The 230,432-nt window shown below is 48.9% G+C and overlaps 7 protein-coding genes across 31 annotated transcripts; 4 read left to right on the top strand and 3 right to left on the bottom strand.

The window, feature by feature from the left end:
• Positions 1–10,738: 10,738 nt before the first annotated feature.
• Positions 10,739–14,507, top strand: LIF (LIF interleukin 6 family cytokine). 2 transcript variants are annotated; one of them, XM_063351219.1, is made up of 3 exons: positions 10,739–10,797; positions 12,794–12,972; positions 13,119–14,507. In XM_063351219.1, exons 1-3 carry the CDS (start codon positions 10,779–10,781, stop codon positions 13,554–13,556), a joined length of 636 nt encoding a protein of 211 aa, XP_063207289.1. In that variant the 5' UTR covers positions 10,739–10,778; the 3' UTR covers positions 13,557–14,507. The 2 variants fall into 2 exon arrangements, with proteins under 2 accessions (XP_063207289.1, XP_063207288.1); XM_063351218.1 differs by lacking the exon at positions 10,739–10,797 and adding an exon at positions 11,472–11,774.
• Positions 14,508–35,496: 20,989 nt separating this feature from the next.
• HORMAD2 (HORMA domain containing 2) lies at positions 35,497–59,725 on the bottom strand. Of its 5 annotated transcripts, XM_063351083.1 has the most exons (15): positions 59,644–59,725; positions 58,017–58,107; positions 57,024–57,168; positions 55,628–55,691; positions 54,562–54,598; positions 53,250–53,270; positions 52,495–52,521; positions 51,068–51,135; positions 50,705–50,738; positions 49,510–49,556; positions 48,002–48,156; positions 47,189–47,442; positions 46,197–46,305; positions 45,064–45,128; positions 35,497–35,809 (listed from the first exon to the last, which is right to left on the bottom strand). In XM_063351083.1, exons 2-15 carry the CDS (start codon positions 58,065–58,067, stop codon positions 35,705–35,707), a joined length of 1,182 nt encoding a protein of 393 aa, XP_063207153.1. In that variant the 5' UTR covers positions 58,068–58,107; positions 59,644–59,725; the 3' UTR covers positions 35,497–35,704. The 5 variants fall into 5 exon arrangements, with proteins under 5 accessions (XP_063207153.1, XP_063207148.1, XP_063207151.1 ...); XM_063351078.1 differs by lacking the exons at positions 49,510–49,556; positions 50,705–50,738; XM_063351081.1 differs by lacking the exons at positions 45,064–45,128; positions 49,510–49,556; positions 50,705–50,738.
• A 1,948-nt stretch (positions 59,726–61,673) lies between these two features.
• LOC134522729 (acyl-CoA dehydrogenase family member 11-like) lies at positions 61,674–80,885 on the top strand. Its single transcript, XM_063350697.1, has 15 exons — positions 61,674–62,104; positions 65,582–65,814; positions 66,457–66,556; positions 67,489–67,606; positions 68,456–68,598; positions 68,701–68,850; positions 69,397–69,491; positions 69,767–69,866; positions 71,389–71,529; positions 72,497–72,589; positions 73,006–73,113; positions 78,249–78,420; positions 79,314–79,380; positions 79,684–79,820; positions 80,075–80,885. Exons 1-14 carry the CDS (start codon positions 61,805–61,807, stop codon positions 79,808–79,810), a joined length of 1,947 nt encoding a protein of 648 aa, XP_063206767.1. The 5' UTR covers positions 61,674–61,804; the 3' UTR covers positions 79,811–79,820; positions 80,075–80,885.
• A 4,854-nt stretch (positions 80,886–85,739) lies between these two features.
• MTMR3 (myotubularin related protein 3) lies at positions 85,740–170,673 on the bottom strand. Of its 11 annotated transcripts, XM_063350688.1 has the most exons (23): positions 170,482–170,673; positions 169,767–169,810; positions 154,314–154,388; positions 138,320–138,400; positions 132,940–133,017; positions 132,460–132,549; positions 131,157–131,273; positions 122,371–122,453; positions 120,040–120,206; positions 116,394–116,490; positions 114,749–114,862; positions 107,601–107,806; positions 107,249–107,380; positions 104,302–104,413; positions 102,973–103,168; positions 101,161–101,346; positions 99,588–99,758; positions 97,364–97,509; positions 95,279–96,683; positions 92,842–92,952; positions 92,259–92,347; positions 90,715–90,741; positions 85,740–88,322 (listed from the first exon to the last, which is right to left on the bottom strand). In XM_063350688.1, the coding sequence occupies exons 5-23, from the start codon at positions 132,940–132,942 to the stop codon at positions 88,151–88,153; spliced, it is 3,624 nt and encodes a 1,207-aa protein (XP_063206758.1). In that variant the 5' UTR covers positions 132,943–133,017; positions 138,320–138,400; positions 154,314–154,388; positions 169,767–169,810; positions 170,482–170,673; the 3' UTR covers positions 85,740–88,150. The 11 variants fall into 11 exon arrangements, with proteins under 11 accessions (XP_063206758.1, XP_063206756.1, XP_063206757.1 ...); XM_063350686.1 differs by lacking the exon at positions 154,314–154,388; XM_063350687.1 differs by lacking the exon at positions 169,767–169,810.
• An 8,880-nt stretch (positions 170,674–179,553) lies between these two features.
• Positions 179,554–207,495, top strand: ASCC2 (activating signal cointegrator 1 complex subunit 2). 5 transcript variants are annotated; one of them, XM_063350866.1, is made up of 21 exons: positions 179,554–179,615; positions 182,646–182,741; positions 184,549–184,707; positions 185,040–185,210; positions 186,885–187,014; positions 188,955–189,022; positions 190,635–190,745; positions 191,653–191,765; positions 193,810–193,884; positions 194,432–194,539; positions 196,094–196,162; positions 196,901–196,975; positions 197,217–197,403; positions 197,906–198,168; positions 199,827–199,946; positions 201,715–201,800; positions 201,990–202,173; positions 203,442–203,666; positions 205,449–205,560; positions 206,130–206,206; positions 206,732–207,495. In XM_063350866.1, the coding sequence occupies exons 2-21, from the start codon at positions 182,661–182,663 to the stop codon at positions 206,898–206,900; spliced, it is 2,583 nt and encodes an 860-aa protein (XP_063206936.1). In that variant the 5' UTR covers positions 179,554–179,615; positions 182,646–182,660; the 3' UTR covers positions 206,901–207,495. The 5 variants fall into 5 exon arrangements, with proteins under 5 accessions (XP_063206936.1, XP_063206935.1, XP_063206937.1 ...); XM_063350865.1 differs by having other exon boundaries at positions 182,642–182,741; XM_063350867.1 differs by having other exon boundaries at positions 179,559–179,615; positions 182,642–182,741; positions 197,954–198,168.
• A 2,419-nt stretch (positions 207,496–209,914) lies between these two features.
• LOC134522817 (cytochrome b-c1 complex subunit 9) lies at positions 209,915–211,945 on the bottom strand. The gene is made up of 2 exons (XM_063350973.1): positions 211,765–211,945; positions 209,915–210,192 (listed from the first exon to the last, which is right to left on the bottom strand). The coding sequence occupies exons 1-2, from the start codon at positions 211,903–211,905 to the stop codon at positions 210,145–210,147; spliced, it is 189 nt and encodes a 62-aa protein (XP_063207043.1). The 5' UTR covers positions 211,906–211,945; the 3' UTR covers positions 209,915–210,144.
• A 10-nt stretch (positions 211,946–211,955) lies between these two features.
• On the top strand, positions 211,956–230,070 carry ZMAT5 (zinc finger matrin-type 5). 6 transcript variants are annotated; one of them, XM_063350968.1, is made up of 6 exons: positions 211,956–212,033; positions 216,649–216,881; positions 219,135–219,197; positions 219,416–219,496; positions 226,052–226,163; positions 229,822–230,070. In XM_063350968.1, exons 2-6 carry the CDS (start codon positions 216,755–216,757, stop codon positions 229,949–229,951), a joined length of 513 nt encoding a protein of 170 aa, XP_063207038.1. In that variant the 5' UTR covers positions 211,956–212,033; positions 216,649–216,754; the 3' UTR covers positions 229,952–230,070. The 6 variants fall into 6 exon arrangements, with proteins under 6 accessions (XP_063207038.1, XP_063207039.1, XP_063207040.1 ...); XM_063350969.1 differs by having other exon boundaries at positions 211,972–212,033; positions 216,646–216,881; XM_063350970.1 differs by lacking the exon at positions 211,956–212,033 and adding an exon at positions 212,221–212,418.
• Positions 230,071–230,432: the final 362 nt, after the last annotated feature.

The raw sequence follows: 230,432 nt of genomic DNA, 5'->3' as shown, positions 1-230,432 counted from the left end.
CAGAAGTTCCTCTGGGTGGGTGGACAGAGAGGTGGGTGAGTGAACAGATGGATGGATGGATGGATGGACGGACAGACGGACGAAAGTTCCTCTGGGTGGGTGGGTGGACGGACAGGTGGCTGTATGGACAAGTGGATGGACGGAGAGGTGGGTGGATGGATGAATGGATGGACAGACAGGTGGATGGACATATGTACGGACAGGGAGGTGGATAGATGGATGAGTGGATGGATGTACAGATGGATGGATGGTTGGTTCATTGTAAGGATGATAGATAGATGGATAGACAGGTTGATGGATAGGTGGGCAGGTGGAGGGATGTATGGGTAGATGGGCAGAGGGTGGATGGACGGATGGACAGACAGGTAGACATATGGCCAGATGGCCATCAGACTGTCTAGACATATGGATTGGATGAACTACTTCAAACAGATGTGGAGAGAGAAGGACGTTGTCCAGTCTCCTCCACCCCTCCAGGGCTGCCCTGGGCACAGCCCTGCCCACCCCGGTCCCACCGAACCCAGCCCAACGCCACCTCTGTCAGGCGACAACCGAGGAGGAGGAGGCAGCTGGCGGAGGAAGCAGCACTGGCCCTGCTCCCGCAGCAAGGAGTCCTGGAGGTCACGGGGCGGCTGGGGAGGGGAAATTTTGGGAAAAGAAAGTATTTCTTCTTCTGGAAGGAAGGAAGGAAGTCGTGGCCATGTTCTTCTGCCCTGGAGGAGATGTTATTTCTGGGTTGTTTCTCCACACTGCCACCGAACCCTCTGAATGTGCAAATCCGGCGTGGGGTGGCTCCCTCTGCTCCTGCCGGCAACTTTTGACGGTCACCAAAATCAAGCAGATTGCAACGAATCTCAAAAAGCCGATAAAATATATGCATTTTTACGAGCTGGAAGAAGTCGCCGTGGATGCCGGGCTCTTGCCGGGCTCCATCCGCTGGGAAAGGGGAGCTGAGGGGTGCAAGGGGGTTTGCACCGGCTGCTGCCGGCAGCGCTGAGGCCGTGCGGGGCTGTCCCAGGGCAATGCCAGCCGGCGCTGTGCGAGCCGGGCCGTCCCGCCGTGTATTGCATAAGGCTGACGCGGCAGAGGGCACCGCTGCCAACCCCGGCTTCCGCTGCCCTCGGCCCCCGAGCCCTTGGGCAACTCCCAGGGCCCCGCGCGGGTCCCGGCGCGGCCCTTTGGCACCGGGCGGTTGCTTTCCCTTCCCTGGGTCACCCCGGGTCCTGCTGGGCAGAGGGGCTGAGCTGCGTCCCCAACGTGGTCAGCACCTAAATTTGTCACCCGGAGGGGCGGGTGAGTGTGGGCGGACGGACAGAGGATCCTCCGGAGCATCACCGAGGGAGGTGGCCAGGCACCGTCCCCAGCCGTGACGGGATGCTCCATGCTTCCAGGCTTCCCCCTCCCTCCTTTCCAGGCTGGATTTTCAGCTCCCGCGGCTGGCCTGGGGACGCGAACCCCCCCTCGTGATGGCCCGCTGGTGACCCCACATGGCTTGATGTCCCCGTCCCCGGGTGCCAGCCTCCCTGCTGCCACTGCCCTGCCCTCTTTTGCATTTGGGTTTCGGGGCAGCCGGGGCCGTTTTCGGTTCAACCAGCCCATTGGGTGCCGAGCACGAAACCAAGGTGACTCAAAGCGGCCCTTTCCCAAGAAGCCGGGTGGCAGGGGTTCAGCGGCACTGGCACGGCCGGATCCGGGAGGAGCAGTGGGACCGCGGACACCCCGGGCTGGACCCGCCGGGACTCCCTCGAGGAACTGAATCGAAGAACAACCCCATCGGCCGGCCGGCATCATTTCCTCCCGCCGGGGCGGCTCACCCCGCTCATTGGCCCCCGGGGCACGGCTTCACTTCTCGCTGGCTTTCCGTTGGGTCCGGGTGCCTCCTTCGGAGGTGGGGGCGAATGGGTGCACTTTAAAAGGCGAGCTTCCCCATCGCCGAGCAGTAAGGAAGTCGCTCGCGCCTCCGGCAGCCCCGCGCCGAAACACCCTGCCCCGGCCATGCGGTGCGACGGGCGGCCCCTGGGCGTGCTGGCAGGTAGGTGTCTGCCGGCGTCCCGCAACTGCCCTCTCACTCGCGCACCGGCGGTGCCAGGCCGGCCAGGAGCCGCGGGAGGGAGCGCGGTGACGGCGGCGGCGGCGGCGGGGCCGCGTGGGGGTTGAGTCGGCGTGCCACGGCAGATGGTGTCGCCGAGGCTGTCCCTCCCTGCGCCGCGGCGGTGTCACCTCCCAAGGGCGCCGGTGGGGGTCGGGGACAGTCCCGCTCGTGGCACATGGGACGGGGAGCACGGGGGATGGACACGCGCGCGGCGGCTGCCTTCACCCCCGGGGGAGAAGAGGTGCTGGGAGGGGGAGGGCAGGAGGGGACACGCTTTGGGGTCAATTTGGGGACCAATGGCAGAGGGTCAAGGGGCAGCTTGCTGGCACAGACCCTGCCCAAACCCTTCAACCCCCCGCGCGGCAGGGCTGCACGCTGCGTGTCGGTCCAGCGCCGCATGCGAAGTCACCGCCGGCACATGGCCGTGGGTGACAGCAGGGCCGGGACAACATCCAGCCAGAGCCAAGGGGCCAGATCCAAGAACGTCACCTCTGTCCCCTCTTTTGTGGCCTGTGCTGACAGGGGGAGCTGCTGGGGCAACCGCTGCAGCCGGGCTGCGCTCCCTGGCTGCTCAATGGCATCTTCATCCTCCTCCTCCTCCTCGCCGGGTCCCCGGCGGGCTTTTGGCACAGGGGCTGGCTCAGCCCTGCAGAAGGACTGGGGACTTTGGCGCCAGGGACACGTGTCCCCACCACATGCCATTCTCACCTCCAGGCCTGCGGCCAGGGTGACGGGCGCGCGGGGCTGAGCTCTCCCCACGGCAGCCGTCCCCATGGCATGGGGGCCAGTGAGCTTGAGCCTTTCCGTCGTGGAGAGGGGGCTGCCTCCCTGTACCCAGCGGTGCCCCAGTGTCCCTCATCTTCCTCCTCTTCCTCCCCAGCTGTCACCAAAGGACTCTTCATCCTCTGGGCGGTGCCGGGCCAGGGGGCACGGCCCCTGCAGCCCCCCACCCTGCAGCAGATCCAGGCGCTGGTGAGGCACATGGCCGAGGACGCGCAGGAGCTTTTCACCTTTTATGTAAGTCCCCTTCCCCCTGGTGAAGGGCCGTTCCTGTCCCCTCCATGGGGGGACACGGGGCTGGCGGGGGGGTTGCCCCCATGCTGCTCCCATCCCATGTCCCTGACCTTTCCCATCCATCCCTGGGCAGGAGGAGAACCAGCGCTTGGCCATCAACAACCTCTGTCACACCAACCACCCACCCGAGTGGCTGCGGGGACCGGTGGCGGGGTCCGGAGGGCTGCGGGGGCTGCGGGGGACCATGGCCCGCATGTCCCAGGCGCTGCAGGACATCATCCGGCACCAGCGTGACCTCAACCCCCCTGGCGCAGAAATCCTACGCCGCTTGGACAGCACCCACCTGAAGGTGCGAGGGCTCCTCAGCAACCTGGAGGGGCTCTACCCAGCCCCCAGCCCCCGCCCTGGCCGCCGACCCCCGCCCGGCCCCACAGCACCCACCAAGGTCTTCCGGCAGAAGCTGGAGGGGTGCCGGATCCTCTGGAGCTACGCTCGCTTCATGGCCAAGCTCAACGCCCAGCTGGAGGCCAGGAGCCGCCGAGCGCGACGGGAGAAGCAGAGGTCGCGCAGGGGCTCACGCCTGCCCGCACGCTCCTAGTGTAGCCCCGCCATCAACGGAGTTGTCCTTGTCTCCAGCTCCAGCTCCGTCCTCATCTCCTTCCTCTTCCCCATCACATTCCTATCTCCATCCTCTTCTCCATCACATCCCTATCTCCATCCTCATCTCCATCCCCATCTCCATCTCCATCCTCATCTCCATCTCCATCCTCATCTCCAACCCCATCTCCGTCCTCTTCTCCATCCCATCCCCATCTCCATCTCCATCATCTTCATCTCCATCATCTCCATCTCCATCTCCATCCCCATCTCCATCGCCATCATCTCCATCTCCATCATCTCCATCTCCATCTCCATCTCCATCATCTCCATCTCCATCATCTCCATCCCATCTCCATCTCCATCCCATCCCCATCCCCATCTCCATCCCATCCCCATCCCCATCCCTGGGATGGAGACTCTCCGACTGGCTGGCACGCACCATGGAGACCCTCCAAGCTCTCACGGGTGAGGACACAGGCGTGCTCCAAGCAGCTCCCATCACTTTGGCTTGCCGTGGGGACCACGCCGTCCCCGTGCCACCGCTCGGCTGCAGGACAGCCCCGCTCCGCTCCCGGCAGCGCCCCCCCCGCCCCATCCTGCCCCACTTTTCGGCAGCCCCGGTGCTGCGGGCACCTCAGGCGTGCGTGGGTGTCCCCCAGGTGCCCAGTGCCGCGGGATGGAGCCGTCCCTTGTCACCGAGCCCTGCCGGATTTTCCAGTGATTCAATGGGTCCGGTGACCCAGCCTGACTAAGAGCCGCTCGCCCAGCACCCGCCGCGCTGCCGGCAGGCTGCGGCCCCGGCTGGCACCCACGACTGCCACCGACTGTCACCCCCCGCCCGCCCGCCCCTGCGCGGCGTTTGCTGACCCCAGGGAGTGTCTGGGTGGAATCCTCTGAGCTCCGTGTCCCCGCGAGCTCCATGTCCCTGTGTCCTTGGTGTCCCTACAAGCTCAGTGTCCCTGTGCCCATCCCTGCCCTCGCCCCTGCACGCTCGGTGTCCCCAAGCCCTCAGCGTCCCTGTGTTCTCGGTGTCCCCCTGTGCTCCACCCTGGCGTGGTTGGTGAACCCCACGCGCTTGGTGTCCCCGCGCTCCCAGCACCCCTGTGTCCTCAGGGACCCCATGCTCCCGCCTCAGCGTCCCTGTACCCTCAGTGTCCCCAAGCCCCTCCGGCTCGGCTGTGGCCACCGCACTGTGACGGTGGGTGGCGGCACCCACCCCCTCCCCACTAATTTATACGTTACTATTTGTGTGCTTATCGTATTTATTGAATCTTGGGGTTAATTTAATACGTCCCCTGCAGTGGGAAGAAATATTTAAGGACACGTTTTTAATATATAAATATCTATTTTTATGATAACTTTTTTTTTTTTTTTTTTTTTTTGTATCGCGTTAAACTATGAATGTAACGAGGTTTTATTTATGAATATCACTATTTTTTTTGGTACTGTGAGAAACGCGGTGCCCGCCGTGGGCTCGTGGCACCCCCGTATTTTTGTATAACGGCGGAAGGAAATAAAGCGTCGACCTCGGCCCGTGGGCCGCTGAGCGGTGGTGTCATCCCTGTGTCCTCGTGTCCCCGTGTCCCCATGTCCCGGTGTCTGTGGGTGGAGAGGGGCTGTATCCCGGTGGCCAGGCTGTGCCCGTTGTCCTCGCCAGGGCACGTGGCACGGCGTGGGGTGGCAGCACGGGGTGGGACGGGAGCTGGCCTGGTGCGGCACATGGTGTGGCGCGGCGTGGGATGTGGCGCCCGGCACACGACGGGATGCGGCACATGGCAGGGCACGGTGTAGCACATGGCACAGTGTGGCACATGGCGCAGTGTGGCACATGGCATCCTACGGCATGGCCTGGCGCCGGCCAGGCATGTGCCATGCCACGACGTGGCACAACACCGCATGGCGCCACGTGGCACAGCCCCTGCGTGGCAAGCGGCCCGGCACAGGCTGGGCCATCACGGCAGCCACGCCAGAACACCGTGTCCCTGCCGTCTGGCCGGGGCCACCGCGGGGACCAGGCCACCCCGCTGCCACTGCTCTCGCTGAGTCAAAAATCCTAAGACCCGGTCATGTGGCACCGCGGAGTCACTCGTTCCTCGCCGTGTGCCGGTGCCCGCCGCGCTGCCCGGCACTGCCGCCGGCACCGTCGCCTGAGTCAGTCACGGGGAGCACCACCGCCGGGACGGCCACCGCCGCTGGCCACGGCCACCCCACAGGCTGGCACCCGCTGCCATTTGGGGACACTCGGGGTGGGGACGATGTCACCATGAAGAAACCCGGGCCGGCTTGCTTTGCCGTGGGTGACCGTGACCCTGCCACTGCTGTCGGCTGGTTGTCCCCCGCCACGCCACCCGCCCGGCTGCGGAGAGGAGGCAGCGTGCATGGGCTGCGGAGGGGAGGGCACAGGTACGTGACCCCCCCCTTGGGACCGGCATGGAGGGGTGGGGAGGGACCCCAAACAGGGGGTGCACCTGGGCTGAGTGTCACCGGAGGGATGCTGGCAGCCCCCGTGTCCCTGCAGGGTTGGGGTCCCTCCTTGCAGGGCCACCCGGGGGGACGCCACTGCCCACCCCTGCCCCTGCCACCAGGAAAAGCCACCCCGGGGCAGGGATGTCCCTTGGCCAGGGTCCCCACGGGGGTCCTCCTGCCTGGCTGGGATGGAAAGCAGCAGGGTGGCACCAGTGGGGTGATACCAGTGGGGTGACACCGGTGGGGTGGGACACAGAGGACGGGGGGGGGGGGCCAGGCCCGGGCAGGGAAATATGGTGAGTCAAAGGGGAATTCAGTCACTTATTCAGCCCCGGGTTTCCCCGGGGTGAGGGCACGGGGGCACCGACCTTGCCCCCCCCCTTCCTCACCCCCCCCGGCACAGCCACCCCCGACCCCAAGCCTGCGGGACCCCCTCCCCCCCCCCGGGGGCTGCGGTGACAGCTGAAATCTCGGTGTCATCCCCCCCCCCGCACGGGGACAGCAGGGGACGGGGATCCAGAGGGGACTCTGGGATGGGGATGGGGCGGGGGGAGGGAAATTATGGGATGGGGCAGTTCTGGGGGGGGGGGGGGGATGGGGTGGGGGTGGGGGGGCGACAATGATGGGATGGGGCAGGAGGGGGCAGTTCTGGGGTGGGGAGGGGACAGGTCTGGGATGGGGGGATGGGGCGGGGGGGCAATTCTGGGACGGGGTGGGGGGGGGGCAGGTTCTACGGTGGGGATGGGGCGAGGGGGGGGGCAATTATGGGCTGGGGAGTGGCTAGTTCTGGGCTGGGGCAGCAGGGGGCAGCATGGGGACAGGGATGGGGCGGGGGGGACAGGGATGGGACGGGGATGGGATGGGGATGGGGCGGGGGGGGGGGCAGTTCCCAGAATGGGGACGGGGCAGTGGGGACAGTTAGGGGACGGATGTGGGGCAGGGGGCAGCCGTGGGGGGGGAGCATGGCAGTGGTGGCTTTGGGGCGCCCCTGGGCTTGTCCCCATGTCCCCCGGCCAGGCTGGCAGCGGGGACGGTGGGGACAGCGGGGACAGCGGGGACAGCAGCGTGTGTCCAGGCAGGGCCACTGCCCCCTGCCCAACCTGCCCCCAGCTCCGCTCCTGGGGTCCCCAAACCGGGGACACCCCATCACCTCCCAGTCCCTCCTTGGCACCCACCGGGACCCCCCCCCCCTCCCTCCCCGTGTCACCCTCTCGCCACGCTCCTGTCACACCTTTCCTGCTGCCCGTCCCCACGGGGCATTCATGGGGCGGGGGGGGGGGGGGGGACGGGGGGGGGGACACACGACATTCCTGCTACCCAAGCGCTTGGGAAAGGCCATTTTTTCCTGGGCATCATTGGAAAAATCTCCCCCCATCCAGCCTGCCCGGAGCAGGGATTAAGGTTTTTCCTTGCTGGAGCATCCTCTCCTGCAGAGGGGACAAACATTCCCCCCCCCTTCCCAACACACACCTTTCCATTCCCCCTTCCCATCCTCCCCTAGAAAAATCTATTACAAATTAACATCCCCCCCCCCACCCCACCCCCGCAAACCACCCCCCCCCCCCAAACCCTGCTCCAGGACACCGGCCTGGCCCTGAGTCACTGCCGGAAAATTCAGGGAAAGGGGAGAAAAAAAATGGCAAACCCACAGAATCCCTGCACACAATTCCCCCCCCACCCCCCCCCCATCCCCCCAGGGCGGTTCCTTAGTGCTGTTAATTAAGAAACACCAATTCCTCAGATAATTAAGTGCCATCAAATACCCCTGGGGTCACTGCACCCCACTAAAAGCAAGGGCTGAAACGGGGTTCGTCCTCCCCCGGCTTTTCCCACCCCTTTGCACACCCCCCCCCCTCCCCCGCCACCAGCCCCAGCCCCACTCACTGCCCCGGCATCCCAGTAAGGCCGGACTGGGCTGAAATGGATTTTGGCCACTGGGGCGTCAATGCCACCGGGCAAACCAGGTTGGCTCCCACATGGGGAAACTGAGGCAGGCAGCGGCTACATGACCGCCCCCCCCCACCCCACCCCCACCCCAGCGCAGGGGGTCCTCGTGTCCCCCCCTCGATGTGTCGGGGGGACAGCCGGGGTCATGGTGGCTCTTGCGTCACCAGTCCTCGACTGTCACCCCGGCGGGTTCACGCTGCCAGGGCACAAACTCGTTAAACCTGATTAAAAGTTTCAGCCCGGCCGTGCCCCTGGTGAGAAAAAAAAAAAATATATATATATATACAAGAAAAACAACAAAAAAAAAAACCCAAAAGCACTCTTTAACTTGTTTTTCACCCAAATCTGGCAAACGGCCCCGCAGCATCCCAGTCCCACGGGAGGGGCTGATCCCCGGCTGGGCTGGTCGCTCCCACACTGGCCTTGAGCACCTTGTCAACCAGCCCGGCACCCTCCTGCCTGCGCCCTGCCTGCACCCTGCCTGCACCCTGCCTGCACTCTCCCTGCGCCCTGCCTGCACCCTGCCTGCACCCTGCCTGCACTCTCCCTGCGCCCTGCCTGCACTCTCCCTGCACCCTGCCTGCACCCTGCCTGCACTCTCCCTGTGCCCTGCCTGCGCCCTCACTGCACCCTGCCTGCATCCTGCCTGCGCCCTGCCTGCACCCTGCCTGCACTCTCCCTGCGCCCTGCCTGCACCCTGCCCGCGCCCTGCCTGTGCCCACCCTGCGCCCTCACTGCGCCCTGCCTGTGTCCTGCCTGGGCCCTGCCCGCGTCCTGCCTGCACCCTGCCTGCACTCTCCCTGCACCCTGCCTGCACTCTCCCTGCGCCCTGCCTGCACTCTCCCTGCACCCTGCCTGCACCCTGCCTGCACCCTGCCTGCACTCTCCCTGCGCCTTGCCTGCACTCTGCCTGCACCCTGCCTGCACCCTGCCTGCACCCTGCCTGCACTCTCCCTGCGCCCTGCCTGAACCCTGCCCGTGCCCTGCCCGCGCCCTGCCTGTGCCCACCCTGCGCCCTCACTGCGCCCTGCCTGTGTCCTGCCTGGGCCCTGCCTGCGCCCTGCCTGCACTCTCTCTTCGCCCTGCCTGCACTCTCTCCGCGGCCTGCCTGTGTCCTGCCTGCACTCTCCCTGCTCCCTGCACCCTGCCTGCACCCTGCCTGCGCCCTCCTTGTGTCCTGCCTGCGCTCTCCCTGCGCCCTGCCTGCACCCTGCCTGCATTCTGCCTGTGTCCTGCCTGCATCCTGCCTGCGTCCTGCCTGCTCCCTCCTGCGCCCTGCCTGCACTCTCCCTGTGCCCTGCCTGCGTCCTGCCTGCACCCTCCTGCGCCCTGCCTGCACTCTCCCTGAGCCCTACCTGCACCCTGCCTGTGTCCTGCCTGTGTCCTGCCTGTGTCCTGCCTGCACCAGCGGCCCAGCCCCGCCGCCGGAAGAGTTAACCCCCGGGCCGGGGGAGGCGGGGGGGGGCCGGTCCAACCTCTCCCCGCTGGGTGGGTTTGTCCTTTTTCCCAGAGCAAACCCACCCTTTACTTTTACTATTTGCACCCAAAGGGACGAGCCGCCGGCGGGGCCGGGGGACACCGATGTCACCGCGTCCGTCCCGCCGTAACCCGGGCCGCGGGGCTGGGATCGGGGGGGGGGGGGGGGGGGGGGGGGGGCGGTGTTGGAGGGGGTGTCCCGCACCCCTGGGGGCACCCCGCCATCACCTCCCCGCGCCTTTTATCCTTGCAAATCCCCCCCCCCCCCCAAAAAAAAAAAAAAGACCCAAATGGCTTTTTTTTTCTTTTTTCTTTTTTTTTCTTTTTTCTTTTTTTTTTCCTTTTTTCTTTTTTTTTTTCTTTTTTCTTTTTTTTTTTCTTTATTCTTTTTTTTTTTCCTCCCCCCTCGTTATTTTATTGACTGCTCCGTCAGACGGCGGGGAAGCCCCGGCCCGGGGAAGGGCGGTGCGGTGCGGGGGGGGGGGGGGACGAGGACCCGGGGGTGAAAGTGCTTGCGGCTCCGTGAATCACGGCGCGGCGCCGTGGCCATCGCTCCTCGACGCCGGCACCGGCAGCCCCCCTCCCTCCCCCCCCCCGCGCCCCCGCGACGCCCCCGAACCCCACGTGCTGCCGCTCGCCTCCCCCGGGGGGACGGGGGGACACGGGGACGGACACGACGACGCCTTAATTCATAATTGTCGTGTGTCCCGTCCCCCGTCCCCCCCCCCCAAGTCATCCCACCCACGTCCCCGAGCCTGTGCGTGGAAAAAAAAAAAAAAAAAAAAAAAAAAACAACACCACCCAAAAAAAAAAAAAACCTAACAAAAAAAACCCAAAACCCAAAAAAAAAAACCACACAAACCCCACAATCCCGGTGACATCAACTTTATCGCAAGTTTATTTCTAAGAATCATTCAGGATTTCCAAAAGCCCTCGACTTCCTGATTTCCAGTTTCAATAGAAGTTAACGATAGCGGTGCTGCTCCCCCCCCGCGTCTCCCCCCACTCCCCCCCCCCTACCCCCCCCCCCCCCCCCCTTTTCCTCCCCTTTCTTACAACACAGGCTGGCTGCCGGACCGGTATATAAACCCCGGGAAGTTCCCCCAGTTTGAACATGAATTTCTGAAAACTTCCTCTGCCAACACCAATCTCTATTAAAGTCGCTCCCGGGACGCGGCTCACAATGAAGTTCGTGCCGGCAGGTAAAAAAAAAAAAAAAAAAAAAAAAAAAAAAAAAATTTAATAATAATAATAATTGGACTTCTTTGGGGGGAAATTATTTCCCTTTCTCCCCCCCACCCCTTTCCTTTTTTTTTCTTCCTCTTCCCCCCCCCCCCCCCACCCCTCTCTCTCCACCCTCCTTCTTTTCCCGGTGATGCCGGGCGCAGGCGGGTGCCGGTTGGCCGGAGCGAAGGCTCCCGCCGCGCCGCGTTCCCCCCTCCTTCTCCTTCTCCTCTCCCCCCTCCTTCTCCTTCTCCTCTCCCCCCCTCCACCTTCCCACCTCCCCCCCCTCCAACCCCCCCCCCCCCCCCCCGGATGAGCATCTCTGGGAATTGGCAGCGGGGAGCGAAGCGCGGCGCTGGCGCGGTGCAGCCAACATCTGGACACTTATATAACTGGAAAGGCTTCCAAAAACAAAAAAAAAAAAAAAAAAAAAGCGGGGGGGGGGGAGGGAATCTGTTGTGGTTTGTTGTTTTTTTTTTTTTTTTTCTTTGGGCTTTTTTGGCTTTTTTTACTATTTTTCCACACCCCCCCCCCTCCCGCCGCTCCTGCTGCTTTTCCTCCTTTTGGGTCTCACGAAGCTGCGGGCCGGCCGGGAGCACCGGAGGGATGCCAAGTGCCGGGGGGGGGGGCGGTTTGGGGGGTTGGAGGGAGCAGCCACCGCCTCAGAGGCAGTGCTGGGGGCCGGGGGGGGGTTGTCCCATGGGGCAGCACCCACCCGGGACCCCCTCACACACCCAGCCAGCCCCTGGCACACGTGGGTGCTGAGCCTCGCTCTGCCCAGCTGTGAAATGGGCAGAAGGGGGGACGCAGCGAGAGGGGCTTGCGGGGGGGTCAGGGCATTCGCGTCCCATGGGAGCAGCCGGGGCCCCGGGGGTGCGGGGAGGAAGGGTCCCCCTCCATCCCCGTCCCACGCAGGAGGGGAGCGGCGGCGGGTCAGGGATCGCAACACGCCCAGGTAAGTCCTTTCCCACCTGTGCAGGGTAAATAAAGCAAGTTTTGGATTACCCGGCACCGGCGGCACGTCGGAGGCACTGACAAGTGCGGGCAGCTTCGGCGCTCGTCACGGCCCAGGGACTTCGCCTGGCAGCCCCCCCCGTGGCACGGCACCGGGCATCCACGTTGCCGGGGCACCACCGGTGGCAGCCGGGTCACCCGGCAGCAGGATCCCCCGGGGAACCCCCGGGGCACCCTGCCCCGAGGACGCAGAGCACTCTGGAGGCCGTTTGGCCTCCCCGAGCAGCGATGCTGGTTTGGGGGGGTCCCCAGGGATGGGGGGCGGGAGCACCCCGCTCTCGCCCCTCCAGCAGGAGGGGGGACGCTGGGGCGACCCAGCTGCCGGCGGCTCAAGGGTCCCCTTGTTCCGCGTCCAGGGATTTCCTGGCCGGCGTCTCCGGCAGCTGCGACGTCTCTCCCCGGGGCTCCTCGGCGCTGCGCCCACTTCGCAGACAGGGAAACTGAGGCAGGCGGTGGGGCCGGAGGCGGGAGGGAGCAGGGGGGATGCCGAAGGCAGGTTTCCTTGCAGGCGCCCCCGCTGAGTCAGCCGGGGCCGGGGTGGGGCCTCGCTCCCGCAGCGCCCGGCCGAGGATAACGGAGGGGGAAAGCGCTTTGCATATTTGATTAAACCCGACAGGTCGTCACCGGGCCGGTTGCGAAATGTGGGAATGCCGCGGGGCACCCCGCCGGGAAGGGAGGCGGGGGAGCGCCTGCCGGGGGGCAGGTGAGGGGGAATGGGGCAGGACGGGCACATCGGCACGGCCGGGACGGCAAGACGGGGGTTCTGGGGGGCTATCGGCCCAACCAGACTCCCAGCCGGGCGGGATGGGTCCCTGTTCCAGCTGGACGCTCTCCCCTTGGGTGCCCGGGGTTGGGGACATCCTCGGGGGATGCTCCGCACCGTGAGTTGCCCGGGCACGGTCGCCATGGGCCGTCACCGGGTCAGTGCCCACCCTGACGCCCACCTCTCTCCCCGCACAGGCGTCGTGCCCTTCGTGGCCCTGCTCCTGCTGCAGCGGCGGCCGGTTGCCGGCCGGGCCCTGCTGGTGACTGGCCCCGGCTGCCCCGGTCACAGCTTGTGCCTCTCCAACGTCCAGGAGCAGACCCGCAGGCAGGTCGCGCTGCTCAACGCCACCGCCCAGGACCTCTTCAGCCTCTACGTAAGTGTCACTCGGGGATGGCCGGTCCCCGCGAGGAACCCCCGGGGCTGTTCGCATGGCCACGAAGGGGGAGGGATGGGGACACCATGGGCACGGCGCCGCGGGGGGACAGGGGACACGGGGGTGACGCTCGCTTCTCCTCCCAGCTGAAGTGCCAGGGAGAGCCGTTCAGCAGCGACACCGACAGGCTCTGCAACCCCAGCGGCATCTTCTTCCCCGCTTTCCGCGTCAACCGGACGAGCGAGAGGAAGGAGGTCATGGTGGCCATGTACAAACTCTTCGCCTTCCTCAACGCCTCGTTGGGGAACATCACGCGCGACCAGGAGGAGCTCAACCCCACGGCCAAGGAGCTCCTCGACCGGCTCCACAACACCACCAAGACCACCCGGGGCCTCATCTCCAACCTCACCTGCCTCCTCTGCAAGAACTACAACATCTTCCAGGTGGACGTCAGCTACGGGGAGAGCTCCAAGGGCAAAAGCACCTTCAAGAAGAAGCAGCAGGGCTGCCAGGTGCTCAGGAAGTACGTGCAGGTCATCGCCCAGGCGGCCCGCGTCCTCCTACCTCATCTCAGCCCCCCGTGAGCGCCCGCCCTGGCTCCTCCGCGCCCCCCCCCACCCCCACCCTGGCCAACCACCAGTGAGGGCGGCCGAGCCAGCCCTGCCGTCCCTCCGCTGCTGCCTCCTGACCTCCTGCCTTCCTATTTATTGCCCTGGACCCTGCGCTGGCCCCGTCAGCCCTCCGGTAATTTATTTCCCCCTCGTGGGGGGGTGAACGTCGCAGCCTGGTGAGTCCCGGGTGGAGCAGAGCCGGGGTCGGCATCCGGTGGGACAAGGAGACACATCCCCGAGGTGATGCTGGGGCACGGGCTGGTCCCGGGATGCGCCTTGGCCGTCCCCGTCCTCCCACGGGAGCTGCGGGTGCTGCGAGGGGCTGGCGGCGGGGCCGGACTCTGTCCCCCATGGCCGGTCTCCTCCATCCTGGAGAGCAACCTGATGGACATCCTCGAGCATCATCCGAAAGCCTCCGCTTCCCCTGGAAAAAGGATTTTGAGAGGGAGGACCCCGGGATGCTGCGGCTTGTGGGAACGTGGGGACGCAGGGACACGCTCCCCCTGCACATTTTGGGGCTGGGCTCCCCCACAGGGAGTCAAACAGGGGGGTACTGGGGTGGCCGGGGCTGGGTCCCGCCGTCTTGGACAAAACCACCCACTGGAGACGGAGCTGGCGGCTGCTCCGCCGAGGAGCACTGTGTCCCCCGGCGCAGGCACGGCGGGGCGCGGAGGGGCCATCCCTCCCCTTCGGAAAAGTGCTTTTCCCACTGGAAAGGCTTTGAATGTACCAGCGGCCCGGCCAAGGGCTGGGCTTCGCATGACTGGATGCGGCCCCGGCGCGGGGACCCGGGGACGCGGGGACGCGGGGACACAGGGACAGGCCCCAGGGCGGTGGCAGGAGGCGCTGGCTCGCTCCTGGCACCGGAGCGGGCTGCGAGGGCTATTTATTGCCTCGTTGCAAAACCCAACGTGCACCGAGTGCTCTGACCCGACTATTAGTAAAGTTATTAATAATAATAATTAATAATAATTAATAATAAGATTTGTGGTAATATATATATATAGAATTCTATTTAAATATTTATTTTTTTATACTTCTTTCCCCAGTTTTTTTTAAATAAACCGACAGAAATGTATTCGGCTCCTCTTTGCTGGGTTCCCTTCGCGCTCACCCGCAAACACTCCTGTTTCTGCCCCAAAACGCCTCGGGGCTGCCCCAAAGCCCCCCCCAAGCGTCGCTTCAGGCTGGGGCTCACCGTCCCCTGTCCCCTTGCTCCTTCTTCCCTTCCCATCTCCTGTGGGACGGCTGATTGTGAAGGCATTTTCCCCGGGGAACGCTTAAATCGACACACTCTGGCTGCTCAACAGCACCGGGAGGGCGCGGGGAGCGTCGCGGTGCAGGGACCATCACAGTGCAGGGAGCATCATGGCATGGGGATCATCCTGGTGCAGGGAGCTTTGTGGCGTGGGGACCATCCCGGTGCAGGGACCATCCCGGTGCAGGGACCGTTATGGTGCAGGGAGCATCACGGTGCAAGGAGCATCATGGCGTGGGGATGATCCCAGTGCAGAGAGCATCGAGGCATGGGGACCATCCTGGTGCGGGGACCATCCCGGTGCAGGGACCATCCCGGTGCAGGGAGCATCGTGGTGTGGGGATCATATACCAGTGCAGGGAGCATCGTGGCGTGGGGACCCTCACAGCGCAGGGACTATCATGGTGCAGGGACCCTCACGGTGCAAGGAGCATCGTGGCGTGGGGACCCTCACGATGCAGGGAGCATCACGGCATGGGGACTATCCTGGTGCAGGGAGCATCATGGTGTGGGGACCATCCCGGTGCAGGGAGCATCATGGCATGGGGACCATCTCGGTGCAGGAACCGTCAAGGTGCAGGGAGCACCGTGGCGTGGGGACCACCCTGGTGCAGGGAACATCATGGCGTGGGGACCCTCACGGTGCAGGGAGCATTGTGGCATGGGGACCCTCATGGTGCTGGGAGCATTGTGGCGTGGGCATCATACCAGTGCAGAGAACATCATGGCATGGAGATCATCTTGGTGCAGGGACCATCAAGGTGCAGGGAGCATCGCGGTGTGGGGATCACCCCGGTGCTGGGAGCATCATGGCGTGGGGACCCTCACGGTGCAGGGAGTATCATGTTGTGAGGACCATCCCGGTGCAGGGAGCATCGTGGCGTGGGGACCATCCTGGTGCAGAGAGCATCATGGCGTGGGGATCATGTATCAGTGCAGAAAGCATCGTGGCATGGGACCATCCCGGTGCAGGGACCATCTTGGTGCAGGGAGCATCATGGTGTGGGGATCACCCCGGTGCAAGGAGCATCGTGGCACGGGGATCATCCCGGTGCAGGGAACATCACATTGTGGGGACTATCCCGGTGCAAGGAGCTTTGCGGCATGGAGACCCTCACGGTGCAGGGAGCATCGTGGCGTGGGGACCCTCACGACGCGGGGAGCACGGTGGTGCAGGCAACCCCCGCTCGGGCAACGCTGGCGGTGCCTGGGTGTACGGGGAAAAGCCGAAGCTGGCCGGGAAGAGGCAGAGCGAGGCGAGCGAGCGTGTGCGGGGCGGGGGGGCCAGTTAAAATCACAGCCGCTTCCCAGGCAGCCCTGGGAGAGGCTCAGCAAAGCTTCGCCGGGGCCAAGACCACCTAAGGCTCCACCAGCGCCCCGGTCCTCCGCGAGTGTCTCGCATGGGGCCGTATCGGTTAACAAGAGGCTGATTATACAGGAGACGTTGGAGCAGGATGATGAAATTTTCCTCCTCCTCCTCCGGAGCCCTTGGGCCTCCGGCCAAACCTCCCAGGCATGAGACAGCAAGCGGATGAGCTAAGATCCTGTGTGATCATCTCTCGTGTCTCGGAGGAGCCCCAACCAAAAAATCATCGCAAAAATTCAAAGGTCCCCCCCCCAAAAACCTCTCTTTCTCTGCCTCGCCGGGTCGCGCTGCCCGGTTGTGTCCCCCGGCTCCTGTAGGAGGTTTCATGGTATCGGTTTGCCCCCAAAACGGCACCAACGCCGGCAACCTCGTGCTGCCAGCAGCCCCACACCATGCCAGCGGTGCCGGCAGGGATGGCAGTGCCCAGCTCCGGCCGGCCGGCCCTTCGTGGTAGGGGATGAGCCCCAAAATGGCACTGGCCTCCCCGCCCCATAGCGGAGGCACCGGGGGCCATCCCTGGATGCCGCAGTTGATCCCCGAGCCACGGTGTGGCTTTCTTCCATCAGCCCATCATCCCATCCTGCCACCAGGGAAAGGACCCTGGGTGTCTCCTGTGCCACTGCCCTGGGGGGCACCTGGGATCACAGCCCACCTGTGGGGCCCGTTCCCAGCCCGCCCCGGGAGGTAAGATGTCCTCAAACCAATACAACTCCCCCCAAAATGTGGGGATGAGGCAGGGCATGGCCGCAGCCTCGGAGGGACCATCCATTTTGGGACGGGCATCATGCAACGGGGCCAGGTCCCGCGGTGCACGCCAGCACCATGGTGGCTGCCAGGGGCACCGCGTCCCTGCAGCTGGGGACACCCAGATGTCCCCATGGCTGTCGCTACCAGGCCAGTGTATGGTCAACGTCTCACACGCGGGAAGCCCAGGGCTGGACATCCAGGTTGAACCCGTCTGCGTGTAAATATCCATATCTCATCCCCGCCGGGAACGCGGCAGGTGCCCAGAGGTGCCACTGAGCCGTCCCCGGGGCCGGAGGGGTGGCAGTGGGCCGGGGGGGCCGGGTGGAGCTTGGCGGGGCTGGGAGCCGGGCTGGGGACAGGGTCCTGCGCAGCGAGCGCAGCGGCGAGGAGCTGTGCACATCTGGATTTCTCACGCTTGCGTTCAACGTCCCTCCTCAACCAGATGGCAAAAATAAATAAATAGAATAAATCAGAGCCTCCTGACATAAATTGGGAACTCACGCCCGGGCTCTGCGTTTCATGAGTCTCCCTGGAAGACAGTCAAACGCAGGCGAGGACAATGGGTTCACTTCTCCCTGGTGTCGGGTCATTCCCAGTTAAGGCTCATTAGCGGCAGGCGGTTGATTAACTCTTCCTTCCCTGGAAACGTGGCTCCCGCCGAAGTGTGGACAAGACCCTAAAATTCCAAACCCACCCCCTCCCCCTACATCCCTCGCCTTCCCCTGGGGTTTCGGGGTTGGGGCTGGAGGCGGCCCTGGCTCGTGCCATCACCCCGGCTCCTGCGAGCCAGGACGCGTCGCCCCGCGCTCCGCGGACGTCCCAAACTCGGGGGAGATGGAAAGGGCTTCCAATGACCTCAGCCAGTGGCCGATCCCACCCAGCCGGCGCTCGGGGAAAGCGGGCCAGCCCCGCGAGCCGGATGGTGAGCACCAGGGGGGAACCGGCGCTGCGGCTTCCCTGGCGGGATCGGCAGGACCCCGTTAGCTGTTCCCCTCCGGCCTCCGGACCAGAGAAACTATTTTGGCCGGGTCGAGAGCCAGGGGGGGCTCCGGGGAGCCGTTCGTGGCGATGGGAGCGATGCCTGCGCCCCGATAACGGAACGGTCTGACCATCGGCACGGCCCCGAGCGGCGGGTCAGCGCTGCCTTCGGGGAGCGCAGTACGTGAGGAGCTGCTCCTGCCCGCGGTGAAGTCAGTGCCGCTGCCTGGGTGTGACTAACTGACCTCAGACCTTGGCCCCGCGGCGCGGATCATGTGCTAACTGACGCCGCGCGCAACCCGGCCGGACGGGTCCCTGCCGCTGCCCCGGGGCCACCGGCCGGACCGGACTTGCCCTCCGCGGGCTGCAGGTGCAGTGCCGGGGCACCGTCAGCTCCGCATCCCCCCGCAGGGCGGGCGGTGGGTGACCGGTGCTGCATCCCTTGGGCGCGAGCCGGCACGAGCATCCCAACTGGGGCTGACCCCCGGGAAAGCCGTGGATGGTGATCTGGCCATTCCCTGAAAGATCCCAGTTGGAGCATCCCACCTGCCCCCGTGTCCGCCCCAGCAGGGCTCAGACCCGCGGCAGAGCCCCTTCCGCATCCAGGAGGTTCCCCCAAGGCTCGGTGTTCAGGAGACAGGTTTGGCCAGTAACGATCTCGCCAGCAGGCCCCTGACCCCACGCCGGGTCCCAGCGGGTCCCCGAGGAGGGGAACGTCGCGTCCAAAGGGCCGGCTGGAGGCTCTTCCTCACCGTCTCGGGCTGGCCACCGGCCCGAGCGTGGAAAGAAGAGCCGAGCCCATCTGAAACGCATTCGTCCCCGGGCACTGTTGCTGCAATAGCAGATGCTCCTGCGGGTCCCCGACCACATCACAGCTCGGCGGCGCGGGAACCGCACGTTCGCATGGGAAGAAACAGCCCTTGCCCCGAACGGCTCAAACTCTTAATTGGAGACCAACCGTAACAAATAAACAAGACAATGGGCTGGAGGCGAGATGAACGCAACTTCTGTCGCAGGACCCAGCTCCGGGAGTCGCCTCCGTGCCTGGCGGGGGATTTGGCACGGGCCGGCAAGAGCCAGGGGGAGGGTGGGGGCCAGATCCGGACCCCCCCGGCGGAGCCACTCGCTGTGTGACACCGCTGGAGCTGAGGGCTGGCTCGGGAGCTGGATGACACATCCCCAGCGGTCCCTCGAGACCCTCGTCGGCAGCTTTGCTCAGCAAGTGTTTAGCCTCGCGGTGAGCAAGCTCGGTGAAACGCAGCCCCGGCAGAGCTGCTGGAGGCAGGGGGGGGTCCCCTTGCTGCACCCCAATTTGGGGTTGGCTGGGGAACCCCCCTACACCTTGCACAGGGCTGAGGGGACCCCTCTCCATCACCCTCCGTCGAGGATGAGACGCGCTGCCTTGTCTTTCGCCAGGAGTGATGCACAGGGGCCGGACCCGGGTATCTGATGGTGGGGGTTATCTCAGCACAGCTATCGCCCTCAACAGAAGACGGGGAAACATCCGCAGCCCCGGGTGCTCTCGGCACCGATGGAGAAGCCCCGATAAAGCGCTCAGCACCCCAACCCTGACCGTCTGATAAGATGTGGAGCATGCAGAGCAGCCAGCCAGCAGGGTCAGAAAGGAAGCGAACGCCCCAGCTCTTCCATCCCCGCTCTGCTCCGGGTCTCATGTGGCGTTGAGTCTGCCTTGGAGAACATGAGCCAAAATGTGGCAGGACCTGAGAGATGGAAGATGGAAGAGATGAGAGATGGAAGCCATTTGAGGGGCATCTGCTTAACAAAGGCGTCTCAGATGGCCCGAACCTACACAGCCCCTGGACAGGGAGTGGGAAAAACAGGGCTCTCACCCAAGGAAAGGGAGGGCACTGGGGAAGAGGCTGGCAAGAGTGAAGAGTTGGGAACCAAGCCTGGAGCAGGCTCCCAGCGGAGCGGGCATCACTGGGAGAGACCCACCAGGACGGTGGGAATGGTGGGGAAGGACCAACCCTGGGACCGAGCATGAGTCACGGCAGCTCCCCAGAGTCCCCAGAGCCAGGGCGGCGCGGCACGGCACAGCTGAGCGGGCACATGCTGCTGAACCCCCTCCCCTGTGCCCCTCCTGATGCCCAGCTTGTAGTCCCTGTTCCCGGAGAGCAAAGCGGGTTGTGCCATCTTTGGCTGCACATCAGCATGGCTCTGTGGGCATCACAGGATCACAGAATGGTTTGGGTTGGAAAGGACCTTAAAGCCCATCTCGTTCCACCCCCCTGCCCTGGGCAGGGACACCTCCCACCAGCCCAGGTTGCCCCAAGCCCCGGCCAACCTGGCCTTGAACCCCTCCAGGGATGGGGCAGCCACAGCTTCTCTGGGCAACCTGGGCCAGGGGCTCACCACCCTCACAGCAAAGAATTGCTTCCTCACATCTCATCTCAATCTCCCCTCTCCCAGTGTAAAACCATCCCACCTCATCCCATGGCTCCCCTCCCTGCTCCAGAGTCCCTCCCCAGCTTTCCTGGAGCCCCTTTAGGGACTGGAAGGGGCTCCAAGGTCTCCCCGGAGCCTTCTCTTCTCCAGGCTGAACCCCTCCAGCTCTCTCAGCCTGTCCTCATAGGATACACGAGAAGATGAGCCCCTGCCATCATTTTCCCCATTGAGACAAACTCAGAAAATTAGCAAATGTAGTGGAGATTCCCAGAGAAACAGAGAAAATGGAAAGCAGGGATTGCTTTTGCGGTTAAAGGCAGACGGCAGAGGAGAACTGCCACGACTGAGATCTAATCTGCCCGTATCCCAAGCACCCACTCGCTCTTTGCTCTCCCCGAGCTCTGCGACCCCAGGGAGCGGCAGCACCTCCAGCCCGAGGGCACTCCGGGGAGAGGGAGATGCTCACAGCTGCAACTGGGGGATGCCCGACACTATAGCACCTACAGCTCCCCGCTCACCGCCTCCACTGCGTGACACCCAGCCCCAGCAGGACCCCACCGCTGGGCACCCCCAGCCTGCGGCAGCGGCAGGGCAGCGACTGAGCCCCGGTGGACCTCCCTCACCCGGGTGCTGAGCTCGCCGCAAGGATGCCAAGCATGTCCCCTGGCTTTAGCTGCATCTGGGCTACTTTTTAGGGCCAGAACAGTTGACGTGTTTATGTATTGCAACAAACTGAAGTGCATTGACAGTGCTACCCGGCACAGGTCACGCTCTCCTCTCCCCAGCGGCTGGTTCTTTGAATCTCGTTTCCTAAGAAAACAAGGTGTGCGTGCAATCCCGCCGGGCGAGCGTGTGCGCGCCTGCGGCTGCCAACCAAATTTGACTAAGGGCCCGAGGCTCCAGAGATAGGAGGTTCCTACATGTCTTGTGAAGACAGGAGCCAGAGAGGGGCAAGCCCCAAACGAGCCCTCACGGCAGCACGGAAGCTGCAGCGTGAACCCAGCCTTTTACAGCCACCGGAGACTCTCCTCCTCTGCAGCTGGGGCGCCGCAAGGCACGAACCTGCTGGCAGAGAGGGCAGCGCGGGGTGGGTGAAGTCTGTCTCCTCCTTGCATCGGTGGCGAGATGCCCGCCAGACTCTGGGATGGGGCTTTCCACACGGAAGCTGCGGTTACCCCACCTTGGTGCTGCCAAACTCTGCTGCCAAACACCCCACCTCAGTGCTGCTGTACGTCAGCCTCGTGAGGGGCAGCAGTGGCTCTCCCTCAACAGCCCAGCACCACTGGACCCCATGACCCTGGCACCACTGGTCCCCATCATCCCAGTACCACTGGTCCCCCTGGCACCACTGGTCCCCATCATCCCAGCACCACCGGTCCCCCTGGCACCACCAGTCCCCATCACCCCCGTACCACCAGTCCCCATCACCCCGGTACCACCAGTCCCCATCACCCAGGCACCACTGGTCCCAATTACCCTAGTACCGCTGGTCCCCATCACCCTGGCACCACTGGTCCCCATCACTGCAGCACCACTGGTCCCCATCATCCCGGTACCACTGGTCCCGCTGGCACCACCGGTCCCCATCACCCTGGCACCACTGGTCCCTATCACCCCTGTACCACCAGTTCCAATCACCCTGGCACCACTTGTCCCCATCACCCCGGTACCACCGGTCCCCATCACCCAGGCACCACTGGTCCCAATTACCCTGGCACCACTGGTCCCCATCACCCCCGTATCACCAGTCCCCATCACCCCGGTACCACCGGTCCCCATCACCCTGGCACCGCTGGTCCCTATCACCCCTGTACCACCAGTTCCAATCACCCTGGCACCACTTGTCCCCATCACCCCGGTACCACCGGTCCCCATCACCCAGGCACCACTGGTCCCAATTACCCTGGCACCACTGGTCCCCATCACCCCGGCACCACTGGTCCCCATCACCCCGGCACTACCGGTCCCCATCACCCCAGCACTACCGGTCCCCCTGGCACCACCGGTCCCCATCACCCCGGTACCACCAGTCCCCACCACCCCGGTACCACCGGTCCCCCTGGCACCACTGGTCCCCATCACCCCGGTACCACCAGTCCCCATCACCCTGGTACCACCAGTCCCCATCACTCTGGCACCACTGGTCCCCATCACCGCAGCACCACCAGTCCCCATCACCCCTGTACCGCCAGTCCCCATCACCCTGGCACCACTGGTCCCCATCACCCCGGTACCACCGGTCCCCAGGCCACCAGGAGCCACAGCCACTCGAGAACCAGGTTTTACCATCCCCTGGGGACAAAGTGAAAATCTCTCTCTTTTTCTAACCCTGCTGCAATTTAATATTAAAGCTTTCTTCACCCCTTCCAGCGCGCCTGGGCAGAGGGGACCTGTCTGGCTCCCGGTGCCGGTGGGGAGAGCTGCGCAGCCCCGACCCCGGGCGCATCCTCGCATCCTCGCATGCTCGCCTTGCGGCCAAGCCCGGGAGAAAACAAGCCCCAGCTGTGCCTCTTCCCAGCTACCGTGACCGGGATCTTCCCCCAAAAGGTCTTGGACGAGCAGCGGGAGGGACCTGCCCCATCACCCCGGAGCCGGGGCAGAACAAGCTGCACTTCACGGCTCGGAGGTGCAAAGTGCAACAACAGGCTCCTGGCTCCCCACCCCGAGCCGACGGCATCGCCGTCCCGCCGCGCCGCGACCCGTTAAAATAGATAGCGCAGGTCCCGTCCCGCGTCCCCGGGGCCGGTTTCGCGCACGGGTCTGTTTATGTCTCTGCGTGTCGGCCCGCATCTGTGTTTATGTGTGTGTTTCCGTATGTGTGCGTGTGGCTCCGTGTGTGTGGCGGGGTTTCTGGGCGTGTATGGGTGTCTCTTCGCATGGGGCTTTCAGCTAACCTCTTAGAAAATGAAAACAAGCCTGGAAGCCTGGCAGCTGTTCCCCGAGCCCGACTCCAGCGCCGCTTCCAGACAGACAGTAACCGCAGGGCTGATGACCAAGCACACACGTTTCCCTTCAGGCCGTCTTAATTGCGCCGTCAGATATTCTGAAACAAAGGAAATTAAAGACTATACTGATAGCAATAAATATGTCACGGGAGCAACAAGAGGTTGTCGGCTCCCCAGGCGTCTGGGAACCGTCCCCTCCCAGCGGCGGTGGGAGAAGGGGCTCGTGGAGCCGCCGGAGCCGCGGGCATGGGACCAGGCTTGGCTGGGATCCGGCCGAACGTTGGGTGGGCATTGGCAGCGCCGCTGACCCCGGGAGAGGCCTGGGAGGGCTCCAGCACAGACGCGGGCCGGTGATGGCCACGTTGGATTTCTCATGGAAACTGGCGTAGGAACTTGCCAGGTCCCAGGATTTTTTTTTTTTTTTTTTTTTCCCTTGCCTTTGCCCAGATTTTCTCCAACCAGCTCCTCTGATTTCCTCCAGCTGCCTGCACGCGAGCGCTGCGCGGCGAATGCCCGGAGCCAGCCGGGCGGAGAGCTGCCGCCCCTGTCCCCCCGGGCACGCGGCCGGCGGCATCCAGCCGCAGGCAACCCCTGGGCGCAGGTTTGGGTCCCGGCGAAGCTGGGGGTGTTGGCGCAGGTTTAGGGTCTGAGCCGGATGGGGACCATTGAAACGGTGCTGGAGGATGGGAGAGCGGTGGGAAGCAGGTTTCGGAGCAGGGCCCTGGCAGCGACAGCGGCAGCAGACGGCAGGGCATGGGAACCCCTCTTCCCCCCCGCTGCCAGCTCGCGGGATGATTTGAAGACTTCAAGAAAGCCTTGATCCCACCAGCCCGGGAAACAACCTGCCGGGAAGGATGGAAAAGGCCGGTGCTCGCTTAGCCTGGAAAAGGTGGGGTGGGAGTCACAGGGGTTGCGGTGGAGCAGGGCAAAGTGATCTGTTATCCGTCATCGGAGCGTGGGACAAGAAACTCTGGGCTTCAACCACGGTGAGAGACATTTCGGGGAGTTTTTCCTACGTCCATGTTGGGGATGCGCCTGTTGGAGAGCCCCGGGAAGAGGCAGGATGGGGATGCAGAGCAGGCAGCTCTCGCCGCAGCATCTCCAACCATCGCTCCCCAATTCCATGGACTTTCTCCCAACCTCAGCCTCCCGGCCGGGATGCACAACTGGTTTGGTTGAGAGCAGATGGAAGCGAGAGCCACTCGGAGACATCCAGGGTGAGGGGTTGAATTCAGGAGGCAGCAGAATGGCTTTGCCGGTCTAAATCCCTTCTGGAGCCGGAAGGTTTTTTTGGCTTCCTTACAGCAGCGTCCAGGCTATTGTGGGAAAGCACTGAGCACCGATCACCGCTCTGCCTCCGCTAAAGGCAGTGTCACAAGGCTCGCAGAGAGGGGCTGGGGAACCAAGTCATTTTTGGCTGAAAAACATCTTTTCATAACCACAGGGGAGGAGGGAGCCAGCTGGGCAGAAAACACAGGCAGGGCAGTTCCCTCGAAATATCCAAACTCCTCCAAAAAATAACCTGAAGTAATCACTCTCCCCACCCAGCCCTCCCCAGACCCGTGCGCGCCCGGCTGGCTCGCCGGATTCATCCCCCTTTTATCTCCAAAATCCTTGACCCTGCTCTTCACCCCTTTTGGGGCAACTTCTGCAAAGTTTGGGCCAGTTTGGGGCTGGTCCAAAAGGCAGCCGGGCTGTCCCCGAAGCACCCTGAAGCCTTTTTGCTGATGGGCAGCGTTAGAGGGCAAAGGCTCTGCAGCTTCCCTTCCCGGGACCCGGAGGGGAAGGAAATGTGGCCACCCAGGGCTGGCAGCGGCCCACAACGCTGCCAGGAGCGGTTCGACGTGCCGGCAGCCACTTCCTCTGCTCCGAATTGCGAAGCCGCTTCCTCGGGGCGTCGCGGGCAGCCGGCGGGGAGGGACGGGCCGCCCCGCGCGGGCAGGCGGCAGATGCTTCATCCCAGCCCAAAACGCAGGTCGGTGGCCACCTACCATCCACGCCAGGACATGTGGATGCCAGATGCCAGCGCAGTCCTCTGGGGTCAGCCCGCAGCCCTCAGTGCGATGTGCTGGGAGACATCCAGACCTGCTCACGAGCTGGTGCTGGCACAGTTAGCTTGCAGGCCCTGTGCCTGGTCGGCAGCCCAGGACTTTGGTCCAAGCACGAAGCACGTCAACATCTGAAGTGGCAACTCTGAGGAGCAAGGGCAGGAGGGAGGCACCGTGGGAAACCCTGCTGTTCTCTGGAGCTCGGGCGTCTCTCGGCCGTGAACTGAGGTTGCTTTTGGGCTGGAGCCCCTCTGCTGGGAGGACAGGCTGAGAGAGCTGGGGGGGTTCAGCCTGGAGAAGAGAAGGCTCCAGGGAGACCTTGGAGCCCCTTCCAGTCCCTAAAGGGGCTCCAGAAAAGCTGGGGAGGGACTCTGGAGCAGGGAGTGCAATGATAGGACAGGGGTAACGGTTTCCAACTGGAAGACGGGAGATTTAGATTGGATATTACGAAGAAATTCTTTGCTGTGAGGGTGGTGAGCCCCTGGCCCAGGTTGCCCAGAGAAGCTGCGGCTGGCCCATCCCTGGAGGGGTTCAAGGCCAGGTTGGACAGGGCTTGGGGCAACCTGGGCTGGTGGGAGGTGTCCCTGCCCAGGGCAGGGAGGTGGAACGAGATGGGCTTTAAGGTCCCTTCCAACCCAAACCATTCTGTGATTCTATAATTCCATGATTCTATGAAAAGAGCGGAGGAGGCTGTTTGGTGCTGCCCACCCTCAACACAGGGACGCTGCCGAGTGCCCGGATCCATGAGGATGGCTCCCTCCCAGCAGCGTGCCGCATCGGGAGGAGGATGGGAAGAGCAAGGCAGCTTCTCCTCTTTGATTCCAGATGGGAGAGCATCAGGAAACAGAGCAGCTTGGGCACCTGGGTGAGGGGAAATCCAAGGTCCTCCTCCCTCTTCGCAAAGCTGTTTGTGCATTTATGTCCCTGGGTGAAACGTTTAGCCTAAAAGCCCAAGGGCGCAGAGTCACCTCGCTCCTGACATACCAGGGAAACCGTTCCACCGCTGCCTGCCGCGGGGCTGGACCCGCTCTGCCCCACCAACGGAGCAGGCTGCGGCCCCGCGGTCTCACGCAGCTCGGCGATTTCCATATTCCCCTTCTTCTTTCCCCAGGTGAGTCTCCGAGAAGGAACTTCCCACCAAGAACAGACTTGCCTTGCTCTCAGCGAAGGGGAATCTGCACCCTCGCTTTGCTTAAGAATTCGCTCTTACTCAGAAGGCATCAAGGCTCCTTTGTAACCTCCTGCCTCGCAGAGGGGCAGATGTTGTGGCTGGCCTCCCTCTTCCTCCCGGCCCACGCAGGTGGGTTTAGTTCCTTGCAAAGAGCTGCCTGTTCATGCGTTTCCTTAGCAAAGGTATGTTCCTTGGCTGAGGGAACGTCAGGGAAAGAGCAGGTGGGCCCCCAAGAATGAAGGACTTTTTTCCCTCCTTCCTCAGCTTAAGTAGGTCAGCGCAGCCCTCCCCGCGTCCTGGAAGCAGAAGGCTGGACCTGGGGGAACCTTATCACCCTCCTTCGCCTGCCATCTTCAGAAAATGCCGGTAGAGAAGGCTCAAAAATCAGTCCCCAAAGAGCAGCGCGGCTCCTGAAGTGCCTCATGGGACTGTCCTCCCACAAATTCTCCATCAGTCAGGTTTTTCAGTGGAAAATAATCACCATAAACACCTGAAGACGACCCCAAGCGTGACGATCCCCATACATTTTCACTCCATATTTGCTCTGCTGTCATATGCCAAATCCTCGCCTTGCCACCTCTCCCCAGCCTTGCAGCCAGCCCGATGAGCCTGCCCAAGGCAGGCTGTGCTCACGGGGTCGTCCATACACGCCTCCCGGGAATGCTGTATACACTGCAGGATTTACAGGGATCAACTCTAATCTCCGGGATCACCAAACCCAAAGAAAGTGACTCTTTTTTTCTCAAAAGGCTGCAGAAATACTGAAGTCAGCAAAACTCTCGTCCTTGCTGCACCAGTAAGTGATGGCTAAACCTTATTTTAGATCAAAGGAAGACAGGAATGGCTGGATCAGGCCTAAAGCCCAGCCAGCCAGCCTCTGCCTCTGGCACTAACTCACGCCAGATGTTCCAGAGGAAGGTGCAAAAGCTTCCTCAGTGCATAGATGCAAAATAATCTGCCCTCGCATGACTTCTCACCGTCCCATACAAGGGCACAGGAGCAAGCCCTCTGGCTTTGCTAGTCAAGAGCATCGTGATGCGGTTGGGGATTCACACCAGCTCATTCAAAGACCGACGTTAGTGGGGAAAGGTCCCTTTACAGGTAACGGAGAAAGAGAGATGAAAGACTTCCTTCGGAGTGATTCAGAAGAAGAATCCATCTCTGTTCTGAATCATCCCGGGAAAGAGATGATCTCTCTTCATTGACCAAATACGGAGTTTAGGGCCGTTGGCCTTCAGCTTGACCCCTCAAACACCTCAAATTAGGGTGAATACATCACCTGAAAAGGTTTCGGCTTCAGCAAAACATCCCTTCACAGGGACTTCTCTTAGATGCCTCCCTCACATACAAAATGTCACCAGAACACACAACTGAGGTACAGACCACAGGCAAAAGTGAGACGGCATCCGGCAAAGAGCTGAGTTCAGCAAAAAAGTTCGTTTCCCAAAGCCCTGCTTCACAAGGCTCTCTCATAACATTCCAGATTAACGGAGGAAATTCCTAACAGGAATCAGGAGTTTCTATCAGAAGCTCCAGATAAGCAGCTGATGACAGCACCTTAAAGAACTGAGATCTCTGCCACATCACTCCCGGCAGAGCTGTGTGACCTCACAAGAGTCACATCCAGTTTGAATTTAAGCTTCTCCCTCTTTGTAGCGGGAATAAAGATGTTCAACCTCCTTTTCAAAGAACCTCGTGATCTGCGGATGAAATAAGTACTGATGGATTAATGGAATTCCTGTCAGAAAGCGGAGGAAATACCAATTGCAAGACACTGAAAAATCCAAGTCTGCCCACGAGCAGCATTTCCTGCCACGGTGATGCACGCAGGGCTGACTACGACACAAGCGAAGCCCTTGTGACGTAACGAGAAGGAGCTCTGGGCACGTTACCGTGAGATCACAGCAAGTCTGAACAACAGCCACGACGTCTCGGTCCAACACGGTCTCCTCGGCGGGAGAAACCCAAGCGTCCAGGCGCTGGTGGAGTGACTTCAAAGGCATCCTGACATCAGCAAAGCCACCCTTCGCGTTTCCACCGGCACGGCCGGCTGCCTTGCAGGTTTGCGGAGTTTCACACACTCTGCTCCAGGAGCAATTATCAAAGCACTTGAGTCATGAGAAGCCTCATTGACCGTTACTGAGTACTTCCTTTGTCCAACGTGGAAGGATGCCCAGGCAGAAATATCTGACTTACACATCTAACTCTCTTTCCTAACAGAGCTTCTTACACAGCAACCTCTGTTGCTGGGCTATAGGGAATTTTTGTCCCGGGCTTCTTGACGTGATCCTTTTCAGACAGAAAATCCTGACTCATGAAGCCGTGACGTTGAATATACTGCTGTGTAAGGCCTGATACAATTAGACACTTGGCACCGGCTAACTCCTAATCCAGCCAAGGAGAATATATGCATTTTTGAGAACTGAATATTTTTATTTTCGACTTTTAAGCGAAAGAGAGAGGAGGGAAGCCTTAGCAATGCCTTAGTAATGAGGGTCACCCAAATACAGTCAATGTCTCCCACTGGATAGTTAAATAAGTGAAATGGAAAAATAATGGTTTTTCCTTTTCCTTTGCAATCAGTAGCCAAATATGTTGATTCTCTTCCGGAATGAGCAGCTGCCAATTTCAGAGAAGAAAATCTCTTGTAGCCAAGTAGCTCAGCTCTTACACGCTCTCCAACAGCCTGGGAAAAGGAAAGCCGGCCAGCCAATTGGCTAAAATAATTTCTGAAAATAAATAGGTAATGGCCCTCTGAAACACCGCCACCACAGCAAATTTACTTGCAAACTGACGTCTCTTTTAAAGCAGAAAATTGACACATCCGTGTCAAATCCTTGCTCACACCTGACCTCCTTCGCAGAAACATTGCGGGACTGACTGGGGGTCCGATTTCCAAGTCACCCAAAGCTTTTAAGCACACAAAGCTGCCCCCAAACTTTACGCAAGCAGCAAGCATCTTTGGCTGAGCCCATCTGGCCTTTTCCAAAAAGTATAAAGATGCCGAGAGTGTTTGGTTTGTTTGGGGTTTTCTTTAGGATATTCTTGCTCAAAGCCTCAAATTAAGCTCTCTTTGCAGTACTTTGAAAATAGACAGTAAATGCTGTCAGGCGACGGGTCCAAATCTTTTTTTACTTCAGTGTAATTCCACTGCATCAGCGGGGAAACCAGGTAAACGCCAAACAACCAGAGGCCAAAGGAAATGTTTGGTTGTGTACAGGCAACTACGCTTTGTCCAGATGTCGTGCTTACCAGTATCTTCCTTCCACCCGTCTGAAGTCTGCACTGATTCAGAACCTGGTTACCATGGAATAACACCAAGATTGTTTCGGGGGAGTTTTGCCTTGTGCTGTGCTACAGTCTCCTGCTCTTCTTCAAGTCGGGCTGCATGGAGGCGGGTGCCAAAACAAGACGTCCTTGCCCCCTGCCCTACAGCCCCTGAGCTTGGTTTCACCCTTCGCCTGGCACCATCATTAGCCCGTTGGCCCCCGGGTGAGCCAGATCAGGCAAAGGTTCTGGCTGAAAAGCAACCCAACAAATAGGTAGTTGACCTAAACTTTTAGGAGAACAGACAGGGAATGCAGCAGTCGTATGCTACCTGTGCTGGCCTTTCCCAGCCCTCTGCTTAGGGGACGCAGCCAGGAATCACCAAAGCCCTGCTGATCTTACAGCCTAGTAGGAATGATCAATGGCAAGTAATTGCCTCCAATGAACAAGATCCAGTCTTCAATAAACGGAGGGAAAGATGCCGGGACTGGAGAGCTGTAGCAGAGGGCAGCTAGAGATGCGTGATGGTCTCAGATGCCAGGGTGGAACAGCAGAGAGGAAAAAAATAACCCTTTTTTGTGTGTAAGCCAAGCTCCTTCACTCTGGAAATAATAGTATTTCACTCTGGAAATAACAATAATGTTCATTAATAAAACTCCATCCCACTATGCTGTTTTATTAATGCTGTGGAAGCATCCATGAACATCTGACAAGATAAAAGCCCTGTAATGGCACCTCCTGCAAGAGCTCATGAGAGCTGGTCCTGCCCCCAAAGGCCAGCGCTCCCTACAGGGGGGGAAGAGTGGAAGGGGGGGAGTCCTTCAACGAACCACTGAACGCCCCCAACTAGGGCATGCAGAGGGGTCTCCGCGTCCCAGTGCTGTGCCTCGCCCACAGGGACACGCAGTTTCGATTTGCTGGTTGGACTGAACTTTTAAGAAAAAGTATTAAGGAACAAAAAGCAACTGTCCCCCTGGCTCTCCCGACAAGTGCCTGACCCGCGGCTGCGTCTCTACCACCTGCTCGGGCTGACATTCACGGTTCTGAGGCTGGCAGAGGCTCGGGCAGATTCTAGCCAACTCCAAATGCCACTTTGTTTTCTAAAGATACCATTTTCCTGTGTTTTAGACAGTCTTACCCTCAGTTACTGAAAAACGGTCTGTGTGTGATTCAAGGTCAATTTACTGCACAAAGGACTTGGTTTCCTGTTATCAAGCCTAGACTTTCATCAGAATAAACATCCCCTCACTGCACGTCCTGTAAAGAAATACAAGTAACATGAACGGAATATATCATGACATGCTTGTAAAAGAAACGGTACCTTATATTTGCCTACCACATCCCCCTTCTCTCACCCGTATGTACTTTCTCAAAGTTCTCCGGGGCAGGTCTTGGGTGCTTTCTTGTAAATAGCAGCAACAGGCCTTGAACCCTCCTGAACGATGCTGAAGGGTACGTCCTCTGCACAACAACGATCCCCCCCTTAAAAAGGTGTTCAATGCAGAGCTAAACCATCCATCAGCTAATCATCCGACAAGAAAACATCACGATGCTAGCCTTCCAAAACCAACCACAGCCAAGGAAATGGGGACAGTTGTATTATTTCTGTTACAACTGGACCATATGATCACCGTGTTGAATCCACGGATATTTTTACAGCTAGGGTATCTTAATTCCTATTTTTCTAGTGTATAAATGACAAACTCCACAGCAAGGTATTTAGAAGACGTCACAAGATGGCCAATGCATTCTGCATTAGAACAGCGGGTCATTGATGCTCTGGGAAATGCCATACGGGCCTGTCTGGCACACAGATGCCAGGAGTTTTCCTATGGAAAACTCCTGTGAGGCTTCGGAATCTCAGGCTCCGCTTCAAGGAAAGATATGCATGCCAACCTGACTTAAATTAGCCCTGGAAACTGCTTATGGAAAATGTGCCAGCTCAGATGCAAATCCCTCTTACTTGCCTCGTGATGACAACAAAAGCCTGCTGAAATTTTACTCATCCATTAACAAAAAAGACTTTGCCCAGTGACACACGTGGGTGGGATTCCAGTAGGGTGACATTATGCTTTTGGCACGAGGATCTTGGCCCCCAAGAATGGCAACCCTGTGGCATGACAAATGCAGGCACTCCACTACAGCAGGCCACAACCACATACTTTACCTGCTGACTCAAGAGGAAGAATGCAGAACCTACAAACATTAATGTTTCAGCCAAAATCCCGAGATGGTAATCTCACAGAACAGTTCTTCAGGTAAAGATTTACGATTAAAATTATACTCGTGAAAATACTAGCTGATTTCTGATCACATTCATAGCAAGGTACATCCAAGGTATTTCACTGGTATCCCTTCAGAAATCCACTGGAGGAAAAAAATGATCGTTTGGCTCATTTGGACAGCTTTACAATATGACTTTTGTATTACCACATGGATAGAGGTCCCTCCGCGCTCCACTGAAATCAACGGCAAAACTCAACTCTCCTGTTTTAAGCATGAGAGAATCTTCGTTTCTTCTACTCCTGCGTCCTGTTTCATTTCTTCTCTCTGCCCTCCTCCCAAAACCGAAAGCAGCAGCGATCAGATCAGAAGATTTCCTAGATCGCTCGCAGCAGTGGAAAACACGAAAGAATCCTCAGTTTTCATGTGAAAACCGAGGTGTGACACCTGTCCATAAGATTACTGTGCAGTACCAGGGGCTGGGGTTATTTTCTGGTTGAGGACAGCGTATTTAAGGATGTGGTCGAGACAATGCTTTTTCCGCTTGACTTTCAGTTTGAAACAGAGATACTACTCTTCTTGTTAAACACTATCCCAGAAACAAGGAACGATTTTTAGAAGCACCGCCAACCTGTTTGTGGCTCGTCAGGTTAAGGATATCCACATCACATCTATTAAAAAGCCTGTGGTCACGATAAATGAGAAAGGTTTCCCCTTCTTCACCGATTTTCTGAAAAACCCCGTGAAGCATTCACTTTCCCCTTACAGAATGTTCCCAATATTCTGGTTTTTAGAGCAGCTTGTAATCTTAATTGCTGTTTGTATCTTTGGGAGATCAAAGGGAGGATGTCTGTGATTCTTTGTATTACTCACTGTTACATTAGCACAAAGATCACATATTCATTTATTTTGGTTTAAGAGGTAACAGTCTCCTTTCACTGCACGCACATAATTACTGTAAGCATTCAGGGGACTTGCCAAATGATGCATGGGGGGAGGAGGAGAATCTTTGAAGAAAATTGTTCAAACGTAGTTTAGTTCACTAATTGGCAAGGGACCGTTACTAACGAATTGCTTCTGTTTTATGTCAGTAGTGAATCAAGTTGATGATGTGTAACATACATTAAGTCAGTTAATGAGCATTAACTAGAAATGCGACTGAAACACAAGAAAAAGGTTTTTTCACCTTTAGCTAGCCAAGCAGAATTGCTAATAAATAAAAGGATATGTGTAAGTGGCTTATATGATTCCAATCTGCAGTGGAAAGACTTTTCTTAGAATCTGATGGTAACCACAAGTTTGTGGGAGAGAAAAATCAGACGCTTACTGTGGCAGTTCATCACAAGGTACTTTATTTCTAACCAAGCCTGAAATGAAAATGACTAAAAGCCATTACCGTAAAATAGCTGATTAGAAGCCAATGTGAACTGAGACAGTGAGTCTCTGGCCATGGCTACAAGACCAAGACATCGCGCAGTCAACTAAGCTGTGGATTTACTTGGTGGTGTCTGTGTGCACACTCGCACTCTGTGGTAACGCAAGACAGCTTACTTGGCCTTCGTTGTGGGACAAGTCACTTTGCAACGTCCAGCGTGCACCAGGCGAGCTGGCATGTCCCCAAGCCTTGTGGTATCATGTGTATAGGAGAAAGATTAACTTGTTTGAGTAGCCATAATCACAGACACGGTTGATTTTCTTCTATACGCACAACACGACAAGGCTTTGGGTGCAGGCAGGAGTCAGTGGGCTGGAGGAATATGGAAGCCACACAGCCCAACAGTGCCAGGGCAGAGCCTTCAGGTCAAGGCAGGTCCTGAGCTGTAGCTGTCCTGTGAACGCAGGCCTCCTGTGGATGTGCAGGCGTGAGAGCAAATATCATTACAAAATCTGGCAGAAGGAAGATTTCTGGTTTGCTCTGGCATGTGAACAAACTGGCTTATTAGGCCACAGGTGCAAAAATGAGAACACAGGACTGAAAGCGAGGATAAAATGGAGAACTCTCACGTTCTACAAGTTTTGTGAAATCGGCATCGAGCCACGAAACCTGCCAGACACTGCTGCAGGCTCAGGGACAGGCAGTGGTCGGTCTGCCTTGGGCCGAGTAAGGACAGCTGTGGTAAGAGCATTAGGACTGCAATGCATTACTCAGCTACCTGGAGAAGGAGGTCAACTGAACATCCAGGGGTGTTCCGCTTCAGCATCATCTCTACCCGGTCAGCCAGTTCTAGTCTGGCTTTCAACTCTGTCAGGTGGCCAACCAGCGTAAAAGCACAAGAGAGATGCGTCAATCCCCACCTTTTATCCAGTCAAGGAAAGATCACTGTTTCAGCAGTGAGGAAGATCCCTGATGTCTGGAGCCAACTTGACGCACTGCCACAGCAGAAGACATCACCATATTACTGGCGACAGGGAACCTGGTGTGTCACGTGATGGCACCGGTGGCCAAGGCCCTTCAATCAGATGCCCTAGACGCTACGGGTCAGGTGATCCTCACTGCTTTCTACAGAGCTGTCTGACACGCACCAAGAAAGAAACACCTTACATCCAAAACCACTGCTGCTCCCCAAGTCCTCTGCTGAAATACCTTTGCTGCATAGCTGAAACGTAACATCAGGGATGCTGCTACACTACTGGGTGCGTTACTCCGGTGTACTCTGGTGCTTTTATTTCTCCATCACCGAAGATTGGAACACTTCAGGCAATCAGCATCACATTGGGAAGCGAGTGCACTACATTCCCTTCTTCACTGTTTCATATTTCAGTATCTCTTTCGCGATGTGCGTAAAGTAATGCAAAGGCTGTTCCTTGAACACCTTTCTTAAAATGTCTAAGACCAATTAAGACCATTTTTGCTCCTCCTCCTCCAGTAACAGCCATTAGGTCCTGACAAGAGTTCTTGCCAGGCAACCTACATGACACAAAGCACAGCACCTTTGCTCCAAGGGACACAGACATTTTTTTCTTTTGTTGCCGCTGTTGTTGTTCTCCTTACCTCTATTTGAAACCACAAGGTACCTGTATTAAAGTTAAGTTTTAAATGTGGTGTATTATTTCAACACAATTTATATCGTACAACTGCCTAAGCCTCTTGGCACATGGTGGGTTGCTGTTTTAGAAATAAGCTGATAATACAGTCATAGCAACACTACTTGCAGAGTCAGAAAAAAACACTTAGCACCAGCAGAAAATGTGAATAGATTACTTTATCTCTGTATTCAATATAGATAAACACCCTTCTCTGAAAAAAAATCTATGCTCCGGAAACAGTAGATAGGATGAAGTTAAGCACAATCTAGCGAAGCATGCGACTTGTTGCTTGCTGGCATTGATACCTCAGAGAGTTCATCTTGAAATAGTGCCATTAAATATTGATGACATATGGGCAAAGAACAGTCCCGCCACAGAGGAGGAAATTCAGCCGGGGAGTGGGTGTGGAGGGGCGTGAGAGAGACGGAGAGAAAGAAGCACACAGACACCATTCACATGGAATCATAAATGCTCAGCTTTAGAATATCAAACAAGTGCTGTTGGTTGACATTGTCATGACAATTATGGCACTTGCTGTCTCTTCGCAATCCCAAGTTTGCGCTAGACAAATAAACATGCAGAAGTACATGCGGTATGTGGAAGAGTTAAATATTAGAAGACTTTACTAGTCAGATGACAATGCAAACTCACACCTTCCAAAATGTATTGTGTGTCAGAATGAACATCATTTCCTGCCTTCCAGAAGCAGCTTCTCTGGTTCACTGACCTTCCTTTTCTTCTTGGGTCCTGTTACCTCTTCCTGGCTAAACGCAAGGTTCAGGCAGCTTATCTGTAAGAACCATCAGAAACAGTGATCATTCTCACGGTGCAGGCTCCTGCTAGATGAGTCAAGGAATACAACTTCCAAAACTACAATGTGTTTTCTTGGATCCTCTCGGGTTTGTTCAGTGTGATCCTGTTCTCCAGAAAAGGAATCAAAATTAGAATACTGGGTGGAATTGGGACTGTAAGATTTGTGAAAGCAACAGGTTCAGCTTCAGGGACAGAGGATGGGACTGGTGACACAAGGAACAGAACCCATCTCCCCATCGCCAGCAAGGAGACCTTTGAGAAATGTAATAGCTTACAGGGCACAGCCTTTTTCACCAACCTCAGATAATCATAAAGGTATGCAAAAGAAGGAGGGCACACGTCAAATTTGTGGTCACTGGAAACAGCCTTTCAGGAGGAGACATACAATACCTCTATTCGTACATCAGGGAAATTCAACACAAGGTGGTCGATCTCAGACTTCCAAGACTACCTGTGAGTCTGCGAAAAATAACTTAGCAAAGCAAGCGTTTTTTCCAAGAGGCTTAACTTCCCTCTAGAAAGACGCAAACCTCCCTCTTTTGAGGGGCCTAAAACCCAAACGGTTAAAAACCACGGATAAATGTATGTTAGAATATAAATGGGTCAATGGTACAGGCAATTCAGACAGACCACAGAGAGACGGACAGCCAGAACAACAGTTGAAGCGTTGGCTGTGCCAAGTGACAAGCTCACTTATTCTTGTTATCACATAACGTATTTGCATTTTTACAATAATCATCTGGAGCTGCAGAGAGTAACGTGTGTTGTTGCCCACCCAGAAGGGACAAAGCACACAGTCTGGCAATGTAACCTCTCTTGCTCTCACGGGAACTCAGCTGAAGGGACACACCACAGCTCACCGCTTCAACTTGGCCTCCAAAAGAAAGTTCATTTGGAGGAAAATAAGGTGAATGAAGACGGAAAAGAGTGCCAACCGAGTTCCTGCTCCAAAACAGGAGTCCTTTACTCCGGTTTCATCGTAAAACATGAGGAATCCCGTCACTGAAGCAGGATAAACAGAAGGAGTTAATAAAGAGCTATTCCAGAATGCATCCTGGAGACAAGCACAAGGTCTCCAGATTACAAGATGTTGTCATTATAGAATTCCCCACTCACGTCATCAAGGCTTGCTTTCTCTCTGACCTTGGTATGAGGCTTTGGTAATCTCTACATAGCAATGGTCTTTCTAATGTGTGAAATAACTCTGATTGTGAATTAACAGCAAAATAATTTGAAACCACCTCACTTCGCCTCTCTATCATGTTTCAAATTGTTTTTCCTCCCCTCTTCCCTCCTCTTCATTATGAGCAACGCAATATTGCTTAACGCAGAAAGTACAATTTCCTTTCCATAAAAACAGAGAAAACAAGAATCTGCCAAAGTGGGACGGGCAGGTTCTCCTTCATCCTGCACACTCAGGCTGACAAAACTTCCAACGCTGCCCAAGGCGTGTTTGCTTGAGGAAAGAGTGATGAGTGGATCTCTCTGTTACAGCTCCTGACCTGACATCCAGCTGCTCAAACTGGCATTTTAGGCAGTTATTTACTTTCCTTTCCCTGGCATCGTTTTAACCTGTCTGCTTCCTTTTTTGAAGTAAAAGGCCCAGAGGGGGGAAACACTGCTTCCAAAATCTCTCCAGTGCTAACACAGCTGCAGGGTTTGTACCCTGTCCTGCTGGCCACACAATAAAGCAAAGCCGTGATCCCCACTCTCCCGGCCCCAGTTACCTGAATGAGGCAGCTCTACTTCTATTTTAGCCTAAACCGCGTAACGAGAGCATCAGCTAGAGTTGGTGCTTTTATTTCCTCTGTTGAGGAACGGACCTTCTGCAGCACAGGCAACTATTCCGTAAGGTTTTTACTCCTTTGCTATTCCCTCCTAACTGTTCGGCATGGACGGGATACTTTTGAGGCAGGAGAAACAGCCACAACAAGCAGCTGCTCACGCAGATTCCACTGCAACTCTGGCGGTTTTCCTCCCCTTTACCCCAGGCAGCATGACCACCTAGCAGGAACCTGAGATGAGAAAGGTAAAAACGTCTGTGCAAGCCATCAAGTGCTCTGGACAAGCACTATTCAGCTATTGAATGAATAAGATGTCAACTGTGTGAGGTATTTCACCGAAGCCAGCATGTCCTGTCCTGCCCCTGCTCAGCTACACGTTCACGTAGGAGCTCAGAGCCAGGAACAGACCCCAAGTCCAACTTCCAGGTCCCATCCTTAACCAAACACTCAAGTTTCTTCCCCAGAAATGTTGGCCTAAATGGGATTATGTCTGATCCTACGTATGTTTATTTGACTGTAACCAAAAAGTAAACCTCTTAAACGGTGTGGTGAAAAGCAGGAAATCCCTCCCATTGACTAAACATACAATCAAAGCCTCTAGAAGTTGATTAATTCTAATTTTTCCCATGTACTGGGATGCCTGACTTAGAATGACTGATGGGAGAGCTTGCGCTGTATGAGTGTTGGGTTTTTTGTCTTACACAACCACTACAGGCCCTTGGCTCACTGATGAGCCAGGTGCTATAAACGCATATAGCACAAGGCCCAGACGCTTGCACGCGTGCCCTGCAAAGGGACCATGGTGACAACAGGACAGTTGGACAAGTCCAGGTCAAGTAGCAAAGACGGGAACAGACCCGTGACCTCCTGACTCTGAGTCCGAGGTGTAGGTCTGGGTCTAGGTCATACCATGAACACACAGTGAGTCTGAATCTCCTGTTTTACAACACTGCACTACGTGTAAAAAAAGTTATGTGCTGCCGCAGAATTTTGCTGTAAAAATACAGCTAACTTGTGAATCATACAAGTGTTACTAATTTCTGGCATAAAACTAACAGGACAGCTGCACATTGTCTGGAGAAGATATCAGGCTAAAAATAGATTAGACTTAGATTAAAGCCTTCCCAAGGCAGACTGGTGGATGAAACAGAACGAGCAGACCACAGATACTCTGCTATTCTTAGATAGACAAAATCAGGACCTAGTTTTGTGCTCTGCAATTTTCAATCCCCAGTGTCCCCACGTATTCCGGCCAAAAATTCCCAGCATAAATCGAAGCAAATTTACAGCTCTTCTGACATGTGTTTTGCTTCCCAAGGCATCCTATGCAGAAAAGCTAAAATTGCACAAGAGCATTCGACTGTGTCCCTCTTTGTCCCTGGCCTGCCCCATGCTGAGGTTTGGCACTTGGCAAATTTTTGCCCTCGGAAGAGTTCCCTTTGTCAGGGACACAGAGCGTTTAGTTCGGTACCTTGTAACTATCCCGACACATTCAGAAGCACATTAATGTCAAAAGAAGTCCAATTCCATCAAGCGAGCCAGAAGAATAAGGACTGAGATACAAGACTCAACTGCTGAAAGAAGGCACGATGATCCTCAGGTGTCTGGGGACATCTATCATCACCAGGAAACTTTAATCAGAGAGAGCCAGTGCCTGATGTATCCTGTGATTTCAGCTGCAGCTACCATTGACTCGATAGCAGAGCAAACATCTGCCACTTCCAAAAATCAAGCCAGTCACTCTTTAAATTGATCTCCTAAGACAGGAGGCATCCCTGGTGAAAAGCCATTTCTCTCAAGTTGAAGGCCATAATTCCCGTCCACTCACTGACAGTTGGCTGCTCCATGCTCCCCAAGCATAGCGAAAATCCAGGTTCACAAGGTACGTCATGGTGTGCAGTGAAAGGACAAGAGGAAATGGACACAAACTGAAATACAGGAAATTCCATTTTAACATAAGGACAACCTTTTTTTACTGTGAGGGACATCAAATACTGGCACAAGTTGTCCAGAGAGGTTGTAGAGTCTCCATCTTTGGAGATATTCAACACCTGACCGGACAAGTTCTTGAGAAACCTGCTCCACTTCACCCTGCTTTAAGCAGGTGTAGGCTGGACATGACGAATTCCAATTGTCCCTCTGACCTCAGTGATTCTGAGAAGGCAGGACAGCGGTTAAACGCTCACCACAGGGCTCAGCACTGGTCTCATATCAGTTTCCAGTAAAGCGATCGTACTGACATCAGTGGAATTAGTCCTGATTTCATCTGTATGAGAGGAGGAGAATCATGTTGGTTAGCATGAAAGCCAATTTACGCAGGTGGAAGAATGAAAGACACTCACTGTGGTGCTTCTGTGGAAACTTGCCACATTTTTCTCCCCAGGAAGCTATGCCAACACATCACTGACTACCACTAGTCCTCTTCCTTTTCCATAGCTCACTGTTAAAGTCTCTGACATTTAACGCAATTTCTTTTCTGCAAACTGGAAGACTCACAGGCCTATTCTGTACCTTGCATCCCTTGTAGCGTTTGAAGGAATAATGAATAGATTTTTCCAGAGTGTAAAAAAAAAAAAAAAAAAATTCTTCAAAAATACCCAATGAAAAAAAAAAATTTATCGGTCCTTCTCCTTATAACCTCTTCCAGGGCCCTCAGTCACCCTGTATGCTGCTGTGCTGGCCATTCTGACTGCAGGATCACAATCCAAATCGCCTCCCGAAACTGGAAGCCTTCCTCCTGTAAGATCACAGCGTTGTAACTGAGGAGGCGAGAAGCAATGGACACTCTTTCTGCCTACTAGGCTGCTACCCAGCTTAGTCCCTCATGGGATGTTAGATCCGTCCAACCTTAATTTATGCAGCTTTCTCTAGAGGGTCTGGTTGCTAGCATGTACGTTATGAACGCACGTAAAAGCAGCCAGCGCAGAAGCTCCACATCTTCCCGCAAATGTCCCTAGGGTAGCTGTCAGGATATCTGAGGGCGCAAGGGTTAAATCTCCCCGGATCTGCGGGGTGATGTGGCTCACCTCTGAATGAAGAGATCACTCGGAAACTGTTTCCTACACACTAGACAGGGATAACTCATGCAAGGGATGAATGGCCCCAAGATACAGCTAAGGATCTGACGTGAATTGAGAGAAGCCAGGAATTTCCTGACCTCCCTGTCTCACTCCTCCCAGAATGGCCTGAGCTCACAGGAAGGAGAGAGGCAAGCTCATCTCTGAATCTTTCTCTCTTCATTGTTTGGGTCTGTGTAGCCTCAGCTGGTTTGGAGGAGAAAATGTTCTGGGAACTTCTCATCAGATACAGCTCTCTTGATAGACAGTTAGAGATAAACCTTTCTTTTTTTTTTTTTTTTTTTTCTTTTCTGCAAAAGTTCAAGATAATGACATTGCCACAGAAAAATGCTTTCCTATAGCTCTGCAAATGGCAGGCTTCACCCTTCAACTGCTTTCTGTCATGGCAATTTAAAAAGTGTTTTGCCTGGGAAAAATCAGACAACAAAGGTCTTGGTCTCCAAGCTGTTATTCTGCGATTGAATCCACTTACGCTGACCTTCACTTTCAGACAGAAGCTGTGTACAACACGGAAGCTCAGCAAAGGCACACGAATCAGGATGACCATGGCCCTGGGCACCAAGAGGACAGTGATCACTGTCAAACACTGCAGATATTACTCACAATGTGTCATTCCTGAAAGACTGTGTTCACACCGGCTTCCATCACTGACCTAGTCCCTTGGAGAACCAGGACGGGGCCAGGTAGCCAAGTCTTCTGCATGGGAGCAGCAGCTGGAGGCTAGACAGGCTGTCCTCTGAGGTCTGGAACAGCACTGATTTACAACATTTAGGTATGAAGCTCTCCCTAGACACCTAATTTCCAGACAGCTCCAGTTAAGAGAGCTAATCCGCATGGCAGGAGTATGCCTACAGCAGGCAGCGAGTCCCAGTGCAGGGACCCCTGAGCTACCATTGATCCAAACTGATTATGTCCACACAAGGCCAAGCGTCAACAGCTTCCTCGTGTCCCACAGCGGCCTAGTAGCACAAGCATGGCCAGTCTAGCAGCATAAGCAGTGTCTGGCGCTAGCTAATGAAGCCAGACACTTGGGAGGCAGAACTGACTTGTGCTGTGCTGATACGGCCACACCATTCCCAGCTCCGGTGCAGGCTCGGTCAGGGGCGATTCAGGGCCCTCTGCACGGCTGCTTCGCTGTGCAGTGAGACTGTGCTCTAAGGACCACCCCAGAACTTCAGCCCACAGCTTCCTGATGGGAGATAAAAGCCTGCAGAGGCGTCCACATGGTCAGATTTTACTCATCTTCTAGTTCTGTTTCATTCCAAATTCATTCCACTGCAACGTCTGCTTACATGAAGACAAAGCTCACCAAATTCAATTTGCAGGACAAGGACATTAAAGGACTCACAAAAGGATAAAGGAGTACACTGAAGAGTTCAAGAAGTTATCTTAAGTTCAGTGCAGGACCCCGCTGTCATCAGCAGATTTCTATAAGCTAAACCAACGGGCAGCAATTCCCTATTTTACCCCACTCTTCACAACTCCTGGAGTGCCAGTGGAAAGTAGCAAGACACAAAGATAGCACGCTGGGCCAAATCCTTGGCTGATGCAATCAGAAAAACTCTCCCGAAGTCAGCAGAGGTAGGCTAATTTACATGCTGGTGTCTAACTCTGGATGATTAAGTACAGAGATGCTTTGCTGGGAAAGGGCAATCTCTCATTTGATCCTAAGTATCATCAATCATGAGATTGCAGATAACAAGCCCGTTGAGTACATGTAAATTTTTCTCCCATCTGAAAAGGCCTCTGTCGAGACTCTCCGTGGCCGTTACCAAAGGCCAGTTACAGTTTTCTAACTGGACAGGAATAGCTGCTTCTCTTCTGGCAGATCTGCATCCTTTGCCTCTTCCATGTCGATTAGATAAAAATAAGCCTTTAATACTTTCATTCCTGGTTTTCCTGAAGAGCTATAGGTCAGGAAGATAATGACCAATAAATTCAGTTCCAACAGCACAGTTTTTATTTTTGATAACCAAGGAACCGGAAAGAATAAAGCAGTTCGCTTGAGATGAAGAACAGGAATGGGCTCGTCCACATTTCCAAAGGCAACTTGTGACTGCGGGTACCACATTTTTGAACTCAGCACTTCTTGAATATCAAATCCTTGTACAGATATCAAATTCTGGGACCCTCCAAATTGTTTGTGCTAGTTCTGAAAATGTTGGCCTGAATGTTTAGCTGTACAAAGAGCACCTTTAAACCCAAGTCCCCGAGGTGCTGCACCATGGACAGCTGAACAGCCAACACTGCGCTGCCACCAGAAGGGCAGGTCTCCCTCCAGGACCCTCTTTGCCCGTTCCTCACCGTCCAGTTTTGCCTGCTCCCTTACGGTCGTGCCAGTAGGTGAGCGATCATTCTGTCAGTTCGTTCAGGGGCATCTTCTTCTGGTGGAAACCTAACACTCAAAGCCACGCACTAGCACTGCAAGTTTAAGGGCTCACGGCTGCCCAAAAAAATCAGACCTCCATGGCCCAGGCTAGGCTGTTCCGCAGGGCCCCTCCCACAACAAGCTGATTAAACTCCAAAATCCAGGAAAAAAACTAATTCACTTTGGAGGCCTTACAGCTCCTTAAAGCAGAGGGCTTCTCCAAATATACCTGACAGTGGGCAAATGCTGTTGCTTGACTGTACTGTAGTCTGGATAGCAACAAGGTGTTCTCATTCCCACCCCAACAGGACTGCTCCTGCCCATCTTACCTACGCTTGACCCTGTTAGATAATACCTAACTCAGACTTCCCATCCACCCAAGCTTGTCCTCATTTTTTAAGACAAACTTCACTCATCAGTTTGGCTTCCTGATTCAAGTGGAATACACAATGGTCATTTGTCTTAACCACTTCCCTCAGAAAAGAAGGGAAAGTCCCTCTCATATGGAAAATAGTGTCAAATTTTTATTAGCACTGGCTTTACAATGATGATCTGCACTGTTTAACTAGTGACCTGACTTTGTTTTTCCCTAAAGTGACTGAAATATTAGCCAGCTTCTAAGCTATGGTGGTTTAAAAAATAGTATCAAAGAATACATTAAAAAAAACCCCTCTGCCATGCAGCATCTACCAGGCAGAAGGCTTGAGATTATGTTTTTTTAAGTCTTTGGAAGCATTCAATGGATAAAGTGACTCTTCCATTTTTCAGCAACTAATGCTGTTTCCACCACCTTCAGACACTCGCACTATTGCTACCGTATTCTAATGAAATTCACATGCTGCAAGAGAGAGGTGTCTGGTGCTCTGCTTACAGTCGTGACAGACCCGAAAGAATGTCAGAGCGTGAATCAGTAGGACAACCACGAGTTACAAACAAAAAAGCCTCCTGTTTTCACACAGACGACAGAATAAACAATGATCAGAAGGAAACTGGAGGATGTGACACAAAAAAAAATGTGGTTAAAGTTTGAAAAATACCAGCCTATGCACAGAAGTTCATTTCTGAGATCCAGAGTCAAGGCAAATACTTCACAGATGCCTTTTGAATGACATGTTAAGTTGAAGTCTCCAGTTGCTGTCTGGGTTAGACACCCCGGGATTCTTTTCAACAGAGGCGGGGAAAATTTTAGTAGCAATTTCCTACTCATTAACTTATCCTGTAAAGATTCAATTTCTGAACATCCAAGTTCACACGATTTTCAACTAATTTGAATGGGAGGAGGATCAAGTGGCAAGTCTGGTGCTATTCAGAGATCTGCCCTGTCACTGAAAAAACTTCTGCACAAGGCCATGAATTCGAGTTCTGCTTCTGACTCAGGGTTTGGCCTGGGCAGCCTTCAGGATGGAATTAATTTCACATAACTTTATTTATCTAAAATTACATGTCTGGTCTACCCTAGCTCTTTGGGTTGCCCCAACAACCACTGCAAAAGAGATCAGCACCTCCAGGGGATAATTCTTCCTATCCTAGAGAGGTAGCCAAAAAGGGATAGGATCCAGTAAGTACCTGTGACTCACATGTGAAGATAGTCTGGAAGCAAGAAAGGAGAGGTGAAGACCATGTTAGGCAACAGACAAACACATCCTTCAAACCAAACACAGGGTGGTGATTTCAGAATCTTAATCCAAAACCACACACAGGCAAACCAGCCTGGTTGGGACACCGATACGTTTAGTCTGCTTGTGTAATTCACAAGTGCCAAATCCAGAGAACGGGACACGATTCTTGTATTGGATGTATGAAATAAGCTGACCATGGAAAGTTTCTTCTTTCATGCTTATATCTCTACGCCCTACGACTTTGTAGCCTCTACGCAGTTCGATACCATACCATAAATCTACTAACGTTAGTTAAATCTTGTGCCATCCTAGATGACATAGTGTTCTGTGGCAATGAATTCCACCTTGCCTGGCATATCTTAGAGCCACTAAAATTTGCTCACCTTCTGAGATGCCCTTGAGCAAGGCATCCTGCCCGTCTCCTTTATCCCTGTCGTCATCTCTCCACCTACAATCCAAACATCGTATCAAAATTAGCTCTGAAATTAAAACTCTAAATTTAATTGAAAAAAAAAAAAAATAATCCAGAAGCCTGACTAAACCGCTGTAGCAAAATCCCATGTCTGATCTGGAAGTGTGTAACCTTTGGCAGTGCCAACACCAGCAGTTTATTCCTGCAAACACAGATTTCAGAATAAAGTGTCATCTGAACATGCAACACATCTACTTGCAGCAGCTCCTATCAATTATACTTAAACTCGATTTTAACCTGGCTTCCTAAAAAAACACAGCTTATGCCTGCATATGCTCTATTCAAGTGGAGGGGCCAGGGGGGAAGGAGGGGAGCTGACTAATAACTATAGACCTCATTAGACAGTTTCAATAAAATTTGATGAGGGGTCCCAAAGCAGCACGGTTTCGTGAAAACAGGCAACCGGTTAAGATCCTGCTAAGATCCTTTTCCCACAGCGGAAAAAGTGGCAGTATGAGTTCACCCCTTATTACTCATCGGAGAATCTGCAGGAGAAAGACCTGAAAAGGTGACTTCACAGGCAGACAGGCCTCTCTCTTCCACTGCCCGGGGATCTCAGGAATGCTATTTACCATTTTGTCACTAGATGGTATTGTTCCACAGGCTATATCTGAGAGCCTCAAAGGTCAAATACAGCATGGCATATCAGATGCTAGGTTGACTGAAGTGCGAGAACCGGCTTTTTTTTCCTGTATTTTCATGTATGTTTTCATATATGGAAGTCATTAGCAAAATCAAACTGTAACAGCTAAAGGAAAAGAGCTTTGGTGAAAATGTAGATAACGTAGCTCAGTATTGATGAACTGCGCATTTCCTCTGTATCTGAAAAAAAAAACGCTGAGATAAAGAGGTGGAAAGAAATTGATAAAAAATTGAATGTTTTTGTTAACAAAACAAGCATATACAACAAGCTCTTTATTATAGTTCAATCTGATGTGACGGAATTCAAATAGCCTGGCAAACTCTCTTCACCCATTTCGCAGTGAGCGAAACCTAAATATTAAGCTAGCACAAGCTCCTTCAATTTTGAAACTGGTCATTTACCTGTATCTTGAAGGTAAAAAGAAGATGCTTCCGTTTTCCAGCCTGGATGGGTGTCACTTTTGTTCTCTCCATGTTCACTTGAATCTGCTCTGACAGGTAGAGGATGATTCTGGAAAGCAAATGATGCTTTGTCTTAATAGTATAACCTAAAAAATATGCCCAGGTGGTACATACATAGACCCAGCACTAATAGGGATGAGATTTTCACAGCTCCTCAGTGTCCAGGCCTTCCTCCTCCTGAGCCTACAGGTCTTTCAAGAGAGTAATCTTCCAAGAAAAGACGGAATTCTGACCTAAATAGCCTCCTGTCTTCAGGAGTTAATTACGTTGGAGTGTATTCCCTGACACCGACCACCTAAAGTTAAATTGTCAAGTCTGAGCTACCAGTCAGACTTCTGCCCCTTCTGTCATTTTGGAGAGGCACCACCAGAGGACCATTCATTCCAGCCTGCCTTGGCGTCTAAGGAAATTATCTGAATTACCTGCTAAAGATGCCTCTTCCTCTACTAAGCACGGAGAGCGGCCTAGAGAAATCAGACACAGCACACAACTTTTAAATGGCTAGAGGTAAGTGGAAAGAATCCCACTTAACTACACAGTGGAACATGGTTTAATCCCGAGAAACACCAAGTGGAAATGCAAAACTCTTTGCAATTTTCTCCATTTTGTGCATGTCCGTGTATGAGTGTGCGTGTGTCTACGCGCACATGTGTTGTGTGTGTGTGCACACGCATGTGCCGTGTCTCTCTGTACAATCACTGCCCTCTTCTGGGAGAACATACTAGAGTCACTACGTCAGTGGATATGCTGGAGTGAAATTCCCTTTATGTCTATAGAATTCCAGCCTCCGCGTTCAATCTGCCGGAGCGCTGCTGCCCTACACAAGCTAAAACCCTCAATAAACTAGGATTCTGAGAAAATGCTTTCGATGGAGAGTTTTGCTAGATAAACGCCATTCCTCCAGCAAGAACCAAATAGAGCTGTTTCTATACCTTTGTGCTCCCCTCCTCTTCCTCTTCATCACAGTCTAACCCTTGATGGGAGATCTCAGTAGGTCCATTCTTCTGGATCAGGTTGCTTTCAACTGTCCCCATTCTTTTCTTTTCGGTTGTCACTCTCACTTTCATGAGGTGGAACCCAGTGGAGACTGACCCTACTCTCAGGTTGACAGGTTCGCCATCAAAAAACAGGTCACCAGGGCTGCCATCTTCCTTAAAGCCTGGGGGCTGGTAATCGTTGGGAGTTACTACAAGAAAGCACTGATGTCAGAGAAATCAAGTTCCATCTCTCCTTAATCTGATTTTTAAAGAACAAGGGTATACCAGCCTCACATAACAACATCAACTACTAAAAATATTCTGGGTTTTTTTTTCCAAGAGGAAGGGAGAGAATGCAAAGGAAAAAATGAGCTGAGCAAATGTTATCAGGGACCTCAAAGAAATAATGACTTTAGGATGCTGAGATACCATTAATGTGCTCAACTTTCTGGAGCAGAACCTGATAAACGCAGGATGCCTTTTCCTTAAAAAAAACAAACACAAAAACCGTGAAGGAGAAGGACATGTCCTTTCGCACTACATGGCTGTACTTCTTGCATGGATGTTCAACCCTTTCCTAAAAAGCACCTGCCACCCCTGTGTGTCAGAAGGCTTTACTGTGCTTTACACCATTTCTCACTGTTGTCAGTTAACAGCTTATACCATTTCACCTTTCTATGCTTTACTTACTTTACCGGGGCTCATGAGTAGCATAGAAACTGATGGAAAGGGGATTTTTCCCCACAGGACGCAGTGTTCTCCACCTACCATCATTGTAGTAGAGGAGTTTCATGGTGAGGGTAATGTCATTAGGAAGCGGCCCGAGGTTTTGCATTAACAGGTAGAGTTTGCGGATCAGGAGCCTGCTGGCCTGTTTAATGTCCTCCTCGCTGCACGCCCCATTCACAAAGTTCATTTGGTTGCTACAATCGGAAGAAGAATAACAGATTTGTTTTCCTCAGTCATGAATATTCACGATCTAATTACAAATACAGTGCACCCACTGACTTGTCCGAAACCACCAGCAACAAAGCTTCAATGCCTTTATGTAATTTCCAGATAAACAGGGAAGTGAAACAGACTCCAGGGATGGGGTGGCATCACCAAAACAACAGCTCTAAACTAAGAGGCACGGCATTTACATTTGAACAGACTTTGTAGCTGGAGCAATGGACCCCATTATACAAATGTCATGACTCACTTGTTTAAACATGATTAAATTGGATCAAAGGACCATAAAACAAGTGCCTTTCACCTAAGCAATTTCAGGAATGAGAGGAATGAGGTGAGAATCCCATATAAAGCCGATTCATCACAGGGGCTATTTTCAAGTCCATTTTGCAGTTTGAAGAGAAGTGAATTGCATGTTCTCACTGCAATTCCATGTAAGAAAAACCAGCTCAGGAGCACATTTTTCAAAAGTGACTAAGGGGCATTCCTCTCACCTCCTTCACCCACCCAAATGTCAGCTGGCCAGATAAGCAAGCAGTCTAGACTGAGAGAAACGTCTAACAGAAGTGGAATGAATCGCCCTCTGGAGGAGTTTGTTTCTCTTGACTACAGAGGTAGATGAAATGAGCAGCTTAGATCAGCCAGCTAACTTCAGACGGTTGAAGATGGACTAGATGAATCACTATGTGACTAAGGAACCTAAACTTCCCTAGCTTTCAATGAGAAGGGGCCTTAAAAAAACATCGCTCCTCCAGTACAAAATTATGTCTTTGGAAGCCCACTGGCAGGTGGATGATACTATATACAGGCTGGATCGTCTCTAACACAATTATCCCAAATTGCTTCAAAAGCAGTAAGTAACCTAAGGGAGCGGAGAGAATCCCAGGGCTGAATCTGACTGACTAAACCACTGGAAGGAACAGCTTCATTAAGAGTGATTTCCCCTTCCAGCTGAAGCTTCTTGGCTCATCATGAAAACTGAGTGGCTGTTGAACAGCTTGAATTCCCAGGGCATGGTTTGGTAGGCTCCAATCTGCCAACAGTGCGATTAGATTAAATCCCGTACGTTCAGAACTGTCCATCAAGCGAGAGGACAAATGCTGGCAATGCCTACGGTGCAGTGAAGAGAAGGCAGGCTTCCTCCTACACATCACCTTTGCAAGTCTTGGGATTAGCGAGATAGAAATGGTAAGGGGAAGAGTATAAGCAAAAAAAGAGATGAGACTTCCATAGGAATTAACGGGTCAAGTACTGGTTCAATATGGAAATAACATTGTGTATTTGATGCAGGAATGTGTCAAAAGGTAAAAGCTGAGGAACCGAACCTCTCCAAAGGACTGGGTCCGTTGCAAGGAATTCCACCAAAATTCATCTAAAATAAAGCAGAGACCATTTAGGAGAAAGTTTCCCTTTACCACACAGATATGATGACGGCGACACACAAAACACCTCTCACGGAAGGATTAACTCAGAGTTTGCACATGACAATAAACCTCGCAGGTGAAGAAAAGCAGTTTTATCAGCTGAAGGAGCTGACAGCAAAGATGACACAATACTCTGATCAATGCCAGAACATCAGTTTACTAACGGCTGCAGGTACACACACGATCCTGCGATAGCAGCGTCAGTCACTGAGGAAAGAGAACAGAGCCCAGGAATCCAATGCCACTGGCTTTGAAGCCTCAGACCACTAATGATCACACAGTAATGAGATTTCGACGGAGCAGATATAAACACAACAGCAAGATTACTTAATCTCTTCTTGGCCACTACGATGGACTCTGAGGGATGCTGAGTTCCACTTGGGGACTGTTGTTATTTATAGGAACTAATGACTGATCTGAGTAAGGCTGATTAAAAAAAATCAAAGTACTCAAGAGCTATCCACTATCTTTCAGATCCCAAAGGTCTCCTCTCTCTCCCTCAGTGTAGTGAGGACAACTGACATCAGCTTCAAAGCAGAAACAGAGCATACAGTCAACATGACACTCTAGGCTCAAATAGAGTTCAAATTTTCCCCATAGAAAATAATTTTGCCACATACTACAAGTTATTTGGATGTGTTTAGAGAAAGAGCAGCAAATGGCACACTATAGGAGCATTGCGGAGGGGTTTCCTGAGGAGCACATGAGAAAGCAGAGCTCTCTTGCTGTACAGGCAGGTTCCAAGGCCCAAAGATCCATCTTTCATCAATGGCAACTGCAGAAGCAAATTGAAGCCGGGTTAACTATTTTTCTTTGCTTTGGTTATAGCCAACGGCCTTTGATCATATTTATTTTAAACTACACAGGATTATGGCCTACTAAACACAGCTTTAAAATATCTGACAGACAGAGAGCACCAAAAAGATGCAAAAAGCTTCTGCTTCCTGCCAAACATTTTGTAACATCAACTCAGGCATCATAAGCGAAAGTTCTGTCCAGTCACCCACGCAAGACTGCTCAAGCAGAAAACACGTATGCAAATGCCCAAAGGAAAAAAAAAATCCTGTGTGCAGGATCATGGTGAAAGGGATCAGACCCGAAAAAGCTTCATTTGAAAGCACGAGGCTGTCCTGTGAAAGTGGAAGAACACTCATTATTAGTTGAGACAGTAGCAAGCTCAACAACGGTGGCGGTTTCTGCATTGCTGCCCTGGTTAGGCACCATTTCTATAAATGGTCCTTAATTCAGTTCTGGTGCACTTTAAGCGCCTCGCTGTGCTACGTAACAGCATTTCTACTCATCAGCTCGGCAGTTCATATCCTGTAGGGTGAATATCCTCATCTCTTGATGATATTTACAGCTGCTTAGCGACTCAAGACATGCTCTAATCATAAAGCGCAGTTTCTTCTTAGTGCTTCAAGAACACAGTTTTCACAGCGTAATAAAACCAAACCATTACCTGATGATGTCCATCTGGGGCACCTCCTTTTTGTACTTGAATTTGAATTGATACAGTTCAGTCACTGTCTAGAGATTTAACAAGAGAGGGGAAAAGAAGAAACGGGTCTCTCTCAATAACAAGCGTAAAGACATTTGCTGAACTTAGCAGTGCCCTTTCACAACTTTATGCCAGAGCACAGCATTAATTTAATGACACGATGACAGCTTTAACTCTATTATTGCTTGCGCAGGCTTTGGCAAATTTTCATAACAACCCCCGCTTACCTAGCACTTAAAGAATCACAAAAAAAAGACAAACTTCCTGCTTCCTCCTTCCACTTCCTCTGTGGGCCTGACTCCCCAGCCTAAATCTCTACTGAGGCACTGGGGCCAGCCCAACATGACAACCTACGTACCTCCTCCCTTACTAAAAGGAAAAATGTGAGGCTTCCCAGGTGATGCAGTACCACAGGGAAGTCTGGCACAGAGTTCTGCATGGAGACAAGGGCCCGAAGGACTCTTTCTACTAGGAAATACAAACAATACTTCATGGGCAAAAGTTTCTGCATTTCACTGGTCTCAGAGTTTTCCGAAGGAGATAAAAAAACTAGATGATTTTCCATTTAAAAAGAAAGGAATTGCTATGATTTTAGAGAATAAAATAATTAGGAAGAACAGACTACTTCACCACAAGAGAAACGATCTATTGTAGTCCAATTCCATGCCTATAATTCACTTTTCCAGAGGCAATGAGGTCGTTTAGTAGGAGCTGAGCTGAGCCCTTAACTCTGAGCCTTCCTTACAAATCCCGGCCTTGGTACGGACTAAACTCTTGCTCCCTCCCCAGTGACGCTGCAGAACTGTAATCAGGTGAGCAAAGAGTCTGCAGCCCTTCTCTGCATCTGCTCTGCGGACACAGCGTGGGTGCTGCACCTTGCTTACATATCACACTACCCAGTCTGTCTCCACTGGCTAAATGTAGACAAAACAGAAACACAACAGAGAACACTGAACAGGACAAGTGCAGGCACTACGCGACACACATCCCAGGTCTGAAGGGATTCATGACTTCTGTCCTACGCCTCTCTGCGTGAAAAAAACAGCTCTCTTTTCAACACTGCCATTAAAAAGATGGTTTGGAAAAGAACTATTTTGAGTTTCCCATTTCTTCAGGAACGAAAAACAAAATTGCCACCATGCCCCTTAGTTGCCAGTTAACACCCCTGCCTGAGCCCGAGACGGGCCCACAGCCGAGCCCCTGGTAGGAGCGTTTGATCACAATCCAGCTCACTGAGCTGTCATTCTTGAGCGACGGCAGAAGAAGAGAAACCGGGTCACCAAGCAGCTATGTCAGGGTAGAATTTAAGCCCACAAGTCCACTCTGAATACAAATCTACTCACCCATGCCTCCAGTTGCCTCAAAGATTAATTAAGACTCTTTCTTACCTCCGGTTCCTTGGGATTGGTGTAAATCTGTTATAAGAAAGCACAGTGAGGGCATTCTCCTCTTGGATAACTTGAACCAGTGAAAAGTCACTGAACAATGATATTTTCATTTTACAGCAGAGATTGTACTATCTTTAGCGTGGGATCAGAGAAAGGAATGGCTGAGAAACAGCCTCCCTCTATCAGCAGTCAATACTTACCACTTCAAAGACAGGTAGAAGACAATCAGCTGTGTAATTGTGGAGGAATGAGGTTAATTCCCATCCCAACCCTCACAGCCAACTATTGATGCCTGAGATTTAACTACTCAGATTATGCACGGAAGAGATGCATAGCATAGCTCTTGGGGCTTTACAAAGGACCAGGGCAAAAGACTTGGTATATAACCGCTAGCGTGTGGTTTCTCCAGTACCACATGAATAAGGAGGACTCTTCTGCAGGGGGAAATGGAGAAGATGCAGCAGCTTCCAAGGCTGGAGGCAAGAGTTTAAAGGAGGCAATGATATGAAGCTTGTAGGAGTTTAAGGATGCATGTAAGGCCTCAGAGTCAGAAGTCTGACATATGAGCAAAATATTCCCACACAGCCTAGGAAGTTCATATTTACCGTGTTTAAGAAAGGTCACCACTGTATTAAAAACCACACGCGTTTTGGCTTCCCCTTAAAAAAAGGCACAAACGGGTTGACACCACTTTGACTGCATATCTCTTTCAAGCAGGGTGAGGGAACAAAAATGCCTTATATTCGTTTACTTACTGCGAGGACAGCAACGTGTAACTAAGAGGGGGAAAACAAAACAAAACACAAAATCAAAATCTAACCTTAGTGGGCAAGGAAAAGAAAGAGCTATTAAAACGTAACTGCCTACATACAGTGAAGGAATAGATACACTCAACAAACCTTGAATTAAAAGCCTTTATGCAGATTCTTCATAGCACAGCATCAGCAACACCTAGTGGCCAGTTTGCCTGGCTTTACTTGCAGTTTCCCAAGCAAACAACTGCACGCTCAGGCATCCCTCTTGAGACTCTTCCTAAACAAATCCCCAAAGGCTATGCCGACTTAAAACTCTTTCACAAGAGCACTCAGAGCTACTGAAGACTAATATTTGCTCTCTGCTACGAAACTCCCCAAAGGTATTTATTTTACGCTGCAGCAAGAAAACGTACATGGGACTACTCTTGAAAACAATCGTAGAACACGCATTAAATGCCTCCGGTTTTTCTTCAATCCTTGTCAAATAACAATTAATTTATATCTGCCATAAATAGCAGAGAACTAAACACCTCCTAGAACTGTCAGCAAGCAATAAACTGAGTTCACAACATTTTGAATTATCTTATGCACACTGACAGTTGTACTGATGTGTAAGCCCATCTGATCATCAGTGCCGAAACACCACCACTTCATCTGATCTAGATGAGGGTTGGTTTGATGAACAGTGCTGACAGGGATGACAACAGTTGGGGCTTTTTCCTGTGCAGAGCAGTTTTTGTGTGAGAATCAGCAAGGAATATGATTACTTACTAGCTGATTTTGCCCTGGAACCAGTTATATATATACGTTGCTTGATGAATTACTTTCCAAAATAAAGTCATAAATTCTGAACCCAAGAGAAAGGCTAGGAGGCTCAGAGAAGATGGGAAGAAGGGAAAAGGCTAGGGGAAAGGCGATGAAGGAAAGCAGAAGCACAAACTAACTTGTGTCAGGAAAACAGGCATGGAGATCAGGTTCTGAGTTCTGACTGGCCGTGCCTCTATGCAGACATTAGAGAACGCAAATGTAGAACACAGAACTAAGCGAAATCCCTTTCAAGCTGCAAATTAGTTCACACACTATGTACAGGCAAGTTTAGAGAGCAAAAGTGGTCTGTAGTTGGGCTCCAGGAATAAAATCCCAAGTCTCACATGTATATACTCAGGGCAGGGTCTTCCCCCCTATCCCACAGCTGTGAACATGTGTTGTGTGCACGCAAGATCACTACAAATCTATAAAGCAGGAATGGAACGATAACTTTGTCCATACTTTGTGAAGGAAACTCCATTAAAAAAATGTGGAAAAAACTTACATACTGCTTCTCCAACGCATCAAAACAACCTTGAATCCTGCCAGGGAAAAACGCATTAATACTAACCAGCAATATTTATCTCCTGATCTGTAAACACATACTCATCAGATACACTTTAAAGTGCATTTTTTTTTCTGGAATTAAGACAACACAGCTAGCAACATTTTGTGCTTGTAAAGTCCTTTTCGGGTCACCCATCATAAAGGCGTTGTCCTCCCTTCTGCATTTGTGCATTGTTTATAATTCTAGGCCATACCCTGTCAGCCTGGAGCCCACTTAAATCCTGACGAAGACAAGGATCCGAGGCTGAAGGCTGGCTCTGCGTGGTTCTCTGCTCAGTGCTCTGTTTTGGCTCCCCAGCGTGCTCTCCAGTGGCTCTTTTCCCACTGGCAGCGTAGAGAGCTTGGCTGGAACTGCAATCTGAAGGCGGCCTGACATGTCTAGTCTTGTAAATTTTTTGTTATCTGATGCATAGTTTACAGCTATGGACTTTCTCAAAGTAGTAAATATTATTTGAGGTAGCAATGGTCAGATATTTACTCTTTTGAGTCAAAGGATGTGCAGCAAGTTATCTCCTCAGCACATCAAAGTCAAAGTCTCTGCTTGTTGGGAACATGCCAACTCTGAAATACATCTTAAAGAAAGTTGTAGGGTACTTAGACACACAATATCCAGGGAGATAAAATACTGTAGATAGTAAAAAACAAGCTACAAGAATTCCTACAAAAGTGAAACTAGAAAAGACCACCAACAACAGAATCAATCCCATGATTTGCTTTACCCTTTCTCCATACCTACGCTGCCTGTGTGTGCTCGGGGGCCTGACCATGACCTCGCTACAGTCAACACTTCAGCAGACCTTGAACTCACATGATTCTGGTCAGCTAATTCTGTCTTGCTTACGCACCAGGCCAAGCACACACGCTGCAACAGTGGGAGTTACACTGGCATAGTCGATAGCGTTACTGGGCACGGTATTTTCAAATTCAGGAAGAAGAAGAATGCGAGGGGTAGATGTCTTGCTATTCAGCACAATCTTGTCTTAGTTTCGCTGTTACTCACTTACCACTTGACTATCTGCAACGATCCCAGACAGCTTTTATCTTCTCGGAGAATTTTTAGACAGAGGTCTGCAAAACCAGATTTAGCACATAGTTACAATCCTTATCACAGCGGTTGGGCAAACACTGAAACTAAGCTGGTTACCCTCCCTTTTTTTGGATAAAATGCGTTATCTGGAGGTCCTTCCTGAGCGGAAATGTTGGTTTTCCACTGAGTCCCAGGTGGGCTGACACAAGCTTATTGCTGCATTTTCAAATGTCAAGACTTTCCTCAGATGCTCTGGGCTGTCCCAGAAAAAGTAGTAGAGTTACGGTTTAATTTCAAAAGACCAGCAGCTTTCATCCTCTCCTCCCTCCTCTCCGCTCCCATCTATTCTGCCATTCCCTAACAACACCTTCACTTCTGCATTCAGGCTTCACCAATATCCACAGGAGGTAAACAACTGTGCTCAGAATAAACTATTTCTGTCAAGCTTTTCTGCACAGTTTCTTCTACCTCTGTTTTCAGGCATTCAGACTGGCAAGAGGAAACCCATCCTGCAAACGAAGAGGTGAGTTAATAACACCTTAGGATTCCACCAAGGAGCCCTCAAAGGCCTGAGCAGGCCAGATGTTAACATTCTTAATCAAAGAGACACTTGAAAGACCTGATGCTTGATTAGAAGGACTAATGACTTTCAGGGTTAGGTGATCAAGACCCAATTTGGAATTTCCTGTGCCCTCAACCAAGTCCACAAAGTGCATGAGACCATGTTTCAGGACAACTAACTGCCTAAGCGGAAACACGGAAACAGACTGGAATGCATGGAGATATTTCACTAACACATCTCAAATTAATATGAAGATGTTGATGAATCAAAGCATCATTAATACTTCTGATCCTATGACAAGACTTTGGTTCTTAAAGTTTTTTCTTACTGTTCTGATTCCCAAGCGCATGTGGTTATTTGAGATAGTTTTCACAGAAAAAAACCCCCAACACAATAAACCAAACAAATCTAATTTCAGTCTCGCAAGGAAAGCTGCAATTGTGAACCTCAAAAGCTCAAAAATCCAAAGGAAAATAAAACACACCAATCATCAGAGTTAGTTTTTTAAAACTTTTTAAGTCAGTCTCCTGGCTCTGAGAGCTGATTCATGGGGCTGGCAATGCCAAGGAATGTTTATAAACCAAAAGAAACACTGAGAGAAAAGCCCTGAGTTGGCAGCAGCTCTAGGTTGTCTTCTGTGCTCCCTCTCTATCTGCACTGTCTGCATCCAGGCTTAAGAAGGCCTGTTAGCTAACTTCCTAATACACTGAGCTCATACATATATGCGAAGCTGTAAGCAAATATGTAAAGCAGATTATGGCTAAAATAGAGCAAGCAGAAATAAGAATTCAGCACAATTTGGATGTGTTACCATCTAAATAGCGAGTTCCATAAGAGCTCTCTGGGAACAGCCCTCTCATGTATGTGATACAGGAGACAGAGATGGCCAGAAGTCTTTTCACCAGCACCACAGACTGCTGCTCAGTAGCGATTTTGTTGGGGAACAACACTGATTCCTGAAAAAGAAGGGGAAAGCCACAAATAGCACCATTTTAGTGTAACACAGGGATTATATTTAGAAACAACTCTCAGCAGGTGGAAAAAGAAGACAACTTAGAAACAGAATTTTAACATTTCTCTGGTCTTCATACTACACAGAAAGGAGTAGTGTCTAACATGGGTGGGATTAAATGTTTTAAGGATAGTTTTTGCTAGATCTGGCATGATTTTCTCAGCAGCAGACTGCATTGGTCATTCCCTTCCCTCCCTCCCACCCCCTCCACTGCACCAATTCTGGCACTTAACAGACAACCACCCCTTAAAAAAAAAAAAGTGGATAGTTTTCTGCCAGTTTAGCTCTACAGAGTTAATTGTGGAGTCAAACAAGTGCCAGGGCTGGTGTGGCATTCACTGCTGTACCAAAGTTCACTGCCTGCCACTGCTTTTCTGAGATCTGACAGCAGGCTGAACCTGCCAACACTGTGGCGCAGACCTAGTTTTCAGAGTGATTTTAACACGGAGTTGTAAACAGTACATATCTACCATTGGAGTTAATGTAAATACTAAACACGGTGTGACTTTAACATGAACAATCTCAGTGGAAAGTATACTAAATTTAGTGCCTCTATCAGTTTGCTGGTTTTCTTCCTGCTAATAAAGCTCTGTGCACACCTCCTGAGCCTACATTTATTTAGTCATGTGTCAGAGCCCCACGCCGTATCTTCCTGGACTCACTAAATTGGAAATAATCCAAGCAAGAACAGTGCAGACAACAGAAAGCGCTCCCACCTCACCAGGCACAGACGTGCCAGGTCCAAAACTGAGAGCTAACATTGTCAGTGCCATCACATTTCAAGGTTTTTACCTTAGCGGACTTTTTCTTTTGCCTAGTCTGTAAAAGCTGTTGAGTAGCCATCCTGTATTTCAAAGACCTGCCTTCCACTTGTAATTAAAACCTGGAAAAAAAAAAAAAACAAAACGAAAAGCCATGAGACAGTTGGAAAATCCAGAGTCATTGCTATTTCTCATCTTCCTTAAGCTAAGAATGAGATTCTTCAACCTTATTCAGGTCTAAAAGGTAATTGCCAGTCAGGACAGCTAAAGCAAAGCAAATACTCCATGGCGCTGTCTGAGTCTGCAGAGTGAGAAAACTCCTTATTCACTGGTAAACGATCAATAGTATTTGAAATTCAGGGCCACAACTGTACCTGGTGTCAGCCAGTCACTTCCAAACGCATTTCTCATATTCCAAACCACAAATGTTAATTCCTACAACCATTAAAAAGTGTGAAGGGGGAATGTGAAAGAACTGGAAGTCTGCCAATAGCAGCCGATATTTTAGCAAGGGTAAGCAGGAAACCCACTGACATCAATCTTGTCCGGAATAAAGGAATGATTCTTCTGGGACACCTTGAAATTTAAAAAAAAAAGGCTGGGGGGGGAGAGAAGAAAAGTCCATGTTGTTTCAATGAAAGCCAGCCTTGTTAGACAAACCTGGATGAAAGGGGAAAATCTTTTTACAAGAATGGAAAGCTGATTGATAAAAGCAATAACGTGGACGTTATATGTATCACACTTCGGTGAGGTGCTTGATTTAGCACCGTCTGACATCTTGATTAAGAACTCCCATTAGACGGAATTAACGAGGCACGCGTTAGCTGGTTTGAGAAATGGCTCGCTGGGAGATCTCCGCATGTAGTTGCTAACGGGGAGACGTTAATGAAAGGAAACACCACAAACAAGTCCCTGGAGCAGTGCTGCCTTGTCTGCAGCTAATCAATATTTCTATTAAGAATTAAAATAATAGCATAAACACAGTGGCTTGATTTAAATCGTGACCTAATGCAGCGAGCAGGCGGACTTTTATCAAAACAGTTGATCTAATCTTGTTCTGCATTTGTACCTTTTCAGCTTTTTTCCATGAAAGCCTCATTTCCATTTGTTGGCAGTCATTAAGACATGTTGATTGGAACATGTTGACAGCTTTTATGCTAAATTTAGCACTCCATTTAGTAATGAGGCCAGATTACAGCTATAAAAGCATATTTAAACAAATACACACCTGCAAAATTTTTAATACGTTAAATATTTTAGGAAAGTGTTTTTTTTTTTTTTACTCACGATTGGCTGTGAACAGGACTGGAATGCAATTAAGGAAGACAAAGGCATTATTCCAACGTGAGGTTACTGGCTAAATAAAGCTGCTTTGAGCGAGCCAGAGAGATAAGAAAACATGTTTTCTGTAACATGCTACATCTATAATTGATTTATGGTGCAAAGGAAACATCAGTTAGACTGAGCCGATCTTCTCCGCCCCGGTTATTTCGGTACGGGGTATTCTCCAAGGCTCCGGCGTCACCGGGGCCAAACCCACGCCTGTGAGAGAGGAAAAGGTGCCCTGGCTCCCCCCAGCCCTGCCGCCCACCCGCTCCAAAGCCAATTCATTAATCACCCAGGATCAGGAAATTAGTAGGAACCGGGAGAAACCAAACCTCCTGCAGGCCCAGCAACCTCCACCCCCCGGGATTTCACCCTCCAGACCCGCTGCTCCTTGTCAGGCCATGTGAAGCTGCAACGGGCCCTAAAAAAGCAGCCACATGACCTTTTAAAAGTCTTTTTTTTTTTTTTCTTTTTTTTTTTGGTTCTGTTTTTTTCAGGCCTGGCTGGGCTCCACCCGGGGCCGGGTCCTCCCCTCACCCGGCAGAACCCACCGCCCCCTGAGGCCCGGGGCATCCCTGAATTTCGGGGTGTCCCTGAGGCAGGGGCTCCCCTGAGGCCCCGGGGGTCCCTGAGGTGAGGTGGGTCCCAGAGGCAGGGAGCCCCCTTGAGGCCTGGGGGGAGTCCCTCAAGTGAGGGGGGTCCCTGAGGCACGGGGTGTCCCCAAGACCAGGGATCCCTGAAGTGGTGAGTCCCCTGAGGGGCAGAGTCCCTGAAGCACAGGGGGTCCCTGAGGAGCTGGGGGGTCCCTAAGGCCGGGGTGTCTCTGAAACTGGGGGTGTCCCTGAGGCAGGGGCGTCCCTGAGGCAATAGGTCCCTGAAGCAGGGGGGGATATCCCTGAGCTGGGGTGTTCCCTGAGTTTTGGGGCTCCCTGAGTTTTGGGGCATCCCTGAGGCGGGAGCCCTGAGGCAGGGGCTCCCCTGAGGAGAAGTGTCCCTGAAGCAGGGGGTCCCTAAGGCAACAAGTCCCCCTGAGGCCTGGGGGGTCCCTGAGGTGAGTGGGGGTCCATGAGCCAGGGATGTCCCTGAGACAGGGGGCCCTGAGGCCAGGAAGTCCCTGAGTTGGGGGGTCCCCTGAGGTGCAGGGTGTCCCCAAGACCAGGTATCCCTGAGGCGGGGAGTCCCTGAGGGGCAGAGCCCCTGAGGAGCTGGGGGTCCCGGAGGCCGGGGTGTCTCTGAAACTGGGGGTGTCCTTGAGCCGGGGGTGTCCCTGAGGTGGGGGGCCCTGAGGCAGGAGGTCCCTGAACCAGGGCGTTCCCTGAGTTTGGGGGGGGGGATGTCCCTGAGGCGGGGGGGGTCCCCCTGAGGCGCGGCCTCCGCCCGCCCGGGCCGAGCGCTCCCGTACCTGCGCCGGTGCCCGAGGGCTCCCGCGGCCGCCTAGGCTAGAGCCGGAGGCAGGGCTGGGGGCTGCCCGGCGGCGCCGCTATGAGGCGGAAGCCTGGGCGGGAGGGAGGCGGGGGCCACCCCTGGCCCCCCCCTCCCTCCCGCCCAGGCTTCCGCCATGGCGGGCCCGGCTGAGGGGAAGCGGGCCGCGGGGGCAGCGGTTGCGGGTGTTTGACAGGGCAACCCTGCCCTGCCCCGGGGGACGGGGGATGACACATGTCCCTGCCCATCCCCAGGCCCTGTCAGGCCGTTTAATGGCGCACACCTCACCCCTTCAGGCCCAACAAGGTGACCCCGGAGAGGAAACAGCCCCACGACATGGCGGGGGGGCGGTGGTGTGGTATCATACCTGTTTAAAACCACTTTGAAGTCAAACGTTGTTCTTATTAGCAGTACATCACCCCAAAGTAGGCCCAGGTTTTAAATTACTCAAAGGCAGAAGACACGTTCTTAGAATATTCCGACACTTCCCTAGGGAAAGGGGGAGTTTTAATATCATCCCGGGTCAAATTAAAGGCATCAGGGACTTCAGCAGATTATTTTGCAGCTAGCGTCACAGCCCAGGAAAGGAGGATGAACGCCCTATTTCACCGGTATCTTATTTACAGAATAACCCACCTAAACCATTTCTTCCCATTTTCCCGGCATTCCTTCAGCTGAGGAAATATATTTTTTCCTTCTCATCTCTACCCTGTTACCATCCCAGGCAATTCAGGGGGATGTTGCTGGGAACACCCCCCTCACCCCGGCTTCCCCAGCTGTGGAAATGTCGGTCCGACTGGTTACAATGGTTTGCCTGGGAGGACTCAATGTTTTCTGAGCGCTTGTGTTTTTCCAGGCCGTTTTCTGATCTCCTTCCAAGGACCTTTTCCCTAGTTCAGTCGACAACAGCTGCTGGAAACTCCTCCCCGAGGGAGGAGAGAAGGCATTGATTTTTTTTTAAAGAATAACTTCACAACATTAAAACAAAACAGGACTGGTGCTGCTGTGAACCGAGGAAGGGTCCGGAGGTGAGCGCTGTTGGCCTGACACAGTAAAGGGCTTTGCAGGATCATGTTTACCTGTCGCCTGCCTCGGTGGAGATCCAGTGCTACCTGCAAGCCCTGGCAGTCGGGTCGCTTTCTGCCTTGCCTCTGGGAGAGGTGCCACCCGCCAAGTCGCAAAGGAATCAACACGACTGCGGGGCAGGGGCAACAGGTCGGTGCGCAGAAGAAACAAGTATTAGAAGATCTGGAAATGCCCCTTGCAAGGAGAGAAACTGAGAACCTCTTCCAAGAGCAGCCTGAGACTGGGAACCAGTATCTGGAAGATGCTTTGCTTCGGAGTTACCTGAAAACGCACCTCCCTCCCAAGGTCTGGCGTGCATCCTTGTGTTTCTGTGTGTACACACTACAATTCTGGCTAGGTCACTGTTTAAGACTGTGATTTGAACATTTCTTTGAGCCCTTTTGTGCCTTCAGGCGTTTAACTGGGGGGGATTTATCTGCGTTCTTTAAAACTTGTTTTCTTTTGAATCAGTGCAGGGGTGAAAAATACTGCCAGGGCATAAGCAGAAATAGAAAGGGCTTGGAAGACTCCTGGGACTGGTCTGGGTATTGCAACACGAGTGTTGTTTTGGGATTGTCAGCGTGGGCATTTGTTGTCTGGTCAACCAGAGTAAGAAATTTCAGAGAAAGGGAAAAAAAATAAGGTGCTTGCAAACTCTGCTGTGCTCTTCCACTTCTCTCCCCCCAGGAAAGAGGGGCTTTTAAGGAAATTCCTTTCTGAAGGAGCAGGGCTGCTCTCAGCTGAGCACTCAAGGGGATGTGAAGGCCCTTTGGGCTTTGCTTGTTCTCAGCACAGATTGTTGGCTTTTCTGGGTCGGTTTTTGGACGGGGAAAGCTCTGTACAGATGCAGAGAGGTGGGGGAAGACCCTGAGCTGCGGGTCTCTGTTCTGTGAGGTCCAGTCCTACAGAAACCACTGGGAGGAGGCAGCTTATATCACTGTCCGTCCTCTGCTGTCACCCCAAGGACCACAACTGTTTCCCACTTTTCAAGGAGCAGGTCTTGTGGAGCAGAGTGTGACCTATCCCGTGAGTTATTCCAGCAGAAGCAATGCCATGACCTGTAAAGCCACCGGGTGAGTACAGGTGCAGAACCTGGCTTTCGGTGACACTCTTACTGCCACTGCTTGCTCTCCAGTGTGGCCTTGCAGGCATGGGGTAGTAAGAGCGCGGTGGCAGCGTTGGGAGCTTGCTTTTGCCACAGCCTTCCCAAAAGACGGGAATGAGGCCTCCCTAAGCACCACTGCAGCCTACTTGCCAGAAGAGAAGATGGGGGAAAAGGAGGACGCCTTCGGGCAACCACAAAGATCTTGCTCCGAATCTGCAACTTTGGAAGAAGCATGATTCAGATCTCCAGAAGAATAAAAGGATCAGTGATGTCTTTCACCGAGGCAGAGAGCGGCTCCCCTCTTCTTCCCCAAAGAGACAAAGAGGCTGCAAAATCTACCAGAGACTCAGCAGCATCTCCCTTACGTTTCTGTGCTTGGTCCCAGCGGGGCAGTGTTGCCTCACCGCTGAAAGGGAGAGCCCAGTCTGCTCTCTGCTCCATGCGGCACCTGCCTGTCTGCAGCCTGAGCGGTGGCTCTCCAAACGAACACTTTCCTCTCCAGGAGAGCAGCAACAGATGGAGCTTTGCGTGCCCCACTGAAGCAGGCACCACGCTGGAGGTTGATTCCTGTTGTACAATTCACCTGCGCTCAGTGGTGAACACAAAAATTTTCCTGGAATGGGGCAAAAGATTTCTTTGTTTGAAGGCAATTTCTGGAGAACATAGAAGAAAGCACCTGCTTTTTCTGGGCACCATTGTGGAGAGGTATCTGTTGGTCTCTGATCCCCCCCTGAAAATATGTCCTTTAATATAAAGGACCATCTGCTTGCACTCTTAATGTGCAATAATTTGCACATTTCTAATATATTCATCCCTGGGAAATCAAAGGATTGATTAGGGTGAATGAGGCCACTCGGCAGATACTGCAGATACTGATGTGTTGCGGCTTCAGCCCTGACCCCAGTGGTTTACAGATGCCCCATCCATAGTACGTTTTTTGGAACGCCCAGGCTGCTGTCTGTTACATTCAGCAGTCACAAACGTAGGAGCTCTGATTTTGTTCTTTTTCCTGGGAAATAAACACGTTCACTTGGGCAACATGGTGGTTTGTAAGGCTGCGTGTGGTCAGGGCATGAGCTCGCAGCTAGGCAGTCGGGGTTTGGGGGTTTTTAGAAAATGCGGATGAGATGAGTGCTGTTGTAGATGGGTTCACTGCAGTGCGCTGACCAAGAGTTTGCTAAACTCATATTCTTCCACCCACAAAAACCTCCCAGCTAAACAGTTCAAAGGTTCTTGTGCTTCAGGGATCAGCAAAGTCCACGAACCTTGGATTAGAGGTTATGCCTCTAAAACAACCTTCAAATTGTTGTCAAGATCCGATAAGCATTGGAGGCATACACCCATCCCAGCTGAGCTCCACCGAGAGCAAACAGGAGGGCAGCGTGAGTGACAGGGCTCTTGTGAATGTTTTTGGCTTGTTTTGCGATTTTTTAACACTATTTCACCATTTACCTGAAGGCAAACCGGCTGGTCTGAGGATGGAGACTTCCAGGGTAGTAAATGGACAGCGTGTGTTGGATCCTCATTACGCACGCTGAACGGCAGAGTGATGAAAGAATCAATCATACGGGATGTAGTTTAATGAAAAGTCAATACAAGGTGAAGCAGGGAAAGGGAGAAGCAGTGTTTGTATTTCATCTACAGCAAATTAATGCGTTTTATAATTGCACCATTTTGGGTACAGCAACTACAGGATTCACCTCCATGATTGTTATATTGAGGAAATGAGCATCTCTTGGAGGGGCAGAGAACAGCAAAAAGTATTCCTCTGATGAAAGATCAGGTACTTCTGTGACCCCCATTACAGTCCTGGATGTATTTATGCTAACAAGGGTCCACCAGTGCTAGAGGTTGGCTCCACCTGGCCTAATTTTAATCATCTGTAAGTCAGTTTATTTAATTCTAGGCAAGCTCCCTTGGCTTTGGCCACAGACAGTGAACAGCAGTTGCAGAAACAATTCCTGTGGCCTTAAAATAAGTATCTAAGGGGGCTGGAATGAATCACTCCTCTGCGGGTGCTGGTTTCCCTCCATTAACTATGGACAGACTACTCCATCCAGGTCAGCCAAGCCTGGCAGAAACACGGGCATGTAAGTCCTTTTCCAGGGCCATTCAGGAAGCTGGAGGCAGGGTGGGAATTTGAATCTGGAGCCCCTGGGTGCCAGGCTGAAGCTGAAATGATTGTTCCGTCCCTCCTTTTCTAATCTGATAGGCAGGTAACTACTGAGCTCAGTGGAAGTTTTCCTATGCAGATGAAAGCCTTCCGGTTTTGGCAGCTCTTCCCCTGGCATTCTTCTCCAGCAGTAAATCGCAGAGTGGCTGAGGTTGGAAGGACCTCTGGAGATTGTCTCGTCCAACTCCCCTGCTCCTGTGCATCTGTGTCATGCTCAGCCCTGACAGAAGAGTGCTTCTGTCTTTTGTAAAATTCAGAGATACTGCCAGAAGTAACTTGAAAAAATGATTTGGGGGAAAAAAGAAAGTGTCAGCTGAGCCCAGCTGTGCCAGCAGAGGCTGACAGACGAGCTGTCCTGCTGCATTACAGAACGCATGGCAGGGCCAAGTGGCAAGAGACCACTAGCACCGCAGGACAATATGGTCAGTCCTCTGCCTTTCCAGCGAGGACTGAGGCTCCTTGCCTTCCAGGGGCGTGCTGAAGGGCTGCTCTTGTTGCTTCACAGGTACTGGAGGAGGTGAATCGGGACCTGGAGAGATTTGGAAACCGTCTGCTAACCAAGATCAGACCTCTAGGGTGGGAATGCGAGTTGAACCCCCCTGTGTTTCGGCAGTATGATGCCTGGGGGCAGCGGGTGGATCAGATCGTCACCTGCTCGGCCTGGAGGAAGATGAAAGAGATTGCGGCAGAAGAGGGGCTGATTGCTGAGGCCTATGAGAGAAGATACTCCAACTGGAGGTAACTGGGGGAGAATGGGAATGACTTGGTGCCTTCTTGGTTATTCTTAGCAATGTATATTCAGCATCCTGTAGGACTGAACTTCTTGTTGTGTAATGGGTAACAGATGATGCATGGACAAAAGCACACCTACCGCTGTACTGAACAGCAGTGTCTGTCCGCTGTAATGTTCCACATCGGCAATGATAAGCCGTAACTAATGGCCCACGGTTGATCATAATATTCTTTGATGTCACCTTCCTGATTCTGGGGCCTGGCAGTTCCCCACACTGCTCCAGCTTTACATGCATTCGTTGTAATGCAGCTAAAGATCTGGGATTTTACTTGCAGTTTCATTGTATTCCAGCCTCTGGAAATAGACCCACATTTCTTATTTTTTAAAACTGCACTTAATGCACACCAGCTGGCAAGCAATGCCTTCCATCCAGCCGTGCACTGGCAGTCCCTCTGGGACTGAGAAACTCTGCTGCTCCTCTTCTCCCTTCCTGCCTGAAACAGTTTTTTGCCCTCTCAGAAATGAGCGGTCTGATTCTCACCTGTTTGGGCTATATTTTCTTCCTCTCTTCCTAGTCAAGATGGTTTATCCTCCTGCTGTTGAACTGCTGTATAACCTGTCTGTTTTCACTCTCTTTTTTTTCCTAGCCGTCTGCATCAGGCTGTCAAACTGTACTTATTTTCAAGCTGCTCTGGAGGTTTCAACTGTCCACTGGCCATGACTGATGGGGCAGCCAAAGTCATTGAGGTATGTGCTCAGCTGGTCCCTGAGGGCACAGCCCGTGTCCTGGCAGCGCTGGTTAGGGACTGGAGCACTGGCCAAGGATGGAGGAGAGCTGATCTTCCATCTGGCTCTGGGCATGGCCCTTCCTTGCTTTGTGACTCAGCTCCGTCTCCCACTGCCTTTCTTCTTAGCTGCAAAGTCTTTGTGCCCAGGCTTTTCTGTTTACTTACAGCACTGTGTACAGTAAGGCCTTTGCTGCATATGAAGCCTGTGGCACTGCAGGTAGTTGGAAAGGTGTCCCTTATGTTTTTCATATGAGATAGTTTGTTTTCCCGTTCCTTGTGTGGAGTGGCAGATAAATGTATTGGGCCAGATCCATACCTGATGTAAATTAACCAAGTTAGCGAGACTTTCCCAATCTGAAAATTTGACACTGCGTCTTACCGACACCCTTTGCACGATGTCAGTGGCTATGTAGGATGCAGAGAAGAGCTAGCCCTTAAGTAGCTAGCCCTGGGCATTTAAATTCAATGAAAAGAAAAAAAGCATGAGGCAGTTACTTCTTCCCTGCAGCATTTTGGGTGCTGGTGACATCCAGCTTATATGAATGTACACTGATACCCTGGCACGTGTGCTGTTTTGAAAGCTCTCTCTCCAGATGTCTAGTGGTGCAGAAATCCGAGGGGGGGGAGGGACGCTCAGCACTCTCCTTTGCAACACCAGTCTGCGCCGTCTGTCTGCACCGTGCTCCAGCAGCCGTGTAGGAGCTGGGCAGTTTCACAGGCTCTCAGCAGTTCATGCAGACGCACCGCAGTGCAGGACACTCAGAGCCCCGCTCGCCTGCTTGCAGACTGACGGTCCTGAGCCTAGGGTGCACCAGTGTTAATTAAGGCAACTGTCTAATTTAATCTACTGTGTTATGATTATCTAAGTTTCTTTTCCCTCCCCCAAAACAGTCCCTAGGTATTCCTGGATCCCTGAAAAATGCTTTTGACCACCTGACATCTCGTGACCCCAAGAAGTTCTGGACCTCTGGCCAGTGGATGACCGAGCGCAGGGGAGGCTCTGATGTTGGTACGTGTTCTGGGGTGGGAAGCAGCTGCAGCAGCAGCTAGATGTGTTAACAAGGACTGAGAAAATGAAGTGTGTGGGGAACTTATAAAGCCAGGGAGCTGGTTTAGGAAACTTCAGGGGAAGTCATCCAAATCCTCTACATAGCTCTGCTTTTTAACCAACAAAAGGCCCAACTTCTGTTCACTGACACATGCAGTACGTACGGGCAGGTATAGAGCTGTGTTCCTTGCACAGATAACACACTGAGGTCTAGCTCTATAATTTAAAGCTTGAGCGAGACAGTCAGACCCATCCCAGCTGGGACTGAGAAAGCCTTCTTGGTCTTCAACTTGTAGTCCTTGTCTAATGTTAGTACTAGCGTGATGGGCCAGGAAACCTCAGAACTCTGCAGCAGAGCCAGTCACCTCCATCTGATGAAGCTGCAGTTGGTTTCCTGGTGGAAGAAGTGAAAGGGTCAGCTGTGGAGTGAAAGCTACGGGGTTGTACACCATTGCAGGACTCCTGATTCCATAGCACCCTTTGTTGCTCTTGGCTGTGGTAGCTTCTAAAGAAACAGAGGCTCTGGATTATACAGCGTGGTGCATTCTGCTTACAAAGCACTGCCATTACCAGCTGGTAGTCTGGAGCAATTGCTGGAAAGGCTTGGAGTTAAACAGAGCATATTTCCTTTCTAGTACTTAACTCTGGCTGCATTTCTTATCCAGGGTCAGTGAAAGAGATTAGCAGCTAATCCATACTCCCTCTTGATAGCAAGAGGTGACTTAAAAGAGCTGCTGCTTAAACCGAAAATCAGCATTGATTGATACAGAAGTTCCTATAAAGCTAAGATGATCTTCTCCTTTCCTGCAGCTAACGGCACCGAGACAGTGGCCAGAAAGCAGCCAGATGGTACATATCGTCTCTATGGTTTTAAATGGTTTACATCGGCTGCTGATTCTGATGTGACACTAACCCTGGCCAGGGTAGCGGATGCTGAAGGACACGTAAAAGAGGTCTGTTTGATGGTGGAACCCGGTGAAGGAGCAGGGACATTCTTTCACTTCATTGTTTCATTGTAATCACATCCTCTTTGCATTCCTTTTCAATGGCCCCAGGGTTCCAGCGGCCTGTCCCTCTTCTTCCTGAAGGTTCGAGATGAGGAAGGGAAGCTGAACAGCATCCAAGTGCAAAGGCTGAAAGACAAGTTGGGCACGCGGCAGATGGCAACAGCAGAGCTGTGGCTGGATGGAGCTAAAGCAGAGCTAGTACGTAAGGTTTCACCTTCCTCTTGGGGCTGGGCTGGCTTGGCACGGCAGTCCACTCCTGGGGGTTTTGGCAGTGGTACTAACTGAAGAAATTCCTCTCTTCCACCTCTGTGGCTGGCTGTTCACTTCGCAGAACGCTTCACCAATGGGGCTGTGTGTGGGGCAGAGCTGAGAAGAGCTCAGGAAAAGACAGGAGGAAAGAAAAAGGAAAAAAAAAAAAAGTCATTTTAGGCTGGTCATTTCCCTAGTGCAGTTGCATTGGCCCAGCTGAGGGACAGTTCTGTGTAGCACGCAGGTAGGAACGAGTGGCAGGGACCAGAACTGACCCTGCTGACATGGTCTGCAAAGCCACCTCTCTGCTTATGCGACAGATGTGGCTAAAATGAGACAGCCATATTTTAAAGCAAGCAGATCTATGTGGTGCCTGAGGACAGACAGAGACGGAGTGGACTGCCTATATCTGTCTGTCGACACAACTTAGCTACGCATCAGCTTCCAAGACTGTGTGAAAGGCTTCCATCAGCCTTTGTTCCTTGATGCTTTCAGATCTCTGCAGAGGGTCGTGGCGTGGCCTCCATCTCTAACATGCTGAACATAACTCGGATCCACAATGTCATTGGTGCAGTGGCTTCCATGAGAAGGTGAAGGCAGCATGGATCCCCCCAGAGCTGAAGGAGCAGCTTACCAGGACAAGGGGACTTTGCAATGCTCAGCATTGCAGCCGATTGACATCTAATGCCTTTGCAGGCACAGGTCTGGCAGCCAGCGGTGCTGGAGAAGGTTGGCCTGTGGGTGGGTGACCTAGGCTGGTGTGCTACAGCTGAGCAGGGTTCTTCCAGTGGGGGTGGCTGGAAGGGAAAGCTCAGAAGTGGAAGGTGGCTGGTCTAACTGCTTTCCCTGGCCGTATTCTCTCTAGGATGATCAGTCTGAGCAGGGAGTACGCCTGTAGGCGGGTTGCCTTTGGGAAGCTCCTCAAGGACCATCCCCTACACATGCAGACGATAGCCCGGATGGAGGTAAGGGTTTTGGGAGCCAAGCTGAATCTGTTGGCAAAGAAAGAGGGTAGACATCCTCAGCTGCTAATGAGCAGAGCCAGCCTGCCTCTGTGTGCAACAGTCAGAGGTAGAAGTTGTTCTAAGCACGCAGTTCTCTTCCTCGCACCCATCCAGCCACTACTTCTTTTCTTAAGCAGTGTAGCACCAACACTTGCCCTTGGGCTGCAACAGGTGCACGCACATTTTTAAAACGGTATTTAAAAATCTTCTTGCAAGGTGGGGGAGAGGGAAAGTGGTCATCTGTCAAACGTAACCTGAAGCTCCAGCATCTCTTAGCCTCTGGCAAGAACTCCACTTCTGAGAGAAAGGCCAGATCCAATATAGTCCCACAGCACGTCATTATGCACCGGGGGTACAGAGCTCCATATCCTCACGCTTCCTGAATCACACGCCTTGCCAGGGAAGTAAGTTGCTCAGCAAGAAATGTGTGAAATACCTTGCAGATCCTGGTGCTCAGAGGTTGACCATCAGATGTGCGGTCTCATGTCCCTTACCCTTGGAAAGGATGTGGATTTGTGACCTGGATGCCTGATGGGAGCTTTGATAAGGCTCCGAGTAGGCCTGATGAAATGGCATCGCCCCTTTCCTCACACTAGATTGCAGTGTCCCAGAGAGGCAGCTCCACACTGCCACATTTCATGCTATGGATGACAGGATGCCCATGAGCCAGCAATGGGCCCTTGTGGCCAAGAAGCCAATGGCATCCTGGGGGGCATCAAGAAGAGCGTGGCCAGCAGGTGGAGGGAGGTCATCCTCCCCCTCTGCTCTGCCCTGGGGAGGCCACACCTGGAGTGCTGGGTCCAGTTCTGGGCTCCCCGGTTCCAGAAGGACAGGGAACTGCTGGAGAGGGGACAGCAAAGGGCTACAACGATGATTACGGGACAGGAACACCTCTCTTATGAAGAAAGGCTGAGGGATTTGCATCTTTTTAGTCTGGAAAAAAGACAACTGAGGGGGGATCTTATCAACGCTTATAAATACTTCAAGGGTGGGTGTCAGGAGGATGGGGCCAGGCTCTTCTCAGTGGTGCCTGGGGACAGGACAAGGGGTAACGGGCACAAACTTGACCATAGGAAGTTCCATCTCAACATGAGGAGGAACTTCTTTGCTGTGAGGGTGGCAGAGCCCTGGCACAGGCTGCCCAGAGAGGTGGTGGAGTCTCCGTCTCTGGAGACATTCCAAACCCGCCTGGACGCGTTCCTGTGCCACCTGCTGCAGGTGACCCTGCTCTGGCAGGGGTTGGACTGGGTGATCTCCAGAGGACCCTTCCAACCCCTGCCATTCGGTGATTCTGTGTGCCTTAGCTGGTCGGTCGTCTTTGTCTCTGAAGCTTTGGGTCTGTATGGGCAGGGGTGGCATTTTGCCCAGGTCCGAGTATTGCGCATCCCTTCGAGATAGCCTCGTGGCACCTCAGCAGACCAGGCTGGAATCAGCCTGAGTCAAAGATCCTTGTCAGTGAAGCTCCTCACTTCTCTGCTTGCAGGTACAGACACGAGGGGCGTTTCTTCTGCTTATGGAGATCGTTCGGCTGCTTGGACTTGCAGAAACCAACATGGCGAGTGAGCAAGACCAGCTTCTCTTGAGGCTGCTGATACCAGTTGCCAAACTGTACACTGGGAAGCAGGTATGGAACAACTAGTTTGATTAGCCCAGAGTGGGGCTGTGTGGCACACTAGCAACCACAGAGCTGGAAAGGGGAGTGATTAACGGAGTGATTAACACAGCCAACGCCAAGGGCAGCAATGACCTTGAGCTTCAGGGCCTGCAGCAATTATTGCTTTGCCCCGAGGCTGGAGCTTGTGGGTAGGAGATTTGTCCCTTTGCTCTCAAGGCCACAGATGAGCTGTGTGATCAGAACAGACAGAGCCTGTGAAGTACTGCATGTGCCACAGAGGAATGCTGCTCCAGCTGCTCCAAGACCAAGGTGGGGCACTGAGCCACAGGCAATATCTTTTCCCTAGTTAGGAATAAATAGAAGAGAAGGTGTTAATAGCTTAGCATTAGCCTTAGCTTCAGGGGTCTGTCCCTCTTCTGATTGTCTTGAGCTTAAATACACAGAAGCTCACACACCTCCTGGGCTCTCCCGGACCATAGAATCTGCATAGAATCTTCATGCTTGGAAAGGAGCTTTGAGATCATCAAGTCCAACCATACACACAGAAAAAAACCCCTACAATCTCTGCCACTAGAGCATGCCCTGAAGTGCCAAATCTACATGTTTCTTAAATACCTCTAGGGATGGGGACTCAACCCCCTCCCTGGGGAGGCGGTACTGACCAGAGACATGTAGTACCATGTACCAAGCAAACCGCGGGTTTATCATTACCTAGAGAGGACTGTATTGAGACAGACTCTCCCTGCATCTCCTCCCAAGGTCCGAGTGCTCCTGCAGGTCTTCTCTCAGTGTTACTCAGTCTTCATTCCCCAAGCTGCTCCTCCTGCATATGATGAGCAACCTGCCTCAGCAAATACAGCCTCGGTGGGATCCAGTCAGTCCCCTCCCAGCAGGAGCTGCTGTGTGATGTTTGAGGTTTCTGGCAGCTTTTTCCCCTTGTACAATGTGGATCATGTCAGCTCTCTGCATTTTGCAGGCTTCTGCTGTTGTTGTTGAGGCAATGGAGAGTTTTGGAGGACAAGGTTACATGGAGGACACCGGCTTGCCAGTCATACTCCGCGATGCTCTGGTAAGAAGGCAGCAGGAGAAGCGGAAGAAGCTCCTGTGTGTCCCCTAGTCCCCTGCACAGTACTCTGTGGTTGTCTGCTAAAGACAAACTCGAAAAACCCCATAGTCCTCCCCAGACCCGCTCCAGGCATGGCAGGTCTTTCCTGGCTGCCTTCCTGCTGAGCCCAGTCATCACCAGGGAGGGACAGGATTTGTTCCTGGCGCTGGGGTTGTCTCCTAGCTCAGTGATGGAGCTGGCCTCCTAGCTCTCTCACCACTGCTCCTTTCCACTGGTGGTGAGGCAAGACATCTCTGGAGATTTCCTTGATAGCCCTTAGCTCTGCCCCATGTCTTTGGATCCTCACTGTTCCCCTTCCTTTATTGCAGTCGCTCCAAAAGGCTCCTTCATGCTCTTCCACCGTCTCTTCTACCCCACAGGTACTCTCCATATGGGAGGGAACAACAAATATCCTGTCACTCGATGTCCTGCGATCCCTCACCAAGAGTCAAGGAGAGGTGATGGCTGTGTTCTTCTCCACAGTGCAGGTGAGCCCACATCAAAAGCACCCGACAGCCTGATTTGTCCACCTTGGCAGAGTCTTATTTGGTGTTTATACTTCAGGCTGAGACTGGTAGGGAATACGACCAAATTGAAAGCTTTCAGAAGTATTGAAAGTATTCCGAAGGTGTCTCTCAATTCTGCTCTTTAAATAGCACTTACAAAAGCAGAACGCAGGCAGTGCTCATTTTGGGATCCTCATGTGCTGCAAAAAATGCAGATACTTTCATTTCAGCAGTGAAGAGCTTTGCATTGTCAGAGGTCCTCCTGACAGGTACCAATATAAGTATATTTTTAATGTGCGAGAGTCACCTTCCTGAATCCAAAATAATTTTGTGGGTTCGTTTCTTAACTGGAAAAACACCACAAGACTGCTGAATATTAAACCTTCACTAGGGCTACCTACTGCATTATGACTTTCTATTTTTATTATTACTGAGGAGATGGAAAGAGCCAAAGGAATTCCATTGCAGCCTCTTTAGATTTGCCGTTCTCTGGCTTTACCTACAGGCGGCTCTGTTAAAGGTGCTCAGATGACAGGCAGTCATGGAGAGTTCAAAGCAGCTCAGGATTTCATGAAGGTAAATGAGCGTCAGCTGGCTTGATGTGTCCCACAAAGGGAGACAGGAACCAGCCTGAAAGGCACGATCAGCATATCAGAGGGTATTCTCTCAGAGATTACATTATTGATCCAGATGGAACAATCCAGATTACATTAGCCCAGATAGAGCGAGGGAACCCTGGGCATCTGGAGTCCTGGAGTTGACTGTGCGTCGCCGTCACTTTCTCATCCAGACCCCCTAAGGAAGGAAAGGTCTGGGTCACTGCACTCCCTGCAGCATTGACCACTGGATAGGTCTTTCAAAAACAGGAGCAAGAGCCTGACTCCTCCTCACCAGTGCCTGCAATTGGCGACTTCTGCTACATTTCAAACCCCCAGCTCAGCTGTATTCTGTACAGAGCACCTCTCTGACCTCCAGAGACGAGTGTCTTCTTACCATCCTCTCAGATGACTTTTGATAAAGGAAAAATACCTGTTTGACTGCCAAACAAGAAACCCAGATCTGCTCATAAGCAGGACTGAGCACACCTGCTAATTAAAAAGCCAGTTGGTCCAGCTGTTGATCAGAAGCAGCGTAGTCTGACACTGAATGTAATGGAGTGGAGAAGGAGCGGAGCGGGTGGCAGGCTCTAAAATAACCGGGAAAGAAGCTGGCCTCCAGACTTACACTTAGGCTAATTTAAACGAATACCCCACAAATGTGCCATGCTGCAGTCCTCCAGGCTCCTCACTGGTGCAGCTGAGAGGGCCCCTCCAGCTTCCGAACAACTGAATCATCCGAGGAGCATTACAGAACACTGCAGCGTGATTCAGAGCAGGTACCTGCACAGCAGTAACACCAGCTATCAGGATTTATTAATTAACAAGCTCATCATTGCTCTTGCATTCCCACAAATCACGCTGTATATGAGACAGGAGGGTGAACAAGCGAGCACTGACTTTAAAAGGTCTCCAAATTCCCGTAAGTGCTGTTGCATTTGCCGTTCCTGTCACACGGGGGCTGCCTCCATGCCCACGCAGCGTGGCAGTGGAATGGCTGGAACGGGCTGGGCTGGGAGAGCAGTGTTGATGCACCGGTGCTGGATGTGAGAGATCATGCTCAGCAAATTTCTCCTGGGCATGTCTGAAAGCTTTTCCCTTATGCCTTCGGTATCCCGGCACTGGAAGGGCAGACTGGGAGGTATTTCTGCAGAGTGCCTCCGTGGCATCGGGCAGGAACGTGCCGACTTCCTACACCAGAATCAGGGTTTCACTCACAGGTGATAAACAACCTCTTTTTGACCTCCAGGTGTCCAAATTCTTTTGGTTTCTGGGAGCCTGGCTCATTTGGAAACATCCTTCCCATTCCCATCCAGTGAGGAAATCATTTAGCCCTTCATAAAGGGCTTTTTACTGCTCCAATCCATTTCCTTTTTTATTGATGCACACAAAACTCGTACAATCGATTTTATGTTGGTCCGTCAAGGTTCTCGGTCTGCGGGATTTGTGCCCAATGACAGGCTGGCTTTGGAGAAAGTGGCATTAGTTCTTTGCTGGCACAGCAAAGCACTTTGTTCTCTGAAGGTCACATCTCAGGGTAACTTCCCCCCCCGACCCCACTGCCACCCAGTTTCGCTTTTATCCTGTGTCAGTTGCCTCTGTCGATGGTGGGACACCTACCGCTCCTGGTGCTGTCATCCAGGAGCAGGAACCCAACGTCATAATTATCCTCAGGAAAAGGGGAAACCCAGAGAACTTCCTCATCCTTGCACAGTGTGACTATGAGAAGGCGAATTCACGCAGGCAGGTTTGTTACAAACCAGCCTGGCCAGAGGTAATTAGTCTGCAAAGTCTCAGGAGAACACATGGGGAGAAGAGCAAGGGTGAGAGACAGTCCTGGATCCCAGCGCAGCCGTGCTGGGAGTTCAGGTGGATACTGCACCGCGGCACTCGTTTCATGTTATACTAAAAATTTATTAGCTGGAATTTTGGGCCAGAGCATTGGGTGTACTTTAGAATTCAATTACAATCTGAAAAGTGACTCTAAAATGGCACCGGGGAATTACTTGATGATTGCATTTTAGTCACTTCAGATTAAATTTGGTCACATCGCAGCACGGTGGTGTCTCTGAACGCCAGCCCTGCAAGCGTCTCGCAGAGCTCGGAATCAGCCGGCTCACGCATCGGGAACGACTGCGTGGGGCTGAAACTCCGGCTGTATAAATCGGCCGTACAATCTAGGACACGTGATAGTGTTTTCAAGTCCTTTTCAGACCATAACCACAATTCTAACACAGCAGGAAATAAATCTAGGTTATTAAAGTGAGACTACACGTTTGCTGGAAGCATTAATATGAGACGCGTGCTTCTAGCCCTTTTTCGGATGTTCTTCCTGTTGCTGTAGTTTTAAATGCTCACGACTAATATTCTGAGTCAAAACCATTCTGACAATCTTGCCTGGTAGCTCGTGAGAGCAGACAAATGAGCGGCATCTTAAAACGCCTCAGTAAAAACCGAAGGAATCGGAAATATTGGAGCTCTAAAGCTCTTCTGCTCTCTGGCGATTTCAGCCGGACAAGAACGGTGCAATGGGCAGAGCGCTGCCGTGTGCGTGTCTCCCCCCCCCGCCCCACAAGTTATACCCCACAGGAGCAGATCAACACGCAGGAGAGGAGACAGGAGCCTCCGCTCCCCGCAGCAGCGCTCCAGCCTCTCGCTCGCAAACGCAGGGGAGGATGGTGGAAAAACCCAGCTTGATCTTGCGGAAGATTCAGTGCTTTTGGTTAGGAAAAGAACGAGTGTCATCTGAAAAAAAATAAAAAGTGTAAATTATTGGGGAGCAAAGAAAATACGATGTCTTTCCCCCCCGCCACCCCCCCCCCAAGGTTAAAATGATGCTTTTCTATCCCTGGTGGGTACTGCCCAGCTCTTTAAGCCTTAAAAGCCAGGCAGCGTAGGACGCGGCTGGTGGTACCCTGGCCGTTAGCGCGAGGCTGCGGACGGAAGCGCAGATGTCGTCCCGGTGCTTGGCCTGTGCGATGCTGGCGTCCGCCCAAGCTGCTGGGAATATGTTTATGCCTTTGGGGTCTTTGATCCTCGTTAGCAACAAGCTCCGAGCCACTTTTAAAACCTCTTATTAGCATTCTGTGGGCTTGGAGGGCTCTTTGGACTTTATCTTGGCACTAGACCGAACCGCTTTCATGACGATGTTTTTGTATTTGTACAGCATATGCTGTGAGTATTTATGTACGGCTTTGCCCGGAGCACAGAATAGCATCCATTGAGGATTGTGTTTTTCTTGTATTACTCGTCAGAAGACACAGGGCAGTGGTGAGGCAGGAGGCGTCACGCGCAGACCCACTGCAGAAACCAAAACTGGGTTCAGCTTGTGCAGCCGGGGAGTCCCGCTGTGCAAACGAGCTGCCTTTTCGCCTGCCAGCAAGAGGAACTGCGTGATCGCTTCAGCACCGAACGCCTCAAAACCATAAAAAATTAGTTCTGCGCAGCAGATCCTTACAGGCTTTAGCTTCATAAATAACCTGCAAATGAGACTAATTAACGAAAAGCGCCTCCTACCACCTGCTACGCTACTTACATGTGTAACGGTTCCTTTGTGCGGTTCTGTCCGAGGCAATCCTTTAGTTCTACCGCAGAGACGGGTTTGAATAGTGTGAAGATGTCCCGGCAGCACGCGGGGCTGCTGGGCTGAGCCGGAGTGCTGGGGCTGCGGGGGGGGCACGCGGGGGCTGGAGGTCGGTGAGGGCTGCGTGGGTGAGAGCCGGGCGCTTCTCCGCCTGGGTGACTTCAGGGGGACCGCGCTGGCCCCCCAGCCTGGCAGCTCCCGGCGGAAGGCACGCTCTCCTCCTTCCATCCCTCCTCAGAGGGAATAACACGGGAAACACAGATTAAAGGCCGGCCTCTGCCGGTTGCACCCAGGCAGCCGTGGGCATGCCACGTCAAAAGAGCAATTATTTTAGACTCTGGGCAGAGCGTCGCTTGTGCTTTCACAAGATATTTGGGACACTGGAGGAACAGCAGCTCAGCTCAACCAGGGGGAGCTTTTAGGTGCTCCTTTTAGGCACCTGAGGTCCATCAGAAGACAGCCACTCTGGTCCCGGGGCCTGTCCCCCTGACACCACTTGCAGAGAAAAGTTCTTTTAAATCTGAATTTTCCTGCCCGGACAGAGCTCCGGCATCTGAATGGAAGTGAAAATATAAGAACGGGGGAGGTCACACATCTAATTATTACCTGATAATAGGTATGCAATTAGAGAGAACCGGGGATGTGATCTGGTCCCCGGGTGCGGCTGGAAAGCCAGCACTGAAATGGCAACGCGCTGGGTCTGGCTGACAGGAATTCTCCGTCCTGAAGGCAAGGCTGCGAGTTTCCTTCTGGCCACGTCCCCTTTCCTGCCACCGCCGCGCTCTGGCCGCTCCACCTACGGCAGCGGGAGTTACAGCCACCTTGATTGAAACGTTTTGTTAGTCGTTGCTGGGTGTGCTCGCTCGGGATCTCACCAGCCGCGTTTCCTCGCAGAAGGTAAATACGCTGTCGTTTTTCCTGTGATTGTTTCTTTGCAGAAAAAGCTGGAGCGGGCTTCGAGCACGGCGAAACTGGAACCCGCCGTGAAGCGAATGCGGGATGCCGTCAGCAGCCTCACACGGTTCATGCGAGCAGCTGGTTCAAAGGGAGCACTGACCATGGAGCTAGCAGCAAGAGACTTCTCCTACAGCCTAGCGAGGATCTACACAGGTAGTGGGAAAGACAGGAACGATGGATTTCAAGCTAGGAAAGGGCTAGGAATCGGTCCTAGAATGGCCTGGTCTCACACCTTCTGGGTAAAGGGTAGAGTTGTAAAGGAAGCTTGGTCCCTACCTTCATAGAATCACTGAATGGTTCGGGTTGGAAGGGACCTTAAAGGCCACCCAGTGCCACCCCCTGCCCTGGGCAGGGACACCTCCCACCAGCCCAGGTTGCCCCAAGCCCCGGCCAACCTGGCCTTGAACCCCTCCAGGGATGGGGCAGCCACAGCTTCTCTGGGCAACCTGGGCCAGGGGCTCACCCCCCTCACAGCAAAGAATTGCTTCCTCACATCTCATCTCAATCTCCCCTCTCCCAGTGTAAAACCATTCCCTGTGATCCTGTGGCTCCCCTCCCTGCTCCAGAGTCCCTCCCCAGCTTTCCTGGAGCCCCTTTAGGGACTGGAAGGGGCTCCAAGGTCTCCCCGGAGCCTTCTCTTCTCCAGGCTGAACCCCCCCAGCTCTCTCAGCCTGTCCTCCCAGCAGAGGGGCTCCAGCCCTCCCAGCAGCTCCGGGGCCTCCTCTGGCCCCGCTCCAACAGCTCCGTGTCCTTCTGCTGTTGGTGCCCCAGCGCTGGAGGCAGCACTGCAGGGGGGTCTCACAGAGCGGAGCAGAGGGGCAGAATCCCCCCCTCGCCCTGCTGCCCACGCTGCTGGGGATGCAGCCCGGGCTGCGGGGGGTTTCTGGGCTGCCAGCGCACGTTGCCGGGGCGTGTGGAGCTTCTTTTGAGCTGAGGCATCTCAAACTGGCAAGTGCTGTTGAGAAGTAGCCACCACCCACTTCCCATGAGCCCTTGCTCCCTAAAATCTGGAGCCCAGAACACTGATGTCTCCTACTCTTCCACAGGAGCTCTTTTAATTGAACATGCAGCTCGGCCTGATGCTTCCTCCACAGACATCGCCGCTGCTCGAAGGTAGGTGAAAACCTCCTCTAGCCCTGACTGTTTGCGATGATTTCTTGCGCAGTGCAGCAGGCTTTGCTCTGCCTCTCCCGGCCATCTGACCCCCTGCCGTGGCGAGACCCAAACTTCGTCTCGTCACAGATGGAGACAAACGGCGTGCGGGGTTGGTTGCTGTCAACATCATGGCTTTTCCCTGCCAAGGGGAACCTCCGTTCCAGCAGCGACCAGGGGCATCCAAACCGGGCAGACCTCACGTTGAAATCAGCCCCGTCTGCGTAACGGGGCTCGGACAAACCGTTTGCGTTCCCTGCTCAGGTGGTGCCACCAGGAGCTGTGCCCTGCGGCCACGGAGCTGGAGAACAGCAGCTACGAGGCGGAGGAAGCGCTCCAGGACAGCGCGCTGGTGTACGAGGGCAGCCCTGCCCGCGGCAGCAGGCTCTGACCCACCAGAGGTAACTGGGAACTCCAGCTGCTCCCCGGGGAAACAGGAGGTTGGTTGCAATCCAAAAAAAGCCCCAAATCCTCAGAGCGCCGCGAATTCCAGGTGTGGTGGGGACGTACCACCAGGGGCCTGGCCAAATCCTTCTGGAGTTATCGCCAGCTGCTCCCATCCGGAATCCACCGCTCCTTTGCTGCGTTCCCGGCTCAGGCAGGCGCAGCCACCGCCATTCAGTCCGAGACGCTGAAATGTTGTACTGTGTTTTAGGCAAAGAGCGAACGATCAAATGTGGCGAATGACTTCAAGCAGCAGCTCTTCAAGTGCCAGCTGGTGTTCTTTTTCAAGAAAAGCAACCAAAATCCAACTGCGAATGAGCTGAAGCTGATTAAATACAGAGAAACACCCTTTTTCCCTGTTCGCCATCTTGCTTTCCAGTGCTACGCACGCTCTTCCACCCTGGCACCTGCCAGGGCTGGGCTCTTCTTCCAGGGCAGCCTCTAACCCCACCACGGCCGCGAGGACGCTACGTCCCTTCATACCAACAACCCCCACGGGAGGTGCTGGGCTGGGCTCAGGACCCTCCAACTCAGCGTTTGGTCTCGGCAGCTCGTTGGGTGAAAAAACAGCTTTGGAACCCAAAGTTTCCATTTTCCTGGTCTTACCCGGCCAAGGCTGTCGCTGCGCACGGCAGTCGTCAGCTTAGTCTAGCTCGTGCTTTTCATGTTTCCTGTTACGTTCTACCTTGCCCCAAACAAGCTTTGCTTTTATTTTAACTTAACCTGGAGTAGAGGCTTTCCCTCCGCACGTATCGTTGGGCGCCTCGTCCCTGCCGCCGCCGCTAAACCCAGCTCCCCCGTCAGCCGAAATGGGCGAGGAAAACGTTCTCACCCCGCTGCGTTTCAAACACGGGGTGCAGGAATTTGGTATTTGCGGCTCCACAAATGGTCAGCGTTGACATCAACACCGCAGAGCTGTTCTGTAGCAGCTGCGGGGGGGAGGTAACTTCAATCGCAGCGTTCAAATTGCATCAAAACTCTACAAGTTGGTACCAAAATTAAAGAAAAAATTCATTTTCTTAGTTTTTCTTCAGAAAAAAAAAAAAAATGTTTTCTTATTCCCCGGGACCTCCCGAAAGCTGATTCATTCCCTGTGCGCGTGCCCCAAGGATTCTGCAATTCCTGCTGACATAAATCCTGATGTAAATTTGAGATTGAAATCCAGTAACGCTCCACCAAAGCAAACACCCAAAGACTGATTGCGTGCGTCTCCTCGCGCTCAGCCCGTCCATCTGCCTGCTCGGTATTACCCCGATGACTTAAAAGGTTTTAATTAAAAAGTTGCTAATAACAGAAGTAAAACAGTAATAGAGAGAGTCAGAAGATGTGACTGGGTTTAGCCAGACCCGGCACCGAAGGGCTTCCCGCTGCAGCGTCCCTTCTTTGTGCTCGTAGGTGAATAAATCCTATTTGGGTTTGGAAAATCTCCGTCACTGCAGCTGTTTGGTGTCAAGGCTCTTCCAGGTGTCAGTACTGGGACCGCTGCTGTTTAACGTCTTTGTCGGTGACATGGACAGGGGGATGGAGGGCACCCCCAGCAAGTTTGCCGCTGACACCAAGCTGCGTGGCGTGGTGACACGCCTGAGGGACAGGATGCCATCCAGAGGGACCTGGACGGGCTGGAGAGGTGGGACTGTGCGAACCTCATGGAGTTCAACCAGGCCAAGGGCAGGGTCCTGCACCCGGGTCACGGCAATCCCAGGCACAAACCCCGGTTGGGCGGAGAAGGGCTGGAGAGCAGCCCTGAGGAGAAGGACCTGGGGGTGTTGGTGGACGAGAAGCTCAACGTGAGCCAGCAACGAGCGCTGGCAGCCCAGAAACCCCCCGCAGCCCGGGCTGCATCCCCAGCAGCGTGGGCAGCAGGGCGAGGGGGGGGATTCTGCCCCTCTGCTCCGCTCTGGGAGACCCCCCTGCAGTGCTGCCTCCAGCGCTGGGGCACCAACAGCAGAAGGACACGGAGCTGTTGGAGCGGGGCCAGAGGAGGCCCCGGAGCTGCTGGGAGGGCTGGAGCCCCTCTGCTGTGGGGACAGGCTGAGAGAGCTGGGGGGGTTCAGCCTGGAGAAGAGAAGGCTCCGGGGAGACCTTGGAGCCCCTTCCAGTCCCTAAAGGGGCTCCAGGAAAGCTGGGGAGGGACTCTGGAGCAGGGAGGGGAGCCACAGGATCACAGGGAATGGTTTTACACTGGAAGAGGGGAGATTGAGATGAGATGTGAGGAAGCAATTCTTGGCTGTGAGGGTGGTGAGCCCCTGGCCCAGGTTGCCCAGAGAAGCTGTGGCTGCCCCATCCCTGGAGGGGTTCAAGGCCAGGTTGGACGGGGCTTGGAGCAACCTGGGCTGGTGGGAGGTGTCCCTGCCCAGGGCAGGGGGTGGCACTGGGTGGGCTTTAAGGTCCCTTCCAACCCAAACCATGCTGTGATTCCATAAATGTGTCGTGTTGTGTAAAAATCAGGAGAATGGGAAAACGAGAGAGGAGCGTGTGGCTCTCACCTGACCGATGACGGCAGCAGAGCCCGGCAGCAGCTCTGCGCGCGGGGCGGACGGCGCGTACAGCGCAGAACGAAAGCCGTGGCCTTTCCCCGGCGTTCCAGCAGTTTGCGGAGCTGCTGATACACCAGCGGCAGCCGCCCTTCGCGCCCAGGGCTCGGCTCCGACGCACGGGGCTTGGCAAGCAGCCGGTGGCTGCCCCGCTGGGACCTCTCGGCTCCTCTTCCTAGGAATTTTACGTGTTTTTGAACACTCTTAATTACTTTTTCCTAATATACGAGCTCTAATTTGCCTAAAAATAAGCCCCGTAAACTGGGAGCCCTGCAAAGGCACTGATACAGAAAACACAAGGGACTGTAAAATTGTCACCGTGTAGGAAAATGACAAATTTATTAAGATCTAAATAGTCACTCTGAGGCTACAGCAGAATAAATGCTGTTACAAACAAATAAGCACTAGGGTCTAACACTTTATACTGCTGCTGAACAGCTCTCTGCTCTCAAAGGTTTGCGTGTTTTAAAACATTTAAATGTTCTTGAAGTAATTAATCAAGAATCGGATGTCATTTTAATACAAATTCCACCCTCCCCCCCCCCCAAAAAAATGTACAATCAAATGCATCACCTGTTGCCACTGCAAGGTAAAAATCATAACGTAACTACGGGAAATCGGTTTAAAAAACCATATTTGTTAAATAGGAAGATAAAACTTTAGCAGCACTTAAAAAATTTGATAAGTCCGAAGAATATGGTGACCTCAAATCCCGAAATGCACCGATCCGAGCTGCGATGCCGGTGGCGTGTGGGGAAAATGGGCTGGGAATTGGTTATTCCCCCGCCCAGGACTGGCAGCGGATCCGGCGTGGGGACAGTGGGGCAGACGCTGGTCCAGACGGGGCTGTTTCTCCTTCTGCCTCCTCGCTCCAACGCCGGTGGATTCCTTCTTTATCAAAAAACTGAGCTGAATTGTTAAAAAAGAAGCGTGCGGCTGCCGGGGCTGGGCAGCGTCCCCAGCCCTGCGCTGCCCGTCTGGCCGCGATGGCACCGAGCCGTCCCGGGAGAAGCGCTGCCGTCCCTCCGAGGAAAAACCACCCGGAGCAAACGCAGCTGCCGGCAGCGCAACCTGCGCCGCTGCACGGGCAGGGGCTGCATCGCTCCCCTTCCTCGCTCCGCTCAAAACATCCGAAATCGCTGCTTTTGCTTTTTAATCAAGAAAGGTAATTCCGTGGAGCTCAGGAGCTGGCTCCGGGCGATGCCGGCGATGGGATCCAGCTGAGGGTGGCTCCAGGTCACCCCTGACCCCCGTCCTGCGCCCGAGCAAAAGCTGGAGCCTGCCCTGCGCTCGGCCCTGGCTGCGCTGCTCCCAGCACGGCCCAGCAGAACACCATCTGCTGGCCCTGGAGAGGGTTTTCTCGGAGCTGAGCAACGCGGGCTCTGTTAGAGGGACAATTACACAAGAGCCATAAAGCACCTGCACACCCGTCTGTTAAATGCGCTCTGAATCTGCTCAGCTTTCCTGCGCTGGGGCTTTCCTTGCCCTTTGCGGCCTCGGAACGGCTCAAAACCTCCGTTCCCACACCGACTGTCGCTCCCGGGGCCGCAGAGCGGTTCCCGACACCTCCTCGCCCTGCACCACCACGCACACAGCCTTTGGGTTCCCCACCCTGCGCGCTGCCGCCACCGCACCTCACCCGTACAATTAATGAAGCGGTGATCAACTACCTGCTGCGGGACGGCTCCTGCGCCACCGCGCTGCCGCACTCGCGCCACCTCCAGAGGGAAGGAGGGGCCGGGCTGGCCGCTGGCCTGTCCAGGGACCAGAGGGACCCGGAGGTCTCAGAGACCGGCTCCTTCCGCGGCCACTACCCCGACCTGCGAGGCTCCCGAGAAGCCGCTCACGTCGCCTGTGCGCGAGGAGCCTGGTGGACGCCCATAAGGCAGCGCCAGAGCTGCGTATTGCGACAGCGGCGCCGCTTTGCCTTCGGGCCCTCGTGCTGCTGGAGAGCTGGGACAAGAAAAGAGGACAGGACGTTCGTTAGGAAGAAACGAGCTTCTGCCTGACGCCAGCCGTGCGCTCCCCCAGCAGAGCCGCCGGGCCACCGATGCCCCTGACTTGAAGCCGTTCCGCACAACAAGAGTTTCACGCCGGGTGGGAGTTAAACGCTTCTCCAGCTGCCCGGCTGGAGGAGAGCAGAGGAGCCCGGCGCGGCCCCGCGCAGCCTTTCGGAAGCGGAGCAGACACCACGGCCTGCGGGGCTGGGAGCCCCGGCGTGCACACCATGTCCATGGGCGCCGCGCCGCAGAGGGAGGAGTTACTGAGAGAGCGCTCAGAAGGAACTCAAGGATGACAAGGGCTCTACAAAATCCAATTCTGGTGTATAACTGAAACCCTGCTCTTCCTTTTGCACGTCCTTAATAGCGCAAACCATTACGCCCGCTCTTCTTTTTTATTCTTGAAGCTGTCAATAACCACCCCCGGCGGCGATCACAGCTCTGCCCAGAACCTGCGCTTTTCTTCGATTAAATAAATACCGCGAGATCATAAAGCGACTGTGCACAACGTCTTGCGATTAGAACAGGCCTGTCCCCCTGCAAACTCTGGGCAAATCCTCTCTCTCCGTTTCAAATCCGTAAGAAAAGAAAGAAGGGAGGGAGCGGGAGCGTACGCGAGGGGAGAGCGTGCAGCCGAGCGGCCCAAACCAGCAAGCGGATGAGAACGATCGCACCCTTGCGCGGGAGGAGACTTTCGCAGGACAAACAGCAGTTGGGATTTTCACCTTCTGGGGCAAGATGAAAAGAGATTAACCCTGAGCGAGTTTGGTTTGTTCCCGAAGAGCCTGGGCTCCACCATCCAGCATCGAGAATAAGGCAGAAAGTGTGCAAACGAGAAGCCAGCCCCGAGCTCCGGCCGGGGCGAGCACCGGCGCCTGCTCGCTGCAGGGGCCGGGAGACAGCGAGCTTCCTCTGCCAAACATCACCCAAGGCAGGGCGAGGTCCCTGGGCCGCCCCTACGGTTGGATTAACGCCGTGGGAGCGACGCTTTGAAATACGATGGTCGGTGGCGGGGGAAAAGAAAAAGGAGGTGCCGAGGCCGGTGAGACTCCTCGGAGCTCTCCGGCCGCGGTGCCGATGGCACCCACGGGACTCGGTGCCGCGCGCCGTTTCTGTCTTTTTTCCCCCTCCCTGGGACTCTCGCACCAGGAAAACCAAGCTTAATATGTTTTCTTCCAAGTTTGGGAGCAACAGGGTGTTGTTCCTTGCAAAGCCACAGAGTGGGAAAGAAAGGGAGAGGCGGCTGCGGCAGCCTCCCCTCTCAAAGGCCTTGGTGCTTCCGCTGAACCGCAAATACATCCCCTACGAAGGACAGGGAAGAAAAATAAAAAATTAGAAAGTGTGTTAGCAAATGCTCCCATGCAAAAGTCTAAACTTTATTCACTTTTATTTATATATTTAACAATTCTAAAGTATTTACTTCTCGCTTTGACAAAAATGAAAAATATAGGAGCACTTTACTCTCTTGAGGAGAGAAGGGTTATATATACAGCTATGGAGAGATACTGGTTCCTCCTTTACATACAAAGAAAAATAATATTAATAAAAAAAGTGCTTCATCGATCAAAAAAAGACTAAGAGCTGCAAGCATTTATTCACACTGTACATCACAGACCCCGAAAACCCGTATCAGAACCTCTTGGCACCTGTCATTAGCAACTGCAGAATCTCAGGCTTAAGTTTTCGACCGTCTATTCGCACCACGGGCCCACACGACGTCAGTGCGCAAACTACCCCCGGCCCCCCACGTCACACCTCTAATGGCCCCCCCGCCCCGGGACAGCCAGAGTCGGGGGCCGTGCACCGTCCTTTCCCCGCTCCGGCCGCCTCCGCCGCACCGGCAACAGCGATGGCTACGGTTCTATCCCGGCCAGTCGCCGCGCGGCTTTAGGAACAAAGACCTCCAGGTACAACTCGACTGAAGAACCCCATCGTTCGCTTTGCTCTTCCCTCCCGATGGTTTGAAAAACGTTTCAAAGCCCGTAGCCGGGGAGAAGCCAAGACGCTCCGTTACCGGAGCCCTTCCCGTAAGGAGAGGGGCTGCTCCGCTGAACCGGCCTCCTGGACATTCAGTTCTGTTTTGGGAATCTTCAGCTTACGCCGCAGCAGCGCTAACGGTCCCTGCAAAGGGCGGGGGAAGCTCAAAGCCAAAAAATAAAACACCTCGACATTTCTTTTCCCCATCAGACCTAACAAATATTCCGAGATGGTTTTCTCTGTGGGATACTCGCTTTGGATCACGCGATCCTGACATTCCGGGGAAGGGAAGCGCTCCTTTTCCCAAGGGTTCTTACATTTTGAGCTTTTGCGTTTAAAACTCTCCAACACTCCAGCAGGATTTTTGTTCTTGAGAGCGTCACGCGAGAAGCTGTAACTTCGTCCAGGCGACGCGCCGTGACGCGGGAGCTCCATCTCCTCCTCGCCAAAGCGCACTAAGCAGCCTCTATCGAAAGGAAACGGGGACGAGTACCTAACGCTCATTACAAACCCGATTTGCAAGAGATTCACACTTTAATGAGGTGACCTTAAAAGCGACTGGGATTGGGACAGAAGGAAGAAGGGGAAGCCATGATGTGTTGTAGGTCTTTATAAAATCCTCGGGCAGGTTTTTCCTATCCGGAGTACACCGAACGCAGACTGGAAAAGGAGGGGACATCCCGGGAGCACGACAAGCACCAGCGCACGGCTCACGGGCCGAGCCCAGCGAGAACACCGGCGGATCGCAGTTGCTCGTTCGTTGGTTTGGATCGTCTCATTAAAGTGCGAGTCTCGACACCGGCGCGACGGCCTGTGTGTGCGAGCCGTGCCAAGCGCACCGCTCCAGAAGTAGCTCCGTGTCCAGCGAACCATCCCACAGGCAGGGCAGGGACACAAGTCCAAGGTCTTCTACTTTCCCACTCGATTTTAAATAATTAATTGCATTTAGACGGCTTCAGAGAGCGGCGCCAGGGTAAAGCCCCTCAGCTGGGCGGCCTGTTCCATCCCCTTCTCGCCTCTTGCTAACAGGCGCCCACTTCCCTTTCCCAGCCTTCTACAGGTCTTTCCCACCGGGAGGCACCGCGGAGGGGCCCGATGGCAACGGAACACCTCGATTGTGTGTGTGCAGGGACAGAACCGCCCAGCACGGAAATCCCAGCCCAATTCCCCCTATCCCGCAGCGAGGATAACTAAAGCCCACTCTAAGAACAGAGGGGGAGAGTGCTCTCTTGGGAAGGAGATTCCCATTTCTTCTAGCAGCAACAGGTTCCCAAACAGCAGTGTCTTTGTTTGGAAGTGAGAGGAGTGATTGAAAGCACTAGCGCCGACGCTACAGGAATTCACGCTCCGCGCACTGGCTGGACCGAGTCCCCTCTTCTTCTTTCCTCCGCAAAATCGTCTGTCTGCAACAGTTCAGCAGTGGGACACTTAAATGCCAACGGGAAATCTGGTTCTGGCGCCAGCTCCCTTCCCACTTCCCCAGTCTTCCAGCAAACAAACGAACATATATATATATATTATATATATACACACACACGCGTAGACACATACACACAGATAGGACCGAAAGGAAAGGGGGAATAGCTGGAAAAGGAGAATCCCAGGATCCAGCGGTACGTCCTCCAGCTCTGTCCCGCCGAGCGGCGTTCCACGCCCCAACCTCCAAAGTGCACGGCTCCCGCGTCCTCCCAGCCTCGGCCCACCGAGAATCCGCCTGTCTGGGAGCGGGGGAAGAGTCGGCACCGGCTGCTCCCCCGCTGCGTGGAGGCTGGGACTTCAATTCGACGTGGCAGTGATGGGTTTGTCCAGTTCGAGATCCAGGCTGGAACTGCTCGGGTGCAAGCTGCTGTAGCAGGATTTGCAGACTCTGCTGGGTTCAAAGAGCTGCTGACTGGGAACGGGCACCTTCTGGTTACAGCAACTGGAGCAGAACACGTTTCCACAATTCCTTGCATGGGGAACAGAGGAGAAATGGAAAAGAAAAAGATCAGAAGCAGTTTGACAAAGTTACCCGAGTTCTACTATGACCCTGTTTGGTGCATTGGGAGGGGCTCAGCCCCGGGGACTGCAGTCGCTGCTCCCCGCGGACCGGGATGGGTGCAAAGATTCCAACGCCCATGCCCTGCGCCACTGGCTGCTGCAGCCGGAGCAGAGCTCTCGGGAAGGGCCACCAGAAAGGGAGCACAGAGCAAACGGCAGCACAGAACTACAGCTCGTCACACGTTACGGCACAGAACCGTCTCATCTCACGCTGGAGGGAACGTCCCCCTCCGCGACCCGGGGCTGAGCTCTCTTCTCCCCGTGTCCTGCCGAGGAGCTCGGGCAAGGTGCTGCTCACCGCTGTCACTGCCACCCTGGGGACACAGGAGGGGCTAAGGGAGAGCAAACAAGGGGCCTTGCTCCGCAACGATGCGGGCAGCGTTGTGCTCCGGCCCCTGCTCGCCCCGCTGACCCAGCCTGGCGTTACAGACTGGCAACTGCACTCCCAGGAGGAGTCTCTGCTCCTTTACTCTTCTACAAACGCGTGCCGGTGGGCACCAGCACAGAGACATTCGCTTCTCTTCCTTTCAAGTGCGCTGCTGCAAGGTTTAAGCATGGGACAGGTGAAAAAAAAAAAAAATATTAAACCCAGTTTCTGTTGATGCCATCCTCCCACTGCCCCAGGAGCGCGGTCCCTTTTGCGGCGTTCCCGGCAGTCCCACGCTTCTGCGTTAACGTCAACTGCGTCACCAGGGATCATGCAAAGCCAGGAGCGGGGCAGGCAGGTATTTCATGCTCAGACACGGCAGTAACGCTGCGGCAGGGTGAGCAGTCTCACACGCATTCTTGTCAGCTGGCAGCTGGTGGAGGCACGCTGGCGCATGCACCTCACGGGAGGCAGGGATAAAATTTAAATCTTGCAAAAGAATTACCTTCTCTTCTCGCAGCCCCCCTTCAAAAGCTGCTGCTGCTCAAGCCAGCCCGGCGAGCGCTGCAGCGCCCTGGCCTCCAAACGCCCTGAGAACAGCACTCCGGGGACCCGCGTTTGCAAGTTTCCCTCCTCCATGCCTGCCGCCCTCTTCGTTAACTCTTTGGCATCGGGATTCTGTGCCATTCTTGTTCTGTGCTAGAAAAGATCTGCTGCTGCCAAGAGGCTGACGGAGAATTCTGCCTACACCCAGCAGCTTTGATTAATCCTTCCTTGCCAAGAGACAAGATTTCCAGATGCTGGTCACTGACGGGGAAAGAGTCAGCAAAGAAATCCCATTTCTCCCTTCACTGGGCTCATTTTCCCAGCTCCGCACCGCGGCTCCTGGTCTCAAAGCGGTAACCCTAGCGCTGGGAGCCTGACAACGGCTCGCCTTTCTGCGGCGTTTCTCTCGTCTTTTCCAGGGCCCTGTTCGAAATGACTATCAGAAAAAGCAGCGGGAGCGTTTTCTGCAGAAACACCCCGCAGAAAAGCAGCTCCGACATCCCACGTCTCTGCTGCTCAAAGAACCGTCATCCAGCAGCCGCTCGCCGTCGACGGCTGGGGTCAAAAAAGAAGCAGAGGGATTAAGACAAGCATGTGTTTGTTGTAGCTCACCAGCTCCCTAACGCATGCTTGGGGGGGGGTTTGTTGTTTTATCCTTCTGTGATAGATAACAGTGTTCTGTGACTGCTCTCCCCCGAGCTTCGGAAAGCTCCGAACAACTTATTCTTGCTATCCTGGTGGTCCTCTGCTTCGCTTGGGAGATTACAGAGAGATGTTAAAAAACAGGCTGGGAGAGCGATCTCACTCCTTTGAGGAAGGGTGAGTGTTAAAATCATACTATCGATACCTCTATCGTGGATATTTATCCATTTTCGGGGTGACACTAACCCTCCACCAGCTCTGCGTTACCTCTTATTGCCCCAGTATTTTCAGCCCTTCTAAAATAAGCGGCAGTTTGTTTGTCACCAGGCTGCAGACCGATACTGGAATTGTTTGATAACGTGCGGACCTCTCCCCAAAATAAGGCAAAAAGGGAAAAGAAAAAAACCTAATCAATGCACATGGCTACACCGGAAGGCCCGTCTCCTCTCAGTGAGAAGTGCAGCATTCTCCGTTACCCAAACACGCGACATCACCGACGGTGAGCGTTAGCGTGATCCACACCCCAGTTTCAGCTACCAAAAGCCAAGTCCTAAAGGCCCTTCTGCGAGGAGAGGCCTGTCTGGGTGGCCGTAACGCCCAGCGGCTCGCGCTGCCCACGCCCAGCGGGCTGCTGGTGACTTCTAGCAAGTGAAAGCCACCGAGGGGGGAAGAGCCCGAGTTAGTCTGGCCAAGTTACCAAGAAAACGCAGACAGACAACAGACAGAGGCTGTTGCAAATGCTCACCAGATCTGATCAACACGTTCAACGTCCCTGCAAGGAGGGGAGAAAGAGCTCAGAGGGGGACGAGGGAAAGAAGAGAATGGCAGAAATGAAGGAAGCTGCCCATTTTTATCCCGCTCAAGGCCTTACAGCACGTGGGTTTCAACTCATTCTCACTCCCGGGTAAGCCGTGGAGCGGCTGCTGCTGACCGCTGGGGGTTTGAACCTGTGTGCTACGGGAACACCGCGGTTTTCTTGCTGGTTGCCATTCCTTACTGGTCTCTGCCATAGACAACCAGAGCTTACGTGGGCAGCCTGGGCAACCCAGGTCAGACATTCGAAAGCTGAAGAAACAAAGAGACTAGAGGGAAACTGGCAACCAAACGTGAAACCCTGAGTCAACGCAAACTCCTCCTGGTGCTGGGGTGTCCTGGGTGCATCCATGCGCTAGGAGCACCCCAAAGCCCAGCTCAGGGAGGTGGCAAATGCCAGTCGGCCTCAGGAGTGCTGAACGGGTGCCTCCACGGCAGGTACCGCGAGAAGAAAAACCCCATTTCAGCTCTTATAAACCCCTTCAGATGTGTACAACCGCGTGCTTCGTAATCATATTCTTCATCTGAAGCCTTCAGACAAATTTGCACAAATACAGTGGACATGAAAAAAAAAAAAAAATCAAAGCCTTTCAACTTCTATTCCTTCTTCCCTGGGTTTGTTTATATTTACGAGACTAAATGGAGCAAAATACAAAACGGGACACAAACCAAGGAAGACGTTTATAATTCTCTACGACTTCAAAAAGCAGCGAAGCATCACAATGTGATAACTGCCATTTGGTTAAGTGACAGCTCTTGTAATCGTTTTCTCATGTCCAGAAATCAGGAATAGGGATTTATTTGAAATAGAACTTGGAAATCTGAGCTTCTCTGACTTTACTAGAGTATGATCTAATCAAAAGGCCTCTGCCACCTGTTCTTCATTAAGCCCCCGCTGCCTGCATTAGCTGTTGTAGCCTCTGCTGGCAATATGTTTGGCAGAGAATAATCCAGACAACTTTTATTTCACATAGGTGTCCTTTGCAGGTTCTCTTACAGGAGCAATTTAATGAAAAGGGAAGAACGGTCAGAGAAGGAAAGGAGCAGCTTCGCAACCAGTAATGGGAAGAAGATGGTATTCATGTAGTTGCAGTATTGGATTACTGAACGCAGAGATGACAAAGCAGGAATCTTTATGATTTACACCCTCTTAATAAGCTAAAAACAGGCAGCTGCCTCCAAAAATGCAGTTTGAGGAAGGCAGGCAGGATCTGTTTAGGCTGGGGTGGAGCAGATACCAAATGTGGCTTTTGGAAAACAAACTCTGCAGGAACTGGAACCCAACGGGAGAAACTGCCCTGTTCTGCCAAAGTGCTCGATTCCTCCAGGAGCGGGTACGGTCCTACCCTAAAACTCTGCCATCAGTCCCTCAGAAAGGGACTGCGTGTCAAAGAAAGCCCTTTCCTGGTTTAAGAGGAGAGGGGACATCTCAAGGCGTGCTTCCCTCCCTCTGTGCTCTGCCGAAGCACAGGTTACCTGCAGTGGTGCTTCCGACTGGCGAGCCAGAAGGTACTGTCACAGCCATAGCAGTGTGCCGCCAGGTGGTCCGGAAGCCATCGCGTCACCTGGGAGAAAGAAAAGACACATTTATCAAGGAGAGGACAATCCATTAGAAACAAACCCGTCTCATTTGAGCTCACAAATTGAGTGCTTGTTCTAAGAGCACAAACTCAGCGTTGGCAACAATTGAATAGAGGCGACAGAAACCTTCCCTTTGAGAACAGACACACTAAATTCCCCTCAGACAAATAGAAATTAAGTCGAAAAGTCCAATTCCTTGGGTTTTTTTCCTGTGCTTTAGAAGTATCCAGGCCAAGAATATTCATGAAGCATGTGTGCACCTAAGGCTCCTTTAGCTACGGTCCCTTCCACGGCTTCTCAAAGGCAGCAGAGGGCTCATAGGCACAGGTACTGATATTTAAAGTATGAGAGACAAGCGAAACGCAAGGAAGATAGTTCACAAGAAGTGGCGCGTGACCAAAGGCTGTAGGGATCATTTGAATTAGGAACATCCCATCCTACCGGAAGAATGAACGATTTACAGGGCTTTAGTCTGTACCTCTGTGTCCTGTTTATCCACCTGCTCCCAGCTGGCTTCAGAGAAAATCTCTGTGCTGCAGCGAGACAAGCAGTTCTGATCCAGATTGCTTTCCGAGTCGGGTATGGAAGTCTGTTGGCAAACAAACACAGCTGAACAGAACCTTCCCAGATTCCTACTTCCACACAAATAAAAACCGGACACAGTCGCGGGGTACCTCCCGCTGAGGGCGAATGTCGCAACCTACAGATGTCACCTACCCACAGCGCACAGGCGGCAGCAAAGGCAACCGCACCTTTTGGAATGGGACTATAAATGCCACACGCTGAAGCGGTTTGTGCAGCCAAGTGCAAAAAAAAAGCCCACCCAAGCCATGCAAAAAAAACCCCAGGAGGGCAGGTGCCGACCCTCTGGATGACGTGAGGTAAAATGGATTTTAAAATCTGTTTTCTGCTGCGTTAAGCACCGAGTTCTGGCAACACTTTGGGTGATTAACCAAAAAAGCTGCTGTCTGTGGCTCCAATTTCACGGCCGCATTTCCTTTCCGAGGTTGTTTCACTTTTAAAATTACTAGTAGTAATACATATATCCTTTTGCCAGCAAAAATTCTGGAAAATACAAGCCAAATCACTCATGGGAAAACTCAGAATTTGAGTCGTATATATTCCACACATAGATTTTTGGGGAATAGCTTCTCCTTAATACAGTCTAGCCAGGTAGAGTTGTATTGTAACTGACTTAAAACTCAGCCAGCCCTTGAAATACGTTAAAAATAGCAAGAAATCTTGAGTTACAGTCTGTCTGTGCCTGAGGAACGGGCACCTCTGGAGCTCCAGAAGAAAAACTCTTACTCTCAAAGCTGAGGCACAACCAGAAGGTAGAGATCAGACTCTTAAAAATGGTGAATTTTCCAGAGGACAGCACGCTCTCACATCCAGCCCTACCCTGCAGTTTGGGAAGGTCCTTAAAAAAAAATGGCAGTATAATAAATTAAGCCAAATCACCAAATTTTTCCAAGGAATCCAAGCTTTTGCCAGTGCCAGAAGCCATACCCAATTGGAAATTGATGCTCAAAGCAGCACTCAGTGCCGCCGTCTCCGATGGGAACAGCCAAGCAGGCTCTGAGAATTTCTCACAACAAATGTACCTGGGACTATCCAGCACCTCTGCCACTTCTGAACAGTATTACATTCAATAAACAAAAGTTGGAAACCTCTTATAATTTTTGAGTTTGTTTTTTTTTTTGTTGTTGTTGTTTTTCAAAGCCACGGGAAAATACAGACTCTGTCTCAGGGCTCCTACGGCCCCTCGCCTTCCCCTTCACAGCCTTCCCCTCCTCCCCGGCCGGCCTCTTCCCCCAGGTCGCTCTCCCCTCTTCGTTTATTTTATTTAACTAAGAACACTGGGCCTTTCAAAAACCAAATCTTGCAGCAATCTGCGGAGCTGCTCTCCGCGCGAAGGGCTCTACAGAGCAGGGCTCCTGCTTGTTCTCTGAACCAGGGGTACATTCAAGCAACGTAGGGCCCGTGACTGTATTTCTTTTGATGTACTATTATTATTTATGAGTCAAAAGAGGAGGAGAAATTCGGTAAAAAACAGATAAGGGAGAAGCAACTCAAAACCCGCCCAAGACATACAAGAAAACTTGCTAGCTATTGAGATCTGGAACTTGGGATTACTCTTATTTCACGTCTGATTTTGCAATTTCTTTTGCACCCGCAAGTACACAGACCATTTAATTGCTACAGAAATTAGCGTTACTGTATTTGAATCACATCTCAAACTTAAGTCTCTACTTCGATGACTTTAAACACTTCCAAGTAAAAGCACAGTTTAAAAGCTCCCTTAAAATTCTTCATTTGTTGAGAAAAAGCCTCATTGACATAAGGCTGTCACAAAAGCTCTTAATTTATTCCAGCTAACGAGCCCGGAGCAGGCCGGCCGTCTGAAAAGGGGACGGCTCGAAGTTTTGAGTTAAGAGAGCAGCCACTGCTGCATCGCTCTTACCCAAAGCGTGCAAAGCACCATGAGATCGGTCCTCCGCTCCTGTCCCCATGACACATTCACAGCCTCAGAAAAATATCTTTAACCATATATGAAAACGATAGTAAAACAATCATTTGGGTTTTTTTTTTTTTTTAATAAGGCCAATGAAGGTGTTTAGGTATGTCCAGGTATGTACACTGTGAAACGCCCGTCTTGAAGCAAACCTTTGCTACATTTATGGTCAAATTGAAATACCGTGAAAACATGAGTCATCATTAATTGCCATGTGCCATGTACTCAGCTGTTTGCCCTCTTCAGAAGGACCTGGAGAGTTTTATAAGAGCCTGCACGGCCAAAAAAAAAATAAATCACTACCTGACCAATGAACCAAGAGCTGACAGCATGGCGAGATCCAGCACGTGACTAACTAGCCCGCTGTTTCCAGCGGTGGCCCAGTTACCATTTCACTTACCACTTCGTCTCCATAATCACCGTTGAGACGCAAGGAGCTATTCAGGAACTGGCTCTCCAACCGGCTCTTCAACTCTTGCACTTGCTTCTTCAAGGTCTCCACTTCTTGCTGATGGCCAGTTTCTATCTGGCGCAGGCGCTGCTGGATAACGTCAGTGTAGACGGGCATCCCATCATCGTCCAGGTGGCTTCTGGCGGGTTGGTCTGGGCTGCTGGCTGCCTGCTGCTTTCCAAGGGGACTAAACATCCATTTTTGGTGCAAGTTCCTCAAGTGAAACTGCGCAGAGCTACAGCTAGCTGTGGAGACCTGCCGGCTCAGAGAGGCTTTGATCCGGCCGTCCTCTCCGTTCACACAGTGCCCGTTCGTCGCGTGGTATTTTTGGGTGATACTAAACCCCGCAGGCTTCTCCGTCATCTTGTTCTCGGGCTCCAGCTCTCCGTTACACACAATCTCACCTTTACATTCAGCTAAAGGCAAGGCACAAGGGGAAGGCATCGGGATGTGTGTGTTGCTGCCACCAGAAGTCCTATGTACTTTTGTTCCCAGTTTTTGAAGTTCTAGCATGCTCTCCCCCTCCGGCCTATTGTCAATAGTTCGAGAAAGTCCGTCAGCACTGTTGTCGAGCGGGTGAGGTCTATGGCAAGGGCCCTTTGGGACGAGCTCTTGCTTTGCTTCATTCTCTGTCAAGGTTTCCGTAGAACTTTCAATGTTGGATGTTCTCGCCTCATGCGGGATTGTAAGAGGTAAGGGAAGGCTGGCCTGCGCTGCGTGGGACAGGCTCTCTGCTTCTCCTTCAAGTTTGCTAACACCTTCCTCCTCTGTATGCTTTTGAGCGTCTCTATTTACCGAGCCCTCCAAAGGAGCCGCCTGTAGTCCTCTCACCTGAGGTAACTTCTGGAGAGCGTTACTGAGATCAGCGTGCTCATCCTGTTGTCCTTTAAGCTCAGAAGCACCTTGTGAAACTGGATGTGGATTGGATACTGGATTGTTCGTTACAATACCTTTATCCGCCTCAGCCTTCTCACAGAGATGTAGATTTTCAGTTCTCTTCTCCTTATCCAGGGCAGTGTCATCCCCTTTCCCTCCTGCCTCCAGGCTACCCCTTAAGTGCTCCTCCAGGCCAACGTCATCTTTAGTGGCCTCTTGCAAAATGTTCTCCATCTGTCCCTCTGCCACACCAGCGGCAACAGAGAGCTCTGCTCCCACTGGAGCCCTGCCCTGTTTGCCCAGGCTGTCTCCGTCGAAGGCATCGTCCCCGGGGCTGCCGAGGCCGCTCAGCTCCAGCGAGCGGCGGTGCTCTTGCCACTTCTCATTGAGGCTGGGGTCGCTGCTGCGACGATTGGTTGGAGGCACGCTGCTATCACAGGCTGTCGTCAGATTGTCAAACGATCTTGTCTTTGGTAACCTAATAAAGGTAACAAATAACCAGAATCCAAAGTCAGGGGATTTTCTTTTTTCTTTTTTTTTTTAAATGCTTAGCTACTATGGTTTAAGAACTCCCCCCACAATTAGGACAGTAGCAATCTGCTAACTAATGGACTTCTGTGAAGTATTAGCTAGGAGCACATTTGGACCATCTGTAGCACAGAGCTGCTTCAGTACTTTCTTTGCCATCAGGAAAACACGTTCAATCAGACTTCAAACATTCCCAGAATAATCCCTTCACCACAAAGCACAAACGCTTGCAGTCTGGTCACACCTCCCAGTTAACATGTGCTCAGCATCAACGTACAAAAAAAGCGAAGAAATAGTTATGCAACACAAGAAAAAGCACTCAAATTCAAGACAACCATATGAAAGCTTATATATATACAAGGATATAAAGGAATTCTACAAGGCTATGCAATACTTGGAGCTAAATTCTATTTGCTAACCTTGTCGCTGTTACGCTATCGCCTCTGAAACTCAACAGCTTCCAAAATGGAAAGGATGGCAGACTGCTTTTGGGCAGGTCAGTCAAACAGTCCCACAAACAACCCTGTGCAAAACACCCCCCTCCCGCCACAAGTATTCTCCTCTTTATATCCCACAATATTCTCTGTTGATCTTACTTTACAGGACGGGATTTCTGGGCTCTAGGCTCACCTGCCCAGAGGCTGATCTTCAGGGCTAGAGCCTGGAACGGGGTACGGGGCGCAGGTGTCATCAGCGGGTGTGGAGGGGGAAGAGCACGGCAGGTAAACAGCGCTCCAGAGCATCAGATTCCGCACATGGCACACCGGGTACAGCACCTGGGAGAGGAGAACACGCCACGGTCAGAAACAGAATGCAAAGAGCTCTTCAAATCTGAAATCGTGGTAGTTTATTATTCAGGGCCGCAGCTGGGAGGCTTTGCTAGATCTCCAGATCGCTCCGAAGGCTAGCGAGCAGCTCTGGCATTTTTAATCAGCTACACTCGGATATATAATTATCTTTGCTTTCAGAGGCTGAGGCATAACAATGCCGGCTTTCAGCTTCTCGTGAATGAATTACTGCAACGTGCTCCGTGTGAATCTACACCTTAATAACGCTTCTGAGCAATTTAAACTGCCGAAGAATTCAGTGGCCCATTGTTAGCGCAGAGATTTCCTTGTAACTTTGTATTATCCCATGCCATATGAGAGCTGAACTAATAACCTCCTTCAGCAGGGCTTCAATTCAAAGCTAACCCTGTCTTTAATGGAAGCACTCGTATGTTAAAAATGAAGTACATGCAGAAATGCTTTGCTGAAGAGGCAGCTTGCTCTTAAAAGGGATTCCTTGACTGTGGAACACGTTTTCTGTTTCAGTTTAAAAACACCTTGGGTCACTCTATCAATCCCACTGCTTTCCCAGGCAGCTTTCTTGCGGAAAAGCAGGCAACGGCGGAGAAACAGGCAGGTTTTGCTGGCACTGAGCAGAGGGAGGGCTGTGGGGTTGGTGGGTGCTGCTCATAAACAAGTATGGTTTTACAACAGATGCGGCTGCATCCCAGAGGCACCTTCTAAACGCTGAAGTAAAACCACAAAGAGATGAATACATGACGGGAAGTTACCAAAACTCCCACATACGGACAAATTACCCTGATTAGCTCAGTCCACTACAGTGCGGTATTTCCTGAGAATAGCGGCCAAGTCACCGACTGCATCTCTGCTGCAGGACAGGGCAGGTAAGGGCAGCCCGAGGACAGAACCGCCTGCCCACACCGCCTGCTTCAGGAGCGCTCCGAGCTCCTCCCGGGAAACCTGCTGGTACTTTGGGGGAAAACTTAGGTGCCTCCATAGCTTTAAAAGTTCCTCACGAGCCGTATTTATCTGCCATGTCTCATGCTTTCAGCTGTCACATCCACTCCTACGATGACAACGCCAGGCTGGAAAACCTTGAAGGGCTCTGGTGGAGGTTGCTGCTGGCAATGACAAATGGGACCAGGCTGCACGGCCGGTGTCCAGGGGAGACAGCCAGGCACAGAGGCTGACAGGAATGGGAAATTAATCTTTTTCTAACAAATGTAGGCAATCAACTCTTTCCTACTAAGCCAAGTTTTAATTTTACTTTAAGGAACAATTAAAAGCCACATCTATCATATGCAAAGAGCTTGCACAGTCCTTACAGTTAGGTTTGTGGTATCTGATACCTTTATGAACAAAAAAGGGTTTCAATATTTATAAAAGCCTTTGCTGTCCTAATCACGACGCCATTTGATGAGTGACTGTTCACACGCCCACCGCGCTGCATCCCTCAGTGCCTTCCATGCCCTTTCATCAAATACACAAAAGGTAAGTCCCATCCCAGAAGCTGCAGTGAGTTATTCCTATGGAAGAGCCAAACTGAAAACGTGAAAGTCTTAAGAGAAACAAAGATATACTAAATAACCTGAGTTACTTTTTCTGGTTAGATTTAAGATTAATATAGACACAGTGTCTAGGTTTGTATGCAATTTTAGGACACTCCTCCGACACAGCTCAGTTCTCTAGAAAGGTCTATTTGTCAAACACTGAAATGGTTTCTGTCACAAAAGATAAAACAAAATATTTAGTTACAGAAAACGCATTTCCAGCACAGAGAAATTTCTGAGGTGGCATTTGACATCCCTCAGATATCAGCAAACTTCATGCAAGACTTGAAACGTCAGACCGAAACGAGTGTCCAAAGGTGAACATTGATGAGGAGAGCGGAGCACACTGCTCTGGAAACGCCTCTCTACGCTGTATTCACGATGACGGTGAAGCCATCGCCATGTCCCACCGCTACAAGCTGGGGTATTTTCTTAAGGTACGCTCTTTTGAGAACATTATACCTGGGAGCCCCCACCGGGACGCCCCCCGCGTGGCGGGGAAGGAGGGATACCTACAGATTCGGACTGGGAGGAGTAGAGCAGGTTTTTGAAGGCTTTGTTTGCTGCCCGCAGCAAAGACCAGACAGAACAGGTCCGTTCCTGAGTGTGTTTCTCTCCTCTCTCTTTCGCATTGTTGCACAGGAATGTACCAAAGAGGCAAGAGTAGGTGTGCTGCACCAGTTTCACCTGCAGAGACCAACACAAACATTGTCATACGGCAGAAGGGAGCAACTTCACGTGAGAATCAACATTCAGGTTTAAGCAGCAAACCCTTCCTTCACAGGGCAACACATCCCCTTCCCTAAAGGCCGATATGCGTTTTTTTTGCGCACCTCCTGATAAACTAATTGCAAAAGAACTCAAGCATAGCGGAATCTTTTAAAATCATAACTAAAAGAAAATTCGGGGAAAAAATACAAAATATAAAGACAAAATATTCGTCCATAGACAAGTATAAAAGTCTTGCTGACTCAAACTCCTAGCCCTGCGGGACAGGCAAAGATGAGAACCATGACACCTGCTACAAACGGTTAATGCAGCACGGAAAGGCAGAGAACGGTGGGGAAAAGTGTTAATTTCTGTACGTTGGTATAAAGGCACACAGCACACACATCCTGACCACTACTCACTCCATGCTGTGGTCCCCGCCTGACAAAACAGCTTAATATGAACTTAACTTCAAGCGTAGAACTGACTTCTATGGGATTATTCATATGTTAAATGAAGAGAAATACTTCAATAATCTAATAAATTAAGGGGTTTACTCTAAAAAGGCCAGAATATAAGGGCACGTTCACACACAGCTCCTGTAGATCAGCAGCGTGCCGTGAAGCCAGTTATAACCTTCTGTATGTTATTTCCCAACGGAGCGAAGCGAGGACTGTGCAGTCGCTCGGTTCCACGGCTGAGCTGGCGAGGGGTAATTCAAGTCAGCCACAATCACAAGGAACGTGCTTTGAATCTCTTCATGGATCAGACGCTTGATAAAAACATTTATTCTTCAGATTACCAGCCCTGCGACGGTCAGTGACTGCCCCTTTCCCAGAGATCTACTTTCCTGCCTCATGAACTGATTTTGACCAGATCTCTTAATAGGAGAGCTCTCCGTGTCAAAAGAAAATAAGCACAGCTCTTATATCCCACATATTTTCAGCCAAGAAACAGAAAAAAAAAAAAAAAAATGAAGGGAAAGGTAAGGGGGAGGTTGGGTTTAGAGGAGGAGTCTTCAAGTCAAAACAAAACCAAAATATATAGCCAGCAACTATGAGTTTTTTCATGCTGTGGGGATGTATTATACCGGAGTTATTTCAGCACCTCTTAGGTGAGACTATTAAATTCGTATCATTTGTTTACTTCTTTGAAAGTCTAAAAGAAGTCCTCAAGGGTCCTGCTTCTGTTTGAAGAGTGAACATGAATTACACAGCACTTTTGTCTACTGTATCCGGGCAGTTTTCCCCTTTTTTCCTCTATCAGGCGGCAGCGTATCCCAGGTAGATGGGAAAATCAGAACCCCCTCGGGGCACTCTCCTATGTTAGTACTGGGTTAGCAGCAGTCTATAAAACAGCAATCTCTCAAGCCACAACTCACAAGGAATGCTTCGTTAAACTCGAAAGAGCAAGGGAACTGCCTCTGGAGCTGATGGACGCAGTCCAGCCACTGTAAAAACACTGGGCAGCGCTCATTTAGGTCATCCGAATTCTCACCATGGCCACAGCGATCTGCAAACTTGTGGCCAAAATCCAGCCACTCCGTCTCCACTAGCACCTGGAAACCCTGCAGAAATGAAAGCACAGATGAAAAGTTCCTATTTTGCTTCAGTTCAGTTTTCGAAAACTCATGGGAATCACCTTATTACTGTGTCCTCGCTCACTCCCATTTCCCGTCAGCACTGGCCTCGTTACTTATTTTTACAGTTTTACCTCTGTGTTTGGAAATGCTGCACTACGAAATTAGGACAGCTATGAATTCCCAAGCCTACGTGAACGGGAAAGGGAATAAGGCAGATTAAGTCCTCGGTGACTGGCAGGGAAGACTGTGATATGAGACCTGGCTTGGCCAGGCAGGTGAGCAGGAACTTCATCTTGATCAAAACCCTCTGGATCATGGTATCCAACATTTGGACAGGTGAGGAAGTTTTCAAGCTCTCCCTTGGAAATGACAGGCAGATCTATGTCATAAAATCAAAAAAATTCAGCCACGACGGGACATCCACGCTCAGAGCGCGCTCACCTGTGCGTGTGCCAAACGTAGCACAGGCATAAGGCTGCTGAGAGGTTGAACCGCACGATTTCTCATGCAAACAAGAAGGGCAAAGAGCATTTTAAACAGCGCTCGGCTGAGCACCTGAAGGCAACACCTCATCTTACAGGACCTAAAACCCATCACAGGTCAGGAAGGTTTTGATCCTTAGCAGAAAGAAAAATTGTAGAGCGTGCGTATGAAGTAAATGGCTGTAATTAAGAGCAAAAATAACAGCTGATAGCTGAAAGGGTTGAAACGTGACAGTGCTGAAGACTCGTTTTCCTAAACATTTCTGCTCCTTGCTTAGACAGGACAGTTCATGGTTTCCTCTGAGGCGGTGGTGACAAGAAAGGCAAAGGGTGTGTAAGAGAACTCTGCGCTTTGAACGGGAACGCCAGCACTCTTAGGAGGGCCCAGGAGGAGGTTCTGTGCCAAGGACACTCTGACCTGGTGGATGGCGACTTCTAGAAGCCATGTGAAAAGGGACCTGAGGAAGTTTCCACAATTTTTTATCCAAAAGGCATCGCTACAAGTTTCAACTCCTGGCCCTCCCATGTGCGAGGCTGTAAGCAGCAGTTTAGAGCACAGTGTTCAGACACACGCTTCTGTTCTAGGCAACAAAGGCATCTTGCGCGTGGGCTGGCAGATGGAATCCAGCCAGCACATATCACACAATGCCGAAAAGCCACGGCGGGGGGGTGGGGGAGTGGTGGGGTGGGACACACCAAATTCACACTGGAAAACCCAAAGAAATATAACTAAGTTGACAGAGGACAATGAAAATGCGAAACTGGAAAAACACACTGTTTTTTCTAGTTAGGAAATCTAGACAAGAGAAAGGCTTTGTATCAATAGTTGGCTGGGAAACCGCAATGGTGTAACGGAAACCGCAATATGTAGCGCTTTGTACTCCATATTCCTAAACTAAATACAGGCAGCATAGACCATGACTGTGCAGTTACATCAAAGGGGGAAAATATAATCTGCTCGTGGATTACAGACTATATTTACACCTATATGTAATTTATCTACGGACTACGGTTGGTAAACTCCTGCTTTTTGTAGCGGACAAAAAATGAAATCATTTATATACAGACTTTCCCAAAAAAGAACCCAAACTCAGTAACTACCTCATGCACCAACAGATGATTTACAAACCTCTGTGGTCCTGTAATAGGGATCTAGCAGCAGTTTGGCCAGTGCCACGATCTGGGGGGTTCGGTCCCAGCCGTCCGAGCAGTGCACCAAGACGGGTCGCTGGTCTCGGTCCACGGCATGGACCACGAGTAGCGCGGATTTCAGGAGCACGGACAAGTGCTGCAGCCATTTGGTGCTTTCCAGAGCTGATAACCAACTAGAGGAAAACAAGGGAAGACAGTTTTTGCTCTTTTAGAATGCTTTCAGGTTTGGATCTTTGAATTTCTCAAATCAAAGCTCCCATTTTAATAAGCTGCGAATGTCATTCTTGAGCATTTTTTATGTACAGCTCATTACCACTTTCCCAGATTTGGAAGAAACAAAGCCACGCAGGACACCTGAGGAGCAGCCAGTCTCTGCTATGTGCTTTGCTGGATAAGACTTGCAAGAAGCTTAAATAACATTTCCTCAGACAAGAATGTAACACGTCACCAGCAACGGACAACGTAAGCGCTTCCGGGTAATCACTGCTTTCAGCAGCCTCTGCTGTCTCCCTTCCTCTGAGCTGAGGATTCCGTCCCAGTGCCACTGGAATATCTTGGGACTCTGCCGTACACCCCTGACAACTCTGTGCTTCCATGAAAGGGTGGAACCTGAGGTGCTTTTGACATCTCCCATATCACAACTATTCCCAGGCTTCACAAGGTGGGCTGTAGGTATCTTAAGACTTCCTACCCCGTGAAGCTCTACATATCCAGTTTAGTAACGGTGGCCATTCTGGATCCGCTTTGAAAGCGTGAAAAACCCTCAGTAGCAAATGCAAAACAGGGACGTGGTAGGGGACACAGGACTGGTGCAACCGTAGTGACCCAGCGAAGACCCAGCCTCAGAAGCTCCCAAGATGATGGGCCGTTAGAAGCCAGTTATCCCATAGCATCGGAGCGCTACGAAACACGTCTCCTGAAATGGCAGGATAAATGCGTGACGTACGTGGAACAGCAGGAGAATTTTCTGAAGGAGAGACGAGCTGTAAAGATTAAAGATCCAGGCATAGCAGGTACCTAAGCACTAGGGCTGAGAAGCCCACCTGGAAGGAGTAACATTCTAGTATCAATCCTGAAGGCTACAGTATAATCCCAGACCTCATTTTCTACCTTCACTTCAACGATAATAAACCAATGACTTCCTTTAGCTCAAATTCCATGGAAATGAAAAAATATAGCTTAGTGTTATTACACAGGAAAGTCACCAAGGGAAAACCCACTGAATTTCAGTTTACTGATCAGCAGCAAAAAAATGCAGTTGCAGAAACCTGTAAACAAAGGCAAAAAGCACCAAACATCCACTTACTTTCCTGGATCCGGCATTTGCGTGCAGAGCAAACGCAGCGACTGAAAGCTCTTCCGGATAGAATGAATGTTTGCCATCCCCATGAACACTACTTCACAGTTTGGGTAATACTCTGTAGGGAAATAGCAAGAAAGAGGGAAAAAACTAAAAAAACTACGCTGCGTTTAATTTCTAAAAGAAGCTTTTTCATAAAAGCAAACCACTGCTGCTGTGGGGAGATGAAATAATTTGTTTACGAATATTCAGTAAGGAGAAACTAGTACTTGGAGTTGGGTAGGTATTCCAGACGTTACACCACGGCATAGCAAAACAGGAAAGAGTTAGCAAAGCGTTTCTGTATTAATTTTCAATGTTTCACTTCGCGTTACAAAAAGCAGAGTACAAACCTATGGGAACAGTGATATTGCTGTGCTCGAGGTTATAGAATGGGTTTAAAAAGGCCGAGAAACGTCATAAGAGACGGCGAAGCATAAACAATATTTAACGGATAATTTACAGATGTCCTTTAATTTGGTAAATTAATGTGTATTTCTATATAGGTTATATATTCCTTTTCCTAACCACGCAAAAAGGGTGAAAGGTTACTTCATTCCCTGCTTTATTCCGAGTTTTTCTACGCTGAGGAACAAGCATCACAGGCGTGAGCAATACCCCAAGCTGAGGAGAAGAGAAGACGGATGGAATTACTGCGCCTGCCCTCAGAGGTTGCGTCCTGGTTTGAGGTAAAACAGAACCAACTTTCTGTTCAGTGATTTTACTTTTTAGCTAGGCCTCTTCTAACTCTCTGAAATTAACAGCATGTTGTGTCGAAACCGGTTGGTTCTCAGAGTGATAAGACCAATGTTCACAGTTAGTGCCAAGGGATGGTACGCACAGAGGCTCTTGCTTGTACTTATTGCTGTAACAACCAAGGTCAGCTAATTTCGTTATTTGCCCCGTTGGAGGGTGGGAAACAGAAAAGCGTAGAGGGGTCCCACCTGCGGGGAGGAACAGACAAGACAGGTGACCCAAAATTGACCAACAGGGGAATTCCATCCCATCTGCCCCACGCTCAGTACAAGAGCTGAGGGATCAAAGGGTCAGGCTCTCTTTTTTCAATGGCCGACGTCCCAGGAGGACCCTGTCTGTTCATCTGCTTTTGATCCCCATCTGTGTGTTCCTGATTCCATCTGTGGAACCCAGTTCCCACCCATCGCTGAGTCCAGTCTGGAACTTCCCCAGTGCCCGACAGTGACATCATCCTGGGAGCTTAATACGGTTTTGTATATACTGTATCTATTTCGTTATTTCCTTCATATTTTGTTATTAATATTTCATTAAAGAAGTCTAGTTTCTTCTAAACGTGTAAATCTCTTTATCTCTCCTCCTCTCCACGTATGAGAGGTTGTGGGGGCAGGGGGAGCATCTGACGCCAGCCGTTGGCCAATTTGGCCAAAACCACGACAGGTTGCTATGGCTGGACTCGTGCCGCTCCGCCCCCCTGGGGAGCAGCAGAGACAGGGTCCGCCAGGCAGAGGGAGCACCCAAGATGTTGCAGAAAAATATTAATGGAATAGTTTTCCCTGGATTTAGCTTTCCTCTGTCCTGACACAAAAGCGTCCTTTGTCCTCATCTGCACAAAAATGACGTGATAACTAAAATGACCTTTTCTACTAGAGGGAAAAAAAAAAAAATATACTCAGGATTGAGAATACGGGATGTTGAGTGCCAGCTCAAGAAAACACAGCACTCTCTTCAAAGAGCATGTTTTATATCATTTGATTTCTTAACTGGTAACAGCCCAAGGAAACCTGGCCCGAACCAGAACATCCCGTTAGTGAGGGACTATGAAACTCCAGTCAGAAGCGACTGACAGCAACAGACAATTTAAGTTTGTTTGTTTTTTTTTTTTTTAACTAAATTATGTTATAAATACAATAAAGCATAACATAACTGCAACTGTTACACAGAGAAAGTAAAGCAAACTTGGCAATATGTGGAGAAAACATCAGCAAAAGGGAAGCCCTTAACGCAGGTCAAATTTATTGAAGGTGACAAGCTATGTGGAAGTTTTCTACAAAGAATTCAAGAACCGATATACAGGAAGAAAATTAAACTTCTCGTATACTCTGCTTTTCTGGTTTGAAATTTTACTCTCTGATGATGAGTTAATTTAGCGGTTTTGAGGTGTTAAAATTGAAAATTCATCTTTACTTACTGGTGACTACATATCGAAGGGCAGCTACTGCAGCAAAGACCAAACTAAGAATATATAACAAGAAAATAGCTTTTGTTATCTTATCTATAGTTTTTCTGTCTGCTATCTTTTCCTAGCCTCGCCACCCATGGAATTTTAACAGGCTGCATTCACATCCAATAGTGACCATAAAATAATATCTTGTTTATATAATACCAACAACTTCCAACTGCCAAAGAACACAGAAAGTGATAATTGCAAACGGATTACAAATGCAGGATGAATCAGGATTTCAGTCGCTTTGGGTTATGATAAAAATGCGGGAAAACGTTTCAGCTTTAGAAAAACCGTTGCAAAGTTGTATTCTGCACAACCATTCTAGAATATTATTATCCTCTACAGTTAGGGGATTTTTACAAGTTTGTTGAGGTTTTTATTAGACCTTAGCAGACTGGACACCTTTGTCTCGCTCTGGTTTATGTCCGTGACTCAGCAGGGGAAAGCTAAGCAGCATATTCCACACAGTTCAGCATTTACTTGCACACTGTTCCCAGCTGGTTTTATGCTCTAAGAAACAGACTTAATTAAGCTAAACCTCTCCTTTGAAGGGCTGTGCGCAGGCTGCAACGATCCAGAACTTTCATATATATGAACAGCACTTGTATCCACGCACTCTGTTAAATATGCAGGACTGAAGTGTATCGCTGTAATTATATTTGAGCAAATCCTTTTGATGAACTTCATAGAAAACCCAGAAGAACCACCGCTCACCTGGGCACTCACAGCCTCCACCTTTGGCTCTGTTGGCCACCGCCGCAGCGTAAGATCGCGCGTCTAAGATCAAAAGCTTCTGAGGCTGGATTGCCAAACTCTCTGCTCCTGAAGCATTGGAGATCGAGGAGTCTGGGGAAGAGGATGTGCAGTGATGAGTAACTGGAGGGATGCTGCTCCCATTGTTTACAGCAGTGATTGACTCAAGCCCCACAGTGCACATGCACTGCACATACAGGAACCGGAGAATGCTTGATTAAATACGGAGGATTGAATCTGTTACAGTACATAAAAGAGATTAAGCCTTTATATAAAGCTCTGCCCTTTAGAGAAAAAGAAGCGACCGACTTACCAAATTCCACATCGGAGAGATCCCCTCCATTGGAGAAATCTCTGGAACAATTGCCATTCATTAATTTGTTACCGTTGGACCTCGAATCTGAGGCGCAGGCTTTGGCTACGGACTGGACAAGGTGTTCGTCATCTGCATTCCTCCAGCCCCACCAACTGACCTCGGGCTGGCCACAGCGGGAAATAACTGCTCCATTGCTCTGGTGCCTGGCAAAGAAAAGAACAACAACAACAGCGGTGCCTAACTGAAGAATCAGGATGAAAAAACACAAGAAATTAAATGGTTTACTCCAGTAGTTTAATTCCTGTCAGGGACCTGTCTATCATTCAGCAGTTCTCCTCAACCTGTGATTCCGCGGCAACGTATTCCCCGTGCTTCCCTTCCAAATGCTGGCTGTGACCACGCAGCCACTGAAAGGTAAAAGCCAAAGCCGAGGTCAGTAAGAGAAAACAAAGCGTCTTCTTGCTCAATACTGTTGCCTGTTGGCCAGTGAAAGCCGGGGACCATTTTGGAACAGCAGATGAGGCATTACAGAGGTATTCAAGACCTGCTGGATAGTCAGGTCTACTGCCGTAATACCAGAGAAAACAGGAAAGTTCAATTTAACTCATGCTAGCTTTAAAGCTAGAAGACGGGAACAAAGCCACAGATTTGCTTTTTGATGAGATTTTTAAAAGCAAAACATAGCACTGATTAATTCTGAAGAACGTTAAAATTTTGGGAGGAAACACTGGCAGAATTTGGCACATCTTCTGTCGGACGATGTCTAATGGTAACCCCCCACCTTACTCCGGTACACCGATGGGATCCGTTTCCAGGCATCACCCCCGAGTCACAGCCCTGGAACGCTGCAGAACCGTATCTAGACGCCAGTGTATTTTAGGTATCGTCTCACTAGCTAAAAGGAAAAGAGCCTTTCGCGTCTCAGGATGGTAAATATCTGCAGTTTTACTCATTCCGAAGTTTGGTGTTAGCCTCTGTTGGGAAGGAGTGGCTCTGCCAAACCCTTTTCAGCTGCTTCTCCTCTACGTGTGGGTCTTCTCCATCCCTCTCCCCAACCCTCTTTGGGTTGCGTTTCACCTCCTGCCTCTCAAACACCCACCGTATCTAGCAGAAGAGCACCACGGGGCTGCTGAAGAGCAGCTCTTACACCTAAGCACCAGTGTGGCACCAGGCTGGCAAACAACAAACTCCACAAGCAGGTAAATTTTGCTACGGACACCTAAGTCACACTGAAAAAGGAAATATTGTTTATTAACAGAGTATTTTTCTTCTAGAATGTGATATAAATTGCAAGCACTTGATATGCTGACAAAACTTCAGAGGACTGGCAAATGGAATACAGAGATGAGTCTATTAATAACAAAACAAGTCAGGGAGATAACTGAAGAATGACTTAACTTGAACGTAGCGATTCTCTTCCGGGGAGTGGAATTAAAAGAAAAAAAAAAAGACAACAGGATTTTTTTTTTTTTTTAAGTGTCCGAAGCCTGAGAAGTTATTTTCTAAAATTTGACCTAGCTTCTTGTACTACACATAAAGAACAGACTTGAAATAATTAAAACGTAGCCAACCATTGCAAACATACTCTGAAAAAGATTTAAAAACTCCCCCCTATAATCTATTATAAAAGAGTTCCGAAACGTATTATCACTGTAATTTCACTTACTGCCTCTGTGCTGGCACCTCCCACTGCTGCCAAGAGAAATGTCATTCCCCACTCCCTGAAGCGTTTACATCTGGCATTACCGAGGTTCTCCTTGACCTCCAGCAGCAGTGCCCTGCATTCCGGGACCTCTGTCCCAGCAGGAGAGGCAGCCCCGCCGTCCCTAGGGAGAGCTGCAGGCACAGCAGCCAAAGCCGAGAAGAGACACAGCTTCTCCCAGGCCACGCGGCCAGCCAGCGATGCCGAGGAATGGGACACCGAGAAATAATTACTCACAGCCCCTCTGAAATGTCCCACCACTGACCCACACGCGCGTCTTCTCCGTTTAAACGGCCGGCAGATGCACATCGCTTTAAGCAGAGATGCCTCTAAGGCAACGCCACTTTTGCTCAGGATCCCACCAGAACCCCGTATTTATACAGTATGCACGTGCCGATCACAGCTCCTGGATGTTACGATACAGCAGAGGAGTTTAGAGTCTTCTCGCAAACAAACTGGCCATCGCAGCTTCACATCACCCAAGAGCTGTTCAATTCCCTCTAACCAGGCAACAGCACGCAATGGTGAGGGTTACGACTTGGACAGCCCTCAATAGGAAGACAGCCCATCAAAAACCTATAAATTTTATCTGTTCCCCCTCTCACCACTCTCATAAATGCTTAGGGAGAGGTGACAGGCTGCGTTATAATTTGTTGTCGGGGCCGCGAAGGGCCGGCAGGTGCCGAGCAGCCCCAGCTCCGCAGTCACTGCAGGCACCGCAGCAGCGCCCGCCTCGGGCCATCGCTCTAAAGCAACACTTACACCGGGTACGCCTCCTTGATGCAAACCCTTGAAATTCTAAACCGGGTTGTGATACGGTATTTTAAGTATTTTTCATAGCTCTTTTGTAATCGTTTCATATAAAATTTCTTTGCCGAGAGGAAGGAACCGACAGGCTACATTAAGCGAAGCAAAGGAAAAGCAATGCGAGTGCCCCGGCATTTACACTGGGTGCCAGCCAGCTGCGTGCAGAGGAAAATGGATTTCTGCTGAAATGATCCCCTTCCAGAACCGGCTCTATCGACACCAAATCAGTTCAGCAAAAAAAAATACGTGCCAATCACCCAAAAGGGCACCTACTTTCCCCGGTACGCTTGCACAAATAACAAAAGAAAATAAAACATCATTATGCATGTAAGAAATCTATTTTGAAACACTCAGATGAACTCATTTATTTTTCCGTATGTTCTCCCAGATTTCATTACTACCCGCCTGCGGAATCATTTTCATAGGTTCATAAACAGTTATATTTTCATCTCCAGGTTCTTGCCTCCCATTTATACTGCAAATAATAAAGAATCATTAGGCCAAAACCCGAGTTCATTGATAGCTGTGGAGCAGTAACACTCCTAAGCCTGCACAAATATGCAATGTTCAGATGTACCAGCAGAAAGAGGCAAACAATTCTATTTACGGTAATGCTGGAGGTCGGAGGAATCGCACTCATTCCAACCGGGCTGGCCACGGGAACAAAAAATAGCAAATATTTTTAGTGCGATTACGAGGTCCCCAGAGACAGAGCTGGGGATAAGATGGTGTCACCCACATCTCAGCAACCAAAAGGAGATTAAAAAAAAATAAATATTAAAGCGAACCCTCCACTGCACATTTCCGAACCCTCCAGAGACAAAGCAACACGCAGCCTCCCTACAGAAACTAAATACTAAACCAGCATTTGATAAGTAAAAAGCCCTTTTTGTGAAGCGCTGTATAACTGTACGATGTACGGTACAACTCTGCACAGGCTTCACTCAAGCCGCCTTTTGAGTACAACAATAAATCCACCCGGTCCTTGTAGCCCCAGGGACGGGGAGCACTAATGAAGGTTTGAATAGATCCCACCATGGCTTTACTTAACTGCCAGTACCTGCAACTGAAAAAAAAATCATTGCTGCAATTCACGACTGTAATGCCGGAGTGCGGGACATGGCATTTTTCTGTTTGCCTTGGCTCACGGTGCTGGCAGAAACGCCGCCTGCGTGGGCAATCCCCTCCCGCGGCCGGCCCGAGACACCTTCCACACAGCTCCTTCCCCAGCAGGTCCTCAGCAGTTTAGGACAGTGTTTCTATCGTGTGTGAAGTCTTCTGTAGCGTCTTTCCACAAAAGCCAGAAAGGCTTCTTCCCTACCACTGATTTTTCCGGGACCAAACCAGATAAGCTACAAAACCCCCCACGTTACAGGCCAGATTTATCTACATAAATATGTTGTCTGTCTTGATTTTCAAAAATTGTGAAAGAGAGAGAAAAACATCAGAAGCTGGCTATGAGATTTTTCTAGAAACCCGCTCATAAAATAGAAGCGGCGCTCCCGACAATCCAGTCGCAGCCGAGTATTTTGGAAGCTCGCCTCTGAATTCAGCCCGCGCAAACTCTCTCTGCAACGCTTTACAAGAACAGAAACTGAAGTTTTTCTTGCCAAGTGTCTGTGTCTCTGCTCTCTCTCTGTCCCGGTGTTCAGAAAAGTATCTGAGACAAGTTATTGAATGAATTTCTTAAAAAAAAAAAATCATTATTTTTTTTCCCCTGAGGTAAAGCAAAAAGAGCAGATTTGTAAAAATGTGATCAATAATGAAATCAATAGTCCCCAAATCATTTTCAACAGATAAAAAATGCTGAATGAGCTTTTGTTCCTTACTCCTCCAAAAGAAAGAAAAAAAAGCTAATTTTACGGTAACATATATATAGAGAGAAAACTATACATGGATTTCCAATCACACGGATCATCAACCACCAGCTGACGTGAGTTCTATCAGAGCCCGGAATGATGAACTGCATGTCTTGCAAAATCTATTACTAAATGTCAAGATAAGGAAAAAAAGAAATCAAAAAAGAAGAAAAACTTTTCTCCCACCGATTTGAAGACTACAAATGAAAACCTACGTGGTAATTTAACATACGCGGTCTCATCAGAACTGCAGAAAATCGAATGCCAGGGATTAAACAATTTCAGCCTATGAGGTCTTTGGGACATTGAAATCGCTCTCCCGTAAATCCAGATGCAAAGAAAGTGATTTCCTTCTCCCATGCAGTGCTGGAAGACGGAGCGACGCTTCCCTGCCTGAAGGGTGCTGGCAGGTGAGGTGTCCCCCAGCTCTGCCACAACTGCATAAAAGGCACAAAGTGGCCCGAAAGGCAGCGTTGAAGGTTGAACACAAACCCATATATAATTACACTATTCTCTCTTATACTTATCTATAATAGACATGCTTCTATGTACTACCATAATAATAAAATACCTTAAGTCTTAAAAAATTAGCATTCCCCCCCCCCCAAGCTGTACAGAGGATGAATTCCTTAATATTCAGAAAGGGACTACGCCGACGCCTTTATTATTGGGAAGAGAAAGGAGAAAAAACAAGAGGATTTAAAGATAATAGTCTGCTGCCACAAGCTAATTTGTTCTCCCTTCATAGAAGGAGAACCCTTAAGCCAGGTAAATAATGGTTTGTGGCTCACTCAACTCTGGCACGCTTGTTCCTCCGACCCCGGCCGTGTGAATTTGTCACCTTTCCTGGTCTCCGAATTTAGCCCACACTCAGAGAGCAGCTTTTCCTTTCTGTCCGCTTGGAAGGAACGGGTGGCTGGGCAGACTTAATGGCATTATCAATATTCATTATCTTTTTAATCCCTTTGTCATCTGATTTTTAAAGAGATTTTAAACATTTATGGGAGGATAACTACAGTAGAAAAGCGGCCAAGGTATTAAATGACAGGTTCCAGAACATCTGAAAACACACAGATGCTGAAATACATTTCTTACTAAAGAAGCTGCCAAAACCCAGTATCTCAGAAAAACAATTTTGTTATGAAGAATTGCTGGATGCAATCTAAGGAAGAGACTGTCTGATTAAAATTATCTAAAATATGCAGATAGGGCTAACACGTACATTCTTTTGTAATTTGAGTTTTTGAACTCCCTTAAATAATTTTGGGATTTGTCCCTGTTTCTATTGCGGTCTGAGTATTAGCCAGATGCAAATTAGGGAAAAACCGAAGGGGTAGCTGGCCAGAGATGCCATTTATCATTCCTTCCGCTGCGTTGATGTCTTCACCTTACATTTTTCTCACTTTCATATAAAAAAAAAAATCAATCTTAACTGAGGTGACTGCCCTAGGAATGACTTGCAGGAGATGCAACCGCGGAGTGCTCCCAAAGTATGTGTTTGGAATTAAAGGCGACAAACCCTTACTCCCACTCCGCGTGCGTGTGCAGTAAGGCTGCCTTACCTCACTTACGGCTTGACAGGGGCCAATATGCGCTGCTGTCGCACACGCTCTTGGAGTCCTGAATAAAATACTGAGGTATACTGGGAACACTGTGTCCAGCTCTGGAGCCCTCAGTGCAAGAAGGACACGAACCTGTGGGAGCGGGGCCAGAGGAGGGCTACGAAGATGATCCGAGGGCTGGAGCCCCTCTCCTGTGAGGACAGGCTGAGAGAGCTGGGGGGGGTTCAGCCTGGAGAAGAGAAGGCTCCGGGGAGACCTTAGAGCCCCTTCCAGTCCCTGAAGGGGGCCTACAGGAAAGCCAGGGAGGGACTGTTTGCAAGGGCATGTAGCCATAGGACGAGGGGCAATGGTTTAAACTAGAGCAGGGTGGGTTTAGATCAGACATTAGGAAGAAGTTCTTTACACTGAGGGTGGTGAGACACTGGCCCAGGTTGCCCAGAGAGGGGGTGGAGGCCCCATCCCTGGAGACATTCAAGGCCAGGCTGGATGAGGCTCTGAGCAACCTGATCCTAGTGGAAGATGTCCCTGCTCACTGCAGGGGGGTTGGACTAGATGGCCTTTAGAGGTCCCTTCCGACCCAACACATTCTATGATTTTATGAAAAAAAAAAATATATATATTAAGTAGCAAATGTAGAGATAAAGACACCAAGCTATCAGGCCTAACAGGTCATGCCTTGCCGTCAGTTTAATACAGATCGGAACATCTTCTCATGTGAGAGGTCCCCTGTCATCCTCGTTTAATACCTGAGCCCTTAGGGTAGGCTGTGTTTTCTCTGAGGTCCTGTTCTCTACACCAATTCTGGGATCCTTCTGGAGTGGAGGAGCAGGACCTCACCCCAGGAGAGTGCCAGCGGATCAGCTGGGTACCGCTCCTCCAGGCAGCGCCCAGGGGACTCTGCCAGGCTTTGCTGCCCATTCCAAGGTCTCCAACTCTACCCTGGCAGGTCCTGAGCATCCCTCCACAGCATCCCTCCACATCACATACATGCGAAAATGCAGTGAGACGCAAGCCAGACCTCTCTTTACTTTGAATAACTTTTAACGCTTTTGCTAAAGTCTGTCAGGCACAGTGAGGGGACATCTGGGTCCCAGAGGAGCCTTAACACCCTTCATTACAAGTCAAGACTCCCAGTTACAACTTATTTCAGCTTTTATTTGCTAGAACACCCCATTTACAGCCTGGTGAAAGCTGGTCCACTTGCGAGAGCCTCACCTGTACACAACAGCAGGGATACGCTTCCAGGACCGAAAGCTTGCCACACTCTCGAGCTCTTTATCCGTGATCCAGGCAGGAACGATGATTTCCTGGGGGTAACTGCCACAGAGCCTGTGAGAAAAGCGGTGCAAAGGGTTGACCATAAGCTGTACAGCGCAGTTACACACTTCCCAGAAAACACACACAAACAAGCAGCACGAGCAACCTGAAAGCCGTTCATCTCCGCAAACTGCCATTTTGCAAATTCCTATTTCATTGTACGTTAATTAACTCCTCCAGCGTGTACACAAAAAGCACCGTGAACATCGAGGTGCATTAATGCATCTCAGAATTAGAAGATTCAAGCTGGCGCTTTCTCGTGAAATTCGCACGTAGGTGATTTTTAACTCCAGCCTCTGAAATAAACTGGAGCACAAAAGAAATTCCCCACCTCTCCCCGCTAAAGAATTAACCCCTCGAGTTGCGGGTCACGCAACACAGAAGCGGAGCCACTCTGGGCTACTGCATTAAACAGGAAATGTACGTAAGTACAAAAAAGTACCTTTGCTCATCGACCCTCGCTGAAGGCAGGAACCTGAGAGTACTGGCTTACGTTTGACTGGCTAACTGGGACCTTCTTCTACTAGATGCACCTTCTACTCCACAATTTGGCAGTTGAACGTTATCAGTTAAGGAGAACAGTGCAAGCAGCCAGTAGTGACCGCGGTATATTGCTGAATCATGAACTAGCTCATTCCTAGTCCATCTCCTTAAAGAGATGCATTTACTGCACAAGGAGGACAGATCTGAGCACGCGTCTAAGACCGTTCTATTCAGAAAAATGGAACCATCATCCTGAAAAAATGCTCCTTTCTCAAGTGCCGGCCACAGGAAGGAAAGGAGCAGTTTGTGTCATTCTGATGCCATATGACATACAAAGTATTTTCCTTTTTCTTTAGTATTAAATATGTAGAGGACAACTATTTTTTCTTCCCCAGATTTTTAGAGACCAAGACAGATACTCTTCTTGCAGTGACACCAACTACCACCTGCAAGTCATTATCCTGCAAAGACAGAGCAATGAAACGCATTTTATTACACAGCATTACTGCTGGGTTTGCTCTGAACTGGATTAGGACCAGGCAGCACGTTCTGTCCTCCCAACCGCGAACGGAGGAACACCTTTCCCTGCCCCAGCAGCATGAGAACAGGACATCTGTCTATGCTTTCAGGACCAGAGAAAGTGTTTTATTTTCAAGACCTACAAGCTTAACTCTTTCAAGCCAACTTTTTTTTTCTTAGATACAAGTCTTTGTCGTATTATAACACAATTAAAAATGTTTTTAAAAGTTCAGTCAAACTCCGCTCTTTGCCCACTTAAGGCTTCCCTTTTGCTCCCATTAGAATGCTTATTCTTTAAGTCCTCCAGCAAGCACATCAAAATCTGCTATTTCCAAGCCTACAAAAATTCTAACAGCCAATAAAATATTAAATAATACTTTAAAAGCACATTTTTTTTTTCTATAAAATGACAAAAAATCATCATTCTAATCGTCCCTTATTAGTAACTGCAGAACTCGGGAAAAGTTTCGGTAATCTGTTATAACAAAATTGCTGTTTTGAGATGCCATTTGGCTGTGAATCAGCAGCCCACAGAACTTACTTGTACTTCTCATTGATGTTGGAAATCCTCCAGGCATTGTTCATATCAAAACCCATCCGTTCCACTTCATTTTTAAACCTTGAAGTTACATGTTCTCCTGGGTATCAAAAGCAGAGAGAGAGAAAAATAAATGCGAAATGAGAAGTAAGATTCCTACCTTTTAAAACAGTTAAGAGAAAAACACCGCTGCACTCACACTTATTAAAAACCGAAAAAAGGAATAATCCAAAAATACCGTCTACATTTCATAATTGTATTTTGAAAATAGGTAACAGGAGAACCACGGCTGGTACTGATGGCTCTCCCTGGTCAACTCTCCACAAACGCCCAAGTCCATGAAGGACACTGTCTCCGAAATGCCCAGCTTTTATAAATTCAGCTAAGAAACAATAACGCTGCAGACCAGAACCAAGCACATCAGCAAAAGCGCTTTAGATCCATCAGCAGCCTTCGTGGGAAAACCCCAGGAGTTTTTCTTTTCTGATGTTCAGAAGAATTTGGTATCAATGAGAAGAATGTGAAGCTCTGGGGTAACATATGGAATGTGGTCCGGAACGTGGGCAATCTCCATTGAGTACGCAATTCCAGCCACAGCTTTCCTGCGGGACCGTAGGCAAGCCCTGTAATTTAACCCGCATCTCAGTTTTCCATCTCTAAATGGGACATTATTCCTCCATGAGTCATGTGGAGATAGGGAGATAAAAAGCATCAATGATCGTTTGACACAAGTATCAGTCACAAGATCCTCACTAATTCCTGGATTAATATATTAAAGGAACTGGAATAAGCTCCATTAATTTCCTAGACACTTTTTAAAAAGTATCAACATACAATTGAAAAATATACAATGGATATAGGAGTAATTATTCTGATAGACAGGAAGTCTAGAGAAATAGAAGGTACTCAGGCAACATGTAGAAGAGAATAACGTGCAAAATCTCCAGGTTCATGGAGCTAAGAAATGTGATAAATTTAACGAATATGTGAGCAACCCTAGATAAAATGATTCTGAGAGTCTGTCCATTGCTTGTCTCTTTCAATTACTTTATCATTAAATCACGCGGCAGATCACCCCCCAAAACGGAGAAAAAAAAATAATCTGTTGAAAACATAATGCTTTAAGTATTAAATCTTTCCATTATATATATCTCAGAAAACCCTTAGTCTTTAAATACCTGATATATGGAGATACATATTTATCTCGAAGCTGTAAATGTACGTATCTGAAACTATTTTTTTACGTGCTGTTACAGAAAAATTAGAGAGAAAGATAGAGAAATAGGTAAATTAAGACTGAAGATCGTAGTCTAACTACAGGATTTAATTAACTGTGAAAGGAAAGCTCCTACAGGTCAGATCATAGACTGAAAACGGTACTTTGCAAATCTAGACATGCTTTACAATATGCACAACGTGCAAAAGATTTGCATAAGGAACGTTTAATGAGATTATTTTTCTTATGTTTTTTGCAAGATAAAATGCGCAAATGACACTGCGTGCAAAAGGAGAATATTCACTCTTCAAGACACATCGTGGTAAAAACTATGGACCGGACTGACCTCCATCACTTATTGCCTTTACATCATGGCACTGGTACAACAAGGACCGTAAAAAAAAAAAAAAAAAAGCAATGGTTCTGCCTCCCGTGTGGTGAATTTTCCGCAGAAGGCTGGCCTCGGCATCCCACAGGCACTGCAGTCCCGCTCCGCCTTCCCCACCGCCACATCAATTAGACGGGAGCTTGCCAACTATTTCCCCGCTTCTCCCGCGCCCTCTGCATGAGCCTGAATTTATCATCTCCCAGCCACCTACTCAGAGGGATGAGCCAACGAATCCCTGTTTTACAAAAGCCGGATGGCTCCGCAGAGATGGCAGCTCTGTGAGGAGCCCTCTGATCCTTTGTCAAGTGCAGAGATGAAACCAGGACAATCCATTCCAGCCAGACACAACCTCTGCCATCTTCTTCCTTAGCAGTGACTTTTTTTTTTTTTTTAAAAAAAAAAAGCCCTTTTACTGGAACAGCAGCATGCCCTTGCAGCACTGAGGATGGGCTTCATTATCAGCTGCTTAGAGGAATGGCCAGTAAAACTTGTGACACATCCTTAAGGGTTTTTTCTGGATAGAATCCTGGAAATAGTCCCAGTCCTCAATGCTGCATACTGCTAGTGGGCTTCTTTAAGAGAAACACACAGAACTACATGAAAATGAAATATTCTGTTTGATTTCTTGCTCTTAATTTTTCAGCTACTGTGCACATTGTGAAATCATAGATTTTCCTCTGAGAAATGAAACCCTAGCCGTAACATTCTGCCCGTTCCTCCCGAAATGCTGGTATTTTGAGAGGCATTTTGAGCCAAGACAGATAATACTTTCGAAGCACCCCAATCAACTCTCAAAATCAGAGAAAAAGCAAGCTATACCTTTTGTGGATTTGTGCCTTCTGACTTATAAAAGCTGATCTTGAGCCACAGTTCAAATCTCCCATTACATACATTGATAATAACTTACATTTTTTTCCCCAGAAGCTGATACTTAGATAGATTTTGAAGCAATTTAGTATATCAATTTAGCGTTTGGTTGAAGCCCATCTGTGTCAGTGAGGAAGAGAAAGGGACTCCAAGGAGACTGAGCAAGCCATCTACACGTCTGCTGTCTTCCGGTTCCTGAATTTAATTAGGAGGGAAAAGACCTGAATCTGAAATTTCTGCTCCGAGGATTTTTTTGGCCTATTTGCAGTAACTGCTAACATAGAGCGCGTGAAGGGCAGGACCAGGAACCAGAACCAAGGAGCACCTCCTCCCACTCGTGTGCTACCTGCTCACTGCTTTTCCTCAGGCACCAAAGAGATCACAGCCTTTGCTTCAGAAATAAGAAGAGAATCACACAAACGTTCCTCAGCCTGGTAACTGGGACGCTTTTCTCAGATATGTGAATTGTGAGAGAAGAGAACCTCAGATCAGAGAGGGCCTGGAACTCAGATTTCCTTATATTCAAACAAGCGCTATAACCACCGGCATCCCAATTTTTAGCTTTTATTTACTTGTGGGCTTCTAAAACTTTCCAGCAAGGATGATATTTCACTAAAATAGGTCGCTGTCTTGCAGCTGTGAATGAACCTCAGGAGCAGCTCAGGGACTTCCTTCTCCTTGGCCTCCTGCTCCTCAACATCCACGTTGAAGACCACTGTTCTAAGCAATTACAAAAAAAGTGGGCACAAAATGTTTTAGATTGGAAGTTGCTGCCATGGTGAACAAAATGTTGTTAGTATTACACATGACTGACTAAATCAAATCCACCACACTCATTTCCTCAGGATATTCAGCTACCGCTTTACATATTGGTCCCAAAGTAGCTGTGGTGGGAGTTAATCTCTCCTTTGTTCAGACAGAACAAAACGGAGACAATTGAGACATTAAAGGACAGCTGGCTGTAGGTGACGGTACACTATACCTGCGTAATCACCGCATACAGTATAGCCACCAGCCAGCGAAGAAGTGCAATAACCTATGTACAGAGAAAAGCCCATACTGGAATTTCCCAGGTTCAATTTGCAACAGCATGCGCTGAATTTCTTTAAACTTTACTTTGAAAGTTCTGGATTATTAATCAAAGCCTTTGCGATGATCCCCCAAGGGTTTCCACATACCTGGCCGACACAAATCCCCATGCTGTTCCTTTTCGCTGGCGTACACCTCCATGCACCAAGCGTGATAGGCGAAGGAGAAGAGGTCTTCTATCTTCGAAGGAGGGCGGATGGCATTGTTCAGTCGCTTCAGCCAGTCTTGACACTGCTCAAAAGTAGAAAACTGACACCTGTCCCACAAACAAACATTTATCGATGAGAAAACATCCGTGACAGCTAGAAGTGAGAATAAATATCTTATTGATAACTGAGTTCTGCTTCTATGTACATTCTAATGGATGGTAATCATGGTCCCTTTGGGTATTAGTAAAGAAATACATGCTTAGGAAGTCAAAATAAACTGGAAGCGGGAAAGCAGTGTTCTGTGGTTGTGAATAAACCAGCGGTATGCCCCACTGGTGGCGAACGAGGGAGACGTTTATGCACGTTTACTATAAACCCAAGGACAATGTCAGGAGTTCAGCCGGCAGCTTTCCCACATTCCGGGACAGGAATGGGTTACAGCTCCTTGCTGACCAGCGCTCTCAGGCGGGAAACTCACAAAACCATCACATCCTTTACAATCTACGCATCGTATTCCCCTAAACAAGAACGCGTTTTTCACCAGACGTAGGAGAAATACCCATTTGATTAATATGCTTAATTTGAGAATCACGGGGATAAACTCCAGTATCCGAACTCCTCCATTATTCCCCTATCTGATACACTAAGATTTTCTTCCCTGACCTTGGTGGGAAGCACAAACAATGTTTTTGACCCTGAGCTTTGCCTAACATTACACACTAACAGCAGCAACTAGCAAGAGTATTCCCTGCACAGGAGAAACTACGCTTCAAAGCAGTATATTCAAATTACATTAGCTTGTCTTTTCAGAGAGGATTCCTGGAGCCTTCAGAATAAAAGGGTGGAAATAAGATCAGTGATTTATTTTGCTCTGACAGATTTCTTCAAGATTTTATAGTTATAAAATATTCACCAAGTATTTACATTCAGCTCAGTCTGCGTTCTACTGCATTCACGGTTAATGATAGCATCTGTATTCTCTACGGGCAGGATTTATTACCCCTACCTGCAAATATCTAAAAATCAGTCAGTGGAAGGAAAACGACGTGTCAGACTCATGAAATGTGCCTAAATAGCTTCGAGGAACTGCAGCCAGGAGGTGGTTGTTTCCCATCACCGGCTATAAAGCAAGCCGAGACTGCTACCTTAGACTGGGTAATTCTCTATTAAATGTCTGTAGTCAGACAAGATACATCTTCCCCTAAAGACCCCGTAATCCTTTCTATATTCTTTTAAAGTTAATATTGCAAACGACAAGTACTATCTTCACTTCAGCCCTATTATTCAAAACACAAACTACTTTGTTCGTGAAAAATAATACCACGAATATGTTCTAAATCTGGTATCTCAGCTCCATACTTCATGATCTTCCAGTGGCCAGTATCATCAAATACTGATTCTTGGAGATACGGGTTGAAGGGAAATGCATAAGGAAAGGCATAAATACAAATAATTTGTATTCATTCTACAATTGAAGAGAAATAACAAATTAATGTGGAGAGGGAGGGTGACTTTTTTAAATGTCAAGAGCTACAAGTTAAGAGGAAGTTAAATATTTAATTCAAATTAAACTAAATATTACTTCTAAAGTCAAATCAGCCCTCATCAAAATACAGCATTTCAGGAAGCAGCTGGCCTGTTAAACATTCTGAGTGCTCAGATATGACTGGGGCTCATTTCATTATACAAAGGGTACTGCCAGCAAACATTTAATCAAAAAGAAACATTCCTTTCTCATTAATTAAAGTTTATAGATCAAAATTAATTTCTGCAGCAGCAAAGTAGGACAGAGCAGTAGCTCAGGCTCAGTAGCTCAGAGGCTCCCGGGGCAGACCGAGGACTGCTGGAAGAGAGACAGAAATTAATACCCCCTTCTACGCGACGCTACCTGCCTTTCAAAGAAGGGTGCAGTTTCAGTGGTTTTACCTAGTCTTATATCTCATGACTAATTGAAGCAATATATTAGAACTGATCGTAAAACAGGGAAAACGCAGTGAGATTAAAATTACTTTCAGAATAAACTCAGATTAGCCGCTTCGGCTCAGACCACAGTTTGCAAAACGCAGACCATCTGGCTCCCATCCTCTTTACAAAAACACTCAGCTATCGCATGCAAAAAATCAGACAAAAGAAAATCTTTGGGGGAAAAGCAAGTCCACTAAGAAAAAAAAAAAAACAAAAACAACAACAACATTTCCTTCAAACATCACAGCTGTCCAGAGCATGAGGAAAGCAGAGTTACCCCCCACTCAACATTCAGCCCTTTCGTACCTTATAACCTTGCAGTCTTTGCAAGTCAAATGAAGCTGAAATATATCACGGCACTCAACGCTTTCTATCAGCTGCAACGGGACCTGCAATTGAAAAAGATTATAGAATTTTATTTCAAGCAGCACTAACACTGTAATTTCTTTGCCTATCTGGCAAGGATTTATTATAGGACTACAGAGAGGCTGAAAAGAGAGAAAACCAAAGAAAACTGTAACTACTTTAACAGATCTGAAGCATTGTACCATCTATCGGTAAAGTTTCTAGCTCCGTTGCGGTAGAGTCCAAGACCCTTAAGGGATGGCATGGAAGCGCTGAGCAGACTGCAGCACAGTGATACACGTCAAGGCACAAAAAGCAGCAGAAACCCACAAGCTTCTCTCTCCTGGAAGAGTCTTTCTGTCTTTCCCTCTTCTAGGTCCAAATTTAGGGATTTAAGGAATATATTTTTAGCTATTGGTGTCAAAAATGAACTGCTAAGCAAGATCTGCCTTTAACAGACTGCTGCAGTCTAGAGGCTTGTTACATGGAAATATCCCGTATTTCCTCTTCAGGGAAAAACCATTTGGCCTGTTTAGATCCACACTGGTGATCAAAGCAGGCATATTTGGAGTAATAAAGCCAAATCATTCATTTTTAAAGGTGTAGTTATATGCGCTTATGTTTTACGGCACATGTAGCGAGCAGAAGCTTCGTCAGGCAAAACATGCAAGCACATGCGCGTACCTTTAAAGATAAGAAGAAACCACAAGATGAAAATATTAGTTTTCATTAATATTTTTGGACCTTTACTTGAGACAGGCAAGTGTACATTGTTGTCTTAAATGAGTAAAAGCTAGTATTCTATTGTATCTCACATATAACTGTCTGAATTCCAAACACAGAGAATTTAGCTCATACCAATAACAAACACGAAGTGCAAAACTGTCTGAATTGTTTATTAGATTATATTGAACGTTACACAAGGCAACGAAACCTCCGCCATCGAGATCCTCCAACACAAAGGCTGTCAGAGAAACAGTCAAATACTCCGTTATCGTCTTTGCCATCAGAGGAGCAGGATCCAGCAGTTCAAGCCTGGCTCGGGGTTTACAAGCTGTGGCTGCGAGACCCCGCTCTGCCAGGGCCCTTCCATGCGGCTCTGTGCAACTCCTCAAAGGTCACCTCCAATCAAGGATCTGGGGTGAGGAATCAAAACAGCTTCTACTCGGGCATCGCAAAGCTTAAAAAGTACCTGATTTCAGTGGAACGAAAAAAGGAAACGGAACTAAGAACAGCAGGCAAGGGAAAGAGACGTCTCAGAAGTACAAACCAGGAGAAAACTCAATCTGAGCATGAAGATGCCTAGAGAAAGCCAGCAGTAAACGCTGTGCCCAGGAGAGCGATCAAAGCTCTCCTGCCTCTGGGAAGGCAGGAACACAGCTCACAGCTGCATCTTCTCTTCCCTGCTGACTCAAAAGTCAGAGTCCTCTTCTGAATGCAAATGCCCCAAAAATTCCCCAGAGCTCACAATCCCCCAAATCCAACAGGAAGGTATAGTCTTCATGCTCAGCCTTTATCCTTGCCCTTTAGTCACACCACAACCAAGAAGGACCCTCCTTGGACCCTTCCTTAGCTGGAAAAGTTCTAACACGCATCTCCCTAGTGGCTTTCTACAACGGAGCGACTGCATCAGTGGACAAGGGGAAAGCTATGGATATCATCTATCGACTTCTGCAAGGCCTTTGACACGGTCCCCCACAACATCCTTCTCTCTAAGTTGGAGAGATACGGATTTGATAGGTGGGCTGTTCGGTGGGTAAGGAACTGGCTGGATGGTTGCATCCAGAGGGTGGTGGTCAACAGCTCAATGTCCAGATGGAGAGGGGTCACAAGTGGAGTCCCTCAGGGATCTGTACTGGGACCAGTGCTGTTCAACATCTTCATCAATGACATAGACAGTGGGAACAAGAGCACCCTCAGCAAGTTTGCCAACAACACTAAGCTGAGTGATGCGGTCAATGTGCCAGAGGGATGGGATGTCATCCACAGGGACCTGGACAAGCTAGAGAGATGGGCCCGAGCAAACTTCATGAAGCTCAACAAGGCCAAGTGCAAGGTCCTACACTTGGGTTGGGACAATCCTCATTATCAATACAGGCTGGGGGATGATGTGATAGAGAGCAGCCCTGTGGAAAAGGACTTGGGGGTCCTGGTGGACGAAACGCTGGACATGAGCCAACAATGTGCGCTTGCAGCCCAGAAGGCCAATCGCATCCTGGGCTGCATCAAAAGAAGCGTGGCCAGCAGATCCAGAGAGGGGATTCTGCCCCTCTCCTCTGCTCTCCTGAGACCCCACACGGAGTGGTGTGTCCAGCTCTGGAGCCCTCAGCGCAAGAAGGACACGGAGCTGTTGGAGTGGGTCCAGAGGAGGGCTATGAAGATGATGCAAGGGCTGGAGCCCCTCTCCTGTGAGGACAGGCTGAGAGAGCTGGGGGGGGTTCAGCCTGGAGAAGAGAAGGCTCCGGGGAGACCTTAGAGCCCCTTCCAGTCCCTAAAGGGGGCCTACAAGAAAGCTGTGGAGGGGCTGTTTGCAAGGGCGTGTAGCCATAGGACGAGGGGCAATGGTTTAAACTAGAGCAGGGTGGGTTTAGATCAGACATTAGGAAGAAGTTCTTTCCACTGAGGGTGGTGAGACACTGGCCCAGGTTGCCCAGAGAGGGGCTGGAGGCCCCATCCCTGGAGACATTCAAGGCCAGGCTGGATGAGGCTCTGAGCAACCTGATCTAGCTGAAGATGTCCCTGCTCACTGCAGGGGGGTTGGACTAGATGGCCTTTAAAGGTCCCTTCCAACCCAGCACGTTCTGTGATTCCCCGTGGCCAGCCAGGCCAGTACAGGTAAGTTATTCTCTGTTCCTCTTGTTGTAGCTGGACCATTGAAGAACAGAAAATTCAGACGTGAAGAGACTGGACAAGATGGTGTCTGACTTGACAGCCAGTAGTTTGGTTTTCAAATAAAGCTGGAACTTGAATTTTGTCCATGTTTTCAGCATTATTACTGTTTTAAGATCTGTGATAGCCTAGTATAGATTATGTCTCTAGCAACATGAAGGGCACATGAAATGAGGATTCCCTCCTGAGAGATGAGCCCCCTCTTCACTTGCCATCCTTCAGCTCAAACTGGGGCAGTCACTGCGGAGAATAAGCACAGGGAAGATGCTGACAGACTCAGACACCCATGGAAATGGGCAGTTAAATGCCCAACGGACAAGACTAGAGGTCTGTTGCTATAGTTCATCTTTATATTTTAAGCGCTAATTTCTTCCACGCCTTCTCCTACTTGATTCTAGTCTGCAAGGTAGATAAATTGTTGTGATGGCTTTATCTAATACATTAAGGGACTGGGACGGCCCTCAGACCAGAGGATCTTCCATTCCTTCTTCCCGACTGGACAGCCTCCCATACACCAATAAGTTATTTAAAACTCCCATTGCCTTACATGGCACCAACATGGGAAGTCAGTTACCTTTCCCCAGCTAAATGAGTTATGACTCTAGAAGACTTGCTTTTTCACTCAAATGCTCCTTTGTCTGTTAATTTTCCTTTCCCCCCCCCACCCCTCTTTTATCTCATTCCTTCCCATGGCCATCTTCATTTAAGCAGCTCTTCACCTCACTCCCCTCTCCAAGCAGTCTTGTTCTGGCTCCTCTTCCTCCTGTCTGCAGTCTAACGACATACTAAGTATTCTTCTGCTCCTGCATTATTTTTAATTTCCTTCTTTCAAAGTCACTCTTTGTCCTATGCCCTTTCAATCTGCCCTCTGCTCAACTTCCATTCTTTTTTCTCATGACAGCCTACACACAGCTCACCATCTATTTCCTTAGAATCTGCTGGGTTTTTTCTCCAGGACAACCTTCGTATCAATCTTTTTCATTTTCTTTTCCGGTCATAAAAATCTGTCCTCTGATTCTCTTGCAATTTCAATCTCCTTCCTGTCCATTATTCTTCCCCCAGTAAAACTCTGTACAATTATCTGCCTTCATTCCCCATTCTTTCCCACTGACACCCTTCCAGAAAACGGTTCTGTTTCTCAGGGTGATGCACGCAGCGAGTTGGGACGCCCAGTGCGGTTCTCTTGCTCCTGAAAGAGCCATCAATTCTATTTGCAGGCATTTCACCATATAATAATAGCTATCGAAATAAAGCCGTGGAGAAGCAATCATTTTTGCTTTCATAAGAATAAACACGCATTGTTATCCAAGGCCAATCATATCGCATTAGAGAGTACTAGAGCATTGTGCTCTTGCAGCATCCATCTCTTCACTGTCTCTTCTTCAAAATTATCTCATTTTAAACAATAGCAACGTTTTACAACTCAAACTTTTTCTTTTTGAAAGTGATTTTTTTTCTTTTTTTTTTTTTAATTTTAAATTACTGGAACTGTCTGTTATCTCACAGCAGGACAAGATATATTTAAAGAAAAATACCCCTGTAGTTAGAAAAAGCCTAAGTTATGTTTACCCTGCTAAAACGACCCAGCCCATGGCTCAACCCTTGACCACGGGCCAAGTGGCACGCAGTGGGCACGGCCAGGCTGCTAAAAGCCACCCCTTCCCGAGTGACTCTGCTGTACACTCTGCCCTTGGCCTGAGCCGCTCCAGGACACCGTGTGGCACCCAGGCGCCATGAGCTGTAATTAGGACTTTCTTCTTGTTTTCCCAGTTCAGAGCCTGAAATAATGTCAGGGTTATGTTACAGGCTGGTTACTTTAAACAGCACAAGGCCACGGCTACATGCTGTACGTCCTGAAGCGCTGTATAGCATGACGTATGGAGGGACATATGGAGGTCAGCTCAGAAGGTCTTTGAGGACTCTCCTAGGTGGAGAGAGTCAAATATCTCCAGGTGTGATCTTATTCATATAACCTACATGGAGTACCTGAAGCAAATTTTGCTTTTAATTACAGCTAATTACACTTGGGTTCTGTCTTGAAGGCAATCATTTAGTCCCCCCTCTGCTTTCACAGCTAACATGCAAGCAACGGGGACAGTCTGAGCACCAGGACCTGCGACCGAAACGAAGACTAAGCTACTGTTCATCAGAGATGAGCCACAACTGTGCTACACACGTAAGGCAGATACCAAACCAACCAGTTTTCCATTAAAGGCCAAGCAAGGGAAAGCTCATACCAAAACTCATTTACTCACCAAGACTGAAAGTCTCCCTCACCTTTTAACTGCGTCCAAAATCAACTGTTTGGAAGAGGCTACGTACAAGTCCATGGTTTCATAAGCTACGCTAAAATTTTAATTCTCCCATAAATGCAATTAGCTTACAGGGAGAAAACGATTAGACAGAAACACTCACCAGCTGCAAAGTTTGAAATGTTCTTAAGGAAAGGCAGTCAACAGAGCTCAGCCTGGGAACCAAACTTCCCATGCGCCCTGAGAGATTGCTGTTGAGTCTGCATTTTTATCCCACGGATAAACGTAAATCAACCCTTTTGAATGTCATAATCCCTCCAATTTATGCATGGTCTACTGCATCTTTTGGGTTTGCATTTAAAACACCACATTGCTTTTACTACTGTGATCTAGGAAATTATCCACGGAAAAAGATTTCTGCATACAGCTGTTTTCTGCAGTGTTGCCGCGTGAGCATTATCAACTTTTAAACTTATTTATTTTCAAGCACAGGTGCAGCAAGTGATCTAGCAGCGTTGTGCTACTTACTGAGGTTTCACAAGCATCGTTTTGACAGCCAGTCTATTGAATTGTAAACAAAAAGAGAACAGTGAGGTAAAAATAACGAAGTCCAGGAATCCAGTTTTTAACTGGATTCCATTTCTTCATGCAGTTGCCTTTATTAAGGGGCAAGTAGTTGACGTGCACACCGCCTTCTCTGCAGGACCACTGCTACCAGGAGAATATCCCACCTACTTCAAAAGGAGATGCCAGCACAGAACAGCTGCACATTCCGACACGGCAAATTAATTTGTTTTACAAGTACTGTAATACAGATATTTGCTAAGAACCCTCTTTCTTACACAGAAATACTTTTCTCCGCTGAGGTGATAAGCTCGTTAGCATGGCTGGACTTCATTAGGACAGTGACTCTTGTGAAAGTGAATAAAAATAAAAAAAAAACCCACCAACTCCTAACATTAGTAAACATTTACACACTTTTAAAAAGGTTTTCTTAACAGGTGTTTTCTGAACAGCTCTAGCAATATAAAAACAACAGGAAAGAATCAAGATGACCACAATCAAGAAGTACTCAGTGAAGATTTAACTTAGAAAAATCACCCTCTGATCAATAATTTTGATCAACAATAACCAAAGGGACTTTTATTCCCAAATTTAACAATTCATATGTGGTTCCGAATTATTGCAAGTATCTTTTATGCTTGCAGGTATTCCAAATCCTGTCTGCCTTAGTATGAACTCTACTGGCATCCAGGTTATTAGTGATGATTATATTTGGCTACAGAAGAATAATCTATGTTCTGCTCTACCTCCTACACTACCTAATAGGATCTTTCTAGTCAATGACGACACACGAAGCAGGACTAACAACCTTTCAGATATCAGATGGAGAGAGGGGGCAGAACGCTGGAAAGTGAGGGAAGCAAAATTACTATGGTAGTATTGCCGAACCTTTATGGACTCTTTCCTGAACACAAACGAAGGATATTATTTAAGAAAATACAACTTTCTGTTACTGTTCAAAAACATTAAATCGAAAATTCTTGAAAACCAATACTCTCAATTATCCTAAGAACAAATACGACATTAAGTGCAGCACATGCATTAGTGCCTTCTCCAATAAAGTAACTCAACCATTTCCAGGCATTCCTCAGCACAAACTCTTGATTTCTAGGGCTACTCCTGTTTCTCATGTCTCAGCTCCTTGGTTTTAAATATTCAGTCCTTTGCTCTGTCACTTCTAGTTGCCAATTTCATACAACACTCAGACTCTGAATTAAAAAGAAAAATAATAATCTAACAGTAATACAACATGGATTTGCTGTAGCAGGCCCCTGGGCAGAATTGGGCCTTAGAATCCATGTTCATATTACAAAGCAGCAAAGGCAGCCTATAAAACACGTGCCTCGTAAAGCATCTTCCCCTTGCTGCCAGCGGCACGGAGAGCTGCACCTGGTGGCACGGCAGCTGAGGCACCCCAGCACCTCCCCGACCCTGGGCTACCGTCCCGATGCACGGTGGCGCTTACACCTTAACTTCTAAGTCTCGAGTTATACTTTACGATTGAGCACAGAATAAGAGAAGTGACAAGTGAAGTTACGCCCCCTCTGCATCCACACATACTTGTATCATCTCCTTTCTATGGTCAGCAGCGGAATATAACAGCCCTTAAATTTCCAATTAAATTCTTGTCATCGTAAGGGGTTTTTTTGCCATCATTTTGAGGAATTGCCATGTTCAGAAATAACACCTTTATTTGCTGAAAACCCCCAAATCATCAGGAATTTTAGCGCTTTAACGCTGTATACAGATATTCCCCAGCCTAGCAGCCGTGCCTATTAAGCCTACTACATTGACAGTTCATGAACTAAAATAGCGCTTAAAGTGATTAATGATAACTATAACACAGGCACATTTCCGAGTCTGTAGATAACACAGCTATATGACTAGAGAAACAGAAACGAGTAAAGACTGAGTTTCAGTTAGTAAACAGCATTTTTACAGAGTTAATAATTCGGTTCTGGCACAAAACAATAAAAAAACAACTTAAATTTGAGACTGACATGGCACCAAAATTAAGTCTGTTAGATGCACAGGCGATCTTGCTGATGTTACATGACCACGACACATGTGACACAGTGATCTGGATGTCGGACACTTGTCAATTCTTGTATTTTGTTTCCCTTGCTTTTCTCAGCTTTGGAATAACACGCAGTTTTGGTGTTTGACACTTAACTCACCACTGCATAGCTCGGGATTTGTGACCCCCACGTGGCAATCGTGAACAAATAGTCAGGGGCAGGACTTGTCTTGAAATAAGGAGATAGGTAAAAAACCCATCAACAGGAGAAAAAAAAATTAAAATGCTTTGATTCTTTGGATTTTATTTTACTGGATTTATTACAAATACCCACAAAAATATTCCTGTGCCATGTATAATGTCTTCTCAAATTCTATATAGTTCACAAATGGTATTACAACTAGTAAGACTAGTGTACGTCAGCGTTATACTACTGCAAAGGACTATACGCTGCCATTTAACTTACGTCTATGATCATGCATAGCTGGATATGGAACAATTTTTAAGGATGGATACCTAGAGTAAAGCTCTTTAAAGAAATTCGTAGGCATTTGAAGATGAGTCCAAGTCACCGGCTCTCTTACGTCAATGACCGTACTCATACTGTCCAGCTTCGGGCCTGTAACATAAGCAGCTGGACTTGCTTCCACCTTTTGAAGCTCCAAGCAAGGCACAAATTGAGCTTAGGTGCCCCAAACAGCCCTTTGGATGACCTTTTATTTTGCTACTGAGCGTATACAGAGCTTCGGGAGAACCAATGGCTGACAGAGCCAGCTGTAAAGAGAACGCAAAGCTGAGGGATGTGAAGTTTCCCTAGGAAGCCTGATTTTCAGAGGTGCCAAGTCATCTTTTGATGCCTAAATACGTATCTGCTCTCCCTGAAAAATGCGATTTGAACACCATAAAGAGATTGTTCATTACCACTACCCGTAAAAGGTGGGATTACTGTACTTTTATCCTAAATTCCCTTATTTGGATTGAGTTCAGAATACCTGTATTATCACAGTAGCACGAATAACACTTACATTCACAACAGACTCCTTGAATTTGATGTGAAGCCTGTAATTAGAAAGTGCAATGATGGCATCCTCCGCTCGTCCCACGTACTCTGTACTCTCACCATGAAGTTCAATGAACGGGACCTTCGGAATGGGAAGAAAAATCTTTCAGAAACCATTTACCAAGAATAATGTACCTCCTGTGAGCACACATTCAAGCACACAACATCATAAAAGCAAAGTGAAACACTGCTGAGACTTCAGCCTGGCTATTACTGCTAAGAAGGAAAGTCTTGGGTAAGGTTGGTTCAGAGGCTAATTGTAGCCTTCTTTTTTAAACAATTCCTCATTTTCTTTTAATTTTCCTGAGTAGTAAGTGCTTGGTCAGGGAAAACAATGAATTTTTATGAAACATCTGAGGAAAATATCCTCACATTTTGGCAAGCAGTCTGACCAACCCCTTGATTTATGCTCTCGCTCCTTACTTAATGGAGCGGCATTTCCATAATGTTATTAAATTCATCCTAAAGTGGGCAAAACATAAGATGAATAATCTGTGCTACTGGTTCCCAATATCCACTAAACAACCTCAGGTAACCAGCTTAGACTGCGTAATTGCTACACAGATGAAGTCAGTTGGACAAATCATACTTTTTGCTTCATATTTCTCACTGCAAAGATGAAAATGCACAACATGCTGCTGTTTTATAAAGTTGGAAAACCTGCACTCATATGACATTGCACATAAAAATTACAACTGTTTAATTAAAAATGTGACTTAAGCCCAATTTAGCTGAGCTGGGTGAAAAGTGTAAACGCTCAAGTTGAAAATAATCTGGTTTGGTTTTACACCAACTTAGCTTAAATCGATTAAAAGTGTTTTCTATTAAAATGAAATACCTCTTCAGCTGATAGAAGAGCGTCTACATGGATAAATCATTTGAAACAAGGAACTTTGGAAAATTAAGAAACCAAGTAATACCCATTTTGTGCAACATAAGACTTTTGGCTTCTCAGTAACAGGAAGGAACAGTAGTATTTAACTAGCTTAGTATTTTTTTTAAAAAACAAAGAGTTCTAAACTATGGAATAAAACCTAGCACTTGAAATTACTACACAAGCAATTTTTCAGACACACTAAGGAAACTCTCGTGCTATAATGCACAAGCTCTCCGTCCTAGCAACAGCACATGAGTATTTAAAAAGAAAACGTGTTCCTCTTATCACTGTGATGAACTGCAAATGAAAATTCTATGGGAGAGGCCAGAGAACACCCAGGTCAACTAGAGATGTTGTCATCTTAACTGGCAAGGAGCAGCGTGGTGATTACCTGAAGGTTCTCATCCTCTCGGATCAGCTGCTTCCTGGGAAAAATCTGATTAGCCTGGATGCATTCAAGGCTGTGCTGAGTCTCTTCATCCTGAGAAACAAAGCGTTACAGTTAACCTCGGCATCGTCACTGCTGCCGCCTTCACCACCCAGCAAGCTAGCAACGAAAACCTCAGCCAGCACGGACTGCCGAGACAGTTCAGGTAGCAGTAACTTACTAAACTTTCAAAGACAAGCACTCAAACAACTAAATACGATATTAGAAACGGGTTTCCTTCCCGCTGCTTGATTACTGAAGTGATAAATAAAAAAAAAAAAAAAAGAGACATGTAATAGCATAAGGAAGAAAGCATTAGCCTAGCCTAGTCTAGCACTACGCTTAAAATTCAACAACCCCACACGTAAACATGAATTCTCTAATGTTTTTCAGCTTTTAGCCTATTCTGCTCTGTAACAGACCCTACAAACCCCTTTCGCTTACCATGACAGGCCCTGGATAGGAGGAGAAATCCTCGTCTTTACTCACAATACTTCGAGGCTCTTCTTCACTTATTAAAATCTAGAAAACCAGAAAAGTATAACAATGAAGTTGAATTCATTTTTTTTTTAGCAAACAGATACAGATTAACTTTTAAAGACTGAGAATTCAGCTGTTAGAAAACAGCAAGCAAACAGTAATTATGAAAAGATGAAATCCATATAAACTAACTCTCCTGAGAGACAGAATTGTTTCAAAATGTGTCTGGCTCCTGTTCATTCTAAAAAATCATCTTGGAATGTACTGCTGGGAGAATACCCATCTGAATGCAGTAATTAGACCACTGTTTATATAATTTAAATTAAAACACGTTCATTTTTCTAGCTCACCCTGAGTTTTCTCCCAAATCATCTGCAGATGGTGAATCACAAATACATAGGTTATAAAACCAAAGGGATCGTAGAGATCATTTGGTCTGATTTGTTAGGTAACACAGGCTGATAGATCCTTCTGAAGTTATCTCGTTTCAACCGTGGCACATGAATTAGAATTCATATACGGATAAAATTCCTCATTTTATAGTTATGACTCATTTTCTACATCCATGGACGTATCAAAATACCCATTTTCTTGCACTGCCCTTTCCAAGAGCTCCAGATCACTAACTGTCTAACAACCCCCCGATCTTCAATAATCTGCAAATTTTCTGGAAATATTAAAGAGTCTTGAAGTTTATGCAGTTGACTCTATTAGGAAATTAATGATGGAAGTGAATATAGGAGTTACAATCTGATTTGGAGATTTACCTTACATTCAATTTTTTAAATTCAGCTAGGTTCTTCCCTTTTTGGGGGGAAAAAAAAAAAAGGATCAGTTCAGGGATTTTATGGGTTTTCCAGTCTACAGTAGATACGTCAGTTCATATGTCACCTTACTTATAAATATAGTTCAAATTAGCTGTGTTGTGGTTGACAGAGAAAACCACTTTGAGTCCATCAGCTCACAGACAAGCCACCACTGCAGGAATCACAGAATTGCTGAGGTTGGAAGGGACCTGTAAGATCATCAAGTCCAACCTTTAACCTACCCTGTAGATTCTACAGAACACTTACAAAGGGAAAAGGAGCAGCAGACGCACGTATTCTGAAACTAAAACATCCCACTCAACGTCCCCCATCTAAAAATGACCAGTGAGAAGAAAGCATTGCGCTGTCCTCAAAACCTCTGTTAAAAAAAAAGACTTTTTTTTTATTGTGATGTTCCTAATGTCCCCAGAGCAGGGGAAAAATAGCATACAAAAGCTTGCAAATTGGTTCCAAATCACACAGCTTGCAGAAGGGGGTGTGTGTGTGTGTGTGTATTTATATATTTTTATATATGTGATATATATATATAAAAGGAGGAAATTATGAGCAGAATTGAGCTGGAACTGCCACAATTTCACTAAAAACTAATGCAAAAAGTAGATATAAAATCCCAATTTCAAACAGACAAGAAAAAAAAACAAAACTAGAAGACTCGATAGAAGCCTGAATCCATCAACTATGGAAACTGATACGGAAAAATAAAAAAACAGCACAGCAATTTCCATGCCTGCAAGAACAATGGAGAGTAGGAGCATTCTTTTAAGTTCTCAGAAACAAGGGAAATCTAGAAACGCTATCTACCAACAGCAAGATGAAGATAGTATTATTGTTAATATTGGTTTTAAAAAGGCAGAATTATTGATCATTTTGTTTCAAAAGCAGCTGAGAAGAAAGATGGCTCATATGTAACCCACGCTGCAACTGATGAGAACACGCAAAGAATCAAAGCAATGATTAAAGCTAAAAAGGCCATAAACTCATCAGGTTCGATCTTTAACGTAAAATTCCAACCCTTGCATTCAAAACAAGAGCTTGTGCTGGCTTCCAGCATGACTTGGTATTTTACGTAGGTTGTGTTTGGGTACACTTATCTTCCAAGCCCACGTCTACTCTTGACTTGAAGATACCAAGAAAGGAGGAGTTCAGCAGTTCTTGCGAACGCGTTTGATTCCAGCTTCTAACCTTTGGGTCTCGCTGTGTGTTTTTCAGAGTACGTGATGCACCGTTCTCCTTGATCGACAAGATTTAAAAAATGAGCCTCCTGCTCAATCAAATTTAAGACGATGGCTGGCTAAGCAACGGGCTTATTTGTCCAGTCAACCTCTGTCTTACAGCTCATCCATCAAGAAAGGCGCAGACTGGATTAACTTTGCGGTCTATCCTGAGATAATGAAGACTAATGATTCAAGAGAAGATGGGTTTCAAAACTGTGAGGTTTACACAAATCGCCTTCTCCACCCTTAAAATAATGATAAGCTTACGCGTTCAGCTGTCAGGTCTACAGCCAGCCAGAAAAGTGATGGAGAGTCAGGGCCTATTTATATTCATATAAATAAACATTTTTGAGGAGGACACCTCGGGTACCGTCTCTGCAGGCTGCTGTTGGCACCACCGTCTTCTGCAGCCTCCTCACCAGTCCCAACTCTGCTTTTCCAGAACAGCAGCCACTGTTAAAGTCATTAAGACCAAGCATTTCCAGATCAATTCATCTAGACAATTTACATACAACTTGACCAAAGCTTTAAACATTGACAGCAAAGCCTTCTGAATATAAAAAAAAAAACCCCAACCCTAACTTTGCTATTTCAGAAAATTCTTTCAACTTCAAGCGGAATTATCAAAGAAACACAGACCTAATTAAAAAGATGAGCTTTATTACAAATCTAAAGCATGCTTAGTATTGCTGAGGAAAAGTTTTCATATATTAGGCACTGTGCTGTCGCAAAACTGTTCTTTTATATTTCAGCTTGATTAGATATATTTATTTTTAAAGTTTACTATATAGCCATCTACATGACGGTTACGCTACACGATGGAACAGGCTGCCCAGGGAAGGGGCGGAATCGCCACCCCTGAAGGTATTTAAAGGCCGGGCAGACGCAGTGCTGAGGGACATGGGTTACTGGTGGGTTTGGCAGTGTTGGGTTGATGGTTGGACTCGATCTTAAAGGTCTCTTCCAACCTAGATGATTCTGTGATAATAAAAGAACTATTAGCTTGGAGAATTAGCTCTTTTAGAAGTGTTTTACAGTTGTGCTCCTAAAATCCAGCAGGAACAATGAGTGGAGACTATCCAAATTACTGCAGAACAAGTTTCTTACTCTAATTGCTGCATTCAGCTGCAAAACAACTTCTATCACACTACTGTGGCTTTTTACATGAATGTGAGAATCTTCCTTTTGAAGGTGAATTTTGGGAAAGCTGTGTGAAAAAAAAAGTGTGCTGGATTCAGTTTTAATCAGGATTATCAGATGTAAACTGTGATGTTGCCAAGATAAATGGTAGAAGAACCTATAGGACTGGTTCTAAAACAAATAGTTTGCATGCTCACGCTGCTTCTAGGTATTAGTGAAACGCTTCAACTTAAATGCCACAACTCCAAAGTACTTTTAAAAATTGCTGGCAAAACCAGCAAGAAACGCTGAATTGTTAGAATGAAGTTCACTGATCTGACAGACAGTGAATATTACTGAAAGAAAGAATTAATTTCCTATCATGTCAACAAGCTGATCCCAGTCCCTTCATGATCACCGGATTGAGCCCAAGCGGAAGGAAACGCAGCACTGGGAGCAGGGATGGGGATCACACGCTATTCTCATACTGAGATTGTGTGAATGAACTCTGAAACCACACCTGCAATCTCAATTTCATTCTACACCAGAGCTTTCTACTCCATTTCCATCCGTACGTTTAGCAAACTCCTCCAGGTTAGTCATGTGAACAGAAAAAAGGACCCCCGTGCCTGTGTGTCCCCTAGTAAGGGGAAATGTGACCCCCACTTGACGAGCCTGCCCTAGCAGCCAGGAGCAGGAGGACATTCTGCGTACCGCGAACCCCAACGAGCCACTCCGCTTAGTTTCACCCATGATAATTAACACACCGTGCTACTTTGACAGCTTGATACAGAGCGAGACTAGCGCAAACTGGCTGAAGAAACCCGTTCTCAAGTTGACCCGTACCATCTTTTTTGATTAGTGGCAGAACAGAATCAGAATTCTCATTTTGCTTAACTGCAGCTGGCAAATAATCAGCAATTCCATGGCAGCAAAAAAGCCTTCCCAGAAATGAAATGGAAATGTTCAAACACAGCTTAGATAAAGACTGACCAAGAAAACATCTTCATAAGCCTCAAGTTTGGGCTCCCACTTATAAATAGGGTCACATATAAATAGGAGATAGCTTGTAAATACTGTAGCAAAACTTGTTTTTATTGGTAGAAATAACAGTTATTTCCTTCAGGACTGAGGCCAAAAAAGGTTATGTTATCAACTTACTGTGCTGCCCTTTCAACTGTACTTTCACAGATATTAAATTACACCAAAAAAAGAGGTTAGTCATGTTAATTCTCCATCCTTATGTTCTGCTTGAAAGGATAAGTGATTAGCAAAGGTTGTAACCTCAGACTCTTGTTCAGCCAGTACGGGAACATCTTAATTACCTTTCGTTTCAGATGTGCCTTCTGGTCTAAATTATGTACATAATCAAGACTAGCAATAACCATCTGTTTTGCCACTGATTCTAAACAAAAAAGATTATCTAACTAAAGGATCGTTTAAATTCCTATATATTTAAACGTAGTTGGACTTAGAGCAAGGAAAAAGAAAAACTGGAGGGTGAAAAAACGAAGTACCCAAGTGTTTCACTTTCTTCCCCTGCCTCCCTGTCTAGATCCTGAACTCGATTTATTTTAGTATCAAAATCAAATTGTGTTGACCCTCAGTCTCAGAACGCAGCTATTCACATACTGTGTCACAGTTGTCCTGTAAGAGTTTTACATAGGCATCCAAAGGTTCTGACAAAGAAGCATTAGAAAATTTAAGCGTGAAATATTCAAGAATGTGACCTGGCTTTTGCAAAAAGATGCTTCTGTTACAAAGTGAAAACACTTCTTCCTCTTTCACAGGTGGAAGGAAATTATTCTGAGATAAGGATAAACAGTTAGTTTCCCACGTTTCAGTCCCTGACAGCAAGGTTTCCCCTCCTTCCTGGCACCACATGTAGAAGTAACCAAAGAGCTTTGCTAAGGGTTTACTGGGGAAGCAGCTGACAATATGGGCATTTACACGTTACTCTGGAACAGGAGCAGGACAGACAAAGAATCACGTTCGAAGATTCTGTGCACAACAAAGCATCAAAAGTAATCTTTTTCTTATAATTAAAGGTTGCAAATCTCAAGTAAAATATAGATTTTTGTCTAACATCTTGGAAAATGCTTTATTTAATTAAGAGAGTAATCAATGACAACTGTAGAACCCACCATCACCAAGCAGCTCGTCTTATCAAAATAATATGCTTACCAAAGAATACCAGATAATAAAACAGTCTGTGTCGTCCCAGAAAGTTTCAGATGATACTCTTCCGATACTTCACATTGGCAACTGCAAATAAAAAGACAGTACTTTAAAACACGAACCTTTGGTTGAAAAAAAAAAAACAAACAAACAAAAAACCCCACACTTTTTACATAGCCAGCAACTTATGGAATAAAGTCAACTTTAGGTTAGTTTGTCTTAATTAAAGAGGAAAAGTAAAAAGAACTAACTGCTTTGTAAGTCAGCTACTGAGATCTTAATATGCCCAAAGAGGGAATGTAGCGAGCGGACTCCGACAGGTGCACACGTGCTGGTTAAGGTCTCTCTTCTGGTAGGGAACAGTTCAGGAATTGTGTCCACAAAGCAGTTCAAATTTGTTTTAAACTTCTTTGGTACGCAGAAGTGGAAAAAAACATATTCCTTATCACTACAAACTACAGGAAAGCCCTTGTATAGAGGAACCAACTGGTTTTGTACTAATCTTCAAAAGTGTCTTAATTTTATGCTAAAAATAGCTTTTTTGCCCGCCAAGAAAGCAGATGAGTACCCCTAAATACTGGTTATTGCCTAAGTACTTTCGGGCAAAGCTGCAAGAAAGCCAAGGTGAGCAGCAATGCTCATATAATACCGTTCCTCCCCAGCTTTATCTTTCCAACTTTCTAAGTGCTGTACAATTATTTCCTAAAAAAAATATATTTAAGTATTTTGTCGCAAATATACCTTTGTCAAAAAAACTTATACAGGTAAAATATCTGATCTGCCTCATTCTTATACCGTCCCTTCAGCAGGGACGGCTGCTATGGCGACTGAACTGCTCCAACAGCTCGAGACCTGTGGGACACCAACTTCTATGTTAAAACACCCAAACCCCAAACCCAACCGTTCCTAGAGCACACAAACAGCCCAACCGATGGAATACCACTCCCTTGCATCCAGGGGACCAGAAGATCTGCACTTCGTAATAACTTGGAAGTCATCCCAATAGCACGCTGCATACGTACGCGCCTGGGAAGTCAAACTTATATAAACGTACAATGCTGCTGCTCAAAGTAGTTTGCTTGTGCTCTGATGTGCCACAACTAGTGATAATTTTCACATTCTGGTCCGTTAAAAAAAAAAAATCCCTATTTTGCATTTATTATGTCCCTTAGTTTATGGCTTGTAACAGGAAAAAATAAGAAATACTTTTGGTAGGCAAAAAAGGATATATAATTTTAAGATTAACACAGTAGAAAGAGATAGTTTAAAAAGCACAAACGCATCAAGCAAAAGAAATTCTAATATTTCACACGGTGGACACACGTTTAGGGAATCCCATACGGATCTACATTCAGCTATTTAAAAAAACCTGTAAGATGAGGATGCTCTGCTTTAACAGAAAACACCCCATGAATGACCACAGCTGCAAAAACCTCAGCTAATCACAAATTAGAATTTTCTAAAATAGTTTCTAAAAGCAACATTTGGTTACCTGCATCAGAGGTCAACCTCTTCTGATTTTAAACTCACTCTCAACCAAGAAGCCAAACGCCAGTTCCAATGGCTTTACGGGTTGCCAATTCAATATGGCACAGGGAGCAGAGGACAGGAGTTTTACTTTGAGGTACCGGCTCGATCAAGCAACAAGTTCAACGTTAGAGCCGCCCGGGTGGACAAAGTCACCTTTGACGGGAACGCGCAGCGAGCTTATTGAACAAACAAAATAAGGTACGAAGGCAAGCTACGCAACCCTAGAACAACACTCTTCAGAGACAGTTTTCTGGCCACGTCCTCGCTTTTATAAAGGCGAGATACACATTTAGGGTAGCGGGAGGTAAACTTATTTTGTGTGGTTTAGGTCCAAGAAAAAAAAAAAAAACACACACAAAACACCCAAAAAACAGACCTTCACAAGATCTGCAACAAGCTTTTTACTGAATTTAATGAGGTTTGGAAGAAGCCACTGAATCTCCAGAGCGTTGCAGAGAAGTTTAAAAACAGGAGAAAAATGTTCCAATATAAGCATTAATAATTCCGCTTTATTCCTGCCAGCATTCAGAAACCACTTGACGAGGCGCTCATCAGCATTCCTCTCACAAGGCTGCTGCTCACAGATAAGCACCTCAAATGTTATCACTTCCTGAGTCAACAACGTGTGCCAAAATAAAATAAAAAAGCTGACTGCAAGAAGAAACATTGCTGTGAATTCTACTACCTTCTCAAAAACACTAATTCCTTAAGGGAGGCACGATCAAGTACTGATGTATAACTGTTTAATTAATACAGCTGAGCACATGGAAATTTGCGGACGATGCAGCCTCCCCCCGCCACATTCGCTCTTCTCTTTGGCCCCCAAAGAGCAGATTCAGCAGCACTGGGAAAGCAAAGGGTTGAAGATGGAAAAGGGAGCCGGACCCTTTCCTTTCAGCAAATCCTACAAACTTAAATGTTTCTAGTACAGGAACTGGCTTTGCACCATCTTTCTTATTAGGCTCTCACATCCTGGTTTGGTTTAGCTATTTTTTTTTTTTATTTAAGCAGAGCCGCTGAAGGATATGTTGGACATATTGTCCAATTTTAAATGTGTAAGAAGTCATTGTGTCAGAGGGCTCCAGCACTTAAAGTGATGTGAACAGGAACACCTAAACTAAGCTTTTACTTTGAACCATCTTCTTACGATCCTTCTCCCTGGACTCTTCTGGGAACTCAGATGAACCCCTAGGTCTTGCCTCCATTGCTTTCTCTTTGAAGATTCTACAGAGAAGTACAGAATAGGCCAGGCTGGATGGGGCTTGGAGCAACCTGGGCTGGTGGGAGGGGTCCCTGCCCAAGGCAGGGGGTGGCACTGGGTGGGCTTTAAGGTCCCTTCCAACCCAAACCATGCTGTGAGTCTATGATATACTGGAACAGTGAAACACAAGGAATAATACCATTGTGGGGGGAAATTCAGAATACAGGTTGAGCACTGCAAGAGGTTTCCAAGCCGTAGAACCGCCATCCCTGGAGCTACCCCCAACCCAAGCAGCCCTTCAGCAGCTCCTCCAACATCAGCCAGCCCTGCTCTGAGCAGGGTGCTGGACTACAGCACCTCCAACCTCAGTCAGACCATCAGTCTGGGACAATGGTTTTCTTGACATTTATTTAAATACAACACTAGCAAATAGTTAGGAAAAACACTCTTGAGAAGTTGTAATAAATACACTTGTTTAATTAGAAGATTGGCAAGTTGTCACTTCAGTTTCTTAGCTGAAAGGCTGCCTCTAGCAAGAACATAAGAGGTATGATTTGATAAGCGTAAAAATGAAACGACACAAGAGAACAGCAGCTTTGGAAAACAACAAATCCAAATTTTCTCCGCCCACAGACAAAATTATCCTCATACAGATACAGACAAACAAAACCGAACCAAACTTTCTTCTGGTGACTGACTATTTTTTCCTCCCTTTGCTGAAAGATGGTATTTCTACATTGCGTATGCCACACCATGGCACAACCTTAAGGTTATGCAAGTGCGGCTTCAGATTAAGAGTTCTCTATTTCCGTTTGCATTTCTAACTTCGCAACACCCCTGTTCCCACACAACCCAGCTTTGCAGGGCCTGGACCTTCTCTTGCACCATATTGTTACACACTTACCATTTCGTCACCTTTTTGTTTGGCCACTTTCTGCTCAGCTTTAGCTCCCGTATTGGCTTCTTGTTGTCCTCCTCAGTGTTCTTCCTAGTGGATTTTAGCTTTTCCCCCACAACTATTTTTACCCTAAGGAATAGGAACAGAGCCCTTCTATCAGCTACCTACCACTGGGGTGACGCGGTCGGCTTGTGGCTGGGCTAAAAACCGCAGAGGGGGTGAGGGCACTGGGACTGCCGACCTGAGCACAGCCGCTCCCGAGGCTGGCACCGCAACACTACTGCTTTCTAGAAAGTGATAAAACATATACATAAAGCAGAATAAATGCTGATTTTCAAGGAGGTGTTTTAGGGTTTATACTGCCACGTGTCTTTATCATACATTCCCCCAGGTTAAGTGACAGGATATCCAGGTGGAAAGATCTGAATGTGAAGCATCCAGATTGACACCCAAGTGCAGGACAGAACAAGCAGAGACCAAGAGCTACACCAAACATCTCACTTGCCTTTAACACATTGGGAAGTGTCCTACATAAGAGCATTTTGAGGCTGTCTTATTCCATTTTCCATTCACCTGTGCTTCCATGAGTGCGAAATAAGTTTAATTATAAGAGTCCAAAGCAAAAAAGTGTTGCCAACATCTGTCACTGCCCTGACTCACACATTAATGGTAAGTAATTTAGTTTAAGTAGAAACCTTTATGGGGAGGCATTTTAGTTTCCTTCATCTTCCCACTCAGAAGAGGCATTAATCTGGTTTTAAAGCAGTTTGATTAAGCTGATTATCTTTGCATACTAGTTAAAAAAAGATCACTTCTCTTACACTCTTTGGAAATGAAATGCAGAAGAAACTGGTTAAAGTTAAAGTGAAAGCCAGCTCAAACAGTAAGCAAAGACTGCAGTGAAAGAAGAATGCAGTGGGAAGGGCAGTAAAAGCGCTGCTGAGACTGCAGCTATCTAATAGCCAAAGGGAGTAAAGAGAAGTTTGATCTTGCATTAAGAAAGGTCCATTTGTCCATAAGCAATGTAAAGAATAAAAATCAGTGGAACTTTGCATGGGATTAGAGTATTAATTATTCCAAAAAAATAAGAGGGTTTTCTTAGGAAAAAGTGTGTCTGAATAAAAGATTATATATTGGTATTATCCTTCACTTCTCAAAACCACCCAGGCCAAAACACCACAGCAAGCGCGAAACCAGTGTCTCAAGAAAGTTTCACTTTTTCTTATAGGATTTCAAGTTTTCTTTTCTTTGAATTCTTTTTTCATTTGGCTAAAACCCTGACATCCAAATGCTGCAATTGTTTATACATAGGCCAGGATACAAATTACCCACCAGAGAGCTTCTGATGAACCGCTGGAAGTTTAAAGCTCAAATGAATAGCCATTCTATCATTTGCCTCTTATTCCAATTACTCTGTATTCCTCAATTTTATGTGCACAACAGACAAGTAACATCCACCAAGCTGGACCAAAGAGCTATACAGATCGGCTGGAACTGCAGAGAGATCTGCAAGGATGGGATGGGGTGGGATCTGAATCTAGTATGAAGGACAGGACGCAGAATGCTGACCAGGGCCTGAGCTGGTGGACACCAAGGAGACTTGTGTAGGTTCTAAGCTAGAAAGATGACTAAGTACGATGAGGGAAGAAAATCACATCAAAAGGTAATCAAGAAGCCATTAAAGTAGGGCAATATTAGATTAAAATTACAAAACGGAGGAAGCAAGTGAGCAAGACTGAGACCAGGCAGCAGAAGTTTCCATGTGAAATGGCAAAGAAGGGAATAATTTGCTCCTCATACTTCCCAGTTTTCCACTAAAGTCCTCACAGCCCATTTGCCATGAGTCACTCCCTCACTTATTTCTTCCTTTCTAGAAGAAAGGCAACAAACAAACAGGGATAAGAGACTGTTAATCAAAGTCTCAAAGGTTTTACTCATCCTCCCCAAACTCCTATTCATTCCCCTTCCCTCCTCCAGTAGGATTTTGCTTTAACTCAGTGATTTCTGTTAACTGGCTGGGTATGAGCTGCTGGTCCCGGAGTGATTTTCCACTGCCCTGAGATTTTTTTCCCCATGGAACTAACTTTAGGACAGCGTCCCCGCAGTGACAGCTGTTATAGCCCCTAGTGTGTGAGCTGACCTCATTTTCACTATACTTTGTCTGGCACAAAGCTTTTAAAACCTCTTTAACAAAACACCACTCAATGCTTTCGTCATAAGACAACTTTATTGAAATCCCAAGTACCTGCCATGAATAAACATTTCTTTCTCAAGGCATTAAGTAGGTTAAGTTACTACTAGGGGTCGGTAACAGGAAACTCAGCCCCCCAGCGAGGCCGAGAGCCGCAGGATGGAACAGGCAGGACACAAGTCTGGTTTCTGCTATCAAGGCTTATAACTAGACATCACTTTTACTGCACACCTTGCACAACGCAATTACGGGCTGCTTAAGTTTTAATCCATTAATTCCTAAATTGCATTAAAAAAACCTGTTCTGTCAAGGAGGCCATTTGGGTAAGATGCAAATCCACCTTCACTGGATTCATCTAGGAAGAGAAGGCCATGTGAGAGGCTCTGTTCAATGACTGACGCTGGACTACCTTACGCAAGTGTGAAAGTTGATCATTTCAAACAGCCCAGCGCTTGGTAAAACTGCGGCACACTCCAAAAATGCTTTTTTAAAGTGTGACACTTGCAGGGTTTTTACTTTTAAACTAGACTACGTTCGCATTCCCTGAAACACAGTGAGCCATCAGGAAGGGTACTACTCCCATACTCCCCCCGCCCCCAAAGTGCTCTGCTTCCTTATCTTACACCAACTCTGGCATTTCAGACCCCTCATGACCTAATCCAACCCCTACATGCAAGACAAAACTAGTCCAGAGAGAAGTCAGGTTATAGCCACACTACTCTACAATGCTGTATGTGTTGCTTCCAGACCAGATGCTGATAAAAAGCAGAGCCTGAAAGCAACTGCGTGACATTTAGTTTTTTTACAGAATCTGAGGTCGTTTATGAATCACTTCAGCACCTGCAGAAGTGACATTTTCTTTACAGAACTGGTCAATCAGCTTGCTCACCTCAAGCTACTTACATATTTATTTCTCAAAGCATTAAGCAGACTAAGTTTAAATGGCAGGGTTTACAGTTCAAATGCCAGTTACCCTCAAAAAGCCCTGAGCTGCATTAGAGCGATGAAGCACACAACCATATCCTGCACCACCAGGAACCACAGTCGTTCTTGGGTCTAATACACAGCAATGGCTTTTCTGCAGCATCCGTCAACCCAGGGGTGAAGAGCTCTCTCCCAACCAACCATGGCAGGGCATAAGTATGTTTGATCACAGCATTAGTACTACTGTTTATTTACAATTAAAAAATAGTAATTTAATTCAGTATTAGAAAAGCGTGAGTTCAGGTATCTCATTACTGGTACGTGCAGAACAAGGCTGGTAACACAACTGAACCAAGTAATCATATTCAAAGAGCTGACCTAGGTAGAGAGCCGGCTTTATTTAGTCACAAGAGGCTCCTTTTTATGAACTGACCACCTAAACGTCACATTTCAGGAGCTAATCAAGGGTCAGGCTAGCTTTTCTAGGCTCATAAATAGCTGTTTTCTAGAGGGCAATCCAAGTACTTGTTTGGGACAGAACTGCCAAGGCATCAACAGCACTCACTATTCAACCAGTCACTTAACGTGTGTAAATACTGTAGGGCAAGAGTCAAATTATGAAGAGATAAAGCCATGTCTGCTTGTGCATGATAAGGAGAGCAGCAAGAGCTGGGTAAGGAAACACCAGCAGCTGAAGTGAGTACAAGGAATTTTCTGCTAGCTTCCATTTAGACAGCAAGTTCCAGTTTGAAGCCAGGCACACGATTTACCAGAACAAGTTACTGCCTTCCTTACACTTGAGCAGCGAACCCTTTCCAGACTAGAGCAAACAGGTTATTGCATCAACCCAGTTCCAGCTTCAACTTCTCCAAACTCCCAGCAGTATGCTGTTACTGGTAAAGTGTTCTGCAGCAGGAGGGAAGACTCCCACTAGCACTGCCCTTCAGCTGGGCACGGCAGGGAAGAGCCTGGGTTCCCTGCACGTATTAAGACATACACAGAACTCAGATGCCTTCCCCAATTAAGGAGGCTTCCTATATTTAGATCACAAGGGACAAACAAACTGGTCTGGCTAATCTACCAGCACACTGCCTCCCTCCGAGAAACCTGCTACTCAATGTCCTTTCTTTGGTCAGCTGTGACAATTCACTAAAGCTAGGAGAAAAAGCAGAAGAGCAAATACCTTTCCTCCTATAGTTAAAATCACTTCAGTATCTTCCAAATATTAGGAGATGTTTATTCCCTTCTTTTTCCATTCATGGAAAGTCGGTTACTTTCAGAAGCAAGAAATGCAACTGGCTAAATACTACTTCCCATTTGCAAGTCACACTTAAGTAAGACCTGAAATAAAAGGCAAGCAAAGCAAGACAGCCTTAAAAAGGGTCCTACAAACGTGCAGAAAAAGGACACAGCCATCTGCATACTGAGCTACAGCGAGGAACTCCGAACAGCCGAGACTCTCACCTGAGAGCTAATCAAATACCGCAGCGTTAAACAGCATTTGTACATGACCTTCTTTGATGTACAAGGCATGAGGCACAACAAGTAGTCTTGCATCTCTTAAGATGGCCTGAAGAAATCTGAAGCTAGTCTTGATGCGTTTCAGTTTCCGTAACTAGCTTTGAAGATCAATTACATATGAGTATCAACTATTATGTACAGAGGGCTTCAAATAGACTAGTTAATTTTGTCAAACTGCAAAATTCATTCCTCTAAAGGCACAACAGTGGTGTTTTAGAGACAGTTGGCTCTATTATGTCAATTTTTTTTAAGCTTATTTACTTTTACATCCAGTAGCCCTCCAGCTACTAAACCAACGTAATATGTTCTGCAACCGCCTTGTTCAAGTCTTCGACATGTCAGAGGCAAGAACAATTACAATTTCTAAAGTCATATTTCAAGACTAGCCAGGGAAGATGGGCTTAGTCACGACAACTCCCTAAAATCTTTTCTCTATATAACAACTTCCATACACTGGAATTCCACAAGATTGTTAGTTTACACTTACAGAGCCAGGAAAGAATTTACTTGGATTAACAGAACATGCTTATTCTAAAAAACTAAACAGCATGAAGCCAAAGTTAAACATATTTAGGGATTTCAGAGAGGCACCAAAGAGGGTTTTGTGGTCGTTTTCAAAGCACGTATGTATATCAAAACACTGAGATCCACTTAGAATTAAGTTCTGCAATAGACTGCAACTCTGCTGGTGGAACAAGGTTGGACATATCCCCGGTTAACATTTACTAGCCCCGGTCTCTCCCCCCCACACTCCTATATTTATTTAAATAGTTAAAAATCCAACGACCTAAATGTTCAAGCTTCTCCTTAGGATATTGGAACCAATCCTATATGGTAGCTACATTCCCTTTGAAATCACTCTTCCAACAGCTAGATAAACCAACAGGAAAGAGTTTCTCTAGGGAGCATGGAGATTTATGTCTGGATTTCCTACCTGCTCACTGAGATCAACCCACACCAAGTTCTGTCTAGTCAATTAGTTTTTACCAAAAAGAAGTATTACTCCATGATGATATTTTATACTAAAAGCTCTTTTAGAAAAAAGCGTGACAAGTTAGCAGTGCAAGATACTAACAAATATCTGTATATAAAGTCAAATGCATTCTGACAACAATTCGGCACTAGAAGCACTTAATCTACAGCAACCTTTGTTTCTAGTGTTGCACCCTGCAGGAATGCATTTGCCTGTACATACAGACACTTACATCCTGCTGAACTCTAATGGGATGATCCAGAACACACTTTCCCCCAAAATTTGCTTTTGTGTGGATTTATTCAAGTCAGACAAACCTTGACTTGAAACCTAGGGAACACTTATGTTCCCTAGGAAACTCAGTCATATTGATAGGTATAACAAACCCTAAGAAGAACACTAATAATACAAAGAAAATAAGTCATTTAAGTGTTCCGTCCTCTAGAGACCATTCACTCCTTCCCGATGTGACTCAAAACAAACCCAGTTTACTAAAAAAGACTTGGTTGTAGTTAAGGGATTAATCGCCATTTTAAAAAAAAAAAACACAAAATGTTTGGGCTCTTCAAGTTATCTAAACACAATTCATACACATCTTTCCCACAGGCACTGTAGAAGTGAGTGCAGTTCAACAGCTAATTCCATTACTGATGCATCAAGCAAAGTAATCTTTGTTTTAAATATGGTTTAATCCCAGATTTTAAGAAGAGATGTCCATCAGAACGCAGGAAGCTTCAGTTATCCACTTAAATTTTGTTTTGCATTTGAATCATTATCAGCTAATAAGACTTCACCTTCCTTTAAAGAAATATAGAAGAGATGTATAACCACTCTTACAGCAAATTTAGCATGTTGTACTTTCTAAAGATGTGGAAAAACATGTGCATATTAGTCCATGAGCTTGCTTAAAGATCTGAAAATAGCACACATTTGTAACAGCTGAATTCTTACCTGTGACTTGCAGGTATCAAGCTTCAATTAAATGCACAGAAGTAGCATTTCTCAGTAAAAGTTATGTAAGATCAAATAAATAAGTCTATTTTTATTCCTTATCCTTGAATCTGAAGTACCCTCTGGTAACCGACTTAGTAGCAAAAGCGAGTCTGTACTTACTGAACATGAACTCAGAGATGTCTGTCCCAGGAGAAAATACTCAGGTCGCATTTGCTTAGATTCAAAAAGTAATGAGGAAAGTCTTGGCAAAAAAAGTAGATCCAACATAAATGAGGAGTAATAAGAAGTTTAATACTTGATTTTTTTTTGGTCCTAATTTACTGCATTGCACCTGATGAAATTAAATGGCAAAAAACCCTGACCTCAACTGACAACGTCTTGTTCCATGATGCGTAAGCAGGACAAAGCTGCTAACACCGTATGAACACAACACTGAGAAACTCTGTTTGCTCAGGTACTCAAGGATCTCCTGAAAGACCTTATGAGGTGGCAACCTTGGTCAAAGCCCAAACCAAGAAGGGGCAGGAGTTTCTGCCCTTCCCGTAACTACAAAAATAAAAGCTGCCTGCACTAAGGCTTGCCATCAGGTCTGGGAGGACTGAACTTCACAGAAAGCATCCCTTCTGAAAGAAACTGAAATTCAACACCAGAGGTTTCTGTGCTGGTAAGTCACAAGAACGAGATTCAATATCCAGTTACAAAGCAGAAATTACTTCCGCACCTTTAAGTCCAAACAGGAAAGTATAAAGAACCAGGACAGATACACATGCAAAAAACTCAGAACAATTTGGGCTGAGTGGGACAAGTGAACATCAGTTAGTCCAAGCCCCTACTTGACAAGGTTCCAGTTTGATGAAGTTGCCCAAAGACTTGTCCAGCCAAGGTTTGAATATCTCCAAGCATATTCTTTCTAGACAACCTGTTCCAACATTAACATTTGAATCTTAATGAAACAAAAGTTCAGAAAAATACTCAAAGGCAAAAGGAAGCCTTCCAACTGAGCAAAACCAGGGAAAACAACAAGGATAAGAATGTTCAGAATACTTAAGCCTACCTCACTTTTATTGTAAGCCTTTATCTTAAGGGGTTACGCAGTTGGTGTAACAAATCTACACGCAAAGAGAAATCTAGAAGCAAATGCTGTGAGCTGAGCTGAAAAAGCATTTGCAATTTAGATAAATAACAGTTTGCTGTAGCAACAGCCTCAGTATTCAGGTCTTGTATTTGTGAAAAAGCCTGCAGAGTTTTGTCATCTAGATTCAAATGCCAAAAAATGGCCAAACACCTTTCCTGGATGAAAGATTACATCTTTATGTAGGAAAGCTTACATTAATTTGCCAACCAAGTACAAGGATCCAAGGTATGCGTGTTTTATTAGCAGTATCACATCTGTGTTATTAGCTTGGAAATATAACATCTCTGCATCGGCTGCAGGTCCAGCTGACAGAACTGTTTCAAAAGTCCTCCCTGATGGTAGAGGCTTCCAGAATAACCAGTGAAATCCATGAAGACGCACTTACAGCTGAACTTCTATGTTCACTCTGAACAACTTAAAGCTTGACATGAACTGAAGAGGTTCTTTTTTCCAGTTACTATTCCCACAGGTGCTGAAAGACAGATCTCCCAAGAACAGCAAAGAAACAATGGCCTGGTTTGGTATTTTACTACTTTACATACAACAGCTCCAGAAGTCAGAGCGCTGGTGTGGAAATGCTGCTGCGAGGAAAGAGATCCCAGACAGGGCAGGCATGCTCTGGGGAGGGATTTTCAGACTAGGAGTTAAGGTTGTTACAGGTAGTTGCACAATAAAGTAAACAAGCGAGGCAAAGCTGACAGCCAGAGACCCAGGTATTAGTGACACAGCAGATATTTTCACTACTCATACATGCGGTGGAAATCAACTCGTAATTGCATCTTAAAATATCTCTCTATAAAAAGCATGGAGTGAAGAATCACACATTAGGAACTGCAAGCACTACAATCACCTGTGAAGCTTTAGCTCAGCTTCTCTTGGAATATGTATGATCCTTAATTCCCTTCTCCATCCTTCTTTTCCCATAAACACCATCCTCAATCAGTGAGCTAGGCAGACAAGACTCCCTGAACCCAGAACTTTTCAATATATTCATTTTTATTAAACCTTGTAGTCAGTGCGGAGTTCTGAATCAAGCCAGTCTTTTCTACACTGCTCACTTCATAGCACCTCTTCTGCTAAGATCCACAGTGCTCACCACCGTTTTCACGCTGTCCCAGAGGGTTAAGCGGTAGTAGTGTATTTTTACTAAGCTTAGTTTTTCAACCTTATAAGAGTTCAAGACGCTGGAATGATCTTCCGGTTTCGGTACACAGAATAGATGCCTAAAGTCTAGTTCTTCAAATACTCCCAATTTTTGTAGTATTTTGCTCTGTATTTGGGAAATACAGCTCTACTAGCTGAGGGTCTGAGGTGCAGAGATGAGCACTCAGGCCCAGAGTTGTGTGTTTAACACCAAACTGGTAACTCTAACGCACCTGTAGAAGTTCCCAGTAACTACTAGCCAGCACCACAATCCACAACAGGGCAGGGACACATCTGGTTCTCCAGGATGGCAGCCACCTGACTCACCAGACCATCACCTAGAACTTCTTCCCAGATAAAAATCACTATTCCCTCACCCAGTGCTTCTGCAAATACTAGATAATTTAAGATCTTACTAGGCCACCTGGAAGTTCTGGATTTTTTCAGACATCCAAGGCTATTGCAGCCTCTGCTTAAAATAACCTCAGTTATTACCTGTGGGGACGAATTACTAATGCCAGTGCACCCACAGCAACAGTCAAAAGACCAGACTGTTTGTTAGACATTTGAATATCCAACCATCATTGCTCCCACAAACAGCTTAATCTGATTATATTAGTTTATTGGCTCAATTGCACAGCACATATAAACCTCTTTGGAGGGAGATGAGCTCCCTGGCAAGCCTTCAGAAGAGAATAGTACTCACATTTGGTGCGACAGCTCAATCAACAGCCACAGCCAGATTAATCAGGAAGCCCAGGTCATCAAGGACTCACATTAGAGTGAAAATGAGTCGACATGCCTGATTCCCAAACCCTCCTTTAGAACTAGGGGTAGAGTTGTCCAGTTCTATTATTTCAAACATAATGTTAGTGAAAACCCCTTAGCAAATTAGGTAATCTTTCTCCCCTTCAAAGTTTTCTTGCAGAGTAGCATATGGCAGTTTAAGCTGACAAAACTGCACACATGAGTGTGAAGAGTGCATGACACGAACATTTAAGGGATATTCAAATTTTACACCTGCTTAAGCTACATTAATGCTAAAACTAGAAACCCAACAAGGTTCAACAGGCTCTTGTACTAACATTTTTTTTATATAAATCAGGAGCGACTGCCTTTCACCAAGATGCTTTTCCCTCCATGTGCTTTTATTGTTGCAGCTCCCCCAGTTTATTTGTTGGGCTCCCACGCCTGCCCTGAAACCCTTCAACGCTGGGCTGAACATCACCTTTCTGTACAGCCATTCAGCCAGGTGCAGCCTCCACGTTAAGGAATACCATCCAGCCTTGGGCACTAATTATTTCTCCAATAACTTTAAAGGCAGGCTATTTTCTGTAAACCATTAAAGAAAAAGCCATTAAATTACTTGTAAAGTCAGTACATGTAATATACCACACGCCACCTGCCTCAGTGAGGCATCACTGCCATGCTTAGTCTGCCATAGCTTTAACTTGTTTATCTTATCAAAAGGATGTCAGAAGTCTTATGCAAGTTCACCTCTAACATACTCGTTATCCTCTTAGAAGCCATTGAATGAAATGCGAGTTAATGAATAACACAGTAGGAATTATTTCATTATCCCCATGGTGAAAGAGAGCCATCTCATTCTTGGATATGATGTCAGACTTGAGAACCAGCCAGCGATACTTACTCAGGCTTCCACTGCTCAGTCAACGGCTACCCCAGTGGAGTTCACAGCGAAAGGCTCGCAGACTGCCCTGACAGCTCCGGCACCGCTGCCAGAGCATGAAGCAAAGCCACTCTGATAGCAGCCTTCAGAAAAACTACAGCAGCAGGAATGAGGAACTGAAGCCTGCTATTTCGCTTCCATAGAAGGGAGGAGAGCAGGGGTAGGGTCGTAGCAGCGTCCATTTAATGTACAGGCCTTGCACAGGTATGGAAATCAATGCAGTAACAGCATGTCAGCTCTTCTCATTTTCCACTTGCCTTACCTTCACTGTTACAGAGCATCAACTCTCGCCACTCCAAGTTACCACCCGTCTCTTGCGCTCCCTAAGTCAACCCGCCCATTGCACTCCACCACAAACCCGAGGCACTTTTAAAGGAAGTCTGAAGCAAGGTATAGACCCTCCAGCCATTGGCGATCCTGCCTTCAGGCATTCAAGGCTAGTTCACTTCCACTTTTAGTTAAACTAATGCTTTTCATTATAGAATCTGACGCCTTATGACTTCAAGATGCTTGCTCCCCTGTGAGAAACACAGCCATCTCCTGCTGGTACAGGTAGGGAGGAGGACAACTGCAAGGAAGACTTCCTCGGCATACCAAAGCCCTCCTTCAGGTCATCAAGACATTTGCCTGCAATAAAAGACAAGCTTTAGATGGCCTGAAGAGTTTCTACGTTCAAAAGACTGTCTAGTTCTTCCAGGGAGACCAGGCAGTTTAAGAGAGCGTTTAGAGAGATGATATTTTACTGATTTCGTAACCATGAAAGTCCGTCCTCATTGATATCACGACTGCTATGCTAGGCAGCATCCATCAGATAGTCTGACTCTTGGAATACATGTTCCTTCCTGGTCAGAATACCTGTACTTCCTTTAAATTAAGCAGTCAGAAGCAAGCTCAGAGACAGAAAGCAGCAGACATTTGAACAGTTCGTACCAATCCATTAGAGAAGTGTGCAAGCATCAGGTACCAGGCATTCCCCTCCTCTTATTGACTGATAAGCAATACTCTAGCACAGAAGCAAGCAGAAAACCTAAAAGGAAAGGCCAGAAAGCCTGGGAGACCAAAGCTAGAAGATGGTTTTCTCATGCAGATGGAAAACCAGAACCATCTTCCTGACATGTCATACCCAATAAAAGAGCCCAGCACAAGCTTTGCAAGTGGTTTTCTCTAGATGAGCTGCAGAAACAAAGATGCATTCTCTTCTAGAGTCAGATTTTCCCAGAACCTGCAGCTCACAGTCACTTCTGGACAGCCACACATTACTGGGTTTGCACAACACTTCAAAAGCAAAGTATAATTGTACCATGCTCCAAACCATACTGAAAGAAACACTATCTTCAAGCCTAGCATGTGCTGTTCTGTCATTCTCACATGAGTGTGCACATGCAAGATGTATTCGAGTCCTGGCGTCACAACTACTCTGTCAAGAATGCAATGCTGAAGTATATTTAGAATGGTTCTATTAATACGATAGCTAGCTTCCATAATGCCGTTAAAGTATCCTAGACGTCTAAAACCACTATTGTTCTATAAGCATTCACCTTAAATTCCTCAATAATTGCTCAAAATACCTATATTTAAGATATAATACTAATCCCATGGCAGTATTTGTAAAATTAATAGAAAATTCAGTAGGACACGCTATCAAAAGTTGGCTTTGGGCAACTTTCTATTATACCAGAGGCTCCTGAAGTGGTACAGAACAGCATCAACACCCAGCTCCACCAGTAACCAGCATCTCTCTGCACTCGAAGAGCATCTGCACCCAGGCACTGCCTAAGCCTTTGAGTAACCATCTCCACACAGGCATTTGCTGCCAAGCGGAAAGTCTTGAGGTGCTTACCCAGCAGTTAGTGCCCATTCACCTATCAGCAGGTCACACAGCCCGGCTTCAGCCTACAGAGCTGGAAATCAGTGCCTAAAGGTAAGCACAATAATACAGAGTGAGGTAAGAAACAGGTTTTGGAGTTGGTATGCAATTTAAAAGGGTAATGGGACAGAACTGATGCCCTCAGTTGTGAGGCTGGAAGCCTTAACAATTCTGACTTGTACAGTGATATTGGTTTAAGTTTAATCACATGCTTACATTCCCCACTGAGTCAGAGCTGTCCTTACACAAGGCATCAAGACAAAGCTCTTCAGAGCTTTTCAGTGAGGTCTGAAGAGGCTGTATCTATACTATTTTACAGCAGTGCTCCTTAACCAAGTTGCCATGCCAAGAAAACTGCCAGAGCCACCTACAGCCAAAAGAGATTGATCTTTACTGGAAGCATCCTTAGTGCCATGGGCCACACGAGCTGCACACAGAAACTGCCCTAGAGCCCTTAAGTAAGGTTCTTTTCACCTAAAGCCAGATCTTCTGTCTGACCTTGTCTCCTTTTTAAAAAGGCCCACATTCTACCACTTGGTGAGCAGTTCTTACCCATTTTGGACACCCACTTCAGGAGACAAACACATGCTTGATTCAATGGTGTGGTTTGGTGGGATGACAGGACAGCAATATCCAAGTGTCCCTAACCCTGCAGTTTCCAGGCTAAACACATCTAGACAGAATCAGTAGATGGAAACACACAATGTCATCCAGGCTGCCTGCAGAAGCATCAGTAATGAAAAAAATTAAGTGGATACCACATTCTTTGGTGTTCAAATGCTAAGAACAGGCAGCTCCCCAGACACTCCCTACATTAACATAACAAACAGCTGTTATCCTCAATAGCTATAAAGCCACCACAATTCTTCCTACACACCTCAAGCTTTTTGCTAGATTTAAGTCGCTGCCCAAGTGAGAGTTGGTTATAAAGCCATTCTATCAGCACCACTATTTTCTCAAAGCTTAAAAATTAAATCAAGTCTTCCGCTACTGGAATTTTCATTACCAGGAAGTTGCAATAAAGCTTATTGCATTATGGTTATTGGTTTGTTCTCCCAATATGATAACTCAATCAGTTCAATGTTTTGAGTTAATTATTATTGCTTAGCTAAGGTAAATGCAAACAGAAATCTGAAAAGCACAAAATAAACAATAGGAAAACACAGTCAACTGCTTAAAGATAAACTGAATACTTCATGATTGCCTCCAAGTGTCAGGGAACTTCTCACAGCTCTAGTACACATGGGAAATTTAAAGCCCTGATGATTAGAGCTTCAGAAAATGGCTACATGAAAATTATAGTGAAGATTCAGACTTTTTACTGTATCTAGACATTTGGGATTAGCAACGAAGAAGAAAGGTTTGCCATAATATATAAAAAGAGCTAGAACCTACATGCAGTATTTCCAGGATATGCTGCCAGACTGATTCTCTCAGCAGTAAAGCATAAATAAGCATGAATGATTCTCTCAAGAGTCCACCAAAACCCCAGAGACACTGGTTATCTAGAGCTTCTTCTGCACCGAGCAAAAAGCACCTTCAAGTCATAGTCATCTTCTCTGATTTGACTGAGGGAGATACAGCAAAGATTTGATGGAGGCAGCAGTAAGATTCAGCACTAGCACAACCTTATTTTACAGAAAGGTTATCAGCTGCCAGAGAAGTTTCACTTACTTATGCTGACAAGGTTGACCTTGGAACTGTTCAAGTATGTACCTCATTTGAAGTTCAACCTATAGATGAAAGCCTTCAAACTTCGACAGAAGTGACTTCTACAAAACAATGAGCTTCACTCAGCAAGAGCAGCATGCTAAGAAAATAAGTGAATAGACAACTACAAAGAGTGATTCAAGTGTCAGTCTCCAGGAGAAGAGCCAGGACAAAGTGCCTTTTGTTTCTACCTTTGAGATCTTGACAAATCAAAAAATAGATTAAGTGTGCTAGCCGACTAGCTTCTACCCCGCAGTGATACACGATCTCATGGAGGAGACCTGCCAATACTCTGAAGTAACTTACACCAGAGCAAACACAGCAATGCATACGTTCTGTTTTCCTTGCAAGATGTTTGAAGTAAATTGTGTCTCTCCAGCTTTACAGTAAGCTGACAGGTAATCATTCTGCTTACAGTCAAGATAAAATAAAACCTCAGAAATATGAGCTAGAGGTCCTAAGTGTATAGGCATTAAACATTAATAACAAAGTGTTTAGTCTTGTTAGAGCCAGGAGGAATATGTGCTTGAATACAGTTACCAATGGAGGCTTTATTACCTCTAGGAACAAGGTCCAAAATATGTACATTTGTGTTTTGCACATTTTTCATTTAACCTTGCTAAGTTCACCAGCATTATTTTTTGCACCTCAGTGACCAAAACAGTTACTGAGTAACTTTCCAGGATGAAGTTTCAGTGTGCTAGTTCTCAGTACTGAAACACAGTCACCTTAGCATCCACAAATCCTATAACCCACTACCCCGTAACCCACAAGGACTAAGCACATTTTATCTGTGGAAAACACATTTCTCAAGTAACATATCAAATCTTACCACAAATACTAAACAAAACCCAGCAATTCAACTGTTTCAGTTAACAATTAATAAAATAGTTCAGAGAAAAAGGAATGCATCTGCTTCCACTTCCTGCATAAATCTCGAGTGCCACCCAAGCAGCACCACAGGGACACAGCCCAGTGCCAGAGAGTCAGAGAGCCAAACCCCAGGAGAGCTGCGTGTCTTGCAGGTGACGCTTTCAAACCCTGATTGATTGAGATACAGAGCAGCTCCAGGACTTGCACGTTTGAGGGATAATTTGAAATCAGCAGTAATGACTACCCTTTCAGCATTTAGGCCTTCCTGTACCAGAAGTTCAGCCCCATGGCCCAGGATATCCTTGGCTCCAGTCGCATGATGGGCAAAGCAGCCCTGTCACTCTGTACCCGTCCTGGACCACAGAACACCAGCAGCACTGCACCAAGAGAAGGCTGTTGAGCAACACCACTTAAGGATAGAGACTGGTTTGCCTACAGCAGCAAGATAAAACAAAAGTTAAATTGCAGATTTCCACCTCAAATCTGTCTGCGAGGAAGGCAGAGTTACTTGCAAGAAAGAGTTAAACACTGAAAAGAGGAAAAAGAACCACATTTGAATTGTGATGAGCTTAACTCCCATCCCACCAGTTCAGTATGAGCAACATTTCTGTGAAAACTTTACACCAAGCTACCCCAAAATATTAAGAAAAGGTATAATTCAAGACTACTGTTTTACACGCACACACACAAAAAATATCTGCTGCTTCTCCCTTTGAAATGTCTGTAAGAATTGAAAGTAGGGCAAACCTAACTAGACAAATTAGAAGATTTATTCCTTACTTCAGAATTGAGACCTTTGGATCCTTTCATTCGACCTACTTCAAGCACTTTTAAGATAATCCATATAACCAGTATACATTACAGCGTTTACCCAGCCTATTACACTTAGATGAGACATTAGTAAGGGCTTTTCCCCACCCCTCCCCAAAAAGAAAGCCTGTAAAATTGACACCAGACACAACACAGAATACATCACTTCCAAGATAAAGCTGAAGTTAGACACTCTTCATCTCAGAAGTAATTGGACAAATCTCCAGGATTTCACAGGCAAAAAACTCACGGGCAGACCAACTCCTAAATCCTAATTTAGAAGTTGAACACCGTACGTAAACAAAACAGAAGAATGAAAGAGGCGTAACAAGAGAGGCACAGCTGTTTGCTACAGGTCACATTTACCTCTTTCTGTTAAAGGAAAAACCTTACCTGCCCAGTAAGTTTAGAGTGACACATACCTTGGTGTTTAAATAACCGAGATCGAGAGATGTAAGACACAGGTGAATCAGCAGGAGCCAACTCTTTGAACAAATGCAGGTTTTAACAGGATAAATTCCTGTTCTATACTTACAGAGTTCAAAGGTTACAAAAAGCTCTGTGTTGGAGGAACACATCAGCACCAGGCAACAAGCTTTTTATAACATGGCAAAGATGCTCTGGATTCCATTTAGAGGCTGAGCTGTCACTCACCCAGCACCATCTATGGATTCACAGAAGGATTCCCAACTTTCTCTTCCACTTCCTTATAGGCAACAAACTATCAATATGTTGGTTGAACTCTTTACTAGTTCTGGTTAAAATGTTATTAAAAAAATATCAAAATAACTGAGTCATTGGCATGACTTTTGAGGGGTTACAGGTAAAGTGGCTCTTCAGAGGTCAGCTAAGAAGCAGCAGGTTCTTAAGACAAGTTTCAACCCATCATATTTGTTTCAACGTGTACAAACTCTGCTAAGTCAAGTCTTTCAACAATACTTAGCATAAAGCCACCTAGGGGCAAATACAATGGTAAAACCTGACTAATTGCTATTGAAATATGGTGCTATGTTTTCTTTTGCTAACATGATGGATGCTCTGAGTTGTTTTACCACAATCCATCTTCATCCAGCTGAACCGGCCTTCTCTGAACTGGCCCTTAGGTATTTCTTCACCTTTTGCAGCTTAGTTAGCTACAAATAGTGAAGCAGATCGTAAGAACACCAATCCCACACAGTGACCCTATTTTTCCTCCTAAGTTTTCCAGAGTCACAGGAGGCTTGAAGTTCTAGAGAACAGGTGCTACAACACCGGTTTGAAGTTTACTGTTCACCAATTCATGAATGTTCAAAAGCTGACCTTTTCCAGGCAGTAAAATACCCCAGCTGGCTACATCTGCAACTGCACCACAGATGTGCTTCACAGCAACGTCTTCAGACTCCTAAAAATCATTCCAGCAATAAAACCACTGAGACCAACCCACCTGAACAGACTTGAGTATTCTCTGCACCTGCAGAAGCAGCCACCACACTCCAAACCCAGTCTGGAAATTCAAACTAGTTCTCGGAATTCTTTAATTGTCTTGGCAAGAGTCAGTATAAAAATTGTGGAGTTTAAGCACATAAATTAGTTTTTGGAGGGATTTTTGGCATTAGGCCTTTCTTTAAACTGTAAGCTTACCTAGGTTCTCCCCAGCCCACCTGCTTAGTGCTAATGTGGTAATTCTTGCACAAAAAACTTACGTCCCTACTTGCCCTTTTCATGCTACAAGTCACTTAAAACCAAGTTCTTTTGACAAAGCATGTTTTAACTTATCACTCCTTGCCTTTGGTAAGTGAAGTCAGTTTAGCTCAACGACAAACATTACTGAATCTGCAGCATATTTTTAGAAAAATTACTTCTTAACCAGTACACTGCTTGGTCTGCTGGGATTGACATATGTCAGCAAGCATTTCTGATGCGACTAAAAACTGAATTTTGTTGGAGGAACCAGAAAAAACATTAATAGTTATAGATATTTAGAAATTGAAAGGAAACAAGGTAGATTGAACGATATTGCAATTTTGAGTACAAGAGGCTTAGCCCTGCTAGGTCTCTAATTTGAATGCAAAACAATTTGGGTCTAGGAACAAAAAGTACGCTAGAAGCAGTAAAGCGAGGGCTGGCCAGATAATCCCTACCTCTGTGCGAGCAGTGGTCCAGTCTCAGGCAGCTGTACACGCTGCTAAGAGCTTAGAAAGCTGGGCAATAACTTGAAATAGTAATGTTAAAATAAGCTACAGGGCACAGCAGCAGGCAGCTTACTCTTTAGGGAGCTGCCAAACTGTTTCCTCCCCAACCAGAGCAAATCAAGTTGTCTTATGCAAGAGGAAAAGTCTTCATACCTTCGTGCTGAATGGGAACGTGGCGGTCTAAGGAATGATGCAATAGCACTATTAATTTTAATAGAACTGCTCTATGGGTGTGACCCTCAGAAAGGACAGGAGCACCTAAACTCGTATCTTATACAAACAGCTCATTAAAAAACTAGTCTTAAAAAATTAAAGCAAGAAATAGCTCTTATTGTCCTTGTTATATCAATCTTACACTTGTCAAATCAAGGAAAGTCCTTTCGTCCTTTGTCCACAGCTCTCCAGGCTGAGTCCTCCACATGAACACCACACCCATCCGCGCAGAGACAGTAACGAACCACCCACTGCAGGTAAGCACCGTATCAAGCAGGTTTCAAGATTGCTTCCTACTCCAAGTTGATTACAACAGTGGGTTTGGCATTGCTTTTTCCTCTCAGTGAGTTACTAAAGGATTCTCATCCTTAGACCCTTCCACTCTCAGGTTATCGCCAGCCTTTCAAGAGTCCATAGGAAGAAGTTCCTACGTGATAAAAATATTGCAGAGGAGTTAGAATGACCAACCATCGGAAAGCCAGACAGCTCTTAAACCAGCCTACCAGTCAACACTTGAGAAGCAAAAGGTAATTTGCCTGGAGTAATGAGCTAAGTATAGAGCCACCAGGACTAGAGCTCCCCAACTATTTTTGCTTTCTTCCGATGCGAGTGAAACAGCTCGGGAAGAAGCAGGCTTCGGCTGCTGGTGGAATCAGTTACTGAAGCTACTCCAAGCAAAGCAACAGGGATCTGGTGCTTAACATACCACATTCTGCAAAAGCAGCACCAAGAGTAAAGATCAGCATTTTCTAAATCACTGGAGGTTTTTTTACGATTCTCAGTTCGTTAGTATACTTCAGCATTTTAGGGAATCCTATTCTATTTCAGAAAACCCCAACAACACACTCATCTTGTCTAGTCCTCTCACTAGACCAGTGTTTAGCAGTTACCCTCATCAAGTATCATTAAAAAGCTAAAATTCCGGGTTGACGCGAGGAAGATGTTTTGATTCCAGCTACTAAAGCCTGCAGAACTGAAGGGGGAAAAAAAAGTAACATGGCCGTGACCCGGCATGATGTTACCATTGTGCAGCTATACAAGAAGTTACTATTTTCTGAAATTATCTGTTAATGAATATTTATTTTTCTTTTACTTTAACAAGGGTTTATGAGTATTACACAGCTATATATCCACTGTCCCACATGGTCAGATTCTGAAAGAAGGACCTAGCTGTCCCATCACAGTTTTCATGCAAGAGAGTTTCCATACAAATACCCTAATACACAGTTGGAGCACCTGTAGGTATACCGAGCGTACAGGTACCCGATGGATATATTGAAGCTGTAGCCCTTTTTATCACGAACTACAAGTTTTAGGGGAGAAATCTGATCCCCTTACTTATAAGTCTAACTGACCAGATGTTTCCCTCTTGATTTTGCCAGAATACGACCCAGCAACAAAATATGAAAAACTTAGGCATGGATCACCAAAACTGAAAATTTCCATGTGGCTTCTCCCTGCAGTCCCGATTTACTCATCTGTTATGAACAGGGATGCTCTGCAGCAGTGAAGTACACTAACCAAACACCTCCAAATCATGTGATACTCATGCTTGAGTCTGAAGGGATTAAGAGATTCCAGTCCAAAGTAAAAGAAAACAAGCAAGCTATTGTATTCTGCATTAGAAAACAACTATGCCTTGACCATAATCCACTAGCCAAACCTACAAGGAAAGCCTAGCAGACCTCAAGATATTTACCTTGTTCCATCTTCCTTTTTCCTCAGACTTAGATTTTCCCAAAATGCAAAAAGGTGCATTCTTTTGGAAGTTACTCAAAGAAAGGTTCAGTGAACATAGACAAAGATGATAATTTAATTATAATGGGTATCCAACCAGAATATAAAGCCCTGTTCACAGCAAATTCCTGCTACCAGCAGTGAGAGAAAATTAAGAATCTGAATTCTCAAATGTGCTCATGACTAGTATGTCCACCAATCATCATACAATTAAAGAACAGGAATGCTTAATTTTTAAGATGAACACTTGTTTGATAAGGATTAGTCATTAATTTGATGAAAAGCTTACCCACTCTTAAAAAACATGCACAGAGCTTAGATAGAAAGTAGTAGAACATCTGCAGGCAGAGGCAATAAACTTGCAAGTTTACATTAAGTACACTTCACTTGCTTTCAGCTTCCATTTATTAAAGGCAAATAATCAAAATAGCCTAGAACTGCAATCTGCTTAGACACTTCAGTCAGGTTTTTTGGATCAAAAGTTTAACAATGCCTACATTACACTAACGTGTTTGTTCTCAGAAGTGAAAAAAGTAAATAAGGAAAACTGAAATAGAATAAAAGCAAAGCTATCGGCTCACAAGACTTAGAAAGAGTGTTTCTACTTTAACCAGACCACAGCAAACTTTCTTTACTACAGAATGGATAGTGTCCTCACATTAATTTTCAAGCAAAGTTGCTCTGTGATATGGCAGGTGAGCTTTCTTCTCGTACCTTCTCATTTGGGATCATCTGTTCTTTGTCAGGAGACAGAAGTATTTTAAAAGTCTAAACTTACACAACCCACAGAACAGTAAAAGTCAGCTTTGATAACAGTAGTTTTGAAAGTGAGAGAAGACACTGAAGGCTGGAGGCAAGTAAAACTGAAGACAGTTTTCAGTCACAACAAATCCAGAACTAGGTCTGAAAAGGTCTCAAAGCAAACACCCTACACCAAGGATGCAGCAAACAGTATAATTACAAACAGCAGAACTTCACAGCATCTCATTTTATCTCAGGTGTAAGTTTCAATGATAGCAATTACAAGCTTACAGATAGCAATGCAATAAGTAAAGCTCTCACAGGTACACATTTAGTTCAATTAGGGCTACGAGAGATGAAATCAGCCAGCCACAGCAACTAGCTTACTCCCTTTCCTGATCTACTGGCAGAGAAAACAAGGACAGTCAGGCTGTTGGTCCCCTTCTACCAGATAGGAGATTCCAGGGAAACGCTTTCCACCAATTCCAAACCTAGCTGCAACCACTTCCATGAGCAGCTTAGGACTTAAGCTCAGTTTGAAAGCACATAGTGGCAGCCTAAGTGATATGACAGAGCTTAACACTAGATCAACTAGTAGACTGGGTCATTCTAACACCTTCTGTACAACAAAATGGAGGCTTCACTACAAGAGTACTGAAAGTTATCTTACCCATTAACATGGACTGTAAGACGTTAAAGACTCTGGAGACGCAAGCAGTTCCAGTGACAGTAGGTACAAATACTTTTTTCTTAATCTCTCTGGGTGCTCAGTCTTCATTACCATTTCATTAATTCAGTCTTCGGTTTTACTCAACTCTTCAATACTTTCAGCTACATATTCTAGCAACTAAATAACTGAAATCAAAACTCTAGTAGTCTACCCCTCTCCTATGAGGTGCTAAGCCCTACATGACAGAAAGGCTCAAGGCAAGATCCGGTTTTCCATCTATTTTCTGAAGTCCTGTCACCAGCTGTACAGAACCCTCCCAAAAAATAAGAATCCTACTAGCGCAGAACAGTCAAACCACCAAGAAACTGAGGAGTCATACTCACAGGACTTGGGAGGCTTGTGATCCACATCACCCCTACATCAAAGGCTGCTGGCAGGGGTGAGCTGGGGAGATAGGAACTGCAACACTCCCTGCAGGCAAGTCCTGCCTTTGCTCCACTCTCCAAGGGTAGTCAGAAAGCCAACCAGGGGCGTCTTGTCTTCACAGGCTGGATTTCAACCTACACCTTTCAGCACGCAGACAGGCATTTCTGTCCTCTCCCCGCAGTCTCCCCCAGGCACCTCCACCAGCGGAGAAAGCAGTACTGGAGAAAACACTCTCATTCCATCAAGAGCCTGCCTCCTCCTGGTTGATATAGGAGGCAAAACCTTCTTTTAAAGGCATAGGGAAAGAGAAACTACTTTTATTTCTTCCTGAAGTTCTGTCCTTTCGGGTAAGACTACAGAATTAATGCTTTGATTATAGCCCTAGTTTATAGTCCCAAAGCAGCAAGTGAGGCCCACAAAAAGGCAACAGAAAACTGTTCTAACAGTGTTTCTATAAATAATGTCTATACCAGTGCATAAATCTCTGGTATTAGAAAGAAAAACTACAAAAACTTAACTACAGCAATACAGTGGTCTTCCTACACACATTCAACTTGAAGTGCACTACTTTCTCCCATACCAACTATATACTCTAGGAACTAAACCTTGCAGAGGACCAGAACAGCCAAAAATACTTAGAGACTATTAGCCTTTTATGCACAAGAGACCTCTTCCTCCAGACAGGCACCCCAGCTAGAGATCCCTATTTCAAGCTTCTTAGTTTTCAGAAGTCTCAGTTAAAGCACGATGTATATTTTTTCACTGTTTTTTCCCAGATGAAAACCTTTCCGGGCTCTTAAAATAGCATAAGAAAGACCACAAACAAGAAAGCCTTTAGTAGAAAAGTCTTATCCATGGGGATAGTGTACTCACAGCATGGGAGAACCACACACAGGTAGTAGTTACTTTGCCAATGTTGTTTCCTTGGAAAGTAGGAAGCTACTGTTAAAATGAAAAGCATTTTCCATTTCTTTTTCCCAGTAAGGGCTAAAAACGTATGACCTGAGAGGGTAGACCTTGCACATCTGTTAGAGACAGCACCAGTAAAGAACAACTTCAGTTCTGAAATTAAACCTATACTAAAACCCCAGCTCAAGACATCCAACATTCCCTGAATATGTTCAGCCTGGAGTTTACTAGGTGCCTGCAGCTGTAGATCCATGCACCTGCAGAACTGCCCCAGCTCAAGAAACCAAGTACCTGAATCCTGCTTCTACCTGACAGGATGCAGTAGGTGTTCTGATCAGCCCAGGCCTTCTCAGGGACCTGATCCAGCAGGCAGAAAAGTACATTTAAATTGATTGTTCCTGTAACCAAGTTACAATCGCAATTTCTTATTTTTAAGTTCTGCCAGAAGATAAAAAAAAAAAAGACAGTACTGTAAGAGCTTTAACATTCATGTGCTTGCCCATGAAGCAGAAGAGCTTTCTAGCTCTCTGCACACTGGAGGCTTCCACTTACTCTCCCCAGAAGCAGACACCAGCCATCACACTAGAGGAGATATTGTGGAGAAGCACTATCCAACCCTGCAGAAAATGCAGGAGTGATTGGACTAAAATCAAATGGAGGGGACCATAGAACATACAGCTTGAAATTAATACATACAATAGTAAGGAAGAAGACAGAATTAAAAAACGTCAAAGCTCAAGTATCAGAACACAAGTCTTTCCTACATGGATATTCACTGTTTCTAGGCCCTGTTGAGGAAGTTCAGAGGCCTGTGGCAGCCTGCCTTGCTGTCCAGTCTCAAGTTCAAACACTTGACCGTTCCCTGTTACAGCTCTCACTATATGAGCAGATCCCAGCCAGGGTGGTGGGCTGTTCCAACCGCCCTTCCAAACACCCAGCTCTTCCTAAGGAGCCAAGAACTGGCACCAAGTTTCTGTTTTCACTCTAGCTTCAAGCTAATTCCACAGGTGACAGGATAATTTTCCGCCCTAAGCTCAGCCCTCGCTGCTAGCACTAGTTCTAATTCTTCACAAGATAGATGATAGCTAAAAACCCTGAAGTTGAGCACTACCATGCTATTCACACACCAGAGAATAATTCAATGAAGAACTGATGTCACAAAAGTCAGTAAAAGCATCGGCTAGATCAGCATCTCAGATGAAAGCCGTCAACAGCATAACCAACTTCATTTTCATCGTGGCTAGTCGGTCCATCACAATGAACGCTGAAAACAAGTGAGATGTGCTGAGTGAGGCAAAAGACAGCTTGCTTTGCATTCTCTAAGGCTTGGTTTCTTTGATGCTCTGTCCACTTTCAACTAACACTAAACTGCAAAGTTATATTTTAAAGTATTTGCAATTCAATATTTTTGTTTTCAAGTCTCTAAAAAAGGGGTTTAATACTAAAGGTCTAGCAGCATGTGTTACTGAGGACACTATTTAAGCTATCAGTTCATTACTGGCATGACTGGTACGTAGTATGACAGCCTGCCCCCAAGCCATCCTATCGATGACACTTTACGGCTTTTCACTTCAGTCCTAGTCAAGAGGAAGAACAACAAACTAATTTCTCTAAAATTAAGTACCACTAGATTCTTATTCAAAGGATTAACTTTTTCAAAAGCAGTAATACTTCAGTACAGCAGCTTGTACAAGTTTAGTTGCAATATCACAAAGGCCATCCAGCTTCAAGTCTTCTGAAATCCAACTCTCCTACAGAAGGAGAAGAATTACCTATTTAGGCAGTCTTGTGCAGAGTTTTGATTGGTTTTTTTCCCCCCCCTTATCACAGTTTGGAAGGGTTCCACCAGCTACATGATACCTATTACAATGTCATTAGTTGCCTCACTCATGCATATATACACAGGCACACAAACTTCAGAAAAACTTCAAACTGGATCATACCAAGCTTACTTTGTTGCAACCATTTTCAGCGTTAGCACCCACAAGCACCAACGCCTCCAAAGGGTTCAGCTGCCCCCACAGTAAGACCTACAGAACATACTTCCAGTTAACAGCTTAGCCTGTTAAGTCACATTCATGCATGGAACGAACTGCTGCTTTCTACACTTTAGATTCTCAGTCAGAGATGTTTCAGACAACGAACCAAAGCTAGGTATCTACTGTATACAGCAGCTGATACCTAGCAATAGCAGCAAAAAAAATACAGTTGCAATAGGAACTGTATTTTAAGTTAAACCCGTGAAAACAGTGCTTTCTGATGGACATCAGTGGCTCCAGAAATAGCTTCTCCATTTCAAATAACATTCCAGAAAGCCTTCTTTGCTCTTCCTCCCCAGCTCACTCTGCGTGGTGTGGACCTGCAGTTCAAGCTTCGCTTCTAGGCACACACTGCTACTTACTGAAGGCAAACAGAGCACCTCTAGCTCAGAGAAACACAAGTCAGACGCTTCATAACAGGTTAAAGGTGAAAGACACCACTAGTTTCAACAAGGTAACACCACATTTCTTCCCTGCTACTACAGGCTGTTCCTTCCTCTCGTTCTGATCAGGAGAGACCAACTTGAGGCCTTCCTTATGAGATAAAACATTTAGCTCCCAGAATCACTACAGCCAGTTGGTGTTCACCTCCTTTACACCACTACCAGAGACTATTAAACAAATGAGGGGAAGAACTGGTCTGGGCTACTCATGCTCTCACTTACGATGAGATTTCTATGATATCAGGCACATTCTGTCAGTCCTTCTCAACTGCACACACCAAAGCAAGGGAATAAAATCTTGGCTGTTTCTGTTAACTGCACTCAAAACATGTAGCGTTGACACCAAACGATGCTGTAGTTTGTGTCGGCCGCTTGTGGAATGGACAAAGGCCACAAGAAGGTAGGATACATGCAAATCAGTACACCAGCCTGGCTGCAACAATCCTGCACCATTCAGCAGTAATGCAGCCAAGGCAGAAGTTGTAACGCACCAGGAACTGAGAACTTCATATCTTTATGGGACACAGCAAGCCTCAGTAAGAAGGCAGTATTTCAAGTTTCGCATTAGTACTAACTTCACTTTTAGGTCTTTCATGCAAGCCACTCAATCACCCTGAAATTTTGAAGCACCACAAAGATAAAGAAATAGTTATCTTTTAAACAATCCATTTAATTCACAAGAACTACAGCATGAATTGAGTGCTAGGCATGTTCCTAAAGTTTTCCTGACAGCACTGGAAAGTTACGGCATCAATATCTAGAAGAAGGGTAGAATTACGAATCATGAAGCTCATTTCTCAGAGTTAAAACCCATATATGATCTACCAGGCAGGTCCTTACACCACGAGCTACTCAAGCTAGAGACAAATGCAGAACAGTTGCACATTACGGCTTAGATAATTTAGTACTTAGAAGGTTATTTTGAAAGAAGCATAACCTATATTACTGTGATTCAGCCAATGAAAGCAGCTATGAAACACGTGCATGTTTAAGTATCTAGACTTTTCATTCTAGTTTACAATATTTGACAAGCACTAATGCGCTATTTGGAGCCACACACTCTGGAAGACACCACCAATACCAAGTAGAAGAGACCTATCTCATTATATCCAGTTCCACACCCCAGTAGGAAGCTACCAGAGTGGGAACAGCCATCACATCCCTTTGACCTCTGCAGGTGAAAAGATCCCAAACTTTGTGCTGGATGCTAATCCAGTTTGTCCAATTCACTCCATGGAGACAATCCCTTCTTCCTCGCTACAGCAGACTTGTCAGGCTTCTGCCCATTACTCCAACAGCCTAATAATCCCCTTCTCCTTAAGTTAGTCCTCTTTTACAGGTTAATTGTCAGCAAAGCGCTGCATAGCTGTGTTCTTCCTACTCCTGAAAGGCTGACAACATAATTCTCTCCACCATCCTGGGCTGCATGTAGGTGGAATGAGATCTGAGACAAAACAGCGTATCCTCTTATCTTCAGAAGCTTGGGCATGCTCCATTCCCATCTCTATCTGTAGATGATCATTTTAAAAAAAAAAAAAAAAAGACAGACCTTGTCAAGTTGACCTATTCCACCTACTTGGTATCGCTTGTGGGTTGCATAGCACATTACTTAAGCAGGCTAACACTGATACTTCAATAATTTCTAGTGCAGGCAGCTATTGTAATGGATATTAAAAGTATCCTAGATAGGTATGTATAACACTGCCAGCAAGAGAAATAAGCTTGGTTCTCAATTTATCACTCCTATAATTTGAAGTAGGGCAAGAGTAACTTTTAGTGCATTCACTCAAAAAACCCACCAGGGCTCAATGTTACTGTTTCTGCACATTTGCCCCTCCCCGAACTCCAAGGCAGGCACAGCTTTGGAGAACAACAGAAACACTTGTCACTGAAACATTTTAGAATCCCATGCCCCACCTTTACTTATCTGCAGAAAGTTTCAACACTTACGGTTCACAGTATTTCCTGTCCTATGACAGAAAGCACTTTTTCTATCTTCCAAAACCACTGTGATCAGTAACAGCTGAAGCAATGCAGATATCGGATGTCAGCCTCCTCCCCTCAAGCTATCTACAAGCACTCCTTCAGAAAAATTCCTTCACCTCCACCAAAAAAGCTAGTTTTCAAATACTACAGCACGTGCTTTAATAACAGACAAAAGGCACCTCACTATCTAAAGCTCAGAACATGACAGGTACAACAAGAAACCTGCCATGGTTCCTTCGTCTCACCACCACCCCTTCCCAATGCGCTCACCTAAGCATTTAAATATGCCTCTATATTCACCAGAAAGCCAAGCTGTACCTCTACACTCAGCACTACCTGACATGATTCACCAGACAAGCTCTCTTCTTCTAAAATAAAGCCTCATTGCACATGGTTACACGGGCTCATCACACACGAAAACAAGCAGGTGAAGCACACAGGAGAGTGCCTATCAGACCCGAGGTCTGCAAGAGTTACAAGCTCACACCCAGCCTTCTCCCCAGTGAGAGAGGTGTGCATGAAAATTAAAAAAAGCAGTTTACTGTACAGAGAGATGTCAAGGAACACGAAACCTCATCTGCTGATAAAACAACATTCCCTAAAATAATGAACAGAAGAGGGAACAACTCCAATGCAAGAACTTAAACTCCATGTCAGGGCAAACAGGACGGGACCAGACAGTGCAAGCCACTACTTACCAGAGAAGGGCAACATCTGCTCAGACACCATCAAAAGAACAGGACTGTTAAGAGGAACATGGGGAAGAGGCACATTTAAAGCCCCCAAACGATGTAAATAAAAAGCCTTAACAAGCCACACTTCTGGAGGGAAGGGGAATTTTGGCCCCATGCACAAGGGCAGCTGAACGCAAGTGACGCCCGGGCCAAAGCCCCAGAAGCCGAGCAGGGCACGGCTGCTGCCAGCGGCATGAGGTGATCCCCCGGCGGGGCTGTACGGGCAGCGAGGAGCCAGCCACCGCCGCGGGCCGGCCGGCCGGCGCCAGGCGAGGCCCCCCAGGCCAGGGACCCCGGCCAGGCGGGGAGCCCACCTTCCCCCGGCCGCTCCGCCCGAGCCCCGAGGCGCAGGGACGCGCCGTCTCCCCGCGGCAGGCCCACGGCATCCCCGCCCGCCCGGGGAGGAGGCCGCGGTGCCGGGCGAGCGCCTCAGCCCGCCGCCGCCGCCGCCCCCTCCTCCTTCTCCCGCGCCGAGCAGAGCAGAAGGAGCAGGCGCCGGGTCGCCGCCGCTGCCCCTCACCCCGCGGGCCGAGGGGGCGTGCCGGGCCGCGGCCCCGCAGCTGACAGCCCGGCCGCCCTCCTTCAGGCCCCGGCCCGGCAGGCCGGCCCACCGCCACCGCCACCCCCCCCCTCGCAAGACGCCGAGGGCCAGCCCGGCCGCCCCCCGCCGGCTCCTTACCGCGGGGCTGGGCATGGCGCGGAGCCCCCACACCCCCTCCCGGGGCGCGGCCTCCTGCCTGGGGCCGGGGTCGCTGGGCTCCGGGCTGCCTCCGCCGCCTCTCACAGCCACAACAACATGGCGGCCGCACGGGACGCAGGCACAGCGGAGCCGGGCGCGCTCCCGACACCTCCTCCCCCCGCCTCCTACCGCGGGGCGGGGCCGGGCGCGCGCCGTTCCCGCCCTCCGCGGCCGCCCTGAGGGGGAGCCGCGGTCGGTCTCCTGAGGGCTCCCCGTCCCCTCAGCAGCCGGAGCCGCCACCATCCCCATCGCCCAGCAGCTGCTCCCCTTCAGCAGATGAAGCTGACTTGCCCCTTCCTCGGTTTATAACGCCGAGGGCGGAGGGGAGCTCCGCCCGACCCTCGGCAGCCTAGTGAGGCGGTCTCAGGTGCGGTGGTCTCAGGAGAAGGTTTTGTGGCCGCCTGGGCCAAGCTGTGAGGCAGGTGATGGGTGGAGGCGGGCTGGGGTTGGGTGCTGAGGGGAGCTGCGGGAGCCGAGAAGCTCTGCCCCACAGCGTCCTCCAGCAGCGGGGCCTGCAGCCCTGGGATCCTCCTTAGGAGTCCTCCAAAGGCCATGTGTCCCTCGGAGAAGCACCCTGTCGGACTATAAAAGCCGCTCTTGAGCACAAGGCCTTCTGCCCGATGCTTTTCCTCCTTTGCTTTTGTGACATTCAGCTCAGCTGTAGGAACATGTGTGGCCCCCTGCCATCAGTCGATGCACCGTCCAAGCCACCCCGAGCAGCCCGCAGCTCCTAGAGCATGAGGTAATGGAGAGCAGGGAGCCAACGCAAGGCACAAGAGCCAAAAAATACATGGAAATTGAGACACAAGTGATAAAGCAAGAGGGATATGAGCGTTAAGCAACAGAAGGGGACAAGAAAAAATGTCAGCAGTGTCAGAGGTAGCAGGGTATGGTTGGCAGGAAGCATTGCAGTTTCCAAAATGAAGCTTTAACTAAGCCTTGTGCAATGGAGTTCCTTTTCAGCAGCAAGATTTATATCTGGGTTTTGTTGCAAATGTGATGGATCATTAATGCTTTATTTCTATACATATCTTTAATTTACAATGCCGTATGTAGGTCAGGTTGTACTTTTGAGAGCTATTTCCACCTGCTCCTCATGTTTGCCTTGATCTGAAATGAAATGCTTGCAAGTAACTACAAAATGCACTCCTAAATTATCCACAGGACTCTCCCTCTGAGTCCAAGACTAGTCATTGTAACAGATGGACTTCAGTCTGTCATTAAGTCATATTTAAGCTAGAAGTAGCATTAATGTTCAGAGAGAACAATACAAAATACAGGATCCCATCTCTTTAAACTCAGATATAAGCCACGCAGTGAGTTGTTTTCTAGTTTCGCTCCCTTGGTCAGGGACAGTAAACATTTGAAAGGAAGTTAATCAGCCCCTCTAAAGGGTTTTTTTCCAACAACAAGCCATCATCTGAATGCAAATGTGATCTGAATGTCAATATGTACCTTCAGAGGAACTTTGGAAGAAATACAGGTAACTGAAGGGAAAAACAGGATTCCTGGCCTGTTTATACCCGAAAGCAATGAAAAAATGTTCAGCCGGTCTAGCTGTATCTGAAAAGGATATGTGTTGACAACATTAGGAGGCAGAATTTGAATTTTGAAAGTTGCCTGTTAAATGGTTGCCTTTTGCGGTATGCCTGGACGGAGATCAAATGTGACCTACTTCAGGAAGCTGAATCCTGGAGACCCGGGGCTTTTGTAGAGCTGAACCTGCTGGTTGCTCCTTCTGTTTTTTAAAGAGGGGGAGCTAGCTGGAGTGCCATCACTGTAACAGGGAAAGCTGGGCACTTCCACCTGCTTCTTTCAGTGACACAAATTGTCATCTTCGGCATTATCTTTACCGATACGGTTAAACACATCGCATGGAGACTCCATGTCTTATGTTCGGAGTCTCTCCATGTCTTGTGTTCCAATGTATTTTCTAATAAATATTATGTATGGCCCTATCTTAAATGACTTTTGCCTCTATTTTCTATGATGACTGGGGCAAAAGATGGTAGCTAATGAGTATTATTTTATGGAAATGGAAATTACTGTACCCAAAGGGAGAACAAGGCCTGTGAGAAGCTGACGCACAGCTCAGGGAACAAGATGTTCCCAAGCCCATGGTTTTGAGGGACCTGGAACGTATCCTCACTCATCCAGTACAAAGTTTTTAATTTGTCAGGCTGAGGGTGGTAATAAATTACCGAGGAACTACCGAAGCACTATGTGCTTTTAAGCAGGAGGAAGAAAAGCAATCCAGTCACTTAGACACCTGTTAGTCTGACCTCAAGAACATTAAAAGGTTAGAAAAAAATGTAAAGGAAAAAGTAGTTGGGGACAGACAAGTAAGTGGAAAATAAAGGAAAACACGACGTAGCTTTACTAAAGATAGATGGCATTTAACTAAGACTATACCTTTGATAATTTTTTTCTAATCAATGGGTACACAATGGATTTAATCTAACTGGATTTAAATATTAAATATTAGATAGTAAATACAATGCCAGATGGCAAAAGTACAGTTTATCTGGGGAGCTATTGGTAGGTAAGAGGCAAGCTACAGACATGACAATAGCTTGGGTGGAAAAGCAGACTGTGAGGATTCCTTTAAGAACTGACTTGGAGACTACCAGCAGGTTGAAAATTTGATTCAATAAATGAATGGAGAGCAGATCCATGAAAAAATAGCTACATGGAAAAGGCAGGGAAGTCACCTCAAATATACACCACCTGTGAGCACGCGGGGAGCGCAAAGGGAAGAGAGAGCAGGGAGTGGCTGAACTCCAGTGCTCTCCCTAAACAGCGTCGCTCACTGCCCCTCTCAGAGACAGAGCGCTGGGCCACAGGGACCACCAGGCTGGCCCAGCGAGGCATGTTTTCTGTTCTTTTGGTCTTGCACAATATTTTTCAGTCAGTCCTTGGAACAAAAGTTAGGAGTGAGGTGATGGCATTTGCTGATGGCACAAAGTTGGGAGGCACCAGCACTACAGAGGGAATATCTGTATCTGGAAGAGTTGGATAATATTGAGTGCTGGCACGTTGGAAATGGGATGAAATTTAATAGTGGAAAGTACAAGGTCATGCACTTGGGACTTACTAACAAGAATCTCTGCTGCAAGCTGGGAGCTCATCAGATGGAAATGACAGAAGAAGAGAAAAATCTGGGTGTATTTGCTGATCTCAAGATGACAGAACTCCCAATATGAAGCAGCTCTGATGAAAAGCATACATCAACTGAGATATTTCCAGGAGAAGGGGAAAATGTTAACACCATTATACAAAGCTCCGCTGCAGCCTTCTCTGCAATTATGCATGCAGCTCGGGTCACTTTTAATCAAGGGGCACAAGCTTAAAATGTGACTGGAGAATAACTACAGGGTAATCCTGATTTTTTCATAGGTAAGGATCTTGAAATAATTTGTTTAGCGAAAAACCTGAATGCTGAGAAGAGATACTGTCGTTCTCTATGAAACTTCAGGGAGTAAACACAGAAGTAAACACATCTCCCTTAAGAGCAAGGGTGATGTTAGTGTAAGAGCAAACAAGTATCCGATGGCCTTGAAAAGTCTGGGCTGAAACACGAGAACACCAGAGCTTCCAACAGCACAAGTCCTGAGGCTCTGGGTCATCCTTCCTAGGGCTGCCTTACCCTGATGCAGTTGCCACCAAGAGCTGAGAACTGACCCTAAAGACCCAACAAGTCCTTTCCGAACCTCTCTTACTGTCTGAGAAACAGCCAGTGAGTTACTAGTTGGCTTCTTGTGGGAAAAAAAATAAAAAGAGATACCTGATGTGAAAAGATATTCTTTGGGCTGCAGTTGCAACCCAAATGTCATTCGAGTTTTTGGCTTTGTTCAGTAAGGGTGCATTTAAAATCTGCGCGGGATCGTGGTGGAGGCTGACAGCATCCAGTTCTGGATCATCCCAGCCTGGTCCCTCAGATCACAACCCACAGAGGCTGGCTCTTGTGCCTATCCTGTACGGGAGATGCAATTCTCAAGCAATCTTGCACCTGGGACAGCAAGAAATGGCAAAACCAAACGTGTGTCAGGTACTTTCCTGCCCGTTACCATCCAGTAACCTTAAATACACTTCACTCTTGTGATCCAAACAGCCAAACTCAGACTCTGCAGGCTGTTTCTGTTATGATGAAAAGCTGATGGTATGGTCAGATACGTCTTAAAAAAACACAAACACACCAAGTCCTGATTCTGTAAGAACAGTCGGATCGTGAAACACAGGGTAGTTTCCTTTCTCAGGACTCCAAACTTTGGCCAGTTGTCTTCTCAAAAGCAGCTCTCTTCATCCTTCCTCTCCCAGTTTGTTTCTTTTTTCGTCTTTCACCTTACCTTCATGTTTTACTAGTTTTACTCCCTGGTACCTTTTTTTTTTAACAAATGCCTGAACAGAATGCTGTGCTCTGACCCATCTCTGACCACGTTATTTATCCTGTGTTCCTCTTTGTGTAGGTGCATCCATTCTTTCTGCTTCCACCAAACAAGCCGTTATTTCATCGTTCCTGTAATCCAAATGGCAGGCGGTGAGGACATCAGGGTCGGCACAGCGTGAGGCCACCCCTGATTAAAATATGCCAGGTGAGAAGAACCCACTCTGTCAGTCATCCCGGATGCTCTGACTCACTCCCTCGAGAAGTAGATGAATAATTTGAAAATAATGAGATTTTTATTACATACATATAAATTTTGTCAGAACATTTTCCAACAGTCTCATTTTAGGATTTTTTTTTTTTTTGTCTTGTAATAACCCTGGTTTAAAACAAGATGTGCTATTAGTGACACTTTGCTGAAGGGAAGCTAGCACAATGCCTTGGCTACAGCTGTACATCAAGATGATTATTACAGGACTGATCAGATACTAAGTTGGGGGAGACTCTGAAAACTTCGGTGGAACAGCTACGGCATTTTTGAGCAAATACTGAAAACGGTGTTTCCAGGAAGGAGCACAGCCGCCTGAGCCTGGCTCTGCAAGGACGTGAGAGCTGGTTGGGACGTGAGAACCCAGTTCCATCCAGCACTCGGCTGGAGTCACACTACGCCCGGCAGCGATGGCAGCGCAGCACCTCACTATAGAGCTTCTGTGGAACAGACTAGCCCAGCTTGGGTTCCCGAGCACAGATATGCCAGCAGTTCAGTGTAGGCAGAATGTAAGTCTTGTTTTATGTCTGCTTATATTATTTTCTTATACTTAAAAAGGCTAATAATACATATTGTTTGCCCAGTGAGCTAAAAGTAGTAAAATGTTCAAAGTATTTTATACTGAACATGTCTTTTCTTTGGAAAAGTTAACTCACACAAGTTTAAGCTGTCGTGTGCTATGTTGCTACAACAATGCTGCCTGAAAAATGCTTTTAATAATAAAGCACACTTATTTTTCTTAATAAGCACACTTAAAATCCTTCCTCCAGAAGCTGGATAGTTGTTATTATCCTATCATATAAAAGAGAAACACACGGCAGTGAGAGGCTAAGAAGCTGTCTGATCAGAGGAGCTGCTTCAAGTATCATTAGAAGATGATATTATTTTAACTGGTTATCTTAAGTGATAATTCTTTGCTGTAGAAATATGCTGGTAACCCACTGAGGACTGTGCCGGCTGTGGCGCAAAGAGGAGGGAGTTCCCACCCACAGGAACTTGCGCCATTAAAGCTTTCAGAAGTTGGGCAACTCCTTCGTGCCACTGGCCAGGCAAATGCTGAACCTGCAGCCTCTCGGAGGAAGAGGGAACTGGTGTTCTACCCGCGTGCTGACACAATGCCGAGCAGAGACTGAACTAGAATTATGTTGGGCCACGCCTGGTGTCTTTGGATAAACAATATCCAATGATGAGACTTTATGCGAAGAATATACTTAGCGGGGGTTAATGGGAGAGCAATGGAAAATTGAAAAAATAGTTAGTAAATTATTGTAGGATCCTTCAGGTCACCAGCTTAAGGATCACACCTCTGTCTCTGTGACTATCAAGAACATGCTGTGGAAGGCTTACAACTGCCACTAGTCCTTGATAAGCTAATGTATATATCAGTCCTTGATAAGCTAATGTATATATCAAGATAAAACGTAAAAAAGGAAAAAGTAGAGCTGGGTTGAAAAATTGCAAAGGCTAGGGCTATACCGATTCATCATTATTACTGTAATTGCATTTCAGCTGCTTAGAAACTGTAATGGCCAATTTTCACAACTTTGCAATTTAGTACTATGCCTATGTCTTTTTTTTCAGATTGCACTGACATTTTCCTCTGGTCGTTCCATAACTTTTTCATTTTATTTCTATTTTTTAAATGTGTTTAGAAGTGACGGTCCTTCAGGGTTTCCTGCACCCTCAGACCTGAGCTGTCTCTAAGCCCCCAGTGATGTCCTTTTGGGAAGGAAGAGGGGACGGGAGGTGTGCCTTGCCTGCTCTGCGTGCGGGGAAGAAGGTCACTTGGCCCAGTAACCCTGAGACTGCTGTGCTAGGAGGAGGAAACCAGCGGCCTTCCGTGACTGCACAGAAGGGAGGCAGATATTCTACCCGGCCCCCAGGCTGCCATTTGGGATTTTGAGGCGGAATGTGAGAAAATGCAGGAGCTGTGAGAACCTTGGTGATGTTCAGGAAACAAGAGTGCCCAGTTGCAGCGTTCGTGACAGACCGACAAAGAAAAAAAACTGACCTCCAACGGCACATTCCTGGCATGGCTCCAGCGTTTCAATCCTCCTTTTGCTGCTTTTTGTGCTGCTTGAAATGAAAAGGCTGCTTTTGTCTTATCACTAGCCGAGTCAGGAGTGTCCTTACCTCACAAACAGCGTCCCGGAGATTATTGGTGTGGATCTGTCAAAACACTGACAGCGCTACCAGAACCAGGGCACTCTTCCCAGCCTTGGACTTGTGACATCCGATAGCCTGCACGGCCACATTCAGCACTGAACAACTTCCTCCCGCCCATGAATCAGACCAAAGAAGGATCCTTTTAATAAAAGCACATTTTCCAAAAGCTTTTGGCTGGAGAAGTTCTCCACTTCGGAGCTCTGCTTGCCCAGTAACTTCAGGTGGCTCTGGATCAAACCTGGAGAGCATGATTTTCCGGCAGAGCTCAGCAGGCTGCCAGCTGCTTTTAATGCTTTGGCTTCTCTGTGCGAGAGGGGCCGGCAGTGACCCTGCACGGCTGGGATTGGCAAGCCGGGATTTGCATTAGGATTTCAGAACTGACTTTTACTGTCATGAAGCGTTAAAGGTCTCTGGCATGTTGTACACAGGTGAACGGATGCGCTTTTTGGTTGCCAGATTAAATTTAACTTGTATGAATAATGCGTATACGTATAATTATCTACCTCGGTTATACATACATAGTTAATATCACCAATATTTTGGGCGGAGGCTCCACTAGTTCACAGTGCTTTAGGAAATCAAATCTGTAATGCACAATTGGTAAGGTAACAAAAAAAAAACCAACAAAACAAACACAAAAAGAGAAACAGTGCTTCAAAACAGCTCGCTGAGAGCTTTGAAGCCCACTGAGGCACTTGCAGTCTCACCACCGCTCCTCTGGGGGAAGGTTGGCAGAGGAGAGGAGATAAGAAGGCACCTTTGCGAGGGAACGGTGTTTCAGCTGCCAAATGTCATCCTCCGCTAAACAGTCAGAGCAACCCTCGGATCTGTCATCGCTACTGGAGTTTTGTTCCAGCTGGTCATTTTGCACAGCCTATTGGTGCTGGGGCTCCAGCCTGAGGGACTGACTTGAGCAGTGGCGTTTGAGAAATAGAAATACTAAATAATTAATTTCAAAATGAGCAATTCAAAAGGTATGGCAAAAGAATGGTGAAAATGGCAGGGTCCAGACAACCTGTTCTAACATTTAAAGTGCAGATCATTAGTGTAATGAGTGCTGCCCTCCTGCTCCGGACAGCATGCCAGCGGCCAGCAAGGGAACGTTGGCCAGGGCTGTGCCAGGAGGGGCACAGCCAGCCCTCGGCCTCCCCTGTGCAGCTGCTGATCCCTTGGGTGTGTGGCCGACTCCCCGCTCCCCTCCCACAGCTGGAAACTCCAACTGTCCGCCATCTGGAAGGGCTGGATATTGGGACTGGGAACCTCATTACAGCCCCGTTCCTCGTTAGCCATGTGGCAGAGGGCATGGCAGGGTTCTGGTTTAGGCTACTTAGAATCACAGAATGGTCTGGGTGGGAAGGGACCTTGAAGATCATCTCATTCCAAGCCCCCTGCCCCTGGGCAGGGACACCTCCACCAGCCCAGGTTGCTCCAAGCCCCGGCCAACCTGGCCTTGAACCCCTCCAGGGATGGGGCAGCCACAGCTTCTCTGGGCAACCTGCGCCAGGGGCTCACCCCCCTCACAGCAAAGAATTGCTTCCTCACATCTCATCTCAATCTCCCCTCTTCCAGTTTAAAACCATTCCCTGTGATCCTGTGGCTCCCCTCCCTGCTCCAGAGTCCCTCCCCAGCTTTCCTGGAGCCCCTTTAGGGACTGGAAGGGGCTCCAAGGTCTCCCCGGAGCCTTCTCTTCTCCAGGCTGAACCCCCCCAGCTCTCTCAGCCTGTCCTCCCAGCAGAGGGGCTCCAGCCCTCCCAGCAGCTCCGGGGCCTCCTCTGGCCCCGCTCCAACAGCTCCGTGCCCTTCTGCTGTTGGTGCCCCAGCGCTGGAGGCAGCACTGCAGGGGGGTCTCCCAGAGCGGAGCAGAGGGGCAGAATCCCCCCCTCGCCCTGCTGCCCACGCTGCTGGGGATGCAGCCCGGGCTGCGGGGGGTTTCTGGGCTGCCAGCGCACGTTGCCGGGGCGTGTGGAGCTTCTCACCCCCAACGCCCCCGGGTCCTTCTCCTCAGGGCTGCTCTCCAGCCACCCTCCGCCCAGCCTGCATTTGGGATTCACCACCTACACCCCGGCTCTGCCTCAGGTGTCGGCGCTGGGAGCCCAGGCCCTTCGGAGCCCCCCACCACTGCAGGCCATCGCTCCACGTCCCCCGGCTCCCCCTGGCCGCCCACCGCTCTCATCACTTCCGCCGGGCACCGGAAGTCGCTGTACCGCGGAAGTGCGGTGCCGGCGGCGGGGCCGTGGCGGCGGGAGGCTGCTGTCGGTAAAGCGGGCCCGGGGGCTGTGTGGGGGTCACTGGCCTGGGGCGGCACCGGACAGGGCTGGGTAGGGTTGGGGGGCAGGGACTCGGGGGTGTCCGGAGCGACAGAGCCTGGCTGTGCCGGGGCATGGTGTAGGGCCGGCGGGGCCTGGAGGGGGCGGCGGGGCCTGGGGCCGGGGTTGGGTAACGGGGCCTGGGGCCGGGGGTGTGCCGGGCTCCGGGAGGGGCTGGGCCTGGCTGCGGTGTGTGGGCAGAGCTGCATTCGGTGCCCGGCTGGGGACTCGGCGGTGGCTGCTGGTGGCCTGCTGGAGGTCCCTGCGGTGCAGGAGCAGGGGAAGGTCGGGGCTGGTGACAGTATATAACGGGGGGTGTGCGTCCCTGGCTTCGGCCAGCTCTCTAGTAGCACAGCCGGTGGTGAAGCTGCAGTGTGGGACCTTTCCTTGGCCAGCAGTGCTGTGGTGGCTGCTGCAGCCCCAGCAGTGTGCCCCTGGCCATGGGTGTCCCTATGTCCATGCACCTCTGTGCTGGACTGTCCCCATGTCCGTCTGTGCACCTCGCCGTGGGTGACCCTGTGTCCGTGCATGCACCTCGCCGTGGGTGTCCCTGTGTCTGTCTGTGCACCTCACTGTGGGTGTCCCCGTGTCTGTCTGTGCACCTAGCCTAGGATATCCCCATGCCTGTCTGTGCACCTCGCCATGGGTGTCCCCATGTCCATGCCTGTGCATCTCCACCATGGATGTCCCCATGTCTGTCTGTGCCCCTTGCCCCTGACATCCCCATGTCCGCACACCTTGGTGGAATAGTGGGAAGCATGGGGCAGAGAACGTTTCTGATGCTGTAAAAACAAGTTTCCCTGGCAGGAGTCTGGCTTGTTGTATTCTTTGCTAGGGCTGTTTGGCTTTTGTGCTGCGTGCCTGAGATCACAGGGTGCGACAAATTAATCGTGGCCTTGTAGTGTAGGCCAAAGCTCTTGGGCAGGAAAGCACATGGTAGTGACCAGGGATGGGTATTGGGGATGTTCCATACTCAGATTTATGCCCTTCTGCAGATGAATACGCTTTTTGTCATCTCTTCCAAGATGTTTTCGATTTGGACTGGAGAGTTTGATGCTTGGCAGGCTTGAAATGAGACACAATGTTTTTCTTCCTTGTTGCAAACGCATGCTTCTGTGCTGGTTTTGGCTGGGGTAGAGTTGATTTTATCCACAGTAGTGTGGGGCTGCGTTTTGGTTTTGTGCTGGAAAGAGTGGTGATAACACGGGGATGTTTTCGTTAGCGCTGAGCAGCGCTTACACAGCGCCAAGGCCTTTTCTGCTCCTCACACTGCCCCACCAGTGAGCGGGCTGGGGGGGGGGGCACAGAAAGTTGGGAGGAGACACAGCTGGGACAGCTGACCCCAGTGACCAAAGGGACGTTCCAGACCATATGGTGTCACCCTCAGCGTATAAACTAGGGGGAAAGCTGGGGGGGGCACTGCTCAGGACTGGGTGGGCATCGGCCAGTTGGTGGTGAGCACTTGTGTTTTGTTTGCATCACTTGTCTTTCTTGGGGTTTATTTCCCTCTTTTTTTTTTTTTTGTTATTTTCCATTATTATTATTAATGTCAATTATTAAACTGTTCTTATCTCAACCCAGGAGTTTTCCCACCTTTATCCTTCCCATTGTCTTCCCCCCCATCCTGCTGGGGGGGAGTGAGCGACTGGCTGCAAGGTGTTTAGTTGCCGGCTGGGGTCAAACCACGACAGCTTCTTTGTGCGTGTTGGACGCACGAATGATTCCGATGATGTTGGAAACTTGAAGAGCCAAATTAAATATATGATAAGAACTGAAAAACACCTTGGCTTACTCTGCTGAAAAGTGTGTTTTTCAAAGAAATGGTTTATCATCAAGAAAAAAATTGAAAACACTCTTGTCAATATTCTAATCTTTAAACTCCCTTGGAAAGGCATAATTATTTTATGTTTTCTAAGCTGTCCAATATATTGGTGTTGCTCAAGTGCAGTTTCTTTCTTTTTTTTTTTTTTTTTTTTTGGTGTGTGTATGAAAAATCAAACTCTAAAATGTTAGCTGGCACAATTTTAGCCTAGGTCCATAGCAGACAAATTCTCTGGAACCAAAAACATTACTCTCTCCCTTGCTGTCTAAGCTGAGGTTGTGCTCCTGAATTAGCGTCGTTCAGCTGCAGGGACCCTTCTCTTGTTTTAATTGTTATTCTGCCCAGGCAATGGGAATGCAATTAGGTATGCATAAAAGGAGACTCGTGATCTTAGATCTTAACAAGAACATAACATTTCACAGAAAGCATAACACTATAAAACCCCAAGAAATGAAAAGCTCTATTAACCTGCAATTTTCATTTTTTGGTTAATATCTGAACTACTTAAACAGCGCATACAATAATTTCTTTTGAATTACTCTAAGGTTTGACTTGCAGTTAACTTCAGAAAGTTGATTGAAATGTTTCTGAGCTTAAAAATGCTGTTGTAGAATAAAATATGGTTTTGTGAGCACGTGGGAAATGGCAGGGGAAAGGAGGGCTGTGGTTTGTAGGCTCACCCTGTGTGCCTTCTCTGGATGAGTACCGAGGGATTCTGCCACGTAAGCACCAAAAATATTCTTTTAATAGTATGTTGGCAGGATGTCTTTCGATTGCCTCTCCAGTTTGTAATGTCAGGAGATAGTGTGCAGGCATTGAAAGAGACTGCAACAGCAGAGTTCAGCCCAGCTCTTCTGGAACCAGATTTTAAATATCAAGCTCCCATATTAAAAAATGTCCCAAAATGCTTTTTGTTGTCCTGGAAGGTACCAATGGCCTCTTGGTAAGGAACGGGTTTCTTCTGAGGCATGTGCCACGGGCTCTTGGGTGTTCCCTCAAGGTTTGGCGTTTGGGCGGTGTATAAATTGCTTTGCATAAATATATTTCCAGCTACTGCGTGTGAGAGTAAGGCTGTAGCCTCTTTTGTTGTGTTTTTGGTTGATTGACCTTGTAAAACTCATCCTGTGCTGCTTTTGTTTTTCTCTTTGCTGAAGACAGGAACAAGTCATCAGGATGCCAGCACTGCCGCTGGATGAACTCCAGCTGACAGAAAGGGATCCCAGGACAGGGAAGCTGAGAACTTTACCGGCACTGGTGAGCTGTGTTTTTCCTGAAAGACAAACAAGCCCTTTAACAAATAATTGTCATATATTCAGGGCTGGGCAAAACTAGCCTTTGGTCCAGGATGTGATGAAATTTGGTCAGCTTGCTGTTAAAGAATTTCACTAGACGGTGGGTACCTCTAGGTTTGCTTTATTGACAACTCAGAGTTGGGCCGTCACCTCAGTGAGTGGCGAAGACGGACAAGGAATAATCTCATATATATACAGTTGAAACAAACATGACATAATCGGTATTTTTTTTATCCGAGAGGGTCTGGATGTTCCTTCACGACTTCTCAGTTCTTTATTCTTCAGTAATTTCAAAAGTCCATACAATTCCTCTGTCTCAGGTGATTCTTTATTGTCTCGTTCCCGTTCCCCTTTTGAAGTTGCAGCTCACTGGTGCAGTCTCTGGTCACCACGGTCTCTTGTCTTCTTCAAACAATCTTCACCTGTAGGATTCTTAGAAACTTAAAATATTCTATTAATTATATGCTTAGGCTATGTCTGTTTTTGAATGCCCAACCTTTTCGAAGTTAATCACTTATTTCCTATCTATTTTTCTGTCTTACGCCTACTATCTACATTCACTATTCTGTCGATTCAGCTCGACTGGGTTTTGAGCCAGCCGTGGTAAGGGCTATACAAAGGACAAACCAGCAGTACTTTTCTGTGCTTGCTCAGTATTGTTCTTACCACCTGCATATTATTAATCAATTCTACAATGCTATAACCTGTCTACTCATTGATACATAATTATTCTCTATATTAAAAATTAAGCTCGGTCACGGTTCGCTGCTGCCTAGGAGTCTACAAGCCTATTCCTTTTACACTTGCCTCTTAAAGAAATTGTTTTCAGCGTGTTTTAGCGCATTTAGATAGTTGAGAATTTTATTTCAGTGATGGGCAAATGAAAATGTACTATGTTCAACATCTGTGGGAAACTGTTCTCCCAAACCTCCTTATTCTTTTGAGGAACGGCCTGATTAGCAATGTAAACTTTGCTGCAATAGAGAGAATGCTTTGGGACGTTTTGCAAGTTCCCAGACTTTGGGAAGTTTAGCTCTGAGCTGTAGCACTGGGATAAGTCCGTCCATCCACTTGCTGCATCCCGTGACCTCCCGCTGGGTGAAATCAGAAAATTCAACCCACAGTTAGGCTTTTCTCCCAGAAATAAGGCGTGGAGAGAGCCTTCTCCTGGGCCTGTTGCAGAAGTGGGACCTGCCGGTGATGCTGCTTGCTCGCGAGCAGGTTGACCCTGGGCATGTGCGGGGCTGAGGCAGAGCTGGAAGCTGCTGCTGCTGCTATTCAACATGATTCTCATTCTAGGTATTTGGGCAAAGCCTGTTCAGTAACCCTTAGGAAGGGCAGGGAAATGTTTCTTCTCTGCATTTGGTGGTCACGTCGGTTTGACTTCATGGAATATTGTGCAAGAACCAGTTTGGAGGAAAAAGAGAGAGTGCAGGGCACATTTCAAAGGCATGACATTAAGCTGTTGCTGTTTGTTTTGAAGGCGTGGGAGGATTGCTTTGCAAGGCTTGTGGTTAATAGAACGCATGGAGCAACATCTACCAAATTACGAAGGGCGGAAAATATTGCTGATAAATAAGGATGTAAATCCACTGATCTGCTGCCTTGAAAGATTAGAAAATGGGAAGTTACCAGGGAACCGAATGTCAGATTGTATTACAGTGTAATTTTGTGTCGGTTTCCTAAAATTCAGTGAGCGGCGCGAATGGTAACCGAGCGTTCCTGTCACTTGGTCTGTGGTTTTAATCCAGCGTTCTGGCTTTCCGCAGCACCCAGAAATCAAAGCGGATCGGTCTTTTGTGCTATACAGACCGCCACCTGTTGTCAGAGACCCTGCTTTAGTGGAAGAATTCTTGGAGCGAGCAAAATTCATTGCAGATGACCTGAACTGGCTCCTGGCTTTGCCTCATGACAAATTTTGGTGCCAGGTAATAACTGTTTTGTGGACACTGGAGAAGAAGCATGAACAATCTAGGTGCTTGTAAAAGCCACGAACTTTAAATCGTTTCCATAAAGACTTGTATGTGCTCATTATGTCGTTTGTCAAGCATTTTAATGTTAATTACTGCCCCTCAGAGTGCAAAGAAAGTAGTATTTCCCCATAAATTTTTCATTGGGGATTTTAAGAGTTTGCTTGTATTTGATGCGTACGTGGAGCCTTTTAGCACTCTTGAATGTTTTAGAGTGCTTTTAAATTTAGCTGGGCTGCCCATGAACGCAACCTGCGAATGTGTGACATTCCCTTCTTTCATTGTGCAAGGTAATATTTGATGAGACGCTTCAGAAATGTCTGGATTCCTACCTGTGCTATGCCCCTCGCAAGTTTGATGCGTTTTTGGATTGCCATCCGGAGGTGAATGAAATGCAGAAATGTCTTCATCGGAGCGTCTTCCTGACTTTCCTCAGAATGTCCACTCACAAGGAGTCCAAGGTAAATATCTCTTTGCCTTGCAGGTGCTCCGGGCTGTATAGCTTAGGAGAAAAGACAGTTGGAGAAATTAATCATGTTTCTTACTCGCGTGTCCAACTGCATTCCTCTCCCTGGCTGTTTTTATCAGTCTGTTCCTCTGTATGGAGATGATAACCACTCAGAGCTGAAGTATCTGAACTATGCGGTGATTTCTTAGGAAGGAGATCCAGGCAATTGGCTAAGGAATAGCGGGTTAGCCATGTGCGGTGGTGTGATACATCGGTATAAGAGGAAAAAAGAGCAAGTTGGCCTTCGTACAGCTGGGTGGAACAGAAGCTTTTCAGGACACCAGTAGCTGAGCGTTCGCTCCCTCATTGCCGCTTCCTCTGTGCCATGCGGTGTTGCGTAATCTGCGCTAGTACTTGTCTCTCCTTGAACTTTCCCCAAGTTCTGGACACACAATGAAATTGCTCTAAATTACTGTTTTCTCGGCGTCATAACTGAAAGGCATCCTCAGCCCTAATTGTGTGAGCACAGCTCCCATCAGCAGCTGTGGAATTCTGACACGGCCTTTGGGCAGGATGAGTGAGGCACCTTGTGTTTTAGCGATTGCTCCCTTGATATCCTCATTGGTTCGCAATGTGTTATTTAGTGATGTACTGAGTCTCTTGGTTACCACAGTGGTGACAATTCAGGACGTTTTGAGGAAAGTTCCTGGAGTGGGAGTTGGAGGAGTGGGGCGGGAACAGGTAGAAGGAATGCTGGCACCACTTCAGCGAAAATACGACACCTCTATGGTGTCTTTCATTCCAGGATCTGATTAAATCTTACCACTCCAATGAGGCAGACGAGCATTTGAAACCATTTTATAGTTGAGTAGTTTGAAGAGAATGAATAGTCTTTTGTCATGCAGGCTGTCAGCAGGAGTTCTAGAAATTGAACCCAGCCAGCGTAAAGCCCCGTCCCTCTGCTTTAGCAGGGGATGTGTGTACTACCTTTCACTGTGGTTGAAAACATTTGCTATCATAAGCACATTTGTCTTCTGAAAAATCCAAAGTCACGTTTTCGCTTGCTTGCTTCTCAATGACAAAGAGACTGGAATTTTTGTCGTCCAGAATTTGTGAAGAAATTCCTTCGGTGTCATGTGTTTTCGACAGCGTTCGGCAGTCAGGGTATAGAGCTGCCGTTCCTGGGTTTTCTTCCCACTTGTCACTGATGCAGTCTTTGGTGCCTTGGTTCTACTCTTCCAGGGTACCAGTAACCTCAGGCCGTGATCTCGGGTGCGTTTTTTCAGTGTCAGTGCCAGTTAAGTCATTCCTCCGCCTGGTTACTCATTCGTACGACTGAGCTGAGCCATTCCTGGGGCAGCTCAGCTCTTTGTTTGGCCATAGTGAGCCAGGTCTGGAAACTGAATGAACTGTCAGTGCCTTTTTGGTTTAACTTTTAGGTCGATTGGTTCATTTCGTGGTGCGGCCTGGCCGTACAGTGAGTGGCAGGAGGCCAGTGGGGTGGATGGCGTAGAGGCAGGGACAAGTAGCTGGGAATGTGAGGTTAGAGGGCTCTGGTGTACACCTTCTATGAAACAAAATCCTTAATACACCTTTGAGAGATGATTTTACAGGTGTCATAATGCTGGAGTTCTTGCAGAGTAAGATATGGATTATCCTTTAAATTACTCTTCTTTTTTCTTTGTAGGATCATTTTATCACGCCCTCCGTCTTTGGAGAAATTATTTACAATAACTTCCTGTTCGACATCCCTAAGATTCTGGATCTCTGTGTGCTTTTTGGGAAAGGAAATGGTCTCCTGCTCCAGAAGATGATTGGTTAGTTAAGCCAAGGAACAGCTTGTTGCCTTCAGGCTTTTGCTTAATTGTATAATGGCAAGTGATGACTGGGGTTTTACACCCATGTTACTGCTCGGATAAAGAATTCTAGTTGAGGACTCTATAATTTCTAGACCAATTTTTAGATCAGATTACTCTTTTTTTTTTTTTTCTTCTCTTTTTTCTTGTGATCTTCACTTATGTCAGGGAATGCATTGTGACCTGTTGGTTAGCGGTCCTGAGCTGGGCTCATGGCGTTTGGCGTGAACCAAGGCTCAGTTATGCCTCGTGCCAATGAAATGTGTCCTCGGCTACTGCCAGAGAAGTGTGAGGGCTCTGTAAACCCCTAGATGGGAAGGGGCAAACAACTCAATTCCTGGGCAGAGAGGGAGGAGGGTTAGGAGATGGGGCACAGTCAAACTGCTCATATGAGTCCTTTTGTTCCCAGAGCTGGGAGCCAAGCGAAACGTGCAATGTGTAGTAATCACTGGACTATGAAGTGGGAGAACGTGAAATTGCAATGCAGACATTGATTTATATAGTGCCTTCAAACCACAAAGCACTTCAGAGCGTTGCTCAAGCTGTGCTTATCCCCAGATTTCTCTATCTGTACGGACAGCCTTAGTGGCAAGTGCGTGTTAAGCAACATCTCAGCCTTGGATGTTAGAATCTGCGTAATGAAGAAAGAGCATGCTGGTTTAGCTTCTGTGTTTATCCGGTGCTCTTCTCACAAGGGAACTTACCTGTGATCTTTGACAGCCACCTGAGCACAGATGGAAGGGTACTTAACCTTGAATTAAGTGAGCTCTTCTTCCGAAATTCTAACCCACTTTGTCTGCAGTTCACGTAATGAAACTTTTCCCTTGCTTTGGTAGTTATTTTTGTCTCATTTCCAAGTTTACTAACACGAGAAGCATTAGAGATCGTGGGATGCGGTCATATTTCCAGACCAGAAAAGCTTAGATAAACCTTTGCATTTTTGAATCCTTTTATCCTTTTTCAGTAACTTCCACTCTAAATTCATCTGTCAAGCCTTAGAGGTGGGAAGAAGGCATGACAAGATAGGTAGCCCTCTTTTAGATGTGAAGCTTAGATATTCTGGGTCTTAAAATATTCTGAAGACGACCTAAGTGTCTGAAACCTCTTTTGAATTATACATACGCTTTAGAGTGCTGTGCAATAACGCTGCACGCAAGTGGCCGGTGATTTGCTCAGCTGATCATTTGCATTATGTTGTGACAGTAACGGCATGAGCAGTTCCGGGGTGTAATTCATAACTTGATAAACTTTAGGTTCTTCTCGGGGTATAAATTTTTCTGAAACCTGTCTCGTAATTCTTACCCGTGCTTTGTCCTTGCTGGAGAACTCTGTTAATTTTCGCTGTCTGAACAGTAATTCACAGGAAAATAGGCAGCCTCTGTGCTTACTTGGTGAGGATTTATGGTGTGCCATTACTCAGGGGAGTATTTTGTAAAGATAATGAAGTCCTAGTAATATAATAGCAGGTATTACTAAAGCCTCATTACCTTTAAGAAACATTCTGCAGAACATTTTCCAGTGTATGCTGAACTGTTATCAGTAATTAAAAGTCAACTCCGCTTGTCAAATAAAGGAACTAGGAATGTTTAGCGATAGTATTTGCATTATTCATTGATGCAGCCTCTGGGGTGTGAATCATCTAACATCTCGTTGGCTCTGCTCTGATGAGCGTATTCTCATTACCAGTTCTCCGGTTGCTCTGAGGAGTTGATGGGCCGGCTTTGTAGGAGTAGGGCCCATGTACGAGTTGAGAAGCGAGCCTGTGCCGTGTCCTCAATGGTTATGAGCTGTGTCGGGAGGGGCCGGGGGTGTCAGTAATAACACAAGTACAGCTGCTGCTGCAGGTTTGCTTGTTGGCGTGAATGTCTGAACTAATGGTCTCCTTCCCTCTTTGTTTTCAGAAAATATCTTCACTTGGCAACCAAGTTACTTCAGTGACCTAGACGAAACTCTGCCCACCGTCCTCCAGGTATGGCGTTCCTGCTTGGCTCAGATTCCATCTGGAAACATGGCATAGCTTAGAGGGTGGCAGGGAGCAGATGTGGTCATAGGCAGGCAGAATGTACTTGCTGTTGCTTACTTTCTCTCTCTAGTTCATGCTAACCTGTGTCAGGTAGTTTTTGAACCTTTATCTAGTATTACTTGATGACTATTCCCTATTACCTTCCTTCAGCTGATGGCCTTCTCTGCAGTTAAGCTCAAGGAATTTTCATTAGGCAGTTCAAAAAGCATTCTTTTTACGCCCCTGAAGTGGGGGAAGCATTGAAACTTAGACCAAAATCGTAGATCGTGAGAGGTAGCTAAGGCTTCACATAGTAGAATGGGCGCGTGTTAACGCTGCAGGTTCTCGGGAGCAAATGCAAATCTGTTGGAAGGGATGCATTGTTATCGTACAAAAGATATTTGGCATCTCTCCATGTCTAAGCTCTCATTTTCATAAGCAGCCTGTCTATTCCCCAGACACGGTAAGCAGGATTCACATTTAACCTGAGGGGGAAATCAAGGTGCCTTGACATCTTTGTACCCTGGAAATGTCATGTTTATGTCCTCAAAAAGCTCGCCTGTGCGCAAAAATAAACAAGCCCAAGGTACCATTTACCCCAAGACACCTATAATGTCACTTGAGTCTTTGAAAGCCCACATTTTTCTTTTTTTCAGTGTATTAAGAAACAGTTAGAGCTAAATCTCAGAGGTGATATCACGTTTGAAAAATATTCTAGGATGCAAGACCAAGCCTTCAAATGAATTACGGGGGAGGACAGCAGACAGTTCATTTGCTTTTGTGATCTACTACATCGGAGTGGTTTCTCTGTAGAATGCTGGTTTCTTTACTGTGTTTTTGTAACCATTGCAGGGTGATACCAGTGTATCTCAAGCGTATGGATGAAACAGCTCAAACAATGATGTGTCATTACTGCTCCGTAGAGTTATTTATGTGCTTACGCTGTCTCTGAAAGGAGTTGATACCTGTGTAGGTTTAGGAGCCTATGTGCCCCGTAGAATAGTCATATTAACCCCACGTAGGCAACGTCAGCGCCTTTAGCCACCCATTCACACGTCTCTGGGAGGAGGGTTTGACAAATCTCTTCGGGTGCAAACGTAGAGGGGTGGCTTTAAAGTTGGTCGTATGCCAGAGTTTGTTAGCAATCCGGAACCCGATTCTTTGATTATAAAGAAAAGCCACAAAATCTGTCCTGCTGACCTGAGGGGAGAGGGCAGGAAGGCTTTGGGACTAGCCCGTAAGCAGGGGGTGGTGTTAACTTCCCAGTTGTCCCACTGCTCCCTTGCAAATGGGGATCCCGGGTGGCCTCCCAGTGTTGGCTGATTTTCTCACACAGCGAAGGGTTTGGGTTAGCTGCCGTCCCTGTCTCAGCACCATCACCCTACGCAGCTGCGCTTCAATTGCACGCAAGTCGCGTGGGGTTTCAAAAGCGCGGTTTTGGCTGTTCCTCCTGCAGCCTGCAAAACTCTGTTGCAGCTTTCGTCTCACGCAGCTGCGGAAATAGTGACATATTGCATAGAAAGTGTGTCCCGCTGCTTTCCCCTCTCCGTTTTAACACTGTTCTCTTCTCTTGATCTAGGTGTTCAACAATATTTTGCATAAGTGTGGCTTGCAGTGTGAAGGAGCCTCTGCTGAGCCCCAGAAACTGGAAGAAAGAGTAAACGTGACTCCGGGGAACATGCCCCTCCAGGTAGAACTGTTGCTCCTTCCCCTCGCTGTTTGTGCTCCTGCAGACTGAACACTCCATGGAGCACGAAGACCACAGAGGGTCATTCTGTTCCCAAATACTGCTGGCTCATACAGCACATGGCTCCTTGTCATTGTTTCACTGCTTGTCATATGACTTGATGATAAAGCCTTTCCACCATCAGTTGGTTGCTTTGCTTGTGTGCGTTTCAACCATATCTGTTGTCAACGTCGGTTCTTTTTAAACCTGGCATCTTTTTTTTGCTTAACCACCTTGTAAGTAATGTACCATAGCACCTGACGGAAGTCTCCACGTAACCCTGACAGTGATCAGAGTTGATCTTTTCTTCAGAAATGTTTGTTTAGCAATACCGTACTTAAACTCTAGTTAATTAGGAGGGTTGTTTTGTGCAAAGACAGGCCCCGTCCCAGTGAGCATGGTCTTTTAAAAATCCTAGTCATACAATCTGTATGTGGGAGTTGTTACAGCTACCCTGGGAATGCATCTTGCTCCGAAATGGACCGCTGAAATTACCCCTTTAATTCCTGTCTTACTGCTGTGCGGTGCTGCCAGGCAGCTGGGGAAGAATACTGGATGTGGAGGATATATAGAGGGCAAAGCCACTGTCCAAACCAGGATCTGATGAGGATTCTTGTAATTTCCCAGAATCTTCCATGAGAGTGAGCAGTTGGGATTGCACTATAGATGTTTAAAGGATAGAAGTTGTAGTAGAGACGTCCCTGCCTCTAGTCCGAGTTGTGTGTAATGTGTTTATGATTGATAGCAGACTCTTTGTGCAGCCAGGAAAAAGGCTGGGGCTGAACATGCTGTGTCCCTGCTGGTGAGTTATACTGTGTTCCTACGAAAACTTAGCTGGCCTTTCTCTCAGTAATTGCTCTTTCTCTCTCAGGAGCTGAAGGATATCGTGCTGTACTTATGTGACACTTGCACGACACTCTGGGCGTTTCTTGACGTCTTCCCATTGGCTTGCCAGACCTTCCAAAAACATGAATTTTGCTACAGGTACATCTTGGGCTGCAGACAGAGCTTGTCTTGGCGAAGTAAAAATACTGAATGTGCTGCTGTGTCCTGTCCCGCTGCCTTCATCTTAAAAAGAGTAGACAGATTTAACGCAACTACAGACTGCTAGGTTCACACCGACAGGAATACAGAGACTCCCAGTAAATTAATGAATATAGGGACGTCTAGAGTTTGTTTGTTGTATGTTCACCTTCACCATTATCTAGATCCTAGAGCCAGGCAACAGTGACAGTAAATAGTACCCGCTGTGCTTTGGAAAGGGTGGAAAGGGAGGAGCTTTAAAAGGTTGTGGACAAAAAGAGCTTCCTGCTGTAGGACCTGAAGCAAGGGAAACAGAAAGTCTTGTTGAGTGATAGTCCATCAGGTCTGAAAATAAACGCTTTTCTTTGCTGTTACACCTAAGTTTTATGCTAGAGAACATTATTGAGGTTTGGTAAAAGCTGAGCGCCTGGGAGAGGGTGACAAGCCAGCGCTGTCACAGCTGGGCTGACAGCTCATTCCCTGTCCGACTCTGGATCACGCTGGCGATGAGTCAGGATGGTCTGAAGGACCAGACAGCCGAGTGTGTTCCCACAGAGGCTGCAGGTCCTTGAGTGGCACTTACCCAGCTCGCTCTGGCTGTGTTAAGCCCCCAGATCACCTTGTAGAGTCTTGCCATAACAGCCTTTGTTTAGGACCAACTGAAGTGTTAATTTATTGTCCTTACTTCCCCCGTTTTGTTTGCTTGTTAGTGAGAAGGAACACACGTTTGTGTTTTGCTTTTGTTTCCAATCGTGTTGCAGACCTCTGAAGTCTTACAGCGGCCGGTGGTTTACGGACCACAGGATGAGTTAACGCTGCTCTGGGGCGTGCAGGTTTCTCTCCTCTTTGGATGTTGTCGTCAAGTTGGTTATTGAAGGAAGGGCAGATTGGTGGCTGTTTGGATTGGCAAGCAGCGCTGCTTACTTGCGTGGTTACTCAGAGGAGGAAAGTCTTTTGCTTTTAATTCTACTGTTGAGGTCAGAGATGTGCTAAAATAGTCTTGATCTCTGTGCGGTGGGACAACAGCGACATTTTCATTACTTTTCAATATGGACTAATGACTGGGTCTTTGGAGTGTGGGGAGGGAAAATGATTTACGTGTCATCTTTTTGGAACCTCTGTGAGTCTGAATCGATCTGCTGGCGCTTCTAATTTCTCTCCCTGACTAATCGTATCAACCAGCTTCTGCTACATTTGCCTCAAGGATACTCATTTAACATATTTGGCTCTAAATATGAGACATGGACATAATGTTCCTCATGGAGCCTCTGCTCGTCAGTTCAGCAGGCTTGGCTTTTGCGCACAGTGCTGTAAACCATTAGTTGTAATTTCGAGCTACTGATGAGGCTGTTGCTCTGTGAGGGCGTTTCTCCACATCTCTTGGTGCTCCGGCCCCGAAGGAAAGGGTCTGCGTGGGCTGCCTGGCACGTAAAATGTGAAACTGCACCAAACTAACTTTCTTTGTTTCCTCCCTGCCCCATCCTACTGAAACACCCTCTTAGGCTTTCTGCACATTGGATACCTTTGTCTAAATGCCCACCTAGAGCAGAGCTGAATAGCAAGACCAGTAAGACTTTATTGGCAATCATATCCTGTTTCATATCCAGTTTTTAGCATACAGCAAGAAAGGGCCATAAGGATCTTGGAGTGGGAGGGGGTGTTTCGGGCTGGACTCCAGCATTTCAGCTCTTTGCAGGCTGCAAATTTGTGTTCGGGATGTTTCTCAGTTGGGCAGATTGTTCTTCTGTTCCGTAGCACGATGCTTTTCAAATGCGTTTCTTTGCCTACGTTTTCAAAGACACCTTGGTGGTTTCCTTAGAGTGCTGCTCTTGTCTAGCGCATGCCTGCTTGCTTGTGTTTCAGGGAACAAATAACAAAACGGGGTAACGCTAATGAGTACTGCTAGCGAGGAGAATTTAATGAAATTAACCATTTGATTTGTCTTTTAGCAAATGATTTTTGAAACCTCGGTTGACGGTTGCTGTTTTGTTCCCCCTTTCTGCAGATTAGCTTCGTTTTATGAATTGGCAATTCCTGAGCTGGAATCTGCAATTAAGAAGAGGCATTATGAGGATAACAGGTGAAAATGTCTGCAAAGGCTTGCATTTTCTTTTCAATAAAAGTCTTCCAGGGCTTAGTTAAAAATTCACTTAATGCTGCTTTACCCACCTCTCCAGAGTCTTTCTATCTTTTCTTTTGTGCTGCTTCAAAGAACTCGGAAGCTTTTCTAATTCCAAGTTTTCCCGGGCAGTGGGGTGACTAATGATTTCATTCACTGCTGTCTAAGAAGAAACGTGATGGGAGATGCATTTAAATTGTAACGAAGTGTGAAAACACGAATGACATCTGTGTATAGATGGCTCTCATTTTAAGGCGCAGGCTGTGCTGGTACAGTTGAGGTACCACGTGTCTAGCTGTCGGGACAATTGGTGGTTGAGACCAACTTTGTTTAGAGACTGGATTTGCCTTAATGACCATGAAATGGCTCTAATCTCTGGTCCTTGCAGCAAAGAAATGACTCTGCTAATGGAATCCCTCCTCTAGAGGGTTAACTCTGGAGTAGAGGTGTGTTAAAGATTCAGATCTCTTGTGCTGACACCAACAGTGTCTTTTTGCTCTCTCTGAAGTGTTTTTGCGGATTTGTGGAGAAGAATTTCACATTCCAGAAAGAAGATGATCGAAGCTTTTCACGTCCTAATAAACCAAGTCTGTCTGCAGCCCATCTTAGAAAGCAGGTATTGGCACTTGGGCGCTGTGGTACTAGCCAGTTATTCGATTGCTGTTATGGGGGAGATTGTTTCCTCGTTTTCAGATTTACTGGAGAAAATGAACAGATACTGCTGTTTGTGTTGGGGTAGTAGCCAAAGACTTTGGCTAAGATCAGAAGTCTGTTGTCCTGCACGTAGCAGGAATGTTCCCGATGGAGCTATGTGTTCCAGAACTGGTGTGGTGAGCTGTGTTTTGACCCCAAGAGTGGGATCATGCTGTGGTCCATCGAGCTTTCTAACCTCAACTTATGGCTAAGTTGCAAATTCTAATGGTCTGTGTAGAGACCTTGACCGAGACACCATAGTAAAAGCGATGCAGTGTTATAGGTCGCTGAAAACAGTCATTTTAAATCTAGATACTAGTGCCTCTGCCTAGTTCTTCCCCCCCCCACTACTGTGAAAATTGTTAACTGATAGCTCTGTGAGTAGTCTCACAATGAAGGCAAGTATAACTATCCTTATTTTAAAATAGAGAAATGAAGAGAAGTGAAATGACCCAAAATCGTGCTGTGGACGGGGGACAGAGCCAAGAACCTGGGTCTCGATTGGAAGGCCAGTGCTGCCTTGGGCTGGTCTCTCTTTGCCTGTGCTCATTACAGGTTTTGCAGGTGGCTGGTATCTGTGGCTCCTGTTTGGCCTGACTGTTTTCCCTGGTTTGATATTGGTAGAGTTGTCCAAAACGAGGAGGTCTGCTGGTGGAATTTCTTGTGAGAGACTTGGATTTGCTGCCTTGACCAGGATTCTGTCGGCCAGTGTGTCTGTGCTGTAAACCCAATCCTTAAAGGAGCGATAGCAGCCTTGCCTTACCCTTGCTTACCTGAGCAGTGCCTTTTGGTAGCCACCCGAATATTGACAGCGGAAATAAAGAGCGTAACGTGTTCAGATTCCACGGTATTAAGGACTATGTATACTTCAGAGGTAGTAAAGAACAGCTCCAGAAACTCATTGCCAGTTTGACGAGAGCTGAGGCTCCTGCGAAAACGATACGTCCGGCTTCTGGAGAAGTACCTTTTTTGAACACCGATCTTCTGTAGAGAGCGTTCTGTCCTGCTGTGAGGCTCGAGGCATCAGCAGCAATGGGAGGCTCCGGCATTAGAACAGAAAGGCTGCACTAGGAGTTTGCTTGGCATGTGTTCTCACAGACTTTCTGGGAGGTTCACTGGTATAATCCCAAGACGTATAATAAGAGTGCAATTACAAAAGCGCCACACGCCCTTCTCTGCTTATTGCAAGTCAGAGGCATCAAGCTATGATTTGTTAAGCCTCTCAGAAGCCTTGTAATTCTAACTGCGATACAGCTTTAGATCTGGCTGGCTGATGAAGCCATAAAAGAAACTCGCTTCCATTTGACCCTTTGCTCCTGTGAAAGCCAAAAAGTGGTCGGAAATTTATTTTCAAATGGGATTTTCCTGTGATGTATGAGTGTGACTAGTTTGGCTAGTGAGGCAGAACGTGGAGATTGTGCAATGCGGTAGGCTTGCCACTGAGGTTTTCACTCTGTTGTGCCATTGCTTTCTGTAGCTGTGAGAACATTCAGCCTTTTATTGAGGAATTTCTCCAGATCTTCACTTCGGTGCTTCAGGAAAGGAGGTGAGTCTTGCTGAAAGAGGCCCAAAGGGAGGGTCAGCTTGCCTTCCTCTTCCATTCTTTACAGCAGAATTGCCCGAGACATTATTATGAGGCATTACAATGCATCTGGGAGTTAGAAATCATTCTAACTAGTTGGGAGAACTGCTGCCAGAGGATGTCAGACTGCAGTACAGACTTTATTGTAAAGGTGAGGAGGGTGTTGCATGACGCTAGAGAATGTTATTCTTCGCTCTCTTTAATCTAGGCTGTCGAAGTGGAGGGTAGCAATTTAGCCATTAGCTACTCTGACAAGTTAGGCTATTATTACTAATCTGTGCTTTTCCACTGGGGTGACCAGACCAGACAGATATCAAGTGCTAATGCTGAAGATGCAAAGGGAATAAGTGGCAGAACTGGGAGTTTGGTGTCGTCCTCCTGACGATGCTGTCGTTCTGATCATGTTGAAGTCATAAACCATCTTTTCTCCGTAATGTGGCGCTGGGTTACAGGTCTCAGCATAGTGAGGAGTGTTGCAGCTGGCTCCGATGGCTCGGGCGGGGAAATGTTGCTGCAGTGTAACGGGGGCAAAATCAAACATGGCAACCCGTGCTGGAATTCAGTATCGGGCGAGAGGTTGTACGTGTTCCTGCCTGAGCGGCGAGGAAGTCAAAGTGGCATAGCGGGGATGGCAGCGTGTGATAGGTTTGCTGGTCGTTTATTCTTGAGCTCGACTGATTAAACTTGCTTCTGCGATTTCAGATTTCTCCGTGACTATGACGAGCTGTTTCCTGTTGAGGATGATGTCAGTCTGCTTCAGCAGGCGTCCTCCACGCTGTATCCTTTGCTGTCACCTTGGGGTTTTGCAGACCGGGCTGCTCTTAGATTCCTTCACGCCAGTGGCATTTCCAGTGTTGCTGCCTCTGATTAAGCTGTGCGACTGAGTGAGGGAAAGGGTTTTTTTCTCTTAAAAAGAGCAAGGGGAGAATGTAAACGTAGGCACAGGCTTGGGAGTCACTGATAGTTGCGTAGGTCTGAGTATGTGCATCTAGAAATGTCCTCAATGCTGGCCTATTAGAGATGAGACCAGGACAGCCTATATCCTCCAAGCAGTGGAAAGCGCGTGGGAAGGGGTAGACAGGAAAAAAGCCCAAATCGTTAAAGATCCAACACCACCAGCAACATCTAATGGAGCGTCAGCCGTCGTGGAGAGCCCTGCTGAGGACGTGGAAGAGCTCGGGGCCGCATACGCGTCGGAGGATGAGGTGAGTGGAGCTGTGCGGGCAGGGCTGGCCTCTGCTCTTTCTGTCCTTCCTTCATTTGTCTGTGAAGAGAGGATTGGTTTGCTCCGTTTTGGAGATCGCATGAGATTTACTCTCCTTTCTTACCTTTGCTAGATTTCAGTGCAGCCTCACGTGCCATGTGAAATGAGAAACAAAACTACACCTGAATCCCAGCTTTATCTTGGAGCAAATTGCTGTTGGCTTGGCTTTCCGGCTGCGGTGGTTAATTGAAGTACTGTGCGTCATCGCTGTAGTTCGTGGGCATGTTTTTTAAACGCACAGTTCACATGTTATTTGAGGAAGGGGTTCTCCACAGTATCCTTGCTGATTCGGAGACAGACAAAAGTGGTCTTGTGCCCCCAGCCTGGGTCATGGACCTTGTGTAGTATAAACAACGTAACTGATTGCTCTTCTTTGTGTTTAAATTCTGATAACCCAGACTGCTCCTTTCCCTTTCTTAATGTGCATACCTGCCTTCCCTCAGCTGCTGGTTCTTTCCGGTAATGCCCCCCGTTCTGTTCGGTACCTGCAGTGCGCCGGAGCAGCTGCTGCGCCCATTGCCAAGGTGTCAGGGGTGGAGCTGGACTCTCTGATCTCTCAAGTGAAAGACCTGCTGCCAGACCTTGGGGAGGGCTTCATCCTGGCCTGCCTGGAAGAGTACAGCTACAACACGGAGCAAGTGATCAACAACATTCTAGAAGATAAACTGGTGCCGTACTTGGATAAGCTGGACCGTACAATGCAAAGGTGTGGGACAACTTCTGGCACAGCTTCCATGCCTTCTGTTTTTTCCTTTGTGGGTTATCATTTAACATCATTCTTACTGAAGGTTAGACAACTTGTAGAGCTCTAAGAAGTTGGCTGTGCGTTTTCTCGGGGTAGATTATCTGCAGTGAGAGCTTCTCGTTGCCATCTGCCCTCGTTGCGTCCCTGCGGAGGCCTGGAACATTCACTGTTCAGCGTTTCAGTAGAGCGGGTGCTGGGTTGTGTTTTGTGATGGGGGGGAACAAAAATACTTGTACATCAAACACTCAAATAAGAACCATTAAAATCCCATCACGGGGATACGGGCTTAGCCCGGGCTGGGCAACAGAACGTGTTGCCTTCACAAGTTATTTTGCTGCAGAGAACAGGGTCGTAGGTGTTAAAATCCCAGCTGTCCTGCAGCAAAGGGCATCTTCAAAGGAACTAATTCAGCTCCAATTCAACCTGCAGAGTCAAATACGGTATTTGAAAGGGGATTTTCTGTTTTGCGATTGAAGATAAACCAGAGAAGAGTCTGGAAATGCCAATTTAGACCCATTTTTATCTACCCTTTGACAAACTTGCCAGCCTTTTGCTTGCTTCTTCGGGTTGTGCATGGGATGTAGGGTTTCTGGCTGGCAGTGGAACTGGGTTGTTTTAGTTTGCCTGCAGCTGCTAGCATGTGTTTGTGCTGCAACAGCAGTTTCTGACTGGGTGTCAGGATGTGAATGTGCTGTTTGTTCACATTTCATGGAGGAACGGGCAGACTGTCTCATTGTTGCATTAAAAAAGGAAAGCATCTTTATCAGAAAAATGATGTGGGGAAAAAAAAAAAAATCTTAGTTTTGCAACAATCTTCATGCTCTCACAGTCGGATCTGCTGACTTCGGCACAAGCGATGTGGGGTGGGCTTTCGGAAGGGTTGGGGTTTTTTCTGCAAAGCCAGCAGTTACAGAAGATAGGGCTGGATTTTTATTCCCTGCCTCTTGCATCTTCAAACAGAACCGTCAGTTCAATAGCAAATGTAGAATTTTGATCACTGCTGATTTTAGAAGTGAGCACAGCAGCGTTTTCAGATGCCCAGCTGAGCTAACAGCACCAACAAAATGGATGTAAAAATAATGGTCTTTTGACTTAAAAGTTGAACAAATGTAAACCCGCAACCCTGAGAAAGAATTAAGAAGGAACCATAGGGAGATAAATATCCTGAAATCAAGAGCAGCAAATTATTGGATTTTTTTCCAGCACGTAATTCATCATACTTAGTGTTTGGCTTTACTGAGTCACTGCTTTGAGACCAGGCAGGCTGGATATTCCGTGCTGCTGTACAGTTTTACTTAAATGAACGGAAGAATTTTCTTTTGGGTTTTTGTAAGTTGCTTTAGCTTCCCCGCAAAGAGAAGCTTCGAAAATTCTGCCTTTTATCGCAGACCAATGCCGCGTAGTGATTGTGCACGTACTGCAGTGTGACATGAAGGAACAGCAGCCTGTGACCCACTCAGCCAGCGCCACGAAGAGGAGCGTGGTGTGCTGCGGGTGACACTGAGACTGACAAAGACTAAAGCAAGGTCTCGGGAAGGAGAGGACTTGGTCTTCCTCAGCTCACCTTTGTTTTTATTCTCTCGGTCTTTTTTCTTTTTTTTTTTTTTCTTTTTTCACAGACAGCTCAAGCCAGACCCTACTCCTCTAGTCACTTCTCGCCATAATGTTTTCCAGAATGATGAGTTTGATGTTTTCAGTAGGGATTCGGTGGATGTTTCTCGGATACAAAAAGGCAAGCGGTGAGTATCGTGCGCCCTTAATTAACCCTGTCTGTCAGGAGGAATAAATACCTGTGAACCTGTAAATTTATTTCTCCTACAAACCTCCTGCAGGAATTTGTTGGCAGAGGGTAAGGCGTATCAAAAACGTTTCCCTTCTATTTCTCTGGGAAAGTAAAATGAAGTATTGTTTGGGGGTTGGTTTCAGTTAGCGTTTTTCCTGATTGGTTTTCCTCTGTATGCTGCTAGAGTTCGCCCTGCCAAGCTCGTTTGTAGTGTCGGGCTCTTGCTTCTTGGTCTTAGTGTTAAACCTGTACTGAGCGACAAACCTTGAAAAGCAACCACCTCTGCGAGCCTGGGATTGTGACTCCGAACTGAGAATGGTTTGGTTTAGATCCAAGCGAAGCTTCAATATCCATCTACTGCAAAATCCGATAGCGCTCAGTGGCTTAGACTACCTTTGTTGTTCCTGCTGCTGTAAGCGTCCTGCGGAAGGGCATTCCCTTTGCTTTCCGCCTAGTTTGGCGTGTTGTGCTGTGCCACGCTCCATGCAGATTTCGGTTAGGGCATGGTCCTGCTGGCTCCCATTGATGTCAGCGGTACCTCCGCGTATGGTTGATTTGTTTCAGATTCTTTTTATACGCTTTCTTTAACGAGCCAAGTCTGATCTTTATGTCGGTATGTGTTTCCACAGAACGTAAATAAAAGTCTGGCTGGAGATGGAGCCGCATGAGAGCCTGGGACTTCTTGGTTAAGGTTTTGGTTGCAAAGCTGCATCAGGTCTCAGGACAAAACCGCTTTTGTCCCAAAGTCCAGTGGAACAACTCTCCAGCAGCAGTGCTATAGTGCTTGTATTGCCTCAGCTAGGCAAGAAAATCTTTGCTTTTCTCTCTGGCCAAGGCAATGACTTTCTGAAGTGTCCATAGCGAAGAAATCACAAGCGCAATCTCTCTCCTTCCTCCTCGTTATGTTGCCTTGCTCAGAGTGCAGGCAGGCACCTTGTCAGCAGGAGCCTTGTGCACAGGGAAAGTTATCGCTCGGTTATCTCCCACCTCCCCAGCGTTTCGCACGTGTGGGTGGCTGCCGCAGTGGCCGGCCGAGGCCAGAGAGCAGTGCAGCCAGCGTATGGAATAACGCTGCCGGCAGCTCCCTCTGCAGATCACTCAAAGAGCTTTGGAAGTTGTCAATCATCCCTGAGCTGGGTTTTGGGACCCTGCTCCCATGGCTTTGCCCCCCGGCTGCTGCCAGGGAGGCCGTGTCGTCTTCTTCTGCCAGGGAGAGCTGTCATTTCTTCTGCTGCACTGTTACGCGGCCTCTTGGGATTATCCTCTTACTGCTGCTGTTCCTGGTGGCTCTTGGCCTCCCTCGGGCTATGTCTTCATTTCCAAACAGTTGTTCTTACACTGAGAACGCTCTCTCTGCAGGACTCCAGACATGTTACTTATGTTTTGAGTGGATTTTAAAACCTGGAGGTAACTAGCTGGGACCAGCAATGCTGATCCCTACGCCCAAAGTTGACCGTATCTAACTGAGTCAAAGGATAAGCTATAGTACCTTGCTCTCTAGGATTGAACATTCAGAACTCCATAAATATGAAGAGTGTGTCCTGGCAGCACTAAAAGTGCAACTTACTCCGTAGAGCTTGTTCCACAAGTAAGAAACCTGAGGCTTTACCCAAGCATTCCCCTAGCCTAGTTTGGCATCTGCTCTGGATTCGAATTCTATCAATGTTTTTTCTTGTTTTCTCCTTTTTAAAATCTTTTGCTCACCAAATACTGCTTGTGTTTAGAGTGGTGTTGCTGCCTAAGCGTGACGTCGCGGTAGCGCTTCAAGAGGCGGATCAGGTTGGGTCCCATCGCACCAGCTGCCGTGCGGGTAAGCGTTAAGCAGTGTGGGGCAGGGACTGTTAAGGTGCAGGAGAAAGCCACACCGGGATGAGGAGGGAAACAAGCATGAGGAAATGACCATCCTAGCGTATACGTGATTCTTTGCTGATCCTGAAAAGCGATCTCGCCTGTCTCTGCCTGTCCAGCCGTAATTGCTAGCTGGATCTGTCTCTTGAAGTCAGAGCACGTCCTGAACACCATGGGACTAGAGGAGTTATCCCACTGTTTTTCCTGGAATTGGTGCCCGAAACATTTCATTGCGGCTCTTCTGCAGTCATCGGACCAGCTCAACAGGAAACAATTATCAAATACTTAGTTCAGTCTCATGCTGAATACCAACAGAAGATGTTATCCCAGCCTAGGTATGTGCGAACTAACCACATGCTTTGTAGGGCATTTTGCAGCTAAATGCAGGCGTGTAACAGCGTGAGTCACGTTAGAGAGGGGAACCACAGCCATCTGCAGTGTTACTTTGCTTTGGGATTCTTAATAAAAATCAGGCCGCTTAGATCACTTCCCCGCTGCTTGCTAGTATGTCACATAAGTCTGTCCGTTCTTGAGTCACCGACAGTCTGCCTCGGACGGGTGCTTTCTCTGGTAATACCCAGATGCCAAACAGATCGCTGGTAGGTGTGACTTTCTAGGCTGTGAGGGCTGCAAGTTGTCCTGTGGGTACTTGACAGTGGAATCCCTTGTTGCTTTGTTGTAAGCTGGCAAAGACTCGGCTGGGCTGAAAAATGGGACTTCAAGGAGTTTACGCTTGTGCAGCTTGAAACACAGCATCGCAGCGGTGGCTTTTTAATGCCTCTGTCAAAATTCTATTTCTTGGTCTTCCCTTCTTTAAAATGACTATAATTTACTTGCCTTTTAATTTTTTTTTCTTAAATTGTATATGCAGTGCTTTGAGATAGGTTGGATCAGAATCACTAGTCTACTCTGGTTTGTTCTTTGCATTCTTCGTTGTGTTTATCCTAATCTTTACTTGCTGCACTGGTCATTTTTGGGCTCTTCCCACCTACATTCGTATTTTGCATCTCACGTTTGTAAGTGGAGGTTCTTGACTGTAGGAACACACGTGTCCGGGCAGCAGTTACTCTACTGCAGCCCTGGTCCATGATTTGCAGCCGTGCGTGCTACCGCAGTGAGACGATACTGCAGCAGGGTGTTAGAGGGCACTCTGGGCCTTGCAGAGCCGCCTCCGAGACTGGAGTCTCAGCCCCAACAGCTTGCCATTCAAGATTCACTGGGCTTCTGGTGTTATTTGGGTCTTGGCCAAATTTTGTCTTGGCTATAATTGCATTTGGCCTCCTGTAAAAGCTTCCTTTCTGTCTCAAATGACAGTGGCGGTCTCCAATTCCTTGTTCTTATCTGCTGCGTGATCTTGCTGGGCTTCTGTTTAAAAATGACTTTGTTCCAAGCCAGGAGTGGCTGTTTTTAGTAGCCAGACAAACAGCCCTGTTATAAATCGGAGGGGAAATAGCTTTAGTAGTGCTTGTGGAGTTTGAGATGAGACTTCTGTTGCTTCAGCTTCCCCTTCCTAACAGGAAAAAAAAAAAAAAGTAACTTGTAGAGAAGATCTTCACGCTGCCTTTCTGTGTCTGCCTCTCCGTTTCCATGCTGTGGAGTGCAGGAGGGAGAAGGACACGACCAGGAGTTTGCTGAACGACAAGCGCCTGGTTGCTGAGCAGAAGGAGCGCTACAGCCAGTACAGCGTGATTGTGGAGGAGGTTCCTGTGCAGCCGGGAGAAGCTCAGCTCTACAAGGAGGACTATGAGGACGAGTACGATGACACTTACGATGGAAACCAAGTGGGGGCAAATGATGCTGACTCGGACGACGAGCTGATCAGTAGGAGGTAGGTGCTGGGGCTTCAGTGAATGGGAGGCTGATGGGAATCGCCACCTGGAGTTGGCCGGCTGGCACAGAGCTCTTCAACGCTGGGGTTTGGGCTCTGTTTCTCAACGAGGACGTGCGTGCTTCAAACCACCCCTTTTTCTGCTGCGGCTGCTTTCTCCGTAACATGCCAGGAGGGAGATTTGGGTCTCCCTTCTCCCGTTGGTAGGGACTGCCGCCGTGGCGTGCGCCCAGGACCTTCTGGGGCTTCCGCTTTCTGTGTCTGCGGGACTCAGCCATCGCCTCAACTCGTCAACAAATCTAAGAGGGGGGATTTGCCACTGCGTTGAAACTGGCACTCGGCGGTGCTTCTGCTTACAGAGAACTATCCTGCAGCGGGGGAGAATGGGCTGTCTTGGATAGTTGGGATTGAGTGTAGCTGGGCAATGTAAAATGACTGGTTAGCAAAGGAAAACTTCAAAATTTGGAAAATTGTACAACCGGAATTCTTCTCCGTGCCAATCCCCTCCTGAGCCACTGCCACCTGGAATTCAGTCCTTGATGGAGAGCACAGCACTCTCCACAATGACTGACGATTAGCTTCTAAGAAGCAAAGGGTTAGTTTGGGGTGGAGGCCGTAGAATATTTATTTTAGAAATAAGAGCTAGAGACAGAAAAAGTGTTTTAAAAGCTGCCTTAACACTTCTGAAAGTGGCCTTTTCAATTCTGATACCTTATGAAGGTGTCGCCGTTTCTAACCTCAAACCAAAATGCATCATTGGCGTTCATTTGTCTGTTTCTTTTTTTTTCTTTTTTTTTTTTTTCACCTCCTAAAGTGTGGTGAGGCTTCAATTTAAATCCTTTTTGTGGTTTGCCTGTAACAGTGTGGCACTGGGATCTTTTTCTCCTATTTCAGGTGCTCAGCGCTCGCTGCTCCTGGAGAGGCAGCAGGAACAATTAGCGGAGGTTACTGCCGAAAACTAGATCTATAGGTTTGAAGTAACAAAGGCTTTTCTGGTTTTACATTTATTTCTTTGGCAGTGGAACGGTGGATCTGAATTCCAGTAGAATTTAAGCATACGCATACGTGTATATATATTAAAGAAGAGCTATAGGCACGTGGTAAATTCCGCCTCTGCCCCCCAGGCCCTTTGCCGCTCTGCGTGTTTGGCGTGATTCATAAAGCCTGATGGATTCCTCCAGGTATTTCCCCCAGTAGGAAACTGGGGCACAGCAATGAAACTGGGGCTCCGTGGGTAGCCACTGACCAGTCATAGTGGTTTTAGAGGATGGCACTTTCTGAGCGTTAATGTTTCTGTCTGAGTTTGAGCGTGAGGTTTAGGGGTTTGTCTTTGTACCATAGATGTTCCCTGACGGGCGAGCTAAAGCCCAGCAAAGCGTCCTCCTTACTGATGCCTTGTGGCTGTGCCCGGATCCCCTTCTCCCAGAGGAACCAGTCGTTTCCTTGGAGAAATTCCTTGTGAGGTTTCAGGTTTTTCCTGACTTGTTCCTTTTTTTTTTTTTTTTTTTTTTTTTTACCTATTATTATTTTCAGTAACAACTTCATAGCGAACATTCCCTGTTGAAGAACATCTGTGTTCGTTAATTGCCCATGGCAAATGTGTCATTACCTACTGGGTCTCTTTCTTATTACTTTTTTTCATTTCAGGAAAAAAAGCCAAGTCCCTGAAATGTGTAGATTCTCCTTTTTTAAAGACATGATGCAAAACGAAAGGGAAACGCTTGTTCAGTGGAACGCTTGTGGCTGTAGTTTCTTCATTGCTGACTGTGTCTTAATTCTCAGGCCGTTCACAATTCCTCAAGTCTTGAGACCTAAAGGACAGGAGGAAGGACAGGAGGAGGAGGAAGAGGATGACGAGGAGGAGGAGGAGGAAGCCGAGAAGGAAAGAACAAAGGTGATATTTAGTTTGTGGTTGGAGTTGCATTAAGATTTACCATATGTCTTACCTGCTTCACCTGCAGAGTGATGTGGAGCAGATTTCCTCTTTCGGAGAGTGAATCTTTTAACAGTAGCCCGGAGACCGGGCTGCTTTTCAGGGTGGCTACTTCTGTGGTCTGCCGGACTGTGAAATGTCCCCTGAGTACAGCTATCACTGCTTCCTAGGCTGACCGCTCTGCAGCAATGACACTTACTCCGTGGAGAGGTTTAATCTCCTTTATTCCATAGGCAGGCGATGCCAGCAGAACACTTTGAGGGTCACTAATACTCCGTTGTCATGGATATACTGGAAATAGTGACGTTGATGGTGTTGCTGGCAGAGGTAGGATGTGGGAAGAAGTATCAGTCAGGTTTTCTGCCAGGTTTTGTGTTTAGAGTCACTGACACCAATCCTGCTGGCTCAGCCAGAGAGATAATGAACAACGAATTGACTCCGTTCCACAGTCCAACAGAATCACCTCCTGCTCTAGCCTTTTGCACGACGCCGATGAGTTCACTCACCTCTTTCCTTCCTTTTCGTGGCAGGACCATTTTGTGCAGGACCCAGCTGTGCTGCGGGAGAGAGCTGAGGCCAGGCGCCTGGCTTACCTTGCGAGGAAGGGGTAAGTGAGCGTCTCCCTCTGCGGGGTGAAACCGCGGCTCTGCAGTTAGCAGGTGTTTTGCTGCTGACCGGAACTGTTGAGGGGATATACCTGTTCCTTACCATTCCTGTACCTCAGGGTCACTACCACGGGGGCGTTCGCCTCCTTGCCCAACTTTTACTTCAGTGCTGGTTGTTCTGTCCCATCAAATGGGTAGGCACAACCCTTTATCATAAGCGGCAGAACCCTGTGCAAGATAGGATCTTGGAGAGCACAGCTTCCCAGAGCTTGAACAGCTCCCGCGGGGATTTCAGGAAGGTTTAATAGCTGGCTTTAGCTGACAGACTCGGCATGTAGAAGGACGCGGTCATTGTGTGGCTAACACTGATCCCCAGCTACTGCAGAAGCCCTGCAGAGCTGGGGTGAGCCGAGGCTCGAGGCCTGACGGCTGAACTCCGCACACCCAGTTGTTTCTCGGGATCGGTATATTTTGTCCCCTAGGTGTGCGGTGTGCTTGTTGTGATGTCCTTTTTCTGTCTGCTCCAGGCACAAGCACGACAGCTCTGCTGTTGTTGGGAATGTGAAGGGCCACGGGCAGAACCGGGAAACAGTGCAGGAACGAAGGAAGAAGGAAGCAAACAAAAGCACGAGAGCTAACCATAACCGACGAGTCATGGCTGACAGAAAGCGGAATAAAGGCATGATTCCTTCCTGAAAGACTCTTAGCGCCGGTGTTGCATCATCCCCAGTCCTCTGCTTGGGAGGAGGCAGCTGTGCTCCGTTCCCTCGGCGTTCCCTCTGCTCGGGGGACTGGATGTCGTGGTTCAATACCTGGCACTTCAGCTCGCGCGGAGTCGCACGCCCTGCGAGAGGGCTGCCCGTTGAAGGACAGGAGCTGCCCTCCCTGCAGACCCTGACTGCTCTCCAGTTCATAGAGCCGTGTGCGTGACAGCTCCGCGATGCGTCGGACAGGCTGCACCAGCCCCTCGTTTCCTCTTGTACTATTTGTAATTCTGAGAATTTTATTTTCATACCGGCTCCTTGTGCCCTCTCCGCAACTCAGGCGGGCTTCCAGGCCGCGCAGCGGGCAGCGCTGAGAGCAAGGCTTCCCTGGAACAGCCCTCGCGGCTTTCTGCTCCGCTGAAATGCCTTATCCCAAAGTACAACTTAAGGTTGATAGGGAAACGCTCAGACTATTCCCATTGCCGATGGACACAGAGGAGTCCAGGTGAATAAGATCTTACCATAAATTTCTATCCCTTGAGTGAGGCGTGTGAAAAAAGAACGTGCAAATAAATGATTTAAACCTTTTAGTTGGTGTTTTAGGCTCTTGCGAATCGTATTGATTTTTAACTTGGAGCAACCTCAACGAGCCTTTTAATGTGCTGTATCTGCAGGCAGTGAAATGCACTTGCTGCTTTGTGTCGGTTTAGTGTAATGAGATCTAGCCACAGCCACGGAGACTGAAGATACTTGAAAATCGGGATGGAGGCGTCCTTAGCAAGATGACAGTAGTAGGGAAACGGGAGCTGAAGGCAGCAGGGTCGGAGTCTCCCTGGGGAGCTGCCTCCTCAATAACCACTTGTCACCCTCTGTGAAGCAGAACTGCCCTGATCATCGTGTTTGCTGTTGGGAAGGCTGGGAGCTAATAGTAAACAGCAGTTTGTCGCGGCTGAAAGGACTTCTCCTGAGGGCTGCCTTTCCTTACAGAGGCAGGGAGACACAGGAATTACCGAGTTTACTGTGTAACCTGTTTGTAAGGTGCTCGAATGCCATGGCAATGGCTGCTACGCTGTGCCTGGGCGAGCCTGGAGCATCTGCCAGCAGCTGGTGATCAAACTGTTCCAGTTGCTGTTGTCGCAGAGCATTAGCACGTTTTTGGAGTGCTGTCTTCATCACGGAGACGAACTTTCAGGTTAACAATTAGGCTTTGCTTGGTTAATCAGCTCCGAGTGCTGTCTCCCCACCACCACACTGGGGTGTTTTCTAGCGCTGCTGTACGAAGCAGAGCAGGCGGAGGTGCCTGGGGTTCGCCTCCGGGTGCTGGGTACGTTAGCGGTGGGTTGTGTGGTGTCCAAGCTGCCCTTCCGGGGTGCAGCCGGCGCTGCTTCCCCACTCGCGAGTGCTGCAGAAGGTGCACTTTTGGTAACGAGCTCTGGCAGCACGTAGGGTGCTGCCTAGATTTACGCAGAGGCCGGGACTGCGGGGCTGCGCGGTCAGTGCTGCTGCCACACGCTCTTGTGCCGGGGCGGTTCTCAGAAAGGGTCAAAAGGGCTGCCAGCGTTAGGTCAATGCAGTGAAGTCCCGAGTGCTCTGAGGTCAAGACTTTTCTTTGCGTATCGGTGCTGCCCAAACCCCGTCGTGACAAGGCGTAGGAGAAAGGGAATTGCGTTTACCAGCTTCCCCAAATCCACTGTCGAGGGAAATCACCTGCGAGGATAACTAACTCTCTGCTCTCCTATAGCTCCCGTTCTCTGGGCTAATAGCTTCCTTTATTCTCTGCCAGTCCGCTACAATGCTGTCTCCCCCCGTCCTAATACTGTATTCGTCTTTAGTTCTTGCTTCTAAGAAGCTGCAAATCTCTATCACCTGCTCAGCATAGCGTGAAGCTCTGGGCACTGCAGACAGAGCTGGTAGTAAAGCAGGCAGTCTGACGCCACGCGATTATCCCGAGAAAGCTTAAACCGCTCCCCTTAAGCATCTCTATAAAAGCACAGCCGGGACTGTGAAGCCTGTAGTTGTGTTTTGCTCAAAAAAAAAAACCAAAAAACACAAGCACAATATTTTTTTTAAAGTCCTCTCTGTTCTTCGAGTGGATGTTTTACTCCTGACACCTATTTGCAAACCCACTAGAGCTTCTTTCATTAGCACTGGCTCTAATTTGCTCTGCCTCATCCATTGCTTAAAATTCTTCCTTATTAGTGAAAAATATAGTGAGGAGGGAGAGATGTGACCTCTGGGCTGGTATAGTGGGAAGAGCGGGAGTCACTCAGCCAGATCTTCCTACAGCCACCTCAGAGCCCGGAGTAATTAACTGTGAAGCTGCTGAGAAGAGAATCGCTCCTTCCCCTGCACCAGGCAGCTGCTGGAGCAGATGCAGGAGCCGCACGCCTGAGGGCTCCTTGCCACGCTCAGCGACTCCTCTCCCTTCTCAGCAGCTCCCCGTTGATGAGACAGGATGGAGGAGGCTCGGAGCATTCCGCCCTCAAGCCGCTTGAAGAGCCAAAAGGCACAGAAGTAGCTAGGAAAGAGATCGACATCCCTTTTCTGTAGGTTTTGGACAAGCTAAAAGCTACACGCCGTCCCCATTTCCAGCCCGGCAGAGCGCCGGGCACACACCAGCGCTCCCCTGCAGGAGCTGAGGCTCAAAGGGCCCAGGGGCGAGGCAGATTCCTCTCTGGTTAAGGCAAGGTGGCTTCTGCTGCCGCTCTGAAAGAATGACAGGCCCAGAACCAGCAGTAAGTGATTTTAAGTCACTTTTCTTTCAACAAGACTAGAAGAAAGCTCCTTAACCCTTACCCCTCTCAAAGCTCTCATCCGGCAGAAGCCGAGGGTACTGCCAGCAAACTACACCTGTATAAACGCTTTCAAGTCTTTCAAACCATTTTTAGGGCATTATGATTTCTTACAGTGTCTTGAAACTAAGGTATAAGGCCATATTTAAGCATTCTCCTAGATAAGGAGAAGTCAGAAGCAGGCCAAAGGATCAGTCAGGTGAACACACAGGCATGAGACACGGACCAAGCTATTTTTTTTATTTTAACACAGTAAGTTTGAGTACAGCAGCAGAACTCGTTGAGTCCATCTTGGTTTACATCATATCAGTAGGTGGCTGATATAATCTGGCTCGGAGTTGTTCAATCAGGAATCCATTTCCATTTCGATACAACCATTTTCAGGAGGCCAAATCCTCTGCAGTGCCTTTTGCCACCCCAGGCTGGATCCTGCTGCTGAGCATTTCAATCATCACTTCTCTCATACTTGTGCTTGATGTGTTTCCACAGTTTCTGTATGCAAAACAAATTAAAAAAACCCCAAAAACATAAACAGTAATCTTAGCCAGCTTTTCAGCGGTCCTGGGATAAAGTTGCCCTTTCAAACGCAAGTTATCATGAAACTAATCCATAACAGGCAACAGCATGAGGGGAAAGAAGAGTTTGTAAGAAACCTCCTCCACAAGTCCCTCCGGGGTACACAACAGCGTGGGTACTGTCAGCCTGCGCTTCCCTGCCACGCGGGGCACACCCTGCTCCACAACAGCCACGGTCGCACATGAAGGTTTCGGGAGGAGAGGCCACACGGCGGCTGAGAGCCACCAGCCCACCCTCATCCTGCCCTGGAGGAGGCGGCAGACAGCACCCTGTACTTGGGCCCACGGCTTTTGGACCAGACAATTAAAAAAAAAAAAAGGAGTTGAGTCCAAAGCTGAAGCTCAGATCCGATTTTATGTCAGCTTTTAACAAATGATTGTTGCTAAAAAGGAGGAAACAAGGACCCTGGTCCTGCTCTTTGTTGTATTTCCTCAGCTCACCCAACCCCCGGTGAGTTACTTCAGGGTGGTGAAGGTGTCGCTTTGTGTGGTATCAGTCTGCAGCTGGTTTCATGACCTGGTTTAGGAGGCCAAAGAGCAGGAGCAGACACCATGCCGTCAGGGAAGGCACAGGGCAGCTCCTTCCAACATCAGAGCCATTCAGATGACCTGGCCATCCTGGGAAACCGCACCATTGGTGCTCTGAGAGACCCGAGGCACACCAGTACTGCAGGACAGGGAAAAGGACGGCTGTGCTGCAGATGGGAATGTGCAACACGCTAAGTTTTTTTGTACTTGGTGCAAGATGGAAATTACAGCACCTCCTGCCTTTGCTTAGGGCACGCCCTGCATCAACTCACCCTGTCCGGGGAACCGTTATATGTCCTGTCCATGTCATCAGTATCCAGGCAGTTATTATCCTCCCCAGCTCTATCTTGAAATATAAGGGTGATTTGACCCATCTCATCTAACGTTCACGCCCGGGACAGCAGACTCTGCTGTCCTGTACAGCGCTGCAGGTTCACCAGCCGTTCTCCCTCCCTCTGCTAAGGGCAGATTGTGAAAGGCGGAGGGCTGCAGACCTAGGGAGTGCAAAGCAAGCTCAACCCATTTTAACCTTCCTGCATCTCCTTGTCTTCCACACCTGCTCCACAGCCGGAGAAGCCCGAGCACAGACTGAAGCCCTGCCTGCCAAGCACCACCACACCACCAAAGCCTCCACAGACACAGAATCACAGAATGGCAGAAGTTGGAAGGGACCTCTGGAGACCACCCAGTCCAACCCCCTACCAGAGCAGGGTCACCTAGAGCTGGCTGCCCAGACAGGGCAGCTGCCGCAGGGCAGCGCTGAACTGCGCCCCTGCCGCCACCCTGGCCCTCGGGGCCTCCTCGGGGCAACCAAGGTCGCAACGCAGCCAGGGGACCGCCAGCCGCGGGCCCGGTGAAGGCGGGGGCAGCTCGGGGCCGGGCCCGGGCCGGGCCTAGCCTGACCTTCAGGGCCCAGGCCTGCGCCCGGGCGGCCCGGCGGCGGGTCGCCGTCCATCCTTACCCCCTCGTTGAGATGCTCGAAGATGGCGTCGGCGCCCTGGTCGAAGGCGCGCTCGAAGAGGACGGCGCCCAGGACGATGGTGAGGGCGAAGGTGGAGGTGCGGCGGAAGAGCGCGCTGTACGCCTGCCGCAGCAGCGCCATCTTGCCCGCCCGGCTTTGCGCCTGCGCCGCGGGGGGTGCTGGGAGATGGAGGCGCCGCCCGCCGCTGGGCATGCTGGGGGATGTAGGCCCCGGGGGCGGCGCGGCCTAGGCCCCGGGCCCGGCAGGAGGTGAGTGCGGGCTGGCGGGAACGTCGGGCTCGCAGGAGCCCCCCTCAGCCCCTCCATAACCCTCCCAAGGCTCCCCCAGGGACCCCCAAACCCCCCCCCAGATCCCCACATTGCCCCATTGCCGGAGGAGGCAGCCTGAGGGCCTTGGCCCGTAGTGTCGCCCACCCCGCCTCCCCTTGCCCTCCTTCCCTTCAGCGGTAGCCGCTGGGCAAGGCCGGTGGTTGTTTTCCGCTTTCTTTGAGGTGAAACCAGCTGGGGAAGCGCAGGCCGGCGGGCTGAAGCCGGCAAGATCAGGCCGGGTGGGTGAGCCCCTCCCAGGCTGCGAGGTGGGCCCGGCACCGGCTGTGGGGCCTTGCTGGGGGGTAGAGGACCCCCCCTGCCAGAGGTGAGAAGGGGGGGTTGCATTCATGTCCCCTTCTGCCCACCCCCTGGGGATGCTGGGGGTTTCCATGCTGTGTGGGCCAGCCGCGGAGGGTGCGAGCGTCGTCAGCGTGGTCCGAGCAGGAGATGGACATCGTGGCTCCCAACAGCCGCAGCCGCTCAGGCGGCCGTTCCAGAGGCCTCGGGAAGAGGTGACAGGGCCCCACGAGGCGAAACTGGTGTGGACAAGTTCCCGTTCCTGCTTGCCATCTTCTCTTTCGTGTTGTCTTTCTGCTTAATCTCATCGAGGGTAAAGGGACCCCAGGATGGGTCAAGCGATGGTGGGAAAGAGAGGTGGATTTGGGTTTGGAAAGGGAGGGCAGGCAAGGGGGCTGGGGGAATCGTAACACTGAAGTCGTTCCTTGGCGGGGTTCTTGTTAAACAAGTATCTACATTAAATTTCAGAACAGATCCTCAAGTGACGCTCACTCCGTAGTTTCATTTGTCTCAGTCGCTCAGGAGGAGCGCACTGTCTGGCTGCATAGTCATTTATTTTAATTTATTTATGTTTGGTTCCCTGCATGCGGCTCCTGTGGAGATCCGTGGGATTTCTGGGGTAGGGCAAAGCCCCTGTTTGTGCTGGAAGCCCGTACAGAGGCTGGAAGGTGCCTCATGTATTCCCGTGCATCGTGTTATCCCTTAGGCTGGCGCTTGGGAAAGCTCCATTATTATTTTTCAAAGTTAACAGCTAGGGATTGTCTTGAAGATGGTCCTCAGTCTCTACTCTCCCCAGTGGCCTGTAAACTGCTGCCACTGGGATGGGTTTGTGTAACGGTCAGGTCAGTGTTAATCCCAAATTGAGTTCCGGATTTACGCTGGGCATAATGGAAGTCAGAATCCGTCCCTCTGTCATTGAGAAGGTGCTGGCAGACTCTGCCGGCGTTTTGCATGTTCCCGTAGAGATATCAGCACATTTAAATTGGCGGCTGAATATCATAAACTTGACACTTGGATTTAATTAACTTCTCATCTGCTTGGGTACCCAAAGTGGCCAAAACGGCCCCGAGCCTGGGCTATAAGAAAGCAGGAAATTGAGGTCAAGGCCCAGCAGCAACTGTCAGGGTTCCACATGGAGAAAAGCAGTTACACCCAGACGAAAACAAGTCTGGCGTATGCCCGTTTCTGGGTCACCTTCTTCCCTCTGTCCACATCTCGGGGAAGAAGAACCCTCAGGGAGTCCTAAATCTGTAGCTAGCAGAGCACAATGTGGAGTGTTTTGGCAGCAATTTGAGCAGGGAAAATGTAGGATGGTGCACATGAGATCTTGCCTGGAGTTTTACCAAGCACCTCAGCTAGATGAGTGAAACACCTGCTCGGTGCCTTAGAACACGCTATTTCTTATAAAACATTGCTCCAAGAGGCTTACAGCGGAGGATTTTTTTGTTAATACTTCTAAGCATCGAGATACAAGACAAAGCCCTGGGTTTTTTTTTTGTCTTTGGATTTATGCAGAAAGACTTTTAAGCTGGTGCAAAGCCTGTCTGAAGTCGTTTGTGGCTGCCTGTGGGTCCAGGGGTCTACTCGCCTGAATTCAACTGCAAATGAGGGTCTAGAAATGTTAAGAGGAAATGGCCAAGATGAAGCAGTTCTTTATAAAGCAGCTACATTTACTTTATTTCATAATGACTAACATGGATTTAATTAGAAAACATCTCTGTTTTCAACTGAATAATGCTCTTTGTTTACTGCTTGAGCCATTTGGGAAAATGGAAATAGGTTAGCCAGCGTTGCTCAGAAGCGGCTTTTATTCCTGCGTACTAGTTCAGCGCAAAGCGCTGTGGATTGCTGATACTGCGGAGAGTTGTCGGAATCCAGCCAAGATAATCCATGCAATTGAATTCTTAAAAAAGATGGAAATAAGTGTTCAGTATAATCTTTGGAGGGGGCGATCTCTGGGAGAATCTGACGCTCCTCTAATTGCTTTATTTTCTTCCGTTCCTCCCTTGCAATGGGAATTGCTGGGAGAACTGGGGAGCCGGCACCTCTGGGGTGTGGGATCTGGCTGCCTGAAATGTGTAGGAGCTTTCTGCCCTCGTTGCTGGGGAAGGAGGGGGAACGAGCTTCTGCAATTATTGCTGTCGGGGTGATGAAAGGAAAAGTTTGAAATACGATTTCAAAGGCTGGCTGCTGCTGGGCTTCTGCAGGCAGAATTCCCATTGAGATCTGTGGAAACTTGTGTGGGACCACTGCAGAATCTCATTTGTTTTCCCCGTTCGCAGCAGCCGCTTCTGCAGAGATGGAGTGCAGGAGCCAGCAGCCGAAGCAGGGAAGCTTTTATGTTACCAGAAACTTTGGGAGACTATGGCACAAGATGCAGAAGGGGGAATTTTTTTCAATACTTAAAAGCCACAGCGCTGAGGGTAAGAGCGTTCCCTCTGGATTCCAGCAGCCCCACCACAGTGCAGCAAAGCTGGCTGCCAGGCTGCCTGCAAAACTCTGGGGTGATCTAGTAAAGGATGGGGAGTGGGGGGGGGGAAACTATGGCTTAATGTTCATTAAGCAGCACTTGGATTTGGTTTCTTGGGCTGGAGTAGGACAATTTAAGACCTCAAGCCCTCCAGAGCTGAGTTACGCGTCCCGAGCAGGAGCCAGGTCTGATTGTGTTTGCAGGTGCAGCAGTGTTACAGTTGCATCAGGGAGAGGTGGCTGATCAGCACCGCCTCCCAGCACCGTATTTCACCTGAAGAACAAGGAAAGGACCTTAAAACAAAGACATTTCAAGTTCAGTTGGGTCTCTGAACATTTCACCTTCGGTGTGAAGGTTTGCGAGACGATTCAAAAAAATGAGATGATCTTTCCGTTGAATGCAGCTGGACAGAGGTGGAGGAGAGAGACTATGTCTTAACTTGCAGCGTGAGGCCTGAGAGATTTCCAGGGACTCGGTTTTGAAGCGGCAGTGCTGGGGAGCGGGGGAAGGAAGGGCTTAGGCACGGTTGCTCATGAGGTGCCGGGATGGCTGGCTGGCAGGAGGGCTTGGCAGAGCTGCCTGCGCTCAGCGTGCTTGGCTCTGAGGGATTGCCTGTTGCCGCTGCTCTTCCCGCTGATTCCGAGGAATCGGTAGGGAGGCTGTGATTGATTCTGACCCTGTTTTATTTATAAAATCTTTATTTCTTGTGCTGGTCCCCGTGCCATTTTTTAAACGCATTTGACTGTCGAGGTGTCAAAAACCGGAGAATTGCTTTTGGAGTTTATCTCCCAGTCCATCCATCTTTGGTGTTTATCAGGTACCTTTATATCACTCGGGAGAGAACTTACAGCTCCCGCAGGGTGTCTGTTGCACCTCCAGCAAGGAGAGCCGATGGGGACAGGGCTGCCCGTAACCACAAACCCCACCTGCCCTACCAGGGTTTGGGCTGCTCTAGGCCCAGTGCAGGTGAGAGCGCCCAAATTCTGTCCTGCCACTTCTCGATACTCCACAGCAGAGTCTCTGGACTGCAAATACCTGTGTGATAAAGCCCCTCTCCCCTGTGGGAAGAGAAGGACCGGGCACCTCCAGGTTGCTTTCAGTGGCCATGGAGTTGGGAGGTCTTTCCTCCTGGCTGTAAGGCTCTTGTGACCTTAGTTACTGCAAGTGCTGTACTCGGTGAAGCAGACACATCTTGCTGCCGTCGGGTGGGGAGGATGAGGAGGGCGATCTTTGAGGTACAGGGGTGGATAGGTGGCTAGGTGAACTGAATGAAATGTTGTGTCCTTTAGCGTTGGTAAAGCAGCTTCCCGCTCGCGGTACGGGTGAGATCAGCTTTTTCTGCATCTTTGAGGAGTTGCTGCATTTCTTCCTTACCTTGTAGAGATGGACACGGGGGAATTTCCGTTCTGTTGCTTGTGGAAGTTGGCTGTGGTTTGGGGTTAAAGTCCCCATGGAGGGGACCTCTGGCTCCTCCTGTTTGCACATTGGATGGTTTCTGCTGCACCTTCTGTGGTGCAGGTGGTGGCTGGGAGACGTTGGCTCTCTGAGGTCTCTGCTTTGTGTGATCTGAACTCCGGCACACTCGGGGAAGGAGAGTTCTTTCAGCAGAGATGTTGTTCCTTTGGGTAACAGAGGTAAGAAATGCAGATCCGAGTCTGTTCTCCCATGTACGTGCAGCAGATGCCACCTTACCAGTCTCTGATAGACAAGAATATATACTATTGGGTCTCACCTCTTTTCTCTGTCTGCCAACCCTAAATGATTTGAGTTCCTCTCCTTTGGAAGCAGGGGCTGTAAATCTTGGATCCTCCGTCCCCGGGGCAGGCATGGCTGGGCGCCGAGGATCTGTCTGATGGTTCCCAGGCCGCGCTGATGCTGCTCTGCCAGAAGAGAGATGGGGAAAAGATACTTCTGTGACTACTGTGACAGGTCCTTTCAGGACAACCTTCACAACAGGAAGAAACACCTCAATGGAGTGCAGCATCTCAGGGCTAAGAGGGTCTGGTACGACTTATTCCGAGGTGGGTACTACCAACTGTCTGCCATTCCCTTTCTGAGACTGGGGAGGTGATGGATGAGGTGGGGTGGGGGAAGGAATAGATAAAATAAATCAGCACTGATTATTTATGTTCAGATTGTCTGTGCCAGTGGATTGCGGACTTGCTGCTGTTGCTGTCAAGCGGTCTCAGAGGCAAAACCCTCATGTGTCTGGATGTGGGAAGGGGAAACTGTAGACGTCAGCTGGGATCTGAAATGAAGTGGAAGAGATAGGGAGGGTGTTTCTGAGAACAGGAGTTGCCGATAAAGCTCTCTTGGCATCATGAGCAAATCTGAGACGGGAGACCTGAGAGAACAAAGTGAGTTACAGTTTCTGAAGGTGAGTTAGGTGCCTTCTGCAAACCAGAGTTGATCTCTGACGTGCAAGGAGCAAGGAATACGGGTGTGTTTGTGGAGAAAGCGGGCTGGAAGGCAGGCTGTACACACACGTTGTGTGAGTGGGTGGGAAGCTGGCAGCAGTTCTCTGCACTGGCTGGAGATGTCGGTTCTGAGGGTGGCCGTGGGAGAGGCTGAGGATGCGACCGCTTGACTGGAGATCCCAGAAGGGTGATGGGGCTGGGGAAGCACCTCAGAGCACTGGTGTGCTCAAACCTGTCTTAGCCAAGGGGGCGAGCAGAAGAGGAGGGGTAGGTGCACTGAGGTTTTGACAGAAAAGGAGTTGTAATTCTGGGGCTGGAGGCTGTGTCAAGATGTGATGGAGGAAAGCCCTGTGTCCTCTGCCTGTTTTACAGCGCTCTGACCTGGCTTGCCATGCAGTTCCGTATGCCTTGGTGCCAGCCGGAGGAATATGGTGGAAATGTGTGTCCAGGGTCTGAGAGAGAGAGAGCAGGACTGCGTATTTTGGCAGTAGCAAAGACTTAGTTTGGGTTAAACCATTGTGAAACCATTGCCTGTGTGTTCCTTGGCTTCCTTCTGGTTTCTCGGGGTCAGGAGTTGCAGGCTGTGTCTGTCTCCTGGCTAGCTAGGTGAGGAATACCCTGCAGAGCTCAGGGTGGCTCTGCTGTCTGCTTAACCATACGTGGAAGCTGGAAAGGCTCTCAAGTGTGGAGGACCAGCAGCCCCAGCCCAGCGAAGTTCTAGCTGGGTCAGTGACGGTGAGGCAGATGGCCTAGAGCTTTTCTTCTTACCAGGTTGCAACCCTTGATTTCCCTCTGACTGATAAAATTCCTCATCCTGGGTCATCTCCTCTTGTTTCCAGGCTCTGTGGCCTGGCATCAGCCAGTGCAAGTTCTTCCGCAGTCTATGGGAGCTGCTGTGTCTTTGGGGTTCACTGTCCCCAGGACATCTCCGGGAGGTGAAGGACCATTTCAGTGGTGTCCACTGGAGACTCAGCACAGGGTTCTGTGAGGCCTCGCGTAGAGCTTTTCTGAGAGCTCTGTGGGCCTGTCTGGTCTTTCTCTGCTGCACAGAAGTGCTGCAGGGTCCTTGCTTTTCTGTCACGCTTCTTTTCCGTTACTGGCGTGGGGAGAAAGCATGAAGCAGAAAGCAAAGAAGGTGATATTTGCAAGCCAGTGAAAATCTGAAGCCAGGGGTGCAAACGGGGACTCTTAACTATTAGTTTGTGGCTTAAGTTCCTGGTTGTCATGTAAAATGGCTTCCGCTAGGCAGCTGACCCGTTTGGGACCGTGATATGATGGGGTGTTGCTGCGCAAGAGATCTTGCACAGGAGGCAAGGACTGCGTGCAGCTCTGGAGCCCTCAGCACAAGAAGGACATGGACCTGTTGGAACGGGGCCAGAGGTGGCCACAAAGATGGTCAGAGGGCTGGAGCCCCTCTGCTGTGAGGACAGGCTGAGAGAGTTGGGGGGGTTCAGCCTGGAGAAGAGAAGGCTCCGGGGAGACTTTCGAGCCCCTTCCAGTCCCTCAAGGGGCTCCAGGAAAGCTGGGGAGGGACTCTGGAGCAGGGAGTGTAAAGATAGGACAGGGGTAACGGTTTCCAACTGAAAGAGGGGAGATTTAGATTGGATATTAGGAAGAAATTCTTTGCTGTGAGGGTTGTGAGCCCCTGGCCCAGGTTGCCCAGAGAAGCTGTGGCTGCCCCATCCCTGGAGGGGTTCAAGGCCAGGCTGGATGAGGCTCTGAGCAGCCTGGTCTGGTGGGAGGTGTCCCTGTCCAGGGCAGGGGGCTTGGAACTAGATGATCTTTAAGGTCCCTTCCAACCCAAACCATTCTGTGATTCTATGATCTTTAGCCTGTTTTGTCCTTTGTCTCCCCTAGATGCTGCCGCTATCCTGCAAGAGGAGCAAACCAAGAAACCGTGTCGGAAGTTTCTGCAAACAGGTGAGTTCTTCTGAAGGAGAAATAACTGCCTGAGATCCAGCAGCTCCTTCCTGAGCCAGCCCAAGGCTGTTCTGGCGGGCCCTGGTATGTGTGTTTGTCTTGAAGGGAGTGAAGGGCTTGGGCCTGTGTGTCCGGGTGCAGGTGTAACGGATCTTGGGTTTGCATGCACATTTACAAGAGAGTGCGGCTCTCATGGGGCTCTGTGGCTTTTGTTCCAGGACAGTGTGATTTTGGGTCCAACTGCAGATTTTCCCACATGACAGAGCAGGACCTGGAGAAGCTGAGTGCCCAGGTTCAAGGTGAGTCCTCCAACAACAAAATGTCCAGGGGTCTCTGAGGAGAGGGGGAGCTGCTGCAGGGAGTGTGGGCTGCAAAGAGGGGCATGAGGGGTTGTGCACTGAGAGCCGGCAGTCCCGTACTGCCTGTACGCAGCGAGCCGAGCGTGGATGCCTCCCGCCTGCCTCTCAGTGCTACGTGAGCCTGTAGCGTGGCTGTAAGTGCTGCAGTTTTTCATATGCTTTCTGCTCGATCTGCTGGCAGAGACACAAACCTAGAGTTGAGCAATGCTGTTACGACTTAGCAGCAAGCATCTGAAGCAGAGGGTGGGCTTTCTGAGCCCTCGGGGTTTTGTTCAGTCAGGGAATAAAAACTGTCAGCAGCAGAGGGCACTGGTACATCGCTTCCCCTTTAATTTATGGATTTGATTTCACCCCACTTCTCTGCTATTACCAGGGTGCTGCTGCTTCCGCTCTTGGGAAGAGCTAGCCTGCTGTCAGTTGGGTTGTCCTGGGGTCTTGGATGCAGAAATGGCCTCTGCTCACATGCCTTTGGGTGGAACTGGAGTTTGGGGAGAGGGTGAACGGCAGCTGCTCCCCTGCTGTGAGCCTCCAGAGCGCTTTTGGACTTTTTCATTCTGGTAGTACCATCTCCTCGCCCTAAAAGGGGTGGCAGCTCTGCTTTCTCTCTAGGATTCATTACTTTGGTGGTTAGAGAAAATGTGAGTGAGGTGTTGGTGAGAACTTATGGAGCAGTTGAAGTCTCCACCGGAGATCGTCTAGTCCCAACCTTATCTTGCTCAAAGCAGGGTAAACTAGAGCAGGCTGCTCAGGACCACATCCAGTTGGGTTTTGAGTTTCTCCAGGGGTGGAAACTCTACTACTTCTGTGGGCAACCTGTTCCACTGTTTGACCACATTTGCAGTAAAAACATTTGGGTTTTTTTAATATTTAAATGGAAATTCTTCTATGTGGGGTTGTGCCCATTGTCTCTTGCCTTTGCCGGACTCCCTCCAGTATGTCCCTGTCTCTGTGGTACTGGGGAGCCCAGCACTGGATGCAGCACCCAGTTGTGGCCTCGCCAGTGTGGAGCAGAGAGGAAGGATCACTTCCTCGACCTGCTGGCAACGCTCTTCCTAATGCAGCCCAGCTTCTGAGCAGATCCTGTGCCCACACTGCTAGCTGGAGCCAACTGTTGTTTTGCCAATAGTCTGGCAAAAACAGGCTGCAGTGTTAAAAGTGTGTGTGTGTGTTTGTACGTGCATGCATACGTATGAGATTTGGGGTATGCGTGGGGTAGAGTCTCTCCTGGCCTTCAGAGGGATGGGATTTGGCGCGGCAGAGCTCTGGTGAACCCAGAGGAGCGGGAGGAAGGCAGGCACTACAGAGCTATTCCAGTCCTCGCCGTTGCTGAGTCAGTCTGCGAGTCCCCGAGGCGACTCTGTGAATCAATCGCTGAACAACACTGGCAGTCAATAAAACCCAGCTCGTCGGGCTGCGCGGGAGATGGAGCGCTCCAGCCAGCCCTCCTCGGAGCTGGCAGTCGCGCTCCCCTTCCCCGCTGCCAGCCCAGAACCTCTCCCCGACCCTTCTCCGCTGCGGGGTTTAAGTGCTGGGCTCCCCAGAGGTGGCACAGGATGTCAGCCTATTTGCAGGAACCTGTAGTGCTTCCAGTCATTGAAGGCTGTTTATTGCAGGGGAAGTGAAAGCTCTTTGGAGCAGAGCGGAGCTGCAGGGGAAGGCTGGCAAGCTCCTCTGCGCTTGGGCAGGTTTCATTGCCAATTACACTTGTTATTGAATATTGACTTCTGTCAAATGGGTCAGGTGTAAGCGGAGAATTGGCTAGCGAGAGAGCTGATTCCTGGGAGATTACTTGGAAACCTTGCATTTGTATTACCAAGTCAAACATTTAATTAAACAATTAGACTTCAAGGAGCGATGGCCAGGGGACGGCAGGGTGCCTTGTCCTTGGCTGTGCTGCTCTAACACAAATGGCTGGTTGTAGAGTTAAATCCTGCTCACCTCTCTCGTGGTGTTGCTCCGTGGAAATCCCGTGTGAGCCGAGCGAGCAGGCTGAGAGTCTCACAGACCACAAAATCTGATCATTTGAGCCTGCAGAGAGCTTGGAGGGATTTGGTGGAGGGAAGAGCTCAGCAGGACTTGGTGGAGGAGAGTTGCAGCCCATAGCACAATGGACTGGATGGAAAGAACAGCTACAAAAGCCAGGCCGCCCTTCGGTGTGTCGTGGGGACGTTTCACCACTCCTCAGGCTACTGAAGTATCCGTGTCTTGGATGGTGAGGCTTAGGGCAGAGTTTAAGGTCAGCTAGTTGGGCTGCAGGTTGTATCAGTCACACAGGAGACCTGATCCTTGCAGCACGTCTGTCCGGTGCCTCCATCAGTGATGTCCTGGATGCATTAGCACCTAATGTTTCTGTGCATCCCAGGCCATGGCCAGTGAGATGATACGGAGCGGGCTGGAGCAGTGGTCTGGATCAGGCTGCCTCTCACTGAATTGTCAATGTCCTTGGAGACTTCCCATCTGAACCTGCAGCGTCTGGGAGGTTTCGACGGGCTTGCAGCCCGGGGTGCTCGGGGATTTGAGATGAGCTGAGAGCCTGGAAGCTCCACAGTGCTCTCACCATTTTCTGCAGAGCCTTGTGTGACCGAGCTGGAGACGGCCGCGCTCTGCCTCTGGTGGGGTAAAAGTGGACGATCTCTTGGTGGGTCCACAGTGCTGCTTAACTCCGCTTTCCTCAGCTCTGGTGTGTGGGCGGAGAAGCAGAGGAGCTGTCGGGCTGTGTTGAACCCATGCCTTCCCTTGTCCAGGGGCAGATGCTTCAGAAAACGGTGCGAAGAAATCCTGTAGTGAAGTGGTGTAGCCCACGAACCTCTGTTCAGGGGCGGCCTTGCATCCTAAGCCCCAGCAAAGCCCTTTCTGACTTTTGCGATACCGTGATGGCACTTTTTGACATGTAAATATTGAACCCGTGCCTGAATCCCTGTTAAGTGTTTGGTGTTGGTAGTTCCGTGTCAGTGAGCTCTTCTTGCTAATGATGCATTTATTAATGATGCCGAAGGAAAAATGACGTTATTCTTAACATTTGGCCTTTTCAATGCAGGGAATTCACCCTGTTGTTTGGGTTAGTCTTGTGGGTCAAGTAGGAACATTTCTGGACGATCCGCTGTCCTGTAACAGCTTAGAGCGTGTCCTGGTTTGGCTTCAGCATTTCTGCACCCCGTAGAATATACTCATCAAAAAGCAACAGTTTCCACCTTCAGCGGGGAGGGAGGCATATTCCCAGCTGTTACCGCATCAAAGCATTAGCCTTCTGCATCTGCTGCATCATTCATCAGCGCGACACTTCCAGGCTGTCATTTTAAGTACAGTCATGTCAGGAAAAGTCACTGTCAAATTGCCGTCGTCTTGCTCAAAGTTATTGGCTCCCCGCTAATCTGCGTCACTTCTGCTGGTAGTATTGACACAACCCAGCCTCTTTGGTGAGCTCCAGCTAGCCGGAGCTGCGAGGGGAGAGTAAGGGCACAGTTGGGTGAGTGTTTGCAATAGATCCGTGGGATTGAAAGAATACGAGTGGCCCTGCTGGGGGTGGCTGTAGTCGACCAGTTTAATTTAGCGATGAGCAGGAGGAGGAGCTCTCTCGCAGTTGGCTGCCACTTCTTGGCTGCGGGGTGGTAACTTCTTAAGCTGCTCGTATTGCAGGGCCTCATCTACCTCATCTCTCAGCCGCAGTCTGCCACTCTTTGTGGGCTCTGGAGGAGTTTGGGCTGCCACATCTTCCTGCCCAGGGAGGGAGCTGAAGGATTACGTGTGAATCGCTTTGCAGGGTGACCTGCTCGGTGCTGGTGGTTACATCTCACATACGGTGGTGCCTCGTTCAGGAAGAAAACTCATGCTGAAAGTTGCCTGGGGAGAGAAGATAAATCTGGACTCCCACTCTGGCATCATTGGAGAGGCACTTCATGACTACAGCCGCTCTTTTAATTGCCTGTAATTAGACTTTGAAGCAAACACCCCGGTGAGGAGGAGGGGGGAAGCGCCTTCACACCTGTCTTGCTGCTGCCATCTGGCTGGCTGTGTGGTCACGTATGAGGAGTAAGGGCTGGTAGTTGCGTTTGACTTACATCTTGGAATGCCTGTTGACATTCAGGGGGTATTTCCAGTCTCATGGTGGTCCTGGTGGTCTCCGGATGGGACGTGTGTGCTTCAGAGCAAGAAGAGACAAAAGATTTGCCTTTTTGGTGGGTATGTGTCGAGGTGGACAGAGAGTTGCCTTGTTTCTCAGCCCGAGGGTTGGAGTGCTTTGGAGCAGTAGCTCGTGGAGCTGCGTGAAGAGAGAGCCAGCTGGATGTCTTTCTGAACTGGACACCTGGGGCCTCATTTAGGCCAGCATGAGTCTGGAGTTCTTCCACCGCAGCCAGTGAGCTTTTCTGGATGAGACAGTTGAGTCTGCTCGAGTCCGTGGGCTCCCACCAGTTCCTGATGTGACACTTGGGGGCAGTGGCCTTGGGGGGTCCCTGCTCTAAGCAGAGAGGCTTTGGCAGTTTTTGGTCTGTGGTGTGTTGGGGCGTGGAGTGGGATCAAAAGGAAATCTTGGTGGTAGGTAGAGGTGGGAGAGGCTTCTCTCTGTGATTTTTCTTCCCTGCTTCATCAAAGCCTCTCACAACCACTGCTTGTCCCCCTGCTGAGGTGGAATGTGCCCGGGCGCTCACTGGAGATGGAGAAACCTGGAACAAAGGGAAGTAAAGTGGCTGTGGCCGGTGCTGCTGGAGAAGTCTAATCTGGGAGATGAATTTGGATATCCTGCGTCTGAGCAGTGCCCAGCTCACCAGGCTGAGCTTCGTGCCCCCCCAGTGCCCTCACCTGGCCAGGCTGTTGGGTTCACCCGGAGTGGCTCTGCTGGGGCTTTGCTCCTTGGGAGCGACTGTCGCGGACGTGAACAGTCCTGTCTCCGACTGTATCCTTATCGCTGGGCTGCAGAGCAGCACCTCGACATCAGGACCACAGCAGGCTGTCTTTGTGGCGGCAGTGAGTACGTCGTCACCCCTCCCAGCAGCAGCAGATGAAAAGGCTGGATGACAAATTATCCATCTCCGGCTGCTCATTGTGTAGCACATTTCTGCCATCCTTATTAATATTCAACAGGCAGATGAATAATTGGTTGCCACCACTAGGATGAAGTGATCCTTCACTCTGCCCAGGCAATATTAATTTCACACCCTGTCTGGAAACGTATAATATTTTCCTTAAACGTGTGACATATGGCGGGTAGGTGTGGAGCAGGCTCTTGGTGGGCACGGCTGCAGGTGGCTGCCGCCAGGGTGGCGGGTTGGTCTCTAAATGGGATCAGGGTTCCCCCAGAGCACTTGTCCCCAGAGGGGGCAAAGGGGAATGACACACAGCTGCCTCGGCTTCCTTTTTATCATTAACAGTGTTTGTTTTTCAAGGATCACATTCCTTTCTCTGTTAGGTGGGAACTTTCCACTGGGCTGAAGGTCTAATAGCTCTGAGCATCTCCTGAGCCGCTCTGCCTGACGTGCCGTCAGGAGTATGACTCTGTCGTTCGTGTCAAGGACTCCTGCTAGACCCTGTTCTCCGCTAGCATCCCTTCCTGCTTTGTCACTGGTGCTGAGGAGGGACCAGGGACCTTTGCTAACTGGGCAGCTGAGGATTTCTGCCCACTGGGAGGGACTGGTGAGTGCTGGGCTGCCCCGCTGGCTCCGTGCCCTTCTGCCCAGAGAGGACAGTGCTGCAGGACGGGGTGCATGCAGGCATCTGCCCCACGCAACCCCCCTGGGGTGATGGAGGGGTTGAAAGCTTGAAAGGACCTCAGGCTGCCCTGCCTCTTGGTAGACAGCAGAGGTTTCTTACTGGTTTCCTTGCTCATTCCTAACTTGCATGGGAGAATGCAGGAACTCGTTCCCCTCCCTCCCTCGGCCGTGGTCTGCTCTGGTTTTGCGCCTAGGCTGAGCAGGAATGGGTGACAGCCTCCCGCCCCGTCTCTGCGGGGACTCGGGAGGCATCACGCAGCGTGTGCCTTAAACAGACCTGACAGCATCTCTGAAATCCCGTCCCCTGGTTGTAAGCGCACTCTGAACCTTTCAGACTCTCGCGGCCTGCCAAGTCTGCATCGATCCGGACAGACGTCCCTGTCACTCCCACCTAACTGGGCAGAGATGGCAAAGGCCCTCCTGCCAGTTGGAGGGACACGTCTTTGGAAACAGCTCAGGGCTCAGGGCCAGTGGAGGCTGTTTCAGGCGAGGACGTGGACGATCTGCCCCAGGGGGAGATGTCAGACTCCCCTCAGTTAAGTGCCCAAACGTCGCTGTGCTTGCTGGCTTCGGTCTTGTTCCCGGCTCTGTCTGGCTGGAGCTGTCACCAGCGAGGAGGCCAAGCATCAGATGGCAGGTGGACAGTGGAGGAGGAGGAGGAGGAGGGGCCGCCACAGGCATATTGCAAACTCTCACCATAAGAAACTATGCAGGGTAATGAGCGGTGGGTTTAATGGAGTGAAAGGACTGCAGAGCGAGCATCTGATAGCCCTCTTTCTCTCTCAACCAGGGGAGCAGAGATCAAAGGAGCTGCAGCAGGAGGGAGCAGACGTGCCCCCTGGCACCATTGAGGACTGGCTGGAGAAAAGAGCAAAGAGACTGAGCGCGGCTCAGAGCAACAGGTACCGGTGGCCGGGGAGCATCTGTGTGAGGGCTGGCTGCTGCTTCTGGCCCGCACGGTGCGGAGGAGGGATCCCACAAGGGGGATGTGAGTGGGACAGGAGAAGGCGCAAGTGATCAAAGGTCTCAACTCAATGGCACTCCCTGAGCTGTCATTTAGCGCTTAGTCTGCCGGCACTGCATGTCTGCTGGTGGCACATGCTACGGACACACGTATGGATCCGGCCTTGCGCGCCCACATCAGAGATGCGCGGACATGTCTCCCCGTGTGCAGGAGGGACAAGCCAGGCCTTGCTGCCTGCGGCTGCTTCCCTGGGGGAGGCAGGCAGAGCGGTACTCCTGCGCTCTCTGCAGAGTGCACAGACGTGCCTGGAAGGACAGTGCCACCGCAATGCTGAGTTATTAATGCCCGGAGTTCAGTGGCAGGAGCCCGGTCTCATCTGTTGACAGCTTCCCCAGCCTCTGCCTGCCCTGTCTGCACATCCCTGCCAGTGAGAGGGTGGAATTAGCTCCTCCTCGCAGCATTCATTCGGATTCGGATGCCTGCCGGTGCCTGCTGTTTCCTTGCTCACCTGACTGTGCCGCAGGCTTAATTGGATGACATTTGGGCAGGTGCCAAATCTCTCTTTTGTTCTTCTGTTTGCTCCTGTCCTCTCTGTGTTTGGTCTGGGCAGGATCTTTCTCCTGGTGCTTGTCTGGGCTTGTTGCTTTCCGTTCGCTCCATCCATCAGCTTGGCTGCTCTCAGCCTTGCAGTGGTGCTCGCTGGCAGCCATAACCTTCCTACCCCTCCTGGACACTTCACTTGCCCCATTTTGCTTGTCCTGCCCATGAATCCCTTCATTTCGGGGTAGATCACCTCTTACAGAAAATAGCCAGCATTACACCCAGAGGAATTTCCAGACTTTTGTAACTATTTGGTCCCTGCTGCCTCCCAAGATGCACAAGACCTGGGATTTGTAGAGTTGTTGCTTTCTACCCTGCCTCTCTGCCTCTGCAGGCCCAGAAACCAGCCACTGCTGGAACTAAACACCAACTATTCAAAGCTTCTCTTCCTCTATCTGGCCTCACCAGTGCTTGTCCCTATAATTTCTCTTCTCCCTTTGTGCTTTTCAGCCCCAGCCTTCCCCTTCCGACCTTGCTTTGTCTGCCAGAGAAGTTGGTTTGCATTGCCAGGGAAGAGGGGCTGGTTCAGGCAGGTCCCTGTGCTCCTGGTGCCTGGGGAGTCCGTGTTCCTCCCGACAATGCTTTTAAGGACAAAGAGCTCCCTCTCCCTCCTGCAGTCCTCGAGGTCCCTGAAATGTGGCAGAATCTCTGGCAGGGTCTAACACTGCTTTGGGGAATTTGTGTTGTTGGATGATAACCTGCCTAGAGGCTGCCTTGCCTGGCTGGTAACGTCAGTAAAGACCATTAATCTGCACAAAACAGTAGAGAAAATGTTCTCAAGGGCAGTCGGCTCCAAAAGAAGATGCGGGAGACACAGCTCCATCTCTTCCTGCTCCGGCAGCGCTGAGTAGGAAGGATTCAAGCTGGGATGGAAAAGATCCTTGGGAGCGCGATGCTCCCAAAGCATGGTGGGAGGATGTTAAGCCTCAGCCTGCGAGCATAGCTGAGTTTCTCTCTCTGCCTTACCCGGGGCTTTCTAGCAGGGTACCTGGCAGGCAGTCACGGGTGGAACTGCTGCCTTGCACGGTCTCCGAATACACCACAGTGTAAAGAAAACACCGTGCTGGGCTAGCAGTGGCTGTGTGGCCAGGTACTGGCTTGGCTGAAGGGTAACACTTTCTTAAAGGCAGTAACTCGAGCACCGTTTGTGACCGTCACCCTAAATTAGCCCCGTGGATGGAGAGCTGCCGTGCTGCCTTCCATCCGTCGTTCATGCGGACACTCTCCCAGCGCGGCCGGGCTCAAGGGGACAGTCTTCATTTGGAAGCCTCCACCTGATGTGTGTTTTCAAAGTCACGCTGTGCCGTTGCTTTCTGGAGGGCTGGGGTGGAGCTGGATGGAGCGCGTGTAGTTCTTCTGGCAGTGGAGCTCTGCCAGGGTGCGATTGATTTTTAAGCTGATTTCCAAAGGAAACGGAGCACGTCAGCGCACGTGAGTGTGTGCTTCTGCCATAGCTGCTGTGGAGCCCGCTTGCTGATTTCCATCAGAACGGGTCTGAAGGCTCAAAGATACTGAGATGCTACAGGCTTCCTGCACATGGAAGTGGGTAGGGAAGAGGGATCCCATTAATGCCTTTGGAAAGGAAATATTCTTGACCCTTGCTAGACACCGCAGCATCCACATGGGACAGCCATTCAGAACGCTCCAGCTGTAGGTAAACCTTTGATAGCACTTGTATCTTATGAGACCCCCAGGGAATTGAGTACCCAGACAGCATCCTCCCTATTGATTAGTTCTGCTGCTCGCAGAACGGCTCATTAGTTGATAGCTGTGCTGTTCCACCCTGCAGCATGCCTTCTCCTGCTGCCCAGCCCACCCTGCTGCTGCTGCGGGGGCTCCCCTGCCTGCCTGAGCCTGGACGGAACAAAAAAACTATTCCTGCCCGAGAGGGGCTTGGTGAGTGTCCTAGCAGTCAGTCTTGTCTCATCCTGGGCTCTGAAGAATCCCCGTCACGGGGAGAAGCGTTAGACCAAATGACTTTGCTCTGCGCTAGTTGCCTGGAAAACGCTGCGCTCAACTTCTGGAGCTGGCTTTCGGCCACGTCGTTGGCCCTGCAGGGAGAGGAGGGTGCTGCTCCTCGGGAGCATTATGTAAAGGAGTTTGATTAGATTTCTTCTGGCATAACAATTAAAAAGATGCATCAGGATCGGAGGTAAAGGCCTGAGAAGCTGGAAGGCTGCTGTCAGGGCTTGTGCTAAAGAACAAATGAGTTTCCTGCACTCAGGAATTAATGGAAAAGGTACGTTTTCCATGAATTTAAACCTGTCCTGGCCAAGTGCTTTCTTCAGCTGGAGACGAGGGAGTGATGCTTCTTGCTTTTGCACTTCTTCAGTCAGGTGTGTTGTTTGCAGCGGCCTCAACTAGTAAACTTGGGGGAGAGAGAGACAGGAGGAAAAGCGTTTCCCAGGCTGTGAGTTGGAGGAGGAAGCCTGTCCCTCTGCTGAAGGGTGCTTCTGTGAAAACACCCTGGCGTTTTGGCAGTTTCTCCGTTTCCGAGGGGTCCTTGTCCTTTGGGAAGCGCACAGCTGGCTTGGGATTCGGGCTGCTGGGAAAGAAACATCTGCTGGTTTCGTTTGTTCTTCTCAAAACTCAGCTGTGGGGAGAGCGGAGAGCAGCTGGGGGTGGGAGGGGAGCAGCACAAGGCCTGTCCTCCCAGCGGCTGTGCCTGGGGCAGCTCTCGGGGGGGCTGCTGCTTCCCCCCCACCCCACCCCACCCAGCAAACCCCCTTATCTTAGTGCTCCATCCTTATTTTTCAGTGGCAGGCACTGCATTAGCCAGCCCCAACCGCTTGAATGGGCTGGGGGGTGGTTACGCAGCAGTTCTGCTCTTGGATGTGGAGGTGGGGGGTGAATATACGCTGCTTGTTGGTAACCAAACCCCTGCTCCGCTGGGCCCCTCCTCCCCTGGGGGCTCGCGGAGGGGGGCACAGGACCTTGCTATCAAACTGGGACACCCCCATCTCACCTCCGCCCCTGCCATCTCCCCACCTCCGCAGCGCTCTGCCTGAAAAACCAGCGCCTTTCCAGTACCCGCCGGGCTGGCCTCCAGTTCAGGATCTACCCCCGTCCCTGCAGGCCCCCCCACCCGGAGGGTGGCCGGTGCCCCCCAACCTGCAGTGGGGCTGAGGCACAGGGACACCCGCAGAGGATGTGCTGGAGATGGACTTCTTCCTTGCCTGCTCTAAGAAAGGGACGGAATTATTTATCTATGCTTTTATATCAATAAAAGCCTCCCCCCGACACCCCGTTGCAGCCCCCATGTGTTGTGTTATTTCTCACCTGGCGGCCTCCCGTGGGCTGAGCCGCTCGGGCGGTTGTCTCCTCGCCACTGGGATGGGGACGTGCGCTCCGCAGAGCCGACAGCCCCCGTTTCCCCGGGCAGGATCCGTCCCCTTGGAGCGCTGCTGTCTGTGCTGCGCCCGCTCGCAGTCCGGATCCGCAGCCGGGCTCTACGCGACTGATGCAGGCTGGGGAAGGAAGCCGTAACCAGGCTTTTAAAATTGATGTTTAATATTTCCTACCGTGTTTATGACTTATGTTTGCTTCTGTTAAATTCAGTGTGTAAAACTGCTTCTGTTCAGGTGCCGGAGCTCCTGCTGAAGAGCTT

Source organism: Chroicocephalus ridibundus, chromosome 13 (genome assembly GCF_963924245.1).
Source record: "Chroicocephalus ridibundus chromosome 13, bChrRid1.1, whole genome shotgun sequence".
Taxonomy (NCBI): Eukaryota; Metazoa; Chordata; class Aves; order Charadriiformes; family Laridae; genus Chroicocephalus; species Chroicocephalus ridibundus.
Note: the sequence above shows the minus strand (reverse complement) of the source record. Positions and strands in the feature narration are given on the sequence as shown.

What these genes read in the sequence shown, in the direction of transcription:
- LIF (XM_063351218.1), top strand. Translation starts at nt 11,669, where the DNA reads ATGGGAGCAGCCGGGGCCCCGGGGGTGCGGGGAGGAAGGGTCCCCCTC. An exon ending in AGGGATCGCAACACGCCCAG is followed by an intron (nt 11,775 to 12,793) that starts GTAAGTCCTTTC and finishes CTCCCCGCACAG; the next exon opens with GCGTCGTGCCCTTCGTGGCC. An exon ending in AGGACCTCTTCAGCCTCTAC is followed by an intron (nt 12,973 to 13,118) that starts GTAAGTGTCACT and finishes TTCTCCTCCCAG; the next exon opens with CTGAAGTGCCAGGGAGAGCC.
- HORMAD2 (XM_063351083.1), bottom strand. Translation starts at nt 58,067, where the DNA reads ATGGCTACTCAACAGCTTTTACAGACTAGGCAAAAGAAAAAGTCCGCT. An exon ending in CCAATCCCAAGGAACCGGAG is followed by an intron (nt 51,136 to 52,494) that starts GTAAGAAAGAGT and finishes TTAAATCTCTAG; the next exon opens with ACAGTGACTGAACTGTATCA. An exon ending in TTCAAATGAAGCTTTTTCGG is followed by an intron (nt 49,557 to 50,704) that starts GTCTGATCCCTT and finishes GCTTTATTTTAG; the next exon opens with ATGAATTTTGGTGGAATTCC.
- LOC134522729 (XM_063350697.1), top strand. Translation starts at nt 61,805, where the DNA reads ATGTTTACCTGTCGCCTGCCTCGGTGGAGATCCAGTGCTACCTGCAAG. An exon ending in ATGGAGCTAAAGCAGAGCTA is followed by an intron (nt 68,851 to 69,396) that starts GTACGTAAGGTT and finishes TGATGCTTTCAG; the next exon opens with ATCTCTGCAGAGGGTCGTGG. An exon ending in CCTAGCGAGGATCTACACAG is followed by an intron (nt 78,421 to 79,313) that starts GTAGTGGGAAAG and finishes ACTCTTCCACAG; the next exon opens with GAGCTCTTTTAATTGAACAT.
- MTMR3 (XM_063350688.1), bottom strand. An exon ending in TCAAGGAGTCTGTTGTGAAT is followed by an intron (nt 122,454 to 131,156) that starts GTAAGTGTTATT and finishes TTTCAATTGCAG; the next exon opens with GTCCCGTTGCAGCTGATAGA. An exon ending in AGTCGGAAGCACCACTGCAG is followed by an intron (nt 90,742 to 92,258) that starts GTAACCTGTGCT and finishes CCCTCCTTGCAG; the next exon opens with GGACGTTGAACGTGTTGATC.
- ASCC2 (XM_063350866.1), top strand. Translation starts at nt 182,661, where the DNA reads ATGCCAGCACTGCCGCTGGATGAACTCCAGCTGACAGAAAGGGATCCC. An exon ending in TCGGTGCTTCAGGAAAGGAG is followed by an intron (nt 196,163 to 196,900) that starts GTGAGTCTTGCT and finishes CTGCGATTTCAG; the next exon opens with ATTTCTCCGTGACTATGACG. An exon ending in CGGATACAAAAAGGCAAGCG is followed by an intron (nt 199,947 to 201,714) that starts GTGAGTATCGTG and finishes GCTTGTGTTTAG; the next exon opens with AGTGGTGTTGCTGCCTAAGC.
- LOC134522817 (XM_063350973.1), bottom strand. Translation starts at nt 211,905, where the DNA reads ATGGCGCTGCTGCGGCAGGCGTACAGCGCGCTCTTCCGCCGCACCTCC. An exon ending in TCGAGCATCTCAACGAGGGG is followed by an intron (nt 210,193 to 211,764) that starts GTAAGGATGGAC and finishes TTTTGCATACAG; the next exon opens with AAACTGTGGAAACACATCAA.
- ZMAT5 (XM_063350968.1), top strand. Translation starts at nt 216,755, where the DNA reads ATGGGGAAAAGATACTTCTGTGACTACTGTGACAGGTCCTTTCAGGAC. An exon ending in CTGGTACGACTTATTCCGAG is followed by an intron (nt 216,882 to 219,134) that starts GTGGGTACTACC and finishes TGTCTCCCCTAG; the next exon opens with ATGCTGCCGCTATCCTGCAA. An exon ending in AGCGCGGCTCAGAGCAACAG is followed by an intron (nt 226,164 to 229,821) that starts GTACCGGTGGCC and finishes CCACCTCCGCAG; the next exon opens with CGCTCTGCCTGAAAAACCAG.